This window comes from Vanessa cardui, chromosome 15, assembly GCF_905220365.1.
Source record: "Vanessa cardui chromosome 15, ilVanCard2.1, whole genome shotgun sequence".
Taxonomy (NCBI): Eukaryota; Metazoa; Arthropoda; class Insecta; order Lepidoptera; family Nymphalidae; genus Vanessa; species Vanessa cardui.
This window is the reverse complement of record NC_061137.1, coordinates 5,909,547-6,167,663: the sequence shown is the minus strand read 5'-3', so window position 1 is coordinate 6,167,663 and position 258,117 is coordinate 5,909,547. Positions and strand designations below refer to the sequence as shown.

The window sequence follows — 258,117 nt, the reverse complement described above, 5'->3', positions numbered from 1 at the left end:
TGTATTTAGTTTAAATAAAATGTATATCATTTTACACATACATAAGATACAATCAGAGTAACGACCTACTTTTAAAAAATACTTCCTTCTCAACAATTACCATGAATAAATTAAAGCATTTCAAAATAATAAAAAAAAATAGAAATGTAATCATGTTAAAGTTAAATAACAGTCTCATGTACACAGTGTGATCGATAAATACATTTTGCTAACACACCTTGTTGTCGTAACAAGAAAGTTTGTTTAGCCTATCCCGATGAGCCTATCCCTCCTTACTCTTATTACCTACGTTGAGAAGAATCGTTAAAATTAAAGTCTTCGGCTTCAATATTAAAGAAAATATTAAATTATAGCAAATTAAAAGCTTAATCATGATAGTTCATAGTATTAAACATTGATATGTAGGGATACCTTTACATCAAATAGATTAACAGTAGATTTATTCTGTAAAAACATATTCTAAACATATCGAACTAAATAACATCTAACTATAATAATTCTCTTTTCAAAATCACGAATGAGACATTAAGTGAGTTCTTACAAATAAATGCAGATGTTACATTTGAATACTCGCCAATTTGAAATTACGTAAATAGAATTCAATTAATAGTTATTACATTGGCATCTATTTGTTATTTATCTGTTATATAATAAGATTTTTATTGGTTTCTCCCTCACTCCACACATCATTAACCTATACGTATATATTTTATTGAAAATTGGAAATTAGAACAGAAGGCGTAGGTACTTAATTTTTAGATATTCTCATGTTATATAAAAATAATTATTAATTATTGAAGTCTATTTAACTATTGAACTGAGATCTTGAGGTCAATTCACAAATCTTTAATTTTTTATTTCAATTTTTATTTTTATTTTATATATATATATATAGTGTATATATATTGTTATTGCTTAATTTGTGTTTATACTACATCCCATGATCGTTGGTGTAGGAAAACATCGTGAGGAAACCGGCATGTGTCTAATTTCGTCGAAATTCTGCCACATGTGCATTCCACCGACCCGCATTGGAACAGCGTGGTGGAATATGTTCCAAACCCTCTCCTTAATAGAAGAGTAGGCCTAACCTCAGCAGTGGGAAATATACAGGCTGTTACATTACTTTTACTTTACTTTATTGTAAATATTTGAACTTTACACCATACATTTGAATTTATATGTTAGTCATTTAGTGCCTTTTAGTTACATAGCAGTATACTAAGTAAATCAATTGATGTTTTAAATCTTAAAAGAAAAGAAAAAATGTCTCAAAGGAAAAAACATCCTTATCTTAAAGGAAAAATATTATGTACCTTATCTATTTTTAAGATATATTTTGTCCCTTTTCATTTTCTTTTTAGGTCAAGATATTTGTGATATTTTATTGATTACTTACGTAGAACAAACAAAATAAGTAGCCAATAAAAAACCAACCAACCCAACTAACATTAACCAATGGTAATTTTAACTTAACCGTTTCTAGAGTATTTTTAGGAATTTACCTCGAAAATTTGGTGTAATCATTACTTATTGTCACGCACATAACTTAGCTACGCAATATACACAAACAGAAAAATTAGACAGCATTGAAATTGACTCCCAGGACTCTTACTAAGAACTAGACAAAAAAGTCTAACACATTTTCATTACAATAATACAAGAATAGCAAATTGAATGCAGGACATAGGGTCTCCATATAAAATTAGTCTATGTAAACATGATTTAGTTCGAAAAGTTTTAATCAATAAATAAGTTTATCTATGAATGTTTTAAGAGTAATTATACGTATTTAATAAATAATACACCTGACTTATGCCTCTTGTCCTTTCAAGCGTATAAATGAATCATTAAAAGATAATATATTTGTCACATAGATCGAACAATAATTGAACATTCCATGTAGAGCAATTTTCCAACACATGTTCATGACTCATATTAAAGAGTATGACTGTATCTAATCAAAATAAACAACTGCAACAAGTTTGGCTTGACGTAGAAAAAATATAAGTAACCGAAGTTATAGGTGGATCATAGTCCCTTTTTAATGTTTAATTAATTTCAAATAAGATCAGAAACTATGCATAAAGTATAAGATAAGAAATTAATGTACCTGTGATGTAATCAAAGTTACGTACTTCGGAATTTAATTAGTTAAGTTTGTTTCCGGCTTTTCTCGGTAAGATCTACATTCTGATCTCGTGGTGGCTTTGCTTAATTTTGTTCTGTAAAATTTCCATTGAAAGATGCTTGTAAAAACCTCCTTGAATAAAGTTTATTTAGTTTTTTTTTTTTTTTAAATAAATAAATGGTGGATGGGCTTTGTGAAACCCCATCTATGTACAGGTACCATCCACATTATCTTTCTCAAAACAACCCAGTAACACTCAGTATTGTCGTATTCCAATGTGTGTCGTAAGCCAGTGTACCTATAGGTACTAGAGACAACGTCCCAAGGTTGGTGCTCTAGCTGTGTAAGGAATGGCTATTTGTTACAACATCAATGTCCATGTTCATTGGTGACCACTCATTATCAGGTAATTTATTTGCCCGTCCTCGTATTTCTATTCTTAAAACGTCACTGTGAAAACTTTTCCAAGCTATCTCTGATTTAGAACCAAATAAATTACATAGGAAATCATCAGCAGGAAATCCAATAATACGTGTATTACATTATAATAACATAGATTCGTATTTCTACAAACGATTAGTGCTCACCGGATATATTCAGTGTTAAACATAGTATATGCCTCATGTATTTTTAATGAACTTTAGTAATATGTTTTTATAACTCAGTATTAGTAGTAGCTCGTATATTACTTGTGAAACGTTAATAAATGTCACACTTCCATAAGTCAATGTTATAGGTATCTTGCCTAATTTCTGCTTTTTCAGAATCGTGTCCTACAGTCTGATCGAAAATCTTTTCGCAAAATCTCTACTGATCAAAGTTGCAAATCTATGTATGCACAGATGTTCTATGTGCAAAAAAAAATATGAAGAATATGTAATTTACACACATTGAGGACTTTAACAGAAAATAAAGTATTTCCGATTTATGAAATACGGTTATATTTAAACTTAAAAAATAAAGATACTGGACTTTGGGTTTCACTATAATACATGTTTTTCTCGGTTAACAATTTATGGATAATTCTTGCACATACCCGAGTAAAAAAATGTACCTATGCATTTAACATAGATCGGATGTACTTGCCTGTATGTATTGCTTAATAAATATAGTATTAATAATAATCAAAAAAATACAGAGTAGGTACTTTAGGAATGAATACGAAAGTAATATAATTTTGCATTTTTCATATTACCTTAGATTTATTCAGTTCCACACAGAAAAAAAAGGTTAAATTTATATAAAATAAACAATTCATCATCATCTCATCTAATATCACGTCGGTAAGTTCTTATTTTTTTTCTTTTGCATTATTCTTTCGAGAAACCTTCCATCTATGAACATTATGAAAAAGACAATTGAAAACATTCAGCTACTCACCACTAGGTGGCAGGACTATGCCCAATAATTATATCAGCCATGTGGCCAAATTGCCAAATTCAATTTTAACGATAAATTAACATGCCTACGCCATGTTCACTTCACGCTAGTTTAAAATTAGTTGATATTCTTATCTTTTCTCTTGAAGGTTAATGTGGCGGAAGTCTACAATATATACGTCTGTAGACGTATATTATTTAATTTTAAAATATTAAATTTCATTCAACGTTTCAGAATTATTTAGGATGTATACAATAATAATAATAATAACTACAATAAAATTATAATAATCCTAACATATAAAGAGAAAACAATAACATTTGTGCATTGTTTGTATACACTTATATAATGGGTTTCTTATCTTTTGATACTTTGTTATTGTACAGTATAGTTTATTGACTGCCATATTTATACTTTTTCTGCGTTGTTATAAAAACGTGCTCCCACAACGGTCATTCTATTAGCAGTCATTGACACTTTATTTGAACCCACCATTATGGTATTTATTATTTTGAAAGTTGGGATATTATAATTCGATTAGAAATTGTTTATTTTCGTTGATCACATTAAAAATTTCTTACCCAATTTATAGAAATTGTCATATATGTCCTATATATTGTCACTGTGCATGATTTTTTTTTTAATTTTAACGGCTCAAATAAAAATTTACCAAGATTGGTGACAGCATCGATTTATTTATGAAACATTAAAATAGTTTTCAGCACACCCAGACGAGGCTTTTATAAAAGAAAGTAATTTATTTTATTTTTATATTTCTTCTGTTGGTAATGTATCATAGTTAATACGGCTATTATCGTAATGTTTGTGTGAGTTATTAACGAAAAGTATGTTTTTCAATCAAGACACGTTGTCATATTATCACGACATACTTTGTAATTGTAAAGTATATTGAAAGCTGCCAACAAACAACCAAGTATAATTTGCCAATTATGGGCACACTACATAGGGGAACGAGCATAAAAAAAACACATAGTGTCATTCAAATATCATCAACATTTTTTTTTTTCTTAAACTTTAATAACAGCTGAAGACGAGTGGTGTTTCCAAAAACCGGTTAACTATTTACTTTTATACTTTATGTATATACACGTGCCGTGTTATAGAATTTTACTGTTACTCGACTTAAAATCTAAACGAATTAATAAAAAAATATATAACATATACAATAATAATGAAATATAATCAGATTTTATCTTTCGAAGTTTCTAGCAATATATAGTACCTATAGCTTCAACTCCATATTCAAAACATCTAAAAAAGTTTTTTCATATATTTATTTTCTTTAATTCTTAAAAAACTTATAAAGCAAATCAAAAGTCATCATAAGTTTTGACTTATTTTATTTAATCTATATTCAGTAAAATATATCGTTAATGCTTATTATTAATTGTAACACATAATAATGCTACATTTCGCGATAATATTTGTTTACATTTCTGGTAAATTCTATGAAACACGTTGGACTTATAAACACTGGATTAATATATTACCTAAAAAAGAGTAACAACGAACTCGATAGTCATCAGGAAAAAATCGCATAAAAACCGAGGGCAATGTCCGTTTTTAGTTTTGGTTCAGCGAAACAGCCAGCTTACTACTACATACAAACATCATACAAATACTGACTCATTGAGTCAACGCATAAATTTAATACCTACATAATTCCCTTTTACTTACGGCTTATATTAGATCGTACGAATAATGTATTTACATCCTTTAAGAAGTGAACATCAAATAACACATACAATGGTAGGTGTAAGTCTCCTATCTCAAGTATGTTTTGTTTCTTCATTATATTTACGAAACATGTACTTTTGATAAGAAAACATTGGCAGAAAATCGTTGATAACAATATCTCTTTAATACAACTGGCCTATAAAGTATATGCTATTTAATCTTACAATATGTAAATAAAAAAATATATAAATATTGTAGTAAAAAGTAATAGCTGTAAGAACTAAAAACTAAACTGCTTTTTTCGAAATATACAGTAAAATGTAAGTTTGAAGCATATAATATTCATTAATTTGTGTAAAATGATACTAATGGAACAACCGATGAAAGAAATAATAAATGAATTGCCATTTACCATATTTTTTGAATAAGGTTAGTTTCGCAAAGGCACATATCATAAGTATTAAGTATATTGCATCATCTCCGTGTTTATATTTAAAAACGCGAACGTTTGTATTTTAATTTTATGTTCGTAAAATGGCAGGTACTATAATATAATTTAAAATACCTATCTTAAAGCATAAATTAATTATTAATAAGCTAAAAATAAATCAAGAATATGTTTGACTATGTGTATGGCTGTTTGACTGCCAAAGTAACGTTATTATGCAAGATTCATAACAATTGATAATACTGACAACGTTTATACTAGCATATAGGTCGACATCAATGTATTCAGCCATGACCGTATTAAAAATCAGATTCAGATTAGAAAGATAAATTATGGCCTTACTAAGTAAATATATAACACCTATTCTAGGACCAGCCAGTGATTTTTCCACTTCCCACACGAGACACAAGTGGATCGACAAGTTGACTGTTGAACCACTAACACAAAGATAACACCGTTCACATTACAGGCGTGTCGGGTCGGTCTCGTGTTTATTTACGTCCATCGTATTGTTTGTATACAGCCCGGCACGACTGCGCATCTTGCTACGTCATACCCTCCCCGCTGCCCCCGCTAAGACCCGCAATTGCTACACTGGGGTCGACTCGGCTCACTCGCTCATTCATTCCACATTCGCAAACGTTGTTGCGCGTCCCCGGTGAAACTTGTGATTCTCATTTCTTAGCATAAATACATAATAGCGATTAACGCTATGTTGAAAGAGACCACTAGATATGAACACCGTAACACAAACCGAGAGGAGGGACGACCGATAACTTCAAACAGGTTACCTGCTATCGAGGAACTTACCCTAGGTCTTAAGCAAAAGCTCCACCTGCAAGCTCGAGCAAGAGCTGCACCCTATTACATTAGAAAGCAAGAACCAGTTGATCTCGTGGAAAGGTTATTGGAACAGCGTGCCCTTGTTGCCGAGGCTGTACGGAGGCTGCAAGAAAAGAAACAACCGTGTCATGAGATATCAGTAGATTCATAATTTATTTATGTTAATAAATCAAAACATTTTAGTTGTGAAAGTGTGGACCGTGTTGTGAAATCGCCTGTGTGTAAGAAACGTGTCGGGTTACAATGGTGCTATATGCGGAAAGCATGCGAGAGCGAGATGGCCAGCTATGACGTGTCACGCGCGGTACAAATCACGAGAACGAACCAAAATGGCCGCCGGTACTCTACAATCATAATATTTATTCTTCATTTTATAGTGACCTTAACTGATCAAAGTACTGAATGACGTAATAAAGTTTAGTATTGTTATGCCTTCCATATTATCTATTTTATTAATGTTTACGTTTTTCGTGACAAGACTTATGCTGAGACATTTCCAAATAAATAAAGTTATTTAAATATTATTAATGTAAAGTATTCAAGAGCTTTAACTAAGTTTGTGTGTATAGACTTGGCAGCATGTATTCAATATCAATAGATAAATCTCATCCAAGGGTTATCAATAGTCAATATTTTTCCATAATATTTTGTATCTCTCATCAGTGTTTCTCATAAATTTGTGCTGTTCATTAGAAATACTTGATAACTCAGTGTACGTATAATAATATAATTGGAACAATTTACTAACGGGATCGTCGACATAACCGTAATGAAATGCTTTAGATACAGTTATTTCCTCGCATGTCAAATATAAGTAAGGTAAATCGTATCGCACAATGCGATATGGCAGGTGTGTCGTTACTAAATCAGACGCATGAATATTAGTCTGAATTACGACAATGCTTGTCACAAGTTAGACAATTTGTAGGCAATATTGTAATAATTATGAAAGTATCTTTCTCTTTAGTACATCAATAATAAAATGTACAATTGTACCAAATCGGGTATAAAAATCATTGTAATATTACATGTGTGCATGTTTTAGTGCATTTTGTGATTTTAGATAGTTTAATTTATCGATCTTGTGATTTAGATAAGATTTAAAAAGTTATCTTATAAATGGAATAAAATGAAAACACATGAAGTTGTTTGATTGCTACCTAACCATAAGTATTTGTTTTGTATCCTATGTTGCTTTATTATTTATCCAAGGTCAAAATTGTAATATTTAAAAGAAGCCATTTATCATATTTATCCCTTAATATTAGCATTAATTGCAAATTTATAATGTTGACTACAAAACAATTCTTTCGAAAACGACACATAAAATCCATTGAGACCATTTAACAGTCTTAAATAACTGCCTATTTATTAGGTATAAGAATAGGTTGAGTTATGCTGTGTACATGATTCATAGTCGATAATGTAAAAATAAAACATTTTGCAAATAAAAGAATGAGTTTGCAAATAACTTTAAAGTATTACTATACCATCATACCTACCTTCAGTTAGGACCTAAAAAAAAATGATCCATTAAAAAATGGTTTCTTTTAAATTGAGTACATTATATACGTTTTAATACAATAAGTAAACACGTTTTTTATTGTTTTTGGTTATTTGCATATAAAGGATGACCCACAGACATATATTATAATTTAACATTGAAGAATAATATAAAATATTAAGTAACTATATAATCCAAACAATTAAGTTAATACAAAATACCCGTTGATTACAAACAAATAAATACTACAACGTTAGCAAGAAAAACGCACGCTACTGCCATCTATTGTTGAGTAGATTAAGAAAACTAAAAACCGAGCAGTTGTGTGTATCAATTGTAAAGGTAAGCATGAAATAATCATTTATTTCTGTAAAATAATTCCTAAAGATTTATTTAGTAGCCACCGATTTGTTGTTATTTTTATAATTTGTATTAAATAACTTCAGCATTTGCACAAGAGATAATAAAATTATCATTATTTATTGTCAAACGTCAATTTATCTATCTGTCAGGTGCTAAGTTGTCAGTTGTCATTTGTCAAACTATTATAAGCAAAACTTTGAATACGATTCTTGAATGCTGTCGCTGTCTAGTATCTACCCATAACAATACGTATTTTTCGATATTGTTGAATTGTTTTCTATTTGTTTGTAAATATTTTATCAAACTTTTCATATATTCGACGTTAATATATCAAACTCTAGCGGGTAATAAAAATGACATTTGTATCATATACAATAACTAATACATGTTTGATAATATTTACGTAGTATTTGTAATTATGTTCTTTACACATTCACAGACGACAGATAAAGAAAATTGACAGCAATTTATCTTTATTGAGGATAAGCGGAGGTGAAATTCATTTATCAATAGTCTATTGCGTGAATAGCAACGATGATCGAATCATGGTCGATGGGTCCCGGTACATTAGAAGTACCACTGTCGTTGTTTGCTAAAAACAGACAAAGGCTTGCAGAAAAACTTCAGAGTGGACAAGTTGTAGTATTACAAGGAGGTGACAGCATCAGCCATTATGACACTGATATTGAGTATGTTTTTAGACAGGTAAGAAAGTTCACATAATAAAACCCTTAAAAAGAGTTTTAATTTTATTACATTAATGGATTTGAGCTGAGTAGATTCCTTTATAATTATATATATATTTTAAGGGAAATTTTGTATGCAAACTTCAGAATAATGGAGAAATTTTTTTTGGCTAGTTTGGAGTTGTTTATTTGTATATATCGTTTGTTTAATTTATATAGTATTATTAATTATTAATGACATTCAATGTTTGCTTTGATTTTGCAATCACAATACAATACATTACTTTTGTTCATATTCTTTAAACACAAATGTAGGTATTAGTTACTTAAAATAATATTTATCCTATAATTTCAGGAAGCATATTTTACTTGGGTTTGTGGCGTTCGTGAACCTGGCTGCTTCTTTGCCTTAGATGTCAAAACAGGAAAGGCACATTTGTTTGTGCCACGGCTACCTGAAGAATATGAAGTTTGGATGGGTAAACTACTTGCACCATCAGAGTTTAAGAAAATATATGGAGTTGAAGAAGTGCATTACGTAGATGAGGTACAATAATTTTTTTCTTGTTATTATGTTTTACATAATCATTAATTATTTTAGCAGTATAATGTAGGTTATATAGATCCCTGATACAAAGAAAACAAAAAAATACTGACACAAAATAAAGTAATGTAATAATTAAATATACTATTTGGTATTATTACGCTTTATAAAACTTAAAGAATCATTATCACAATTTACTTTTGGGTAATATATGTTTTGCTGCAGTTAAGGGACTAGCTTATATAGCTTCCGAACAAGACTGAGTTAGTACAACATGACAAGAAACTTGTGTATGTCATCCCATTCCCAAGAGTAAAGCAATAAAGAGATAATCTTTACTCGTAAACACATATGTCCTAAAAATCTCCCATAATGTTTGTGAGACCTTGAGATTCAATAATTATGTAAATTTTATCTTATAATGTATTTGTTATTTATATATAATGATAAAATGTAATTTATCACTGGATTAATATAATTATATTCTTAATCTAGATTGAAATAATGTTGCTACCTGTTGTGTAAGATAATATGTGTATTATTTCAATTTCATTAAACCAAAGCTTAATTTTAAGAATGTAACCTGTTTCAGTTTTAATAATCAAACAATATGTTTTTCCTTATTTAGTAATTCATAACTCAAAGTCCATTGGAGACTACTTGGCTAGAAATATCTATTTCCCTTATTTCTACACTACAGGATGGGTAACTTTATTATACACAACAATTATACTAATTAAATCTAGTGAGTCAATATATAATCTGTCATTACAACATAATCATTGTTACAGCAAATCGCATAAATCAAAGTCAAAATCAAAATATACTTTATTCAAGTGCGCTTTTTTACAAGCACTTTATCAAACACAATTAAATTGTGTATCATAAACTTTTAAATACAAAAAGTTTTATCAAAATGGATGTAGTTATTTTTATTTAATTGTCATATTAGTATTCAAATAGAACGTTAAATTTTTATTAATTGTGTCGATTAGTAAAGTAATCTTATTGTTTTATTTCAGCTTACTGATGTACTCAAATCCCTAAAACCTGATGTTTTACTCACTTTGGTAAGTATAATTACGTTGTAAATTATATGTCAAAATAAAAATAATCTTAAAAGTAGAGGTAATCCTTTCTTTTGGATTCCTAATAGCTTCTGAAGATATTGAATTAAGATTATCATTTGATACTGATAATTTTTTTTTTTTTTTAATTTGAAATATGTTTATTAAAACGCATTTTAAATTACGTACTTTAGTTATATTTTCAAAATAAAAAAAAATACATTCCTCATTTAAATTTAAAGATATTCATACAAAATGAATTGACGGAACTAATTCGATAACCAATACGCGGGAATTCACCCTTTTTTGTTTGGATTTATTTCCATTGAATTTCCATTCCATTTTCCATTGAAATATTGTTATTACTCAAGTTGTTTATTATTTTAGAGTGGACCCAATTCGGACAGTGGCTTAACAGCTAAAGAAGCAGTATTTGAGGGTATCGATGAGTAAGTTTATTTACATATTTTTTGTTTCATAATTATGTTTCATGTACATACATAATATTTACATTTTATAATTTTTTTTTTTAATTTCATTCAAATGTAGATTTTTTGTGCAAAGATTTGTTACATTTAATTGTTTGTTTTTTTTTTTCAGATTCAATGTAGACAATGAAATCCTATTTCCGATTATTGCTGAACTGTAAGTGTGTTTTTTTTTATTTCTTAAATAGGAAAAAGGTAAAAACAATACAGGCATGATATAGTAAAATGTAAACATTAGTACTTATTTCTTGTTTTTTATTTTATAATATCGTTTACGTAATGGAAACTATATTCGAATTCTTGCCATTAAATATATTTTTTTTAAGTCATTAATTAATGATTTTTCTTGTTATTGTTATAATCGAAATTGGTAATTGTTTATTTAGCAATAACATGAATTACCAGCTAGTATATAATTATCTACTTGTGTCAACAACTTGACCTAAATCTGTTGATTAAATTATTTATTGAAGTTGTGAAGAAATGCTGAAATAAAAAAAACTTTTAAATTGCTATGACGATCAAAATTTTATGTTTGTAAACAGTTTAGGTGTATAATAATACTTTTTAGCAAATATTGATGCAAAACATGCATCGATGCAATGCGTACGATTCGTAGATAAATAAATTATTCAAAAATCTGATATGAGATCTCCAAATTAATTTCATAATTTTGATGATGATCTTTTTATGATTAAAAACATCATTCTTATCGAAATACAATAATATGGCAATATGATATAAAAAAATGTGTTCGTAACTTGTTTTCCCAATTTTTGCAACTGATTTTCGTAGAAACCTTGCTAACAAACATACACTATACTAAATAAGATAATATTTACGACCTTAGGTTTTACATAGTTAAAGTATAATCAGCTAAATACACATTAATACTGTATTGTTGATTCAGTTATTGTTTCCAATCCATTGCATATTCCCCTATCAGTTGATTACGCCATTCAATAAGCTATCAGAATGTGATCGTAAAAATACTTGATTAATTTATAAAGATTAACTTGTCGTAAATTTCGTATTTATTCAAAAAATAAATTGATAAACATGTTTATACAAATATTGAAGTTTTGTATACATTACGCAATTTTAATATTCACTCAAAGCAATGCTCATGTTTTAAAGCTGCATATTTTGTTTGTTAAACAAATTATTCTTAGGACCTACCGGTGTGATTGTTATTTTGGTAGCGTTTATTGAAAAAAAAATTAGATTACTCCAATCGAAGGAGATCTTAATTACACAATTATAGTATATGTTCTATATTTCACTAATAACTACTTATAACTTGCTACTACTGCTACTACTTAAAACTTAAACCACGCGAACATCCAAGAAACCATTTTTGAACGAATCACAGCTTTTAAACAAAAACTTTTATACTATTTTTTTATGTACTACAGTACATATTACCACTAAGAAAATGAAGCAATAAGAAAAAAATGAAGCAGAATTTTACCTTCTATTTTATTAATTAGCAATCACCATTTTGAAATAAATATTAAAGGCAATAAATATTTGTTACAGACGAGTCATAAAGACTCCGGAGGAGATTGAAGTTATGAGATATGTCTGCAAAATATCATCAGACGCACATAAACAGGTACCAATGAAATATTTATTTTGATCTAAGTTAAGAAGGCAGACGTATGATACTTACGGTGGTAATAGGCTATTTGACAATGCGAAAAATAAATTGGGAATTATTGTAATCAGTGTATATTATGAGTTTATATGGTTATTTACTAACGAAACTTGAAAATAATACTTAATTTATTCAAAAATAAATATATAAAAATGCATTTTTTCAAACGTTTGTCATGTGACAAAAAACGCTCCTGATTGGCCGGGCTTATGATGAAGTCACTTTCTTGTAAACCTTGCTTTTCTACTATATATACCACAGATTAAAATACAGCAAAGTGACGTCACCGACCCCATTGCAGCGCCATATTGTCCAAGTAGCGTTTTCGCGCGTTATTTAAATATGGAATTTTTAATATGATATATTTCGGCAAATATGTACTAGAAATAAAAAAAACAACCTTTACTGGGTTCCTTAACCTAAATAATATAAAAACCAGTCAAATAGCCTATTGCTAATCTTTAACGAAAGATTGCTACTGTTAGAAATCTTAACGTGTTCAATGCGCCATCTACCTCAAGATTTAAGATGCCATTTTGTATCGCGACACTAGCTCATACGTTTTTATTTCAAAATATTCTAGCTTTGCAAAGTTTTCACAAAAGTCAAGCCATTTATTGGTTATAGCTGAATACTCAAGAAATAAGTGATAAGTACAACAACAACAACAGCCTGTAAATGTCCACTGCTGGGCTAAAGACCTCCTCTCCCTTTTGAGGAGAATGTTTGGAACATATTCCACCACGCTGTTCCAATGCTGGTTGGTGGAATGCACATGTGGCAGAATTTCGATGAAATTAGACACATGCAGGTTTCCTCACGATGTTTTCCTTCACCGCCGAGCATGAGATGAATTATAAACACAATTAAGCACATATATATAGTGGTGCTTGCCTGGGTTTGAACCCGCAATTATCGGTTAAGATGCACGCGTTCTAACCACGGGGCCATCTCAGCTCAGGATAGCTGAATACTCAGGAAATAAGGGGTGATGAGTACATGTCACTCGGAAGTCCGGGTAGCTGAAGCGTGGGTTCTGGCAGGTGATGTTGTTCACGCGGCCCGGCCTGATCGAGTACCAGTGCGAATCGGTGTTCCTGGACCACTGCTATCGCGTGGGCGGCTGCCGCCACGTGTCGTACACATGCATCTGCGGCTCCGGGCACAATGGCGCCACGCTGCACTACGGGCACGCCGCCGCACCCAACGCCAAGATGGTGCACGACGGCGACATGTGGTGAGTCCACAACACACTCTTAATGTGTCTAACTATCTAGTAACTGTAACTGTGACAATAATTACTACTTCCATCATCTGATGGAACGCCCAGCGCCAAGATGGTGCACGACGGCGACATGTGGTGAGACCACAAGATAATATGTCTAACGTTAAAGTATATTTTATTATTCGTAGTACAAATATTCTTTGTGCAAAAAATTATAACAGCCGTATTGTGTGTGTTTTGTCTTTTGTAAAGTTTTATTATTATTATTACTAACTGCTGTTTAAGAATCGTCAGAGCACAGTAAAACCGATTGTGGTTTATGCTGCACTGATTATATGAAATCTTTGTTATTTTTTTCTTAGTAAATAAAAAAAAAACTAGATCAAAATCAAAGTATACTTTATTCAAGTGGGCTTTTACAAGCACTTTTGAATCGTCATTTAACAATTAAGTGAAGCTACCACCGGTTCGGAAAGTAGATTCTACCGAGAAGAACCGGCAAGAAACTCAGTAGTTACTCTTTTTCAACATTTAAAAAAATACAGTCATGTTAGTTAATTTTTAAGTTAATACAATTATTAAATTAATATATCCTGCCTGGAAGTCAACAGGTATTAATTCCACGCTTTTTTATCATCTACAAAATCTTGTATCGAATAATACGCCTTTTTCATTAATGTATTTTTTATAAACGATTTGAATTTACGAGACGGCAAAGTTAAAAATGTCTGTGGAATTTTATTATAGAAATGGATACCTTGCCCCAAGAAAGATTTATTGACTTTGCGGAGTCGGAAACTTGGCGTTATAAGCTTATCCTTACTTCTAGTGCATATACAATGATTATCACTGATTTTATCAAAGTTATCAATGTTACTGTGAATATACATGATATTGTTGTAAATATATTGCGACGCAACAGTGAGTATTCCTACTCTGTTAAAAACATCCCGAAGAGAGTCTCTAGCTCCAAGATTATTAATAAACCGAATTGCTCTCTTTTGTAAAATAAAGACAGATTCAATGTCTGCAGCGTTACCCCAAAGTAATATGCCATATGACATAATACTGTGAAAATAACCAAAATAAACTAAACGAGCGGTATCAATATCAGTTAGTTGTCTAACTTTTCTAACCGCGTATGCTGCGGAGCTGAGTCTCCCTGTTAGGGACGACAAATGGGGACTCCACTGAAGTCTGGAATCCAATTCTATTCCCAAGAACACGGTTGCATCGGCTACATCAAGCGGGCCACCGCTTAAAGATATATTATAATTTTGCTTCCTAACATTGGGTAGGGTAAAAACTACACATTTTGTTTTTTGAGTATTCAAAACCAAATTATTTACATTAAACCAATCTTGTATCTGTGATAAGGCACCGTTCACATCGTCATAGTCAGTTTTTTTCCTGTCAACCTTAAAAATCAGTGAAGTATCGTCAGCAAACAATACTTTATCCTAAATACCTTTAACAAAGAAAGGAAGGTCATTTATATATACTAGGAATAGAAAGGGACCCAAAATTGAACCTTGCGGAACACCCATTTTTAGCGTAGATCCAGTAGACTTTATTCCATTAATGAAAACTTGCTGGATTCTTTGACTTAAGTATGAAGCAATGAGATCAAGAGCCCTACCTTTAACGCCGTAATATTTGAGCTTATAAAGAAGCGTCTCGTGTTCTACACAATCAAATGCTTTAGATAAATCACAGAATACTCCAATAGCATTCTGTGATTTCTCCCAAGCATCGTAAATATGCTTAAGAAGCGCAATTCCCGCATCAGTTGTTGTATCAACAACAACAGCCTGTAAATTCCCACTGCTGGGCTAAAGGCTTCCGCTACCTTTGAGGAGAAGGTTTTTGGAACATATTCCACCACGCTGTTTCAATGCGGGTTGGTGGAATGCACATGTGGCAGAATTTCTTTGAAATTTGTCACATGCAGGTTTCCTCACGATGTTTTCCTTCACTACTGAGCAAGAGATGAATTATAAAGACAAATTAAGCACATGAAACAGCGGTGCTTGCCTGGCTTGAACCCCCAATCATCGGTTAAGATGCACGCGTTCTAACCATTGGGCCATCTCGACTTATCTATGATATCTATGAACATCTATGCTATATATTATGATGTCTATGAAATCTTCTTAATACATTTTAATATATAGTTTATGCTATGTCTATGTAGGGTACCGCGTGTCCCAGATGAATTGGCTGTGCTATGTAGCGTTAAATATTAATAAGACTGTACAATAATATACATTTGTATTAAGTTTGTATTAGTGTATGATAGAGATATATATTATTTATACATAATATTTATATATGTTGTAAGTATTCGTATGTAAGCTTATGACTGCACCGCCTACGCCGATGGTTTTGAAATCTCCCTTTGATTAGGTTGTCTGGATGAGATAGCTAATAAGCCATAAGTCCGCCCGTTGTACAACTTTTAATGTACTTCTTTGTTTTTATATTCTATTTTTGTATTTTATTAATTTTGTTTGTGGTTTTTTGTTTTTATGGAATAGGTTTGCAGACGAGCATATGGGCCACCTGATGGTAAGTGGTCACCATCACCCATAGACAATGACGCTGTAAGAAATAATAACTATTCCTTACATCGTCAATGTGCCACCAACCTTGAGAACTAAGATGCTATGTCCCTTGTGCCTGTAGTTACACTGGCTCACTCACCCTTCAAACCGGAACACAACAATACTGAGTACTGTTATTTGGCGGTAGAATAACTGGTGAGTGGGTGGTACCCACCCAGACGGGATTGCACAGAGCCCTACCACCAAGAATGGTGGTGTGCGATAAAGTATAATTCATTCATTCATTCATTCATTATGGTATTAAATCGATTATCTCCAAATTCATGTATAATATATATATATATTTTATTTTAGTTTGTTCGACATGGGCGGCAACTATGCAGGCTACGCCGCAGACATCACGTGCTCCTTTCCCGCCAACGGCAAGTTCACTGACGACCAGAAGTTGATCTACGAGGCCGTACTTAAAGCCCGAGACGCAGTCATCAGGTAAGATATTGTATTACTATGTTTATTCAACAATAACACTCAATCGAATATACATATATTGAAATATATTACATAAATAAAAACGTTTCAATGACTAGTTATTCAAAAACGAAATATTCTTTATTTTAGATAATTTATAAAAAAAAATTTAAATCGTCATTTTTGTGTTCAATTAAAGGTGAAATCGTTAATAAACTCAACAGTAACTTTATTCCATCATTTTAGTTAGAGTATGTCAATAATTATATTTATATCTCTTTTATCATATATATAATATAATCTTGTATTGAGATTTTTTGTATACAAACGAATATATATATCACGTATATCTCAAGGGTTTTTTAAAAACTTTGGAATTCAAAATTAAACCAATACTACAGGGAAGCGAAGCCGGGTGTACTGTGGACTGATATGCATCTGACAGCTAATCGTGCAATGTTGGAGCATTTGAAAGAAGGCAACTTACTCAAAGGAGATGTGGAGAAGATGATTGAGGTAAGAGATAGAAAGAAGAGAAAGAAACGATTTGTTAATATAAAAAGAAACCTTCAAGCATAATAAACTATTTATGTAATTATCAATTCCAGTCTTGAACTTTGTTTAAATTTTGGTCACCATACATTACACCTATATTATACTTATAATACTACAAATCCTTCCTTGAATAAACAGTGCATACATCATCAGCCTGTTGTTGTCCACTGCTGGATATAGGCCTCTCCAAGTGCACGCCACTCTGGTCTTTCGCTACTCGCATCCAGCTCCTGCCTGCCTCCTTGCGTATATCGTCACTCCACCGTGTATATCGTCACTCCACCGTGTATATCGTCACTCCACCGTGTATATCGTCACTCCACCGTGTATATCGTCACTCCACCGTGTATATCGTCACTCCACCGTGTATATCGTCACTCCACCGTGTATATCGTCACTCCACCGTATACAAAATATTAATTTTTTTTCCAGCACGGTGTCAACGGTATCCTCCAGCCTCACGGTCTCGGTCACCTGTTAGGCCTGGACGTGCACGACGTGGGAGGATACCTGCCGCACTGCCCGCCCAGGGAGCGAGGCCCGCTGGCCAGGCTGCGGACGGCTCGCGCATTGCAAGCGGGCATGGTCATGACCATTGAGCCTGGATGCTACTTCATCGCGAGAGTAATTGCCTTTTTTAGTTAAATAAAACAGTCATAGGAATATCCACATTATACAATTTTAATAAACTTGGTCATCGAGAAAGTGAAATTGCTAGATATAAAACGAATCCTTAAATCTGTCAATAATTAATAGAATATAAGGTTTCATGAGACCATCTTGGATTCTCTTTTTGATATGTCATAACAAAATATGACTTTTGAGCCCGTAATTACTCTCACACCACACAATATCATAAACATTGCTATTTGGTGGTAGAATAACTATAATGAATGAGTACCATTCTACTACCCAGAAGTTAAAACGAAGGCTCCATTAAAGCAATAACTACTACTACTGATAAAATTTATACCCTATTTATCATCCCAATATACAACTAAAATCATATTTGAATTGAGTAAAAATGATTATTGTACCTCATTGTAGCTCCTGGACGGAGCTCAGAACAACCCGCAGCAATCTCAATTCTTCAATTGGGATCGAGTCAATCAATTCCGAGGATTTGGCGGAGTTCGCATCGAGGATGATGTGCTCATTACAGAAAATGGAGTTGAAAATTTGACTTTTGTACCAAGAACGTAAGTTACACATCATATATCTGACATGACAGATCAGATTAACCAAATATAGTATGTAGGTTAGAGTAAAGATAAAAAAAATAGTAAAGTAAATATTTAACAAAATTTATTATTTAAGATTAATAAATCAGACTTTTATCAGTGTTTTTGAAACTAGAGGTAAGCTAACAAATGAATCAACTCGTAGATTTCAAATTTCAGATATATAATAAAATAAAAAAATTATAACAAACATTATGACTAGGCCTCATTTTATTGGTTTTAGCCATAGCAATGACATATCTAAAATTCACAATAAAATAGCGAGTTATAACTTTGTGCTTATTTGAACACTTTCATTGGTAACTTTTACTGCTTAAAGTTTAAAGAAAGTACTATATAATTTACTGGTAACTATAATATATATTTATTAAAACAAGACTGATTGTATATTAGGTTTTATTTAATAATAGATTTAAGTATTTGTTTTTTCTCTGTGCAAAATGCAATTTGTACTTGTTTAAAGAAGTTTAGTTTAGCGAATAATAAAACACTATGTAATTTTTTCAGTGTCGAGGAAATTGAAGATTTCATGGCAAATGGTGCGAACTTCAAATAAATAAACAATTAATCTTATATATAATCAACAAATCATTATATTTGTATGAAAAAAAAACATTATTCATGATAGTAAATGTACAAAATTTTTGAGACTGTATTATATATTATGTAAATTATAATCCATTCTTACTATTTAAGTGAAATATGATATAATATATTATGTGAAATATATAATATTTAATTTGGAAAAAATCATAGTTTTATTTTAATATTTACATTTAAGTTCACAATTTCTGATTCCATAACATACATTCTAATATCACAAGCGCAAGACTCATCCTAATATCACCCTTCTATACCAGAAGTACTTAGAAAGCCTTAGAAACAATTAACAAACCTAAACAAATATAAAGTAACAGAATATCTTAAAGAAAACGTATATATTCTTTTAAACATCTAGGTATTTCTATTCTGTGAAGAGTATTGAGGAATTGATTTGTACTAAATAAATTACCATTTGTATTTCTTATAAGTGACCTAATTTTTTGCCGACACAAATGCTTTAATGGTAGTGTTGAGTATGAGAGTGCTTCTGCATTGATACCCTCCAAATTTTCATCAATCATTGTTAATAATTGATCTTGTACCTAAAAGTTACAAAAACATGTAAATTCAAACTTAGCAAAATATTTTCTTAAAACAATCATCTGCCCTTAATTTCTTAACATACTGATAATATGTTTTAAAAATTGTCAATTTTGTGCAAGTACCTACTTATAATCAATTTTTTGAAGAGTTCCATAATTTATGTATATAATGACAACTGACTTGCTTTTTTTTAATTTGGTAGCTGCCAATAAACTTTTTTGATATGAAAATTTTCAAAATATAGAAATTTTCAAAGATCATGGATGAATTGAAATTCAACTGAGTGAACACTAGCTTAATATATTATGTATATTTGTTAATAACAGTTTAACAACTTACTTGTTGTGGTATTCTGCCTAACAATCCATATTTACAGGCAAACTGTAACAAATATTCAGGATCACAGTGCAAACTATATGGCAACATAACAATCGCTGTAGCAGGGTCACTTGTGAGAGATGCCAGAAAAGCATCTGGTATAAACCTCTTTTGACTAATGTTTGACATGGAACTACAGTAATCAACATTGCAGCCATGTTCCCTAAGTATTTGAAATACCTGAAATTTAATAATCAAGATTATTAGCAATTTATGTTATTTGTGAAAGAGTATTTAGAAAAATTTATGAATTTAACTTACATCTCTAAAGCAGGCAGTGTGCATACAATAATGGATGTATACAAGAGGTGGACACTCATTGATATCCAAAGCATCAACCATAAGCCCACGCATTAGAAACAAATAAAAGAACTGTTGAAATTTATCCTGAGACTGCTGATAAATATATTCACAAATGTTCAAATATGAATTTATGGGTGCATTTGTAAGATATGAAGGCCGAAATTCACCAATTTGTTCTAGGGTGACATGAAACTGTTCAAAGAAATCAAAAAAATCTGGCCCTATATCATATGTCAAAAGACTTTCGAGTATTTCTAATTTGAAGTAGTGCGGTTTGCAAGCATATAATATTATATTTTGGTCAATTTTCTTGAGATCCGTGACCGTGAGTAAAATTTTGAAACTTGAACTATGTCCCATATTTAAAGCCATTGTTAATGCTAGGTCTCCATATTTATTTTTTATATGAGGATCGGCACCTTTTTGTAACAGAAATTTAACAATTTCATCATTACAACCTTGTGTAGCTAAAATTAGGGGACTATCGCCATTCATTGTGACTTCATTAACGTCATTAATAAATGGGTATAAATTTTTTACAGTTTGGAAACATCCTTTGTAACATGCTAGATGAAATGCCATGTAATTAGCTTCATTTTTAATTTCTGGATCCGCTCCTGCATGTAACAATGCAGCTACGGCATCATACTGTTGGCCAAGTGCAGCATCATGCAAAGGAGTATCTCCATCAAAATCTTGAACATCAATTATAGCTCCATAATCTAATAACAGTTGTATCACTTCCACCCTACCTTGGGCACTTGAAATATGCAGAGGCGTAACATCTTCAGTACTTCCGTAGTTAGCTATGTCAGGCACACTTTCCAGCATGGCTTTTATCGTCTGGATGGAACTCTTATACCGACATGCTAGATAGAGCGCGGTATGCCCTTCGTGAGTTTCCACTAAAGGTCTAATATGCTTGTGTTTTAAAATTAACTGCAGACTTTCGTAACTGTCATTTGCTGCAGCTTCATGAAGACAAGTCCAGCCTCGATTGTCGATGCAGTTCGGGTTAATTTTCTTAAGTAATCTTTCGACCGCTTTTACATCATTATTTCTTGCAGCAAGATTAAGCGCATTGGATGTGATCGGGTTTAAGGAACTAAAATCCATTTTACTAACTAGTTATAGAAAAAAAAAACGTGAAAAAGTAATCAAACTTTAAATACCGGCTTTGAACGTATAAAACTACAGAAACACTATCAGTCGTTTAACAAAGTAATCGAAAAAAATAGATATCATCCTTAATTAAAATAATATCTTTTTTAAAATGTATATATTGATTATTACATAAAAAACTAAAACTAGTATATAGAAATTAGATCATTTTGTCTTTTCTCATTTGTGTATTTGCATTTGCGCTAGTTGGGCGCAAAATTTCTGCCAAATGCCAAACGTCATGTTAAAGAACAGAGAAGGGATTGTTTGTTTGTTATGAGTAGAAATACTGCGTAGTAAAAACTAGGTAAAATCAGACCTATATTCAAAATATGTGCAATATAATTTGTTATTTATTGAAATAATATTAGTAATATTTTGAGTATTAAAATATTGGACAATATATAAATATTATAAAGAGAATATTTACCAAAATTAAAATTACTTTCTTTCTTGGTCAATATTAAGTCGGTTATCGGGATATGATAAATAGAAATAAAAAAGTATTATCACGTCATTATTTTTATCATTATACAATTTAAACATTTTTTTTTTCATATTTTGATTCAGACGAATGCGAATTGCGAAACATTGAAATACGTTTGGAAAATAGTTTAAATAATAAAAAATCAAGATTAGTTTATACTATGTTATAAAATTTTACCGAACTCTAAATATGTTCTAGACTTGAACTTAACTTGGACATCCTAATCATGATAACAATTATTCCTCTGCAGAATAGTGGCATAAAGCAGAATATTCACACATTTTGATTATTAGCACTCTATTATATTGTCTGTCAAAAATAAAAAACAGTAGTGAAAGAATTAATTCGATACGTCAATTAGTTTCCGAGTTATAAGTAAAACAAGTTGTTACGCACGACGCGGGCTGCCGGTGACGGTGTGACGTCATTGTACAACACTCTCGGTCTGGCTCACTCGGTGTGCCTGCGATTGCGAGCGCCTTAGCGATTAGATCGATTACAATAGCGTATTCATGGTATATCTCGTCGCAGCAGAAGCTCAATACCATCGAATTGAGCTCTCTGTGAGAATGTATTTCTCATTTTTATCATGCACTACCTGAGGAGGGGAATAAGAAAGGACGACATACGATCGACAAAGTAGACGAGGCAATGGAGGCAATTTATTCCTTTCTGAAAGAAAACTCCAACTAATGTCAATTTTCTATTAGCCAATTAATGAACCAAAGAAAAATGGAGATTTCGGTCCTGGCATCAGAACGGTTAAAAAACATTTGCAAGAGAAGTATGGAGACGACATTCTCATAATAGAAAAGCAAGGGCGCATTTGCATGGTATATTTTCGAAATACCGTTTTCAAAATACTCTTTACGAAATGGTACGAAGAAAAAAAAAGGATAATAACGAAGAAAGATTAAGAGTTATTCGCGAAGGTGATGCGATAATCCGTGAAAAAGACGAAAAACGTGTGACAAAAATGACCACGTGTAATTATTATTTTTTCTAATTATTACGAATTTGTAGGTCGGAACAAACTCTGTATGTTTAATTACAGTAATTTTTCGATACCTTTCACGAGAAAAAAGGAAACTTTGCCGTTTCGTAAATTCAAATCGTTTATAAAAATACATTGATAAAAAAGCATATTATTAATACCTGTTGACTTTTAGGCATACATTACATATAAATGACGATTCAAAAGTGCTTGTAAAAGCCTACTTGATTAAAGATTATTTTGATTTTAATAGCGAAAAACTATTTTGTCTCCCAAAATTCGTGTCTTTTTTTTATCGAAATCTCGATAACGATGATCGATACATGAAAAATGTATAAGACCTTAATTGTAGATCGTACAAAAATCACAACAAAGTATTCCATAAAAATTTTCGTATCTCGATAGGGAACCTAGTTATAATAAAAAGTGCTGGCGACTTGGTACTATACGCTTGATACCGTGCGCTTCCCGCGCGTCGCGTTGTGAAATGACGTCACAGCACTCGCGCGGCTATTAGCGGATATTTCGAAACTTTGAATGCCTATAAAATCAAAACTACTAGGTATTTTTGACTAAAACAAAAACTGTATTTAGTGTATTTGTATACATACAGGCTTTACTGTGAAAAAAATTCAAGTGATTTGGCATACTTAGTAACATTAGCTTGTTTTCGTTAACGCTACAAAATAATAAGCTATACAATATTTAACAGGAAGGAAGATCTTTCTACTGATCCAATATTCAGATACACTATAACTTTTTTTTTATTTTTATTTATGAGATAGGTGGCAAACGCGCAGGAGGCTCACCTGATGGAAAGTAACTACCACCGCCCATGGACATCCGCAACACCATGGGGCGTTGCCGGCCTTTAAGGAAGGAGTACGCTCTTTTCTTGAAGGTTCCCATGTCGTATCGGTTCGGAAAAACCGCCGGCGAAAGCTGGTTCCACAAAATGGTTGTGCGAGGCAGAAAATGTCTAAGAAATCGCGCTGTTGTGGATTTTCGGACATCAAGGTGGTGCGGGTAAAACTTCGAATTTTGACGAGATGTCCGAAGGTGAAATTCTGCAGCCGGGATTAATCCGAACAATTCCTCGGAACATTCCCCGTGAAAAATTCGGTAGAAGATGCAGAGTGATCTGTGATGATCCAACATCCCTGCGATGCAACTGATGTTGATACGGCTCGACTAGTATATTTTAGTTACTTTCACAGTATAATGTCCTACGGTATTATGCTTTGGGGTAACGCAGCCGCTATCCAAACTATATTTGTGCTGCAGAAGAGGGCTATTCGCGCAATCTATAACCTAGGAGCCAAGGAATCATTAAGGTATAGATTTAAAGAAATTAAGATATTGACTGTTCTCAATACATATTTTGTAATGTTTTGTATGTACGGAAAAATATTAATATTTTTATGAGAAAATGTGATTCTCATAACATTGGTACAAGGAACAAACATAATCTTGTTACTCCTGTTACTCGACTGCATAGAGTCAGTAACTCTTTTGTGGGGCGATGTATACGCTTCTACAACAGGATCCCAGAAAGCGTTCAAAATGCTTCTGTTGCCAAATTTAAAAAATTGTTAAGGAACGCTTGTGTGCAAAAGGTTACTATACAATTAGCGAGTTTATGTTTGATAGCACACCTTGGGAATGAAACGATCGCCTCCTGGCTATTTCTAATCATATACTACCATGTATCTTATTAATTTGACAAAAAACCCGCACCCGCCCAGAGGTGAGAGCAGTACTCCATGTGAGGCCGAATTTGCGCCTTGTAAAGTTTTAGGCGATGGGCTGACGTGAAATACTGTCTCGCCTTGCTGAGCACACCCAGCTTTTTTGAAGCAAATTTGGTTTTGCCTTCCAATTGACCGCAGAACTGAACGAGGCTCGAAATATCAACGCCAAGTATTCCGATACTACCTGTAGCGGCAATCGGAATGTTCTCAAATCGTGAAGATACGACAAATGGTATTTTTTTAGCGGTTAACGCGCAAACTAGCGTCTTTCTGGGGTTGAAATGAACTAGATTTAGCCGGCCCCAATTCGAGACTTCGTTTAACGAAGACTCGATTTCAGACACAAGTTTGTTTCGGTTCTCTTCGACGAGAACGTAACGTAAATATATATCTTTCAGAGAAATCAGCAAACTGCACTATGAATTAATAATAAGCTGCGATATACGTAAAATTGGAATTAAACAGTTACTAGCACAGGTATTATTTAATAGCAAGAGCAGCTACCTAGTAGTATTATCATGTAAACATATTTTGTATTTAATTATTTACGGTGCACTTAAAAACTCCAACAGACAACTTTATCCAAGTGCAATGACAAAATATTTATCTATTTTCTTTTTCTCATATTATTTTAAATTAATACTTTCCTTCCGCTACTATATTATGTTAAAGCAAAGGCACAAATTTGAGTACAAATAGATTACGAGGTATAAATAATAAATAAGAACTCACGAAAACAACAAATATATTTTTACATAATCATAATTTATTTATGTAATTCAATCATATTAGATAATTATGTACGGCGTACAATAAATATTTTAATAAATAGGCATATAATTTTATAAAAAAAAAGCATTATAAATCTTGTTACTACGACAAGTATCTGCAATATACAATTTAGTTCTTTTCATTAGAAACTATCAATATATTTTTTAATTGATCTTTAGATGAAAGTATTTAATATAAAATAAACTGTACAAATGCAGTGTTTTATTATTACAGTCAATGTAATTTATTTAAATAACAGTAATGTCCTTAATTTCAAACAAAAATTCAGTACAGTCAGCGTTAATATCCATGTCATTAAAAGTGTAACAATATTTTAATAAAATACAATAATTACAGATAAATACGATGCAATTTAATAACCTTATTTAATAATTGCTCGGCTGTACTGAAAAAGATCATCGTCCAAATACAAGGATAATATAATGAAAATGATAAAAATGTTGTCATATCAAAAATCACAAATAATAATTAATATTACGAAATTCAATCACATTACGTATGCAAGCACCGATTGTCATTCTTTATTTGGACATAATAGTGGAAATTTAAGGGGAGACGTAGGAGTTACTCGCGATAGGGAGTTGGAACGAGGGGAGCGCGGGGAGCATGGGGAGCGCGTACATCGCGAGGCGGGGTACGGCCGCACCCGCAACTCCTCCGTACTACGAAACGTTCCCCGTGTCACTCTCCGCCTGTACAGCGATGTCACTGATGTCTCTTGTAATAAGCATCTGCGAAATAATTTTGAAATGTATTCTATTAAACTGAGAGTCGCTTTCTAACCGATGATTGCGAGTTTAAACCTAGAGAAGCACCACAGAGTTTTCAGGTGCTTATCTTGTGCTTATAATTCATCTCGTGCTCGACGATGAAGGAAAACATCGTGAGAAAACCTGCATGTGTCAAATTTCATAAAAATTCTGCACCTTGTGTATGCCACCAAAACGCTTCTGAACAGCGTTCTGGATTATGTTCCAAACATTCTCCTCAAAGGGAGAGGAGACCTTAGCGCAGTAGCGGGAAACTAAATGTATATTTTAATATTTATTTTAAAAGGATATTTGGAAAGGATAACCCGACTATTGTGAGCAAAGAAAATGTGCATGCGTAAGCTATGAGCATTGGACTCAGAACAAACAGATAATTAGGTGGTCCATAGTTTCCTATTTGTCATCATAGAAAATCTATCAATAAAATTAAAAATTTTGATAGTAGATACTGTTATAGTAAAATATCGGTAAACAAACAGACAATATACAAAAAAAATGTTTTAAAAAACGCATATTATCTTTTTGTAATTAAATCTACAATAATAACAAAAAAAAAACATACTTTAACCATAAAGTTCCTTACTTTTCTAAATCAGATAGCTGCTGCTTTGGTGTCGATGCAGCAACAGGTCGGTTACGACCAAGCCTCGCCCTCGTGGCCTCTAGTAAATGTTGCGTTACCAGTGGTTGTTGAACTTCTTTTACTGGCTTAGATCGGACAGGATGGTCCTGTTTAAATAAACATTTCAATTGAAATATTTTTTATATTCATAATAATCTAGAGTCCAATCACAACCTTCACTTGGTGGTAGGGCTTTGTGCAAGCCCGTCTGGGTAGGTACCACCCACTCAACAGTTATTCTACCGCCAAATAACAGTACACAGTATTGTTGTGTTCCGGTTTGAAGGGTGAGTGAGCCAGTGTAACTACAGGCACAAGGGACATAACATCTTAGTTCCCAAGGCTGGTGGCACATTGACAATGTAAGGAATAGTTAATATTTCTTACAGCGGATGGTGACCACTTACCATCAGGTGGCCCATATGCTCGTCCGCCAACCTATACCATAAAAAAAAAACATAGGTACTAGTCATCAGATATTCTACGGCCAAACAGCAGAGTACCCAGTATTGCTGTTCCGATTTGAAGGGCGAGTGAATCAAAGGAACTACAGGCACTAGGAATATAACATCTAAGTTCCCAAAATTCGTAGCACATTGGCGATGTAAGGAATCGTTGATACTTTTTATGGGGCCATTTTGTATGGGCAGAGGAGACCACTTACAATCAGGTGGTCCAACTGATCGTCCACCTACCTATATTTAAAAAATTTATTTAGCGAATCGTTATTATCCATCTATTGACATTGGTCTAACGGCAGACATATTAGGAATTCTTATTTAAGCTGTGAAATAATATTTGGCAATATGTAGTATAATAAAACCTTAATTTGTTTTTTTTTTTTTTCAATTATAATACCTTAGCTTTTCTCAGTTTTACATTAGCGATGTCTTGCGGGGTAATAGTAAGACGCGGCCCCGCTATCCTCGGTGGCGCTGATCCACATCTTGGAATTGTGTGGGATCGCGTCGGCAATCTGTTTGATGACGTTGGTGGTGGGGGCGGTGGCGGGGGTGGCGGAGGCGGGGGAGGCGGCGGTGGTGGAGGGCACGATTGTGGCTTGAAAGATTGATTGTTGTGTGAATTTTGCTGGCAACTGCTAGAATTAAAGAACACACACACACAAATCAATAAAGGTGTAGAAAGAAAAAAACAATATAAATTATACGAATATTATAAAGAGGTCAACTTTATTTACACGTAGGGCTAATCTCCGGGCCCTAATGATCCAATACTAAGATTTTTCTTTATTTATTAATCGCATGTGTGCTTAGCCGAGCATTTTTATTATAAGCGACCCGCTTGTTATAAATAAACAAATATAATCAATTGATCAACTATTATTAAGATTTAACTTCAATGCGGACGACGATTTTTATCACTCGCGTTCGTACTCAAAATATTCTGATAATATATTTTGAAATTCGTTTTAGAATTTGTTTTTTATATAATTGTAATAATAATGGCTAACTTAACTATTGCTCAATATACTTTATTAATAATGAAATACTGAATTTTTAAATATGTTCTAAAAGGAAATATATCTGAAATGAAAGATGTGTAAAAATTGTATTGCAAGATTCCATTACGGTAATAGAAAAGCTATGTTGTAAATAATATTGTCCATAAAGTTTTATGTACCTAATTTTATCCTCTAGCTCGGCAATTTTAGCTGCCATTTTTTTCATTTCTTCCTGAAGGCTTTCATTTTCTCTCGACATACGAGTGTGCTTTTGATCGACTTCATCGATGAATCTTTTGAGTCGTTTCAACTCTTCCGTGTAGATATTTTCTTTGTTTTCATCGTGACTTATTGGTTCTCTGAGGATATCTGCGTATAACCCGGTGAGAGACTGGAAACCCTGACATACAATACAAAAGCCCAATTTACTTTTAACAATGTATATAATTAAAAAAATTAAATAATCCAGGTATAATGGAAACATTTAAATCTCTTGTTAATATCAACTCCGATATACATTTTATATTACAATACAAAAGGATCCTATCATCACGGTCGATAAATAAAGTAAGTAAGCCTAAAACAGATAATTAACAATGTTAAGTGATTTTAAGAAAACAAATATCTAACAATCATCTGGCGTTGAGTAGTAATTCACGGTTATAATTTATTTATTTTAAATTAAACCATAAAGTGACTCAAATAAAAAATATCTTTATGATATTTTTTATTATATTTTTTATTATTATATTTGCTTAATATTTTGTATTTGAATAATTACCTGTTAAAAATTGTATCCATACTCAACGCAGCTTTATTTATTGATTTACGACACCGTACATAATTTAATTATTTGCCAATACACGTAAATAATTATAAACATACTGAATACCTTCCTGCCAATCCATGTACAAAGATCCATCAGCTTTGATAGCTTCGTGCGTTTGTTGCGCCGGTGTACCTTATCATTTCTCGGTGTACCTGCTGACAACACACACCACAAATTTTCATCTATTACAGGCGTGAAATTTTCATCGACGGCGAACATGTCTACCAAAAAGTTGTCTCCGTTCATGCTCATGTTAATAAGAGTAAACAATTACGAGTGTCTGCTCTCGGCATCTACATTAACAAGTCTAATTCATTTCTCGACCGTTAACGTTTTAACTTGTATGGATGATGTCATGATATATTCGCCCACTGAGACTGGTTTGATATAAATAAAAATTAAGTTATCTAAGTGATAATGTGACTTCCAATGCACTTGACCTTCTACAGACTTATTTTTATTTATTGACCTATATTGTTTTTTGTAGTATTTAAATAATTTTATTATAATAATAATAATATTATATTTTTTTGACTTTGTACAAGCCCGTCAGGTACATCCAACTCAACAAATATTTTACCGAGTAAGCTAGTGTAAATCATAAAAACACAACACCTCAATTTCCAAGTTTAGCTGCGCATTGGCAATGAAGGGAAAGTTCTATATTTTTTATTAAGTGCTAGTATCGGCCGCCTGATTGTATATCGTAGCCACGACCCTGTGGTGGCGTTTTTGCAAGCCTGTCTAAACGTAATAAGTAAAAATATATTGCTAGCGAACTAGATCTTTGTGTTTTGTATGTGTATACAGTTTCAAAATTCATGAAAATTATTTTAAAGTATTTCGAACAATGAAATAAATAGGTTATTTCTCTGTGAAAACTAAAACAACTAAAAAGTAAAAGTAAAGTAACAGCCCGTAAATTTCTCACATCTGGGCTAAAGTCTCCTCTCCTATTGAGGAGAGAGTTTGGAACATATTCCACGACGCTGTTCCAATGCCACTTGGTTGAATGGACATGTAGCAGAATTTCGATGAAATTAGACACATGCAGCTTTCCTCACGATGTTTTTCTTCACCGCCGAGCACAAGATAAATTATAAACACAATTAAGCAAATAAATATAGTGGTGCTTGCCTGGGTTTGAATCCGAAATCATCGGTTAAGTTCTAACCACTGAGCCATCTCAGCTCTCAAAACAAAACAACTAGGTATATGCTATAAAAATCGGCATATTTGCTTACCTGGCGATTTTCGTTCGGAATAACTATATTTATTGAAGTAGTTACTCTTTCCAGTTCTTTGAAAAACACTTCGAAACAAATTAGAATCCGATTTTCTCCTCCTTTTACGAGTCTTGTAAGAATAATTACTATTAATTGATTTAAACGATAATTCTGATTCAGAACCTAATTCATTTGCTAGAGACCCTTGTAGCGATCTCTCCTCATTTATGTCAGTTGAACTCGATGTATTTGATTCTGTACACTTTGTCTTTTTCCATGGTCGTATTTCTTTATTATCTTCTAAAGAATCGTGTCTGAAGCGCTTACTTGAAGATCTTTCATCATTTTCATTGCACGATAAATCTTCGAAATTAAAGTATTTAGTAAGCGATAAATTTTCGTCAATTATACTGCCTTGCGTTGGACCTGCGAATTCTGTTTGTGTAGAACTATTTATTCTGCTATCAACAGTTTCTGCGTCAATCATTATGCTCATAAATGGTGGAGTCCTATCACGTTTACTGCTTTTCGACTCTTGAAATGAACCATAATAACTTTGTTCCCAAGAAGTGTCGATATAATTTTGTGTGTTACATTTACGAATTTCTTCAATGGAGTTGTTAGTTATTTGTTCGTTTTCTTGTCCTGTGTCTAAACTAGCTTCTTTTACTTCAAAAGTTGTCATCGCGATTTTTATTTCAACTTTTCCTTTACCGCCAGTTCGAATAAACAACTTCGACACATTAGCAGTTCAGTATATTTTAAGCATTTATGCATGCATCGAATAAATAATGTTTGACTAAACGGTAGATTTCAAAATATCTACTAAACCATTTATATCTACCGCCATATATTTGTAACGAAATTATAGTGTATGGTTAAAATTTGAAATACCTTTATTCGTTATCCATGGCATTCAGTAAAAAATAATGAGTATAATAAAACAATTTGAAACAGAAAGTGTATGCGCCAAACTTAAGTCATGATTACACGTACATTTTGATGTATTATTATATTTTATAATATTGATTTCTTCCTCGAATAATAAATAAATTGTTAATTATGCATTTCTGTGAATGAGAATCAATTATACGTAATTTTAATATGATATTCAACGAATTTTCACAATCAATGTTTCAAATTATAAACGAAAAAAAAATTTGATCTTGCATGACAAATGACATCGACTTTTGACTTTTGTACATAATGTTATGTTAGAGCGACTATGAGTTTAACACTGCAATCGCTTTTTAAGGTTTAATTATTATTTAAATTGTTCAGATTATTCGTGTTTGAGAAATATGTGTTTCAAAGTAGCTATGTATTATAATTAGTGCCAATATTATATTATCCGCTTAGGGTCATGCGTCATTATGTATTTAAAAAAAAAGTTTTGTACTGCGGTATTTTTGTAATAACATTGATTATACTTCTTCACCCCGATAGAAATGCTAGAGGGACATATGAATTTATAGCGAAAAATAATATATTCAACAATTTACTACAAGAAACGGCACTAAACTTTTCAAGCACAGCTATATCAGATTGTGATTATTATGATATTATTAACGATGACACTACACTACCAATAAGTATTATTGAAGAGGATTTAGTTGAGGGTCATAGAATTAGAGAAGGTGGTGAATATGCACCCCTTGATTGTAGACCAAAATTTAGTACAGCAATTATTGTTCCATACAGGTATAATTAAATCAATAATTAATAAAAATATATACCTTATAGTTAGTATGATATTCTGGGTACAGGGACAAAGCGGAGCAGCTACGAGGATTTCTGGTGTATATGCATATGTTCCTCCGAAGACAACACATCCATTATCGAATCTATGTGGTGGAGCAAGTTGACTCTCGGCCTTTCAACAGAGCCAAGCTAATGAACATTGGTGCTGTGGCTGCTATGCAGGCAGGATATCCTTGCTTAGTCTTACATGATGTGGACTTGTTGCCTTTAAAACCTGCAAATTTGTATGCCTGTACTAAACTTCCAAGGCATATGTCTTCTAGCATCAATCAATTTAGGTGCCTAGTGCCATCTATTTTAGTATGGTATCATTATAAATAACCCAATACAAACATACAATAACTAAACTTTCTGAGTGGTAGTTCTTTATAATTTTATGTTTTTAATTATTTTTATTAATAATCCAGGTTCGTATTGCCATATCTCAATCAATTTGGAGGTGCTATATCAATAGCTTCTAAACAGTTTAAGGAAGTAAATGGAATGAGTAATGAGTATTTTGGTTGGAAAGGAGAAGATGATGATCTGTATTCAAGACTTGAGACTCATAATCTAAAACTGACTCGTTTTGAACCGGCCACCAGTCGCTATTACATGTCATCACACCAGAAACAAGAAATAAAGTGAGTTTATTTTCTTTATATTACTTAATAAACTTATGTCTCTTTATAACTATTAATTTTATTATTTCATAGAAATAAGAGGAACAATCTATTTTATCACACCAAAGAAAGCATGGTCACTGATGGACTGAATTCATTAAAATACATAGAAGTGGCAACTGTTCTTCACCCATTGTTTACTCATATCATGGTTGATTTGTAACATATCTTCTTGTATATAATATTTTATAAACAAGACACTTAATAAATGAAGTCTATATTATGACATTTTAATGTATAATCATTTCCAATGGCAGGAGGAGTAAAGATAAAGCACAACTTTGACCTTGACATCGTTGGTTAAGAGTTTTGTTTATGTTGGATAAGCCTCATGTATAAGAGTCAAATAATTGTCACCTACAAAAAAAAATCTTCGAAAGATTAGTCTCTTTTTAGTGTAATCAATTGATAAAATCCTAAATAACTTTTACTGATATTTGACATACATGTTTAAAAAAAATTGTGCTTTGCCATGTAAATTTAACAAAAAATTGTTTTTAAAGGTGAGTTGGTTGGTATTTCCGTAAACACAACATACAACAAGCAGATTACCTTCTTTATGAATGAATGTAATTGATAAATAAAAAATATTCATATATTTTTTTCATTTTTTACTCATAAATATATGAATATTTTTTGTTAGAAAAAAAAAACAAGCTGAATGCGCAAAATTAAGATTCAATCCTAGTTTTTAGCAACTAAGACACATTGATCTGAAGTATATATGATAAATTACTCCTACAAAGTTTCTTAACTAAAAAAAATATTTTTTTTTTACATTTTAATCGACTTAAAAAGATGAAAGACTTTTGATTCAATTATAATATTGGTTATTCAGAGGCAGTATTGATTGACTTGTCTTTATTCTTTTGCTTATAAGTGCCTTAAGGTTAAAATAAATTATTTATTATGAATTCTTAAAATATTGGATTTGGAATGTCATTGAAGTTCAAATTGAGGTTTTAAAATCAGAAATGTTATTTCTGTAGTGCATAATATATAAGACCCATTGGTATTGTATGGAATAATTTGTAAATCATTTATAGATTTACTTATCTCTAATCCTTCTGCTGTTGGGATATAGTATAGTTTGATCTCAATAAAGTCCTTGCCTTCTAGAAATATGGTAAAATAATGAAATAAGCTTATTTTTGAATTTTAAAGATATATAAAGTTCAAGATTATTGGCTGTTATATTATGACAAAGAATTTAAAATGCTGAATTACTCCTAATAATAGTTACTTTTACTTAGTAGTAAGATATGAATATACTTTAATGATTATAGAAGTTGAAAATATACATCACAAAAATTGTTATCTATTTGTAATAATAAATAAGGTAATTTCTGTTATTTGAAAGTTTGTTCAGTTTCTATATAAATCGTTTTTTTTTTATTTATTTCATAAGTATTAATTTTTTATCATAGTATAAGGTATTCAAAATGTAACCGTCTCACATTAGCAATCTAGATGCTTTAATTAATATAATGTTACATGTTAATGGTAATTGTTCTGTACACTTTGAAAATAGGTAATAACTACATATCTTACATGTTAAAAAAATAGAATACATAGAAATTGATTGTTCCTAGCAAAATTAGGTTTAGATTTATATCTAATCATAATCAATAATGAATTCGATTTAATCCTTGAGATAAAATGAAGTTGCTTGTTTATCACTTGCTCAATAATTGTGTAGACAATTGTGATCCTATTAGAAAATCGCTAGATGACACCAAATAAAAAGCTGAAGAATATCTTGTTTTATTTTTAATAAAAAAAATAAAGATTTAAACTATGCGAATGTGGCAAAAATTACGTATTTGTCAAATAGCTTTTCTTATTTAAGAAAAAAATTGTTGTATATATGCATGTATTATATAAATGGTTGCTTCGTTTTTGTCCAGGAAATGTGAATTGCGAATCAAGAGGGAAATTTGCTTAGTATTCTTGCCACCATTACAAGATAATAGTTTATTTAAAAAATATATTTAGTTATTGATTGTACCTATTAAAATACAAATATTTAATATCATATACAACTTGAAGATACATATCATTGAGGATTATTTTTGTGAGTTATTGCACAATTTGGTGTGAGTGTTCTTTACCTATAAAAAAATTGCTTTCTGTGGTAAGTATAATGTTAAAAAAAAATGAGAAAGAAATTAATGAATACCAAACTGCAAACAAAATATTAAACTTAAAACATCAGGCTATTTCTACAAAACTATGACAATTACACAATTATAATCTCATTCTTTACAGATTTTTTTACTTTAATGACAATTAATTATACTTTGTATATTTTTTATTGAAGAATGATAAGGTCAAAGGTATTTAAAAAAAACTTCTCAGTAATGATGGTTGATTTATTTGGCATGAATTCAATTTTATTGAAAATGGTCCCATGAACCAAAAAATAAATAAATATACAACACCAAGTTATTTTAATTAAGATACACCTACAACCAATTTAATTATTGAAGTGTCATGATGTGTTACTATTAAATTAACATTGACAATACAAACTGATTTGCAATTATTAAAATTAGGTTGAATTAGCTGCTTAAAAACTCACACATTCATTTTATTAAAATATACCCTTAGTTTACTTTTTACACACTATGACTGCTTCATACAATGTCTGTTTACCATAGATTATATATACAAAAAAAAACCTTGTGTAATTTTTGTGAGTTCCTAATAACAGACCTACCCTTACTATTTCATAAACTAAACTCACAAATCAAAATCTAACAATGTAAAGGATTTAATATGACATTGTGTATACTATGACCCATATACATAGAATATATGTATATTCATATAAACTTTCTTTATTTTAATTAATGAAATACAATTAACCAAGTAATTAAATACTTTTTAAAACTATTCGATAAGATGTTTAGGTAATACTTTTTTCTGATTTGTAAATACTTTGCACTTTCAGTGTTTTAGCTTCTGGTATCCACGAAAGTTTAATTGAGAATAATATTGAGTTATATTTATTTGTATTATTAATGATGTAGAATAGATATTTAAAAATTAATACAAATATTAAAAACATTTTATGGAATCAACTCTAAGAAAATAATTAAAATAAAAAATAAATTGAATCTTGTAAAAATTAAATAGGCAACTCTTATAGGGGGTAAAATATATACAAGAGATATATATTTATAATTATTGTTATAAATTGATAGTAACATGTGACACAAATTTAAATATGTACTACTAACATTTTATGTTACACTGATTCACATATTTTATTTATTATAAGTAGTAATATAGAAACTATTTAGACATAGAATATTTTAGTAATATATGAATATACACATTATTTTTAACAGAAATAAATGCAATATTCAAAATGGATAAATTAAGTATATAATACAACACAGCACTATCTTAGACACTTCTCAACATATGCACCAGATTGCTTCGAATTTAAATAAAACATACATAAAGTACACAAATAATTGGGAAAATAAAACATTAAAAATGTCTTATTTACAAAGACATGGAATATTTAATTTCTTTACATGAAAGTGTACAATTATAAATATTTTTGTTTAGTCTATGGTCTTAAAACTAACATACTCACCAAACCAAGCACAAAGGCGAATACTAATTTAAGACTTGATCCTATGTGTAGCCACTCTGGCCATTGTGATTTAACAACCTGCTCTGGCTGTGTGGGCAAGAGCAAAGCAGCTATACAACATATACTGACTGCAACAGCTACAACATTGATAGGTTGTTGTTCTCTGTAACCAAAATAAGTAAACCCATTTAACTCAACTATAGTTTTGTCTATTTAGTTTAAAAATTTAAATGGTCATAAATTAACTTGACAGTTTTATTTTATTGAAATGATATAATCTGAATATCAAATGATTATAATGAATAAATTTAAAAAATAGGCATGAGTTGACGTTTTTTAAACAATATTGTAATTAAAACATTTGTAATGTATTGGGTCGAATTTAAATAAATTTAATACCGGTGGTGTAAGGGATGATTACATATAACTCGAGAATGTTCTTCTGAAGGTCTTATAGGTGCTGCTTTTGTTGCTAATGGATGAAAATTGTCTCCAAGACTTTCTGGGTTTGTATTGGAAGGTTCCCCCTCTATTAACTTTGTTGGAACATCTCTTTTACCTAGAGCCTGAAAAAATGACTATTGGTTTTTATCTATTACAATTAAAAATATTCTTTATAATATCAGCAGAAATTATTTGTTTACCTGCTGGGTATTTCTGTCAAACATAGTTATTCTAAACTTTTCTGTCGTGTTGCAGTGGGCAATGGAAGGTTGTGTATATCGCACAACAATATCTATGCAACTTTGAGGAGCTATAATTCCTTCAGGGTCAATAACTGTAAACTTATTTGGAGATGTGCATAAAACTGCGAAAAAATATAATAGATATGAAATATAGAAATCAACTACCATATGGTACTAAAATATTGTTTTTTTTTTACCTTTAAAATTTACGGAGAAGTCATAAGGATTATAAACAGTCAATAATTGCTTATGAGTGTGCCTAGCATTCAAGTAGAATTCCAGTGACACGGGAAACACGAACACAGGGAAATTCTTCATTTTTATTAAAGTTTTAAATTCAAGAACAAAGAAAAACAACAACAATTTCGACTATTTTGCATTTCTCGAACTCAGCAGCTGGAACTGTCAAGACTGTCAAATGAAGTCTGTCAACTAGTGCGGCGATTTTTAAAACATTTATATATAAATTGTCGACTACAAGTGCTTTAAAATAACTTAAACATTTTCCATAAATCGATTTTTTTTTACTAAAATATTATTAGTACTCCATAAAATATTCCTTTGTAAAAATTCACCCCGTTATATTTGCCTGTATAGATTGTACATTTTATGTGTGTCTGTAAATCATTTTCAACTTGTATTAAGTCGAAGGTCATATAATGTATTCCTCGTCAACTAACGAGCCGAGTTGGATATTTTTTTGCTCATCCCAAACCCTTTGATTGTATTCAATATGAAACTCTTAGAAACCTTTATTATTACGGAATTAGAGAACGTGCGTTCGAGCATTTGACGTGTTATCTTAAAAATAGAATTCAAAGGGTTGACGTTAAAAAACGGAAAGAGGTCACCTGAGGTCCTAATTGATGTGGGGGAGGGATGTGTGGAATTGATCCATGAGGGATCGAGGATCAATTCTCGGACGTTTCCTATTTCTCATGTGAATAAATAACTTGCAATTTGTTGTTGGGAAAAACCATTGTATTGTTTACTGAAATATACCTTCTTTGTTTTTTAAATTAATAGAAAGCTGCTACAGTGTGTATGAACGATGTAAACAATGCTGTCTCTATTATAGTACACTGCAAGTTAATAATATTAAGCTAAGTAATTTAAAAAAATGTGAATCTCAGTAAATTAAATGTGCGTAATGTAAAAGAAGGATCCAGTTGAGTTGCCAAGTTTTAATGGGTCCCCCAGACCATTGGAATAAGGTCTGCGGCATTATTAATTATACGAAAAAAAGTACACCTGGGAATTAAACCATTACCTCCTGATATTTAATGTATATAATAATAAGAATAATAGAAAAAAAGGTCCGCGCGTGTATTTTTTGGTTGTAGTTTTTTAGAAAATAATTAAATAAGATTTATTTATTTTCTTTTATTTTGAAATAATAATAATAGCGACTAGACGTTGTACTAAACAGACCTGTAACCATTTTCTGCGTGAACACATAATAGTGATGTGCATTAATATACCACGCGGAGACCGTGGCCGTATATCTACCTCGATACGTTACGTATGCCTAGATTTTTTGTTTTTTTTTTCGGAGGTAAAGTGCTAATGTTTATAAGAACAAAGGTGCAGGTTGTTATAATAGGCATTTTGTTGCAACTCGCAACTAGATTGCGCTGCAGTTCTTAATATTATTCTAAACTGTTAACCACTCTACAAGAAAATTGTTATATGTAATTAGGCGGTCGGCCAGAAATTACTATACATATAAAAGGGTATAAGTAAATAGCACATACAAAAACTAATACTTTATAAAATAGTTTATTTTATTGAATAAAAAATTAATTAAAGCTTCCTCATTAACTAATATCACACATACAAAAAAAGTAAATTTACTTTTCAATCTGTATCATTCATTTGGCGAAAATTTTTAGACATAAAGAACTTTACCTTTTCATTTAACCAGGGTATTTATTAAATCAAATATCACTATATATTTAAATATAAGACACTAAGTATATTACAATTTACTAGTACAGGAGTTCCTCTACAATAATTTAATTACATACAACATATAGAAATGAAACAATAACAAAAGAAAAAAACAAGTTAATCAAATCTTTGTTATTCAAATTAAGTCAAAACTTTTTAGTAGCAACGAGTAATGATTAAACTAAATATTGTTTCATTAGGGGTGAACGATTCATCAATAACATAATAAACCACAAAACTCTGTACAAAAAGTATAAATACCTGTTTATTTTACAGAAATGACAATAAGCACTTTTATTTATCATATTTTATCTCATTTATTAAAGAGATATACATTTGCGCTAGCAAATATAACATATGGATAAAATTTTCACAATTTTATTAAGTGTTTAAATAACAGATATCAACTTATTAGTATGGGTATAGCATAGCGACAGCGGGATCCTCTGTTTCAAATGTAATAAGTACATCCTTGAACTTGTCGAGAAGTTGCATTAGCTGCGATCGGGAAACATTCTCCATGAACATTATTTCTTCAAGATGTTGTTCGCCGCGGAAGTAACCTGTAAATAACGTAAGTAACATTACCTTTTTTATTTTCAATTCATATTCCAGCACTCAAGACATTCTTATAGTTTATTTATGAAGAAGGACTGAAGATAAACCATTCTTAGATTTACGTACGCCACGCGATTTCCTAGTCGAACAGTTACTTTGTGCATTTTTAGTAGTTCTCTAGAAGTTCTTGATTAATTTATTTTTATTTATAATGCAACACTGACGCTAAATTACTTATATATAACTTTAAAATTTTTTCCATAGTTCTGATAACAGTTCCATCGACATAGAATTTGTTGTTTTTTTTTGGAGTTCCGTCCTTTTGTTGTTGTGTTCGTTTGTGGCGGAAAAATATCGCGACAGTTTTTGTGATTTTAATGAAATTTCAATATCAATGATAGAAAACTATAACAAATAACAAGTTTTCTTCACTCAGGTGTTAATTAGATTATTTATGAAGCACAAATTGGAAGGTGAAAGCACTATAGTCTGTTCGCGTTAAGAATGCAGTGAGTTGTCATTGTTTACCGGCCTCACTCCGCCCCCTGACCAATCAAATATTTTAAACAGAAGGGTAAAGGTGTTTGTATATTTGTGTTAAAATTCCAACAAATTATATTTGTTTTAAAGGCTAAGTGTAATGAATTTAAAAAATTCACATTAACGTAAAAAATCGAAATTAAGTCATTGATATTTTAATCACTATTACTAGTGTCGTCGTTAGTGCTTATAATAAAATAATTTTCTGCAAGTTCCATAACATTATCTAAATCCCACATGGCAATTTCTTCTTGTAAGACGTGGTCGCAGCATTTCTCGCACTTTTATTTTTACAAATTGGTGAAGTATTCATTTTTTTTTTAAATATCAGTTAATAATAATAAAAATTAAATTTAAATTATAAATATATAGGTTAATAATTAATTAAGCCCACAATACGTTCGAACTTATGTCTTTACTTGTTCAATGTGAACTTGACTTTGTAATTTGAAAAGATTTGATTGGTCAAAGGGGGCGGAGTCAGGCCGGTAAACAATGACAACTCACTGCATTCTTAACGCGAACAGACTATAGTCAACGAAACGATTAATTCTCGTATGATCTGTGCTATGTCATACATTAACAAGAGTTACCTTTCTTGTGTAACTGTGCGAGGAGCAGCATCTGAATGAATTCTCGTATAATCTGTGCTACGTCATACATTAACAAGAGTTACCTTTCTTGTGTAACTGCGCGAGGAGCAGCATCTGAATGAATTCTCGTATAATCTGTGCTACGTCATACATTAACAAGAGTTACCTTTCTTGTGTAACTGTGCGAGGAGCAGCATCTGAATGAATTCTCGTATAATCTGTGCTACGTCATACATTAACAAGAGTTACCTTTCTTGTGTAACTGTGCGAGGAGCAGCATCTGAATGAATTCTCGTATAATCTGTGCTACGTCATACATTAACAAGAGTTACCTTTCTTGTGTAACTGCGCGAGGAGCAGCATCTGAATGAATTCTCGTATAATCTGTGCTAACAAGAGTGGCAACATTTCTTGTGTAACTGTGCGAGGAGCAGCATCTGAATGAATTCTCGTATAATCTGTGCTACGTCATACATTAACAAGAGTTACCTTTCTTGTGTAACTGTGCGAGGAGCAGCATCTGAATGAATTCTCGTATAATCTGTGCTACGTCATACATTAACAAGAGTTACCTTTCTTGTGTAACTGCGCGAGGAGCAGCATCTGAATGAATTCTCGTATAATCTGTGCTAACAAGAGTGGCAACATTTCTTGTGTAACTGTGCGAGGAGCAGCATCTGAATGAATTCTCGTATAATCTGTGCTAACAAGAGTGGCAACATTTCTTGTGTAATTCTCGTATAATCTGTGCTACGTCATACATTAACAAGAGTTACCTTTCTTGTGTAACTGTGCGAGGAGCAGCATCTGAATGAATTCTCGTATAATCTGTGCTACGTCATACATTAACAAGAGTTACCTTTCTTGTGTAACTGCGCGAGGAGCAGCATCTGAATGAATTCTCGTATAATCTGTGCTAACAAGAGTGGCAACATTTCTTGTGTAACTGTGCGAGGAGCAGCATCTGAATGAATTCTCGTATAATCTGTGCTACGTCATACATTAACAAGAGTGGCAACCTTTCTTGTGTAATTCTCGTATAATCTGTGCTACGTCATACATTAACAAGAGTTACCTTTCTTGTGTAACTGCGCGAGGAGCAGCAGGTCGGCCGGGTCCCCGGAGGCGGGCATGGCGGCGAGCACGGCGCGCTCGTCGGCCGAGAACGTGTCGAGCAGCGACTCCGTCGTCGGCGGCTCGCTCGGCGCGCGGCACGCGTCCGACGCGTCGCAGCCCGCCGGCGCGCTCCACACCGTCGGCGACTGGAAGCTGACGTCAGACCTGACTTACTAGCCGGTTCAAACCGGTTGAAACCACTTTCTAAACCGGTGATAACTTTACATTAAGTTCAACATTTCTACGGGACGAGTCAAAAGAGTTTTTATGAGCCTACTTGAATAAAGAATCAACAACAACAACAGCAGCCTGTAAATTCCCACTGCTGGGCTAAAGGCCAAGGAATATGTTCCAAAACCTTCTCCTTAAAGGCTCTCCCTTTAAGGAGAAGGTTTTGGAACATATTTCACCACGCTGTTCCAATGCGGGTTGGTGGAATACACATTTGGCACAATTTCTATGAAATTTGTCACATGCAGGTTTCCTCACGATGTTTTCCTTCACCGCTGAGCACGAGATGAATTATAAAGAAAAAATTAAGCACATGAATCAGCGGTGCTTGCCTGGGTTTGAACCCGCAATCATCGGTTAAGATGCACGCGATCTAACAACACCACCAATTCTATAGAGTAATATTAAAATTCCGAAGGGAGAGCCTACTAGTACATGGAAAGGGTATCTTGTCTTGTTTAATTCGTATTCTAAAACCACAGATAAATTGAATAATATAATTATTTACCTCATTTCACTCTGCAACTTAAGATTCAACGACACTCCATTCTTTTTTTCCGTTCCATTTGTCGTCGCATGAGCGTTTTTGAGCCTCGGCGACACGTCTACGTCACTTTCGAATTTATCATCATCGCTACTCGTATCCCTGTGTATCACATTATCAGATTCCTTCAAAGACAGATCCGAGAGTCTTGAGGGTAAACTCTTTACATCCATATCCTTTGTATCCGTGTGTCCATTGTGATGTCCGTTTTCCGTCCCATTGATACCATTACCGTTAAGATTATTCGATATACCACTATCGACAGAATTTCCTTGTACTTTCTTTTGTATCTTCTTAGTTGTATCATAATCGCAACCATTGACGGTAGGTTTTATTAGGCCGTCGACCACGTCGATACCGTCATCGAACGAATGATTCGCCGAATCTACTTCGTGGAATTTATCGTACTTCGTGTGCTCGGATTCGATAACGATAGGTTTCGTATGTGAAAAGTCAGTCTGGTTGAGGTTATTTTGCGTTGGATAATCTTCGTCCGAATCTGGAAATGTATTAATGCTCTCTCTTGGTTCAACTGGCTCGGGAACGTTCAGTTGTACTTGGTTTAACGACGAGAACGACACGCTGTTTGACTGGTAGTAGGAGTCGTGTTTCTCGCAAAAATACTCTTTACCATCTATAAAAGGAAATTGATCCATATAAGTGTTGAATTGAGACATTTCGATTTTAAGTATATGTGTAAATTTTACTATCAATGTAGGTAAATCAAATATGTTGAATAGATCTTGATCAGTTTCAAAAGCATGCAATTAAAATTTTTGGCAAGTATAGACAACGAAATATACGAAAATAGTTTAGAGTATAGTACGACACAACTTAGATGTAGCATCGGCAAAATTAGTAAAACCGATCACATCCGAATTAAGTACGCTACCCCAAATTATCAATATTTATTACTCATGTTAATATGATCCTTACGCAAATGTAATAACTTCTAATATCATATGACCTAATATATTCGTCAATTTGCTTTCTCTGACGCAAGAATCTATAGCGACAAATAGCGTCGAATGGCGCGATAGGGAGCTATTTCTATTGTTCGTGTAAATCGGCAGTAATCGGCTTTATTTTCATTTCATTGCATTTTCCGATGCTACATCTAATTTGTGTCGTACTATTTGTTACTACTTCATATTATGACCAGGACGAGCCTATAAATGTTTTAAAGACTGTTATAATTTTCAAAGCTTTTAAATATGTACGTGCAGTGAGAATAGGGATGCAATTTTCAAAGCTTATAAATATCAACGTGCAGTGAGAATAGGGATGCAATTTTCAAAGCTTATAAATATGTACGTGTAGTGAGAATAGGGATGCAATTTTCAAAGCTTATAAATATCAACGTGTAGTGCGAATAGGGATGCAATTTTCAAAGCTTATAAATATTGTACGTGTAGTGCGAATAGGGATGCAATTTTCAAAGCTTATAAATATCAACGTGTAGTGTGAATAGGGAGCAATAAGGCGATACCGTAGTGCGCGTGCGGGTGTCGCGGCCAGTGCGGCGCGTGCGGCGAGTTGAACTGCACGTATGTGTGCAGCTGCAGCAGCAGCCGGCGCCGCAGCAGCCACGCCACGAGGCGCGCCGGCCGCCCGCCGCAGCGCGCGCCCCACGCGCCGCGCGACACGTACCACAGCGGCGCCGGCAGCGAGAACTCGCTCAGCATCTGCGCACGCGCACCCACCACACATCACCCGACACTCTTAGGGCCCTCGCCCACGGAGACTTCTCAACCGACTTCAAAAAGGAGGAGGTTATCAATTCGTCTTACCTCATAACTTTGTACTTAATTAATGTAGTTATAATTATTGCTATATTTGGAGTCGGTGTCAGCCAACCTATACTATATCTATCAAAAAACAATACGAGAATACTTTAAGAAATATGTTTCTTACAAATTACCTTTTATACGATATTATACTGGGTCAATCAAGAGGCTCGTATCGCTTCTTTCTTTTGATTGTTGAAGCGGGTACCCGTGGCTGACACCGGCTCCAAATATAACAATAACTATAACTACGTTATATAATCGTAAATCGACTTTTAAGTAGTCTAATATTTTTCATTTCATTTTACCTAGGAGGACTCTCAAAAATATGTTAAATATGCAATTATTTTTATTACTTTTTAGTGCATTTTTATTTGTTTTAAAATAGTGTTTTGTTTGAAGTCGCTTTTTCTTTTTGTTAAAATTTTATGTATTGTAGCGATGCAGTCGCGCGTTACGTAAAAGCGCGACAGCAGCGATACTAACGCACGTTAGTCGCATTTGCAACGCGCCACACCATCGCAACTGTATCGATGCAAACGCGCGGCCATGTCGGACGACATCGGGGAGAGAACGTTGGGGGGGATGGCGCGTGAGTGGAGAAACGAGCGAAACCACCAAGTAATCTCTCTTTGTTAAATGGGTGCATACAATATTGACGCCGGTTTCGTTGCCCTCGTTTCGGCTGCTCACAAAGCAGCACCAAAGACAACGTGACTAATGTTGCCTCAACGGAGTCCATCTTGCAACTGTAGCGATCACCACAGGCATTTTTGTGCCGTTACTGAATCGCATTTGCATCGCGACAGAAGCGCGACAGTATTGCGTTGACATCGCGACTGAATCGTGGTCATGTGGGCGAGGGCACACTGCCATGCGATGCGAATATGCGACAGCATCGCTACTGCATCGCTACAAAAAGTCGCCGTGGGCGAGGGCCCTTAGAACTAGCGGGCACTGGTAACTTTTCGTGTCACTCTTGTCGAGTCCGTGTATATATATATTATATACAGATGCAGACACAAATGTCACGTCGTAAAGTGCGCGCACCTCCACACATATTCACGGACTCGACAGGAGTGACGAAACAGTCACCGTGACAAAAGTTACCAGTGCGAGCAGTGCGTTACACAACATCGTACGCGAGCCTCAAAAGATCTCGTATCAAATGAGGTGAGCGCAATGGGACTGTTTTTTCAGTGACTTGAATCCTTTATATATTACAGAAACAGCCACCATTTCTTAATGTAATAAATAAGCATGTTGGTGCTATAGTTGAGATGTTTAATTTGACATACTTTTAGGTAATAATATACGGGTGCACAACCAATAAACTTACTTGTAATAAACACAGCCCAGGAAACTCCTTGGCAAATTCGTCGACGAGTGGCGAGTTTATGTGTATATTCGCTCCAGGCGCGACTACATAAACATTACCTTCACATAACGGATATATGACTGTTGCTTTAGCCCAGTACACTAAATGCCCTGTAAGCTGGAAAGCCTGTAAAAAAGGATACTTATTGTATTATATTATATTAATAGCCGTAACATTACATATAGCCATAACATTAAAAACTTAAATATTTATAAAGGCAATAAATTATCATAAATAATTTCTCCTCTAGGGAAAGAAAACTTAGTAATAGTAAAACATTTACATGCTATTTTTTAAGGATTATTTTTTTTAATATAATTAAAATAGAACGCCCATAGGAAACGTCATATATTTTAGTATTGTTATTATATTCATAATGAAAATTCAAACTTATTTCAATTAAAATCCATTCATTTATAAGAAATAATTATACTAAACAATTTGCAGTAATTTAATTGCTGGTATAGACTGTCCAATTTTGGCTGTTAATTGAAAAAGTGATAACAGGTGTAATTATATTTACTTAATACTTCTGAAGAGTGTGTAGTGCTTTTTCAATGTAATATACTTAACATAATCTTTGAGTGGGTCTGATTAATTATTTTTACTCATAGTAAACACCTTTCGATCATTATAGCCTTGGCGCTCAGAATGAACTTTCAATGAGTGCAATCTCTCACTGAAAGTAACAACTGCCCATATGACCTTACCTTAATATTTGTAATTGTTGATAAATCAAATAATTTTGTATTAAATATTATATATTTCTAACGAAAATAATATATATTACCTGTGTGAGTGTTAGATCTGCTTCAATGGCTAATGTTTGCAAACTCTTCAGAGGACTGTATAACTTTATAAGTCTTAGAAGTGCAGGGCTTCCATCTAAAGGTATTGATGCCAGCAAGTCATTAGGATTAACCTAAAATTAATAAAAACAATATTAATATAATATTTTTTTAACTCAATTTCGATAAAATTAAATTTATAATAAACAATAGTGTTACCATAAGTAGAATGCCATGATAAGGGCGTAACCTCTGCACACATTTGTCAATTGTCTCTGGTTCTATGATGGAACCTCTATTGTGTATCTGATGTGCTTTATGTGGCAGGCAAAATGATAGAAGTACCCATTTATTTATACGGACTTGTACTATACCTGAAATAGAAATTCATATTTTGTAAAGAATTATTGCGATTAGCACATGACACAGGCAGCACTGGTGCAATATATTTTCTCTCACACTTATAAAACGACAGGATGGCAATTCTGACAAGAACGAAGAGTTCACGAAAATGATCTTCGTATGCCTTTCGAGGCATGAAAGTGTAAATACTGCCAATACTTTATTCTGGTCAGATACAGAGAGTTTCTCACATGAACAACAGACATTTTTGTATACATAATACATTAGCGATTTTTGGCTTTACGTATTAGTTTGTCATTATATCTGACTCAGTATTAATATTGATTTTAAAATGAAAAAAAAAACGTATGTAATAAATTCTTAGTAGAAAAATATCAATGACAATGGTAAGTAATGATGTCAGGTCACATAGATTTAAAATCATCAATAAATTATTTGTAAATAACACAAACAAGCTGTCCTGGGCGATAATTAAATTTTTGTGTTTTTGTTTGTAATGAAAAATATGGAAAACTTTTTTATCACGAAAATTTATTGGAAATTGTTGTTTTCCTATGAGCTGTATTTACTACAGCTGATCTTGTATACAGGTAGTTTTATATCTTGGAATGTAATACTGGTGTTAAATACGGTTATTTAAAAAAAATGCTTACCAGTACTACTTAATTCTTCAAAGACAGACTTCATAGATCTCGCCAGCGAGCTTCTCTGTAGAATTAGGTGAAATGCAGACTTAGGTACATTACTAGTTCCATTATCCATGCTGTATGTATTAGAGCTGACTGAATGTCTAGAATTTTCTTCTTCATCATCATTTTCACCAGAATTTATCTCACTATCTAGTGCTGATACTTCATCATGTGCCGCCAACTGAGAATAAATATATCAAATTATTTCACAATTAAAATACACTTGGCCATCTAATTTTCCATTAAACATTTATAATATTATAGTATTATCTTGAAAATTTTTTAAACAATCAATAGTAATGAGCTCCAAGTTGAAATTCTGCAATAAAGTCAATCTAGTTCTAATTATCTCAGAAATGACGATAGATGTGATATTTATACATATCATATACATCCTCAACCATATATATACACCGAGCTTGATATAGGTCAATGTTTATGTATCATTTAATAATTTTAGTTAAAGCTTTTTTTATATGATTAATTTTTTTTAGTTATACCAGATATTCAATGAAATTGTTTCATAATTAAGTATTTTTTTAAGCTTTAAATTGGTGCTGAAAATTTTAATAAACATTTCATGCTTGTCGTCAGTAGAACTAATAAAATAAATTCTAGACCAATAATAGTTTTTAGTAAAAAAGCAACTTTGTAAAATTACTATGTCAAAGTTCCTGTATATAGTATATTTAGATTTTTATAGGATTACTAGATGTTTATTATCATAAAAGTTATTATTACCATAATTTTCATTTCCTCGGTCAAATAAGAACACCTCTTCTCTTCATGTCTTAGAGCTTTACCTAGTCTTTTGCTCAAGTCATAATAACATTTTACTGAAAATAATAACACACAGGTGTTAATTAGGCAAAAAATCTTTTTGATACCACTTCTTCCACCTCACCATATGTGAATTGAATGATAAATCACAGAAACATATTACTATTAATCAAAGCATTAACTTATATTGTATATAAAATTATTTTATAAGCTATATTAAGTTAAAGACAGATTAAAAAAATAGAATTACCAATAGAATGGCTTGCAGATGCTTGCAGTGCAAACACTATATTAATAAGTATCATAGCAGCAGTGTCATCTTTGTTAGTCCTATAGGGTAGCAGAGTAGGGTGACCTACAAATCTCACATCATTGACTTTTAACTCAAATTTTCTGTTACAAAGTTCTGCTTTAACAGCAAATAGTGTTGATAACATTTCATCTGTGAAGCCACTTAGTTGACCTAAAATGGATAATGTAAGTAAAATTAAATCATAACGAAATACATTTAAATGTTATTTATAATAATTACTCACCTTTACAGATATTTGACGTTTGAGATTGCGAGTTTTGCAGCAGATCTTCAGCAGAATTTATTGCATATGGATTGTGACGTCCAAATTTCTTCTGCTTACTTTCATCCTTATTTTCAGTTGTGTAAGGATATCTAAATAATAATCTGTCTCCTTTACTATCAGATTTCACAAAAAATATATTCAATGGATTAACCTCCATGGCCAAGATTTACGTCAATGGAAATTGTTATAAACAATATCAATGAAAATTGGTAAACAATGCATCTGTTTAATTATTAATTCACGTTATAGCAATTAAACATATTTTTAAGGTACTTAAAATTGCACTCATGTTTTGTAACACATAAAATTATTAATTAGAGAATTGGGTTTAGAAAGTTTAGATTTTTCTAATAATTGAAAAAAACTTTACAATGACACAAAGCAAAAACTGAAAAGAATTATAAAATATAGATTATTAATACTTATGTCAAAATTGACATACGAACATTACGTACATAGCTACCCATATAGAGATGGAAAATCTATCAAATATTTGTATGTACCATATAGCGGATGAATACAATCTATGTTTAACTTTCAGAAGATAATAATAGCATATCGTATGAATTACCTATATTAAGATTATTTTTTATAAATTTTTAATGTTTATAAAAAATGGTTAAAATTTAATGCCATAGATAAATAAGTCTAAGACGTCAAGTGACAAATTGTGAAGTTGTCAAGTAAATTTTGATAATACGGCAAAACGATTTGTGCCACCAATGATAGTCATAAATCAAGATAGAAAAGTAAAAATCGATTTCTGGAAATAATTTAGAACATAATTAACACCAATATAATGGCAAATAGAAGTGAAGGTAATCAAAAAGTGAACCCAGTAAAAGTACCCTTAGAAACTGACCAAGGTATTATAGAAAGCGAAGAACGTAAATGGGGATTGCCATTGAGAGAAGTTTATAAACATGGACTCTCTTTTTATAAAGGTAAGATATTGAATTTACACACTAAATATTATCTAAAGCTGAAATGCAGCACCAACATATTTATATTATAGTGTTTTACCATCAGTAGTTTTATAATATCTATACATATAAAACAGTTTTATATAGTTTTAGATACATAGGTAATTGTTGACTATTGAATAGAGTTTTCGAACAAAACTTTACGCTACGCAGATGTTATTTAAGATTTTTGTTTTATATATGCATAAATAAAAACCATAGAAATCCGTTTTTTAATATTCATAATATATAAAAGCTATTATATAAAATCTTAATGTGTTTTTTTGGAGTGATTAAGAAAAAGGAATATTAAACTTAAATAAATAATAAAATGCTGAGAAAAAAAAATTATAGATTTGTATTTAGATTTATTACTTTGAAAACAAAGAATTTTACATTTATAACAAAGCTTTAACATTAAATGGATGCCTATATATTCCTTCCTGGATATGGATGCAATGATTCAAGTAAAAATATTTTTTCAATATTTTAGACAAAGAGGGAAAAGCCATTCACCTAAGTTACGAAGATAGATTGAAGTTGGTTGCATACACTCAACAAACAGCACATGGACCTTTAGATGTAAACTCGGCACCACCTCTGGGAGTGCTCGATGTTATAGGAAGAGATAGAAGATCAGCATGGCAAGCCCTAGGTCAAATGTCTCAAGTCCAAGCTATGGCAGGATTTATACATACTCTAGATAGGTACCTCCATTTGTTAGAATATCATGTTGAACCTATATTTAAAAAGTTATTAAATATTACATAATATAGTCATAAATTAACTTAAATTATATATATTTCCAGGTTGTGTCCTATGTTTAAGCCATTTTTAGAAGCAATTCAAAAGGATGTTGAAGATAAAAAGCAGAGAGAGTAAGTAATCCAAGCTATGTACTTTGCAATTTATCCTATAAAACAATTTCTGAATATATAAAATTAAATCATTAATATTTATTCTTATATTGATTTATAAGTATATTTAGTATTTCCTTTATTATAATAAAAGTAATAAGCAGATTGACTTTTTTCCTTATTTTGTATGGTATTATTAAATACAACTAGCAATTAAGGTTTAAAAAATAATTTGGTTCGAGTTGCTGGTACTAACTTATTTTTTTAATATATTATATATTTATTATATATTACATCAAAATCTTGCATTAATGTGTTAGGGTACATAAAGAAGCATAAGGATACATGTCTATGCTATTTGATATGATTTTTTTAAAATAAATGTGTATTGTATAATTTGTTATTGCAATATATGTGATTATTATATAATTTATATTTTGATAGATTAAAGAAAACAGAAGATGAAAAAGCACATATGGAATTGCAGAATAGAATAATGTTAGAAAAACAAAAACAAGAAAGTACTAAATTATCAGAAGAACAGCAAGTGTATGTGTATTTTAAATAATTTATTATTTGTATTTCTTTTTGTATATTATAATATTTTGTAGTAGATATAATTTATATTATGTATAAAAAGAAGCAATAATATAATTATAATTCATCTCATGCTCGGCGGTGAAGGAAAACATTGTGAGGAAACCTGCATGTGTCTAATATCATTGAAATTCTGCCACATCTGCATTCCACCAAACCCGTATTGGAACAGCGTGGTGGAATATGTTCCAAACCCTCTCCGTAATGGAAGAGGAGGCCTTATCACAGCAGTGGAAAATATACAGACTGTTACTTTACTTTATATGCTAATATTATTATTATGATATTTTGCAGGCAAAGAATTAAAGATGCACTGAATGCACAAACCTATGACCAATTTCTTCAGTATGCACAACAGCAGTTTCCAGGTAACTTTGATCAGCAAGCAATACTTATAAGACAATTACAAGATCAACACTACCAACAGTATATACAGCAACTGGCGGTGGATCAACGTCTTGCTAATTCTAACCTAAACTATAAAGAAGAGTCTGATAATGACGATCAAATTGAAAAAGAGGATTGCACAAAAGAACACATTTTGAATGACAGCGATGAAGGTCTCACAGATAACAAGTGAGTATTTTTCTATTTAAAAAATAAATATTACCAATTTCTGTTTGTATTTATAATATTTCAATAATTTATAATATTTTTTCACAAGTATGCTATGTAGTTTAAAACAGAGCCGTGGAAGTGTCTCAACGTAATGCACTAATTACTAACAATTAGATCTTCAACTATGTACTGTTTGTACTCTGACAACAGTCAGTATATGACAATAGTGACATCATTATAGTTTGGAGGAATCATTGAAAAAAACAAAATTTTATAAAAATTTTCAGATCATTACAGACGTCTGAGAAGAATGAAATGGAGTACAATGAAGAATCCCGAGAAGAAGCAGAAGAGGAAGACGAAGAAACTGATGGAGATGGTTAGTAATCTAGTTTTTACTAAAAAAAATGAGGAATGAGTATGCTTCATTTTCGCTTATTAATAATATATTTGAGATCTGGAAGCAGTTGCAAGATGGTTTAAGGTAATTTAGTGTCATAATTTTGTGTAGTCAAATGTGATTGAATATATGCAACATGAAACACTGATCGAAAATCTTAATCACTATATTACTTAAAAAGATATATTACTAAAAAAATAATTTATCTTTCATTCTAATCAATAGAATGTTCTTCCAGGAGTAGAAGAGGCCCGTATGTGGACCCGTGAAGATATAGTGCAGTTTAAGGAATCAGCGCGAGCTGGTGGCGGCATGCTCACTGTGGGGCACGGCGAGACCGTCACCATTAGGGTGCCGACGCACCAGCGTGCACGTTGCATATGTTGGGAATTCGCTACAGACAACTATGATATAGGTCTCAACTTTTTAATAATACTAATATTCAAAATTAGGTAATGAATCAAAAATTTGTCTACAACAACAGCCTGTAAATTCCCACTGCTGGGCTAAAGGCCTCCTCTCCCTTTGAGGAGGTTTGGAACATATTCCACCATGCTGTTCCAATGCGGGTTGGTGAAATATGTGGCAGAATTACTATGAAATTTGTCACATGCAGGTTTCCTCACGATGTTTTCGTTGACCGCTGAGCACGAGATGAATTATAAAGACAAATTAAGCACTTGAATCAGCGGTGCTTGCTTGGGTTTGAACCAAAATGTTGAAAAAAAAAATGTTTTGCTTTAAAATTTTCATATCATCCTATGTCTCTTATTTCGATTAAGATTAAGAGGATTAATAGTTTACAATATCATCATTCATCATTGTGTGTTGATATATTTTACAAAATAAGTAAATTTCTGAATTGGTTTTATAGGTTTTGGGCTATTCTTTGAATGGAGCAAATCACCAACATCCGAAGTGACGGTGCATGTAGCTGAGAGTGATGATGAGGATGATGCAGATGATGATACATATGATGAAGGTAAATTTCATCATAACTTATAATTATTATAATAGAGAAAATTACAACATAGTCACTATAATTTTAAGGGTTTATAGTTATATGAGACAAATATATAAGGCAAGAGCCTTATCGTCCTTGTCATTAAATTACTTACATAATAGGAATTCTTTTTCTTCATATATAAGAGTTGTTCTGCTATGTAAATTCTCCATAAAATTCTTTGTGTTTTTCGTAGAATACACAATTTACGGAAACAATGACCCAGAAGTAGGCGGTGAGAGGCGCGTTCTCAACAGTCATCGGCCGATGGTCAATCTCGTCGTGCCAATATATAGGCGAGACTGCCACATGGAGGTAATAACACCCATTAATCATCCAAGGAAGCTCATATCACGTATTTGTTCTATTTTTATCAACAGCATATTATTAGACTCCTTACCTTTCCGTATTTCATAATCGAAATTCCACCATAACAAAAGAATTCCAGCAAGTTGTTGAATATAAATATTTTTTACTTTACTTTATTTTAATTTTACTAGAAGTCCTACCAAGATAATAGTTGTTACACTATAAGGAGGCCTTAAAATTATTATATCTTGTGGTCGCCTATTGATTTAAATTCGACCGTATTTTATTAATAACATAATTGAGACATGACATCATGGAAGTATAAGATGTATGAATTGTTTTCTATTCAATGTGTGACATCACTTTGCTATTATTGCAATAAAAACTACATTTCTCAAAAATGTTACAATCTTTATATCAGTATATTTAATTGAATATACGGAATTTGTTATGTATATTATATATACACTTTAGCCCTTTGAATTCCTCTTTATGAACTGTACCAATGTTTAAATTTATATAACTCTGCTCGCAGAATGCTTAATACAATATAGAATGTATTCTCTTTCCCTAAAGTTGAATTATTGTTATTTCAGGTGTATGCTGGCTCTCATACTTATCCCGGAGAGGGCGTTTATTTATTAAAATTCGATAACACATATAGCCTATGGCGATCTAAAACTTTATATTATAAAGTCTACTACACACAGTAATTCAATGTTATTTTATATACTAAATACAGTATAATATATAATATAATAATTGAATTGATAATTTTAATGAATTTTATTTCAACCAAAATATAGTTATTTATTCATTTTAATTTTTTTAATTGTATGGTATATTATAAACTTTATTAAAATTATTTCAATTCAATAAAATCCTAATATTTTATAGATACATGACAAATTATTATGAAATATTATAGAAGTATGAAATATTTACTAAATAAAAATAATTAATAGTATTATGAATGTAACAGATACATGTGCTTGCATGTTTGGATTGTGCAATTACATATATTATTGATGAAAAGTAGTTAATAAAAATAATTCACATTCTAAATCATTTATATAGTGACATAGCTTTATTTGTAGTTTTTATTATTGTATTTATTTTAAATTAAAATTAAAAACAATGCAAATCATTCATTCTTACACTACTAGTAATCGTTTTTTTTTATAATACATACTTTATGAATAAATTGCCATATATATATATTAAAAATGGATTTGTGCCAATAACACTTATTATTATGTACTTAATTACAATATTTTTTAGGAAACAATAGTGCAGATGAATTTTTGTCTTTTACTTATAAAAGTAATACATAAGATATTTCCTGTTTGATTGCAAGTCACGTAACTCTATTTTACTTCTACAAGATAGTCTGCATCCTTTAATGTTAAATTATTTATAATATATACGTACTAAATAATTTTATTTCGTCTATACAAATCAAATTATATTAAAACTATCTCTATGTACAAAATCCAAATGAGCACACTTTAAATTGTACATGGTGTCTATGATCACTGTGTAGATAAAAAATAAATGTTTAAAAAATATTTATAAAAATGGGTTAAATTTTAATATATTTAGTATTAAACACAGCATTTATAATATTATTATTTATTGTTGTATGAAATAACTGTGAGTAGTAACATTATTTTATGTCAGTACCTATTTATAGTATTTGTAAGAGAAATATATTAGATTCATGTTTATAAAAAACTTGTTCCTTTTTTATTACTTCATACCTAAAAAGTTGAAACGAAACGTAAATAATTTTGTATGTTTTTCAACTATGATCCTTTTGAAGATACGGAAGCAATGTTGCACATGCACGCTTTTTTTCATGATTCAATAATTATTGAAGGTTGTTAGTTACTGATTTGTTTCGTTTTATATTTGGTTTTTCATTGATATGCCAACATATTATTTTATGAATATTAAAACCATGTCAGATATCTTGACTAACTTGACATCTATTTTCTAAATTTACCAAAGTGGGAGCAGTATTAGACCGGGAGATGACCTAATATTTTGTGTCATCAACACAAAATATTAGGTCATTTGTACCGGTATGACGGTTCGTCAGTCTAATTATGTAAGGGCAATAAGGATAATGATGAACATACCGACATAACTTTATGAACATTCTAAAAAGAGGTCAAAAATATATTTATTTTATTTCACAAATACTATTTTTATAAATAAATAAAATTAATTCTTCGATACTTTAAAACATATTCTGTCATGAGATAAGAGTCTTGTCCTCTGTGGGCATAAATCTCAAGAAAGTATTAAATGTATAAGCTAGCGCTTAATTGTTATCACACCTTATGCAAAGTTGTAGATGATATAGCTTAAAATGGAGCGCGCTTACCTAGTAATGCATATTACTCTAGACTTGTAGGTGGTTAGTAATACGAAAGGTTACGAAGGTTATTTCGAACGTGTTTTAAAGTACCTACGTCAATAACATTCCGGTGCATATCTTTTCGATACCTCGCTGCAGTTTTAAGGTGAAGGGTGAACCAATTTAAGTAATCACTGAGCAATACCTCCAACATTTATCCTGTAGAAGCTTTGGAGTTTTGGATTGACCAGAGCCTGGTTGCCAATGAGCCATCTACCACGACGATCGACTTAAGACAAAGCTGGTACTTAGCAAAGACGTCCTATAAATGGATGTAGTACTCTATGCATAATCTAACATGGCCTTGATATAAAGTCAGAAATTGCTCCATTGTGAGATACGTTTTGACCATATTGCATAGCTATTACAGTTAAGGCAAGAGACGGGTCTCTTGGCCCTTAAGTGTAACAGAAAAGTAACGGATTTTAGCAGCGGTGGATGACGGAAGTTAATCTCTATCGATTTGGCCAGGACCTACAATACTTTACTGCCACGAGTATAAAGAGCTAACTAGCTGTCTATACTCGTGGCTAGACCTAAGGCGTCTATTGCGGTTGAAACGAGCCATCTTCGAACTTTGTTGTTGGACTTGGCAGCAGAGTTGTTAGATGTAATATTCAGAGCTTTGTAGTGTGGGTTTCAGCCAGTGCTACAAATGCTGATACAAACATTAATATTAGGTTGGGGTAAAAGTCTTTTCGCTTATAGTATGTATGAACTTGTAATAAAATCTCTTTGGCTATACCATTTGTTAGCATATTTATTTTAATATGATCATATTTTATTGTTTTAATGTATTAAAGTATTATCAGCATAAATAATTCGATTTAAATAGTTGTTACAATTTGCGTTGATTGTCAACATCCGGTTTTGACTAAATTGTTTTTTAAAATGGATCGTAACCGGATGTTGCTACAGTCGAAGGAGGGGCGTGTAAACATTAAATACTAGGAGTAAGCCTAGAAATGGTCATTCTTACTTTAATCGTCGAATTGGAAGGATCGTAAACCACTTCAGGAGATATAAAGTATTGATTGTGAGGAGAGTGTTTGTATTATTCCAACACATTTGTATTTGGCTGGTTTTGGTATCATTAAAAAGTTTTAATTTTAAAGAAGGCAATTCCAAATTCAAATTAGGAATTTGTGTGATTTTCATTTGTTTTTGTTGTTGTTAAAATGAGTGAATGTAAAGAAGAAATTCGATACATTTTAAAATTTTACTATAAAAAAGGTAAAAATGCAACTCAAGCCGCGAAAAAAATTTGTGATGTTTATGGACCTAATGCAGTATCTGTGAGAGTAGCGCAAGTTTGGTTTAAGCGTTTTCAAGCCGGAAATTTTGATATCAAAGATGCATCTCGCTCTGGTCGCCATGTTACGGACAAAATTGATGCTATTTTTGAAAAAGTGGAGCAAGATCGGCATATTAGTAGTTACGATGTAGCTGAAGAACTGGCAATTGACCACAAAACGGTTTTGACTCATTTGAATAAAGCTGGGTACACAAAAAAGCTCGATATATGGGTGCCTCATGAACTCACTGAGAGAAACCTAATGAACCGTGTACTCATTTGTCATTCTTTATTACGACGTAATGAAACCGAACCATTTTTGAAGAAGCTGATAACTGGTGATGAAAAGTGGATCACATACGACAAGAACGTGCGAAAAAGATCGTGGTCAAAGGCCGGTCAAGCTTCACAGACTGTGGCAAAACCCGGATTAACTCGTAACAAGGTAATGCTGTGTGTATGGTGGGATTGGAAGGGCATCATTAATTATGAGCTGTTACCGCCCGGCAGGACCATCGATTCAGAACTGTATTGCGAACAATTGATGAGTTTGAAGCAAGAAATTGAGAGAAAGCGGCCAGAATTGATCAACAGAAGGGGTGTGGTTTTTCACCATGACAACGCTAGACCTCACACATCTTTAGCCACTCAACAAAAATTACGAGAGTTTGGCTGGGAGGTATTAATGCATCGGCCGTATAGTCCTGACCTTGCACCTTCAGATTTTCATCTTTTTCGGTCTCTGCAGAATTCCTTAGGCAGTGTCAGGTTAACATCACGAGAGGACTGTCAAAACCACTTGTCGCAGTTTTTCGATCAGAAGCCCCAAAATTTTTACAGCAATGGGATCATGTCACTACCAACAAGATGGCAAAAAGTTATGGAACAAAATGGCACCTACATACTTTAGTCAAATGTAAATAAACTATAAAAAAAACTTTTTGAATTTTCATATAAAATACGAAGAAACTTTTTCCCCAACCTATTAATAACGGTGATTAAAAGTGCTCAGGGGATAACTGGCCCGCAACGGCCAGTGAATTTCAGTTAGGGTTGATGTGATTTTGGTGTTGAAATAGCCCAGAACACCATTACGTAACTTATAGATGGAGGCATATATATAATCTCCTTCAAATCCAAATCCAATAAGCACCACATTACTGAAAACTTAGGTACCTCCAAGTACATAAGTCTTGGAGTCTGTCTTTTTGGGGTTGAAATGGACTAAATTTAGCCGGCCCCAGTTCGAGACTTCGTTTAACGAAGACTTGATTTCAGACACAAGTTTTTTCCGGTTTTCTTCGACGCTTTCCCGAGAAATATTAGCGCTGCCGGTGTATAAGATGTCAACGGTACTGTCGTCTGCATAGCCAGTGAATGTTCCTGATTTGCAACAAATCATTGATATGCAGAAGAAACAGAGTGGGTGATAGAACGCAGCCTTGTGTAACACCAGCATTGACGAATTATAAGTCAGATCATGCACCGTCGACAACAACCTTGATGCTCCGATCTGCCAAAAAGCTGGTAATCCAATTGCATAATTTCCCGGGAAGCCCATAGGAAGGCAGCTTCGAAAGAAGCGCTTTGTGCCACACGCGATCGAAGGCCTTCGCTATGTCCAAGCTGTCTGCTAATGCCTCACCCTTGCTCTCAACTGCTTCGGCCCATCTATGAGTAAGGTAAACTAGAAGATCACCGGCCGACCGACCCCGATGGAAACCGTACTGGCGGTCGCTAATCAGCTGGTTCTCCTCTAGATACCGCAGGAGCTGGCAATTAATAAGACAGAGACCAGAACCTTGTTTTGTCATGAGTTTTGAAGTTGTGCTTGAGTAAATGTCCGGAATACGACAAGTACGCTTCATCTGTTGATTTGCCAATTTTTATCTCGTGTATCTCTTCTCAGGCGGCTTGGCAGTCTCAAGCCCGTGGTGGACTGCAAAGAGATTAAAGTTCATACCTCGTATTTTTGAATCTCTGCATTATAAAAAAAGGTGATGCAGCTGGTGTGAAACTATTATACTTCTATCTCACAAATTAATCCGTCTTTCATAGCAATGATGGAGATGGCCAACCCTAGATAAGTCTATTCGCCAGTCGGTCGGTGGTTTTCCGAACTAATACGACTTGGGGACCTTCAAAAAGAAAGCATACTCATTCCAAAGGTCGGCAATGAACCTGCAACCGGGTGTTGTTGATAATGTTGATGTTGATAAGCGGTGGTACTTACTTTACATTAGGATATAATCATAATAATATTTAAAGAAATCTGGACACCCAGGAAATGCTCGAACCCCCCTCGAATGCCCTGGGATATTTGTCAAAAACTGTGTTTGAAACGGGCGATGCTGCGCGTTCAGCTCGAGTCATTAGAGCAAATTCAAATAACTATTAAAAAATAACAATTTTCATGATTTTAGAATTTAGTACTCAACTTCAACAACATATGATAAGTTTAATTGATTGCTTCAAAAGTTACAAAAAAGTTCGAAAAGTGTACAACACTCGATACTTGACACATACGTCAACTGTCAATATGAAAGCAAATATTTTATTGTATTGTGAGATGTCAATGTGATGACAGTTACGTTTTATTTTTCTTTTGACTGGAAGTTTTAAATTTAATAAAATGTTACAAAGATATATTTGTAAAAATTTGTATAGTAAATTATGTAGCAGACAGAGAAATATATTATTTAATTTAACACTTCAAGCCCATTCCTGTAAACAATGCGGATTTAAGTTATATTCTAGTCACAAAGTTCAAGCATTACGAAATAACAATGAAAGAAGTTTATTACACGGGAATAATAGATTTTTACTAAAGTTAAAATACTACTCTAGCCAGGTGGACACTCAAAAGAAAAATGGACGCGTCGAAACCATCAAAGATAATACGGAGATAGCGACTTCAAAAAAGATAAATGTGAAGTTAAAGCCATCGGAGTTAAAAAGACTTTTATCTTTGGCAGAGCCAGAAAAATGGACCCTTACTGGTAAGCGTTCTTTTTAATAGGAATGTTCAATATCATCTTTAAAAATTACAAAGCAAGACAGGACTGTGAAGTACAATAATAATACTTTATTTATAGATTACAATCAACTTTGTGAAACATTGTATTTTTCTGTTAACTTGTATGAAATCTTTAGATAGTTTTGATGACCTTCCTTTGTTATTATTAGAAATACCATTCATACAAATAGTTGTTTAGATTTTAATTTATTTTTCAAAAAAAAGTTTAATTTTTTTAGTAATACCAATAAACGAAAGTATTCATGACCATTAGAACACTTGTTTGAAAATAAATAATTAAATTTAATTTTTATTGTTCTTTTTCAGGTGCTATTGGTTTATTATTTATATCATCTAGTGTTACAATGGCCGTGCCATTCTCATTAGGTATGGTGCTGGATATAATATACAGTGGCACAAATGATCTAGTGACTGCTAGAGAAAAGCTTGATGAATTATGCTTGGTGCTTTGTGGAGTTTTTCTCCTCGGTGGCCTTTGCAACTTCGGCCGAGTGTACTTGATGTCAATATCTGGTAAAATATGGTATAATTCTCATACAATACATAAGAGATATAGTTTTAATGAATTAAATATGATTTTGTTATCTTACTTTGTACAACTAAAACATGTTTTAAAATTCCTCTTTAGATCTAAGATCACTATATGCAAGTTGTATATCAATGAATTCTGACAAAATCTTTCCAGTAACAGTTATCTCTTATACCTCACAAAAAGCTTAATTATCTTTAGTAATTTGCATCATTTATAAAAAAAGATGCAAAAAAGTATATAAACTGTTATTATGAAAATGAACATTATCAGTTAAATAATCAGAGTTATTGGAAAAATGTTAATAATATAATATACCTATAGTGTTTATTACCTGTTTACATTTACATAGTATCTTTAATTTCTTGTGTGATAAGTAAATTTTGTAGTAAAAGTTTAATAAAACCGTTGAATATCATAATACATCATTGTTTACTGAGAAAAATAAGTAAACTTATATGTTATCTTATAATGTTGATATTGAATGTCATGTATATATATTAAAAAAACAATGAATGAATGGGTTATTAAACAAAATAAAAATATAATTTAATGTTTGAACACTTTAATTTGTTGAGTAATAAAACAGTTCATGACTATTATTCACAAAATTAAACTTAAAATATATGTCACAAAATGTATTTGTTACAGAATATGTATTTTAATGCTATGCATTTTATCAAGGATTATTATTTTGCTATTCAAATTATTTCTTTCTAAATTACTTATAATAACACTTTTATCAACTTGTTTATCAATTACTGAGACTTGTCTTTTTATGTTTTAAATATTATTTGAAATTGTGTGTCAGCTAATGCTTGAGCTAGTGTATTTTGAATGGATAACAAGTCACAAACAACAGTCAACATTTTTTTATGGGTCATTACACAATACCAGTATCAATGATTAGATAGACATAACAATTCAAATTCATATTTGTATGAAAGAAAAATAAATAAGACACAAAGTCTTAAATGATTAGTAAATTTTAAATATCTACATTTGATAGAATTGCTATTATTAATCTATTATTTAAAATTTGTAACCCTAAAAGAAATAATGTTTCAGGGCAAAGGATGACACAGTCACTTCGAAAAAAAGTTTTTTCGTCAATTATGCGGCAAGAACCAGCATGGTTTGGTAGAACATCAACCGGCGAGCTTGTGAATAGACTATCAGCAGACACACAATTAGTTGGTCGAAATCTTAGTTCAAATGTTAGTGATGGTCTACGGTCGCTCTTCATGGTGGGAGCAGGGACAGGGATGATGGTAAATATTAAATTATTTGTTCATGTATTTATCTATCAAAACTTAATAAGACCTTATCTTTGATAGTATTCTTTAAACAGTATTATTAAATGAGCATGCATCAAAGTACTGTAATTATTTTTTTCCTGTATGTAAAGAAATCGGATGGAAACAATTCTGATCAAACATGTTATTCGTTCTAGCGAAAATCCTGCTTGAATCATACTTAATAACAAAACAAACATTATTATATAAATACTATTAATTTGTTAATTATTATTAATATTATAAAACTATTTGATATTATTTGAATTGATTTTTTTTTATATATTATATATATTTTTCAGCAGTTTTCTTACTAATATTGTTTTTTCTTCAGTTCTACATGTCACCATCCCTAGCTTTGATAGGGTTATGCGTAGTTCCGCCAGTATCGATGCTTGCTGTTATCTATGGTAGATTCGTTCGAGGCATCACTAGGCAACTTCAAGATGCACTAGCAGAAACTAGTGAGGTAGGTACTAACTATGCGGCAATGTTTGCCTTTTTAGTTATCCTTGGATATTTTATAAGAATCTAATTTCCTTGCCACATTTATAATAAGTCTTATAAGCATTGTCATATTTCTATGATAATGTAATATTTAGTTGTAATATGATAATACGAATGGTTACAGCTTGCTGAAGAGAAGATTTCTAACATCAAAACCGTGAAAGCATTTAGCAAAGAAAAGAAAGAATGTGAATCATATGCTCAACGAATTGAAACTTTACTTCAACTCGCCTACAAGGAGTCCTTAGCTGTTGGAAGTTTCTATGGCTTGGTGAGAATATTCTCTTTTAGTAATTTGTCTACCAATCAATACAGAACAGTACTTTGTTAATCTGTTTCTTTTGTGAATTACACTCTATGGAACATCTTTGAGAAACAAGAAGAGTCAAAAACCTGCATGTCTTTTTTTAATACAATGAATATTGGGTATACTTTAAGCTAATAAAATATTTTGTTTCAACATTTTATTTTTTGGACATAATGTTAATAGATCTTTGCACAAAAATATATTTGTATAATATATTTTATGCTACTACTTATCTGTTTGGCACTAAGACAACAATGTACTACAGGAGTAGTTTATTCTGGACTATATAAGTTATTTATATAGCCCAGAATATTTATGTTAAAACGGAAAAGACAGAATGTACAGTAGATTTTTTGTAATAAAACTAATTTAATTAATTTTATATTTACAGACGGGTTTATCTGGCAACACTATAATAATCTTGGTGCTTTACTATGGTGGTGGGATGGTGGCTGCAGAACAGATGACCGTTGGAAACCTCACATCTTTCCTGCTATACGCGGCATATGTCGGCATTAGTATTGGTGGACTAAGTTCTTTCTATACTGAATTGAATAAGGGTATGGGCGCTGCAACGAGGCTCTGGCAAATAATGGATAGGGAACCAAAAATATCCACTTCAGGTGATTTACATTTATCAACTATTTACTTACAACGCAAAAATCAAGTATTTATCTACATAAAAACGTATTAACGCCTTTCTATTTACTACATAACGTAGATTTTAAAGAAAGGTCTATTAAAAGAAAGGCGGGTCACCAAAAGATAAATAGTCGTTTTCGTCTACCCGTGACTACGAACGCTGTAAAGTGCTCGAAACGTCGGGATGCCAAAAATAATTAATATACGCGATTTAAATACGTTATAACTAGTTTTATTTAAATGTGTAATAATCGCGAAAATTTAAGACAACATTACGTTTTCGTCTTATTATGACGATGTGAACAATGCACGTATTACTAATATAAAGTTGTAAATAAAAATTCCAATGAAATCCGTAATTTATCGTCCCTGACAAGGAGAGTCGGCTCCGCAGTATACGCGGTTAGAATAGTTAGACAAGTAACTAATATCAATACTTTGCCTACTTTCATAGTGTGTGTGCAATTTGCTTTAGTGTAACGCTACAGACATTAAAACTTTTCATATTACAAATAAAGGCTTTCTGGTCTGTAATAATCTCCGAGCTCAAAACTTTCTCCGGTATGGTTATAATAATGTAATTATACAGACAGTTGCTTCACAATATGTTTACAACAATATTATGTATATTCACAATAATGTAGATCGCTTTAGCAGAAACTGCGACAATAATTGTATGGAACGTACACTAGGAGGAAAGATAAATTAAAAACACCAGTTCCCAACTTTGCAAATTTAATACATCCCGTGCCCAGGGGCAAAGTATTCGTTTCTATAATAAGATTTCACTTTAATTTTTACTTAGGCTACCTAGAAGAACTACTTAATATCAAACAAAGTTTTTTCTGATAAAGTATAGTACGACACAACTTAGATGTAGCATCGGCAAAATTCGTAAAACCGATCACATTCGAATTGAGTACGCTTTCCCAAATTATCAATATTTATTTCTCATGCAAATATGATCTTTGCACAAACGTAATAACTTGTAATATCATATGACCTAATATATTCGCCAATCTGACACCTCGATTTACATGCACTTGCTTTCTCTGACGCGAGAATCTATAGCGACGAATAGCATCGAATGGGGCGATAGGGAGCTATTTCTATTGGTTGTGTAAATCGGCAGTAAACGGTTTTATTTTCATTCCATTGCATTTTCCGATGCTACATCTAATTTGTGTCATACTATAATATTATAATTCACGTTAATCAGTACGCATTGTAAAAGAAAATGGTTGCTATTTGTTGTATAACTATATTTTTTTGCTTTCAGGAGGCTTAAGACCAAAAGAGAGACCGAAGGGTGAACTTATATTGGAGAATATAAATTATTCCTACGCTGGAGCTCCCCTGATTAAGGGTCTCACTTTACATCTCTTACCTGGCAAGAATGTCGCTCTAGTAGGAAGGTCTGGCTGTGGCAAGAGTACAATAGCATCTCTTATACTAAGGCTATACGATCCCGACAGTGGCAGGATACTGTTAGATGGAGTAGATATAAGGCACCTGGATCCAGTTTGGTTAAGGAGTCACATAGGATTTGTTAGTCAGGTAAATATATTATTTTTGTACTTTCTATCCTATTCCTCTTTCCCTACGCTTGGCCATGTGTGCGCAAAACTTTATTACAATTAAGTAAGTAAGTAAGTTTAGACGTTATAATGTAACATTACTTATTTTTTCATTTATTATATAATTGGATTAATTGTAAACTATAAATTGTCCAAGTTGCGTTTATAAGATTATTATAGGGATATTTCTACGTTACATAGTGTTTGCTGTTGACGTTTTTTTCTATTCTACGATTCTTGGCATCTATTTTGGAAATATGGCATATCAATGTTGGTTTTTTGCGATGGTTTCCTACAAAATTCCACTAACGTCTACGATTAAATGGAAATTTTAAAGCATTCCAGCCCATAACGCACTGTGGATGTTCACAACAATACAATCCACACCCCATATAGTGCCATACTACGATACTTTTAAAAAAAATTGGTGATAGCTTCATTTTATATAGTTTGTTAAATGACGATTCAAAAGCGTTAAAAGCCTACATTATTTAAGTGTATTTTGATTTAGATTTCACCGATCACTCATATTTATGGTTTTTCTATTTCTTGCAGGAACCAGTTCTGTTTAGTGGAAGTATAAAAGATAATATATTATATGGCGCTCTCGATGATTGTGAAACATCGGAAGAAGGAAAGGTGAGATAAGTATATTAAAACTATTTTTTAAAAATGTTTAAAAAGTAAGGACCAAAAGTCATATTCTATTCCAATCATAATAGGAAAAAAGTGAAATAAAAAACGTTTTTGATATTAACTGTGGATTTTCTTAAAAATGGCTATTTTTACATCAACAAAACTATTATCGGAGTTTTAGAAGTAAAATAAAAGTGGAAGTAAGACGTACACTCGATACGATGTCGTATCGTACCACGTTTTGACATTGTGCAATGCGAAATGCTGTTGTAGAATCAATGAACTGCATTGTTAAACGAAGATGTTCTGATTATTAATATTTGCTTTGTAAATCTTAACAGTAATATATATAATTGTAAACAGCGATGCCAACTACTTAAAAATTGTCCCCCTAGGAACAATTCCAATTTTAAATTTAAAATTAAATTCTCCTGAATAAGGCTAAATATTGATTGAAAACCCCTGTAAGATTTCAAAGTAAATCCTATTTCAGAGGCAGTTTCAAATATAAGTGTCAGAAATTTGATTTTAAACGATTTTAATGATGTATTTCTTTTCTTCCTTCAAATTTAGTTTTCCTTAACGTCTGTTTGCATATTTTTTTATTATCCTCATAAATGTGTTTAATTTTTGATGATTTTCTTTTGTTAAATTTTTTCCCTCCAAATCCTAAACGAATGACCCGCTAAATCCGCCAAGTTGGTATCAGTGTTTGTAGACGCAGTTGGGCTAAAACCGTCAAGTTGGCATCACTGATTGTAAACGCAGTTGGTAACGAAGTGTGAGTGACGTGTGTGTGTGTGTGCGTGTGTCAGGAGGCGGCGTGGCTGGTGGCGGCGCGCGCTGCGCAACTGCAGGAGGTGGCGGGCGGGGGGGCCGCGGGCGGGGAGGGCTGGCGGCGCCAGGTGGGCGCGCGCGGCTCGCAGCTCAGCGGCGGACAGAAGCAGCGCGTCGCCATCGCGCGCGCCATCGTCAAGGTCCGCTGACAACCCACACTCGAGACCCTCGCTCTCACGTGACATATATTCATTATGAGTATTTACTGAAAACGTCTACGATATCTCTTACGTCACGGTTTTGTCAGAGAACATTTTTCATTTACAAAATATTTTATTTTTCTGTATGATAATATTTTTTTAAAAACTCTCTTCGAGATGTTTTTATCAAAGTAGGAATACTCACTGTTGCCTGACAATATATTTACAACAACATTATGAATATTCACAGTAACATTGATCACTTTGATAAAATCAGTGATAATTATTGTATGTACACAAGAAGTAAGAATAAACTTATAACTTCAAGTTTCCGCCTCCGCAAAGTCAATAATTCCTTCTTGGGGCAAGGTATTCGTTTCTATAATAAAATTCCGCATACATTTTTAACTTTACCGTTTCATTAATTTAAATCATTTGTAAAAAGTATATTGGTAAAGAAGGAATATAATTCAGTAAGAGATTAAGCAGATGATAAAAAAGCGTGGAATTAATACTCGTTGACTTTCGAGCAGTATAAATTACATGTATATGTGTATAATTGTAATAAAATAACAGCACTATTTTTAAACGTTGAAAAAGAGTGACTACTGATTTTCTTGCCGGTTCTTTTTGGTAGAATCTACTTTCCGAACCGGTGGTTGGAAGCTTCACTTAAAATAGTTGTTAAAGAACCAAGTCAAAAGTGCTTGTAAAAGTCTACTTTAAAGTATATTTTGATTTGATTCGATTTGAAAAACGTTATTTTCTGTTTTTTAATAACGAAGAAAAGATTGATGTTTTAAAACTTAGTTTCAAAATATTAGGATATTATAAAATAACTAAACAGTTTTTTTTCAACTCTACTATTTAAATAACGAACGTGTTTCTTTTATTGTACTTTATAATTGTTCAATAGAAAATATGCATTACAAAGTGCAATTATTCATAAATGATTAATTGATTGAATTCAGTGAAGCATGTACAAGGTAACCTAATGATAAGCAATCTAAGTATTATGAGCTATATTTTTTTATGAAACGATAAATTGTACGTGGAATTTTTTTTATGGGTCAAAGTCCAAATAGTCCAAGACACAACATTGTACAGCTTACGTTACGATGAAGTAAGATTTTATCTTCAATAGACAGGTCAAGGATATAATAAAACGGTGATAAATAGAAGTGTGTCGGTACATACATATGTTAATTATAGTCTATATTATATAAATATTTAAACTATTAATTTATTATTAACGACTGGCCGTTATACTCATGAATCATATTAATTGCTTTGTTAAATGGACTATTTTTTTCTAAGTTATTTTTATATTTGTATACATATACTTAACTATGTAGTCTATGATCAATGTTAATTAAAAAAAAAAAACAATACCACTAGCATCTCAATCAATCATAAATATCTCAATATTTTTGATCAGTGACCTTTAGTAAGATAAGTATTCATGAAATGTTTCATAAACGAAACGCATTAAATCAACATAAAAGCCTTGTTGTTACAAATTGATCATCAATTAATTATACGCTTACAACATTATTGTGAAACTTAAAGCTTTGAATACTCGGTTTAAATATACTCATTTAACAAATAATCTGCAAGGATATACAATAAAATCCTGCACTTTGTTAAGTATATAGTAAAGAAAACTCTAAGAAAAGTAGAAAACTTCTACAAGCAGTAATGGTTACGATTAAAGTCGTTTATGGAGCCCACTATGCCACAAACCTCTTTATATTGGAGTTTTTATATAATTCTGTTGTAATGTCACAAGACAAGTAAGATATAAGGTGTTTCGAGTAATCTAATATTCAGTTTGAGTCAATGTCAAGAGATCGTGTTTTCTCATGCGAAGTTGTCATCAATCCTTTCATCGCCAATAAGCCATCAACCTTGGTACCTTAGATGTTCTTCAAACTGGAACACATCAATATTTATATTCCTGTTTGATGGAAAAATGAGAATAGTTTTTTCATGACATTAAATTGACCCTTGCCAATTAAATATAATGATAAATCTATACAATCAAAGATCAAAGGTCATTTTATATTTAAATCAATATATCATTAATAAATACGATTGATAGCAACAGTGATACATGTATGAATTCGAGAAGTAAAGATAAAATTATCTTTCCGAAAACGCAATATCAAATCTTCCCTAGAGCCGGATAATCGATTCTATACAATCTCACAGATAAATTTACATTTACCAATAAGTCAATTTAAAGCTCATGTTATAACGATATCAACAAATAAGGCGTGTTCTTGATTTATATGAAGATTAAGTAGTTGTTAGTAAAAAGCTTGTTGTTGGGGTATATAATTATAATGATTAGAAATAATTAAGATACAATATATACTGATCTAATTTTATTAATTATATTTTACTTTCTCCAACTATATCTTTTTTCTATAAATAAATAAAAGTTTTGAAATATAATTTGTTTTTAAGGGGTTAAGCTTGTACGTTTATATTTTTTAAATGTAGATATATATCGTCAACTATAAAAGCTAATATGAATGAAAATACATACTTTTTATAAATAATGTTAAGAATTGATTTGAGAAAAAAACTACATTCACTTTCAAAAATAAACCGAAAATTTACGTAATGTCCATTAAACGCACAAAATAATGTAGCAATTTTTTATGCTTTTTTTTTTCTTACAGAATCCAAAAATCCTCATACTCGACGAAGCTACCTCAGCACTAGATACATATTCAGAATATTTAGTTGATAAAGCGCTCAAGGAAATCAGTAGAGATAGAACAGTCTTAACTATAGCGCACAGACTAAGCACCATACAGTCAGCTGACGAAGTAGCCGTTATAGGAGACGGCGTTATCGTCGAAAAGGGTACTTATACCGAATTGATGGCAAAATCAGACGGGTACTTCAAAGAGCTTATAAATCACCAAGCATTTATAAATTCACAGCCTAAAAATACAACAGATGTACAAAACAGCTAATATCAAACAAAATAAATTATTTTCGGTATAGGACCTCTTTTACTAATATACATCGAAATATTTTTGTATATATGTTATATTATTGTGACTATTTAAAATTGTTTTTGTGCAATTTCATAGAGATACTTGATATAATGTAAAAAGTCATGATTGCTTAGGACCGCATAAGCATTATTTGTTATGAGAGTTGCTTCATCATAGGCGCTTTGACACAGATTGGTAAACCACAATTCGTAACTTGAGTTATGTTTTTTAAATTTATAATTTATACAAAAGCAATTTTTTTTAATTTATTTATAACTGGATGACTTTAATATTTATTGTTATATTTAACATTCTTTAGGGGTTGTAAATTTCATTACGAAATTTATAAAAAATACAGATTTTACTTGTTGTTAAAAGAGTAAATGTATTTACACTAAAATAATTTATATGGAATAAACAAAAATAAAAAAAAAGCTATCTTAACTAATGCAAGATGTTTAAAATGTACTTTTTTTGATTGAGTTTCAATAATTTTTAAAATGATAATCACTCAGACAGTGATGGTAAATACATGATAAAATCGTTTGCTGCATTTGATAATTTAAATTTATTATGCGCAGTAGCGAATGCACTGTTTGATTATCTAAATTAGTTGATGAAACAATGATTGCAATCAAAGATGAACTTTAGAGTTTAGTCTCGAAGAATTGTACAATATCTTGCAAAATAAATATCGATGTAAATTAATATAAAAAATGTTCAAAGCGAATGGATAGATGCATTGACAGTTTATTATGTAAAAATTAAAGTGATGGCGGGCAATGGAATAATGTATATTTAGAGGAATAAAAATGGTTGTTGATATTATCGTATATTTTGAGTTTTATTCATTTTTCCCATAAAAATATTGTATCATTTCACTTTATGTTTTATATGTGAACTTTGTATATGAAGAAAATACGCTAGGTATTTTTAATTATGTAAGAATATGGACGAAACACAAGTATAAAATTATATTGAAATTAAAATGAGAAAGTTATTCATTCAAAGTAAGTCACCATTGTTCTATTTGTATTTGTATCAAAATTTGTTAACCAAATTAATAGATTTAACAGTAAACTTAATTAGTTGATTACAAATTTATCACGATGTCAAAAGTGTCACAGAACAATGCAACTTAATAAGAACATTAAATATCGTATACATGGCATATTTTTTCTTAGGATTAAAAAGTGGACCTTGCCCTGTGACGGTCGTGGCAAACGCGCCAAAACATTAGTAGAGTTTGCGATGAACATTTACGCGCTAACGTTTCGCGGGAAAACATTCCGAACGGAAGTATGTCTCATTTGAAAATTCTACGCGGGAATTTAGCGCGCCAAATTCTAAATAGTTTATATCCTAATACAGAATGCAAAAAAAATAATGCGTCTCAAATTGTTTCGGTTGTTCGAAATTTAAATCGTAATTTAGCGACTAAAACCGCAACAGTATTAGAGCACAATGTGTTAAGTTCGCCGTGGGGTGAAATCACCCATGGAAAGGAAACACTAACAGAACATGTTTTTAAGGATATCGAATCATGGTCAGATGCTCCTTGCGTGGTAAGTGTTGCATGCCTTGTTATTTAATTTAATTGGCCCTTAAAATGTATTAGTTAACTGATCTCGGTTTTTTAAAACTATTTTTAATTTTGGCTTGTGTTCTATTATTAATTGATACAAAACTAGGTCGTTAAGAAAAGTCCTCAACTATAATCAGTTTTATTACACATTTGTTTTCATGATTGTTTCGAGTACAAAGTTCAAATAAGATCTATAAACACACGGATGCAGTCTCCGGCGATGATAGGAGAATATAAATAGAAACTGAAGGTTGAGGCTACCTGAAGATAGTTTGGCACCAAAATTTAAACTGATTCTTTTTAAAAACAAAATTTATATTGTAATTTATTGAAATAAAACTTATAACTGTTAGATAGTCATATTTAACTGTACATTGATTATACCCAAATATTGATAAGAATAGTTTATCAGTGCACTATGAAGAAACATTAGAATGAAGTATGTAGTTTTGTTGATATTTATTTGTGCAATTAACGATAAGATAAAATATTCTGTTAGAGAATTAACAAACAGTTTAAAGAGTAAATGTTTGAATTACTTGCATGAAAGATTAGGTAACGAAACTAACAAGTTTAATGTAAATTGTTAGATATTTAGATTCTTAAAAAAAGTAAAAAAAATAAACATATCAATACATATCTTATTAATAATAATATTTTAATTCAACTATTCAAAATAACGAATCTATCGAAAAAATGATTGCTTAATATTTATATGTATTTGTTAAATTTATGTTAAATCATTTTAATTCTTTCGTTTTTCTCTGCAAAAAATAAAAAAAATATGTCTTAAATAAATAAGTAATAAATTAGGTATAAAAATTTCCCTTAAGGGCGTTGCAATATGTATATTGGTATTTCATTTTGTGACCTATTAATAAATAATAGACGATGCTCTGGAGTGGCGTCAAATTTCGACAATCCAGTCTCGTGCCAAATAATTTAAAGAGTACGTGAAGGTACTCAATCGTTTCGTCAATGTTTATTTATTTAAACTTTATCGTTGCAACCATTTTTATTATTTATTATTTTTATTTTTTCAAGACATGCGGTGCAACAGGACGTTCCTACGATTATGGAATGATGCGTATGATGGTGGAACGCTGTGCCTGTGCCCTTGCTGGACATTTAAAGATGGCGCCGGGTGAGAGGATTGGCCTCATTTTGCCAAATCTGCCGGAATTCGTGGTTCTCATACATGGAGCTATGAGAGCCGGATTAGTCGTTACATTTGCTAATCCCTTATATACAGCAGGTAAGCTAATACCATTACATACCCCATACAAATACCATTTGTATGGGGTATGTACATCATGACTAATTAAACAGAGATTTATAGAGTCAGTTTAACAAATTGTTCTTAATTCGTTTCAACCTTATTAATTCGTGATTATATCATAATTAAATTTTTATGCCTTTTGTAATATGGAGTTTTATTAAGGTACTTCTAATATAATATAAATGACCTAAATCGAGACACGTACCTATACTAATTTTTGTAAAACTTATGAATAGCTGAATTTGTTTCGTTACGCTATTTAATATAATTCAATGTTATATCCCCCTGACCAATATCTGCAACGGAGACCATACTTAACGGAGAGTAATCAACTATGCAGGGCATATTAAACTAATATGCTGACTGTTATAGTTCGCAAGTGCAACTGCATTCACAATTTCTTTTATTTTCAATTGAGAACATGAACTTATAACTTGTTCGCGTGGTTTGAAACAAAACATGCTAGACACTAAATTAACGAGAGATTATCTGAAATAAATAAAAATAATAAACTTACATTTTAAGAAATTTATTTCATTCGATCTTTCTTACAAAAAAAAGGATTTTTAATGCACGAGTGAGACCTCAGGCGAACCGTGGAAATGAGTCACTTGAAGTTAAATGGCTACTTCTGCCCATAGACATTTGCGCCGTAAAAAATTTACACCACTTCTTATATCGGCAATACGTCACAAACCTTGGGAATTGAGATGTTATGTTTGTTGTTCGTGTAATACTTATTCTTTGAGATACAATTTTAACAGTACTAAGTACCTATTCCCGTATGGAAGTGGGTGCCTTATACCTACCCCTACCCAAAGAGACTTGCACAAAGGCTTGGTGGTAGACCATTAATATACGTGCTAAATAATACAAAACCAAAGAATGTAAATCATTCGCTTTATTAAATTTTATGCCTTAAATTGTCTCACCCTCAGGTCTTCATTCAATCACATTTTCTGTGTTTGATTAATTATTTTGATCTTACAATTAAGTATATTTGTAGATGAGGTGCGACGCCAATTTTCTGACTGCAACGTAAAGGCGATTGCAACAATTGAAATGTTCATGCCGGTAGCTCAGGAAGTCAGCAAGTCACTCAAAGACTACAAGGGAACCATCTGGGTCGGAGGCGACGATGACCCCGCTCAAGGTAAAGCACTTGCGTGATTCTTGACATAACTAATAAAGAAATAAGATCGAATCGCCAAACCTATGATAACTCGAATCTTATTAGTCATTTAAAATGAATATCTCGGAAGTATTTATTTCAAGTTGATGTTTGGCAATTCTAATTATGCTTTCCTTTAGTCTGAATTTCAAAGCTCTAGCAGACGTAAAATGTATCATTTCCACAACAATATGATATAATTATACGTGCATTATGCTACAACACTAGTTTTATACCAGTATAGAGAAATACATTGTATCAATACGAGAAGCCGAACTTGTAAAATTATATTACTTTATAATAAATCCAGCAAATGTAACAGAATACGAAAAACAAAAACAACAACAACTAAATACATGAGTATTTTAAAAATATGTAGTAACATATTCCAAAGGAGTAATTTATTTATTATGGCGTTTTTGATCTATGTTTAAGGCATACATGGTCTTCGGTCACTCCTAACGGCTGACTACGACGCGGACCTCCCTACTTTAAACTGCGAAGATGTCTGCTTAATTCCTTACTCCAGCGGCACAACTGGCTTACCTAAAGGAGTTATGTTGACTCATAAGAATTTAGTGTCGAACTTGAAACAAGTTCAAGCTCCAAAGATGATGAAATACGAAGGAGAAAAGGGTATGGATTAAAAATATAAAACCTTTGAAGTCATCAAATGTCAGATAATTATTATTTCCCATATATTTTTGTCTTTAGTTCTTGTATCGCTTGATAAAAAATTAGATTATTTTTCTTTTTATATAATAATTAATAAATTGCTCCATTTTCAGGTAAAGGTGATGTCGTTCTAACCGTTCCACCGTTTTTCCATATCTACGGGTTTAATGGAATTCTGAACTATAATCTAGTATTAGGATACCATATCGTGTCCATACCTAAGTAAGTTCATTGTTAAGGCTTGCGATAGAATAGATAAATATTACACAATGAGAATAAGTGTTAAGAATAGGTACCTGTATCAAATCATTAAAACTTAGTAAAAATGTTTGTGTCCAAAATTTCAAAGTCTTTTTCAGATTAGTATATTGAGTAGAGTCTATGCCGGAGAACTATGCTATAATAATTAGTATATTAGTATAATTAGTGAATTATTAATTAAACATGACTGATACATAGTTTTTCCTTAGATTTTTCATGGGAATAAATAATTAGGGGCTGACATTCTTAAGAAATTCACTAAAATAAAATGTATTTGACATATACAGCTTTAAGACACAATAAAATAATTAATATATGGTAAAAGCGTAGAGATTTCCTTGATTTATGTAAAGAATACGTACCTACATTTGTTTGTAAGTTATTGAGCATGTACACGGGCGCCAACAGCTTTATTTTTAGAGAGGTGCATCTGCATCAACACGTTGTACTAAAGCTTATAAAATAATCTTAGATAACAGTGCATTCATTGTTTTAAGTAGATATAAAAATGATCATTGACGCAATATCGAATCATTCAATGATTAAATGATTCATATGGATAAGCAGCCTTGCATACATGCATTTTTATCGCAGGTAAAGGTTAGAGAAGGACGCAGTTATTAAAAGAAATTTGGACTACAACCAGACTAAGCCTTAAGGCTTTTATCCCAGCGTACAATATAATAAAAATGTATTTGTCTCTCTTCTCTTTCGGACTTTTTTTCGTGGCAGTAAGATGCAAGTGCACTTCTTACAATTCGCGACCAAGAATATATATTTTATTTCATTAAAATATATACTAATTGGAGGAAGAGGAAGAGGAAGTTTGAAAGTGACACCGATAGCCGAGAAGTTATGTGGAAGGCGGCTATCATGGTATGGGCATGTAGTGCGGAGGAATGAGGAACACATTGTGAGGAAGGCCTTGAGCATGGATGTGGATGGATATAGAGGTAGAGGACGACCGAGGAAACGATGGATGGACTGTGTGAAAGACGATATGGTTAGAAATAATGTTACTTGTGAGATGACGTCTGACAGAGAAGTATGGAAGGAGAAGACATGCTGCGCCGACCCCAAATAAAATTGGGAAAAGGGCAGGAGGATGATATACTACTTCGTTTCTTAACTGTACTTCTTATTAGGACCTATATTCTGTAGATGACGAAAGAGATAGAAAAAGCGAAGATTAACAACTGCTTGTATGAGCTAACTTGAATATATTTTTATTCTAGATTCACTCCAGACGACTACATCAAATGTTTAGTCGAATACCAACCGACAACGCTCTTCGTAGTACCATCTCTACTGGCCTTCCTAGCCACGCACCCTATGGTTAAGAAAGAACATTTGCAATCAGTGGAGACTATAATGGTCGGTGCTGCTCCCACTACCGACAGTATGTTGGAAAAGTTCTTGCTCAAATGCGAGAAAACCAAGGATCAAATAAAGCTGCTCCAAGGTAAATATTGATCGAAAACTCATTATTTCTACAGGACTATTGGTAATGCGACATATTCCTATTATGAGGTGATAGAGGTCACCATTTGCGATAATATAAGATAAGAAGATAGGTAACAAAGGTGAACCATTTTTGAGTTTTTGTCAGTTATGTAACAACAATTATCGTTCCAAATTTAAAATACGAAAGGGATATTATTTCAGAATTTTTTGAGAAAAATTCATTTTAAGAAAATGACTACACAGAACCCACTCCTTGTAAATTCTTGGTCATTATTAAATGTGACAAAATGTTGACCGTTCCTTCCGCCGTCAATGCCCGGCCAATCTAAGGAACTAAAGATGTCATGGTCTATGTATCTTATTATATTTTATACTTATTTTCTATGGTGACAGTACCCGTATAGGCAGCGAGGTCACGTTACGTCATAATTTTAAATATGTCTCCGATAGAAAGTTGCTGCTGATCCTTGAACATTTGAATCATTATCAAGTCACAAATATCTATAACGCATTTAATGGTTACATCTTATTATAAACATTTTCATTAACTTTTTAACTAAGCAATTGACACACTATATATGTAATATATATACTTAAATTAACTTGGTGGCAGGGCTTTGTGCAAGCCCGTCTGGGTAGGTACCACCTACTCATCAGCTATTCTACCGCCAAATAATAGTACTCAGTATTATTAAAGTTATTAATTTCGGGATATGTTCACTCGTGAACAAGACATTCGTAGACAATGTCGAAATATCGAGCTCCACCGAACAAAAATAAAAAAACATGGTAAATATCCCGAAATTAATAACTTTAATAATAAAAATAACCATGTTAATTTAAAATCCTATATAGTACTCAGTATTGTTGTGTTCCGGTTTGAAGGGTGAGTGAGCCAGCGTAACTACAGGCACAGGGGACATAACATCTTAGTTCCCAAGGTTGGTGGCACATTGACATTGTAAGGAATAGTTAATATTTCTTACAGCGTCATTGTCTATGGGTGATGGTGACCACTTACCATCAGGTCATCCGCCAACCTATATCATAATATATATATGTGTAATTTTGTATCAAACAAATACTCCAATATTAATCACGCGATTGCAGGCTACGGCATGACGGAGAGCTCTCCGGTGACGCTGATGACGCCGTACGAGTACCCGTACAACAAGATCGGGTCGGTGGGGCAGCTCGTGCTGTCGACGCAGGCGCGCGTGCTGTCGCTCACGTCGGGCGAGGCGCTGGGCCCGCACCAGTCCGGCGAGCTGCTGCTGCGCGGCCCGCAGGTACGACGCGCCCCCACGCCCATCACTAATGCCATCTGAGCCCAGGAAACGCCAGTATAGATTTACTAATCTCCATGAGATACTGCCATCTGCCATCCAGGAAACGCCAGTACAAATTTACTAATCTCCATGATGAATGATGATGATCAAGAGCGTTGTTGGCTGGTATTCGTTTAAGTGAATCTAAAATTGTAATATTCTAATCAAGTTCGACACTGGGTTAGGTGATGGCTGTTACAGAAAACCACGGCCATCCTCCGTTTGATAAAAACAGTACAAAATTTTCACAAATCAGCAAAAATTCTCAACATGGCGTTTCCTTCAAGTGATATATGAGTTACAATTTATTCAACAGTTTTTTTTCTAATGTTCAATAGTGAACTATAGTACGACACAACTTAGATGTCGCATCGGCAAAATTCGTAAAACCGATCACATCCGAATTGAGTACGCTATCCCAAATTATCAATAATTATTTCTCATGCGATTATGATCTTTACAAAAACGTAATAACTTGTAATATCATGTGACCTAATATATTTGTCAATTTGACGCGTCGATTATGCACTTACTTTCTCTGACGCGAGAATCTATAGCGACGAATAGCATCGAATGGCGCGATAGGGAGCTATTTCTTTTGGTTGTGTAAATCGGCAGTAATCGGTTTTATTTTCATTCCATTGCATTTTCCGATGCTACATCTAATTTGTGTCATACTATATACTATGATATACGATAGTAAACTCTAATATTTCAATTCAATCTTGAGACGTACGAGATCTCTTAAAATTTTCATTTGAATGTTACAGATCATGAAAGGTTATTGGAACAATGAAAAGGCGACAAAGGAAACTGTAGACAGCGAAGGATGGCTGCACACTGGCGACGTGGCCTACTACGACGACGACCACTACTTCTACATCGTTGACCGCACCAAGGAACTGATTAAAGTCAAGGGTAATCAAGTAAGTGGTAATGTCATTTTCTATATAATAATAAAAAAGTACAGGTAGGATAGACTACAGATTATGCATATAATGTAATTTTATATATTCTTAAATTAAACTAAGATAGCAACAATCTTAGTGCATTATTCCCTGTCATTGAAATATTTTGATAGTTTATTCCACGTCGATGTGTGTGATATGTGTTTAAGTATAATTTAAAATTTCAGGTATCGCCAACCGAAATAGAAAGTGTGGTCATGGAAATGCCTGAGGTTGCCGATGTAGCGGTAGTTGGCATCCCTGATTCGCTCGCAGGGGAAGTCCCGAAAGCGTTTGTCGTCCTGAAACCGGGCCAAAAACTTACAGAAAAACAAGTATACGATCTTGTTGCTCAAAAACTAACCAGGTACAAGCATCTTGAAGGAGGTGTTGTATTCGTAGATGCTATTCCACGAAACGTAGCTGGAAAAATCATGCGTAATGAACTTAAAGTATTAGGAAAGAAGAAATAAATCTAATAAAAAATCAGATAGCATAATTATTATTGTAAATATGTAGTATTTGTATTCCATCAGTAGTGCTACAGTATGATTGTATCTTGTAAATGACGTGGATAAATGTAGCTAGGTTGAATTCTTAAATACATATGAATGTATATAGAATATTAGGTAAGTACTTACTTATTTATGTAGCAATCATAAAATTATTGAAGCATAAATTGTACCGATTAAATGATTTTAATAAAACATCAATTTTTTTAAACTATATCTTACCTATAATAACATTCCTATCCTTTTTTCACTAAAAACAGTTCTATAATTTCTTGTTTTATTGCCTTTACCGGCCTTGTACTTACGTTCATGACAAAAGTTGTTCGAAAGTAATTCTAAATTTAAATAAACAATTTATAAAAAATAAACTGACTTGAGCCTTGGAGCTCAGACGGCCCAGTGGTTAGAACGCGTTCATCTTATTAACCGATGATTGCGGGTCCAAACCCATCCAGGCATTATTGCATTTTCATGAGCTTGTGTTTATAATTTATCTAGAGCTCATCGGTTCAGGGAAACATCATGAAGAAACCTGCATGTGCATAATTTCAACGAAATTCTGCTACATGTGAATCCACCAACACGCATTGAAGCAGCGTGATAGAATATGCTCCAAATCTGCTCCTCAAAGGGCTTAGGCCAGCATTGGGAAATTCACAGGCTGTTGTTGTTGTTAAACTAACTTCAAAATAAAAAAAACAGCTAGTAAACTAAAAACATATCTATGAAATTACTAGACCAATTTTAATATAAGTAACACCCTTCCCTATGTAGAAGTCTACCTAACTTAAATTAAAAAGGTCATCTCAATATGAAATTTAGTTTTCGGCATATTTTTTATTAAGTGCTTGGAATCCCAAAGGCATCATCATGCTCAAATATAATTTAACTCTGACAATTTTACATAAATACATCTCAAACTAGTAACTTCCTTTTTTTAGAAGTTAGTAAAGAGCGAATAAGAGCTAAAAAATATAGGGTATATAATAGTACCTAAGCAGTGTAATATAATTCATAGTCGAAAGAGATAAAATTAATTTAGTATAAAAATTAAAAACAGTACTAGTATACTACTTTATAGATTAGCCAGCATCTATTAGGTAACAACTACGTTCAATAATTGCCAATAATCATTGGCAAAAACTTTTAATGCCATGAATTTCTCAAAATATTTTATACTGCTTTACAAACTTTCATAGATTGAAAAATTGCCAAATTATTATAACAGCAAAGGGTGTTTTCACTGATTATAATCATATACATAAAAAATAAAACATATTACTTTTAAAGTTTTATTATAAAACATTAGGATTAGAATAAATGGTACTATAACCTCATCGATATGATTATAGTGCCACTAGTTATTAATTTTACTATTTAAAATTATTCTTTTGTTAAGTAATACAATTTTTTAAATTAAATTATATGAAAATGCTAAATCATAGGTAAATAATAGGTACTAATATTGTCACAAATATTTTAAAAGGGAATACACAATCAGTCATTAACACAGATACACAACTGATTAGTCAAATGCTTACTTTATTTGTTGGCCTCTAAATTGATCATTGATGACATTTATCAAATGTTCTTATACAAAATTAGGCAGTTGTTGTTTTCTAGTCTTTATTTAATTAACTACTAACTCTCTGCATTTGGTTCCGTTGCTACTGTTTCAGTTTTTTCTTTTTCTTTATCAGTAATGTTTTCTTTCATTTCTAATTCTTCAGTTTTATTCTCAACAACTACAGATACTTTGGGTAATTCTGACTGCACATCAGAAATAGAATAGTTATCGGATTCTATCTTATTTGTTTCTTCTTTTTCTTCAATTGGTAGATCATTTGTATTTGAAGTTTCTATAGCATTGGTTTCGATGTTTTCTGAATTTTCAATTTTTTTAATTGATTGAGATTCCTCTTGGACGTCAATTTGTTCATCTGTCTTAGGCGAATTACTGTTTCCATCTGTATTGTCACTGGAGGAGCTCTCTTCACTAGATGATAGTTCTGTAGTGTTTTTACACTCAACAGCTTTACTAGAATCTGAGCTACTTTCGTCAGCTGGTACATCTGGTTCAGCTGGCGTGTCAGTTGTAGCAATACTGTCTTTTTGTACATCTGGTTCCGCATGCTTAGTCAAATTTGAATCTTCAGTTAGTTTTTGTTCTGTAGTTTCAGCATCATCAACCTTGATTTCAGGAATGATAACTGGTTCCAATACGTCACTCTTCATTTCCACATCCATTTTTGTTTCAGTTGATTCTTCAGAGCTGTTGTTATTTTTTACATCCTCACTAGTTGACGGTATCTCGGGTGCAATTTCTTTAGGTTTTTGTTCTGGGTCTTCTGTATTTTCGGTTATGTTTAATTCTGGTGGAGTGACTGATTCATATTGAGTAACAGTTTTATCTTGTGAAAGAGAAGTTTCTTGCTTGGCATGCAATCGTGCTTCTATGTCATCTACTGAAATATGAGCATCGGATGATCCCGGCTGAGGTTCTGATGCCTGCTTTGCAGCAGGATTATCTTTCCACGACATATCTTCCATTTCAACATCAACATTATATTCAGAGTTGTTATCTGATCCATTGACAATTGCCTCCATTGGTTCGCCATTTTCTGGTTCTGGAAGACGTTGAAAGCCTGGCTCTCTAGTACTGACAACTAAAATGTTTTTTTCTATGGCTCTCATGAACTTATCAACTCGGTTATATTGTTTACGAGGATAAGTGAGGAGCTCACAAATCCTTTGCACTGTGAACGGAGCAGATGTAAACGAGTCCAATCTCTCCAACAAACTATTCTTCATGATATCATAATTAAAGGGGTCAACATTAGGGTATGGAGGAATATCTATACCTGGTGTGGTGTCGTAAAAATCAGTTATAACATTAAGCAATTTTTCCTTAAACAAACTCTTCACAAGAGACCACTGATAGACTGGGTCACCGGTACGCGCCACATAAGCTAAGTAATCATTTAGTTCTTGTGGTATTGTTTTTTGTTTACGTTTTGAAAATTCCTCAAGGAAATGAAATATCTCTTCAGCATTATCCATTGTGAAAAGCGGTAAAATATGATAATAATAATTCTTTATTCCAAGACTCAAACAAGCTTTTATTAAAAAATGACAGTTCACACTCAACTCTCACAGAAGTCAACAATCATTTTCATTCTTAACAGATTATTAATATTTACAGATAAAATTAACAACAACGGATTTAACTTTATAGAACTTATATTTACGAATGAAATTTATGACTTTGTAATCAAAAACTTTACAAAACCACGTCAAAGACGTTTTGAGTATTCTTGTTTTTTTTTTCTGATTATACGATACTATCATGTGTTATAAAAAATATAACAATTATTATTAGGTAAGTTAAAATATCCAAAGCTAAGTTAATTTGCTTAAAAATTTGATATGCCAAATAATTTAATCACATGATTTTTTATAGTTTACTCAAAAAAATCTGAGTGAAAGTACCTTGTAAATAAAATTTATCTATTTGTCTGTCTATAAACGAGTTATAATACAAACCAACAAAAAAGTACAAAAAATCTATTTATTTTAATACAATCAAATCTCGAAAAAGATACTGTACAAATCATGACTGATATTTCTTAAATTCAATATAATTATAATGACAATTTGTCAGAGTGACGTTCACAAGTACACATTGACATTTAGAAAATATTGGATAAGTTATTCTATTCGTTCTTATTAAAGTTAAATTATAAATAAACCTATACGTTAATTAATCGTATTTAAATTACAAAAATGAATTCTATAATAAGAAGAAGCTTTTATCCAATTTATAATAACACGTACAAGTTAACTTGTCGCTTATTAGCTGATGCGAAAATTAATGAAAAAATTGATAAAATAGTGAAGGATAATAAAGTAGTAGTTTTTATGAAAGGCGTTCCTGATGCTCCCCGATGTGGTTTTAGTAACGCTGTTGTGCAAATTATGAGAATGCACGCTGTACCGTACGAAAGTCATGACGTTTTAGCTGATGAAAATCTACGACAAGGTTAGTTCCATAGTGTGATATTTAATTGTGTTACATTACATTGTTATCCTTCTTTAGTTCAACATTTATTTTCAATTTACTTACAGTAATTATAATTTTTAAATACTTTAAAGAACTGCAAATAAAAACGAGATACATTTTATGAGATTAATCAGTGCTAGTCACCGATCATTATCAGTTCTATAATGAAACGTAAAAGCATTGTCATAAATAACTTCTCTCTAGATCTCGGAAAGGCTATGTTCAAATCCAGAGAGGCTATGGACTTACATCTGCAAGAACTTTTTCGAGACATACTGATTCTCTTAATGTTATGAATTCTAAAAATAAATTAGCACATGTCCTGCAATAATTGATTATGATTCACATATTCAAACTACTAGGCCATTGATAATATTATCTCGACTCACTTAATAACTAGTGTATGTGTTATAAGCACTATCTGTGTGCCAACAAATAAACTTGTTATATCTAAAGTGCACAATCATTCACTTGCTCTTCAGATACAATCCAAGTATACAAAGCTTCAAATTTACTGTATTATTTTACATTTTCACAGTGTTTAAATTAAATAGATTATCATCTCATAACATAAAAAATATTTTTATAAACACATTTATGTATTGTTCATTATTTTTTCAGGCATTAAAGATTATTCAAACTGGCCAACAATTCCTCAAGTATTTATTAATGGAGAATTTGTTGGTGGTTGTGACATAATGCTCCAAATGCATCAATCGGGAGAATTAGTAGAAGAGTTGAAAAAAGTTGGAATAAAAAGTGCTTTACTGACTGCAGATGAAGCTAAAAAAGAGGAAAACAAGTAGCTTACTCAAAACACTCAATAGTTATCACATTGCAATATTAAAGTAACAAATTTGATTTTAATTTAATCATTACCCATAACCACAATCACAACTGTGTGAGGTATATTTTAATGTGAAATAAATGACTGTCAAAGCCTTTATACTGTGTTGATTAAATTCTTGTTTTATAATATTATCTCTTGAATATGATATTTGACAATATTAATTATTACATTCAATTTGAATTTAATTTTTTTTTCATTTGTAAATATACTAATACTATAATTTAAACAATTTTTTTGACTCATGTCCCTGAACTGATACGTTGATTACGAGGAATCAAGACAAAATATGTCATTTATATTAAACTAATATGAAGTGCTTCACATGACTTACCTCCACTATGTTTAAAATGATAATTTTTACAGCAATGTTAATTTAATATTGCTATGTAATTTATTAAAATTAGATCTTTCAACAAATATTGTTTTATCTTGTTCTTGTAGACTAGACATTTATTGTGGTTTATTGCAGAGAAAAAAGTAACATAAAATGACTTAATGCTTAAATGTCATAAGAACCATTTGCAGATGTATAAAACTGGTTCATATATAAAATCATTGACCAGCCAGCAAGCTATTAACCAATATTCTTAAAATTTAAAAACTGATTTTACTTATTAACCGAAGAGTAAATTATAGTTATTATGGAGGTTAAAATGTAACCATTTTTAATAGTGTACAAATAATACAATGTCACTGATTATAATAAGTTTTTCTTGTAGTAGACTGATTTTGTTTTTGTTTATTTATAATAGCACAAATTTTATCTTTATGATATCTTTATTATGAATACAGATTTTAGGGTAAAATTTTTGTATTGGGTTATGGATTCTGACGGCAATTATTTAATATGTGGGTTAAGATTTATACTTAGTTTTAGCTAGGTAAAACTAAGCGTATAAAAATGTTAAGTGATTTTCAAATAATAACATAGTTTTATATGAACAAAGTAATTTAATTTACTGCTAGTGTATATTGCATTAAGGTAATTATGCAAATATGCTTTGGATATTACTAAGCTTGCTTCATAGCTTGTTTAAATATGTGCATAAACTAATGTTGGCTTAACAAACATCATAATGATATAGATTATCCTAAAATCTGGTTCAGCGATCAATACAATTGTGAATATTAAATAGTTTCAAATCCACAATTTCATTGCTTATATTTGCATGTTATTTACTTTGTGACCATGTTTTATTTAAAAGCAAGTAAACCATTTTTGTTGTAATAAAAAAAATAACAATTTAGTGTAAAATACTATGTTATTAGTTTATTCTATATATCTTTTAAAAGTTAAATAAAAGATTTTTTTTTTGTTTAAGAGCTCTTTATTAAATTAGCTGTACATTCGAGTTAGTATACTTTTTGGGCACATAATTCATTCTTAATCTACATACCACTGCTTCCTCATAATATAATTGGTTGGATTAACAACACAGTCATTATTAAAAGACAAAAATATGGCAGATCATTTATTTAGAGTACTCATACCAAAATACTCTCACAAACGATTATCATATAAAATGATATTCATGATAAATAAATAGATGCAGGCAAGTTATGGCGATCTATGATAATAAATAATTTGTGTGACACTTCCCTGCAACATTTATGAAATTTATTCACTTACATAAAGTTTAGTGTACTTACCATCAAAGTACAATAATTACTAATGGCAGTAATTTTAAAAAAAATCAAACTTGTATAAATAATGTTTGCTTATAAATAAATAAAATATAACAAAACCATTCTTACAATGTCAATGAGTCTTATTTTGGTGTCACACATTAGTCAAGCCTAACATTAGCACCATCTTTTAACTTACAAATAATTATTTTGTGACTTCCCTGATAATTTCATACAAAAGATACCTAACTCTAATATATAAATAGAAATAGTTAAAATACGGATATTTCTTCTGATTTGAGCCAAAAGTAGGGTGAAGAATGGTAGGAAAGTTAATGGCATTTTTGGTTTTAACATTGCACATTTTTTTTAATACAGAACTGTTGTTAAGACTAAATTTGTCACAAAAATTGTTTGCATTAATTTGACCAAGTTAGGGCGAATACGAAGGTCAAGTTAAGAAAATAATTTTTGTGTTGTTATTTTATACCGCATCTTCGGGCATCGTTGGTTAGTGCTGTTGGCGGCTGAGCTGAAATTCTCCAGCCATAACGAGGTATTACCTTCGAGCGATGAGGATTTTTCAAATTGTATCTGATGAAAGATCTGTATAAAAAAGTATGATGAAACATTTTTAATAATATATTGTATTTTTTTTTGCGAAGTTTATTTTGATATCTGGCACAAATAATGACACGAAGATTGGAGAAAAGCCAAAGTGTCGTTGTTTTCATTCGTCTCAATAACATTTTTTTTTATTTTTAGCTTTATGAAAAGTAATACCTATAAATTATGTACTTAATGTGAAGAAATTATGCGAAGCGGATCAGTATCTTTATTAGTTTATTTTATAAGTAATGAACACAATATTATACATTTTATAGTAGTGTTTTTGATTTAGTTTTAAAATTGTTGACAAAAAGTCATTTTTTACAGTAGTATAGGTAACAAAATTGATTTTACTAGTCATCAAGTGTTAAGTGTCATCATCGTGTAATGTTGTAATTAGCAATTAGTAACAATTATGCCGAAAGTAAACGGCAACGTCAAGGTTACTGTTTGTAACCCAATCTAATATGACTAGTGACGTGATGTGTGAATATTCATAATAAAAGTGAATATTCATTAGATATTTCGCGAAATCTTATGTTAATTGTATGCAACGAGGGTATGCGAATTGCAGTCTAGAATTAACAAATTGGCAATCTTAATTGTATGCGGTGCCGGGCGAAGATCTGCGAATGTAAAGATACGTAATAATTTTTTTGAGGATTATTGAGCCAGAATCTTAGTTTATCGCAATCACAAATTCGCATTTTTGATTTGTTTATGATGTATACTGATTATGATTACGATTATGGCTGTATTGACACTATGGCTTTTATCGCCATGCAAAAATCCTGGTATAATCACGCACTATTATGTAAGATGTGCAAATAATTAAAAAAATGGAAATTTCTAATAATGGTAGATGACTTCCATTGTCAGTGTTATTGACTATAAAATATGAGACAACATCACGTATATTACTCTGATCCCAATGTAAGTAGCTAAAGCACTTGTGTTATGGAAATCAGAAGTAACGACGGTACCGAACACCAAGACCCAAGACAACATAGAAAACTAATGGTAATCTACATCGACTCGGCCGGGAATCGAACCCGGGACCTCAGAGTGGCGTACCCATGAAAACCGGTGTAAACACCACTCGACCACGGAGGTCGTCGAAATGGTAAAAGTCTCTTGCAATGAAAATATCTAGAAATAGATCTTTTATATCGTTTGAATTTCTGCTATCGATGACAAAGGCAAACGATTGGCATAGGGCGCCGGGCGCGTACCTAGAGGTCGGTCTCGCCGTAGAGCGCGGTGGAGAATGCCATGTAGTCGAGCGCGTGCGGCGGCGCGTTGGGCCCGCGGTAGGGCGGCATGCGCGCCACGCAGTACTCCGCTTGGTCTGGCGGCAGCTCGCGCCGCAGCTCATCCGCCGTGATGTACGGCTGCACACACACACACACACACACACACACACACATTACTATAAAGTAACAGCCTGTAAATCTCCCACTGCTGAGATAAGGCCTCTTCCATTAAGGAAAGGGTTTGGAATGTATTCCACCACGCTGTTCCAATGGTGGAATGCACATGTGGCAGAATTTCGATGAAATTAGACACATGCAGGTTTCCTCACGATGTTTTCCTTCACCGCCGAGCATGAGATGAATTATAAACACAATTGAGCACATATATATAGTGGTGCTTGCCTGGGTTTGAACCCGCAATCATCGGTTAAGATGCACGCGTTCTAACCACTGGGCCATCTCAGCTCTCACATTACTATTATATTATAAAATAGATAGATATTTTAAAGTGCTGTAATATCGAATTGGGAAACAATCCTGTAATGATATTTATAGTGTGGCATAATAAATAAATAAATTACTGATTGATACGTCGATATAGACAAATCTACAGTACTCTGAAGTTTAGTTCTTAATATTTTTAAAATTCAAATGTTTAATTGTGATGCCGCCTGACTTAAAATGCAGGTATTTTTAAATTATAAATATGATATAAAACGGACGAGGAGAAATTAAAATAGTATACATAAAACTGATATTTTGATAGCAAGGATGCTAATTGGTTGAAAGCATACCTTGTCACCGGCCAAGATCCTGAAGCTGTCGATGACTTGTTCAGCGGTGTCGGTGTCTGTAGATTCCCTCGTCATGAAGTCCAGGAACGCATCGAACGACACGTAGCCTGTACAATTAATTATAAGGCGTTATATCTTAATTCTCTTAAAAATTTAATTTTATTTTTGATGACTTTAGTGCGAATAAAATAGAAGTTTTTAACACAATTCATGATTACAATTTTACTTTTGAGGTATCAATGAGTTTTCACGTTAACTTACCAGTGTTGTTGGGGTCGACGACGGCTAAGATGCGCTGGAAGTCCAATTCGCCTTGGCGGTCCTTGCCGATGCTGTAGCCCAGCGATACCAGGCACGACTTGAGTTCCTCAGGCGCCAGGCGGCCTTGAAACATTCAATTGCAATTTATTGTACCAAGCAATGAAACATTTTGGCTTACTCCAAAATTCATGAACTGATGAATAACTATTTTTTATCTGTTTTAAATCGGAAGCTTAACTTTATATGACTTTTACTTATTATTAGACATAGACTTGAAAATTTGCAGTTTAACCCTTAACTAATTTATAGGAGTTGTTTGTTGTCGCCCGCGCTTTTGTCACGATTCAGGGATTTGGTTGTCATGTGTCAGGCAAAAAAAGTAGACTTTGTCCTTGGAGTTCAAATTTGCTTCATATTAATGTCATCGAATTCGGTACAGCGGTTTGGTAGTGAAAAGGCGACAGACAGAGTTACTTTCACATTTATAATATTAGTATAGATTAGAGTATTTTCGCTTACTAGTAGTATAACTGCGACGCTATTAATCCTACTACTATTATAAAGGCGAAAGTTTGTATGTATGGATGTATGGATGTTTGTATACAATATAGCTTATACATCAGAATAACACATAGGCTACAATTTTTGAGGTTTCTAATGTGAGGTCGTAAAAAAACACATTTTTTGCGCTTACATTGCAAACGCCGACTGAATCCTACAAGATAGATCAAAACAATGTACTACAGTATTGTACAACTTAAAAAAGTCTACAAAAAAGTCCGTGATGGTATATGTTTATCTCTTAGGAATAACCCACAATAACCATTTTTTATCCTTTACTTTGTACGAGAAATAATGGCTTATTTACGAAGCGATTTTAAGCGATTACTTGACTAGACGGGACGAATCTGAAGTCCACGCGAACGAAGTCGCGGGCAAAAGCTAGTTATTGATAAAAATTACCGGTGCGGTTCTTGTCGAAGTGGTTGAAGGAAGCGCGGAACTCGGTTAGCTGTTCCTGCGTGATGCCCTTGGAGTCGCGTGTGAGGATCTGGTTTTCCACCTCATTGATCGTGCGGTTGATGGATGTCAGCAACTGTTCCCAGCCTACGCGCAGCGTCTCCATTGTGTATTGCGAATATCTGAGGGTAACATTCGTATTTGTTATTTACCCTTAAGCTGTTTAAAAGTAAAAAGTAAAGTAACAGCCTGTAAATTTCCCACTGCTGAGATAAAGCCTCCTCTTCCATTAAGGAGAGGGTTTTTGGTACATATTCCACCACGCTGTTCCAATGGTGGAATGCACATGTGGCAGAATTTCGATGAAATTAGACACATGCAGGTTTCCTCACGATGTTTTCCTTCACCGCCGAGCCCGAGATGAATTTATAAACACAATTAAGCACATATATATAGTGGTGCTTGCCTGGGTTTGAACCCGCAATCATCGGTTAAGATGCACGCGTTCTAACCACGGGGCCATCTCAGCTCTCTCTCTTAAGCTGTTTACATATATTTAAGCTGGATTTTTTGCATTATTTTTGGTATTGTACCTGTTTTCGAAGATCATGCCCTCCTGTACGGCTTGGTGGATACGCTCAAGCTCTTCGATATGAGGCTTGTATGCGTACACTCCTGCCTCGTACTCCTTCAGTCGGTGCAACTGGTCTTCCAGAGAGCCCTGGGAATATTCAATTGTCATTAATTACTAAAACTATTCAGCATTGTTTTTAGTTATGGTATAGGTTGGCGAGCATATGGGCCTGATGGTAAGTGGTCACCATCACCCATGGATAATGACGCTGTAAGAAATATTAACTATTCCTTACATCGTCAATGTGCCACCAACCTTGGGAACTAAGATGTGATGTCCCTTGTGCCTGTAGTAACACTGGCTCACTCACTACAGACCAGAACACAACAATACTGAGTACTGTAATTTGGCGGTAGAATAACTGATGAGTGGGTGGTACCTACCCAGACGGGCTTGCACAAAGCCCTACCACCAAGTAGAAATTATATTTAAAATATAATATCCAATTACAAACCTTTTTTTGTTATTAAGCTTTTTTAAATTGGTTTGTTTTGTGTAAGTGGTGCGTCAGTCAATCAATCATGAAACATTATTGACGTGACAACGTCTTATAAATTGGTTTGCCGGGTGACACTTCAAGAAACTGCGTTACGCTCCGCTCACGTTATGCGCTCACAATGAGAGCGAGTGAGAGGCACGCGTGCCTTCCACTCGGGCATGGTTAGCCCGCCCAAGAGCGAGAGAGACAGACATAAAACTTTGTATAAATTATAGAGATTTTGTATAAATAAATGTTTTAAATTGTTACTATTATTTCATCCTTCTTCCTACTATACGAATGAATATTCACATTAAAATAATTTTACCACTCAAAGTCGTCACGTAAAACTTTCGCCCGTATACCGACTTTACGGGCAACAGGTAATTTTTTTTATGAATAATAAAGTATGATCAAGTGTGAGGAACACATTGTGAGGAAGGGCTTGAGCATGGATGTGGATGGATATAGAGGTAGAGGACGACCAAGGAAACGATGGATGGATTGTGTGAAAGACGATATGGCTAGAAAGAATGTTACTTGTGAGATGACGTCTGACAGAGAAGTATGGAAGGAGAAGACATGCTGCGCCGACCCCAAATAATATATAATATAATATAAATATGAGACAACATCACATACATTACTCTGATTCCAATGTAAGTAGCTGAAGCACTTGTGTTATGAAAATCAGAAGTAACGACGGTACCACAGACACCCAGACCCAAGACAACATAGAAAACTTATGGTAATCTACATCGACTCGGCCGGGAATCGAACCCGGGACCTCAGAGTGGCGTGAAACCCATGAAACCTGGTGTACACACCACTCGACCATGGAGTTCGTCAAAATAAAATTGGGATAAGGGCAGGAGAATGATGATGATCGAGTGTGTACCTGCAAGCCCATGCCGATGGCGGTGACGGCGTCCATCTGGCGCTCGATCCAGGGCCCGACGGCGTTGGCCTTCTCTGCGAACTGCCGGCGCAGAGTCTCGTTGTTCTGCTGCTTTCGTAGCTCGGCCGCCAGCGTGCCGTCACGCTGCGGCACCAGCTGACGCACGTCCGACCACTTGCGGTTCAACTCCTGCAATTGACGACATAGTTACCCTCTGAGAGCTTATAATAACAACAGCCTGTAAATTCCCACAGCTGGGCTAAAGGCCTCCTCAAAAGGAGAGGCTGTTCCAATGCGGGTTGGTGGAATACACATATGGTTCTGCCATTCTATGAAATTTGTCACATGCAAGTTTCCTCACGATGTCTTCCTTCACTGAGCACGAGATGAATTATGAAGACAAATTAAGCACATGGATCAGCGGTGCTTGCCTGGGTTTGAACCCGCAATCATCGGTTAAGATGCACGCGTTCTAACCCCTGGGCCATCTCGTTTCTGAGAGCTTAAGGGCTTACAAATATATATGGAGAAAAAAGTAAACGAATATTCTAGTAATTGTTGAAGTTCAACTCATATTTTGTTTCAGATATCTGAAAGGTACTGACGTGCGCTGTGAGCGTGGTGTAGGGGTTTTCCAGGCCTCCGGGTATCTGGTGTTGCTTGACGATGGATTCGACCTGGTGGACGAGGTTTACGATTGCCTGGTACTCCTTGTCTGCCTCGCCCAGCGTGGCCTTGAAGCGAGCGTGCGCGTCCATGAGACCAGAGATTTCCTCGATGGTGTGGACGATGAACATGTCGACTAGATCCTCACGGGTGCCGTCCAACCTGAACACGGATTATTCGAGATTTTTATTGAAAGGAAATAACAGAAAGTAAGAAAGAAGAAAGATTTTTTTTTATTTTTAAGCATCGTTTTGAGACATCAGTGACATAAACAAAACAACAAAAACTTAAAATAACAATACAATAGGCTATTTGACTGGTTTTTAAAATTCATTTTATATTATTTAGTAGAGGCTAAGGAACCCAGTAAAAGTTGATTTTTTTATTTCTAGTACATATTTGCCGAAAAATATCATTTTACAAAAATCCATATTTAAATAACGCGCGAAAACGCTACTTGGACAATATGGCGCTGCAATGGTGTCGGTGACGTCACTGTGCTGTGTTTTAATCTGTGGTACATATAGTAGAAAAGCAAGGTTTAGAAGTCACTTGACTTCATCATAAGCCCGACCAATCAGGAGCGTTTTGTGTCACGTGACAAACGTTTGAAAAAATTATTTATTGACTTTTGAATAAATTAGGTATTATTTTCAAGTTTTGTTAGTTAATAACCATTTTTAAACTCATAATATACACTGATTACAATAATTCACAATTAATTTTTCGCATTGTCAAATAGCCTATTAAATAACACCTAAGAAAGATTATAAAAAGAGGCATAAATATTATAAGTCTATCAATATTGAAAAGAAATAACGATCCTTGAAAAATCAAAATAGATTTGGGACATTTGGGGCATGAGGATGGCCTTACCAGTTGTTGAATGGCGCGGCGCGCTTTGCGAACTCGAGGTGTAGCAGGTCGATTTGCTCCAGTACGCGCTCAGCGTCGTCGAGCGCCAAGCGGCGGCGCTGAGTGAGCGCGCCCAGGCGGTCCCACTGCCCGCAGATGCGCTGGCAGCGAGCGTTCACAGCTCCCACCTCATGGTACTCCAGCGTGCTGACACACGATTACGTTGATCGATTAGGTATCATGCTGACTCATACGACATTTCGATTTTTAACATTGAGTACTGCCTAAACGCAGAGTCTGATTTAAAGGTCTGGAGGCCCTAGGGCCACAAAGCAGCGGAGGCCAGATCCTAATAATTATATCATGGATTATAGACCAACAGGAGCGTGGAGATCCTAATAATTATATCATGGATTAAAGGATTATCTTAAGCTTTAATTAATTTGAATCAATAAGTATTTCTTGACTGGTATCGGTAACTTTTATAATATTAAGTAGTAAAGTAAAGTAAAGTAACAGCCTGTAAATTCCCACTGCTGGGCTAAAGGCCTCTCCCTTTGAGGAGAAGGTTTTTGGAACATATTCCACCACGCTGTTCCAATGCGGTTTGGTGGAATACACATGTGGCAGAATTTCTATGAAATTTGTCACATGCAGGTTTCCCCACGATGTTTTCCTTCACCGCTGAGCACGAGATGAATTATAAAGACAAATTAAGCACATGAATCAGCGGTGCTTGCCTGGATTTGAACCCGCGATCATTGGTTAAGATGCACGCGTTCTAACCACTGGGCCATCTCGACTCAACAGTAAGTGCCTACTAAACGCAGAGTCGGATTTAAAGGTCCTGAGGCCCCAGGGCAGTTGCCCTGGTTGCCCTTCCTTAAATCCGGCCCTGCTTAAACGGTACAACATTTCTGTTTTCGAAGAAATTAAAAGATTTGAGAATTGTACTTTTTTTCTATTGATGTCATAATTATTACATTATCTAGCTATTATAACATAATACAGTAAATCATGATTTTTATTTAGTTAATGTGTTTGTAATGCAAATGCGGTTACATAATTTATTATAAAGACACTCATTTTATTAATTTATGAAATCGAGATCTAGTCCGTATAACATTAAACTAGTTACAAAAATCTATTACTGTTATTAAGTAATTGTTAAATATAAGTTTTCATATTAAAAATAGAACCGGCTAATTAGTATCATACAATTAATGTGGTGGTGACCTATTTTTTGGCCACGGCAGTATGTGTGACACATGTGTATAGAAACAAACCCACACATAGATAATAGTATAGATCGTTATTTGTTAGAATAATTTAATATAAGTGAATTTAAAATAAATCTGTTTGATACTTCCAAAAGTATTACGAGAATTTTATGAGATTATAATTATCAAGTTTTTATTTTAACGACATGAGTGTTTGAATTGTTACAGCCGTGGAGGATAATACTTTATGTTAAGATTTATAATATATTAATGATGAATAAAAAAATATTATGACCGATTTCGCAAAGAGCAGACATACTAAGTATCTTATCGTATTTTGTCCTAAATAGCCATATTATAAAATTTTTAACAAATGAAAGTCGTTTCTAAATACGCGCAGTCAAGTCGCTCATAACACGCGCAAAATAAGTTCGCCTGTCTGAACTAAGCTTCCCCGATATGTCGCTAAAGAATCGGTTTAAATGTGCATATAATGTGCGTATTCGATTACCCATAGATAATTTTTTTTTTTTTCTTAAACATATGTTAGCGCCACACATGACTACATGACGATATAGGTAAAGTGCAAGTTCTCACTTGAGTTCTTGCGCGATAGCTGCGATCTGCTCGACGCGGTCCTGGTGCGCGGCTAGGTCGGACTCGAAGGCTTCGTGCTTCTTCTTCAGAGCCTTGATGTCGTACAACTTACACTGGCGGAAGTCTTGCGACTGCAGCATCTCCTCTTTACCTGGATACGATTTATTGTTTTAAATTATATGTGTTTATATTTAAAATCTATTTTTACTACTGGTAACACTATCACACAATATGTATGATTGCAAATACATTATTATTTATGTTTATACTAATACAACTTATATGGTCCTCATCAGAAAAAGCGACGTTAAATGGGAGACTTATATTTTCAATAGTAAATTATTTTATATTTACCTCTGGTCCAGTCTTCGTGGATGTCAGCCTTGTGCTTGAACTTCTGGGCGAGGTATTCCAGACGCTCCAGACGCATCATCTCGCTCAATAGCCATTCTTCGAATGCTTTTTCAGCTATTTCCAGACCCTTCCATGCCTGAGCGATGTCCTAATAATGGGGAAATACAGGTTTAATAACATTGGGCATATTGCTTTCCAGATATGTATTACGTAGATAATAATTAGATCTTCAACTTACAGAGACCATCTTGCCCTCGGTTGGCATGTAGGCGGGGCGGTTGCTGAGGCGCAGTTTGGTCTGAAGGGTGTTGAAGTTAGTCTCCAGTTTGGCCTTCTGCTCTACACGTGGTGGTTTGTGTTTACGCCTGTTACACAGAGAGGGAATTAAAACTTTATTATTACTACTATAGGCTTTAAATTGGAGTAATTATCAACAACAACAGCCTGTAAATTTCCCACTTCTGGGCTAATGCCTCTTCTCCCTTTTAGGGGAAGGTTTGCAACATATTTCACCACGATGCTCCAATGCTGATTCACATGTGGCAGAAATCCGTTGAAATTAGATACATGCATGTTTCCTCACGACGTTTTCCTTCACAGTCGAGCACGAGACGAATAAGAAACACAAATTAAGCACATGAAAATGCAGTATTGCTTGCCTGGGAACGTATGCCTTCTAACAATCTCGGCTCTTGAGTCATAATCATTAGATTGAAATACTTTTTTGAAATACATTTTCATGGCCATGTGATATGGATGATTCTTAGTTTTAAGTCGGTATTACCTGTAAGTACGGTAGTCCTCCAGTTTTTTCTGGCAGCCGGCGAGCGAGTTATCAGTTTGGCGGCTATTCAGCCACGGCATGGTGCGCCGTATCCAGTCCAAAAGCTACAAAGATATATTTTGAGATACAAACGGTCTACAAAGTAAACGTAATGCTTCCATATCAGTGCTACTTACGTCGCTAGCGAGGCGCTCGTACTCTTCCATGAGGCGTTCGTTCTCTTGGTTGACCTTGAGAACTTTGCAAATGCGGTTCGCGGCGGTTTCAGCCTATTTTTTATAAAGTAAGAAAGTCGCGTTGATTAATTGAATACTTAATTTTATCCCAGAGTCGATAAAACGATTAAAATTAACACAAGTATTAAAATAAAAAGATATTTATTTGATACTTAATTTAAGTTGTGTAAATTAGCTAGCTGGTCGTTTCGTATTACCTTAATTTGGAATATATTAATGATTTTCAAAACTCTGGGACGCACAAAATCGACATATAATAAATACATTAAAAGAGGTTATAAGCGAAAAAGTTCACGCAACGTAACAAGTGACAGGACAAACCTTCTGAGCACCTGAGAAGCAATGGTAGTAGGACGAGACGTATGTCATGACGGCTCTCTCGTCCGGCATGGCGGTATTCTGCAGATCTAACAAGCGGCACGCAAGCGACACGGAGTTAGTTCATGCGATGTTTATATATTACTGTAGATATGGGACATTTGAATTGTATATGGACAGCTAAAGATAAGCTCGCTACAATACTTTTAATGTTTGGGAAACTCTTTAAAGTCGAATGAAGTGACGAATATAAAGGACAAAACAAACATCCCAGGCGTTTTGTATATTTTAACACTGTGATATATAGTTAATAACAAAAAAGCTTAAAATACTGTTATTGTTTAACTAATCTGCTCTGCAATATGTAATACAAACGAATACGTATTAATAACGATATAACTATGAATAGTTTTATAACGATAGATTTTAATTTTATAACATATCTCAATCGGGGTAATATCATGAATTTGGACATAACATGTAGGGGAGGATGGTTATGGGAGCTTGAAAGATAAAATGTTCAGATAATTATGTGGAATGATTTTTTGAAATACATGAAAACAGGTAAACTTACAATAGATGATTTTCGTTGACATATAAAGCCAATACGGATAGTATAAGTTTACCAAGAAGCCTTAAGCATAAAGCGACAGACAGAGGTGGTTGCGAAAAACCAGCTGAAACTTGACTAATGGATCCTATGTATAGAGCGGCTCCCATTACCAAAACGAATCCAGTGCTCCCCCACATCAACAGTAATGCTAGTACATTCGGATCATGCTATAAGTGACACACAAAGGCCTGGCGTTAGGGGCTCGGGTATCGAATTCTCTGGCAGCCATTTTGTTTTTGTACCTGTTGCGCGCCTTGGAACGCGTGGTAGTAACATGACACATAGGTCATAATGGCGCGTTCGTCCGGCTTGGGCGTGTTTATAAGGTCTGTAATATCCAGCATATTAAGCTACATCTGTGATTCATTGTTTACATTTTGTATTATAAGTTATACATTATAATTATCCTCGAGAATCCTCAATGGAGGGGCCGTAGGATTACGTCAGATTTTTGCATTTAATGAAATCAAAATGTACATTTTTTTTTCATTTGCAAAACCTCTTCTGGTAATTTAATGGTAAAAGTGTAATTTTATCAAAAATGTAAGAGATTTCAGTTTTTCTGGAACAAATGGTAAGGTTATTACCATCAGGGTCCAACATGCGGGGGATGTCGAGGTACTTCTCGGCGACATCGAAAGCGGTGTTCAAGTTTTCAAGTGGATTGTCCTTGGAGAGTTTGCTGTAATCGATCAAGTCGGGTCTGTGTCTGTGAATAAGGGCACAGAAGGCCAAACCGTCCTTGAAGGAGAGATGGAAGTTCTGAACATTGACATTCTTGTAAGGCGCAGTCTTGCGTTGGCACCAGAGAAGTAGACCTTCCTGCAATTTCAAAGATTCATGTATAGTCTTAGTTGTTTATGAGGTAACTTTTTAATTACTGTATAATTTTAATATGCACGTATTGAAATTATTTTTTTCTATATCTATATTTTAATTATGGAATTCGAATAATTTATATTTAAGTTTCGTATATCAAATTGATTTGAAAACATGAGATGTTTATACCTTTGCGGTCATTTCTTCTACCGAGATGTCCTGGATAGCGAATCTCAAAATGATGGTCCAAATCATACCAAGAGTCATCTTAAGGTTACCATCGACGATTTCCTCGGCACCGATGGATACCAATTTTACACCTGAAGTATAAAAAATATATTAAAATAACGTTTCATTCCTTTTTAAACAACTTACTTCTCATATATAACATAATGTGGTCGTTAACCTTTTTCTTTCGACTAAATTGTAAGCAAACTCACATTAACTTAGATTAAGAATGCATTAGCAATGCATTATTCGATAACAGGATCAAGAAATGTTGTTGAATCCGTTGCATAGTAAAGTTATCATCCGCATGTGATGGGATGATGGCTAATAGTCTTTCACCACAAGTTACTTTTCCAATAACGTACCAATTATCTCATTTTATAATATTGGTGTGATAAAACAATTAATAAACAAAATTACTATCCACTCGAGCTTCAATGTAATTTAAATTGAATATTAAGAGTCTCAAGGTATAATTTCATTATAGAATTAAAGATATCTCCGAGATGCCAAGAAGTAACATAAATATTCATCTTAATAGTATCAATAATTACAGCAAGACGAAGTGAGCTGAAGACAGGTGCCTTGACCCTAATGTTTCTAAGAATAAACTACCATTAGTTTGGCTTGCTAAAGATCATTTAAATTCTATGACTAGAGAGTTAATGAAGAAGCGAATTAACTATTAAGAAGCTGTTTTCTAGCACTTTCTAGATTTCGTTAATAAAATTGAATGTCAGTTAATACTATTATATTACTGTTTTATTATATTATTGTTTCGAAAGTAAAATTTTATTACTTTAAACTTTCAACCTTGTAAATGTAATTTACATAATTCTACGATAACCTTTTTTAAGGCTTCTTAAACAGTTGAGTATGCACTGCTACACTCTAGTGCAGATAAAAATAGGTGAAGTATTATGCCAATCTCTGGTCGAGATGCCGTGGCGATGGTTGGAAAAAATATTTTCTATATTAACAAAACGATTTTCCATTACATTATATCACGTTACTCGAAAGTAGACAAGCGAATTGTGTCACCTGATGGTAACTGGTTAATGTCATTCTTAGACATCAATGTGAAGTATGAACCAGTTCTATTACCGATTTACGATGGGACCAAAGATGTCATATTGTGTCCGTAATTATACACTAACTCTTAAAACTGACTCTTCAAACCGAAACACAATGCAAAATATTATAGTAAGCAATAGATAAAATGATATGATGTGCGGGTGGTCCCCATCTAGACGGACACATAAAATAAATAATAATGAGTGTCGAACCTTTGGATGCAATGAAATCCAGCGCCTTGTTGACATTTGCGATCTTGTGGAAACGCATCTTGCCGCGGTCGGGCTTGGGTAGAGTTTCACCCGAGATGACTTCGAGCAGTAACATCAACTTAAGTCCATTGCGGAAGTCATCTTCGATGTTTTCGATGCCAGTGCCTGCCTTCCTCAGGTGACTGTTGCACCATGCTGTGAAGGTCTGGAAAGAGGCAGGAATATTTTATTACATTTAATATCCAAGTAAAACTTTATGTGATAAGTGTAAATTGCAGAAATTTATTATTTACTTGTGTTGTGTTATTGTATAATAAATAATAATTCAATGTCTATGTGTAAGTACTCTATATGTGTGTGTAATTTTGTTTTAATCAATTTTATACTATCAAATTGGAAAGTTTATAATCCGCAAATATAAGGCTTTCTTCTTATATATACAATTTATTGAGGAATACATTAAGGCTATATAGCTCCGCGGTACGTCCCTAAGGAGCAGAGCAATAACCATAAACTTAAACCAATATAACAAGCTGTGTTAAACAATAATGCATGTTTAAGCGCGAAGCACAGCCAGCGTACCTACATATAAATTTACTACTTCAAGGTAAGTCTGCGAGTATTTCAGTCTGTGAAACTAGTTCTATTAAAAACAAATGTATATCTTTAAATCTTTGAGAAAAATCTACGTGCCATACTTTCAAACATTATGATTATTGTATAGTTTTTAAATCTCTTCGTTATAAACTAGATATGCCCCTGGCTCCGCACGGGTGCAATTCATTGATAGGAAAGGTCAACATTTTATGGTTACAGCCAATTATACAATCATTTCGCAGCGAAAGATTTCTCAGTTGCACATTTAGATTAGGTGATATCTTCTAGAGATATTTTGTTTCAAGAGATATTGTAGGAATTTTCGACTTCGCCAAAAATTGTGATTGCTTGGCTAATACACACGATATCAATACATTTCATACCCTGTGGCATTCAGGTATAATGTAGCTTTCTACGAGTGATAACATTTTGAGAATTGGAACATTCGTTCTGGAGATTACTTCATAAAAACAATACCTCCATAACATTAAAATAGAAGTTAAGATCAAACTATGCTTGCTATTGTAGTTACTCGGCCGATTTAAAATAAATAGAACCTTGTGAAAGTATTTTATGTCTTGTAACTTCGTGACATTTGATTCGTTCGTGTAATGTTACCAAAGCACCTTTGCTTAGTTGAATGTAAAATATTAGGAATCCCATTAAATTGCAGCCCCAAGTGCTGTTAATCAATACTGCAGCTACAGGGGAGACAGCCGAGGGTACGACCCTCTGTCAACGAAATTCGCGAATGACTATTAGTGCTAACACTTACTTTTTGTAATATTATTCTGATGTTTGTAGCTTAATATGAACTGCTGATTTAATTTTAAATTCGTTTTAATAAATTAATGGACAGATAAATAGATTTAACATCAATCCATACGAATGGATTTTAGATAGATTTACAGTTTAGTAACGCTGGTTATTTTGATGGAATCGGAAATCAAAATGTACTTTTTTCAATACTTACTTTACAATATACTACATTTCACTTGAATCTTGATTGAATTAATTATTATTAATTATTTCCGATTCTTAAATAAGATTCAACTAAGAAGAACAGTCAAGGTATTTTGCAGTTATCTTTTTATGCATGTTTTGTTGGAACATGATTCAATGATCTACATTAATTAATAACTAAAGTGTTTTGATGTAAGGAATAGTGAATATTATTTAAAGAATTGATTTAGTGTTTAATTATTTACAAATCATTTCGAAACTCACTGCAGAACATGATCATGAATGTCAAATAATATAATATGCAATACATACATAAAAATAGCAATACAAGAAACATTAATGTATCACTCCATAGCAAGTAAGTCGGTTTTCAATATTTCACGAGTGAGTTGCGAATTGCGCTCGTACAGAATAGGACTGTAACTCATTTGTATCGATAAAGCTTTGTTTAAATGAATAATTTTATTTTTGTTGTATGCGTACGTCAGTCAATCACAAAATTAATGAGTCACGAGTTTTATGATAAAATTATCAATTAGAATTTTAATGATAATTACATTTAACATCATTTATGTATTTTTCCTTCTGTGTTTTATCGTTAAAAGCAAGTATATTTATTTGCATTAAGTTCATGTTAAATATAAAACCTCATTAATCCACAGACTATTATTAAACAAAGACGTTTATTCGTAAACAATTCCGTCATGTATAGACGAAAGCGGTAATATAAATAACTTTTTTTTTATGAAATAATACTAACAATACCTGTTATGTTTATTTTTTTATAGAATACAAGGTTAGGTAAGTCACGTTTCTGAGTAATGTTCGTTTGGCTATTAACAATAAGATTTTTAACAGTAATATAGTTATACAGTTAACTTTTTTTGTACCTCGTTTTATTTATAAACTTGTATTGAAATATGTAATTTAAAATTGCATATTTTTGTCCAAATATTCATTGTCTTATTGAATGTCTCTTTTAGAAGACAATGTTTGTAACTTTCAATTCGAATTAAGTCCAAATATATGTATAACATTTCGCCTGCGTGTGCGCAGAGGGAACAGGTGTCCGTTTGTACCCATGACAACTGCTTTGCAAAATTTCATAACAATCGGTTGACGAGTGGTGACTGGTGTCAAAGCGTAACCAACAAACAAACTTACTCTTGGATTTATAATATTAGTTAGGAAGATGTTGAAACTTGTCTGATGAAATAGGTTTAAATTCTCAATGATAGCTTATCATTGTTAATTTTACCCTGTAAACATCATTTATATTCAATACATTCTGAATTTAATTTCAAATAATCGGAAAACCGTATTCCGACATTTGATTGAAATTAAAGCTATGTATATAAGAAGCAGTACCAATGCATGATTAGATTACGGATGTATAGGAACACCAAAATGTATTACGATATTCAGTTTTTTTTTTAATTATTTACAGATACGACAGTAATAATCATTCTGAATAGTGGATTCGAACTTCTTGCATCTTAAAATAAAGAAATTTATAATAGTTAAAAAATATTTGAGTTATTACAGTATGCGGATAATTAAAAACTAATTTCATGTATTTGTTTGTTAGTTTTGTGGTGTACAGCTGATGGTAGATCCTCGACGACAAGACGTTGTAATACTATGTGAGGTATTAACGTACGCCACTCCGAGTTCGCGGGTTCGATTCCCGGCGGAGCCGTTGTAGAAAAAGTTCATTATTTTTCTACGTTGTCTTGGGTCGGGGTGTTTGTGGTACCGTCGTTAATTCTGATTTTCCATAACGCAAATGCTTTAGCTACTTACATTATAGAGTAGTGTATGGGATGTTGTTCAATCTTATATCATTTATTTCTTATATGAAGCCGCTAAAAACCGCGGGACCTAAAATATTATCCCTCGCCTTGTACTGCCCTACTCCCCCTTGAAATTGGAACACAACAATACATTGTATTGTTAAGCGGTAGAATGGTGAGCTTACCATCCAGATGTATGTCTATTGTACTATAGCTCTGAATTCTTTGGGTATCTATAATTATTATTATTTTGATGCGTATATAGACCAAAATTACTTAGACATTATAATATATTGATTATTTGCCTCGTATTGAAGGAAAACAAACAATTGTATCCAGAATGTTCTAATAAGTATCAATTTTCAGTCCTGGCTGATAATAAATTTGCCTTTGTAATATTTATTTACTTTATGATTTTATTATGTACTTTATAAATATTTTGTAGTGTAAATTTACTTTCAGAACTATTACTATCGTTAGTAAGCGAACTAGTAATTCATATTTAATTACTAAAACCTGCTAAAAGTAATCTTGTCCGTATGTATACAAACACATAAACATGAATTTTTGAGTATATATTTATAATATAACACATAATTATAATGCATGTGTCAACTTTCACACTGATGAGAAAAACGGTTTTGAAGTCTATTAAAATTAAATAGCATTCAATTCCAACATTCATTCATATAGATACACATCAACGATACGTACAAAAAATCTATTTGAATATAAAGCTATGAATAGAAAGGATCAATTAATTTTATATCCTCATAGTCAGAACAAAGATTAAACCTTTCCAAACAAAACTAATGCAGCAATCACGCATTTGGCCTCGTTAGGTTGTTGCATTGGGCAACAATGAAAGTTGCAATATTGAAAATAGCTCGCAAATGAGCTATATTGATAGGTACGTTGGTAATACCATTGTTGCAAATGTCAAATATCGGATGGTCAACATAGTTTCTAAATTCGAATCACAAAATTACCTCTTTACGATATGACACAGATACTCTTTGCTTCGTATTTGTTCGTAATTCGAACATATAATAATTAAAAATAAATTTTTAAATTTATATTTCGAACATAGTGTTTATTTCCCGCTTTATTATTGTTAACACTTAAGCTCATCAAGAACAACCAAAAAAACAAAATCGCATCACAGAGGAGAAGAAGTCATTTGTTATTGTCTATTTATATGGGTATAGATTATATCATACTTATACTATTTAGCTATTTTCATCGTATACCAGTAGTATAAGACCAGAAATAAATAATATACCACGCAGTAAGCCTGCATTAAAAATACAACTATTTTACTAATAAGCTGAAGTAAAAATTCTATTTTAATATTATAAATGTGAAAGTAGCTCTGTTTGTCTATCTGTATGTCGCTCTTTAACGACCAAACCGCTGAACCGAATGGGATGAAATTTGGTATAAAGCAAACTTAAATACCAAGAAAGAACATAATTAGGCTACTTTTTTGCCTGACACATGACAACCAACAATCTAAGACGCGAGCGAAGAGACGGGCGTCTACTAGTCATTAATATATATCCCATAAAACTTGTATCTAAAATAAAATTATGAATTACAAACAAGCAAGGCACGTGAAGAATGAACGTCATAAATGAGATAATTTATAGATGCAAAGAAGTTGAAAAAATGCAGCAATAAAGAAATTTGCAGCTGCAACTACGAGCAGGTGAAACTTCTTAGTCTAGCTGCAATACCCGTCCTAACTATAGCTGCATATATCTTGTTCACATACTGGACTTAGTAAATGGCGCACCTATGAAATGCAAATGATTGGTCTCAAGGCCACAGCTGATAAATGCTCCTATAGAGTTCATTCAGTAAATGGCTTACGTTCTATCGGCATTGACAATTAGACTTTTCTTTCGATCACGTGGAACGACAACGACACGACTGTCCGACCACGGAAGCCAGTAGTAATAAAATCAATTGATTTATTACCCGGCTCGCTGTTCATGGACATGACACAATAACTACAGTTATAAAATTGATATTGTAAAGATGAGTATATTTTATATATGAAATTTGGGAATGAGGACGAAAGATATGAAAGCGTGATAACAGGGATATTATTATCGACATTTCTATTTGAACAGTTTCGAATTCTTTTTTTAAATTTATAGTTTTAATTTTTTTACAATTACTCAGTCTAATTTTCGAAATTCTATATTTGAAATATCATAATTTTTTTTTTAATTCTTGGCTAATATATTCGGTTCAAAGCGATTTCTTCTGTATTTATTTCAATCTGATCACGTAGTGAATCAAATAGATACCTATGTTATCTCAATACATATTGGTGTTTTCTGTAAGTAGGTCCTCAGATATTCAATGAGATCAGATTAAGATAGTTAATATTGTCCACACAAACAGTTCATATTGAGATTAAACAGTTTTTTTTAGATTTATGATTAAGAATAAAATGTCTAATAATAATATTTAAATTAGATAAAACAATAAATGTATTCTCATCCTTCATTCATTGTCAGCCACCGTCATGCTAGTCACGTTAACACGGATTGATCGACTGAAAAAATGTTACAATAGATATTACGTCAATTTGTAAATAATTTACTTAATCACTGACTATTTTCTCGATAACATATTTGTCGATAATACGAAGATATTTTGAAATCATGTCGCCAAACCTGTTTCACAAATCACATTCTAATTTTGATGAAACATAACACTAATTATATAAACAAATTGCGAATTAAAAATACGAATGACATATAAATGTCAAAATTTATGCAAAAAAGATGCGAAATATAAACAAAAAATCATCATCGCGGAAGTCAAAAGTGATCGAACTGCATTCTGACAACGTATTATATTAATGAGTCATCATTGAAACTTGCCTCTTGGCACAGGACAGAGGGCTAATAATACCTGCCGTTAAGTATGACCTACAATATGTTGTATATTACCCGTGTCATCAGATTAACGGTGGAGGTAACGGGGACGATTTTTACATGCATAACACCTTAAAGGTCTACGCGATATAAACATAAATCTTTAAGTTTTGTAAGGTCGAAAGATTGGAACGAGCGCAGTTCATGATATCGGGACAGGTTTTATTTGGTTTATGCATTACCAACGAATTATTAACGAAGAACGTACTAGGTATCTAAAATAATAATGTTGGTATTGTGTAGGAATTTTCGTTCGAATATATTTTATCTTCATCTTAATGTTATATATCATCAAAATATCTTAATAAAAACTATAACTGACTGAAGTATAATAGGCGATAAAATCTGAGGCAATAAATAATCGTCTCCAAGGTACACTAAAAATGTCAGACTGCCGTTCAAATATATAATATTTAGTAGAGCTCGGTGAAAACGTCCCTGAGACAAAACATACTCGACCTAGAATTTCAAAATAATCTCGCATCACCTTGCGACTCTCACGGCCAGCGTAGAACTAAAATAAAGTGCAGGTGTTGTGGTATTTAGATTTGTACCATCGTTTCAACGCTCGAACTGAGAAACTGTCCGATGCAGAATTTCATCCGCGAGACTGACAATCCGACGTATATCGGAAGGCTATTGTTATATTTCCTTGTTATGTTACACAATAGTCGTTTAGAGCTAGCCTAGGAATTCTTTTAATAACAACGATTGTTATTAGATAATAAAAAACAATAGGTATAGCATTTCCAGCGAACATCAATACTACGACATACAACAATATTTATATATTAAATAATGTATTATTAAATACATGAATAATACCTGATGTAATTATATACATTAATGGCTAAAATTAACTCAGTATTTCTAATCGCTACAAAATCGCAAATCGTACGTTAATGAATTATTTGACGTGTCAAATATTTGGCTTGTACCACTCTTCGATATTATATACGGCCTTTATTTATTTCAGACGCTAAACCATCTATCTTAGTTTTGATTTATGTATAAATTATATTTATTACATCGACAAAATCGTAAGAAATAGCCCTCGAGGGTACTCCAGAGTTAAGTAGATTTGATATAGGTAAGTATAAATATAGTACAGCTATAGAAATAGAAAACTTGGAGTGGTATTCAGTGAGTGAATAAAATTTGAAATCTCTAATCATTTAAATGTCTAAAGTCATTAAATATAATTGTTCTTTAATGGTTTATTAATATACTAAAAACCAGCTATGCTTACACATTTCGTATTCAATAAATTCACTCACTTATACACAGGTATCAATTTTGTATTCAATAAATCAAACATTTTTGCAAATACAAATTACATAATAGCTAATAGTTTAACCTTAATGATTTATTAAAAACTAATGATTAATGCACGTTAAATAATAATGATTGTGACAATCCATAGACATTATAAGATGGTAATGGAAGCGAAGGTACTTGTGGGAAACAGCGTTGAACGGATAATCGATGAAAGCGTCTGTGCGAGAAATAACATGTTTAGAAAGCTACAAAAAATCATATTTCGATGCCTCAATTAATTGCAAACTACAAATATCCAGTTTTAAGTGATATCGGAAAGTCGGTATGCACAATGAATATTTATTAAGAGAAAAAAAAGATTTAGTGGCGCATACATTTTAAAATCCGGCCAGTTGCTTTTTCGAACCCACATAGTTTTATTTATTGTTTAAAAACAGATAACGTAAACTAGTTTAACATATGTATCTATATTTACTCAATAATATAAAGCGTGTCGTGAATATTTAATCAAATTTGCTACACAAAAAAACTAAAAGAATTTACTTTGAGCTTTTCGTATTGTTTCATTTTACCAGTTCGAAAGCCGAATTGCTATATGTATCTATGCTAATATAATAAATTGTAAATTAACTTTGTATGTTGCTCTTACACAGAAAAACACAATATTGAATTTGATATCATTCTGTTTAAAGCAAGCAGTTCAAAGGAGAATAGGCTACATTTTTAGTACCTATCACATGACGTCAAATCAAACCAACGTCTAAAAGTCGAGCAAAGCCACCGTCGTCAACTAATAATAATATAATATGAAATGAATATTCATTTTAATACCGAAACTAACCTTGAATAATTACTCTTACAACTTTTACGACTAAATTAATCGTGTGTTAATGTTAATAAAGTTATTCTATCATTGTGAACGATTTCGGTTTCACTTAAGTTATTTACTAAGGAATGTTCGACATTAATCCGAAGTCACTGATTACCATATTCTGTTACTTTACCGACTATCTAGTTTCCGCCCGTAGCTTTGCACTCGTTTGAGGGGACCGATAGGGCATGTGTTAGCTAATGACTCTCTGTACTAGCAAGGGGTATGTAAAATTTAAAGCTCATTGGTTAAGTTGTCAGGACTTAAAATCGTAACAAACAAATATAATATAACCTTACGTTTGCATATATAATATTATTAGTATACATAAGTGTAATAATAATGAATAATCCAAATCCAAAATATGTTTACAAGTTTACAAAATAATTTGAGCTAAAAGACAATAGTCGTTACGTCACTGTAATAAGATAGATGACTAACAAGATAACGTGCAAGCTCGTGCAAACTCCTAACGGATTTAATTATTTGAATAAGGACTTGATTCTAAATTTAAAAATGTCATTTAATTTTGGTATTGGATTAATTTAAAACAATGTAATATCAAAATATATGACACAACAATTGGTGATTATTTTGATCGATAACTATAGTGGGCGATTGAGTTAACGGTACGTCAGATTAAACTCGCAATGATGTTGAATTTAAATATAAATTTATCTATTAATTGTTTTTTTATTACAACTATTTAAGTGGAAAAGATATTTTTTAATAGTCGACGATATGTCTCTTCATTTTTAATGTTAACATTTAAATAAATAAAATTAAAGAGAGTAAGCTTAACTATACTTTGTTTTTTCAACGTTTATTAAATAATAAGTACGATTTAAAAAAATGGTACACGATTAAGACTTGGATCAACATGACTGATAGCAATATCATAAACACTTGTCGACAAGTATTTCGTATGTACACATTACGATCGCTGTTTAATCATTTTCAGCCGTGTTTGTTCAATTGATATCTAATTAAATTGTGGCCAATTATATATAAGTAATCTGCGTCCCAGTTTACGTTCAGAATGCTAATCAACAAGTGACACACCTGCGAAGGTATTCTGTATTGGTTCAACGCCAACTTGGTATCATTTTATAAACAATAAAAAATACCGTTAACTGGCATACTTGTTGGTAAACAAACATAAGGAGTGTTGGGGGGGCGGGTACTGTATGGTAAAGGATTATCGACCGATATAATTTGCTGTAAGACTGTGGACATTTTTATTTCATATTTCAAACTCATCATAAAACAAATTCCCGCATCTGTCTGTCTGTATACAACAACAACAAGAGCCTGTAAATTCCCACTGTTGGGCTAAAGGCCTCCTCTCCCTTTAAGGAGAAGGTTTGGATACATATTCCACCACGCTGTTCCAATGCGGGTTGGTGGAATACACATGTGGCAGAATTTCTATGAAATTTGTCAAATGTAGGTTTCCTCACGATGTTTTCCTTCACCGCTGAGCACGAGATGAATTATAAAGACAAATTAAGCACATGAATCAGCGGTGCTTGCCTGGATTTGAACCCGCAATCATCGGTTAAGATGCACGCGTTCTAACCACTGGGCCATCTCGACTCTCTCTGTATGTCCGCGATAAACTCCAAAACTACTGAACGGATTTTCATAAGGTTTTCACTAATAGACAGAGGGTCTTTGTGTAAATAAGTTGAAATGGAACGACAATATTAATGTCGGAAAAAAAGCAACAAAAATATATATAAATAAAAGGTAAAAATATTTAACAAAAAAATTATGCCCTCCATACGAAGCCGGGACAGGTCGTTTCCTGCTAATATCAGTCCGCTGTTACGAACGCGTGTGTTTTTGTAATAGTTAGGATACTTTTCTAATTTTTTTTGTGTACCTTTGATAACGTGTATGCAAATAATCATGATGATTGATTGAGTAATTAACAAGCCAACAAATAAACAATCTCAATATTGAATTCATAATATTATCTACGACTTGCAATGAGCTTTTTGTGAATTAAGTTCGATTACAAAAATAGATCACTACCCGCAAAATAAAATTACAATAGGCATAACGTATTTCCATAAATTGTTATTAACGAACAATACCTGGTTAATTGCCTAATGGTCCTGTATGTGTGTGTCCAATGATATTGTCTGGTGTGGTGTATTATACCTGAAAAGACGAACGAATCATTTAAAAAAAAACATTGTTAAGAGAACACACTCATTTTATAATAACTGCTGTTGAGATATACGCAATGATCGCATGTATCGAAGCCGTGTGCACAATCAATATGTTAGTTTTGTTTCTTTACTTTTACGAAGCTTATATGATGATGCTGATTGTGTAATACAGAATCCACAATGATTCTGTATTACACAATCTATAAACTAATTTGAGACTGATTGGCTTCCGATTTCCAAACCGCGCCCTTTTTCGATTCAGCGAAAGTTCGATCGATATCGGTAAGCATAGATATATCTTACGTAGGTACTTTGTAAAGAATTTGTTTCTATTCATGTAACTCTTCGTTTCTACGTTATTAAAAATAGGTACTGTATGTTAAAAAGTAAAAACCACATGGATACAAGCTGAATAATGTATGTATATTAAACTAGATGGTAATAATTTCTAGTGTGGGTGCGTAAATCCGCCGTCTGGGATATTTTCATCAAACGAAGGCTATTATTAAAAAGAAACATCCGGAATTCGAGTTCCAGAAGAATCATATAACACTAGCTTGAAATAAACTGTTAATTGTTAGGGAAAAGTATAATACCAGCTGGACTATTGTGCGGACAAAGGGTTTATAGTCTAGTAATAGCTAGCATGCCAGCTTATATTTATGAAGGCTGTTAAATCAAAGTAAAATTATTCATTTCTAAAGGAACATGTAATATATTTCGCTTCTGAGTTTATTTCTGTGTAATGATTACTCACATTTTTTTAAATAGTACTAATAAACCTACTTCCGTGCCAACGACTTCGCTGTCAAACTAAAAATAATCTCGTCGGTGATCAAATCTTTCGCAAGCGTACAGAAATGGAATATGGGTAAATATTTCCTTAAATAATTACTGATGTAACATCGTCGTCGTTTAATCGAATTTTGAAGAATCTTTATAACTGTGTGACCTGATTGATTCCAATCACTTCCTTTAAATCATTTATTAACCATATATCATTAATTTAGGGAAAGTTCGTGCAAGTGTGTATCCCAAATTTGAATAATATTTTAATTTTCTTCATATCCGGTTTCTAAAACTCTACCGCGTTCGTGTATAATATTACGAAAGCTGATTAGAAATTGAAAATGACAAATCGAGCCCAAAATAATTAGGTACCTTAGATATAAAAACAATTTATGTGTAAAATGTCTTGTATTCTAATGATAATGTGTTTAAATATAAACATCTAATGATCGCGTCAGTGTAATTAATTTATTTTTAATACTGTAAATAATACTCGTTAAAATCTTTTATGAGCAAGTTACATTAAGTAAGTGTTAATACATTACATATATCTATACTTGATACTAGAACCATGTTTTAAAGCCTATTGTTTTCGTATTATTGTAAGGTGAGTCGTGCGAAGTCAATGGGAAAAGCCAGCCTAGTGTCGTATATATTTCACTCAGCAATCTAATTTCACTTTCGCTACATAATACGATACATAACGTATTATTGTTTGAAAAGTAAGAAAGTTAAAGAAAAAAATATTTCAAAATTAAAAATTAAATTTTGATAAATCATAAGATAATATTTCAAATAGCAGTATTTTATGAAATGCTATCCGAAATTCAAAGTAACCCACGCACACACTTCATTGATTGAGTGCGATTGAGTCGTCAAAGAGTTTTGATAAAAATGTTAAATAAGAAAGGCTTTTTGGAATGGCTTGCTTGCTCGCATTTATGTTTTTATGTTTTGCACGATTTACTAGCTTAATTTATTTAATGGTAAACATCTTGCACCTTATTTACTTCATTGTTAACCGCCAATGTAAGGTAAATGGTTTCAGACATATTGGAAGAGTAAAAACGTGTGTTTCTTGTCTCACTCTTTAACAGAAATTAAATGCCTTTCAATAGAATGATAAATGAGTTAGATGTGATGTTCAGAAGAGTTTGTCTAAGATCCACCATCTAATCAAGAATCCACCAGTTAAGAACAGTGTTGTCAATTGTCATTGTGGTCTTTTTAATATAACTCTAGAGATGAGAGGTCAAATGCATGTTCCGGTCGAAAGGTAACAATGATAATTTATATCGTCTAGTTTGTCGTCGCGGTTCAGCTACTCAAATAGATTCATGGTTCAAAAACTCTTCGACAGTACTCAATAAAGCTTTCAGAAACATGATCATTAGCAAACCTTTTTTATTAATTATTTTTTAAATTCTTTTTTATCTGTATAACAGTTTATTTTTTGTAACTTTCTCAGTTTAAATCTTGTGTAATAAATAATCGCTAGTCATGACTCGTTTAGATTGATATTTTATTTTACAAGTTCTAAAATTAATTACTTTAGTAATATGATATTATGGAAGTATGTTCCTAATAGTGTTTAAATCGCATTTTAATGGTCATTGAATTAACATCCAGCCTATAGCTAAACAAATTTGTTCACTGAAGAAACATGGAGTGGGTGGTAAGAAAAGATACGTTCAATTTTAATACAAATGATTTTTGAAATATAAAATATAAAAACTTCTACGCTTTGAGTCATTCTGCATCGTAAAAATTAATTCGCCATATTGTCACAGTTATGGTGCCGAATATGGATGAACTTTCGCCCAGCATGGTTAAGTGGCTTGCAACGTACAAATACAGCGTGACATTGAAACAAAACAAAAGAGTATCGTCCGTTACACGAACTAACTAGCGCGATAACTATGTAAGGTGAGGTTTCGTCATTCATTATCGTCTAAAAGTACGCCTTAATACTTGACAGTTCATTTGAATTTGTCGTTCGAAAACACCAATCATTCTAAAGTATATATTTAGCATCGCCACGCATACAACTGAATAAATATCGATTACAATTCGGCATTGTTTCTTGTATTGCTAATTAGTGAAAAATTAAACACGCAGAGTAAACAACAGGCTTACCCGCCAAAAAGCCGAACGCCTACTCAAGTCTGCATTTGGACGGTCGCCACTTACATTCAAATGATCTATTGTTAAGGTTCGGTATGTTGAAACACTAACGCAAGTAATAATTGTATATGTCGAAGAATGAGCAACGTCATCGATACGATCAAGAACTATGCCTTGATGTTACTAGTTAATAAATTATTGAAGTTGACACTGGTATGAAATCGCTTTTGCGAAACGACAACACTGCATTCTTGGTAGCTGTCAAGCATTCGTTTGTTAATATCGATTTGTTCCGTAAAAATAAAATATTGTAAAATCCGTTAACAGTCTTATTTTTAAAAATTAAGTAATGGAAGAAGAGCGATCTGAGCCCGAACGTATGGAGGATGCGATATCAGAAGCGGGATGCAGCTCACGACTCCCACGTGAAAAGAAATTACCATCGGACGAAGAAAAATGGTTTTTCCTTATGGAACAGCAGAACTGTAATTTCATGGCACTAGTGCAAGCCATGAAAGGACCGCCTACTGAAGATAAATTACGTTTTCCTGAGTTTAACCCGGATCAAGAACAAGTGGACGCGCGTGCATGGATTAGTACTGCTGATATGTGTGTTCCGGACCAACAAATTACCGGCGCTCCGCTGATGTTAGCGTTGAGTACAGCGTTGAAAGGACAAGCATCGGCTTGGCTAGCTCAGGTATCTTATCATGGAATGTGCTGGGCTGATTTCAAAGATCTTTTTATCGCGAGGTTTGATTGTCCTGAAACGGCGGCTGCCCATCTTATTAACCTGCGCGGTACCAAACCTAAAGAAAATGAGTGTCTTGCTTCGTATGCTGCCACCTTAATGACTTCACTCATGACAAAGTGGAAAAACCTTTCCGTCGAGCAAATAGCAGTAGCGACGGTTATGTCACACATTGCTCAGTTTGATCCGCGAGTACAAAGAATGTCATTCACGCAACACATATCCAGTAGAAATCGATTACAGCAGGAATTAAAGTCTATATCGTTCCTGAAACGTAAAGCTTCTTCATTTGGTAGTGACAATACTTTAGATGTGAAACGAAGCCGTGAAAACGCAGTAAAGTGTTTTACTTGCGGAAAGCTCGGACATAAAGCGTCACAATGTCGCCATAGACAGAGCATGCCTGCTTTAAGACAGAATAGTAGATCGGCGACTTCATCGAGTGAACCTCAACGTGCTACAAGTCAGATTAGAAGCGTTCCTGATAAGTCTCATGTCACCTGTTTCCAATGCCGAGGTACGGGTCACTACGCGTCGGAGTGCCCCAGACGACGAACCCAGGATGGCTCTGGCAGTTCCCGCCCAAGCGAGAAGCGAGTAGATGTTTGCGCGGTGAGCGCGCCGACTGGATTGTTACTACACTCTGGTGAGCACTTTCAATTTTCTTACGACTCTGGAGCTGAGTGCTCACTTATTAAAGAGTCTTTGGCTTCTAAATTTTGTGGCAAACGTTTTTATAATGTGGTTACCATGACTGGCATTGGTAAGACTTCAGTCAATAGTACCGAACAAATTATTTCAACTGTTGAGATTGACAATATTACTGTAGACATTTTATTTCATGTTTTGCCTGACTCATATTTACGCTATGATATTATGGTAGGACGTGAATTGTTGGGACAAGGTTTATCTATTAACATGACATGTGACAAACTGAAATTTAATAAGGTTACCTTAGTTAAGGCGTATGATGTTGATAATAATTTGACAATTGACTCTGACTGTGTTGACACAGATGCACCCCCTGAGTATAAGACCCGATTAATTGAAATTTTGACGTTGTATAAACAATACTTCACTAACGGTATTCCAACGACTAGGGCTGACGTTGCCCCAATGCAAATACGACTAAAGGACCCAAGTAAGACTGTGTATAGACGTCCGTACCGCCTTAGTCTTGACGAACGTAAAATCTTACGCGATCGTGTGAGTGAGTTAGTTAATGCTGGTATTGTTCGACCGAGTTCGTCCCCTAATGCGAGCTCAATTCTTTTGGTTAAAAAGAAAGATGGAGATGTCCGAATGTGTACCGACTACCGCGAAATTAATGACAATACTATACCGGACAGGTTTCCCCTCCCACGTATTGAGGATCAGATAGCCAGGCTACATGGTGGATGCTATTTTTCGATACTTGACATGGCTTCTGGGTTCCATCAAATCCCTATGCACCCTGATTCCATTGAAACGACTGCCTTTATAACACCCGACGGCCAATATGAGTTTTTGGCTATGCCCTTTGGTCTCCGAAATGCTCCGGCTGTTTTTCAGCGTGCAGTCCTGGAGGCCTTAGGTGATTTAGCAAACTTATATGTGGTTGTCTACATGGATGACTTGCTAATTGTAGCTCGCAACCCAGAAGAAGCTCTCGAACGTCTTAAGAACGTCCTAGATGTCCTGACTGCGAGAGGCTTCTCTATGAAGTTGAAAAAATGTTCCTTCCTTAAAACTAAAGTTGAGTACTTGGGTTACGAGGTTAGTCAAGGTGAAATCCGTCCTAATCCTAAAAAGATCGAAGCTTTAACATCTCTTCCTCCCCCAGAGACTGTGACTAACTTACGACAATTTATTGGGTTAGCGTCTTACTTCCGACAGTACATTCCAAAGTTTTCACAAATTATGGCACCCTTATACGCTTTAACTACAGGAAATGGTAAAATTAATTGGAAACCAGAACACGAACAAGTGAGGCAACAAATAATTCAAGCGCTGACTAGTGAACCAGTACTGACCATTTTCAACCCAGAATGTGAAACAGAATTACATACTGACGCGAGTGCAATTGGTTATGGTGCAGTCTTGTTGCAGAGGATTGATGGTAAAAACTACGCTGTGGCTTACTACAGCCGACGTACGACGGCTGCTGAGTCAAAGTATCATTCATATGAGCTTGAAACTCTTGCGGTCGTCAACGCGGTTAAACACTTCCGTCATTACCTGCATGGCAAGAAATTCACGGTCGTTACTGATTGCAATTCGCTTAAAGCTGCTCGTACTAAACTCGATCTCACCCCCAGAGTTCACCGTTGGTGGGCATTTTTACAATCCTTTAACTTTGATGTTGTACATAGAGAGGGTAAGAAAATGTGTCATGCTGATTTCTTTTCCCGCAACCCCTTTCCTGTTACACCAACCAAATCAATTGACAAGGTAACTCCCAAACAAGTCAATATCACTGAGCTCAGTCAAAATTGGTTACTAGCGGAACAGCAGCGAGATGCAGAAATATCTCAGTTAAAATCTGATTTGTCTGAAAATTTACTTGGCAATGACGTAGCAAAAACTTATGAATTGCGTTCCGATGTGTTGTATCGTAAAGTTCAAAGAAACGGAAAAACACGATGTTTGCCCATGGTTTGAAAATATGTCAAAATACGTTAAAAAGTTTGTTGATAATTGTGTGACGTGTAAAGTTTCAAAGGGTCATTCGGGAAAAATTCATGCTGAGTTACACCCCATTCCAAAGGTAGCAATCCCCTGGCATACCGTTCATATTGACGCGACTGGTAAACTGAGCGGGAAAAATGATAAGAAGGAGTATGTGTTCGTTCTTATTGACGCGTTTACGAAATACGTGCTATTGTATCATACTCATAGCATTGACACTATTAGTATTAGGGCTGTTAAGAATAGCGTATCTCTTTTCGGTGCTCCGTCTAGACTGATCGCGGATCAAGGTCGATGTTTCGCGAGCCGAGAGTTTCGCTCATTTTGTGAAACTTCTAATATTAAGCTGCACTTAATCGCGACGGGAAGCTCACGTGCTAATGGCCAAGTTGAGCGCGTCATGAGTACGCTCAAAAACATGCTAACTGTTATAGAGACTTCCGATCAATCCTGGCAAGATGCACTGCCAGACGTGCAGCTAGCATTGAATTGTACACAGAATCGCGTAACCAAGTCAAGCCCCTTAGAACTTTTAATTGGTAGAGTTGCGAGGCCCATTGAAATTTTACAATGTGACAGTGACGAACAGACGGTAGATATTGAACAGGTTAGGGCCGACGCAGTCAAACACATGGAAAAGAGTGCCGACTACGACAAAACACGATTTGACAGTACCAAAGCAAAATTTGTGAACTTTAATGTAGGTGATTTTGTTTTATTAAAGAGTGAAGAGCGTAACCAGACAAAGCTCGACCCGAAATATAAAGGACCCTATCGTGTCATTGAAGTACTTGACGGCGACCGTTACATTTTGAAAGCTTTGAATGGTAACCGAACTTACAAATATGCTCATGACCGCTTGAAAAAAATGCCTGATAATTTCCCTGTAATAGACATTGATGATATTAATAAAACTGTTAAGCAATGAAAATGTATTTGATTCATCTTCCTTGTTATTGTGATTTGTGTTCTGTTTGCAAATGTTTTTATATTAAATTCACTGTGTATTGTATTATGTGTATCCGCCGGATGGAGGCGATGATTTTGAGTGTATCCGCCGGATGGAGGCGATGATTTTGAGTGTATCCGCCGGATGGAGGCGATGATTTTGAGAGTATCCGCCGGTTGGAGGCGATGGTTTTTTGAGAGTATCCGCCTGTTGGAGGCGATGATTTTTGAGAGTATCCGCCTGTTGGAGGCGATGATTTTTGAGAGTATCCGCCGGTTGGAGGCGATGACTGTTGAGAGTATCCGCTGGTTGGAGGCGATGTTAGTGGTTATAGAATATGTTGTAAAGTGTAATGTTACTATTTTTCTATCTTTGCTTTAGTTTGAATAAGGTAATAACCAACGCAAAAGTTTCATTGTAACCCTGCTTGGTCAGGGTTGACCGAGGCGATAACTTTTTACTGCTTAGATTATTTTCTTTCAGACTATTCACACGAGGGCGTGTGAACGCATCAGAATGGCCGTGTCGAAGAATGAGCAACGTCATCGATACGATCAAGAACTATGCCTTGATGTTACTAGTTAATAAATTATTGAAGTTGACACTGGTATGAAATCGCTTTTGCGAAACGACAACACTGCATTCTTGGTAGCTGTCAAGCATTCGTTTGTTAATATCGATTTGTTCCGTAAAAATAAAATATTGTAAAATCCGTTAACAGTCTTATTTTTAAAAATTAAGTAATGGAAGAAGAGCGATCTGAGCCCGAACGTATGGAGGATGCGATATATATATATTATATGTCTGTGAGGACAGTTTGCGATGCGAAATACCAGACATTTTAAGCGATGTCTACACTTGAAGATTTTGATTGTTGATATAAGGCAAACATTTCAATTTTATCATCGTAATTCTTTGTAGTCAAAACAGTGTGATCAAGATTTAGATGCTTCATACTTCTAAGAAATATAATTTGGTTTATACCTGGGATACGGCGCTGGACCTAAGTTCTTTTAAGTTTGTTTTATATTCATGTAATAATATTGTGAAGCCATCTTTTTTATAGCTTAATATTTTACTATTATTCAAAAGTTCTCATTATTTTATTATCTATGTCTATTGAGTTAAAAACAATAAGAAAAATAACAGTTTCTTTACACTTTTTAATACAAATGAATACTAATGAGTGTTGTTTAATAAAATTAATTGTATAATATAAAATATTATTATAAAGTAAGAGCGGAAGGCCCATCCAGACATCCTGTGAACAGTCATAATATTTGCGGTGCAGTCAGTAACAAGGATGCGTTTCCAGAACAAAAAGATTTTTGTTTAAATGAATATTAACAATGCCTGCTTTCAAGGTATTAATATTGTTCTTATTTTCGCATCTAGTTAAGTGTACAGCTTGTTAGGATCGGGTACGACAATAGACCAAGGGTTCGGATTCAAAGCTGCGGCCTCTTTAACGCCGGTAGATCGGTATTTCGTTTCGCTATTGGGGTTTTCTTAACTAAACGAATGTCTATTATTTAATAACAACAAAGGCAGTAGTTAAAATCTATGTACAAAAAAAAAAACGAGTACTCTTGTATAATTTTGTTACCAAAACTAGTTACCAGCTGCTGCTTACGCATTTTATTGGAATAAAAAATACAATTGAAGTTTCTTTATTCAATATTGACTCGTTACAGTTTACTTTTATTGATTGTCAAAGTAAAAAATGCTACCGTAAGTGAGTCAAGCAGAAAAACGAATTCGATCGTTTCTACTTAAAAGAAGGACAAATCAACAAACGTACTTTCGCATTTATAACATTAGTGGGGATTTTGTGACCAAAACGTCACTAATGTCCGGACAAATCCTGTAAATATGGTTGAAAATTGATCATGATAAATTTCCAATAAATTTGTTTCACGTACATTTGTATAGGTTATTCCAAGGTGATAGAAAAACGAGAGATACAAAATTATCTTTAAATTAACATATCTCATATGATTTGTATCACTGCTACATTATACACTACAAACAGTTCTCGATAAATATATCTTATATACATATGTAAATTAAGATAATAACTTCGTCGATATTCATCGCCATTTTTTCACAAATCACGCCGTACATTAATATTCCATATAGTTGTTTATTCTTCTAAACTTACCTAACTCTGTAATTGGAATGGACTATAAAATATTTGAGTATATCTACTTAAGCCTTTTTAAAATCCATAATCTTTATCCTTTATGTAAATTATAAATGTAATAAAAGAATTCATAATGATAACAACGACTTTCGTAAACAGACTAATCAGCTCTGACCGTATCATATCGCATAATGCAATGAATGTCGTCCAAATATCCGTGTTTAAATTGAATTTGGGTAAACGTTTAGAATACAATGTCATTTTATTTTGTTCGAGTATATAAATATAAAACAATATTCATTCGAATTCAAACATTCTTGTATTTAGCCATCAGATCGTTAAGGACGTAAATGATAAGAGTTGGTTTATCCTGTATCTGTGACAGTCCTTTCATTATTATATTTTAATCTTTAACATCCTCGCTGATTTATTTCTGTCTGGTGTACTTGATCACATCGCAGGTCTGGCCAATATAAAATGAGTTTCTGGAAGTTTTCAGTAACTTAGATATGACTGTGTTTACATTCCAGGGTTTCGGAAAGCACATTCTGTGTCTGAACTATTTCCCAGATTGCCGTCGCATTAAAGTACGGGTGAGAGGATAGTGATCACCTGTTTTTGCGTACAAACTTGTACGCATATCACCCGAGGTTAGCATCAGTTAATTTCTACTTAAGAATAATGTACCTCTGGAAGTGAGAGCTCACGAATAAGTTCTAAACGGAAAACCTTTTCTATGAAGATCAAATCAATGACATATTTAAATATATTAATACAGGATATCAAAAACACTTTGTCGTAAACGTAACATGATTATAACTTTACAGAGTAAAAGGAAATGTATCCAAGACCACCACAGAAGAAAATGTTATAAAGACGATACGTCAAATGGATACGCCCACTTGGAAGTTACGAGTGAAAGTGTTGATTTTATTCGAATATTATCCTGTCATTCTAAAGAGATAAACATATTTTTTTTATGAATTATTAATTTATTCATATTTGAAATATAACTCTTTAATAACCAATAAACAAGGTTACCTGCCAAAGCATAAATACCTTACCTACTTAATAAACCAGGTGTTTGTGTGTTTGTTATGAAATGAATTCGAAGAAGAAATATGAGGACAAATATGAAAAAGTATTAACCAATAGACACATTCCTTTAATGAATGATTAAGTGATATATAATACCGGAGGCGTTGTTAATATTACATATTCTGGCACAGCGAAAGCGGCAACTGGTGGCTACAAAGGACAGGAATGCGACGTCACCGCTACGACGACGACGTGACATCTATCAAATTCGGAGCCAATTACCTTTAATGTCTTCAGTCATCATTTTAAGATAAATCAACGGTAACAGTCAGCTTCAAACTTTAATATACATATTTAAATATCGAACCTTATTTTTTTAAATGTGTGTACTTTTAATTTAGATAACTCATCCTGTTCTACGATAACGCAAAAACAATTGAAAACTAAAAATTGAATACAATTTTGTTTGAGTTTTGCCATGATTCCAAATCTAAGAGATAAAATAAATCAGCGATAAAAAATATAACATTGAATTAAGTACTTTTAAAGATATCAAAATTAATAATGATATTGTTGCATTGTTATTGAATAATTTAAACGTCACTCTTATAAGGCTCTTAGAACGAAATTCACTTTGAACTGGTTCTCATTACTATCGTATAACATTGTCAATCGCAGGCGCGAATAGGGGATTCGAACAAATAATAATTTGAAAGTTCCCCTCGCAGTTACGACGGCTGCTGGGTTTTATCAGAGCAGATTATCGCCAGAGATACATACGAGTGTGATAAGGATAGCGATAAATAAGCTGTATAATGCAGTTTGTGATAAAGACGGTACGTTACGATGCCAGTGTTATAACATCGCTGACTAACGTATTATCAAATTGTATTGGACGGTGATATTGTATGTGACGGCGTACATTGCGAATATAGTATAGAATATTATCTAATTATAAAAGCAAGTGAGTGTAAGCAATTCGCGTAGGTGTGAGGACAAGCACAGAAATAAATTTTGGCAACGGTTAGTTTTCAATACGCGGCGTTTCCATCTGAACCTCGACTTCGTATGGAAACGTGTGTCACTTCATATTTTTTTCAACTTGAACATAGTTATTTTTATTACACCATTCTATTTCTTAATATCTCTGTTAAATTGGTTTTTCATAATTAAATATTATTCTTTTAATGGTGATTCTTTTCAAACGGATTCATCGGTTACAAAGTACAAAATGTAAAGTTCATAAACAATAATGAACTATAACTGTATCAATGAAATGATACAAATTTGCTACTTCAAATTTGAGTACAAGCGCTCCATGTATATAAACTATAGTTAAGTAAAAGTAAAAAATAAAATTATTTTAAAAATAACCCTTAATCCTGTTTTTTTTTTTGTTATTCAAAAAGACGTATGTTAATGAAGCAACAGAATTGTGTAATGATAAGGAAGGTTGATATGCAACGCACCTGGGTAGCGAGTAGGCGGGCCAGCGCCTATCTCGAATGTTTTGAAATGCACCACAGAACTGGAGAATAATGCGACAGAGCGCGTACAATAGATCCTTCTTGTTCACATCGGTACGTGGGTTATAAAGAGTACATTTTAATACTTAAAATATTTTACGAGCGTGACAAAGTACACAAGCCTTTGTATTCAAGTTGCTGAGCACGTTACTCATACAAAATAAATAACTGATAATACTAAAACTAGACGGATGAATTGATTTAGATACTATTTGTTTTTTTTACTCAATACTATTGGTGCTTTATTGATTAATATACAAAGCAAATATTCGGGTTCTTGATTGTTTGAACCAAGTATAAAATTAAGTTGGATGATGGGTCTATAATTTAATGTATCCACATACTTAGAACTGTCCGTAACAAACCGGTCTCAATGGTTACGTTAGTGACGTGGGTTTGGTTGTATCTACATATATATATATTTACTTGAAGTGTGGTTTTGTTTGTGGTTTTCAAGACGCACTGTTAAAAACATTATAATGGTTCCATTTACGCATTTATATATGTTTAATTACCGACAGTCATTAAATGCACCTTAATTCTTAATTCTTCCTCTTTCTTTTAAAATGAACGTATAAAGTAAGTAGGTACATAATAATTTTATAAATATTAAGTTCTTGATAATAATGTTCAACACCTAACTGACATATGTCGTACTAGTTACTATATATGTAGAACGTATACTGATGAGGTTAGACCATTATTTACGCGTTGACGATAACATTGGTTGCTCCTACTTAGAAAGTTTCATTTCTCTTGTATTAGGTTAATGTAAATTCATTTCAACGATCGCTATTTCGAGTTCAACGTTCAAGGTCAACAGCACAGTATCATTCGGAGAGTCGTCAGAGAATTAATGATTTTTAAGTGAAATGTCACTTAAATTTTGCTTATTTCACGCAGCAATAAAGTATCTACCTCGTGGGGCATTCCCAAAAAGACTATTTATCAATGGGAATTGTTATTATACTAATTGGTACGTACGTATAGACAGTTATTTAAAACGATAAATCATTAACAACTTTCGTTTTTACGATCTTAACCGACTTTATTATTAAAACATAAATGTTTCGAAATTACTTTAATTACATATTTGCAATTAAGAATCGAGAGGTAAAGTTCAAAGATTTTTATTTGTTAATTTTGAAATTTATAAATTGAAGAAACTGTACGTAATAAAATGATGAATATTACAGACAGATGGGTTAAATGGGTCACTAAGGTTTAACGTTTTATTGGTCATAATATGGCTTTTAGGTTCATTTTAGTATCGAACGCAAAAGTACAAAAACACGTTTTTTAAACAAGCTTACTTAATCTAAAAACAAAAACCATATATTACATTTTATTGTCAAAAGCGTGTGTACAATTTCGACTCATTCGTTGGAACTTATTTAAAATTCAGTTACAAGATTTGACCCGTACCCGAAGTGAACGAAGGCTTGTAAAATGTACTACAATATAACCATAATATGTTATTTTACTATTTAAAAACAAAATTAATTACAATCACTGTACGTAGATTATATACAAATAATTTTAGTATATAAGTGACGTGTCAAAAGTATTCCATAATAGAAAATAATGTCAGAAGTGATGTATTATATATTTTTGTGATAGACGAACTAATAATATTTCATTTTGACGTAAAACTTGTATCCGTCCTGATTCTAAATAGTCTACGATAAGCGGATAACATTGTGCAAGTACAAAGGACGATTGATATTTGTTCTTCGCGAGTCTAACCTGTTCTGTTAACAATGCTAAGTGGTTAAGTGTGGGCAGGAACTGTCATAGATACTTGGGCAAACATGTGACACCCAGGATGTGGTTTAACTGCTTACAGTATCAGTTGTGAATTAACTCTCTAAAACATCCTTTTTATGCTACTTTCAATACTAATTTATTGTTACCTTATGTACCATACAAAACTGTTTATAATTAAAGACATTCATATAAATTCATTTATTACAATCTGAAACGTTGTTTAATTTATATAAAACTTGTTTTTCTCAGCTATGTCTCATATATTATTTTCTAAAGTTGAAACGTTATGCGATATTTAAAGTAAAATAAAAATTCTAGAGCAATACATTTATTTATACTAATATACAGAGCTAGCTTTAAATATTTAGGTAGGACAAGGTCGAACGAACGCCAAAAATTCTGAAGGATTTATGAAATACTCTTTCGTATTTTCCTATGTCAGCTACGACTAGATATGTAAACTAAACCGATATAAGATTAAATTAATATTAATACGATATGTATTACTTAATATAAGGTCATGTTTTACATTGTAGTTTATTATAGAAGAGTGAAAATTGCAAGACACTGATTCGAATGTTTCTTGAACGTGTGCCAACATCCAGCTAACGACGACAAGGAAAAAATAGCTGTCAAGAGTTACGTAACAGACCAGTGTAAACGATTCGTCCACAAATTGTCAGGTCACAGCTGAAGCTTTACCAAATTCTCCAATCAAAATAAAATAAAAGAGTTTATCTCCTTTCTTTTCATTTGCATTTGACACCGAATGCTGTAAATACGAAATGCAATGGCAATATGATTGCACTCGTAAGCTATTGTACGAGTAATAAATTTTTGTTGCAACGATAAAATCTTTTCGTTTGGTATGTAAAGCTTATCGGCAGTCAATGACCTCGAATTCAGGAGAATTATGCGAAAGGTATGCCAAGGTGATAAGAAGATAACTTATGGGTTTAGTCGTTACAAAAAGTGTTTTGATTACAATTCAAATTAGATTTTGTTGAGATAAAATTAAATCATGAATTTAAATTGGCATATGATTTCTACAAAACGGTTGCTATTTTCCACAAATAAATGATTTTGTTTGTCAAGTTTATAAGCCTCAGAAGCAATTTGTTTTAGAGTTGAACATATGCTGAGTCTCGTTTCGATCGAATTGGTATTACTATTTTTATACGAAAAAGTTTAAATATTGTTGTTGGTCCGTTTCAAACATTTATAAATCATGCCATACTTTTATTGCTACCAACAATATTTCATATTTGTAATGGCTTAAGAATATGTCGAGAGTGAATTTTGTATTTATATTACTCTTAATTTAAAAATATGAAACTTTGTAGGTGCTTTTTTTTAATTTTAGTATCTAAAACATATATAAATAATAATAGATTGTATGAATATTTGGAGGTTTTCTTTTAAATAATAAATCTTAAAATAAATGCAATAAATTTTAAGCATTGAAAGTTGAACCTGACTTCTTCGTTGGTGGCATTAGAAATTTTATGTGTTGTGTTGGCTAAAGTCAATTTAGAAGATTTTTTATGGCGAGAGAATAATTGATTTATATAATTTAGTAAAATTACTAGTTTTAGAGATCTTTATCACTTTCACGAATGAATTCTAACGCAAATAAATGAGTGTTGTCTTAAATATTAATTATACTATTTAATTATTTAATCATTCAAAAAATATTTAGGTTTTACTTTTTATACATGTCAATCTGTTTAGCTGAGTTCTAAAAAGCTCCAAAAATTTTAGTTTCTTAATAGGAGACCAACTTTTGCCTACGATTGGGGTTCAGCCTTGTTACTATATTAACATCATAAATTAAATAGGTTTTATATTTTTACGTTACTATTCTAGTCATAAAGATAAAATTCATTAGTTTATAAATTTAATTTAATTAAATAATATTCTGGGAAGTTAGTTTACTTTTAAAAACACGGACCTCCATTTCTAACCGGTATATTCTGCAAAAGTTAATGATTCATTATTGACGAATTTAACAAGCGTCATGATTTTCAATAAGGAAAACATTGTTCTAGTAACCTCTTTGCGGAAGACCGCTTCCAGTGTGCGGTGGGCATGTGACTGGTCGGATGACTTCTCCGTAGACGCATCTCAAGTTGTTTGGCCGCGACATTGACCCGTCATCCACGTACGGCCAATGCACTGAGTCTGACTGTCGCAGGCTCTTTGTTTATATTGCATTTGTATCCTGCAGCTTTTGTGCACCGGTCGTTATCCTTACGCAAAGACGTGTAACATAACCGTCTTTCGTAAAAAAAACAGCCTTGGAATGTTTTGGTTTAAACGACGGATTCTTTAGTAACGTTTTGTGACTTGAATTCGTTGCATAAATTGTACGTAAATTTTACTCATTACAAAAGAGTTTGCATTACATATTATAGTAGCATTGATAAATAATTTTTTGTTCACTTAAAATTAAATGACAAGTAATAATTTAATTTAATATACTGACTGGAAAGATATTATTATTAATATTATATTTTAATTCAAATCTGTAAGTTACATAATCGCAAGATATATAACTAAGTGAAGTCTTTAATTGTTTGATTGCAATAACGATGTTAAGTAAATATTTCATTACATATTATTAAAAGTTTATTTAATTATTATGATAAATATACATTTTTTTTTATTTCTCGTTCTATTAATTTATATTACTGGTATTAATATGATACCATAAACAGCTTTATTTTGGTTCTATTATATTTTAAATAACCCAGCCCGCAGAGTGCTTTCGCAACTTGTTAATGACATTCCACCCGTGTTGAGCTCACAGGATGCGTCAGAGTATTCGTCATAGACCTGCAGTTCTCTACGTAAATAGCACCTTAATGATGCATTTTCATGTAGACACATGAGGCCATAGTTTCCCTGAAACACGGGTTTAATGGTGACGTAAAAGCAGACGCCCGCGCTTTCAGCGGCGCCTGCGTCGGACCCATTTTAGGACATGACTAACGGAAATTCGATTCCTCTCGCTCCGGCCCGCTCCCGCCCGTGGGATGCGGTGTGCACCCGTCTCCCTCGCACCAAAAGCTTCAAGAAATCTTTTAATAGTGTCCACGGCCGCGATCTACTTTCAACTTGCGGCGGGAAACTATAAAATTTAATTTGAGTTTTCCGATTTTTCGGTGATCGTTACTTAAAATAAATAGCTTATGAGTAATAATCGTTATGCACGGCCGAAGTTAAGTTAAGGTATATCAGAAAATTTTATTTTAAAGTAAGACGTGTTTTTTTAATCATTCTATTAAAGCGTTAAATTATTTGCCGAAAACGTTATTTTTTTTTCAATAATGTATCAATTAAACCCGGTATCATCTAGCCCATGAATATCCTAAAAGCAGGCGCATACTAAAAATAGATTCATAATTCAAATTTAAAATATTTTCAGTAAAGCGGCTTGGTTATTAAATTATGCAGATATACTAGTGATAAATAATCATGGGGGTATGTGACATTATTTATCTCAACAAATATAAACACAAACACCATGAAAATAGTCGTAAATGTGATAAGATAAATTGTGCGCGAAATATTATGATCAGTATTTGATATTAGTTTGTCGTAACCGGTATCAATTTGTCACTATAAACTGACCTTTTTTTGTTGTTTCTCCCAAGCCGGGTCTAGGAGACCCTCGCGTTCCCATTCTTCCTCCTGTTCCATGTACCCGTCCCCGTACTCATAATTATTTGTCATCACCCCGTTGTCCATCATCATGGTCACCGCACTGACCGTCGATTTCGATGTTCGTTCGAGCCTATGACCGCGAACTCGTGTGTGTTAGTTCGCACCGCGCACTGCAACAAGCAGCCGGCCACACGCCTGCTGCAAGAAGACTGGCGCCCGAGCGCTACTTACGGCGGCTTGCGGAACTTTCGAAATACATTCCATTCTACGCGTGACGCTGTCATTCCAATGTCAAATTTATTTTTAGTCTGTAGTGTAGTATATTTAGTAGGGTAACACTAGGACTGTGTACTAGCTCCATCTAGTATTGTAATGTTGGAAGTAAATTAGGAATTTATTATTTTATCCTTGGTCTAAACTTAGATAATAATTTTAGAAGCTATGACGTTTTTTTATGTTTTGGTTATTATTAGATTACGTTTAAAGAAGAACAACTTTTATAAATGGTTTCAGACCTATAAATGTAAAAGATATGGAAATTAATTATAATGTATAAGTACTGACTACTTTTGGGCTTATAAATATATTTTTATTACTTAGAAAGATTTGACAAACGATATTCTGTATAAACTATTCAATTTAAAAAAAAAACATCTGAAGGCTAAAGTGGCATTCATGCGATTAGACGATATATTTAAAATGTAGGGCATGAAATAAAATTGGGCACAATACACAAAAAAATTTATTCACCACATAAAATTTCCTTGAATAATAATCTTGCTCACGCAAAATAACAGATATAGATATAATTTTGTATTCTTTGAAGATTCCATATATTAACATACTTTATAGCAACATCCACGATCACAGGAAGGTTAAAATTTTGGAATAGAAAAGTTATTTAATCATTAAAGAGCTTGATACGTCAATAATATTTGGTGTTACTACAAATTAAAAACTATTTTATACATATATGAGTATTACTGATAATGTTGAAATGTTAATATATATTTAACATATTAATACATAATAGCAACATCGACAAAATTTTATAGTCGCTGAAAATGCGCTTGGTTTGAAAAGCGTTAACACACGAGATGAATACAATTTTTATATATCTTATATATATGTATATGTATAAATATTTCATACATATTTATATATAGTTATCACCAACAAACTCTTTACATATAATGTCGTTCCAGATTTATTAGTATTTTTAAATATATATTTCGACTGTGCTTTGCTATGTCCTTAACGAAGCTTTGAGCAACACTACAAAACATAGGTATAGTATTGTTTAAAATACATATAGGAAAGAATTACTTATTTTGTATATTTTAAGAAGTATAAAAATTTACAGATCATTTAATTTCTGGTAATCTTCTTCATCTGAAATGCAACTTTAGGCTACTAATATATTTTCATAAACATCGATAACAGTTTATCAAATGCTAAACCCATTTTACAAGATATTTAATATTTTTTACTTTATAATTTATAGCATTTGCTTTTCCTTCACTTATAGAACCTTCACTCCTCTTGAGTTGGTTTTACAACTAATTCCATCGCTTGCCTAGGAATAAACATAAATTTTCGCGTAAGCTTACGTGGTAACCATTAATTCGCCTGTTTACAGGAACTTATTTATAAATTACATCCTATTATATTGAAAATAATAATAATTTAAATGGAATATAATTACTATCACTTTTATCTATATGAAGGAAATAGAAAGGAAAATAATATGAAGTTTCTGACAGTGCAAATTACGTAAAATGTATGCAAGGATAATCTTTAAATATTTGTAAAATGGGTCAACAATATATTTTATTTACATATAATTCTATAACACTTGGTTCAGAAGATTTTTATTTCAACAATTAACAGGTCACATTTATTATAATATACTGTTGAATCAAACTTGGTTTCTAAGGTATATAATATAATACAGATTTAATGTCATCTTATGATGTTTTGTAGAACAAAAAGACAAGAATTTGCATAGCATCAATAGATATACATATATATATTTCTAAAACGGTGAAATAATATGTATTAAATCAAAATGACGTAACGTAAAACGCAACGTAATAAAGAACAAAATAAAATCATGTTGAGCAAGAAATTAATTTCATTATTACATTGAATAGTATTTCTTTACATAACATATGCAATTTAACAATGCAAAAATATTGACGAAACGGCAGATATTACTTCAATAATATTGCATTTATTCATACTTTGGCCTGGAATTTTTTTATGTTAGATTTAATTTGTAAAATAATTTTATAGATAATACTGCGTCTAGTTCTTAATCAATTGGATTACCAATGCGGTCATTTCAATAATACTTTGGAATTCATAAATGATACATTTGCTAATTAAGCAACTAAGAAGCGAGATTATAGAGTCCATTCATTTAAAATTATTAGAGGCATCCAAACACATTTAGTTTATATTACGAGCTACAATACTTTTATAGGAAAACATTGATTTTGTTTTGTTTATTTTTTCTTTTTGTTAACTAACACATAATTATATTTAATATTAGAAATAACAACGGGATTATACATTCTGGATTTTTTTGTCATTCATTCGAGGTAAATACTACAATGTAGGCACACGAAGGTTTAATGGGAAATTTAAAGCTTCATTTGTAGAATAAAATATATGTAAGTTGTAAATGTTAATATATGATATACATTTAATATAAGATTGTGCGAATCACAGGAGAAGAGAGCATTTATATTCAATTAGAGTAAGAAAAATAATAAAAGTTGTCAATACACAGTGAGGACGAGGGCCTTTATTGCAGGAATGAAGAGATCTCACACTTGAGATTCAACTACACACTTTATTCTACATAAACTTAATATTTGTTATTGTTAACTGAGTACACTATATGTATTATTGAATAATGTAACATTTTACATCTAACATTTAGAATTCGATTACATGTATTTATAATATATCTAATCTTTTATCAGCAATCAGTCAATTTTTGCGTGCCAGATTCTACAAGCAATTATTGGGAATGGATCTTTTCGGATACTAAATCGTAAAAGTGGTATACGGTACTTAGAGATAGAAAGATGCCTCCAAAGTCTAAATTGTACAGTGAGCAAAATGATTCCGCTTTTAGTTAACTGTTAGGGCGGATATTTTTCACATCATAAGGTTTATTGTTATTGTAAATATAATAAATAATATAAGTATATGTAATTAAACAATTTTTTCCCAGGTCCCGAACCAGATTATCTATTTTATTACAAATCTGATCACAGAAGTGACTCATCTCGTTTAATCTTTATAAATCTTAGTAATATACTACATCAAATACTGGTTTATTTTTTTTAATACGCCAGACTACAACGTTTTATCTCAAACTTTGGTACCAAAAATACAGATGATTATACTGAACACGTCTAGCTAGATGTAAAAATATATAGGTATCAATGAACAACAACAAGGAATAGGTATCCGAGAAGTGTACAAATATTTCTCGCACCTCTACTAAAGTACATCTATAACAATAATACTTTTAGAAGGCGTCATCATACCACAATGAGAAGAACCCAATCCTATCGCTCTTCGCATTCTATCTAATACACTGATATTCCTCACAGCTCCAAGTTTATATTCCGTAGTCAAAACTTTCGAATTCGGAAAATCTCGAGTCCTGCTTCTGAAGACGTTGTTGGCAAGCCTCAATATAACCTTCTTGTATCCTGTACATTCCCGAATTCGCTTGATGCATCAATGTCTCGAGGATACGCTCATTCTTAATAGCCTTTGATGGTAGAACCACTTTAATCAATTCCTGTGGCGATATTCTATGCAGTTTCAAGTCCCTGGCTAGCCTATCCATAATGCATTTAAATTCATTTTTGGCATCAGTCTTATTGGCAGATTTAGCTTTGATCTTATTACGGGCCCAACTAAGCATTGCTTCGAATTTTCTCACCTCAGGTACTTCAAGATTTCTGCACATGATCATCTGAACCATTGATTCTGAGAGATTGAGAAATTCAGAAGTCTGGAAGAGCGCATAGGCTCTCTGTTCAATAAAGGCCAAAATCATATTTACCAGTTCCGAAGCTGACGTATATCGCCAGTAGTAATTTTCCAATGATATGAGCATTGTGCATACCTATAGAAGAAAATAATCATAGTTTAGGATTAATATATTCCTTAAACAATAATATTATTAAATATTGTTAAAAAAGAGGTTGATTTTATTAAAATATGAACAAGCATATAAATCATAATAATCTTTAAAACATTTAGTAAATAGATGAGCTCTTATTTCTTAAATTACCTATGTTTGAACTTAAAAGTAAAATACAGCGTTAATGATCGTTCCAATATTTACCACTTCTATTCTTAAAAATTGTTTGGCATGATGGAAGCAAGCTTGAAGTAACTCCGGTAGATCGTAGTGCTCAGCAGCGCAGATCAACCCGGGAATGGAGGCACATGTTAGTGGACAACTGCCCGTGTGCAAGTAGTCCAAGAGTATTCTAAATGTTTCCGGGTCAAATTCGATAATAGAAAACTGAAAACAATTAAAGTTATGTTTAGGTACAGACTCAGGGTGCAGAGATAATTGATTTTTTATACATATTATTGTGTTAAGTATAGCAGATGTAAATTAGTTTAATATGTATCAAAAGTTAGCAATTATTATACCTCAGTCTGGGCAAGTTTGGCACGATCAACTTTTTGCGCATCAGCGCATACTGATAGCCTTGGCACTGCCAGAGCGGCATTTTTATCTTTCTCCTTGTCTTTACTTTCTTTATCTGTGAACAAGCAATATTCATTCCATTTATTCATTCAATATTAATTTCAGTCAAAGAATAATATTTTATCCAATTCAATCCAACTGAACTTTTGGGAAATCATCTATTTAACTGTATTCTTAAAAGAATGACCTTGAAAACTTACTTGAACAGTCTTGGGAACTAGCCCATTTCTTTTTGTCATCGGCATTTAGTTGCGAATGTTGTTTTCGTATTGATCGTCCCCAACCTGCTGTTATAGTGCCCAGTCGGGAAAAAGCTCTTTTCACCATTGGCGAACTAGGTACGCTTTTTGGTCTGAAAAACATGGTTTATTCTATTTTATAAAAAATTCTTGCGCAAAATTAATGGAAGAATAAATAAATTAAAATTTGAATATTTAGATAGTCTCTTATACGATTAAAGAACAGCCAATTTTATCTACTTTAATTGAAGCTGAAAAATTTTCACGAATGGGTATCGTTTTTCTTTAAAATTTGTTATCGATTATACCTCGGTGATTCGATGTCCGGCACTTGTAGAAAGTTGCTACTTTTTTGCCGGGCGGGTGTTGGTGACAAGAGAGTTGGCGCTGGTCGTGCGAGCAATTCCGCCACGGGCACTTGTGGAGAACCAAAACCGGTTTGTATACCGTAGAGCATTTCTTGGAATACTCTGAAAATTATAAAATGAATAATTTGTTGCAAGTTTTTAAAACTTCTTATGCTATCTGTTGTATGATGTTATTATACATACCGGCTTCTTACACCTAATATAGCTCGTACGCCAATAAATTTCGTTTTCTGTTTCGACTGCCCAACTAGAAACACAACGTCGAACAGTTGGGCGTTTTGCGCAGCGTTTAGTTCATTGTTAAGGAAAACTCGCGTGAAGTCTTTGGCTAATTGGTCATAATCTTCAAATTGATCTCTTACTGAATCTAGCAGGGGAGATGATGGTCTCATATGACCGATGGGGCGCCATGATCCTGCAAAATTAAATGATGTTTAGTAGTCTGTACTACTAACTATCACTAAATGTATTTTTAACTTTAAAAACAATATCAGCAAAATTATATATTAAAAAAATGACCAACCAACCCGTGGTTGTTTTTGTGCCAAAAATGTTTTATATTTAAAAATAGGCCAACAAATGTCAACGTGTCTTAGTCTCTATGATATTGAATTGTTTATGTTTTGTCTACAAAAAACTTTACATAAATAACATACGTACCTCTTCTATATGGTTTTGGTATTTGTCCAGTTTCAGCGTGATTTTGTAAATTGGCTACAATGTCTTCTAGCATTTGACTCCTTGTGCGTTCTTGCATTCTTGCAAACTTAGGCGCTGAGTATGACGCCCTTTCACCGTTGACTATTTTAGTTAGTAACCATTCTCTGAAATAAAAAATAAAACCATTTAAATACGGATATTATTCCTTATAATATTTGACCTTTTATGTTTTCTATCGACTGGTTTAAATCTATAGTGGAAGAGAAAAGAAGATAAATTTTAGGGTATTACGCATTAAAAAAACCTTATCTATTAATAACAAGGTGTATTTCATAATATTTGTTGTTTTTATAAGGAAGTACGGAACACACGAGTTTGGCGCTCAGACATGAGGCAGGAAGTTTAATAGCACTCGTGCACATACCTGAACATGGGCCCTTTGTCGAACACGCTCTGTTCCCACAAGTAGGGCTTGTAGGCGCCTACCTCGTCCCTGGTGACTACTGACACTTCATATCTAGTGGGCCGCCTTTTAATTTTGGCTGACACCCGTACTGGAATTTTAATTTTAACACTTTATTACATCCCCGGCACCGAGGAGTGGCTCTCTCGCCATTTCATTTACAATTTTGTAACGTTATGACCATAAAAAAATTGACTACAATTTCGTTTGCTAAAATATTTTATGGTAATATACGTTAAATAACGAAAAAAGGACAATTAAAGATTAATTGAACTATTATAAATTAGATTAATTGAACATAATATATTATAAGAAGATTTTAATGATTTCAATTTTAGTCACATTAATGCGTTTCACATAATAATATAAAAATACATAACAATATAAAAAATAATTACCTAATATAAACGTGTGTAAGAAATGGCTTTTTATACACGCCGGTGAAAAGGCCGTATTGTCTGCTTCCAGAAACACCACACATACAATATCGTTGCCTATATGACGCTTCCTTTGTAGTTTCTGCGCGTCATGTTTTTCGTATGGCAATAAAGTTGACACGTGGAACATTATTTCAATTCCTCTCCAATTCGTGTAGACAGAATATAAGCCGGTTAAGTCGTGTACTGTATCTAGTCCACCTTTGTATTTATCGAAGCCTAGAAACATATAATGAAATTAAAGTAATAGCCTCTAAATATTCCACGCTGGGCCCACCTCTTGTCTCCGCTGAGGAGAAGGCTTAGAGCTCATTTCAACACTACTGGTGAACACACATGTGTCAGAATTTAATTGAAATTAGATCCTTCCACACGTTTCCAAAGGTTTACTTACGATGTTATCCTTCACGCCGATCACGAGATGAAATTAGACACATGATCAAATTAGACACGTCATGAAAAGTCAGTTGTACTTGTCTGGGTTTGAACCCGCAGTCATCAGTTAAGATTGTCACGTTATAAATACTGAGACATCTTGGCAAAATATGTAATACAATATTACAAAAGGCCATCATATTTATATGAAAGCCATTTATTATTATCGTATAATACGACCTCTCTTATTCATATATTTTATGAAAGAAAAACTTAATATAAAGGTAGCAAGCGTAAAACGTAACTTAATTGTTATAAATACAGTTACCAAAACGATATTTATTTTTACTTATATTATTACTTTGTGAATAACAAACAAAGAACTAAATTAGTTTTATACCTTTGAGACGAACTTTTTCGCCGAGAACTTGTAAGAACTCCTCAAAAAACGGAGAGTTCTCATTATTGTCCAAAATTTCCTCCTCGGTGTATTGATTTTCTTTCACATATATCACCCCAACTTTTAGCTCGGATTTGATGAATACCTAAACATGGAAAAGCCCATATTAAGTACCATTTAAACATAAAGGTATTTTGTATACCAGATAGCGAGGTCGTAATTGGATTTTCTATTTTCTCTTTAAATTAAGAACTAAGCTGGTTATTAATCGGTGCGACAGCATCACAAGGGTTGGTTTTTGTTTCTTTATAGATTAATTTTTAATTATTTGTATCTCTGCCACCATTATAAAGACAGAGCACAATAAATTTGGTGGTTTGTGATATTCACAACCACAGCGCTTTTTTGAAAAAATATTTCACTAATCGAAAGAAACGTTATTCCGTATGTTCCATAGGCTATTTTTCCTTTACATTAAATCGTTTAAATCAATATGCTAGAGTTATCGTGAATTTAAAACACTCATTCATCAAAAAATACTATTGTGGTTGTCAGCGATGTGATTGTGAGGCTAATCAGCACGAGGGGTTCCGTTAAGCTGAGCGAAAGATGTAATGACGTGATGAATGAATTAAATTTAATGATATATCAGGTATTTCATCAGAGATAAAAATAAATACGAATAATATTATGCGTTAAACGATTATATTATATTATATTTTCTGTGTAACGTAATCCGATTTCAAAAACAAATTGCAGATGGGAATTGTTTAGTCGCACTGGACGAGAGTCCCAAGTTTCGTTTCACATTTTAAATTTTTAATGCGCCCAATGTGAATTAAATATTTGTTGTTTCACATACATAACTTACGTGCTCACTTTCTTAGTTTGGACCAACTTTACAAAAATAGATAGCTTAAACTGCATTTGAATAAGTCTCCAGTTGTTTAATTGCTGTTGTTTATAAATAAGTATCTGCATACGTCTCATTTTGCGTTAATTTTCGAAAGCTAGAATTATTTAATTGGGTGTATATAAATTGTAGAACGATATCTGATATTCGTTCGTATTATTGTTATACATACTATTCGTTTCATAAGTTTGTTTATTTCGTTTTCATTTAAAAACTGCAAATACAATTGATATAAGACTTTCTTTTATTTTATATATATTTTCAAGGCGGTCATAGGGTCATAGAAAGTACGGTATAAGTAAATAAGAGTTATATTTTGATGTCCGATGGTTGGTTTAATCAATGAGATAAAAACAACGTCTGATTGATTAAAAAATAACACGAGATAAAGTCCTTATTTTACCCGAAGGCCGGCCGAGTTAATATAATAATGATGTTCTTAGGAATCTTTGAATTACAAAGGAAAGCTTATCTGTATCTGTAGGTATTAGATTTCTTCCATCTACACATGTACATACACGTTAATGATATTAATTTGTAACAATATTTATGTAGTCAAAATAATACTTAATTATTCATATATAATAATTAAAAAAGCTATTAAAAATACGGTTATACAAACAAAAAACAGTCGAATTTATTGACACAGACAAATTAAACCTTAATCCACTTAAAGTGTCTTACCGCATTAACGGATATTTTATTTATTCCACCATTTAGATATTAAACTTTTAACGGTGGTATGAAAATAACTCAAGGGATTAGGAACAAAATTTCATTTCACTGGTCTGTTTGTAATAGAGCTATTAAGGCTAAGCAATGAATAACTGATTAATAAATAATCATTTTGGAGAAATTGCACCGAACTTGTTGACAATGTGAATTGTCAGTTCCGTTTTCCTCGTAACTTGTATTTTTAAATATTTATTTCGGTCCGGGAGCTGTCATCGTGCATCACTCGTAGTTAGTTTTGAAGAGTAGTAATCTGTTTCGGTAGCTGTCACAAATGTATTAAAGAAAAATTTTCATACAATATTGAATATATTCGATTAATCGAACGGATACCGTTATATCAAAATCGATACTTAATCCTGATACGATATAGGTATAATACGAAAATATGTGATACGAAAATGACTAATAAGAGATGCACACATACAGTAAGATTTCATAATTATTCCATTGAATTTATTCTAGAATATTAGTAGTTTTTTAAAAATATAAATATACATTTTGTACCAAAACCTAAATATTTAACAAACCTAACCTAAATATTTAAATTAGACTTGTAAAAAAAGAGGAGAAGAAGAAAGAAAGATAAAATGATGCTTGTTTCATATAAAGTTCAAAATGTAGATTATATGGAATAATGTACAATATTATTAACTAAATAAAATACAAAAGTATTTTAATTAAATGCTATTAAATAAATCATACATAAAAAAGATTAACGGTTTTGAAGTATTTTTATAATCTCTAATATATTTTATTTATTGATGTATTCTTTTTGTACGATTTAAATTTATGGAAGTAAAATTTAAACAAATGCGCGGAACTTTATTTTTGAAACGAATGTCTTCTCTTAAGAAGGATGTATTGACTTTATGGAGTCGGAAACTTAGCGTTACGAGTTTGCCTTTCCGTCTCGTGTACTTCGTCAATTTTGATTTTTACCGATTTTACCAAAACAACATACTCATATAATATTTGATCAAATATACAGTAAGTGAATATATTGTGAAGTAACAGAGGGTAATTGAAAAACATATACAAATTTTGTCACTATTATATGACGATGACGACCTCCGTGTTCGAGTGGCGTGTCCACCGGTTTTCAAGGGTACGCCACTCCGAGGTTCCGGGTTCGATTCCCGGCCGAGTCGATATAGATTAACATTAGTTTTCTATGTTGTCTTGGGTCTGGGTGTTTGTGGTACCTTCGTTACTTCTGATTTTCCATAACACAAGTGCTTTAGCTACATACATTGGGATCAGAGTAATGTATGTAATGTTGTCTCATTTATTTATTACAAATGTTACAGTATTACTTATTTATTTAGTACTTATATTGATTCTCATAATTTCTGTAAAAGCCATAAGGTAATATAACTAAACTATGTGTCTCGGAGGTAATCTATTCTGGTATTTCGTTTGATTAAGAATATCGGCTGTGTACCAGTATCGGCTCAGGGGAGATCGGTCTCATTATAATAACAAAAGGTTTAATGATTTCTCTCGACGGTTCTATAAGCATGTTTGCTATAGGAACGAATATAATAATTGTAATTTAGTGCTGTATTTATTATTTAGAAGTAACTTAGAATATTTAAGCTCCTTCTTTTGTTTGACACGTTGATTGTTGTTTGATGTTAATTTTTTTAATGTATTTTTGTTTTGGAGTTTAAGTTGCTTCTATTAATATCACTAAAGCGTTTATAATATAAAATTGTATTTGTGACAGATTTCGGCTAGAGAATGTTTTGATGCATCATTTTATTCGCAGTCTGGAATTTTATGCGAAATCTTAAGGTCTTACAATCACGATACGACAACGACTACGAAAAAAGTAAAAAAATAATAATCTTTCATTTATGACATTATTTAGCAAAATATTATATCCTTTAACTCTACATGAATATTGTAAGATTTAGAACGCTTTTATAATACTATAGAGTCTTATAAAGTCGTTTACCTTTATTGACTTATTATTATTTTTGTTATAAAAAAATAACTTCACAAAAAATGTTATACGTTTTATTAAAAGCGAAATAGTAATTTAAGGTTCGATGTTGATCGTAATTATAATAAGATTCTCCAATATGACGTTGCAGACTTTACAAATAATTTAATTTGAGTTAAAATAGATCTGGGTAAATGAGTAAGTCAGTAGTCTAGGTAAGTCGTACGTCTTTAAAAATACCTTCGGTATTGTAAACATTGCTGTGATGTAGCGAAATGGCCCAGTGGCTAGAATGTATGAATATTAATAGAAGATTGCGAGTTCGAAACCGCGCCAACATCACAGCATTTTTAAGTTCTTAATAAAAAAATGATCTCATGCTTCGCAAAGATTTGCTTTATCTTAATCTTCTTAATTTATAAATCAATCAGTTTTGAACTCCAAAATAAAGTTACATGTAAATTGTATTTGCTATTTATTTTTATGGTAATTGCCCACACAAACCATTACAGAAATCCAGTTTCATTAGCGTAAATCACTTTAAGAAACTGCTCAAATTCATTGCGAATGCTAAAGCACCTGAGTAATTAATGGTAAAGTCAACCTAATGCCGCGATTTCCAGCCTCCGTTGCGTATTTATGTAAAGTCAATTGTCCCGGCACGGCAATCTATCTAATTGAATTTCAAATATTCATATATTTTCAAAACTCTTTAACATCAATTATTTCTTATAATTGACTTTTGATGTCTTTGAAAATATAAATATTTTAATTTATTTCAACTTCAGTTTATATAAACTACACTACGTTTCTATATATGGCAGAAGGTGAGTGGTCATCACCGTCCATAAACAATGGTAAAAAATATTAACCATTCGTCACATTAGCAATGAGCTTTGGGAGGTAACATGTTTTGTCATTTATTTCTGTAGATACACTGACTCACTCACCTTTAAATTGGAAGACTATCACTCTATTTCTGATGTGTGGGAACTACCTACCCAGAAGCGCAACAGCTTGCACAAAGCCGCATCACAAAGTAAATGTGATTATATTATGCACACACACATTCATACACATGTATAATGTATATATATATGTACGAGTATTTTTAAGCTTAATTTTTTTAACTGTAATTTAAAACGAATAAACTAAGTCTTGCCAAGTCTGAACAATATGCAATAATGTATGTATAGTATGTATCATTTCTATTAGCTATGTCATTGAAACAAATTACATTTGAATAAAATAATTAGTTCTCGCTATCTAATAAACTTTCCTTTATTAGTTTTTGGCAACTGTAAAACGTCTATGTACAAATGTCAGTCGATAAAGTGTATAAAGATGAATGAGTAGCTATTTAGTGGGTTATTTATTTAGGTCATAGCCCTTACGAAGCATATTGTATGTAGGTTGCAAACAAGGACAGTCTGTATCTGATGAGAATACATTTTACGGCCCTCCTACCTAATAAAGTAGGCATAAAAGTATTACTAGCTTCTCATGAACACGTTATGTGTGCTTTATTATCTTACCCATTTGGTCCGCAGGTTCGTTACTTAAACGTGTATTAAAGTAAATACTCTTTTGTTGCGTTTTAAAACACAGTCAATTTAAATATATTATGAAATTCCTTTGACTTTTGATGTTTTTTTTTCGCGTTAAGTTTCAATTATTACTTTAATCGTTTTGTAGGAAATATAAATAAATAAGTAAATAATTTAAATACGCTACTCTGATGAGATAGCATCGCGTATAGGCTTATCGTTAGGTTTTGATCTAGGACAAATTCCAACGATTTTTATAGTAAAATTTCCTAACATTTTATTATAATACGTCGTCATTAAAATAACTAAAATGTTTTAAAAAGTATTTATAAAAATTAGCTCTCAAAAAATTTCATTTCAACTTTAATAATAGACGCAATTTTGATATCAAAGACATCCTAAACCAAGAGAAACGTATTACGTTCCAGTCCTAAATACTCAACCCTTAGATTATTTACATGTACTAGATAGAACGCCGCACTACAAAAGAACTAAAGCAAACGAGACAATTTTAGTATCTTTGTGTGAGTGAGAACTATACGTATATTTAATTTACTAGTGTGCGTGAATCTTTGCCATGAGTTGGACACTATTTTCTTTCTCAGCTTTGACACTATTTAGTCATATAAATAATCTAAGATTCAACCTAAATCAACTCATAATGTCACTCAGCACTAGAGATGTCAGGACGAATAAATACGACTCAACAAATTGAGACAGGCTGGAACTTCGCCACTCCGTTTGAGTTCAGATTAGCTCCGGAAATAATATTAGTGATAAAGGAAGTTATAATTTATTATAAGGTAAAAATATATTCTATACTAAAATTCTGTCAAAATTTTATTTAAATATATATTTAATTGTATAAAGTTTTTATATCTAACTTTACATTTTTATAAAAAATATACATAATAAACATTTAAGTATGTAGCAACATTCGTAAAGTACTGATCTCTAATTATTCATGGATATGTTTATAATCAGTCGCATTAGCGTTTCTATTTCGATAATTTGTGATTTTATCCTAAAATCCAAATCCAAAATATGTATGTAGTACAAATTTGGAAGTCCAATCATAACCATTATGTTCTAAAACATTAAAAAATAATATTATGTTTTTCATATTACTATTATGTAGGCAGAATAGTTTAACTTATATTAAAGGGAAATTAGTTAGTTCATATAAAATTTAGAAAATACTGTACGGGATCACGTGATTTTGCCTAAAACTCTATGGCACGCTATAGAGAAACTAAAAATATTGATGACAATCTTCGATGCATCATACCTTGATAAGCTAGTATTTATTCAATTTTAAACGTTATATAGCAAACGGTATAATAAACGTAAAATAAAAAAAAGCAATGTGAATAGTACCTGGGAACCAATAGCATTGAGAAATTTTTAAAATAAAATTACCTAAAGAGAACCAAGCGTCTTATATAATAACATAGTCAAACCCTTGATTAAAAAATTAAATTGTTTATCTGAATGAAGTTTATTTATAGAATTTAATCCGGACTAGTATGTGAGTGTAAAATAGTCGGAGAGACCGAATGTCGGGTATTAGTATTCGCCTCTCCTGCCACGTGGAGCACTAATGGAATTGGATATTTGCAGTTCATTACTTTAGAGGTGTATTCTTTAAGAAGTACGATTGTTAATGGTTTCTGAGCCAGTGATAAATTATTTACGTTACACTTTTATGTACGTAGTGGATTGGCACAGTTACACGTTATGTATCAATTTGTTTAACTCGGTTCAAATGTTTTATTGTGATTGCCCTTTAATAGACTTAGCTCTGAACTACGTTTTAGTGCAATTATGTTAATCGAGATATACGATTCAGTGTCTTTCATAAACTGGTAATTGAAACTGAGAAATAACGATAAAGAGTTTATCTTTATCCAATTCTAAAGCGTTTCCAATTCAATTTCATAAGAATAAAAATAATTTAAAATGTGTATAATAACTTAGTTTAGTTGGTGTAGTGCTTTGTGTAAGCTCGTCTAGTAGCACCCATTCATATGATATTTTAATGCCAAACAACAGTACTCAGAACTGTTGTGTTCCGGTTGGAGAGATGAGTGAGCCAGTATGCGTCTTGTGTGCCCGTAACTACAAGGGACATACCATCTCCGTTACAGAGGTTGGCGCCGCATTGAGATGTATGAAATATTGTTTATGTGACCAGATGACTCATTAGCCCGTACGCCTAACATTGTCATAAAAAATTGTAACCTAAAATTTCTTAAAAATAATAAATTAAAATAATAGTTAATATTATATTATAATACTAATAAACAAAGGCTTTGGACAGACATATACATCAATAATATTTTTTCGGTGTATATATATATATTAAAATACGTAACTCGTACTCTAAACGGCTCACTAAATGACTAAAAGCACGAGTATTGAATTTCTGAAAAAAACTAAAATAGTTGTTACTTTCAGTCTCATTTATTAATTTGCGTGTGTGTGTGACTCCGATAAATAATTCTGCTTTTAATAATTAATTCTTAATTTGAATGAGTATTTAACACAATGAACATTGTGCTATGCACATTATCTGAACGTAGAAGACAATGAGCATTAAAATTTCATTCGTACGTAATACTTAACACATATGGATATCCCGGTTATATTCATAAGAGCCGACGTTTTACTGAATTCGAAATGTAAAGGACGGACAGCAGAATTCCCTCTCAACAAAGTTCCGACTTATACCTCTGACGGCACCTAATGAAAATTGGCAGTTCACTGGATCGAACAAACTTGGTCTTAACACAATACCGTTGAAAATTTAATCTTATGTTGCATTTCACTTAAGTATATTTTAGCTTGAATTGTTTTAAAATTAGGACTTTTAAAGTCGGCAGTAACGTTTCCGGAAAATCGTATTATATTTATTGGAGGTAATAACGGTCGAGACTGTAGAACTCTTTGTGTTTCATAAATATTTTTTTATATAACGGATTTTGAGGTTTTTGTTTGTTAAATAAATCTCACAATGATTTTACGATTAAAGTAATTTAATCTTTTTATTCATGCATGTCTATTAGTTTACAATATCAAATAACTACAGGTACATTCTTAAAGTACCTATATAATTTAGTTTGATCTTTAAGCAATCTCTTGGACGATGCATTGAATATAATGATGTTTATTACTTTACGCCGGCTTTACTGGGGGTCGCCTGGGCGGTGCGAGGCGCCGGGTTCTGGAGGGCCCTGAGGTCTACAGAGCGCCTCCCTTTAACCACTTAATTTGAATATCCACATATATCGATCTAATAGAAAAAAACGGCTTACGTTGTTTTATTTTTAAGTCTTTTAATTATATTTAAATATGAAAAGGTTCAAAATTATGATTCGACGAGGGCGTCTGAGTGGTTAACGATTAGACCAGTACGCTGATGCCACTTTTATTATGTTTAATCTCATATTCCCCCTTCTAAGTAGTTCAACTGTAAAATCATAGTGGCTGAAGTATCTCCATTCATACTAAAAGGTAAAGTTGATACATGTTACTAAAGTAGTTTTGCATGAAACTTGTCATTAGTTCATTACCGTGATTAGTTGCAAGCTCGGGGAGTCGGGAGGGTTTACTCTCAAGGGCGGAGGGGATAGGTATCTTCTAACGGTTCTCATTAATGTTTCACGGCGCGAGCGGCGGCATCGTTTATTTCGTAATTGGGAATTGGAAAAACAATCGCAGCGAAAGTCGTTTGTCGCTAAATTACTTTTGGAATCAGCGTTGCGATGGACAATTGAGAATGAAAGTTACATTCGGCTAAAAGAACTATTCCACAATATCATTTTAGGATACAAATGTATGCTACAAATAGATTCATAGATAATTCAATAAAATTAATAATAATAAATAATAAATAAATAAATATGATACAACATCACATACATTACTCTCATCCCAATGTAAGTAGTTGAAGCACTTATGTTATGGAAATCAGAAGTAACGATGGTACCAAAAACACCCAGACCCAAGACAACATAGAAAACTAATGATAATCTACATCGATTCGGCCGGGAATCGAACCCGTGACCTCAGAGTGGCGTACCCATGAAAACTGGTGTACACACCACTCAACCATGGCGGTCGTCATTTCAATTATTTAATTAAAAAACGAATACCGCAATACTTTAGGCAATTATTTTAATTGGTAGGTCCTAAAGTGGAAAATATAAATATTGGATAACATCACATACATTACTTTGATCCCGATGTAAGTCAACATAGAAAATGATTTTTTTAACATAGAATCGACCGGGAATCGAACCGAAATTGGTGTACTACTCGACCACGGAGGTCGTCATAATAAATGTAGTAGATTTATAATTTAAATAAATGAAATTCATACACCCGTTGTACAAGTTTATCACGCGACCTTAAGCATAAAGTTATTCGATTATTTCACGAGTATTATCCCATCACTACTTTGTGTTCTTCGTTTCATTGCAAAATGAGATAAGCCGTTGCTCCGGCGAACGCTGCTTTTATTTTTAAAACGATTTTATCGTCTTTTCGCTTACATATTTAACTGAAATGTTACGCTAATAATGTATAGAATAGGGGAAGAATATTTACAAAGGAATAAAACAGCAAGCGAATCTGTTTTCCAAGTGCACTGATGCTCGTTAGGGTTAATTTAAAAGTCAAATTAAGTTCTCATTTGGAGTCATTAACAAACGTTAATCTATCGTTCATAAAATCTGAAGAAAATATTGTGATCTATTTTCAAGAAAATATTTACAACAACAACAACAACAATAGCCTGTAAATTCCCACTGCTGGGCTAAAGGCCTCCTCTCCCTTTGAGGAGAAGGTGTGGAACTTATTCCACCACGCTGTTCCAATGCGGGTTGGTGGAATACACATGCGGCAGAATTTCTATGAAATTTGTCACATGCAGGTTTCACATCGGTTAAGATGCACGCGTTCTAACCACTGGGCCATCTCGACTCTATTCTCGAGAAAATATTTCTGCAAAGTAAAACAATCTTCAAGCTGAAAAGTTCAGTATAATATTATATTTATCGAAACTTACTTGGTCTAATTTGAGCAGTTCCTCGGGTGTATCAGGCAGCTGTCCCAACATAAGCGGGGGGTTGATATTGACTTCCTTGCCGAGGGATCGCACAACTTCTTCGCGATTGTAACGATCAGCAAACACGCAGGAAGCCGGAATTAACCCGTGCACAGTGTAGCTTATTGCCCGCACTAGGATTCTGGAAGACAATTGTTATGATAATGACGTAGTACTAATGCTAAGCCAAAACTGCAACTTCACAAATGTTTTCCTCAAATTTTCAATAATGATTACATTTCGACTTTCTTATAGTTATTTCATATGTATTCAATATTAATATTAATTTATTAATGAACGCATTATTTGCTTCTAGAACGTTAGACAAAACATATAGACGAGAGTTTCGTGCACTTATTCTACTATATAAATGCTTGTAACCTAAAAGAACTGTTTCCTATTAAAATGTTGCTTGCGAAAGGAATTTACTGCGGCATTTCACCGTTCGATTCGAATTTTATTCACTTGCATGTGGTTTTACGTAAATTTGCACTGTATTCTGGTGTTACAATGTAATCAACACAAACGATGTTGACATACAAAGTGTACGTGTTCCTTTCGGACTTTCGACGTTGATTAAAATCCGGTTATACAAAGGAAGTTAATATAAATGGTATTCAAACAAAATGTTTTTGTTGGCTTAATTTTAAGTCGAGATAAATACTAGTAAAAGACCCCTTTGTGAAACGAGTGGAAATGTCAACAAAGGAGAGGAAGGTAAAGAAGTTTAGGCAAACTAAGCACTCCGTGATAGGCATCCGTCGAAATTACGAGGACTCCAGTCGTCTCGAGCAAACTCTAATTATTATTACCAGTTCAGTGGTTACGACTGTTGATTTGAACTCAATGGAGTGCCAATATTAAATTAGTTAGACATAACTAGTTTGCGAAGCGAGCGTGGCTGAATTCACCGCATAATTTTAGTTAATAGTGCAAAATACAACTGTGTTTCAAATGGATCTATAAACCGTATGCATAAATTCACATGAATGTTCGGAATTTAATTAGTCGATAAGATAGTGAATAACCTCTCTAATAACGTATTTGTCTAACCAGACTTAGAAAAAGATTAGTCGATTAAAATAATATCACGAATATCTTACTTTTGAGAATCTCAGCAAAATATTTCTATTGAATCTCGTCCCAACAAGTCAATGTATCTCATAACTTTAAAAATTTTAAGAGCGCTTTAATTAAATTCTCGAGTTTTCTCGTCGCGTCTCAGTTTTCCTATGACAGAGAATAATGAAAATGCCGGTAAGTATTCACGGTGATCGTACCGGGAATCTCCCTGGGAGTTATTCCTATGTAAAAGAGACATTTTTTATGGCGTGTCTAGATATGTCTCTGTTTTATATGTCGTCATTTCACTGCTTTTTCCGTGTGCCTTACATTTTTAATCACATTAAACTTGAATTTTCCGCTTTCTAATCTCAAGTCAACTTCACCTTTCGTGTGTATGTCAGCTTGAATTATTTCTTTTTAGGTTAATACGATTTATTAGTACCTAGATGTCATTTTAAATTTAGTTATCAAATCTGACACATTTCAAGCTAAACGTAGCGTAGCCATTCCTTGTGTTTTAGCATATTTGCATTTCTTTTTAGTTTTTAAATAACAATTGACTTAAAATATTTAAAAAAGTAAAATATTTAGATCGACTTTATTTTATTTAAGAATAATGTCACCAAAAACACATTCAAGTAAATAGTCCCTTATTTAATATTCCAAAGACGTAACGTAAAACAGTAATCCTTATATAATTTATTCATTTCTCCTAATGCGTGTGAATCGTAAGTCCCGAAGTGAGAAAACATTTATAAGGCACATTAATATAAAACACGTAGAAGTTGTTTTAAATCCGTTCGTCAAACAAGCCGTATTCTTGTTAAGTTACAAATCTTGAAATCTTGAAAATTACAATGATAATTGTTTATCTTATAATACATAAGCTTGTTTATACCATTTTAAACACGTGTAATGTACTTATTTTATGGTATCTTTTTCAAATAAGCTTTTGTTATAACAAGCATCAATAATGCCATTTATGTATAAATTGATAATTATTATCACAGTAGTTTCTGACAGCGGCTTCGCCTGATTATAAGCGGTAGGGAGTGCTAGGAACATTTTTCTTGTTCTTGTGCTGCACCAGATTATATTTCTTCTGCCTATATTTGTATTAAATATCATTTAGGCAGTAAGACTGTTTGGCAATTTTTGATTGAGTAACAGTTATCCCTCTATGAAAAATCATTTACAATATTATGGCAGGAAATAAGAGAAAAAAAATAAAGTTCAGGGATACTATTAAGCTATAATATATTATTGTATATTGTGTAGAACCTCTACTGTTTAGTACTGAGTTGTCAGAGCCTCGATAAAATAAACGAGTTAAGTGCACATGTTAAAATATACCTTAGTGCTCAAGTGTTTAATATCGGGTAGTGGTAACCGCTTATTTCTTATCTAAAATATAGCGAATGATGCAGTGTATTCTCCGTCGTACAATGGTCGACCGAATTACGACGCAAATGTCGCATAATCACGGACTTCAGCATGAGGACACTTCTACCAATCAAAATGGTTTAGATGCTTTGAATCTCGACGATACCGAGACGCTGAAAGATATTGCGTTGGCAGTCAAAGAGCCAGAATTGCGACACTAGTAACAAATCATTGCACTTAAGGTGCCTTTGGAATAGTCACGACCTTAGTCCTAGTAAGGAGTTTGATTAAGATTTGATAGGTAGTAGTTGAAGAAACAAAACAAAAAAAATATGCGTACCAGTGAATTTCTTGGTTCTCATAAATGTGAAACAAGTTTATTATGACTAGCAAGTTGTCTTCAGGAATTAGAGTTTTGTATGTTTTTTTTTATATTATTGGTTGGCGGACGATCATATGGGCCACCTGTTTGTAAGTGGTCACCATCACATAGACAATGACGCTGTAAGAAATATTAACTATTCCTTACATCGTCAAAGTGCCACCAAACTAAGATGTTATGTCCTTTGTGCCTGTAGTTACACTGGCTCACTCACCCTTCAAACTGGAACACAACAATACTGATTACTATTATTTGGCGGTAGAATAACTGATAAGTGGGTGGTACCTACCCCGACGGGCTTGCACAAAGCCCTACCACCAAGGAAGTGAAGTAATGTGAAGTATTGTATTACTGTACGTATATTTCAACTTGAGTACGCTGGCTCTTATGGGAATATTATTGGTAGTTTTAGTTTTGGGTGTAAATTTACATTTTCATCCAGTTTAGATTGGAACATCGTTTTTTACTTTTCGTTATCAGTCCCGGAAGTCCACGGTCAGCCTTAGATAAAAATCAACCAAAACAAACAGTATTTATTTACGAGACCAACCTATATTATCCACATATGATATGGGTAAGCAGAAACCCAAACGATGAAATACGCAACCCCACGGATACAGATGAAGTATTATGACATAAGGGTTATATAATATTTATGGTTCAGAAATGTATCTTGTTGATTTAAATGTGAATTCTCTAAGGACGATGCTTTGAAACTTAGTAACGAGAAAATATCGACTCAGCATTCCGAAGGCTTCGTATATTATGTGTCCTAACTAATTAAATAGATAGATACAATACAGCTGCAATATTTGATATTTTCATAAACTTATTATCACTACTTAGTAGAAAACAAAGTCGCTTTCTCTGTCCTTACATCCGTATGCATGCTAATCTTTAAAACTACGCAACGGATTTTAATGCGGTTTATTCAATAGATAGAGTGATTCCGTGATTCGAAAAGAAGGTTTATATATATAATACATGGACAATTTAGCAAAGAAACACTGTTAATTTTAGAAGTTTCTACTGTGAAGTCATATGTTTGCACCCGTGCGAGCCGGGGCGTGTTACTAGTAATATATAAAGTGAAATCCCCAAATTACATGTGTCTATTATATAGCATATTATTGCGTGAAACTACTATTAGATTACCACACTATAATCAAATTGCAAGGTGACGAACACGAATGTAATCTAAAATTGTAATTATATTTGGAATTGCGTTGCCTTTGACTTTAATTTGTATGTTATTAACATCCAAAATAGGGAGTTCCATTGCTTTCTGCCTCTTGTATATTTAATTTTTAATGAAATTTAAGTTACATATTATGCACAAACGCAATAAAAATGTTTATACTAATAATAAAGTTATGCCTCAATTTTTCCTAAATCAACATTTTCACTTTTATAATTCTATCAGAGGTTTTTATTACAACATAAAAGCTAGTACCTACTTAAACATTTTATTTGCCTTAGCTTCGCAGGTGGAAATGGAAAAGTTATCGAATACATTAATCATTGTAGGTAAATAAGCATCTTCTTATTAGCACGTAACATAATACGAAGTAATTTTTTTTATAATGTCTTCATCATTAATATTTTAATAAAAAATCTTAGCGAACTTAGGAAGCGGGTACCGACGGTAACCTTTCCTACTAAATTATTTAAATTTGTATTTTAAAGGGAGGGAAGCATTTTGAAGGGCGATATTCGGTAAAACATTATTTGACGTAATTCTCCAATTCGATTTTTTAAAATCTTTTAGCATTATGTAGAATTTTAGTGTTCCTATTTTTTTACAAGAGCTGCATCAAAGACATACTTAAAGTTATTTAAGAAAATATATTGAATGTATACCACTTAAATATCTTCACTTAACTAAAATATCGATTAGCTTAGTAGTTTTAGCGACTTCAACCTCTTTCTGTCGTATGAATTTAATATTGCCCACTTGAGAACCTTAAAATAATTCTTAAGCTTTAAGCAAGCCAATGGATTGTATATGTCAATATAATATTGACATTTCTGTAATGGACATAATGAAGCAAGTAGTGATGTGACTATTCAACTATGAGTAAGTGCATTTTTTCTAAACGGTTTTATTATATTTTTAATCATTAACCGTCAAATAGATACTGGATATCTAACAAATGGAATTCTTTTGTTATATTATATTTTTTAGGATGAGTTTCAGAGGCATTTAGGGAATCGACTTTGTGGTTATCGATTTAGGTTTGGTGATAAGGGTAGTACAAAAAACAAGCCTTTGGGTGAGCTGATAACCGTGCTAGATTGCCGTGCAATCCATATTAAGGAGAAACTCGGTCTTTCTCTAATATAAATAAGCAATAATGATAATTTCCTCTTATATTTTTTTACAAATCGAATTATATTTCTAATAGCTTAAATTTAATTTAGGAAATATGGAGACTATTGAAATTCGTTGCATTTGTAGTAAGTATACTTTTTTGTAATTAAATTCTTTTGTAAATAATGGAGGCTGCCAGCAGCAGCCTTAAACGGTTCTCCTTTCGTTTTTCTGTTTACTGATTCATTCCCACGTAATTTCAAAATAATTCTTAATTATATTTTCATGTTGAGTGGACAGATTGTTTAATTCTTATTATTAGGTATTTTATTTAAAATTTTAAATAAATGTACTTTACGGTATTTGTCCCTATTGGTTTTATTAATATTTTAATCCATTTATAACATTGAATTGATAAACAATAATATTTTTTACGATGTTCTGAAATTATTAAAAATATTTTGTAATGTATCTTCTCGCTAGAAGCTGTTTTCCGAAACGGTGGTAGTATTTAATTATTGACGATTCCAAAAAGCTTCATTGTGAAGTTTACTTGGGTAAAATTATTTGATTTAATTTTCAAATTGTTAACATTTTTCAAAATGAAATTCATATACTTAATAGGTATGTAGGTTTGAATATAACATTTACTAAATTATTAAGAATTTATCAAAGATTTTAAGCTTGTTATCATAATTCGCAGTCAACGTTCATTAGCGTTATATTATTTTCAATTTAATTAGACGTAGGTTGATTAAATTCCGTTCCCTTGAAAGGTGATGAAGTCGAGAACATTCCAAGAATCGTTCGTTACAAATGCTTGAAATTGATAGATCTGAGCGTTTCAAATAGATAATATAGTCTGTAGTAATAATGTGCCACATTCTCGGATCTTATAGGAAATTTTGATGGAGTGTTCAAAATCTTAAGGTAAACAAATACAATATGTGTTAACTTGTAAGCAACGAAGTGTATGTTGTTGTTTTTTTTCGTACACTTACTTTAAGAGAATGTACGAAAAAGCGTTATTTTTTTACTGGATTATAATTTCTAAAGTACAAAATATTCTACTTACCGAAATTGGTCTCTTGCATTGAGAGTTTCCTGTTTTATCGACAATATCACGGGTCCCAGGTCTTCGTCGCTTGTGAAATAGTTCCAATGTTCCGTTCCATAAAAGTATTTTTCATACGTTTCTTGTTCCACTGATGTGAGTTCGAAGCCGCCTGACCTCTCCCACTGTTCTTCAATAGCGGTTTTTTTCTTTGGCGTGCTCCCTCCATTATCGCTGCTGTCCTCTGCTGCTTCGTCAAGGGATCCTGATCTTCTACGATGTTCTGTAAGGAAATTCCTATGGTTTAGTTAATCATGATTAGTAAAGTATGCTAAGAGCAATTTAGTTAACATGAGATTATTACGATGATATACCACATGACAGTTGTCGTATACGAGAATAACATTAAATAAAAAATAAAAATAGTATTATATATCTAGTATACATTTATACTTATACAGTCGTAGGACATCCTCCGCCAGGGATATTATACAGAAATTGATTTTTCTTAGAAACGTCAAAAATGACGTTTTACTCTTTACAATTTAAACTTATTCCAATCCTCCTAAGAGGCGAAATCTCAAAACACTGTTACAAGTTTTTTACTCATTAACAGAAGAATAACGATGAATTTCAATTTCATACAAATTTTCTTTTCCGTTAGGAGCTAAATTTTGACTCTATATTAGAGGCATCGGTTTAGACTGTGGATTGTAGATCTGTCAAAATTCAAATTTTTTCTTAATTGGAATTGATTTTCGGCCACTCGTCGTCAACTTTAAGAAAAACCACCTTACAGGAAATATTATACTCCTCAGCCATATGCACCTATACAGGTACACCTATCGATGAGAAACAACAAAGCCTTTGCGTGTTCGACGATAACTTTTCAACTTTTGTATTTGTTCATAAAATACTCGATAAAATGTATAAATCCTATGCGGATTTTCATGATCCGTAACTATTCAAAGTAACTGTATCAACGGACCATTCTTATTTATATGTAATACATTTATACAGCTATGGTTGGAAAAATGCGCGTGCATCTTAATCGATGATTACGGGTTCAAACCCAGGCAAGCACCATATGATATTCATGTGATTAATTTGTGTTTAATATTCATCTCGTGCTCGGCAGTGAAGGAAAACATCGTGAGGAAGCCTGCATGTGTCCAATTTCGTAGAAATTCTGCCACGTGTATATTCGACCAACCCGCATTTGAACAATGGGGTGGAAGGCGTTTCGAACCTTCTCAAAGGGAGAGAAGACTTTTGCCCACTAGTGGGAAATTTACAGGCTATTGTTTTTGTTGTTTTTTTGTTGTATACAGCAATAACTTATACAATTTACTTTGATTATTTGATTGATACTTTGATTTGATAATTTAAATATATGATTTTTTATGCGTATTTGATAAAGTAATATGATATATTAGAAACATGCTACAAACACGAATATACTCATATAAGCATATAAAAAAAATAACGTATTTCGTCCTTTATAATTTGACGCAAAACAGTATTGTTGACGTAATTCTCCTAAAATTTCGCTCTTACGCGTTCCGTCAGGTTAAAATAATGGGATTAAACGTACCCTATGCGAAATTGTGTGAACATAACGTAGAATTGTAAATATTGTAGCTACATATCCCTCTTAGAAATGTTTGACATCAGGTTACCGAATGTTATTTTTCGACATTGAATGTACACTTAACTATTTTCGAGTTAAACAAAGATAATAAAAAAAATCTACGAATATTACTTAAATATTTTTATGAGATAAATTATATTAGTATTGTTTTCCTTCTTAAAACAAAATAACCTATATTCAATGAGACTTATAAGTAGTCTCAATTTGTCAATTTACAAGTATAAATTAAATGTAAGCTAACTATAGCTTCGAATGTCGATTTTATTGGAACTAAAAAGTAAGTTTAGAGAAAGTAAGATTGTATATAATATCATTTACCAGTAAATTCATAAATCCACCGCCTTAAGCAGCAATACTACATTGCATAATAATACTTATCTATTAATATGTCACTTCATCTGAATGACTTGTTAAATTAGACCAGCTTGACGACTGGGTCCCGCGAGGTTAATGACCCCTAATAATTTTCCTTCAGTAGTTAACAAAAGTAAAATTTAATTATTTTTCATATTATTATATTATTGCGAAAGTACAATAAATATTTTTTTATGTTTTTCCTTTATCTCGATACACTGCAAGAATTTTAAATAAATTTTGCAAATTTTTAAGTGATATTCGCATTAAATTGAAATGTTTAATCGCTTAAGCTGAAATTGTTATCGTATCGTATAGCATTGCGCTCTAAGCCCCGGCTTACGGCCCAGACGTGTCGGTTTTGATTTCACCTGTTTACAAGAAATAATTTCAGATGGCAGGGTAGATTAACCCATATATGCTTCGAACATCTTCTACGCCGATTTTAAAAGTTAGAAATATGTTGTTTATTAAAGTCTTTTAACTAGGACTATAATAGTTTTCAAAACGAATTAGTTTTTTTTAATAAAGTAAAAAGTAAAGTAACAGCCTGTAAATTTCCCACTCTTGGGATAAGGCCTCCTCTTCCAATGCGGGTTGGTGGAATGCACATTAGGCAGAATTTCTATGAAATTAGACACATGCAGGTTTCCTCACGATGTTTTCCTTCACTGCCGAGCACGAGATGAATTATAAACAAAAATTAAGCACATATATATAGTATTGCTTGCCTGGGTTTGAACTCGCAAGCATCGGTTAAGATGCACGCTTTCTAACCACTGGGCCATCTCAACTCGTTTTTTTTTGTGTTCCAAAACAATTGGGAAAAAAGGTTTAATAATCATTTGCGTTTATTCAAATATGAAATAATATGTAGTTTATAAATGTTTACTTTTAAATATTTAATCGATATTTTTATGTGTGTAATGTAATAGTTATTAGATAGACCCTCTATCATTTTTGTACGTAGCTGTTTTCTTCCAAAGCTTCTTTCTCGAAAGATTTACTGAGACAGTTCGCTATAAACGATCGCCTTTCCTTTTGATTGACCCAGTTGATTATTATTATTTTATATCTCTTATGTTATCAAACTCAAACTTCTTTATTCAATATGGAAGGAACATTTACATATTGATAGTCAAATTCATACATAAAATGGGACACTACTGGCATCTGATTGGTAATCATTTATATAATTGGATTGTAATAAAACAGTGTAAATGCGAAAATTTCTCTGATCACAATAAATTTTGCCAATTACAGCAATCGAACGAATGAAACCCGGCGAACAGACAAGTGATACAGGTTATTATTTTCTCATTCAATTTGGTACAGTGGTTCAATTTTGATATTTTCCGGAAGTTATTTAAGCACTGAGTCAAACAAACACCAAGAGATGTTAAAAAAAAACAACTTTATTAATACGTTTGTTTCGTATTTTAAAAACAAATATTGACATACATTAAACTTCCTCGCTCACTTGATCATCATCAATCAGAACACGACTAAATCCAATATTTTTCGCTTCGTTCTATGGAACGAACGAGTTTTATTTACTAAGAATTTTGTATGAAAAATATATTTCAATTTCCCGAAGCAATCTCACTTTGTATTATTATATTTATCTAAGTATCATTGTAGTGTGACTTTTGCTATTACGAAATACGAACTAAACTCAACTTTAAATATAATATTATAAAAGAATATTCTTGAGTTTATTCTTCTGAAAGAATGGGTTAATGATGTGAAAAACTTGGAGAAGTCTGAGCCGAAAATTTTCAATTTATTTGTTTACGCTTTATTGTACGAAATGATATAGTTTAGTAAAATGACAAGAATTAGTTTTTTAGGTAAGAGTTCCCATTGAAAGGGAAATTGTAATTATACATGAAAACGTACTAATTAATACCTATTTCAAACTAGCGACTCGCCCCGGCTTTTTACAGGTTAGTTTGTTTTTTTACGACGTCACATTAGAAAGTTCTATAATTGTCAGCGTTTATTTACTATATTGTCCATATATTATATACCTTATTAAAATCTTCCTCTCGAATCACTCTATCTATAAAAAAAACCGCACCAAAATCCGTTGCGTAATTTTGAAGAATTATGCATACATAGGGACAGACAGCGATAAGCGACTTTGTTATATACAATGTAAAGATAAAGATATACCTATAAAATTGAAATAGTTGTTGTAGACACTAATTGTTGTCAATTTAATTATTCGATTATAAAAAAAATATAAAGTCGTTTTTAGTTTTTAAATTTCGAATGTAATATATTTCTTTTCACATCGAGCTTAATTCTAATTAAGTAAATGATACGAAGTAGTATATCCGCTACTGAAACTGTCGTGTATGAAATAAAAATAAAAATATATCCATATCCTCAAACGAGTTCGCAACGTATGTTTCGGATAGTTCCGATGCGGTCTATTTCAATACGAGCTGACTTTAATCGAGATATGTTATGACAAGTTTCACCGGCTTATATAACCGGTGCATTTTTATCGTTTTTTCTTTAACGTCATTTTCAATAACTATAACTAATGTCAGTGAAATATAGTGGAATATGTTACTTACATATTAAAAAAAATGAACTAGTTTTTATTGTTTTTACGTAAAACTGTCGAATTCGATTAAGAATGACTAATTTACGTATATTTATTTATTTTAAAAGATAAATAGCAACTTAAAATTAATTGAAGAATTACAAATTTTCTTATTTACTGTGATTTATTTCCTTGTAAGTTTATCAGTGGTTATTTATGATAAAATACTTTATGTGGCCAGTGTTTTTGATATTTTAACACTACAAAACACTTCTCTTGTGTACACTGAAATAAAAATATTATGCTTTCGTTGTTATTAAGGAACTATTTTCACGTCGACTTTTGAACTTCACAGTTATTTCAAGTGCTTATCTCGGTACGTTGAAAGACGTGCTAAGCTGTTTTCACGTAAATTAACTTGAAGTACGCTAGACTTTCGCATTAAAACTAGACTATACTAACTTTAACGTTTATTTTCATAACAAAGTCGACTATAAAATCAGAAATTATAAATTACTTACATTACGTTTATAAGTTAACTTTCCATTAGTGTATTAAAAAAAATTTTTTTTTTACATATGTCTTTATGATTATAAATTACTACAGCGCGCTTCATAATCATTTTAATATCATTTCTTTATAGATTGGCTGACTAGTCTTTCTAATTATATATAAAATATGTCCATCACGAAACTTTTTAAGCTTAAGTGTCAGAGTCGCTCAGTGGAAGTGACATGACGTCACGGTAAATTATTAAAAATGAAACTCTCTCGCATGCGAAATAGCTCGGGCACATCAGAGTGACGTTTTCCTTTGTCACGCTGTCATAAGTGAATTTTGCACAAAAATATATTTAAACTTTGTTCTGTGTAAATTACTTTTAGAATTACATAACATTAAAAAACAAATTAAACGATAAGCTATTATATATAATCTGTCAGCGAAAAAAAAGTAGTAGTATTATATAATTTCTATCGCCAAATGCATCAATACCATGTAGCGTTATACATTAAAAAAAAAAAAAAAAAAACGCGCGGTCCCCTGTAACAGAGGCTTGGTTTAATTTTCTGGCGAATATTTGAGTGCTTCGTTCATTACATTTCTTAGTCAAATCGAGTAGAAAAATTGACATTCTAGTTGTAACTTATTATTTATTTCGGTACGAATATATATACATCGAAGCATCAAAAAGTTTAATTAGGATTTATTTATTTTTTTATCGTACATGTTGGCGACGTCACGACGTAGAAGACATGACAGCCGAAAAGTCGAATATCGAAGGGAAGATATTACGAACGTGATTGACTAAACTTATTTTTGAATATCATCATAACTGATAACGACTATATACCTAAATCCTCGTTATACATATGTAAACTGAGGCGAGTTTCGTCAAGCACAGCACAAAGGATCGGCCGGCTGAGGTGGCAGTGGAAACGATCTATAACGATATGATCATAGGCTAGCACAATGATGTTCTAGTAAACAGATATGTCATTAACGCACAAAAAGTGAAGACTAGAAAACGTCCTAATTGGGACGTTTGCCTTTAGTCGTTTTACGCAGTAATACGTTATAATACATCGTAATTACGTAATAATACGTTTTGCGTAATTAAAACATCTAGTTATCCCTTTAACTTATTGTTTTTATCAAGCTATCCTTTTTACTTGTAACGAAATGTGAAATAAACGGTCCCCGGCGCAGCACACTTTTTTCTGTTGTTTAGTATGGATATAACATATCTGTTTATTAGAATATCTTTGGGCTAGCAGTATTTGATATATACAATTCCCACAACTCTGTCTCCACAAGGATCTTGATCAATTTCTTAAATATGTCAACTGTGTAAATAAAGATAATAGAGTCTAACTTATGAGGATTCGGAAAACGAGATTTTAGTGTGGCAATGAAACACTGCCTAGACTTGGAAAACATAATTCCAAGAAACTTTTCACTTGGAATAAGCGAACAAATTAATTCTTATAATATATATTATTTTTACATACGAATTAATGTGCTACTTTCTTATAATTAATAACTAATACTACGGTATTAGTTGCCAAGGTTCGCGGTTTGTTATATGAATGTTCAACCATAAATAGTATGTAATAATAAAAAACCTATACTTAGTTACGCTATTGACGAAAATAAAGTTTCTTGTCTTTATTAAAGATTTAATATAACTTCTACGATCTCTTTGATAGGGACTTGTTTCAAGTACTTATTAAACTCGTTCGAACTTAATTATAAGATCTTAGAGTTGAATTTTAGCATTTTTTTTTTGTTTTAATCACTAATAAGTATGGCCTTTATTTATTCGATCTGTGTCAAAAGCAAAAATAAATGACACCTTCCTATATTTTTTAATTACATTGTATAATAACAATAATAATATTGTCTATGCATTCGATATATGAAACCAGTTGAAACCATATAATGAAATATTAATGAACATTACAAAAAAATAAATTCCGACCTAAACTTGGTATACATCAATAATGCGAGTGAATGTCACGGGAAATATTTTTTGGACCCTCCTACACGATTAGGTAGCCTACATCGAGATGAGAAATGAATATTCTATGTTCCGGGACTGCCGCTTACGAACAAAGTAAAGTGAAATGTTGAAATGGTACATTCTCGGAAGTAGCTGAATTTAAGATGAAGCAAGAAGAGCAAGCAATGCGAGTGATAATTCGTAACACGACGTTATATTTTTGACAAATGCCTTACAATTGTATATAAAATTTTATACAATTACAAACTTGTATAACTAGCTGTGCCCGCGACCTTGTACGCGTTTGAATTTAACAAAATAAAAATACTATTGTAGTCTAAGTTACTTCTTATTATATCAGTTATCTGTCAGTGAAAGTCCCTTCAGAATCGGTCCAACCGTTCCAGAGATTATCCGGAACAAACATGCAGACAGACAGACAAAAAATTGTAAAAAATGTTATATTGGTATATTTACGTATATTCATACGCTGAGAGTAAAAAAAAAAAAAATACAGACGAATTGATAACCTCCTCCTTTTGGAAGTCGGTTGAAAAAAGGGCTATTTTAATATTACAAACACTCCAATTTTATTATATGTATAGATTGTGAGTGACCGTTTAAATCATGAAATCAAAAAATTCAATAATGTTATGACTCTAAACAAGTTTTTGTCCTTCTCTTGGGTTTTATACTATATCGATTGGATCTATGTCTGTGAGTGTACACGGTAAATCACGACAATATTTACATCACCGTGCCTAGGAAAGCGTGTAAAGGTATTGGTCCTGCGTCTGAACTTCGCTTGTTTGTGATCTTCAGTCCATCGGGATGTTGATTGGAAAAGAGACTGGCCTACCTTTAAACACGATTGGGCAATATAAGCTTTTTGCTACTGTTATCTATTCTACGGTGGGAATTCAGAATTTATCGAGACTTAATTATTTCAATGTTTATGTTAATAATTCTTAGTATTACATTTTGCGCACGAAGTGTATTAACACGCATAGAAAGGGAGATGTTACTTCGAAATCTAGGCTCAAAGACACTTTCTTCTCGGAAATCTCCCTCGTGTAAAGTTATTTACACGTTCGAAGAACACGAGCTAAGGGGACGGATGATATTATTTGTAGGATATGAGTAGTATAATCGTTCTTTATACTGCCTTGTTTTCGGTACACTAACGATACACATTCCAGACCAGCAGTTCATCATAAGAAAGATTTGAAATAATATATACATAATACCTTGGACAGTAATTAAGTTTCAATAAATCCATGAAACCTTAATACGGTACATTAATCTCAATGGAACGAAATATTTACGATACACAGAAGGCAGACAAAAGGCCCTTGAAACTCACAATATTTCGCACAACTATTCAGCTAGAATCTTATAGACAGCTGTAATTATAACGACAGCTAAGTTATTGTGACGATAATTAATGGTCATTCAATCATTTCAACGTATATTTTTTTCTTAGAAAATTTAAAAACAAAACTACAAGATCTGCCTCCTTCAGTGGGTCACGCGAATTTGTCAAGATACTTGACTTTTCGTGTCTGACTTTCAAAACATTATTTGCACAAGAAAATGTACAGAGGTTTTTGAGAGAAAATTTTATAATCTTTATTTTTAATTGAAACCTCTTTTGTCGTTTGACCACTCAGTACACAGATATTAATAAAAAAAATCGTTTATTTTTGATATTTAAAAAAACCTCATTTCGAGTTGATATATAAATATAATAATTCAAATGTTTATAGAAATTAAACAACTATCTTATTTCTCAAACCAGACTTATAGCTTATATAAAACGAAAAAAGAAAAACAGTAACATATTCTCAATAACGATATGGAAATTTACTTGTGGATTAAAACAAAAAGGGCGAAACGCTAATTGTTTAGTTCCTATATTACCTATCAGCCTTAATATAATATAACAATGCACTTTATACAATATTATGTTAAAAATTATTATTCATACATGTTCTTTCTAGATGAAATATAAAAAAAAATCAGTGCAAATTATAAGTACAAAATAAAATCCTATTATTTATCTTTCATTGATATCGTAATATAAATAAAAACATATTATAAATTAAAAACTTCATATTCTGAAAAACGAGTTTTTGTTCTTAAAATACAACCGCGGAAAAATATAAAAAGTTTCGAGTTCAGAGTTCCAATAACAGATAAAATTCTACCATAAAAACTGTGAGTTATATGAAAAAGCAACAGTATCGGGGAAACAAAACCATTGTTACCGAGAAACAATAGTTAGGAAACGAACTTATGGATATTAAGCTAGCTATCAGCAAACTCGTGAAGTTACGAGGAATTGAAGGCAAGGAATATGGCAACGAACACGAGACGGTACGGGCATTGTGTTCCGCCATTGTTAGTCGATGACCGGGTCAACTTCTCACAGGATGGCACTTAAAACTTTAGTTACCATTTAATTCCTTTATTTCGCTCGAATGTTGTCTATTGTACTTGCGTCATGCGAGCTTGAAACTTGATACTCACATACATAAAATAATCATAGCATCGATGAATACGACTGACTCATCACTTAGACATGATCATGACTTTTATTTTATTTTATGTGTGATGTTCCTACTGATATTCGGTCACGAGCTGACGATCAGTAAGCTCCTATATATTAATATAAATATGTATAAAATAATACTTGATTTCCATGTTTTTATTGTAGATAGATAATATATCTTAATTGGTGTAACATTTTATAAATAACGCAAAAATACCCGTTAGAATAAAATCAAAATCAAAGTAAAATTTATTGAAGTAGGCTTTTACACGCACTTTTGCATCGTCATTTAATAATTAAGTGAAGCTTCCACCGGTTCGGAAAGTAGATTCTACCGAGAAGAACCGGCAAGAAACTCAGTAGTTACACATTTTCTACTAATATTTTAACGCATTAATTATTTCTTTATTTTCAATAAATATGTTATATGAAATAATGTCGTTTACTCTTTTAATACAACAATGGTGCCATTAACATTATTTTCACAGATAATACAAATACAAGCGTTTGATTTTAATGGTTTTACACAAGACAAAACCAAGTACAGACGTGTAGGAGGGTAAGATACCGGGCGCCAGCGATCTTAAGGTTACGACGATAAGAGGTCGATAAATTGAAAACGTGTGCTGAATGAGATAGAACAGACAGCTTGCTACAGAAATTATCCACTAATGAAATTAGTATAAACTTGAGCAATATATAAATGTGATTGTATTGTGAAAACAAGTCCAACTCAAATTGTTTTATACATCTTAATATAAGACCCGTGACGTATTGGAACATTGGTGTAATATACTTTACAAGCCTAAGAAATGTATAAGTTTTCAAGTGAATGTATATTATGATTTGGTATAATATAGACCCTTAAACATTTTAACATTAAAGTCAGATCTTCAGTTTGGACATGTCAGCCAAAATCGCTTTAAAGCGCTGTTATGTCAATGTAATCCACTTTGCATAGTAAACGTATCAAGTTTAGGCGGGCTCAAACTTACTGGTAAATGTGTTACCAGTTTAGGTATTATAGTCACACTATATTTGCTTTAGTCTTATGAAGACGTATCGTTGTTCCATTAATTTATATAATGATGATACAAGTGAAACAATGCCGAGCACCTATGTGAAATATTCATCGTAGGGATTTTATAACGAAATAGGTAATTAATATATTCATGTATGTAATTTATATGTTTAAAAACACTGGAAGGTGTGGTGAAGGTTAGGTTAAACGCAGTATCAATATCTGACTATACATTTAAATGACAAGAAAAAGAAGGAATTCCTCAAATAAAAACTCCTTGGTCCGTTTCAATGAATCAAAGAAAACCAGCAAAAATAAAATATTCACTGCGTAACAGCTGGTCGGGACTTATCGGTACTTATCTATGTTTTATATTGGATCAATTAAAAAAATGATTGAAACGAATTGTTTTCCAATACTTTGCTTTCTTTGACTCATAAAGTAATTATGACATTTTCAAATAAAAGTAGACGAAGTTTTGCTTAAGATGTTTATTCATAATTTACCGCACAATTTATTTGTTTATAATTATACTAGCTGCTCGTCTCGGATCCGCACGGGTTGGACATAATCTTTTAAATATTTTTTTTTGTTGTTTTTTTCGACATGTTTAATAATTTTCGTTCTATTTCAAGTTATTTACACAAAAACCTTATTAAATTATAACCAAAACCTTCCTTATGAATCTCTGTATTAGTGAAAATCGCATCAAAAAACGGACAGTAGTTTAAGAGTTTATTGCGAACAAATAGACAGATGCGTCCGATCACTTTGTTTTATAATACGTAGTGAATAAAACAAAAATAAAACTGAACGTTACAAAATTTTAATTTTTACATAAAATTTCCGTCTCCACAATACTAAGCTTGTATAATTTTCAGAATCAACAAATTTTAAACCGCTACGTCATCACAGTCTAATCTGCGGTGGATTTTGCACAACTAAAAGCTTGTGTAAGACGTGTCTGTATTAAATTAATGTATCAGTAAAGATACATTAATATAACACTAATATGTTCTGAATGCCATTTATATTTAACGAAATAATAAAAAAAAAACTATGTGTATGTATTCTGTTGAAGATTTTATTGTAGATGATAACGGTCTAATTTATATTGATAGCTTCTATTTCACGTGTGTGTCTTTCATTAACATTGAGTTTAACTTACTATTATAATTTTTCACACGTGATTGTGATTGTGATTAACCGGTCTACTTACTTAAAGAGTAGTTTTTTTTTTATGGTATAGGTTGGCGGACGAGCATATGTGTCACCTGATGGAAAGTGGTCACCATCACCCATAGACAATGACACTGTAAGAAATATTAACTAGTCCTTACATCATCAATGTGCCACCGACCTTGGGAACTAAGATGTTATGTCCCTTGTGCCTGTAGTTACACTGGCTCACTCACTCTTAAAACAGGTACACAACAATACTGTTATTTGGCAGTAGAATAACTGATGAGTAGGTGGTACCTACCCAGACGGGCTTGCACAAAGCCCTACCACCTAGTAAGTTTATTTACTACACGTAAATTATATATTTCCTTTGCTTGCTTTACTATTACATAAAAACCGACTGGCGCGCTCGAAAGTCATGCAGCAAAAAAATAACCTTTGAAGCATCTCAATCTGGTACAGATTGAGATGCTTCATACAAATATTTCTGATAAGTTTTTCGAAGAATATACAGGTTGAGGTATTTAAATGGGACGTTTGAACAGCAAAACATAAAAATATGATGTCACATTATAGTAGTTTTTGGTTTTGAAAAATATTGAAAACGATATGTTATTTTCGTTGAAAACATGTATGCAATGCAACCTTTAACTAACGTTTCGTTGTTGTCATGTTACGGTGTTTTAAAAAATAATAATAATATAAATATACACATTTTAAGCATATTACGTAAATTCACTATTTACATTAATCGAAAATTGTTTTACGTACAATAACATTGATACATGGAGAAACGGGAGCAATTTAATTAATCGAAATTGAAAAAGTTTTGTTAAGCCCTCCCGTTACGGTCAATCGGTAAAGGAACGTAAATCCTGCTTTACCTTTTCAACCACATCATATGCAACTCTTAGATTTTTCAAATCTGCTTTTGTTTATTTTCTTTTATGATCCATTCGCTTATATTATTTAAAGGGTTCGCGCAATGTATGCTTCTTTCGAACCAACTCACAGTTTTTTCTTCGTGTAGATGTTTAAAGCATTTCAGTGTGTTCCTTATATATTAAATATATTTTATATCTGTCTATTACTTTCTTTTATTTTTAAACTACAGTTTAGTCGTTACTTTTGGCGTTTAGGACTTTTCATGACTACTTTCCTATTATATGATCATACGAAACGGCTTTAAAAATGATTATTATAATCGTTCTCGCTTTGCTTTTTAGGGCGGGACGTTTTCGTGTTTGTCTATTTGTCAGTTACATCCAATTTTCTTTAAATTATCATTACGGCTCTGATACTTATTTAGCAGTACTTTGCTGTCATAAAATATGGGATATGAACTTTCACCATATATGGTTTAGACAGATTTTTATGACTTACCGACTCCCCGACGGAAACTGTCCTTGGGAATGTTTTTGTTTGTGAAGTGTTTTCCTACGTACTGAGTCGATCACGTTCTCGATTAATGATCATGGATGTACTTAGTGGAATTCACTTAGTTCCTCGTGGATACGCTACCTATTATGATGCACGTATGCCCTATTACATTGTGCCAGAGCCCGGGATCATTTAGCTTACATTTTATACACAAAAATATAAATCTTTTTCGATTGCATAACATACATACATATTTAATTTGTAAATTGAATCATCAATAAATTTAAATATTAAAGAAGCGAGTCTTTCTTTTATTTACCCTAACCTCCTATGTTAAAAATATAAATCTTCAAGTTATTACTTAAACACAGAGAAGAAAATATGCGCAGTGATTGTAAATGATCACCTATTTTCCACAGTACTTGACATTTACAATGTAAGATGTCATTCCTTACATTACTAATGTTTGAACAACGACATCGTTGCTTCGTGTACCTACGTATGTATCACATTAAATTGCTCATTCGTCATAACGTATAAATTATTAACTTAGTGTGATGGAGGAATTAATGATGAGCGGGTGGTTTTCCTAGGTTAGTTTGCACTGGCCACCTGCAAGACTAAAATTATGACGTATATATAAGCTCTTTATAAATATATTAGCTCATTACTTACATAAGTGCCAACGATGTCGGATAGTGTGAAATATGATTACTCTTTCTTTAATTTTTAGAATTCCAAATTAATGATATAATTCAGCTATACTTAATAAAAAAAACGTTTTTAACCTGTTTTTTAATTTTTTTCTAAGAAAGTTATGAAAGAATTTCCGATTAAATTGTAAGTGCATTGATATGGCGTGTAAATAAATGAAACCTTTCTGTATTTTTCTTCAACTAATATGTTATTAAGTAGGCAATAATCTCATAAAAATGAATCAATTATTAACGTTTCAAATTTCGAAATGCATAACCCATACATCAAAAGATAATATGAAAGAGATTTACTCTTAAATCATAATAATAGCTTCTTGGTTGCTAACCACGTTACGACTTGAGTGATGTGTTCTCTGGGTGCCTATATATCATTTTCAGATAACGTTATCAATCTCGCACATAGTAATGTTGTTAATACATAATTACATTAAGATGTGTTATAATTCTAGATGGAGAACACGGAACATTATAGTGATGCGAAAATGTAATTAAAAGCGAATACAAGTGTTAGTTCGAAATAATGCTTCTTTTTTGTTTATAGGATAAAAGTGATGTCACTTGTATATACATATTTCATTACTAAAACTCGATGGGTAAATTAAATTGAGTTCTTTTCCCACAGCGCCAACTATTACCATATCAAATTTCATCTAAATTGGTTCCACGGTTTAAGCCTGAAGAGAACTTTGTGCAAGCCAATCTGAGTAGGTACCACCCACTTATCAGTTATTCTACCGCCAAACAACAGTACTCAGTATTGTTGTGTTCCGGTTTGAAGGGTGAGTGAGCCAGTGTAACTCCAGGCACAAGGGACATAACATCTCAGTTCCCAAGGTTGGTGGCGCATTGACGATGTAAGGAATAGTTAATATTTCTTACAGCGTCATTGTCTATGGGTGATGGTGACCACTTACCATCAGGGGGCCCATTTGCTCGTGCGCCAACCTATTCCATAAAAAAAAATGTCAAATTTATAATGTTTTTATTTATTTTCACTCACATAATATTACATTTTTAAATATAAAATACATATATAAAATTTATAAAATTATTATAGAAGTAGATTTTTGTACTAATTAGCTGTTAATTGCTAGCTATAAGTACGAGTGTATTATTCTGGCACTATCCGATAGAATGTCAATTGTTACGTCATTTCTGAGGCAAGGCCGTATACACCAAGCCCCTTTTAACTCCAGACGGCTTCAAATATTTGACAGTAAAAACAATAATATTGATTGACCCGTCGTCCTGATTAAATGAACAGATTTTAAATCGCGTATTCATGATCTGATGCTGAATAATCACAAAATCAATTCGGTAGATAAAGTAGAGGTTACTTTTATTAATTGGTGATATCAATGATATCATTGGTGGAATATATTTATAAGAACTACTGAATCAATTAAATCACATTATGTTAACCAAAAAAATGACGATGAATAAAAACAAGAAACTAAATTGGAATATTCATATGTTATAGCAGAATGTAGGATTATGCCCAGTGGTTAGAACGCGTGCAACTTAACCGATGATTGAGGGTTCAAACCCAGGCAAGCACCACCATATATTTGTGCTTAATTTGTGTTTATAATTCATCTCGTGCTCGGCGGTGAAGGAAAACATCCTGAGGAAACCTGCATGTGTCTAATTTCATCGAAATTCTGCCACATGTGCATTCCACCAACCCGCATTGGAACAGCGTGGTGGAATATGTTCCAAACCCTCTCCTTAATGGAAGAGGAGGCCTTATCTAAGCAGTGGGAAATGTACAGGCTGTTACTTTACTTTACTTTTATTTTATAGTAGAATGTGAGGAAATTTGTTATTATTATTTTAACATTCAAGATGAAGTATGTTGAAATTAATTCGAAAGTACTCAAAGGTAAAGTCAACTACGAACTAGTCTTTTGTGGCTGCAAGAACTCGAGCGCTGTTTTAACAGGCTTATAATGTAATTTTGTAAAAGCTTCATAAAGTTATTGAAAATCTTCAGAATCGTGACTATATAATTTAACTTAGTTATTAAAAGGAATTTGTAACGAACGTTCGAAGCGTTGGCTGCTATTAGTGGCTTTTGTTGGCTTGTTAATAATGTAAATAGTTAGTTATAACATATTATAGTTAGCTTGAACATACTTGATAATTATTCTAAAATCTCGTTTACTGTCATACGAGAAAATTGGCTGTTTAAGATTGTGATTTCATTTTTAGCTAATTATTTCAACCTATATTATATCTCTTTTTTTGATTAACTAACGTTACGCTTGCAGTAGCAGACTAGGTAAACTGTAGTGTTAGAAATATCTTTTTTATTTACTTTAGTTTTGCATGCCATAGAAACTTTCCTATTCATTTTGAGGTTGATTTTTTTGTTGAAATCGATGCAGTAGCATTAGGCCTACCCTTTGCACAATCTGCTTTTTTGTTTAATAGAATAAAAATAAAAATCAAAGTGGGATTCTATTATTATTGTTTACTATAAATAACAAATGTATGACTAGTGATTTAAATTAATTGATATGATAACATATAAAACATCCAAATTGTGTAGAGCCTTTTTAAATAAATAATTTAGTAAATTGATAGCATTATAAAAACATTTAGTATAAATACAATTATGTAAAAGCATTTGGAAATGTTATATGAAATTATTAATGAATTATTTCATCTTGTTGATTTATATAAGTTATAAATAATTATATGTACATATATATTATTGTCAAGTATAGAAACATACGTGTAAATAAATAAATATCAAATATCTGATAACGGAACATTTCATTAAACAATATTTTATGTAAATTCACTGTGCTCGCAAATTGAATATGACCCGACTGGCGCCGGTCACGCAAAAGTCATAAGTCATTTCAACAGCTCCGCATGAATGATTTAAGATTACGTAAATTATTGGCGTTGAATGTATAAGTTTCAATCTTTGTTTATTATTTGTTTGATTGATACGAGTCGCATTCATTAATGCAACTAGTAATATACTATTAATATATGTTTAGATAGATAATATGTTATTTGTATATTGAATAATAAGGCGTTTCTATTAAATGTCTGAATTTTTACCTACGTTTAGGTATTACTTTTATGTTTTACTTTTAAAATTATAACCGATTCGGAGCAGATAATACTCTGACGCGAGAAGAACCAACGAAAGTAACCCAGCGGGTTTTTTCGTTTTTAGTAACCTTTTGGTTGCTTAGATAATATATTTAAATTTTGTTAATGTTAATTCAATTATTTTATTCCCAAAGTGCTAAATTGGCGAAAATAAATTGACTGCGATTATTCTTTTGATCCCAGGTTCAATATAGCTTTAAGTTTTTCATATTTAAATATATTGCTATACCCTTTAAGGTTGAAATCCCAGCAATATTTAGGAAAATTCTGGTGTCGATCTTATTATTTATAAAATAAGCTATAAAAACAAATATTAAAATATGACAATTTTTTGTTATTTGTTATTAATTGTTTACTAAAACTACCAACTCACCTGGATCTCCATCTGGTCCACTGTCGTGTTCTGATTCCGATTCGTCCCAGATTGTGTCAGTCGCGATCTTTTGTCGTGAGCATTCAATCCAGTAACCAGGCGTCGGGATGAGGTTGTGAGGGTATTCTTCGCAGAACTCGTCTATAGGAAAAAACATATTAATTATTTCAGTGATAAATATTTTTCTATTTCTTATATTTTACTTAAGGAAGTAGGAAGTACTGCAGAATCGATAGTTGCGCCTACAGGATATGAACATCCCTCGGATATCACGCCTAAGTTGTCAATTAAGTATGTCGTATTGATTGATGTGAGGAGGCTGGCGAGCCTTTCTATATAAAAATGTAAAAACTTTTTTATATAATAAGGCTGGCAAGCAAATGGTATATATAATAGTGCTCCAAATACATGGACTAGTTATTCTGTCAACGCATCATTTAATGTGTGTATATACGCATTCCTAGGTCATGTTATTCAATTGTTTCATTTACTCAAATCGAAATACAACAATACAAATGGTTGCTGTTTAGTGATAGAATATTTCACAAGAAGGTTTAATGGTGGTAGGGCTTTGTGCAAGCCCGTCTGGGTAGGTACCACCCACTCACCAGTTATTCTACCGCCAAATAACAGTACTCAATATTATAGTGTTCCGGTTTGAAGGGTGAGTGAGCCAGTGTAATTACAGGCATAAGGGACATAACATCTTAGTTCCCGAGGTTGGTGGAACATTGACGATGTAAGGAATAGTTAATATTTCTTACAGCGTCATTGTCTATGGGCGATGGTGATCACTTATCATCAGGTGGCCCATTTGCTCGTCCGCCAACCTATACCATAAAAAAAAGATGATACCTACCCAGGCCGACAATCTGTGTCTGAAGTACTTAATGCTATACGAATATACTCAAGTTTAAATATCTTTTATCGTCAGTGGAAAGCAAGAAACGTTAAATTGCTCAAATAGAACTTTTGGAAAATGTCGTTTAAAGTTAAATTAGTAAACCTTAACATTTACAAAAGTACAATTTTAGCTTTTAAGCTTCTCTTCCTGTCCACTTTAAATAAAAAAAATCCAAATTTAAATCCGGTTTAATCAAACTTCGGTTGAAGTATTTTTAAATAATTATCAAGTGCTAGTTAAAACAGAAGATTAAGATCAATAAAATTATTTGATTATAAATGTAAAGCACCTTGTTCCCGGCCTCCAAACGGTAATTGGCCTCAGCCCATACTTTGTACGCGAGGGAAGAGTGGAAAATTGCGGAAAATATATTTCCACGCGTACAAAGCCGACTACCGGTCGGTGGGTGTGAGCCTATGGTATAGCGTATATGCCATAGCAAGTATTATGACTGGGTAGGAGGTAAAAAAGTTTTCTTGTTTAGGTAAAAAATAATTTAACACAAACACATAATTGTTTGATGCCATGGAACATATTGATCTATGATATGATGATCTATGATTGAAAAATTATGTTCATGTGTTATGAAGATTTTTATTTTTTAAATGTTTTTAAATGAAAATTATTGTGCTTCGTCCAATCTAGGAAGTGTATAATTCATCGATGTCACTATTACTTCAAATATGTTGCAGTATTTGTCATAATAAGCCGTTTATTATTAATATGGAATTGTGCCAGTTTCATAAAATTATTATCTGTGGAGTTGCCGTCCCTAATTTGAAAAGTTCTTTTATTAGCAAACTCTCAGGAGAGAAGCTTAAGCGAGAGCGGAGTATCTGAAACTCGCGGAACTGGATAAATCCGGTTTACTTAATAACTTTTTTCGGTAAACCCTTTTTCATTTGGTGTAACGAAATTGCTATAACTGTTGTTATTAGTTGCTTTCGAGATCAAATTATGACTGACTTCGAAAGATTAATAAAAGTTTATATACTTAGATATCAAATGTCGTCTATATTCATATCATAAAGGCGAAATAAACTCTGTCTATCCATCTTACTCTATGTCTGTCTGTTGTATATAATTGGATATGAAGCAAGTTTGAATGGAGTAAAAAGATATATTTTTGAATGCCTACACTTGATGACCAACCAATCAACTACCTACCACTATTTTAATATTATTATATTTTTATACGCACATCACATTTTTTATACATCTTACATATTACTCACACTGATGCATCCAGATTTTATTTTAGTATAAATTATCACGCTACTCAAATAGTTGATATATATACACATGTAACAGTTTCGTCACCAAGTAATATAATAAGTTATAAATAAAGTAAGAAAATTCAGTTAGGATGGCCAAAATGTAATCCGCCATCACAGATTAAGGTGTACGTGTTCTATCTTAATTCTTTTGAAGCACATCGGCTTTTTATTTCAAATCTTGTTTTGTTGCTGTCTGCTTTGTTGTTTTGTGTAAGTGAAATGAATATCAATTCTTCAAATCAAAAATTACAAATGGCCGATCAAAGAAATATATGAATGTACCTGTCGAGAAACGGCAACAGACTGACCGACTTCCTTATCGGTCTCAATTACCTTTGCCCTTTGGATCAACCCAAAAGCCCGACATTCCGAGTTATTACTAGATACCATCGAGTTATCTCATTCAATTTATTAACTTTCCCCTTTATTCGAACTCAGGCTGAGTATTTAAATACAAACGAGAAATAATTAAGAATATTTAACAAAGTCACTTTCCGCCGTCTGTACGTTTAGATCTTTTAAACTACGCAACAAATTATAACGCGGTTTTCATAAATAAGCAGAGTGATTCAAGAGGGTGTAGTGGTTGTATGCATACCTTACAGGACATGCATATGATAGCAGTGAAGGCTAATAATAATTAGTTGGAAAAATTGAGCTTTTTTAAGTGTTTTCTTCAATATAAATGTGTATTATAATGTATAGAACCTCATTGTATCCATACGAAGCAAGGAGGGTTGTATATTTAATAATAATACTAAAACTTGTTAATTTAAAACCACGGAAAAGTAGTAGTAATATAGGGAATCTAACAATATTATAACAGATTTGCTGTTGAGAAGTTTAAACTTATGATGGAATAAAGAAACATACATATATAAGATAGGAAGCTGGAATACTCCTTTTTGAACTGGCGTGTAATAAAAATATTTGTAAGATTTTCCTCTATGCGTTCCATTGTTCCGATTGTGGTGAGTTCTGCGTACGCCTCGGCCAAAAATACAAAGATATTTTCTTTGCTTTATATATGTATAAAATAGGGACCATTAGCAAGAAAATTATATTTCCAAGGCTCAAGCGACGGCTATGAAAATAAATATAATATAATTATCAATTGGTTTAATTAAAATATGTGAAATTGAACAGTACGCGTAGGTTAAAATTGTTACGTGTCCCTTTAAAAATATTAAACATAACGTCTGTTACCGACGTCCCTCCATACCGGGCTGAGTTACTGATAAAATATTTATATTGGGTCTCGGAGACCTGTGAGCAGCTAATGCGCGGTAAATACTCATACACAAAGTAGCCGCATCATTTTACTGTTGCAACCAAATATTTTGCTACGTCCGGTTCTTTATTGAATATTTCAATATCAGTATGTTACTTTTAAATCCATTTTCACCTCACGTATTTCACGGTGAAACTTTTAACGGCTTTGTCGATTATTGATTTATGCTTTGCGGCTTTGTAAATCTCCTTTCAATTTATTTTATTTCACCTCTTTGACTATTATGTTGGAAGAGGGTCGAATTAAGATAGTTTCCCCATTTGCTAAGGGATTAACATTAAATATACAAGATAAAATGCCTATGTTATAAATACGGCTCGTGTCGAGGGATATTACGATAAACTCGTGTGAAATGTACCATGCTACGTTAGGGAAAAGTATTAGATTACTTTACTAGTATAAACTTTGGAAGCTGAGATTACACAGACAAGGATTGCATGTTTACCTCACAATTTTTATGTGCTTAATTTACTCTTTCTTTGCAATAAAACCCGTTGGTGTCTGATAGTACAATCAGCTGGAAGTGGAACTGTGGTGGATAAGTTCTTCATATCATAAAAGTAGAGGAGGTACAACCCAGGATTGAAAAATTTACAGACTGTTGTATAAGGTGTTACTTATTGTAGGTAAGCATATTCATCAAGAAATAATGTTAACTTTATTGTCACTTTTATAAAATAATTGCAGGTTCTAGAACAGGATAAGTCTTTTAAGATAAATCTAATTCATGACAGTCACTTGATCGGTGAATTTAATTATCTTAAAGTAAATATAAAATTTAGAAAACTTTTCACCGATACAGTAACCAATTTATACACAAAATACATTATCTACACAATTATACACATAAACTTAATTCTAATATTGGTTTGTATCCTTTTTTTCTTTCTTCTCTCAGTAGTCTTGATGATATAGAACGCGCAATTCACTGTAAGGTAGAACACCAAACTTTAATCAATATGCTTGGCGTTCATACTTAGAGTGAACTGAACGGTCTTTGAAGGTCTTCACGCTGGAGCTTCTTTAATCGACTGCATTTATTTTTACGTAAGTAAACAAATACAACTATAGAAAAGGATTATATGTCTAAGTATATTACAAAAAGATGTAAACAGGTCAAAAAGATAAGTTCTTATAGATATGTATAATAAACAACTACGTCACATGTTATAATCCCTTTATCTATCATAATTTTAAACAAACCATTCAAGGGATGAAGTAATGAGGTCGATGACGCTGTTTTAAAACTGAAATAATGAGTTTCAAATGAACATTATTATCGATATCGAGCCATGCGATCTTCGGTTATTCGACAGACGTTCTTTTTTAATGTGATTATTGACACCAAAGGAATGTCAAAAGCAAATTTTATTTACACAAAACAATATAGATTTATATTTTTTTTATTGAAACGTAGATTTATATCGTCATAAAACATTTTTGGATAATAAATATGATCTAAACATACCGATTAATTTAATTTTGTTCTTACTTACTTACTCTTGAATTGCTTGAATTGTTACAATTTTTATAAATATTGTTTATAAATCATTGGTTTTATTTATTTCTTATAAAATTAAAAAGTTTTCATTTTATTTTTGGGTAACAAACACATACACATATATTTATTTTAACAGTAATCTTAGTCACGAAAAATAAACACTTGAAAGATTTTAGATATTTAATAAATATCAAAACTATTTCTAATATTGCAGTTATCACATGAAGAAACATAGATAAGACATTTATATTAAAAATATTCTAAATATTATTGAAATTTTATCACGAAAATACCAAGTTATCACAAAGAATTTATTTTGTAAAGATCAGTACACCTACGTATCATGCTAAGAGAAACATACAAAGGAAATATTAATTTCCGCCTCATGAAAAAGGTTTTCATTTCAAGTGCGGTACAAGTCCGATCACAAAGTGAGCCCGAATACTATTGGGAATGTACAATAAAGAATGTGTCGCTATCAGCAACTATATTAACAATTGGATAGAAATAGCGGAATAAACTTGTTCTTTTGTTAAAGCATGTATAGAAATGTTTGTATTCTTATCTAAAAAATATGTATAGTATTTTTGGAAATTACTTAAAATGAAATATTATGAGAAAAGTTCCGAAAGCGATCTGTAGTTAAATCCGAATCCATTTATATTATTAGTGCACGAATTAATTATTTAAACATCTTATGTAACTCAACGATATCTAAGCAATATAAAAATAATTAATATCGAAAAGACACAAGCTTATTGTAATTTATACATATTTATTATTGTATATCTGAAATGAAAAAGGCTATTATGAATGGTTCATAGAATGATTCAACGAGGTAAGTATCTGACAATGATAAATGTATTATTACCGCAAAGGTTTTCATTTACAGAGCTCGTTATAAAAATCTACAAATAACCTATGGATATTGGCGAAACGAGGTCACATTATGAATAGTATGAATACGATATTAGAGCATCAAATCTCACGTTCCAATGCCATTAATGATTGTTTGCAGAAATTTCTATAAATAACATTAAGCAACTATTTGTTAAAAAGGTTGTATGTCCAAGATTAAATTAGAATGTGTAAAGCGTTAATCGTATATTAAATTAAGAAGTATATTATAATGTCTAGTACTAAAATGCGCATTGTATTACTGTATTTGTAAAATGAATGCTTTAGAGGATATCTGAGTATGTATTATATAATGTAGACAAAATAAGCCACGTTATGAAGTGGTCACCATCCATATAGACATTGGATTATTATTAACCATTCCTTATATCGCAATTGTACCACCAACCTTGACAGCTTAAATGTTATACCACTTGTTCCTGTAGATTTACTGGCTCATTCGAATTTCAAACCAGAAAACAACAATATTAAATATTGCCATTTTAGTCATCACGTTGATTCAATGTACGTAGGTGATATACATGTGGGTTTTCTTAGGAAATTTAAACTAGAGTGGGATATATTATTATAAAAACCAATTAAACGAATGAAAATTCAATGGCCTAGTAGCTTGAGTGTGTACCTAGTATAGTTTAAAATTCACCTGTCTTAACTCTTCAGCCAACTTAAACTCCATACTAATAATAATTATTATAATAAAACATATGGGAATAATCGGATTTATTATACTTCAAAGTACATATAACGTAATACACATGACTTTTTCCACTGACAGTAACAATTAACTGTTTGTCGTTTGCTGAATAAATGATCACGGCAGTTCGTAAAGGGGATTTTTTATGAAATCCATGCTTTATCATTTCATGTGAAGGTTTAATTAATATTTCACTGTGTGTTTTGGCTCTCAGCAAACTTAAACCCAAGCTTTGCGCGATTTTAATTTGATATCACGTTACGTTTATGTTCTTGTTTTTGTATAAAATAATTAAAAACATACAAATGCTTGGCGAATTTTGTGTGTTTAAAACGTTAGTTGGTTTTGTGTACTTAATTGTATTTAGTCGTATGAATATATAACTACGTTAAATATTTTTGTATCTGAAAGAAAGAGTCTGCTACTTTGGCTTTGATTGTGATTTGCATACGATTCGAACACAAGAGAAATAGGTATAATAATATTATCTAACAAATTGATTGATTGTTCTTCTTAATTCTCAATTCCGAATTATTCTTTCTCAAATATTCGTCACTGAATCTATATTTTTCTTCAAATTTTTGTCAATAAAATATAACTATATATATATTTTTTAATTTTAAATACTAAAACAATCATTTCTGTTATCTGATCGTAGAGAATACCTAATTTAAACCATCATATTCAAATACATACAAAAAAGCATCAAAATTGGTGGAGCCACTTAGGATTTTAGTGATTTTATATACGATATAAACAGAATATTCAAATGTATATCAATATCCCTTGTTTTTCGTACGAGTGTATATTTGCACTATTCCGACTACATACTTATATTAATCTCATTATAAAGGTTGTCTGTAAGAGATTGCTTAAAGTAATATTGGGCTTCGTACTGTAACTTTATTGAGTTTTTTTTTCTGTAATAAAGATTGTTTGCTTTTCTTCCTTTATTATATACTTAATAAGAGTTTTGCATTTGCATTATGTATGTTATTAATAGATTAGAAACGTTGAGTCATACTCATGTTTGAATTGAATTTGAAGACCGCGAGGAATATTAAAGTAATATTCAGTAGTAATAATAAGTGAATAGCAACGAAAGCGAATATACAATCAAAAGTGAATACAGTTTTGAGATATGAACAAAAATATGCATCGTTTCTCAGTACAGGATTTGTGCTTTTGATTTGTAATCGTTTCTATTGCTTCACAATAATATTCATCGCGTTCTATTTGTATAATTTGTATTGGTTGTATTTTATGAAATCTGTATTGTCTGTTTGACTCAAGACAACGTAAAGTTTCCAAGCGATAATCATTAATATAAAGGACTTCTTATACAAAACTTTATAATATCAATCAATCAATAAGTTAAACTTCATTTATTGATTGATTGACTTATTATATTATGTACGCTACTTTTGTAATTAGAAGCGTATAAGTATATTGGTCTGTACTCTAAATATATCTTAGTTAATTTTAGTCATTGCATTATTTGTTTTTTGACTTAGTGTATATTAAAAGTGTTCAAGGGTAAACTCAACTTCAATTTACAAAACGCAAACTGACGTCGACGACTGCGATTGGCCCTTCTACGCTATTCTAACAATGATAATGATAAAGATGTCTCCCAGTAACTAACAATTAAGAAAGGTTTGGTTCCTGAATCTTGAACCTTGGTTCCAAACTATGTCATTGTTATGGTTTCTTTACAAATAATTTAAGCTTTGGCTAAGGGTTGGATGTCACGTATTAGACAAAAAAAAGTAGCGAATGTCCTTCCTTGGAATTAAAATTTGCTTAACACTAAATTCCATCAAATGCGTTTCGATTTGGTCGTGAAAGACCCACAGACAGAGAGAATTACTTTCCCATTTATATTATTAAGTATAGATAGTATGGGTTATGCATATTAGATGACTAAGTTCGAGTCATTGAATAAAATATCCTTTCTAAACTTCGTCAGTTAATATGTATTTAAACTAAAGGCAGAGGTTGGTAATGATATCTTTATCCGTTGATTTGTCCTTTCACATTAATATATAGATAGGAAAAAACAGCTTTTTACGGTTAGCTACCTTCCTAGATTCCTTTTCTAGATTAAATTTCAATCTCAGTGTTTTTATTTCAAAGGCGTCTATAAACTCCGCAAAGTTGTATTCAAATGTTTTAAGTAACTATTTTAAAAGACTGTTTCGTATGCAAAACAAACTTGCACAGCACGAATCTAGTACGGACGCAAATATATTAACCCCGTAGGGCTGAAGGATGAGCTGGTAAACACAATTTAGGTTGACACGGTCCAACTTTTTCCTTTAAACCATGATACACATCTTTAGTTTATCCAATTTAGATGGAAACGAGTGGAAAAACTTTTGAAGTAATACTCGGAGACAGGGAAAATGGTTATATCTCATGTTTTATTCAGATAATTTTATCCTACTCGCGTATTTGTGTTATTGAGGCTAAGTTGGACTTGTTATGACATGATCTGACATGAAATGATGACGGAATGTGGTCTGACTGACTGACAGGTACCGGTATCTAATGGTGAGTTAGTTTGACATATTTAATGTACTACAATAATACACACTATAACGATACGACGATGTCGCGGACGACTTTGTTTTTGGCAAGGATGCAAGCGACCAGAGATAATTCTATTAATTTGTATCAGCTAAAATATGCTTCTGATTCTATATAAATATGTTGGGGACCCAAAAATATATGGAGTACCATAATGTAGGAACAAAACGAATTGCCAATGGTTGTTAGTTAAATTAAATAATAAGTAATCGACTACACAGCAACGAGTTACGTAAGCCGTGTATGGCAGGTATATAATTTCTTGATTATAAATGCTTATAAAAAAGTACCTTAGAATTAAGTCTACATAAAGAATTAGCTATCTCATTTCCAAACACCATCTCTATTAGACTTGGATTCTTTTTTCAAAAAAAAAAAATTGTAATTGTAATTAATTAAGTTGTGTTTGAATCAATGCTGTTTAATGTTATTGCTCATTTTCCTAGAAGGATTTAATACAATCGAGTAATTTAATTATATCTGAAACTAAATTGGTCTTAGATAATCACATTTAATCTTCAATATTGAGGCGGTGACCGTTAAGGGTTTTCATCTCATTAATGAACTAACATAATTTTAATGTTATTGTTTTGAGACTATAAATATCATTTATGCATTAAAATAATATTATAATGTAATAAATTAACACTTTTTATTCAACATAATGTATTTATATGTATAAAGTATGTATGGATTAGTATGGATATGGAAATTTTTTTTCGAGGATGGAAAATAAATTCTCCTCGGAACGAATACAACGTAACGACACGAAACGAAAAACTCTTAAAGCACGAAATGCTGTTTTAAAACGAAGGAAAAAGAGGACAAAACTAGGACTACAAGGAAGATGAAGGAAATGAATATGAGTATTCCTTCAGATAAGACTTTGCGCTTGGACTTTTCAGAAATGTGATTATTTGCTATAATAATTAAGTTAAAGATGTGTATTTAGTTTGTTTATTATTAGCCACAATTAAACGTTTAATATTTGCAAGACTTTGAAGAATTTATTTTGATTTTCTTCTAATACATATTTTAGAAAAATGTCACTACTTAATGTATTATGTAAGAATTTTCTTTTTTGTATAATTATTTTCTCTCATTTTTATAGGTTTGAAAGCTGTGATATCTCACTTCCTTATTGTACATTGTGGTTACTTATTTATTATTTTCCCTCTTAATTGTGTTACAGAAAATGTTTTTTTATTGTTAAACGGGTCATTTATGCTTTGTTTTTTTTTTGTTCTATTTTCCGGTATGTACAACAAGGTGTTAAAGAAAAATATATATGATCACTTTTCATACAATGACAAGATTCTTAGACTATAAGAGGAGCAAGATTTTAATATCCGGAATAGTGTAAACGAGTAAAATGCAATTTTATTGATGTCGTTTGAAGACGCAGCTCGATTTCCTATGAATAAACTGCTTTTGCTTCTGTCACCTTAGAGTTATATTGAAATCAAATAGGAAAATTATATTCTTGAAATATGCGTTCGAGGAAACATATTAAAATTAATAGATTATGTGTATTACGGGTTATCCATCCAGGCTTCACATGGGCTACAATAAGGCTCAAGATACAGTTTTTAGATTGAAGAACAAACATAAATAGAAAAATATTTTTTTCCGGTAAGAAAACTCTGTTTATTTATGAAACCGCATTAAAATCCATTGCGCAATTTAAAAGAACTAAGCAAGAAAATAGAGGGCTACGCCGTTTTCTTATTATGAAGTCGGATGGTGAGATAGTGTTTTTTGTAGTAATGTTACGTGTATAAGTGTCTGTATATATAGAAGATGATGATGTTAATGTCTAGCAGACTGGTTTTGTTAGTTACCAGCAAACGGACCGACGGAGACTGCAACTGCACAAAATATATTAGTGCACAAATATGTGCGCAAAGACACATATCCTACACAAGCTTTTTCCTAATTCGATAAGGTCAAAAGATCGTCGTGATCGCAAAGAGTCCGAGCGTAAGATCTTTACTTTTTTTTTAATATTCTCACAGTCTTTTACTATATTTTTTTAAAGAAATAACTGAAAGGCTTACTTATTTCAAATAAACTACATTATATTATAAATAACATCGTTTGATGGACAAACACGGATATAAATAAAGCAGTGACACAGTGTAAATACATCCTTTGAGGTTTTGCAAAGCTAAATATACAACGAAATTGGTACTTCGCAAACGCACACTGCAACTTTATAAAGCTATGAAAATGTGCGATATTTTGTTTTTATTTTTTAAACATTATATGCGTATTTAAACGAAGATTATAAAAGAAAATAGTACTCAGTTTTCAAACATAGATTTAATTAACATTCTTGTTAGAATTTTCTATGCATTTCCATATAATACAGACCCAAAGGCATATATTGTTACTGGCTTCAAGCATAACATGACCTTATTTATAAAAAAGTCCATTCAAGGCGATAAAAATACAAATATTAAATAAACAAAAAACATTGTACAATTGACAGTGGGTTAACCAAAGACCCTTTAATATTTTATAAAGGAATCACAGAATTTCCGGAAGAGGCTTGACGTGGGTCAGAAAAGTTCATACTTTTATGTGGTTTGTGATCCTTCTGACCGGGATATAATGGGAAATAGAGTTACTTTACAATTCACCTTAGGAGGACCAAAAAGAAGAATCAAAATGAACCTTATATTTTGCCTCGCCTTTGTGGCCCCTATTCCAATTATATGACAATGAGTTTCAACTATATTAAGAATGGGATGTTTTCATGGACACATGCTACAAAAGATCAAAAATGTCTTTGCAATATTTATGGGAACTTGTATTATTATTTACATAGAGCAACGTCCTAAATGTATTTGGTATACATATTTGTTAGAGAAAGATATAATTAAAAGTACTATAATACTTAATCAAAGTAAGTCGGTTATATTATGTATAATTTGTGCTTTTTTGTTACAATGTAATTTTTATTTAGTTTTATCTGTTATATACGGCTAAAGAGTTATGATAATCGTTCTTTTTTGCTATGACTTGTTCAAATATTAGTTATACTATGACAAAACAAAGGCTCCATGGTAAGTATGATAAGTACTTTTAAAATTAAATTTAATACTTAATCAAGTTAAAAAAATATACCTAATATACATATAATTTGTGTTTTTTTTTGTTACAAACTAATTTCTATTTAGTCTTAGCTTTTACATGTAACTAGAGAGTTATAATAATCATTAGTTTTTGCTATGACTCGTACCAAAATTAGCAATAGTATTACAAAACAAAGGCAATTCAATAGTGAACATGTTTCCTCCATTTTAGTCTGACAGTTATTGACTAGCCGACGGAGGCTGAAAGCACAATGCAGTATATGAATAGAAATCTGAGCTCGAGTGTTAGCCGAATTTAACAATGGAATAGCATTGAAAACAACAGACTCAGATATGTTGGGACGATATTCAGCCGTGGTTTAATTTAGAAATAAGGTATAAATAAATATTGAATTGAATTGTGCTTAATTTAGATACTTGAATCTATTGAAAATATAAAGATAAAAATAATCATGAAATATACCTTTATGATTTTGGGTCTTACAGAAAACCATTCATTCAATATTTGTATATTTGAAGAGCTTATTTTATAAAAACAATAATTAACCTCATACCTTTAATCTTACTGAAATGTAAATATTACTTTCAAATTCTGTAGGTATTTATTGAAATCCCCGACCAAAAGCTTGCAAGAATCGTTAAAATACATTCAAATCTGATTAAGGCCTATATAAGGCCGTGACACAGATTCTTGATGAAATAATTAAAAGGCCACATTTGAACTCGAAAATCCTGACTATGACAATTGCGTGAAAATTATAAACTTAAAATAATTATTATATCATTTTTAATATCTAAATTAACAGTAAATAATAATAAAAACGGTTTTAATTATAGGGAAGAATATTAAATTATCTTAACCGAGGCGTAATTTAGCCCCAAGGTTGGAGAAAAATTTTCATTTCAATGTTGCTAAAATTGAGCATAATTATTCCATTCCGTGAGTTTGGAACTGTCTAAAAGGTGTATAGCGAATGCTTGACGTTTTATTGTGTCAATTAAGCAGAAAATTGGAAGAACCTTAGGGCCTGTTCACGCAGATAGCAAACCTTTTACAATATTTCATGATTGAGGTTAAGGTCAATTAAAATCCGTGTAATATCTTTCGGTAAGATTATTTTTTGAGTTATGTTAACTTGTATTTTACTTTCAGCTATAAGTTTGTAAGTAATAGCAATTTCTAAAAGTTTTATGAAATGCTTCGCAAAGTACGCAAAGCCAGAAGTTGGCTGTAACTTAAGTAAGTACTAAGTCTAGGAAATACTGTTTCTACAAAGATTAACCTTCGGAGTAAAGCGTGAGATGTAATAATTTCGACATTTAGGAAATAAAGGTTAAACAATACAATTGTATAAATCCGGCGAGTTTGTATGGATGAACGATTTTTATTTTTAAATATATTTTGGTCCAATTTGAATTATTACGAAGATAATCGTTATATGAATTATAACTTTCAGTAACTAAGACTCTAAAGAGCTTTGTTTAAGCGATTAATCAATTCTTAATAACGAATAATAACATGCTGCGATTACAGTTATACCTGAACACGCTTGTGGTGGCAGAGGGAAGATAAGTGTGGTGGAAGACTTGCGCCGCGCGACGGCGCAGCCCAGCGATTGGGGCTTAAAGCTGCGCAACTGCTGCATGAAGTCGCTGCACTCCATCAGCGCCACGTCCGCAAAGTGCAAATCGCACAGGATTTGATTCTTGAAGCGACGAGCACGTTTCTGTTGACAAGAATGCTATACATGAGTCTACTTACGCTGTTATCGATTTGTATCTTTTAATAGGTAAATGATCACTGAACGTTATGAAATATGAAACGGTAATTTCATCGTCAACACGCCCTCAATTTTGGGAGCTAATTATGTCACTTATGTATATTGTTTTTAGTGGCGAAACTTCAAACTAGAACACAGTAATAATAAGAATTATGGTTTGGTGGTAAATATAATACATGATTGGTACATATTTAACCAATACCACCCAGTTGCAGACCGTAAGGAGTTCATATTCTGAAAATAATTTTATTTGTATTTGATCAAGTACCTAAAAGAGTTTGTCAGATCAAACGCTGTAGCTTTTCCTCATTTTCTCTATATGTATATACATATTATTCCATGTACTAATATTAGATAATTTAACAGGTTTTTGTAATTATGCAATTAATTTCGTTCGGCATGATAGAATGAAATTGTCTTTTTGAATAATTGAGTAATAGAAAAATAACAGAATACGAGGAAAAGTCAGAAAGTCCGCGTATGATGGGTGGTTCTTACATAATTTTCATAAAAAAAAATAAATTTTGAGTTATTAGTAAAAGCTATTGTCGATTCTACGCATCATAGACATACGACTCAAAACTTACTAAATATTTGTTTCAACGCTTTTGATTACATCCCGGAGAATAGTTTTTGTGCCCCTTGAGTAAAATAAATCGTTACTTTTATGTAATTATAATTTCATACGATCTCTGATTTTTCTTTACATTATTTACAATTCTCTTAAATTCAGTGACACAATAAAAATAATCTAATATTTAAAAATAAGATTAACAAAGCCTAACAACTTAAATAAGTATATTACCTTTTTAATTCGCTTTGGAAAGTTTAATTCAGAAAGAATGGAATCTCAACGAAACCCGAAAGCCTGGCGAGGAAAGTGAAGACTCGAACTCTTTTGTTTACGTGAAGGGAAATTTAATGCAGTCCTTTGAACCAGTTTGTGGCGTCTTAAATTTATTTTTCCAGCGTGTTCTTAGCTTTCAGAGAACTTGGAATCTCTGTTGTTCGCAATTTTCTGAATAAGTTTATGCTTGAGACATATATAGAAATCTCAATTTCAGAAACATGTTAAAGGTGAAAACGAGGTTTAGTTACATTCACGTTTGCGCCGTTATGTATTTTCTTTGTGTAAAGTTACTATACCAAAATGCTAAAAATATATGTTAAGAAAACTTTTGATTGACATTTTTTATAATAGAAAAAATTGCATTTGAAATACACCTAATAGCTAAACAGCATCGTTTTAATGGGATGGGATTATTATGACTTAGAATTAATCTACTTTTATAAACCGAAAAATCATATTTTTATCATTAATAAATGAAATAATTAATACTTCGTATTAATTTGTAGTGTTGATTATGACTTTATTTACTTATTAAAACCAATATAGTGATTGATTGATTAATTTCCATCAGAAGACAACAGAAGAAACATCTCCAGAAGACGGAAAATTTATAACATTAAACAAAGCCAATGTTATTAAGAGATTATATTAATTTTTATATTTGTATTATAGATTTAATGATTGTTTAATTACGTTTTCTATTATATAACTACTGTAAAAGACTGTATAAGTTTCATTGCTAGACTAAGATATTTTTAAGGAGGTTTTTTTACCACGCTTCTTTAATATTCCACATCCACGTTGCAGATTTTTACCGTAATTTAAACATCTTCCCTCATTATTATTTTTTTCAGAAACCATCAGATCAAACTATTATAAAAAAATTAACATAAAATTGCTTGTGGTTGTATGTTGTAAACTTAAGTAGTTAAATTATAGTATAATCATTTGTTGTTATCAAAGACACTAAATGACCGCACTTCAAATTCTATTTAATCGAATACCATTACATATTAAGATGGAAAGAACACTTGGAAAGATGCCGAAGAAAAATGTGAAAAGATTATAATGTACAAATCATATTTCACTTAGCTCAACACATCATATTTCAATTAATTTAAAAAAAGACTTTGGGTTCCATAACCTTTGCTGGAATTTGCCTAAGGTGAAAATACTGCGACTGGCAGTTGATGCTGCGTAGGCTGATTAATTACTGAACACATAAGCCGTCTAGCAAAGATCTAAGTTTACATGTTCGCTGAGTATAAAAGTCCATAAGGTTGAAAATAGAAACGAATACAAAATTAGCACAGCTTAAATAGAAATACTTTTAGACACATAACCTTTTTTGAAACATTATCTTTTTAAAAAAAAAACATTGTTCGATAAACAAAAGGATCATTGAAATAGATATGTGTCAACCCTCGTCGTAAGAAAAGAGATGAAAAGAACAAATATTTTTAATGTATAAAAACTTTAATTTTTCTTTTAATGTCAACTCCGTAAGTTACCCTTTCAAGTTGTTTTTCCATCATATTTGTTAGGTATCGACATGTTTTTCGATAGGCTGAAATCATCGAAAACATACAAATTAAATATATACCATACTATAAAATATGTGCACAGATTATAAAAATATCTTGTCAATAACTTTTTTTCACAATCACATATCACATTTTCAGCATTATGTTAGATCACATTTCAATTTGAATGCAAAATTTCGAGTCTTAATAAACGCATTTTATTGAAACGAATTTATGGGCACTAAAAAGATGAATAAAAATAACATTATTTTTTATAGTCTCATGATAAATTATGTGAACTGTTGGTAAATATATCACGCACAATTTTATTTCAATGACATTGTTTGGAAGTTTTATGACTGCTTGCAAAATATCGGCTTCACATTGGAATATTTAAGAACATGCATGTTATCCGTTATGGTAGAGCTACCAACCAAAGGCATATGTGTATCAATTCAATTGTTATATAACAAAATGAATGTATATATTGTGGATAGTTGTGTGCCTTTAATCAGCCATAGGATCTTTTAGGCTGTTAGTGCTACTACTAAACTATACCAATGGAACTATTTTCATCATTTTTTTTATGCCAATTAGGCAAGAGATGAGATGAGGTGAGAGAAGTCTCATTGCATGCATTGGTATTTTAGAGGGGCCAGAGAACTGAAAGGCATCTCCGAAAGACCCGATCTTACTTCTTTGAGGTGTTGAGTAAGAAAGACAGCGGTTTTATTTTTCAAAACCAATTTTATTTGTGCTTGAGTAAGATTATCTTTTGGTAAGAGGCACGGAAATCGTTCAATATGCAAACAGCTATCAAAAATAGCCCCCGATGCCTACTTAGGTATTTAAGGGCGGAATACTGAATTCGCTGCGGTACAGTTGGTCTCGTGTTTCACATCTTTAAGGGGACCAAGGAACGTGAACGGGATGGTAACCTCCATTATTATTATAATAAGTCATTTAAAATAAGTATAACAAGATAATAACAAAAAAGTCATATTATTCGGTAATTTTACGACGAAATATAAGGCAAAATTGTAAAATAATGAATATATATTAATAATCAGAGCAACATAGAAACAAGACATTCTTGCCAGTTCAACGCTAGAGGAATATTTCAAGACAGGTTAGAGTAAATTTAATAAAAAATGCCGACAAGTAGCCGGTAAAATTCTGTTGAATGTTATTATGTATGACTTGATTTTTCATCAAATTTATACTTACATAAAATCTATAGATATATATGTATATGAAGGAAAATATAGTAAAAAAAATCCTATATACAAATTTCATCTCATTTGTATTAGAATAATATTTAAATATTATAATGACCATAAAGTAAAGTAAAGTAACAGCCTGTACATAGCCCACTGATGAGATAAGGATCCTCTTCCATTAAGGAGAGGGTTTGGAACATATTCCACCACGCTATTCCAATGCGGGTTGGTGGAATGCACATGTGGCAGAATTTCGATGAAATTCGACACATGCAGGTTTCCTCACGATGTTTTCCTTCGCCGCTGAGCACGAGATTAATTATAAACACAAATTAAGCACATATATATAGTGGTGCTTGCCTGGGTTTGAACCCGCAATCATCGGTTAAGATGCACGCGTTCTAACCACTGGGCCATCTCAGCTCTGACCATAAATATTAACAATATGTCTCATTGTTTTCGACTTGAAACGTTTTCACGAGCCACTGATTGGTTCTTATTCATTGCAATAACGGGCTTCATTGTGATTCCTTTGATTAATTTCTTTTATGGATAAACGTCTTGTAAGTGTGTTTACATTTACCTACTGTTCGCCGGTTATTACCGACTACATTTAGGTCAACAGCACTTAATAGAGTTTTGGGGACGTGAAAATGATACGTGTTTTGTCTTCGATGTTTTGTTTACTTGAGCTTAATATATGTAGTTTGGAAAATTGATAGAATGCTGGGTAGAAATATTACTTGAAAATAGATTTTACTTTATTTTATTATTAAAGCATTTGTGCAAATTTTGGTTTGGTAATTTAAAGTATTTTTAACTTTGTAAGAGATGTTTGAAATAATGTTTTCGTAGTTATAATGAACTGCTTGAAAGCAATTAAGCGAAATTATTCAATTTCAAAATTAACCTTATTCAATTAGGCTTTTTGAAGCACTTTTAAATCGTCATTTTACGTCATTTTATTAAATAAAACTAAATTTACCACCGGTTTGGAATGTGCATTTTACTGAGGATAATCATAATGAGTCTAACTAGAATTTTTGTATATATATGTATATATGTAGAGCAAATATGTATATTATAAAAAAAACTGGTAATCAAACGATTTACTTAGAACGACAGCAGATAATCCTATAAACATATTGAGAATATGTATTACGTTGTTAATTCATTGTTTTTACAGCTAAAACATTGCATTATCATTGTAATTCATTAAATAATACATTTTTATTACAAAATGATTAAACGAATAAAATTTAAATAAAGACCTTGTTTTAAACAGACATCTTTAAAATCATTCTTTTAAAAACTCTTAGAAATATTTAAAAAGGCTAAGTGGTCAGTAATAATGTTATCAAATTTAAGCAACGGGTCTCTTTAGTTAAGTCAAACAGTAAGTTTAATTAAAACCCTGTCTGTTGGAAATAACAAATATTGTTTTAGGCGTACTTATAATTTGAATGAAAGGTTTTGGACGAGACAGCCTGCTCTAGATTTCAATACAGTACTCGGTGTGACTATAGTCATGACGCACAATACAGCGTTAACGAAAAACACGATATTTACATATTATTGTAAAGAATTTGAAATAAAATATCTATTGATTTAGTAATAATGTCGAGCTGTAATACAATGCTGGTTGATTTTTCAAACCAGTGTACGGAGATCTTTACTTGAAATAAAGAATAATTATTTTACATATTACACCTTTAAAACGTATAAAAGCATTTGATATCGTATAAAAAGATACGCTCCATTCAATGGCAAAATGTAAGTGGAGAATTGCGCGTATAAAAAACAACAAAATGTATATAAATTTAGAGAAAACTTATGTATATAAAATTAATTTCTTAAAATCTGCGTTTAGTCATGTCATTAAAAGTCTTTTCATAATTGTACTTAAGCAATGGTATACAAAATTTAGGTAAAAATCTTAAAAAGCGTATATACATGAACTGTCTTTAAAAGAAAGACACTTAAAGTATAGCCTTTTATTTGTTTTAATATCTTATACAAGTGTCATAAAGGCTTTGAGAATAATTTACAACTGTTTTGGTAAAGAACAGTTTGACTGGCAGTTGATAATGCTCCCACGTAAGTTATAGCTTCGGTAGCTTCGTCTGATGATTGATGTCTTAACTTTAAATATGGCGTGAGAGTATTTAGACTTATGATACAACTTGGCTCGCAAGAGCGAGATCTGGCAACGCTTTATGTGTAGCTTTATATTAATCTGAAAAGTATTGATAACATTTTTGTTTATGTATTTTGCAATGGCTTGTAAAGCAACAACAAAGTTTATTTGGTGGTAGGGCTTTGTGCAAGCCCGCCTGGGTAGTTACCACCCACTCATCAGATATTCTACCGCTAAACAACAGTACGCAGTATTGTTGTGTTCCAGTTTGAAGGTTGAGTTAGCCTGTGTAACTACAGGCACAAGGGACATAGCATCTTAGTTCATTGGTGATGTAAGGCATGGTTAATAATTCTTACAACAACATTGTTTATGGGCGGTGGTGACCACTTACCATCAGGTAGTCTATTGTCTATTATATACCATAAAACATGATATATGTAGGTATATGATATAATTCGTCGGTCTACATCCTTATTCTGAATAAGTATAAAAAATAATAAGTTTTCATAGATATAAATATTTTTGACTTACTTGGTTGGGCCCAGTTAGGTTCAACCCACAGGAGTTGCAGCGTAGACATTCCTCGTGGTAGTGGTTGTTGTCGTACAATGGGGACGGTTCTGTAAAAGCCGCTTCGTTTTAAAAAGTGTTTAAGTATTTATCAATGAAGTTTTTTCTAAAGATTAAAAATAATAAAGTAAATAACACAATACAAATAAATTATATACTTATATATAAAACTGATGAATTAAGTTTGCATTTATTATTGAAAAAAATATATCGTATTAATAATTGTGTTATTATTTGGTTATATAGTATCAATATAAAATGCTACGTAAAACTATATTGAAACTTTTATGTTATAAGTTGCATTCGATAACTATAGAACTACCATCAACAATAATGTACTTATAATACTATATAATTCATCTGCGAACGTTTAACTTCATATTGCGGAGTTTTCGATTATCGTCTACTTATAGACGAAAATATTTTTATAAAAATGATTGGTAATGTGTGGCCTGGTTTTGTTGGCCTTTAAGGCTTTGCTTATACGGATAGAAATTTTTAAGCTTACAGTATAAATAACAGACAAATTATTGAGGTGTACGTCAAGAAATTCTAACGAGCTTGAAGTTAGGAAGTAAGCAGAGTATGTAACAACACGTGAAACCGATGTTCGTATCAGATTGTCATCCTATAGGAATATACCAGTCAGGGAATCAATAGGAGTCCTTATCACAAATAGGTTGTATTATATTCCCTTTGTAGTTTTCTATTACTAGTTGAACTTCATCACCAACTTTCACGAAATTTGGTTAGTGTTTTAGAAAAGTTATGTATGTATATTTGATGAAACGATGGATGGACTGCGTGAAAGAAGATATGGTTAGAAATAATGTTATTTGTGAGATGAGATGTGAGAAGTATGAAAGAAAAGACATGCTGCGCCGACCCTAAATAAAATTAGATAAATATCTTATGATATTTGACTTTACTTTATTCTTTAATGGTTTTGTAACTCGAAAATTCGACAAATGAAAATATAAATAGCAATTAACCATCGAAAAACGGCTAACAAAATTTGGTTTAATTTCTTGATGATATATTTGCAAAGATCTTCAATATAGATACGTCAATTGGCTATTAATTTTATTAAGTGCATTGAGTAAGAAACCGAAGTTTACCGAGTGTGCAGTTACAAAGTAATTTACGGTAAATTAATGTAAAGGTATAGTCACATATTACCAGCATATTGTTACCGTGCATATAAAGTTATAAGAAAAACTTAATTTGTATTTAGTCGCAATCTTATATTCGTTTTAATGAACACAGACTATATTAGTTTTAAATATGCTTTCTTAATTTATAATATTTCATCGTGGCAAACATGTGAACTTAAAACAATAATTGCAATATTTTTTTAGAAATAGAATATTTAATACATAAACTGATGGTAGTAATTTTTAATCGGAAGGGGAAAAGAAAATAAACATGTACATGTCACGTTCATACTGCTATTGACACATATCAAATTCAAAAATCACAAGTTTGTAGTTTTTTTTGTTGAAATAAATGCCAAGTTACATTTCATTGGAGCCTCAATTACATTTATCTTTCCAATTAAAATATCTTGTTTTGCTATTGACAATGTATTATTACGTTCGATTCGACCTATACCGACCACTATTAGCTATAATTATTTGTTTAAAATTATCTCGAGTTAACGATGATAGTAAAATGTATCTATAAATAACCCTTTATAAAATTATTATTCTTTATATATTTTATAAAAAGTCAATATATTCTTTAATTAATGTTAACAACATTGTAACTATGTTGATTAGAGGTTTACGTTACATTTATTAATTTTGATAAAAGGTTTTGAATTTACAACGGTTTTAATTCACATAGTTTTATATCAAATATAATAGAATCTAATTAAAAAGAAAACGTAATATATTATTTAATAATTATAAATATCATTAGTTTATGATTTTATGATTCGTGTCGGTCAATTACTAGTTATATTTAAGATATTTTTTAGCAAATATTGTTTTAATTTATTAAATATTAATTATATTTCCGAAGATAAAAAAAACCAATATTAATTTCTTCATGACATGAACTATACTTTAAAGATTACTTGTCATGGTTACCTTTTGATGTGCATTAACATTAAGTACATGTATTATGACATACAGATACATTACAGGAATTTATGTACGAGAATATTAAGAACTATTTCTCAAAAAAATATGTGCCATGTAAATAAAAACACGGGTTTAGCTAGTGTAGAGAAATATCACATTTTTGTGATACAAATACGGATAAATAGATGTGTTTAAACATACTACACATATTCCTACGGGTATTACTATAATGATCATTTAATCTATTCTTATAAAACCTTCAGGAATTTTTAAGAAACATTTACATGTATTTAATAGTATAATAAAACATTATAAAGCGCCTTAAAAAAATTACAATAGGAAAGGGAAATAAAAATTGGCTGAAATGCGTTGCGCTGTTAAAATTACTGTTTCGCGAATAGAGAAAAAAAATCTGTAAATATTCTCGTCGACTTTACGATTGAGTGATTTGCTGAGCTCAGGGATTTGATCCTTATTTTATACGAACGGGAATATTTTGAACGAACAATAAAACGACTAAATCTAAGTGTATGTGCCAAATTGCTTGCACACTGAAAAGTGAAAGCGTTTTCTCTTGGACTGTTGCCAAAGGGCATATTACTAGTGCTGGGAGAAATGCCAAATAGTGTACTCCTTAAAAATTTAACCCGTCCAACTTAGAACGTTGTTACGTATTTTTAAAATGTGTTATGATTTGATCTATGTCATTATTTAATTTGGTTGTTATTGCCTTGTGCAAGTCAGGAGAACCACTCACTTATAAAATCGAAGATAGGTGACTCCTTTTCCCATGAGGTTCACTTACCACATTTATATTAAAAAAAAACATTAATTTATTTGCATATATCATCCCTAGGTGATGATTTAATTTGGGTATTAAATAAAATTAGAACAACGAAGTACATGTATAAGAATGTTTACTTGTCGACTTCAAGGCAATTTATGCTAAATTTTTTTATTGTTTTATTAACACAATTAAATTAACACGCAAGCATGCTCTGGTTTCCCACTTAAATATTTTTAAAAGCCAAAACTATTGTTTTACTAACAAAAGAATATAACGAAATCCACAAACTAGCTCGTAGAATCTAAGGGGATAATTTAAGAAAACTTGAAACAAGTATTTCTGTTTTTGATGAAACTATTTTTTTTTTTAATAAAATAATTATATTATTAGAATAAACAATTCCGTTTATAATCATTATATAAGATATCTGGTTAGAATGTTCAAAACCCTTTCAAATGACATTTAATATAATGCTTTGTAACTGTTGATGGATTTTGTACACATTGAAATGCAAGAAACGCATTTTTGAGTATAGTTTTATGTGTATACAAAGGAATTAACGCATCCTTTTTTTTAATTTTTTGTTTGATGAATCATCTTCAATATATTTTACTACTTAATAAGAAATCTGTAACACTTCGCTTTATATTGTCCTTGAAATAATTAGTTCGTTTTATTCAAAGAACAAACCCAAACAAACAATAAAAACTACCAACAAATTTTATTAGCGCCCTAAACGTACGCAATATAGAATAGGTCATAATTACAGCGATCGCGGCCCGTAAAGTGTGCTGTAAATAGGTATTTCATTCTTTATAGCGTTACGATACGATAACGTTTATATCAATGTTACAATCGTTTTACTGAAAAATATATAAGCTCATTACCTTTTAAGTGTTTTGGTTGAATGGGTATTATTTATTCTAGATGGGGACGTATCTCAGTTTTTATGAGCTTTCGTCTTATTATTTATTTTTTATTATTATGTACTCGGCGTATACACGGGTACCGTCGGATGCCAAAACGTAGGTCTTTTAGCAATAAACAGTAGCCTTTCATGTTTTTTGTTAAAAAAAATCCGAACTATATTTCTATACAAACTTTTATCCTATATATCCAAGAAATTATAATATATATATAGAGTTATAATGTTTACCATCATAAATAAGGAATATCCATACAAACTAACATGGTGATGAATTTTGAAAAATACATACGTTCTATAAGGATTTTTTGTGCAAAATTTTTTATTGTTAAAGACAGTCATTTTAAACCTTTATATAGTAGATATATGAGAAATGCACCGTAAAATTACAGAATTACTATAAACAATAAGATAAAATCTCTCATAATCAACGTACTGCTTATCATGCTAAATTGTGATACCTTTTGTTTTTGTAGTTAGCAATGGTAAATGGCAAAGAGATATATAGCAATACTATGGCTGTTTGTTAGTAAAAAAATAGCACCTACCACAGCCAATATCAGCCCGACATAAAGTACACAGACGAGATAGCAAAAACTCACAAAATATTGCCGTAAATATAAAGAAAATAAATATTGTCATTAAATAATATCTACATTTTTATTACGGTGTAATTACATTATAGGTGAGCTAGACGACGTAATTATTCCAAGATCTAGTATGAATTCCAATTTTGTTTTTATATTAAGTAGAAAGCTCTGTGATCTTTAATAAAATGGCAAAGAATATTTGTTTTGAATGTTTTGATAAATAACAAATAATTATCGAAATTAATCACAAGTGTTCCATTAAATAATTTCAAGCGGCGACTGCAGCTGTGATCGGTAGAGAACGTAATGAAATTACAAGGGTTCCAAATTTGACTATAACTGGAACACTAATTGTGTTTGCAATAACTTGGAATTCTCTTCTTGTCATTATTAATTTATTTGGAACTATTTCTTCTTGTTGCCGACACTAAAACATTAAATCAATTTGTTGGTTTTACTTCTTGACTCCCGGGCCGGATATATTGCACACTTATTTTAACTAACATTACTGTATTTTTAAATGTTAAAATGAGTAACTACAGAGTTTCTTGCCGGTTTTTCTCGGTAGAATCTTTTTCGACCCAGTGGTGGCTTCATTTAATATAGTTATTGTTAATGACGATTCAAAAGTGTTTGTAAAAGTGATTGAATAAAGTATATTTTGATTTGATTTGACTTCATTTTAAATTAATCACGCAATGAATTATGATATTAAATAAAATACATACGCCCTTTATTACTTATCCGTATTAAAACAGTAGCAACATTTTCTATTATGTAGACGCAGTTTATTAAAAGTTTGATTCCCATAGAGACGATAATATAAAATGGAAACAATAGGCTGCGAAGTCAATAATTTCATGGACGATTGTATCACTCATTTTGCGGATAGCTAATCGTAAACATATCGAATTCCCTGCCATCAAGAAATGTTTATGGTATCCAACTACTTCATAAATAATAATAGAGGCGCGAATTTACGTGACAATACTTCGTGATAGTTCCCGACATGAGAGCTACCATAGACACTCATAATAATATCAACGTGACAGAAATATATTACAGGAAAAGGTATTTGCGATATCTGAATCGAGATCTCATAATACTATTACTTTTTTTTCTTTTACTAGAAATTTTTAACTTTGCCGTTTCATAAATTCAAATCGTTTATAAAAAATACATTGGTAAAAAGGCGTATTACTCGATAGATTTTGTAGATGATAAAAAAGCGTGGAATTAATACCTGTTGACTTCCACGCAGGATATATTAATTTAAATAATTGTTTTAACTAACATGACTTTGTATTTTTTAAATGTTGGAAAAGAGTAACAACTGAGTTTTTTGCCGGTTCTTCTCAGTAGAATCTACTTTCCGAACCGGTAGCTTCACGTAATTGTTAATTGCCGATTTAAAAGTGCTTGTAAAAGCCCACTTGAATTTTGTTTAATTTTGATTTTCCACGCTGTATGTTGTATGTGTACATTTATTCGTATCTATTCCAAATTACGTCTTTGTTCAATTACAGCCGAAACACTTGGATATTGCAGTAGTATAATACTTCGCCTTATTGCCTTCACTGGACAGTAGAGCTGGTTGGTTTTTTTGCCCAGAGTATCGAAATTGCGATTCAACCGGGAAATGCTACTAGCATTCTTGCCACCGTTCGATTCGATTTGTATAGTGCCTATTTTTATTTTTCATTTGCATGATTCAGACAATAAATTTAATAATTTTTATGGCAAAAAATATTTAAGACATTTTATAAAGTATATGTAAGTAACAATTAAAATATTTTCAGAGTTACGCTGAACTGATCGTAATGTAATTTTAAGCCTTATAGAGGACATTGACATTTTAGAATATTAAACTAAAGCAATGGAACATATACTATTGCTATGCTAGGCTACGGCTTTTGTGTCGCATATAACTTTTATTAAGTTATAACCTTTTGCTTAAAATATTGCATAGTTTAAATTTGTTATGGCAAGATTGTGTTTAAAATAAATTTTCAATTACAATTCGCTAATTATATAAAAAAATAATAAGTAGGAGTTATTAAATATCTATGTATTAATTCGTTTTAAATAATTCTTTTATGATATTTATTAGAGGTATTATTTTTTATCTTAATCCAGTTGTTAAAAACCTTATACATTTTAATCGATAAACGAAAGCATTACTTATATTTAAAGGTATTTATGTACGTGCTATACAATAATAGCTATCTGCCAAAGCTTTATGCGAGAACAATAAGGTTCTATATACAACATATAGTTTGAAGAGTAAATACTTCTTCCAAACAAGAAGAAATTCTCGGCTTTTCTATACAAGTACTATCAATTACTATACATATAAATGTTTCTCTATAATCAATGTTTTTTTATGATAATATTGTTCGGGTAGTTCAAGAACTTTCAAGAGATCTGCCAGAAACGAGTAGTTATATGTTAATTAGCACCAAAAGAGTAACGGTTTAGTTTCTTGGTTTCGCTTTAAATTGCTTAGTAATATGCTTAGTATTGTTGACAAAAAATTGTAAGAATCTACTTGAGCCTAGTTTTAAATGGACTTCATATGAAAATTCCGAGTGAATGTTCAAGCTCGAAGTCCATAGTCTTACACTATATATATCGCCCCGAGTAGGAATCAAAACCACAGTCATCGATATTAAAAGTTAGGTCATAAAGTCTAGCTCGCTATGTCGGCTATATTAGAAAAAAATGTAGTTTTTATTGTATATTAATAAATTAAATCAATTTTATAATTATGACTGATATTGATAAAAATACCTTTATATAAATCATTGGTTCTAATATTATTGTCTAATTTTGAAGCATACTCATCTACAATTTTTAATAAAATCAAATTAATATCTGTTCCTTTTTTATTTCTAATTTTAAATGAATCGGAAATCTTAATTCGTATTTCATATTTAATATAGATTTTCGGAAATCTTTGATGAATAATTTTCTAATGAAAAGAAAGTAATTATCCTATCTGATGAGAAGTATAATTAAAGAGTACAGCCGATAAGGCTGTTATTATTGTCGATATAAAAGTAAATAGATAAATTTAACACTTTTAACAATTTCTCTACTTTTTTTCGCACGAATTCACATTAAGTTGTTTTTCACATTTATCAAAAAATTATATTTCGTTATATTACGTTACTTTACCACAAATAAAATAATAATAATAACTAATTCATTCCTCAAAAAAGGTCTAGGTAATAAGTAATCTTTATTATAAGTTTCACTTACCATAGTTTTCCACTTTGAAATATGCACACTTGCATCAATGTTTTTATTTGAATATTATAATATATTTATTTTACTTTTAAATTTTACTAATTGGTGTTTTAATCTATTTTACGATAACTCTAAGATTATTTACAGACATTAAATTATGCTAAATTATTTTCTTACGACGGTTACTTCTATTCCTCGTAATAGTGCTATACGAACGTCACACCTTCACACTGCCCCGAGGAGAATTGCAGAGCCACACCACTTGTACAATTAAATCAAAAACAATTCATAGCAAAAGTCAAAAATATGTTAAAAATCCCGATTTATATTCGATGAAAGGGCCGATACAATAAAAACTGATTCGTTGTAGAGTCAAAGTCGACCAACGTTGGTCCACAAATATTTACTAGCAATTTTCGTCTGTCAATGTAATGTTGTAGAGGTTATTCGTTGTGTGCGGCACGTCACTTTCGTTTTAGTAAACATGGCAGCGTTAGTGGGCAACAGATGACAGGGCGCGGGCGGGCGAGCCTGCGCCGGGCGACCGCGTTCATCTCATCTCGTTTCCGAGGTCCGCGCGGACGCGCTGCCAGTTTAAAGTGGCTCCCGAAGGCTAGCCCGCCTAAATCTATGTAGAGGGCGCCACAACTCACGATCCTCTTTCATGACAAAGAAGCCTCTCTCCCTAGTCCTTTTCTCTGTCGATAAAGCAGTCTCTGCAAGCTACTGTGCAAGCGAGACATCGAAACTTCGCGCGAATCGATTGGTCGCTGTAAATGGGCGGGGAGCGAGCACGTGGCAGATTCATTTGTAACCGTAAGTTGTGGTTGTATAGGACGCTTTGCATTAAATTATATTTACGACTAAAGGGCGGTTTTGTTTAAATTTATTTTTAGAAGAATAAAGTTACTTTTTTTAAGATATATAGATAAGAGTATAAGAATATATATTTTTGTAAGTTAAATATAGTACTGATATAGGTATATATTACGAACAACAAAAAAAGGCTTAATGAATGGCTAAATTTATAAAAAATAAAATAAAAATTACGCACCTGTTTGAGTACTAGAGTCGAAAAATGTGCTTGTAGTCTCTACAGTCATCGTTCCAATGGTGCCGTCAAGTATTTGCGTGGACGAGTCTCGACGGCCACGGGCACGCATGCATGCATCATCACTTTGGGAACTTTGTCGTCTGAAATTTCGACACCGAATCATTTCTTCAGTAGTGGATTGACGTCGAAAGCCACGTGCTATTAAAATCTCTTCAGTTGTCGATTGTCGTCTAAACATTGTTCGTTCAGGCGGCCGAGCACATGGACTAGGGTCTCGACTGGAACACGAACTTGATTCTGGGCTTCGTGCTCGACCTACACGAGCACAGGATGCTTGTCTTCTTAAGCGACTGCGTCTGCGAGCTGCTGATGGACTGAGTTCACCACCACCTGCTCTATCAGGGCTTAATTGGTTTCGTTCTCGACGTGGCCGTGCTGCTGAATCTGGACTTAAAGAGTCTCGTCTGGCTCTTCCAGCATCATCTGGGTCCAAATTTGGCCCTGAATCTCGACGTCGCGTTCCAGGGGGTCCTATAGGATCATCAAATGCTGTTGCCTGTCGTTGCAATCTACCTAATCTACGTTCTGGACTGGCAGTTGCTCGTGAGTCTCTTCGTGCTCGTCCACACTGAGTAGTGGAATCTCTTCTGCCACCTAAGTTCGGAGGCGTTCTTCCGCCAGGAGTTATTGGTGTTACTGGTATAGCTTGACTTGCTTGTGAAGCTTGTGTTGTTTGAGTAGCATTAGAAGTTGGTATGGTTGGAGAGGTGGGAGAAGGTGTTACAGCTGAAGTGATGATTGTTGGCATAGTCATTGGTGGACATTCCCCATCTGACCGGCTTGGTTCATGTACAGTTACTACAGTAACAGATGGTACATGAGTGGATGGCCCGGGATCTGATGAAGCATCAACAAATGAAGGAGGTGCCGGCGTAGGAGGAGAGGCTCTCCTTTTCCTATGAGTTGCAACAATTCTCGGCGGGGGAGCTGCAACAGAATCTCTTCTGTGTCGATGACCTTCAACAGAATCTCTGCGTTCTTTGCCATCACTTGAGCCACGCCTCTTAACACGGCGATCTCTTGAAGCAATAATTGTAGTAGAATCTTTACGTTCCAAACATGTTGGAAATTCTGATCGAAAATCATGTGGTATAATTGCTTTCGAGTCTCGTCGTTTTGAAGCAGATGATTTGATACCAGAATCTGCAGAAGAATCACGTCGCCGACGTGGTGGTGGTTCATGGCGGGCCCATGGTAGGGATCGGGCCAGGTCTGCTAATGTTTCGCGTCTCGATAGTGGAGCGCGTTGACGTCTTGGTGCATTGCTTCCACCTCCCCCCCATTCTCGTAGAATATCTGTTAATTGGGCCAACGAAGAACGGCGGCGTCTGGGACCACCTAGTAATAAACAAGATATTTTTTATATATTAGTTCACTAAACATTATTTAGCAAGCTAAATAAACGATACAAAATTGGAGAGAAAAAGAAATTAAATACCTCGAGGTTGATCTGCAACATCTGGTTCTGGGGGTGAAACACAACATACTTGTGCTGACGAATCTCTTCGATTGCCAAGTCTTTGTCGTAGTGTGGTTTCTTCTAATGTTGACCGTGTAAGCTCGTCCCATCCGTTTCCTCCAGCCCACACTAAGCCAACTTGGTGGGATAGAATTGGTAGATTGCAGACGAAGCATATTGCGGTCATCGTCCTGTTAATAATATAATACATCAATTAAATTCTATTCAAATTAATTAAACATTGATCGCGGGAGTTTAAAAAAAAACTCGTTCATTCCTCAATCAGGAAAAAATATAACTCACGCTTTGTTGTTATGAAAATGTGTAATAGGATACATGATGGTGGTGTGCGGACTACTCCATGTACAAAGCGTGAAGCCGCATATCACGCCCTTGTTTTCGCATCACCGGGCTGATAACTGAACAAGCGTCGCGATATTAAGTAATAAACGCTCCCATGCGTGACGACATATGTATTATGCCAATAAACTATTGATGGAGCATTAAAATATTTTTCCACTATATAATATCTACACTTCATAGCTCAATGTAACAATATAATGTGGTCTTAGTAAGATATGGGTCATATAAGGGTCTATGTGGCATATGATGTCTATTTAAAACAAAACTACAAACTAAATTGACCAATAACATTCCGGCCTGACTAACTCTTCTAGTATGAATATTATGATATGAATTGTCCCAGGATATATGTATGATTAATAATAAAGTGACAATATTGCGTTGATGGGCGGCACGTGATGTGTTGATAAGCTTATCTATGGGCTATTCGCCTCAACGAATTTATCCTTGATACCTCTCAGAACGATTTAATACTGCATGAAGCTGTACCAATATTTGATGGAATGGAAACTTTGAATGTGTTCAATCGGTTTGAAATTATCTGTTCATTGAGTTTCGAAAGTAAGTAAACTAAGTTTTCTTGATAAGATCTGATAAAGAACAAATTATGTCTTTTGGAAATTTTACTCAGGTATAATGACAATATTATTAAGTTATTGTCGCTGAAATAAGTTATCACTATATTGTGATTAAATTACGAAATGAAACGAAGATTCTTTCATGACAGTATTACGAATACTTTATTTATGGATAGACTGTTATGAAACTAATTGACATTCTTGCTTAAGATCTACTTGTAGCATCTTATCTTAAACTATGAGTACAATGCAAATTTCTGAACGAGTTTGATGCGAAGATACTTTTAAGCGTACGTGTGGTAAAAATTTATATTGTTGAATTTGAAACTTTGAATTTGAAGATTTATTGAAACCTATTATTTGATAAAAAATAATTAAAAAGTATACAAATTTGCAAATGTATAATTAAATTGACTTTTACTAACTTTAATTGTGTCCAAGTCTGTTAAAATATTGATAATGGGCTCTTCAAATACGATGAGAATTTTCTAGAGTGCTCGATAATTTAGACTAAGTCTAACTACAAGGCCTAATTGGTTCAAGCATCGTGCAAAGTACGTGGTTGACTTTGTGAGTTCTTTTTTTTTTAATTTTTGTTTAACATATTATCAAACATGGCCTATATGTGATATAAATGTCTAGTTGAGTGGGATTTAGTGTCTCATGTATTTAAAGTCTTTGTTTAAAAGGGAAAAATGGTAAAAAAAATTAAAATTAAAAAAAGTGTAATTCCTGCAGCCGGTTTTATGTTGTACTCTCAGCTTACCTGTTGTTGTTTCAAAAGCCCAAAGGCTTTAAAGCATGCGTCCATGTGAACGACAAGCTTTGAAAAAAAAAGCGGAAAATAACAAAGAACAGAAACTAAGCGCTAACTGAGTTTATACTACAAAAACTACTAACTATTTGAACCACTACCTTAGAATATAACTGAAATAAACATAATTACAAAACTAACTTGCATGGAATACAGGTTGCGTACGAACGGAAATGATATAATAATATAGATAATAGGAATTCAAACTCTTAATATTAAATACATTAGGAGGCATAAATCTAAAAAAAAATATAATTGATATCAAGTTTGTGATCTACTTTAATTAATTTTTGATCTTATCGTTTGCAAGTCGTAAATTTTTAGATCAATGCCTCTTCAGCGTATTGCGGGTGATTGCTAGCATGCTTGGAATATTTTGGGGACCTGTAGTGACGTAGTCGTGGTGAAGGGGATTGCATGTCGAAAGCCGAGGCATGGGGTCAGGGCGCTAACTCAGGGTAATGTCGACATACAATATCACATCAAACACTTTGTACATCTGAAACAATAGGTTAAGTATTATTTTGATGTGTTCTTTGTTAACGCTGTGTAAAGTTTAGATCATTTTCTTGAGAATTTTCAGATTTTTACGATCCCACTTTTTAAGTTGTTTCGTTTTCGATATGTATCATTTATTTTCAGGGATGTAATTTTTTTCAGTATTAAATGTTGCTGGTAGCGACACTAAGCGAAAAACGGATGTGACACACTTTCTAAGAGCTTACTAAGTTTTCACTAAGTACTATGTACGGCCAAGAGATGGCAGCACGTCGTGTTAAGTATTCGCTACCGATTTAAGAGTTTCCTTAAGTATAATGTAGGTGGCGGTTTGTCATATTTTTTTCAAAACGCGCTTTTTATTTGCAATTATTGTAGAATATACATAAAACAAGTTCCTTTCCTTAATATTTATTTTTAAAGCTAAAAACTTTATAATTTTAGTTTTCAGTTGATATTAATATCATTTGACTTAATATAATAAATGAATGAAATGTATTTTTAGAATCTTTGAGATTTTTGATTTTAATAATAAAAATATAGAGCGCTAGAGAAAGCCCGTTTTACAAGAATCATATGAAATAATTTCGATTCATAATACTTATTTACAGTGATTCCTTTTTATCACATACAATTTCTAAGTGCTATCATAGAGAAGGAAACCTTTACCCAGAAAAATTGAAGAGGCATTGCTCTATGAGGAGCGAGTTGTATAAGACCATATCAGTAGACCTTAGCGTGTTGCTTATAAATGTCATAATTGCAACACAATTTTCTGTTTCTAAAGCTTACCAATTGAGATTTCAGCGCTTTTCAATTTTACCCCAAGGTATTTTGCCAATTAATTTTCTTGGCTACGTTCGTCGGAGTACCTCACAAAATGGGACTCTGAGGACATAAAGCCTTTTCAAAGTTAATATTTGATATAATAACTGGCTTAAAAGCAAATCGTTTGAGTGGCTTATTGCAGTACTAACAAAACATTATACTAATATTATATAAAGATAAGTTTTCTCATTTTGTTTTTACCGGTTCATGTAAGTGTTAATTCAATTGATATGTAACTTAATGATGATTTAAATTTATAGTTTAGAGACGATTATAAGTTATAAATATATTAGATATTGCATACCAGTTGTCACCATCAGTTTTCGTCTGGTGTTAACGTCACCTAATAAACTGATGTAGATGTTCGGTCAAGGCGATTTAAAAGTAAAAAAATAAACAAAAACCTATGTAGGAGAGATTTATAGGTTTGTAAAATGTCTATAGAAAATTCAACGCTACCGTGTCTATCTTTTACAGATAAATAACAGTACTATTTAAAACTGCAATTTGATGCGTGTCACAAATGATTAATCGTTATTTATGGTAAATAATATATTATTTATTCAATATTTTATACAGATAAAAAATATTTTCACCCTTTACTATTTGTATAAGAAGTTATTCGAGATATTCATATGTGTGTTGCACAGTGAAAACAAATGTATGCCGATTTATCAACAGGGTGAATTTTTATATCACATTGTTAAAAAACAACACAAGCTTAAATCCTTATTAAACCTACCTGAAATTCGCTCGGGACGGTTCGCTAATCTTTGTATGTAAAGCTTTTGTACGTGTATATGTATATAATTGAGCTCTTAAATTATTGGACCGATTTCGATGAAAGTTTTTGTTTGTGTTTGTGTACTTGGATCGAATTTGTTATTTCGGTCGTACAAAATCGGGTCGGGCAGCTCGGTAAATTTTTAGAATTTTTATATAATTGTATAGATTGTAATTTTTATATAATTAGAATATACAGAGAAAACAAAAGAGAATATGGAGATATAGATTAAAGTGGACATATATATTTTATGTGGTGCTTCTTAAACTAATCGTCAGTCGTGAAACGAACACGTGAACGTGAAAAAAATGTTAAGTTGGAAGATATTCTAAGTCATCCTGATGCAATGAAACCATAACCGATTTTTATGTGCAGCAATCGCCCCATAATCACTGATTAAAAAATCGGCTCACGCTAAAAAATTAATCAGAAAATAATTTAATTCGATACAAAAAATAATTAAACGATTAGAAGAATACTTTCTTTTTCATTTTTATAATATATACGAAACGGTATTGTTGTCCAATTATAATTGCTTTTTGATTGACGGGCAGGGGAGGGGTCAAGTTTTAAATTAATTCCGATCGCTTTCCTAGTTCCACTTTATATGCAGTAATTCTGTTTATCTATTTCATTCATATGAAATCATATAACCATAACATACCTGTACTATTTAATATTGAACAGCAAAACCTCTTTTCTTCTTCGTGGTTTTTGCAGACTCACAAACGTCTGTTAATCTCTATTTTGTAATTAATGTTATTTGTAATAAAGACATGACCGAGATGACCCAGTGGTTAAACGCGTGCATCTTAATCGATGATTGCGGGTACAAACCCAGGCAAGCACCGCTGATGCTTGATGCCGCTGGTGCTCAGTGGTGAAGGAAAACATCGTGAGGAATCCTGCATGTGACAAATTCCCTAGAAATTCTGCCACATGTGTATTCCAACAACCCGCATTGGAACAGCGTGGTGGAATATGTTCCAAACCTTCTCCTCAAACGGAGATGAGGCCTTTAGCCCAGCAGTGGGAATTTACAGGCTGTTGTTGTTGTTTGTTGTTGTAATAAAGATTATCATGGCGATCAGTTTGAAAGATGTAGAAGTTGATATGTAGCGAGCTTTTACGCTCTGATCAAAGTGTTTAGTAAAATAAAATGACATAGTATATGTTTTATGTGTGTACCATCTGTCATACTGATCAGTCAAACAATAATCATGTCAATTAATCTTAAATACTAATATTAAAAATCTAAAGTAACTTTGTCTGTCTGTCGCTCTTTCACTACCAAAACAATGAACTGAATTTGATGAAATTTTGTATGAAGCAAACTTGAAATCCAAGGAAGGCATAGGCTACTTTTTTTGTCTAATACATGACAACCAACCTCTTAAATGCATGGTTTGCATTTATTTTAAGTTATTTTCGGATCTTTGAAGCTTCATGGAAGGGGTTAAAATTGGGTATCAAAGTTTATAGAGAAAATCAATAAAATATAAGAAGCTTATTATTTAGTTTATCATTTTAAATTGGCTTATGGTTTAATTATACAACTATAAAATATTCATTAACTTTGTTCATTGTTTCTCATCAGAAATAAAAACATAGTTTCTTATCATAAATAACATCTTATTTATTTATCTTTATCTATCTATCGTGCTCAGGTATAGAGATTTATTTTAGTCGTGTGGTTAAAAGTTCCCTCTTTTCGCGTAAAATTATTGGACTTGTGCGTGAATGTACTTCTGTTTATTTCACAAAATTGGACATACTTTGTCCAACTTACTTACTTTGCTTGCTGTTACTTTGCTTTTAGAACAATCACGTTGGCTGAAATCTGTTTTGAGTAATCAATATTATTTTGGTCTTGTAAACCTATAAATGTTTGTTTATGTTAATTGGAAATACGATTTTTAAACACATAGATTCTAGTAATATTTACATTTGTATAAAACAATTCGACAAAATTACTCATTTGCTATGATAAGATCATTTCATATCTAATTAGGAATTTAGTCACTAATCTGTGATCTCTACTGAAGTACTCAAGGTACATCCTAGCTCTGACGTAGTACTAAATTCAAAGGCTTATTACGAAGAGATTGCTGCAGTAATGGGATATCCATCGTTACGTATGACTTACAAGATCTAGAACAATTGCTTTGTTGCATATGTCCTAAGTATCATCGTATATGTTACACAACAAACTACGTATTAATAGTGATTTGATGAGGATTTAATAGCACTAGTGTTCGCCTAATGGTTGAAATTCGAAGATAATAATCATTGAACATTTCAGGGAAATGTTTATGTACCTATTTTGTTATGATTCCATTTCGGTAAAGTGAACTGACATAAATTCTCACGTATGATAACAGCGTTATACTCCTCTCCTCTCCTCTCTTAGTTATCATTTTTTTAACTTATTAAAATAATAAAAGTTAAATGCGTAGCGAGATCTAATACTTATCGTATGTGTCTCCCTTGCGGTGCGTAATCCGTAACTTATATTTAATTTGATGAAGAAGTGAGAAATATATTATTGTACAATAACAAAATTTTTACTTTCTTAAACGTTACGGGGTCTAATATGTCCCGTACCGGTATTATAATAGATTTCATACAAGGCCTTAATTGGCCCGTACCGCAGGAACGGCAAAATTAAAAAAATGCCGCTGCCAACGTCTTAAATAATAGATTTCATACAATGTTTTTACTATTCAATATGTACATCTAATAGGTGTTTTTAACTGTTTTGGGGTATTTTTTTAATTTTAAAAGTTATTAAACTTTCGTCTAAATAAATCAAGATTTTTTTATTGCCATATATAAATTTTGTAAATGTATTAAAACATGTAGATTAATGTCGGCTCTGATTAATATTCTACAAAAATGTTTATACATTAAAAACTTGTATTTCAGTACGCTCAAACTTGAACAAACACATGCAATTTCGAAATATTCTGTTAATATAAATAACTTTTCCTGAGCCATTGCAACTTTAGCTCTTGTTATTTGCTTCGGCTTCTGTTACTAATTTACTGGATCGTTACATCACAGCTTATATAAACTAAACAGCTAAAGCTTTACTATTCTTACTTAATATTATATTTACAAGACATCGTATCCGGGTGTTTTGTATTTAATTACTTTAAAACGAATGTACGGGTTCTAAGTTATAAAGCAAAGAGTGCATTATTATTTATTCTGATAGATAAACATTATTAGAAAGATTATTTAATTTACGGTGCTCAAAGAGAGCGGGGAATAGATTTTTTTTTCTAATTTAATTAAAAACAAGATACGTTTATTTTGAGAAATGATTTATGAGAACTGAAATGCGCTCTTTGGCTATTCGAACAAAGATTGCAGGTTCAAGGCCGGGTCAGAAAAACGTGAGGTTTATGCTTAATGAAATCATTGTGACCAATCCCATTTGTTTCAAATAAATTTCTGCCTCGTGTATATCCAGCCCGCATTATAGTAGCGTATTAAAATAAGCTTCAAACCGTCCCATTATGAGGAAAGGAACCCTACACTCAGCAGTGATTCATGAAAGTCACCCATTTCGGTAAGCAGTAGATTAGCAAAATTGATGTTGTTCATTAATAAAATTATTTCGTAGCTAATAACATTTGTATGTTAAATTCACTCACAACTTTGGCGGATAAACAAAATATTACAAGCTAGCTTTGAGTGAAATACATTTTACGGTTACTTTGCGAAATATATGGGTAATATGCAAATATACGAATTGGCTTTGCGGCCCTGGCTTTCTCTGATAAAAATAGCAAAATTGATTCTTGCTAATAAATATTTATACCTCTTATGTGTTTGTCGGGAACGGGGCTTATTCATTTTTTTACTCTTTTGTGTTCTGTGTTTAAAAGATATCAGGTCGAGTGTGTAGCTTTTATTCATTGATTTTTAAATCTTGTGAAGATTCGACTTTGTGTTATTAAATATGGAGTATCTGGAGAATGGATAAATTGTTTCCTGCCATTAGACTACGTAAAGGGAACGTTTTATATATAATTAGTACTATGACAGTATATTATATAATAGTAAGCCTTCATGACCCAATGGCTAGAACTCAGATAAGCACCATTAAATTTAAATATGCTTAATTAGGTTTTATATAACATTTCTTGCTAGTGTGCGAAGGTAATGCGAGTATGAGTCGAGATGGCCCAGTGGTTAGAAGGCGTGCATCTTAACCGACGATTGCGGGTTCAAACCCAGGCAAGCACCACTGATTCATGTGCTTAATTTGTCTTTATAATTCATCTCGTGCTCAGCGGTGAAGGAAAACATCGTGAGGAAACCTGCATGTGACAAATTTCAAAGAAATTCTGCTACATGTGTATTCCACCAACCCGCATTGGAACAGCGTGGTGGAATATGTTCCAAAACCTTCTCCTCAAAGGCAGAGGAGGCCTTTAGCCCAGCAGTGGCAATTTACAGGCTGTTGTTGTTGTTGTTGTGCGAAGGTAAACATCTTGAGGAAATTTCTGTGTCTAATTACAACGAAATTTGGCGTCTAATCGATATATAGAACAGATGGGTAGAATAATCTCCAATCCTCCATGAGAGAGGAGCTCAGCAGTAGGATATTTACAGGCTGTTAGTTACTTTTTACAATGTAGGTACATTCTCATTGAACGAATTATTAATAGGAATTATTGTGATTATAAATGCCTGTCGTACTGAAAGTCATTGTCTTCAAATACATCGTTTAGAGTTACCGTATTTTTAATCAGACAGTCAGTCAGTTTGTATTATTACGGTGCTGGTTTAGAACATTATTTTGTATCAATTTAAATATAAATAAATCCATATTAATTAAAAACAAATGGAAAGACAAAAACATATTTGACGCTTAGCGTTTTTAAATTTGTTTGGATTACATTTTATTCTGTTTTTTGTCCTATAATCATAATGATACCTAACTGTATTAAAATTAGTGATGTCTTTAAGAGATACAAATATTATTGTTTGGTATTTTGTAGTATTGATATTAACGATGAGAAAGCCGTGTAGCGGCTATGGCTTTTCCGGATAGTTTAGTTGAGTACTCTCTTTGTATTCATTGCATTTAAATTGTATATACCTAATGTTCATTGTTATATTTGCTATCTTCAATAGAGGTAAACCAAATTTAATTTATGATGGTATGTAGATTACTTACATATTATTGAAAATATTTTAAAAATGAGATGCTAAATATAAATACATTTATATTATTCACTTTGATATTGCTCTTATATACAATGGCTTTATTATTAAACGTACAATTTTATTATCATTTTAAATAGCTTCACTTATATACCGAAAATTTATATTGATAGTTAAATGTGACTGTAATAGATTTAATATCAATCAATATATCAATCTTCAAGCGACACCTTAGTCACGAAATTAAGTTATTGAATTAATTAAGTAAACTAATTATAAATAAATAAATATTAAGTAAGCTTGTAAACCACATGTACATAAATAGGCATAAATGTGATTCTAGTAACAGTAAAAATATTTTATTATATACATTAAAAGTATTAAAATAAAAATTTTAAGAAAAAGAAAAACCGACTTCAAGCAAAAAAACTATTTTAAAACAAATGAATATGCACAAAAAGTAATAAATATAATTGCGTATTCAACATATTTTTTAGTGTCCTCGTAGGTAAAATGAAATGAAAAATATTAGAATTGATAACCTTCTCCTTTCTGAAGTCGGTTGAAAATGAACAAAATCTTAATATTTACAAGAATGTAGTTCCGTTTATGTAGAACTTTTTTCAGTTCAGTTTTATTTTATTTGGATAGCCGTTAATATCAATAAAAAAAAATTAAAGTAAGAGCAGGACAAAAGAGTAAAAGAGCAAACCCTTTTAATTTTTCCTCTGATAAATATAAAGAGAATTAAAAATAAAGTTGCACGCTGTTGTTTCTTTTCAAACTTGCCAAAGCCAACCGACAGTTTATTGACAGGTAAAAACGGAACTTTTGTGGTAAAATTTAATTCTTACTGCGATATAACACTCAAAAATTTCGACCTTGGATCTAGGTATCTTATTTATTAATGACTATAAAATAACAATTGATCCATTAAAATATTTCAGAATTCATATTTTATAAATATTAATAAAGACATTTCTTCAAAAATAATATGTCATGAAATTGTATCTTCAAATTCTCTGAAACTGTTTTCATTCTAGAAAAAACGGAGCTTTTTCTATTTGTAATCTTGGAACTCGAAACTCCCTCCGGGATGTTTTTCACTCAGTAGAAACACTCACAGCTGCGCCACAATATTTATACAGCAATATCATTTATGTGTATTCACAATACATATAAATATTGTAATACAAACAACAAGAACCATTTTTAAATTTAATTTTTAGTATTACTTACTTATACACTATACTTACTTATACGTATACTTACTAACTTATGTTACGTATACGTACTTACTTATTTACGTATACTTACTACTAGATATATTACTACTAAATACTATAGATATTTTATTATCGTAACTAAAGTACTACTTTACTTACGCTAATAAAACGATTGTCCTTAATAACAGGTTTTGCTTTATTCTATTAAAATTGTCATTGAATTTTCGGATTAAAAAAATAATAACGTAGGAAGTTTCTCTAAGTATGTCATTGCTGGATTGCCTGTTATCTTAAAGACAAGGTTTTTGGGGACAATTCCATCATCTTGTTAAGTGAGAAGGTATATAATCATTTGGAAGGATTTCATTCACTTCACAAGATAAATTATAAACAAAAATTAAGTACATCAAAACCCCGGGTGAGCCCGGGTTTAATCTTTTGGTCGTGGGCTACAGCCCCTTGGCTATTTCGAATCGAACAAACTATCTGTTACAAACGTAATAATAATTAATGCTTATTACCTAACATTTCTTTGTATATGTACAAAGTTTTCGAGTCTTTATACGTCATATTTGTTACATTACTGTACATATTAGGTTTCCTTAGTAAATTATCCTTCACTGTCAAGCTTTGTGCACAATTTCGGTATGAGGAATAGTTAATTACGTTACGTAACTGTAAAACGAAGTTATATGTAATATGTTTAGCGATATGAATATACTATTCAGAATGTACTTGTACCAAGGTTTCTTTTGATATATTTTTTATTCAAATTCTTAGCATAAAATGTATTTCTTCGATGTTAATAAAATGATAAATTTACGAAAAGAAACAAAATGGTAATGCTTAGGTTTTCTCTCGACTGAGGAAATGGTTAGCAGTTTATTTCACCACGCTTTTCCAATGCGGTGGTAAATAAAACATATGTAATCACCTAAAAAAAATTAAGAAAGAGCCTCTTATAAATATAAAAAGATGCATTTATTTCTTATCGGGTTTTATTAAATATTTTATCTCGTTCTTGAGATATCGCTTTATTTATAACAACCTTACAATTCGAAGCAAAAGCTCTCAATCGAATTCATTTATACGTTCCATAAAAAGAATTATTAAGAATATTTCGTAATAATTCTGCGAGTATATGATTTAGGAATGGATTTTACGTAATTTGATTGAAGCCTGATTTAGGCTGATACTTTCAGCAATTTAGTATAATTCGAAGCCATCCAAGCGTAATAAATACGATTTTCGCTTGAGCGCCATTCAATCTTAAATAAAACATGGAATTCGAATCAATATTCTGTACAACTATTGCTACTAAAATAACTTGTTTATTACAAACTAGTGCAATGCTAAATTCAATTTCACATTTCCCTTTGAGCTCTTCATTCCGAGCACCGATGGAGTTCCACTCCTGACATTCGATAGAACTCCATTCTTGAAAATAATTAAATTTAATGTTTGTTATAGATTGGTACGGTTTGTTTTAAAGCAGCTTAATTTCCAGATCACTTAAGTCATTATTATTATTTATATCCGAATATCGAACGATTAAAGATTGTGGATATCAATAATTACTCTCAAGAGTTTTCAATAAAATGTTCAATGAAACATTATAGATATAAAAACTTTTTTAAGTTATAATATTGTAACCACAGATAAAAGATATAAATGTAGATGCTTAAGTTCAATAGACTTAAACATCGCTTAAACAATCACTATTGAAGTTGATACGTAAGTATACAATACAAGTACATACTTGTATTGTATATATATATAAACCATTAAAAAAATACATATTTTTTAATGGTTTATATATTATCCGCACTGTTATAACTCACTGCTAGATGGCGCTGCACCAACTTCAATATCGTTCAATAGATAGCATTCACAAATGATGCACATTTGAGTACGGAGAATATTTTAGCGCATGCTGTGATGCTTCTCAACACAATACTGTGTTGAGAAGCATCACAGCACAGATATATCATGCAGTGTTGTTTCTCACGACATTCGAATATAGAGATCACACAATGAAAAAATCGCAGAATATTTTATATTTTTCTATTTCCGTATAAATCCACATGAACTGTATACAGTATATTCCAGAATACATTTAATAAAAAGTAAAAATGTTTATATTACAATATCAATTTCAGGAAACGGCATGTTTGATTTCGAATTCAATACGTCGAAAGCATACATATTCTTTTTTTGTTTTTTATCGAATGTATGTAATATAAGCTTGTTTAATTAATACTCGGAATATTCAAAAGTAAAGAGGAAAGAGTGAATGAGAGATCAGTTTTCCCTTTTTGAAAAAACGTACAGACAAAACTAAACGGCGCTTCTTGCAGTTCTTTTTAACATTATTTTGAAGTTTTTATTTAATTAAATTTGTTACTCGTATGTATCTGTTGAGATAGATTTGTTTCTTTTTTTCATGATTTACTTTGCGATTTCAAGTAGTTATTTGTATAAAAATACCGGCACTAAAGCTTCCTGCTAGCTTGTTTAGTTAGGTTAGGTTAGATTAGGGTAGTTACTAGTTAATTATTCTACCACTAAATAGTAATATTGGATATTTAAACATCTGATTTTCGAGTTAAATGATACTTTATGATGACTCCTTAGCGAATAGAAAGTGTTATAAGTGTGTGATTTCTGAAAAATACGTTGTTTACAACAACAGCCTGTAAATTTCTCACTGTTAGGCCAAGGCCTCCTCTCCCTTTGAGGAGAAGTTTTTTGAACAATTTTATTGAGCTGATGAAATGCGGTTTGGTGGAACACATATGACGCAGAATTTGTGGTAAAATTGACGCTGTTTTGGAGATAGAATAATTGAAGACTGGGGACCTGGGTTTGCTCAAATCCCAGAACACACTGTCTTCTTTTTTACACTAATTAACGTTAGTAGATTTTACATTCAGTGCTTAAAATTCCTTTGTAACGATCTTGAAGAAAACAAAAAGACCAACATTATTATCAAGCCGGTAATATTAACACTTTAAATATCTTATTGCGAAGTTTTAAAGATCTTATTTCCCGATTGCCTCGAGCAAAGTAAAACGCAAAGTTACTGTGGACTCTTCAATTAACGGGACGACTCAATTAATCAAATGAGGTTTCGAATTACCTAGTGTTTGTTTACTTAGCAAGAAACGTGGCTTCTCTCACAAGATTTAAGTACAAAACTAATTAAAACATATTAAAAATGCTAATAAATATGATAATTTTAATATGCTTTCTTAGATATTATTACATAGAAGATATAAATTTAGATCATAATTTTTAATTCGTTTTTAATATTAAAAAGCTTATGATAAAAGAAATATGATTGAATATAATTAGTTGTTTTACTTGCAGATAACCTTTTTTATGGTATAGATTGGCGGACAAACATATGGGCCACCCATCACCCATAGGGGTGATGGTGACCACTTATCATCAGCTCTATATAAAGACGTTGTAAGATAATATATTAACTATTCCTTACATCGTCAATGTACCACCAACTTTGGGAACCAAGATGTTATGTCCATAGTGCCTGTAGTAACACTGGCTCACTCACCATTCAAACCGGAACACAACAATACTGAGTACTGTTGTTTGGCGGTAGAATAACTGATTAGTGGGTGGTACTTACCAAGACGGGCTTGATTATTCGATTTTTTTTTATCTAAAATGTTATTTTTATATATATGTAGGTAGTAATAGTTGGAAATAGTATTTTCCAAGACAATTTATTTATTATGTTTCAATAATTTATCATTTAGAGTTTTTAACTGCTTATTAAAAAAAAAATGAAATCAATCGCCTGTTACTTTCGTTCTTTTGTTTTTTATTTTGTTGTTTTTATAATTTACGATTGAAGGTTTTTGAGATACAACTATTAAACTTAGTGAATATATAAAATTTGCAATTTTGTTGGAATCGTAAAAATACAGTATTTAATTGACATTTTAAATGAAACTAAGTTATAGTCAAATTTACTCAAGAAAATGTTATCTGTATCAGTTATTTGTCTCTTTCCCTCATAATTATAATTTATAATTACGGAAGAGAGATAAATAACATAATGTTGTATTTATGTTGTTAAGTAAATGTGTATGTGTTGTGTAACATTGATCCAATAATAAAACAAAATACAAATAACATCGAAATATTAACGTAATTTAAGGACATATTATTCAGCAGTAAAGAAACTGAGCATATTTTAAATAAATCCATTGCTGTTTTTTTTTCAGGGTCAGAAGCAAGAATGCGAATTGAAAATAAGGAATGAATGTTGTTACTTACATTTTGCATAAAAAATATCACCGAATCTTTTCCCGTGAGTATTGTCCGCAACAGCATCTGTAACAATGGCGAGACAAATTAATTTTTAACACCGATTCTGTGTTGAACTGTGTACGAAAATGAAATGCAATTCACAAGGTTTATATCAAAAGCGGCGTTCTGATTTCTTTTCGCTTGCGTGATTGTTTTTCATCGTGAAAATATAAGACATTTAAAAAAGTATATATGTAAATGAAAATGATTTATAACTTTTCAAATATTTTTTATAGATAAATCTGTAAAGTAAAGTAAAGTAACAGCCTGTAAATTTTCCCACTGCTGGGTTAAGGCCTCCTCTTCCATTGAGAAGAGGGTTAAGGAATATATTCCAACACGCTGTTCCAATGTGGGTTGGTGGAATGCACATGTGGCAGAATGTTGATGAAATTAGACACATGCAGGTTTCCTCACGATATTTTCCTTCACCACCGAGCACAAGATGAATTATAAATACGAATTAAGCACATATATATAGTGGTTCTTGCCTGGATTTGAACCCGAAATCATCGGTTAAGATGCACGCGTTCTAACCACTGGGCCATCTCGGCTCACTGGGCCATCTCGGCTCTGATATAAGATTAATTATAAACATAAATTAGATTCATAAATTAGCGTTAAAACCACATTATTTTTAATAAACTGTAAAATTAACTATTATGACACTTGAATGAAAAGTGATCCTTCAGAGCAGAAAGGCGACAGAAAATCAGATATATTTTGAAACTATAATATTACCTGGAGATAAAATATCGGTGATTTACATGTGTGCAACGAAATGTAAAATTGGATGCAATATCTGTCAAAACTATTTCACTATAATACGGAATTTATTCGATCCAAGTAAGAGTTCAATCCGTTCGCCTCAAACGAGGTGCTCGAAAATCTGTTTTTATTATACTTACTTCCCTTTAATTGCAGGAACCTCGGGGTAAATTACAATCTTTCAAAGATTACATCCGACCCTTTGTCGTTCATTGTTAACGAAAAATTTCATGCTATCATTTTTCTTTTAATTGCTTCGTTAAAAAGGTGTGTCGGGACTCGTGAATTTATACCGTTTTCATTTAACAAGACTTATTAATACACAGTCTACACGAAATGGTTTGATAAAATAATATATTTTAGGTTTTTATTATCACAGATGCATTATTTATACATTACAACATCGTACTTCTAATTACAAAATAGATTAAACTATTGCACATTATATAACACCCCTATTTGGAATTGGTGATATGTAGAAGAGCATATTTCGAGTTGTGTGAGTTAGTGTGCGTACAACACATCTCTTCCTTATAGATACAACACACACACACACTTGAAGCTTACTTTCACATTTGTATAGTGAACTATCAATACTTAAGCTGTTTAGTAATTTAACAGAAAGATATATTAAAAAAATAATTTCATCGATCTTCTCAAATTTCACCACACTGACAAAGACAACCTTCCCTTTCTTAATTAAGTTATTTCAAACGGTACGGTACGGTGCGACACGAAATAAAAAGCTCCGTAATATTCTCACAGTAAAAATACATAAAGTCAATAAACGTGTGTGTTTGTGTGCTTATAATTGACTGATGCCTAAGTGTTATTGTATTGATAAATAAAAAATATATATAATAACCCTAATAATATATAATAACTAATAATTCTAGTACGTAAAAGTGCACCTAAAAAGAAAAAGAAGAGAAACCTTAACAGGAATAGTGAGTGGCGATCAATTGTGATTGTAAAGTGAGTGCAAGAGTATTAATAAGCAGTAAACAATTACATAAAGTATATCTTATGCACAAAGAAATGATAAACAAATCGGAATAAACAACAATAACTTTTTGTGTCGGTAACAGCTAAATAAAAATAGTGACTGAGTTTGAGTAGTATTAACCTACCTTCAGTTAATTTTATACGTCATAACAATGATACATAAGGAATAACATTTTTAACTCTCTGACGAGTACGTGATTGGTGTAGCGGCAAAGGCCCTAAGGTGTCACTCGTCGTGTTCGGGATCGATTCTCAGCTAGGTCTACTTATTCGTACTTGTATGTTTATATTTTTTTTATATATTTTTTTTTCTTGAAATATATGTCAGTGAAGAAAATTAGGAAAAATTATTAATTGAAGCATTATTTCAATAACTATGCCACCAAAAAAAATAATGTTAATAAAAAAACAGAATCAGTATGCACTAAGTGCAAAGTATTAATAAAAGAGGAAGACTATCTTAATTGTGCCCTATGTACAAAAATCTACCACAAAGTATGCATCAACAGTATCGATGATATTGGTAGTAATGACACCTGGGTTTGCCACGAGTGTAAAGCTAATAGCCGACGCCGAGTAAATAATACAATTACACCAACGGTTAAGAATGTAACTAAGATTTTTGAAAACAATAAAGTCAAAACTACTGATTGCAAATCTAATTCTTCTTCGCCTAAAGATATACAAATAACAAAACAAGACATTAGAGATATAATTAAAAATGAAATACAGAGCATGAGGACTGGTTTATTAGTAGATATTAGAAGTATGCTAAGAGATTTGATACAGGAAGAATTAAAGTCAGTTAGAGAAGAAATAAACAATATAGAACAGTCGATGATTTTTTTGAATGAAAGCTATGAATCTGCAAAAAATAATATAGCAAAATACCAAACCAAGTTAGATAACCTTGAAAAAGAAATCAACAATCAATTATACAAAACTTACAAAATAGACTAGAGAACATGGACCAGCAAAACAGATGTAATAATATAGACATTCAAAACTTACCAGAACACAGGAATGAAAACTTGATAACAACTATAATGCAAATAGCCAAAACAGTGTCGTGTAACATCATGGAAGACGACATAGTTCAATGCACTAGAGTTGCAAAAATTAATAACAACAACAAAAGACCGCGTTCCATAATAATAAAATTCGCAACACCAAGGCTGAGAGACACTATGTTAGCTCACGTAATTAAGTTCAACAAAATAAACCAGCAAGATAAAATCAACACTAGTCACATCGGGCTGGCAGGAGACAAGAAATCTCCAAAACTCTCGAAGCCATTCTTCCGCACCTTACATTTTATTTTAAGCAACACCAAAATAATAATCAACATGGTTTTGTAAAAGGCAGATCGACAAACACTAATCTGGTGGCATATGTAGACCGTATTATGATGTTAATGGAAGATCAAATACAAGTCGATGCTATCTACACAGACTTTTCGAAAGCCTTCGACAGAGTATGTCATGATACACTATTAAAAAAACTATACAGTTTTGGAATAGTTGGTTCTTCACTCGATTGACTTAAATCGTATTTAAACGATCGTACACAATACGTTGTTGTAAGTGGTTTTCGATCTGTCTCTTACAGAGTCAGTTCTGGGGTTCCCCAAGGGTCGCATCTAGGTCCATGGCTTTTCAATGTTTTCATAAGGGATGTATCCAACACAATCAAGCATAGTGAAGTTTTCCTTTTTGCAGATGATTTGAAACTTATTAAAAATTAAAAGTAATTTAGACTCTGTACACCTTTAAGATGATTTAAACGCTTTACATAAGTGGTGTGAAATGAACAAAATGATAATGAATCCCGAAAAATGTTTTCATATAAAGTTCACCCGCAATAAAAAAAACCTTCCATCAGATTATTACATACAGGGATGCATTTTAAAAGAAGTTACACAAATTCGGGATCTGGGCATCATTTTAGATTCGAAGCTGACTTTTTTGCCGCATTTAGATAACATCACTGCAAAAGCATCAAGAAATTTGGGTTTTTTAATTAGAAATGCCAAAATATTTAAAAATGCGTCAACAAAAATAATGTTATACAATGTATATGTGCGCAGCATCCTAGAGTATTGTAGTACAGTATGGTCGCCACATTATAACGTGAATCAACTTAAAATTGAGAGAGTACAAAAAAGATTTTTGCTTCATTTAACTTTTTCAAGTGAAGGTTCAAAACAAAATTATAATTACAAAGATCAATTAGTATTTTATAACATGTACAGCCTTTCAAGTCGTAGAATTCTCTTGGATCTTTAGACCATCTAAAACTAAACTAGGACAAAATGCACCTCTTGTAAGATTAGTTAAAACATATAATAAATACTCAATGTCACTTGACATATTTGAGGACTCCATTAATAAATACAAAAAATATATTCTGGAGTTATTATTAAAATCGTAACTACAAAATAAAACATTTATTGTAAGCATGTAAATTTAAGAAATTAATGAAAAATGTATTCAATGTTATTATTAATTTTTTTTATACTTAAATTTCGAATTTTTAATTTTTTTTTTCTTAATTAATTACTATTTATTGTTTTTCTTATTTAAATTATTTTGTCATATGTTATTAATGTGATAAATGATTTGAGTGTACTAATTTATAATACTTTTTTAGCTTTATTTTCAATGTTATTAATTATTAATTTAAATTAATTTATTTTTAAATCTTTAATTTTATATACAAATGTGGTTAGCAATTGTTAGTATTCAGTATTATAAAAATATTGCTTATGTTGTAATCTGTCTTAAGTAAAACAAAAAAAATATATTGTACCTAAGAATGCATGTTGTGGCCGTCTTAAAGAGTCGCACATTTTATATAAGTTTCAATGCGTTTTTATGATTACATGTGTAAGTGTTGTGACTGCTGATGGTCCTTAATAAAATAAAATAAAATAAAAAAAATTCTCTCTCAAAACGACCATTATTACAAGAAATTCAGAATAATGTTTAATTAATGTGATATAAAAATGTTCTTCTAGCCCTAAATGAACTGAGTAATTCATAAGTTTTGAAGTTTGTATAAATAATGGGCTTAATATATTTTTAAACAACCAATTAACATACAATGTTTAGTTTTAACCGAAGGGTAACACAGCATGACATCTTGCGCAAGAATTCATTTTGGAACCTTAGGCGAGGAGTATTGAAATTTCATGTCCTAAGGTATGATGAAAATGTGTATATAGGTATGTTATTTCTGATTTTAGAAATACGGAAATCGATATTTAGGTTTAATTATTTAGAGGTTGGAGATAGAAGTTGCTAAGCTGGTTTATAAATTCATCGTATAAGACGGTGAAACTCAGAATGAAAGTTTGTCTTTAAGTTGGCCATTCTCAATGTTCGATATATGAAAGTTGTATATATGTATATTGCAGGTGTGTATGAGTGCCAAGATATTTTAAAGTCAGCTAGTATAACGAACTACCTTTTTCCTATCCCACAAACACGGTCACCCATCCTTGGCTCGTGTTCTTCAAGTGTGTAAAAAAGAAGAAGTGTCTTTAAGAGTAAGAGATTTCGGGGTAATTCCTTTTTCTATTCGTCTTGGTATACTTAGCCATCGTAAGTACAAAAATAATTATATAAAATTGTAAAGCTGGGACGAAACTATTGAATTGCATTTAAGTTAGTGTTACGGGTAGTTTCCGTAAATACTGTACTCGATAAACTTAAAAACTACGTAACGGAGTTTTATACAGTTTTTACTTATAGACCGTGGAAGTATAATTAGGATTTTTGAAGTAGTCGAAAAAAAAAAATCAAACTCAAATTGAACTCTACTACCGTTTTGAAAAAGGAACACCCTGACCTGAGAAGAACTGACAAAAGAAACATAGAGGGCCTTTTTTGTCATATTAATTAAATAGAAATACATACATGTATTGAATATGAAAAATATGAACTATGATGACATGACTATGTTGCAAATATTATAATCGCTAGAGTTACTATCACGCAGTTATGATTGGTAGACATTTGTATATTTTTAGGACCACAGTTAATCTGCACGGATGAATAGTGTGGAGATTAATGAAAAATATTTTTTTTTCGTTTTCTTTACAATTGTATTTAATTTAAGATGTAATCTATTTATAACATTTGTGTGCAGCGATGTTTGCTCTCAATGGACTCGGAAGTGTGAAATAGGCTTTTCCATTTCCTGTAAGTGACGTTGTACGATGTCATGTCATTCATTTTAAGGAAAAATATTTTATAATATTTCTGTAGAAATATCTTCACTTACTTTTTTATAATTTTAATGATAGTGACTTTATCTGTGACAAATTATCGCTTTAGCGTAAGGAAAACCAATAAAATAACAATTCTAATTTTTTTTGTTTTTTTTTTTTTGTTTAGGCTTTTATTTGTGCCAAGAGTGCTCACGTGCGATGGAGAAGACACGATGGAGACTGAACGATCGAGATTACATTGACATTTTAAGTAAAGGTAAATGCTACATATCTTCACTACAATAACGAATCATATGAAATCGAGTCGAATGGGAAATAGTCATGTTTGTTTCTACACGAAAATCATGTAAAAAAGAACATCTTTATAAACCGATATTGAAAGATCTCCAGCCGATCTTGAACGACACACTTTGTGCTAGCCTGTTTGGATAACGCCATACAGCAACACATAGTATTGTTGTGGTCTGAAGGATCAGTGGGCCAGTGTAAAACATTTTATTTTCAAACGTTGGTGATGATGCTGGCGAGGGTAGGTTATATCTATGACCGCTATAGGTAACCACTTACAATCAGGTGGCACTTGACAGTCATTCTATATATTTCATTAATGAAAAAAAACCGTATTACAATCGGTATCGGAAGAGGAATTGTAATAGTCTTAGGTTTAATCCTCATGTGTGGATTTGAGACCAAATGGTTCCGTACATTAATCAAGGGTATTGTCATGTATTGTACGCTGAAGATTTACAATTAGGTACAAACAACGTATATACCAAGTTCAACTAATCCTAATTTATGGATGGAGGCAGAGCTGGGCACAGAAAGGCTGGGTTAAGTATTTAAGGATTAAATACTTAACAATTATTAATAATTAATTTTAGGTAGCCATATATTTTTGTCTCATTAAATTATAATGTTTATGTTTACTTTACCTAGTTCGTATACAATTATGGAAATATGTTGTTAAAATCATAAATAATAGATATTTATTAAACTATTATAATGTATTTGTAAGTCTTTATTAGATATTTTGAGGCCTTTTAAGCGAGGTTCTTCAATGGGGGCCTTCATACATTAAATAATAAACTAAATATTGGAAGAAAAAGAATGTTAAAAATTTGTTGACTCTCTTTTGGAGATTGATATAAAAGATTCGCTAAAACTTTTAATATGTGTACTTGCCTTATCAATAAATTGTAATTTAAAGTTATTACTGTTTGGAATTGATGAAGGAAAGATAAAACGTAGGTAATCCAAAGCCGGGCAATACGTTTTACTCAGAAACTGATATCAGTTACAAGTTGCATACGAAAACGTGACTGGAAACTCGAATGTTAGATTTGTGTTTCAGGGTAGGAGATTGATGTCTAAGTTTATATAAATTGCTTAATATATTGATGGTATCCTCCTGTATCTCTATAAAAGGAAATACTTCAATACATTTTAATCAAGTACGTTTAGAACAAAGATAGCAACAATATAGATCATCGTTTTTTTTTCGAAAATAGAACACTTTCGTAGATTTAATTTTTATGTTTTTTTTTTCAATCGCTGTTTGATTGGACATTGTGAATGTACATTCGAAATTCGAACGAAATATTCTAAATTTAAACTTTTTGGTGGATTTGTTTTAAATAAATTGATTGCTTTATATTGATTACTAAATTTTCGATGTTTGTATTAAGTCAATTAATTTTTTGTAAAGAAATATCGATCCTTGCTTTATGAATTATCAGACAGCGATATAAAATATTGTATTTGTCCAGGAGAGAGTGGCGGACTTTGATATTAATAGACCCCGATATAACCGCTATAAAATAGAGTTGTCATAGATAAATTGTTGCTCTCAGCTTTATTTAGACCATAATAATGATGCTATTAATCTCTCGTTAAATATCATTTAGAGACCATCCATTAAGTAATTCATTTCAATTTGCCTCGAGTCCGTCTAAGTGTCTTTGCTTAGTCTGTGTACATAAGCATAGATTAAATAATAATTATTTCAAATGTCGGTCTTTGTTCGCTTGTGGGGTTGGCTAAAAAAAAAACAAGTCTTAATACAGCGCAAAACCTACGTCCATTTCGGTGAAATAGGATTAAAAATGAAATCCACCAAGTAGATTGACAAAAGGTTTTGAAAAAGCAACTAAAAACGTTAGACTGACCATTTTCCATCACGTGTCGGCGGCGTGTGAGTTTGCATGTTACAATGGATTACTCGGGTTAGCGGTTGCAATATTTATTTCTCTTAAAATATGAAACTAAAATTCTGCAAATGTTTTTGCCAGCTACGCTGATTTTACAAGAACCGGTTCTGGATATTTATTTTTCATTAAAACTTATGCTTAAATGAATTCAGAAGTCGTTATTTGTTTTTGTTAAGCTACGGTTTCGTACGATTTAATAAATTGAAGTTTAAATTTCGAACATTCCGTTTAAAATATTTCAAATTGTGATAAGAACGTAACGGAACTATGCTGCGAAATGTTTCATATTAAATATAGCTTCCTTGAAAAATGTGATGGATATGGATATGTTTGCCAGCCCTATGTATTTCATTTTGGAGGACTAACGGAACGAAAAAGTCGGTCACTTTGATGGCATCGGTTTATATATAGCGAGTGGCTCTGTCTGCTATGGTCACGTGGAGTTTGGATTAAGTGTTATTTTAATTGTATTTTTTACCCTTTATTTTAGGCACGTGGCAACGGTCATTGTTTTTCAACGGTATGTAACCTTTACGCTCTAATAAATTAGATACGATACAACAGTCTCGAAAAATAAGAATCACTATAAAATACTTCCTTATTAATTAATCTTAGATATTAATTATTTTCTTAATAAATAAATGAATACATTCAATGATCGTTAGAGCTGGATAGCCCAGTGGTTAGAATGCATGCATGTTAACCGATGGTAGCGGCTTCAAACCCAGGCAAGCACCACTATATGTATCTATGTGCTTAATTTGTGTTTATAATTAATCTCGGCGGTAAAGAAAAACATCGTGAGGAAACCTGCATATATCTAATTTCATCGCAATTCTGCCACATGTGCATTCCACCAACCCGCATTGGAACAGCGTGGTCGAATACGTTCCAAACGCTCTGCTTAACGGAAGAGTAGGCCTTATCCCAGCGGTGGGAAATTTACAGGCTGTTACTTTACTATAATTAAAATGATCGTTCTTGATATATAATTTAAAGAGTATTTGAAAATAATTTTAATGAGATATTTATCACATATATTGTTTTTTAAATATTCTTCAAAACATTGCTTTTTACAGTTTTATTGCTTCGGCAATTTGAACCTCAAAAGACGCAATAAACACGGGGACATAAAGGCCCTTTTTAAACAATATGACTAAATATTCAATTCTCTTCCAATTTGCATACATAGCGATTTACCCAAAAAACGTCGTTACACAATTTGCATATCAACTTCGCTTCAAATATTTTTTATTCAATAAGTTGTAAATGATAACACGTCGTTACGACAATTCGCAAATGTTCGCAATTGTTTCTGGTTAAGTTATATACCTATGTGTTTATTATCATGTACATACATATACATATGTATATGATAATAAATATATAATGATATATATAAAATATATGAAGAATTCCGCTGGGTTGGGCAGCGTAGTGTAGGACGTCCACAGGCACTGTGGAGTGACGATATACGCAAGGCGGCAGGCAGGATCTGGATGCGAGTAGCCGGAGAAAGACCACAGTGGCGTGCCCTTGGAGAAGCCTATGTCCAGCGGTGAACAAAAACGGGCTGATGATGTGGTTACTCACCATGTGGTGGGCTATTTGGCTATACTCGTATATTATAAAAAGTAGTAGAGACAAGTAACAGCCTGTAAATGTCCTACTGCTGGGATAAGGCCTCCTCTTCCATTAAGGAGAGGGTTTGGAACATATTCCACCAAGCTGTTCCTATGCGGGTTGGTGGAATACACATGTGGCAGAATTTCGATGAAATTAGTCACATGCAGGTTTCCTCACGATGTTTTCCTCCACCGCCAAGTACGAAATGAATTATAAACGCAAAAAATAAGCACATACATATAGTGGTGCTTGCCTGGGTTTGAAACCGCAATCATCGGGACAATAAGATACACGCGTTCTAAGCACTGGGCCATCTAAGCTCTCATAAAAAGTAACGTTTCGTTATCATATATTCTAATCATAATAATCTATACTAATATTATAAATGTGAAAGTAACTCTGTCTGTCTGTCCCTCTTTCATGACTTAGCCACTTAACCGAATTTTATGTAATTTGTTGTGAAGCAAGGTTGAATTTCAAGGAAGTGCATAATAGGCTACTTTTTTATTTAACTCATATCAACCATCCCCTAAAATGGCAAAAGCCACGGACTAGAGTATGTAATATATATATAATCTGATGTATGTACGTTTGCTGAAGCAGGCTACGTACAATGCAGCTTAAAACGGAGGCGTGAGGATCAGTATCATGTGAGAGTTTCATGAAAACTTCTACGCGAAACGTGACCTGGAGAGCTGAATTAGCTCCATGTTGTACACTCACTGATAAATGGCTTAGTTTGTGAACAATAGAGGTTTAATGTTATGCTTGTAGAGAATCTGTTAACTGATACTGAATATAACTTTTTATGGATTTTAATTAGCTTATTTTTATAAACTCTCGAGGGAGATATATATACAATGAAGGAGAAAGATGAAATGAAAGATGTTTCTTTATGTATTACTGTTGTTTGACTAATTTCGACGACCGTCCCGGGTTCGATGCCCGGCCGAGTCGATGTAGATTATCATTAATTTTCTATGTTGTCTTTTGGTCTGGGTATTTGTGGTACCGTCGTTACTTCTGTTTTCCATAACACAAGTGCTTTAGCTACTTACATTGGGATCAGAGTATTGTATGTGATGTTGTCTCATATTTATTTATTTATTTATTTAAGTATTTATTTATTTTTTAAAAGGGTTCCACGCGATATAAGACTAGACGTAGTCCAAAGAAGTTACACTATTTTGAACCAAGTTATCATACTATGTAAGTTTAATTTTATATTCGGTTGTCAGTTTAGTGCTTTAGTTACAAAAGGCACCAAGAGTTTACGACTGGGAAATGATAAAGGAATGAATTTGAAAATTGACGAAGGTTTTCTTACTTTGACTGTACAGTAATTTACACTATTTTCATTTTTTATTTGTACAATAGGACCTTATTGTTTTTAAATTCTTCTGGAATAAATGAAAAGGTTTATTGATAAACTAAGATTTTCTCATTTTATTACGAATAACATTAGTGAAGTCATGTCAAAAGTTCTAAGCATTAATTACAATAAGACGATAATAATGTATCAAGTTTACACGCTATAACGTTTAATATTGCCACCTACGTCATGAAATTAGCTTTTTAATTAATTATATGTTAAGCTGAACTCTGACAGTCATGATTAAAAGTTTTTACGACTTTCATTTAATTTATAATATTTATAGGGTAACTTTATTGTATTGTAATTGCTTTTTTAACATAAAATTATTAATTTCGCTTTGTTTTATGATGTTTTGTAAAAAAATATTATCTGAACTTAGATTAGTAAACAAAAGACGCGTAGAAAACTATTGTGAAGCGGAACATTACATCTTAACCGATTATTGCGGGTTCAAATCCAGGCAAGCACCACTGATATATTTTAGTTCTCAATTTGTGTTTATAATTCATTTCGTTCTCAGCGGTGAAGAAAAACATCGTAAGAAACCGGCTTGTGTCAAATTTCATAGAAATTCGCCCACATGTATATTCCATCAACCTGCATTGGAACAGCGTGTTGGAATATGTTCCAAACCTTCTCCTCAAAAGTGAGAGGAGGTTATTTAAGCTACGTTTTTAAGTTAAATTTACAGGCTTTTGTAGTATTTGTTTTTTTACGATAATGTATGTATAAGATGCTTAGTATTAATTTAAAGTACATAAAATAAATAAATACAATTAGTCTTATATTATTTGTAATTTTACAAATAACGGTTTGTAGTGAGCTGTTCCATTTCATTTGATTATAAATATCAATACGTATTTATATTTCTACGAGGACTGGTATTAACATAGCAGTAATAGCCTGTAAAGTTTTCACTGCTGGCTTACAGCTTTCTCAACGTTTGACGAGAAATACTTTATTCCACCACATTGCATCAAGGTTTGTTGATATGCACATGAAGGTATCCTGACGACGTTTCGTATTCACCGCCGAAGACGAGATGATTTATGTATGGGACATGAAAATTTAGTAGTGCTTGCCTGGGTTTGGACCCTTAAATATCGATTATGATGCTCGCGTTTCAACCACTGTGCCATCTCAGCTCATTTTATTTTTATAATTTGTGTGGTTTAATCGGCGTGAATTAAAACGTCTTGTGAATAAAAAAAGACTATAAAGATTGCACTACAGAGAGGCAGGCTAACGTGTAGAAGTTGATTAATATCGGCATAATATCATGAGACAAATTGCGTTTATAAAATGCGATTATTACATGTATTAGCAACAAATAATTGGAATTTCAAGATCCATTATAAGCATTGTGAAGTTAAAAGGTTTATAAGGTCAACCTTAATAATAAATATGAATATTTGACAACATCACATACATTACTCTGAACTCAATGTCCTTTTTTATGTGATAGGTGGCAAACTAGGAGGCTCACCTGATGGAAAGTGACTACCACCGCCCATGGACATCTGCAGCACCAGGGGGCTAGCAGTTGCGTTGCCGACCTTTGAGGAAGGTAAGTAGCTAAAGCATTTATGATATGGAAAATCAGACGACGGTAGCATAAACACCCAGACCCAGACAACATAGAAAATTAATGGACTTTTTTACATCGACTTGGCCGGGAATCGAACCCGGGACCCTGGAGTACTCATGAAAACCGGTGTACATACACATGACTAGGGAAGTCCTCATAGTACTCCTATTTTAATAGTATTTTTTATATAATATAATACGTAATTCGACTGATTTAAACTTTACTCATTACTTAATGTAATTAGTTTGGTCTCTAAACGTGTTAATTTACAAATCTAATAGCAAAATGTGACATGACTATTTACTATTAGCCTCGAGCAACTTTGAGATATTCCAAACACTGCTATCACACAAAGCGACATACGAATTCTGCGTATTTTGAATGTTACTAATTAAACACATACGTGGCTTCGTATGTTTTGCCAGAATGATTTGAATTCAAACTACCTAATTCGATATTGATTTTGTAGTTTCCAGCTTAACTTTGAATTATCTCATAATAAGGTTCGTGGCTACTTTTGAATGGGATTTGAAATAGATGACCGTAAGCTTGCAATTATTTCCAATATGCGCTGGTATATCTACGCATATTGGAAAGCATTTTGCAAAGTTTATTTTAAAGATAAACGTTACAGTAGAGCTATTCTATACACGTTTTTTTAACCAGTATGTTCGGGTAAATTTTTGTAACTCAATTTTAGAGCAGATATCTTTCAACAATCGAGCTTAAATTTTGTATACACGTTCGGTTTGGATTACAATGCGTGGTTAAATATGTGACGTCATTCTAAATCCTGCATGGCGGAATAACCAAGATAGCGGATAATCTAGAAAAAAATAGATAAAAAAATAAATAAAGTTATTTCAGGTGGATAATGTAAATACCAGTACTTAAATCATTACTTTAAGCTTTTATATCATATAAATTAGGCAATTGTGTCCAATGTAAAATGACGTTATAAGTTACTTTTAAAATCTTACATGCCATATGCTTCGTTCAAATGAAATGCATTGTCAGTTATTTCTAAAGCCAGTTTAATTAGTGTATATGATTATAAGACATTATTAATTAGTTTATAATAGGAAAAAATCAAGTTTCGTACTACGTAATATGTACATAATGTACATTATTTATATTTCTAATGTTATTATTACATATTCGTAACATAACACAAGCTAAGATAAATATGTTAACCGTAACATAAAAGGTTGCTTTGATATCACATTATCACCCTTGTAAGCTCTTACTTATGCGATCTTGTTAAATGAAAACCATATTTCTCCTTACATTTAGTTCATTTGCATTTTATATCTCAATTAATTTTGGCTTTGTATTACCTTAAAATGGCTGTATACGATATATATGAATAATTAGAAATAATAAACTTTATTTGTCAGACTTTGGTCTTGTAAAATTTATTGGAACCCTGAGCCTTCCGAGTTTAGAAAATTAATGAAAGATGTTATTCTTAAGCCTATGGTTCTGCTGTGTCACTCGTCTTTCAAATCCAAATAATATAAAGTATTTTTTTTTTTGGTATTACAAAACATGATGAGTAGCTATTGGTAAGGTATACAGACGCACAAAAATACATATTGCACAAAACTTTATCATCAAGTAAAAATCAAGTATGTCGAATCCACATTTGGATATATAAGTGCAATAAGTGCGGAAAGTTCTTTAAAATAAGATTAGGCATGAAATAGAAACGTGATGATTAGCGGTTGTTTATATTATTTTTATATTCTTGATATGTTAGTCACAACATATGAACGATTACAATTAAAGAGATTATTTTCAGAGCCTAGTTACCAATGAAGATATCAAATGACTAGACAACGAAGGTCCATGTTTATTAAAAAACATATTGTATAACCCAGACTAAAGATCAAATATCAATTTAATTTACCGGTATAAACCGGTTATGCACTATGAGGGCGTGCGTGTACATATAAAGCAAATGGGTAGCTTACGTAAACCTAAAAGTGATGTTTGTATAATAAACTCAATCAGGGAAACGCGAAGCCCAGGATAGACACTATTCGTTTTACAATATTTATATGGTCAACATTCCTTTGAAATATTTGTATAGTGTATCATGGAATATATTTGTTCCGTTCTATTTAATAACGGTTGTATTCATGTTTACATTATAATAGAATAAACAAATGAATTGAGCTAGCATTCTAAAGCTTCGTAAAATATTTAACAGGTACGAAGTAAACTAAATTAATTACGATAACGTCCTTTCTGGTGGATTTCAATTCTGTCTATTTAAATCTGGCGATATGTGTTGATACATTTTAAAATCTAATAACCTAATTGAAATGAAGAATTTTTCTCTCTAATGCAAGCAAGCCTCACTGCTAGCTGCATGCAAAAAATAAAAATACTTTAAAGCAAAACTCGATAGATGGATGTACCTATATAAATTAGTCTATTTTATTTCTAAAAGAGTTAAGCTGGGTTCAAGCGATGTAAGCTGATGAAATATGCGCTTACTATCAAAATAAATGGATCAGAGTTTGCGCAGAGACAGCATTTAAATGAAGACTAAATTAATGACTTTTTAGCATATTTACAATAAAGTAAGAAATAATACGTAGGTGCAATAAGCATTGTATAAAGGGAAGGTTTATAGCCACCAACACCAACAACAACAACAGCCTGTAAATTTCCTACTGCTGGGTTGGGCCTTGGCTCTTGGAGGAGAATTTGGAATATATTCCAACACGCTGTTCCATTGCGGGTTGTTAGAATATACACGTGACAGAATTATTACCACCAACATATGTGATATTCTACCTCCAAACAGCAATACCTAGTATTGTCGTGTCCCAGTTTAAAGAGTGAGTGAGCCAGTGTAACTATAGGAACATGGAACATAACATCTTAGCCAAAAAACGAGGATTTTCTTTATACCCTTTGTCTTCAATCTGAAAGTTGTATATAGAGCCTAATTGTATCCGTGGAGCTGGAACTTGTAGCAAGTAATATTTAAAAAGATATTTCGAATTTTAGAACTGATATTATAATCCGTCAAACTAATAAAATGTAAAAATGTAATGGTCTGGTGCAATATAAAAAAAACGGAAAAGCGAAATGACAAAGATGGATTACCTTGTCTATCAACGCTTTAGGTTAAAAACATTACTTAGAGAAGTGTAATAATTATAATTATTTTAAAATAAAAGGGAATTTGATGTTTTACAAGCTATATTTATATTATAATATAATATTTATTACAATTTAGCTTTAGAATTTCACATTACAATCATACAATGGATGATCATATTGGATTTATTTTTTAAGCACTACTACAAACAAGATTACATTTGGTGTTTTAAAAATTGAACTATTAATGCAAATGATACTTGTCAGTTATATTTTAAGTGTAAAATGAATATGTTCGTTTGTTACCCGATCACAACTCAGCTACTAGCTTGAACTTAATATCACTTTAAACAAAAATAGTTTGTGTTTTTACCTATCGATATATGATTGATCTCGTTTTATCAATTTGAAATTGAGAAATAGTTTTAGTTATGTAAACTATGCGAAGATTCCTGATAGATAAATGGCTTGGAGAATGTCTCAGGATGTATTCCCAATGGGTTCTAACAAGGTATAAATGGAAGATCTCTTGATAGAGTATGGGTTATAATTGATCATAATTTTTCTATTAGTATATTAATAAGTGATAATATTTGCTTCGTAATTATTATTGTGATGATTTGATTTCGTTTCCATAAAAAAGTCTTTATCAGCCATTAACAATGAATCAGCTAACCAGCAATGCTTTTGAAATGAGTAAGTATAATTACATTAAGCGAATAAGTCTTAGTTCTTAGTTCGTAAGTCGAAATTGATTGGATTTTTTACATTCATAGTCATGATTATTTATCATACCTTTACCTCATTTGCCTCAATTGTTTTCTCATTATAAATAAAGAAAAGGGAAATTAACAATGAATAAATTTAGTCTATATAATTTTATAAACAGTGGTAGATTTTGGCAAGAATAATCTAATTTTAAAATCCATTATTACTATTGGATTTTTTTTGCATTAAATTGTCTGTTTATAAAATCGCTTAATTTTTACGATTCGGCTATCTAGGTCAGATAACCGAAACGGCGTAGAATAGCTAGTATATTTATAGCAAGTTCAACCGAACGCTCGAAGTCTCGAAAAATGATAACTTTCCATTACATTTAAAAGGTTCTTTTGGTTCATTTTGTCCGGCGTTAAATATAAATAATTACTCGGTATTATTCAAAGCTTAGCAAAATTACTTGATATTAATTTCAATGATCGTATTGTGTGAGGGTTTCCTAATATTTATGAGGCGTACTTTTCTGTGTCTGTTAAAACAATGAAATATAATGACATTTAATATCTACTAGAATGCCAAATAAGCATCTTGTATCAAAGAATGCAAGTGTTATAGCATTCATTTAGTGAATTTCAGTTGATTGTTCTAATAGAGTGTAGTATTTCGGAAAATATTTCAGTTGAATTAGTTATGTAACTTCCTCCGGTCTTATCGGATTGGCATCCCGCAATACAATGAGTAACAGAGATAGGAAACCTTAAGAACGATTGTTGTAGCCAGTATCGGTCACGAAGAGAGTATCATTATCGTATATGTATAGTAAGTATGTATCAATTCATAGTTTGTTCTAACGTGTATAAATATTTTGCCTGTAATTAACTAACCGATGTAGCCATTAATGCCTTCAATTTTTTTTTGTTTTGCTACTTTTTTTAATTTTGTTTCGTTTAATGTTTATGTTTGATTTTATTCATAATTGCTTAAGATTTTCGTTAGTATATGTTTATAATATTTGATTTTATGTATGTTAGTCTTATTTTTAATAATAATAATATGTGTCTAATTACCAGTGGAAACTTAGCTGATATATGTAATTTTGGATATTTATATCCTATAAGTTTATCTTATTGTTTGTTTCCCTAAAATATAATAAATAAATAAATAAGTTTTATCAACTTTAAATTTCGATCTTATGAACTTAAGTTGTAGTCAAGTTAAGCCTTGTAGGTATTTTATTTGGTATTGTGTATTCTTCGATTATGTTGAAAACTGATTGATAAATTAAAAGTTTTAATAACATATATATCTAACATACAGTATCTAAGCATAGTAGGTTAGTTTTAAAATCGCCTTTACTGTTATACGAGGCTAAGCGAGGCACTCAGCTGCACTGCGGGATAGCGGTAATATATTATGTCTTTAGTTTTTAAAAAATAGGTAGTTTTTGTTACAGGGTTGTAATATTTAATATGACGTGCGATATCCTTTAAACCTATTGTATTTTTGTTTTTGTAGTTATTTAACATACAAAACAAATGAATATGTTTTAAAATGTTGTTGGAACATGAATTCACTCTCACTATGAAAATGTTATCAGATCTCATCTACAGCCAATCTATCTCTAGATGCATTAACTCTTCAGGGTCTATGATTAACAGTCAAGATGTATATGGCTATATATTATAGCCTAGGCTATTAAGCTGTAAGCAATGGAGACCCTTTGTTTCGTAATTTAGAGGCGTACAAAGAAAGGGTTTGCTTTTTTTTTATTTAAAGAGTCGCTTTGCTCTCTTTTAATATTGACCTTCACCGTATTGACTCGTTTTAACTTATTTTTTTTATGTAATATTTTATGAAGTCGCTGATTTTTAATGTACATTGCGTTTATAATTCAACTCGAAATATATAAAGCATTGTCTTATCGCTGTGAACTCTTATTTAAAAAGTAAGTTCATAGGCATTATAAAGATCAATTTTATATATACATATTAATAAATTAGAAACTTAAAATTAACAAATTTTAAGTTTCTAATTTTTATTTGGATTTTATTACTTTTTATGTATTATTTTTTCACATCTTAATTTTTTTTTATTTCTTAAAAAAAGGGCTTTTTCTCATAATCGAACATGCCGCACTGGTGGAGAATTCTTTGGAGGGTACAAAATAGAATAGATTAAACTTAAAACTATCTTAATTAGTCACAGACCTAAGACTTCATTTGGACACATCTTAATTGTATTTAAAAATATTTTTTATTTTGCATTCTGTGGTCTTCTATAAAATTGAAGGAAAACACAACTTGTAAATGTTATACTGCTATATTTTAAAAATATTAATTTAATATGTAGCTCTTGTTGGAGACTCAAAATTAAAATAAATAAATAATTTTATTATTCCTAAAAGTAACTACGTGGAAATTTTTTTTCAAATTCACCAGAGAGTATTTATGACTTAAAATAATAACTATAATTACTAAATTAAGTCAATATACGTATAGCAAAACAAATTGCTTCATTCTTATTTCAAATCAATGTTAATTAAAAAAAATTCTTTCACAAACGGCTAAGACAATCGTCGATTTTGTAATGCTTAATTGAAAAAGTACTTAATAAACACACCAGATTATGCGTTTCGGAAAAGATTATTTTCCCAAAAATATTTATATTATAAAAGGCATGTGATTGTTTTTTTATCTTTGCTTAACCTAAAAGGATCTCTGACATTTATTATAATGGTCCCAGCCTGTCAGCGCTGTCGAGGATGCTGTCAATTTTTTTTCATATTTTCACGGCAATTATAACATGACTTAAACAATTGCGTTATTTTTCTGCCGTAATTCACGCTATGCTAAATAAACATTTTATATTTTCGTAGTTGTAACTAAACGTTATTTTTTTTATTTAATTACGATATATTATTTTATTTATATAATATTATTTTAGTCAAAACCATCATCAGCCCGTTTTTGTCCACTGCTGGACATAGGATTCAAGTTTTTTTTTAGTCAAAAATAATACTATAATTCACAAATAGTTTACCTTATGACCTATTGGGTATATTTATACATTTATAATACACAATTGATTCAAATTTTAAATGTAAATCGCCAATATTTTTTATTTTATTTAAAGTTATGACTCACTTATCCGTCAAAGAAATCCCATTGTACAAAATTAATTACAGTTTATCTATAAAGGTCTCATCATAAGACATTCTATTAGTTTTATTAAAAATTAAAGTGAGCATACTGTAGTAATTGTACATATGGTCTAACCTTTAATCGTGGGTGTTTACATTTAATTTATTTTACTACTATCTATCTATCTATTTTATTTTTAGGGTAATATACGCGGCCAGTCTTTGATGTATTCCATTATTTTGATTATTTAGATATTTGGTGTGCCTGAATATTTTTGATAGTAGGCCGAAGTACAATCATTATTTCAACAAAGCAAATTTATTAACATACATACATATATATGTATATATATATACTTACTTACTAGTATGACAAAATTGTAGTGAAATGCGAGTGATAGATCGAGTAAATCACTCCGAGACAACGGTACTTTGATATGATGTTTCTCAGAAATATACATATTATTATACAAGCAGTTTATCTTCAGACCAATTTGTCATAGCACCTGCGCCCTTAGATATGATCCCACAACTTATCTTAGTAAGACCGCTAAGATAATTGAAAAATATTTTTTAAATGTATAACTCAAATAATTATATAGATAATTTAAAATTAAAATCAAAATAAACTTTATTCAAGTGGGCTTTTACAAGCACTTTTGAATCTTCATTTAACAATTAAGTGAAGCTACCACCGGTTCAGAAAGTAGATTCTACCGAGAAGAACCGGCAAGAAACTCAGTAATTACTCTTTTGTAATCAGAACGTTGCATATATGTGAGTTTTGCAGTATAAAGGAATCGTAAGGACATCAGCTTAAATATAAACGTTTGAAAAAAAGAGTATCGTAATAAAATTTTTAGTCATTTTTTTAACTATAATGAATTTGTTATCCGTACCATAATCCCGACAAGGTTACCAAAAAATATATTCAAAATACTTTTAATGTCTGTGTCAGGCAGATAGTAAAAATAAATACAACTACATTGTTTTAAATATGTATATATGTTCGTTGTTAATTTATAGACTGTTCAAAGGCAAATTGGTATTTATTCTAAGAAAATCTACATATTACATTGGAAGAATTTGGGATAGATAAACAAAACATCCAATATATAGTCAAGATGAAAAAGGTACGAGCAAATGGACCACCTCTTGACCGCCCATAGAGGCAATGGCGCTGTAAGAAATATTTGACATTTAGGTAACTGTGATGTTATCTTGTGCGTGTAGTTACACTGGCTCGTTCAATCTTTTTGCAGAAATTCATCTGTGAAGTAAATTATATTTATGTTACTTGTAAGTTATACTAACCAATATGAGTTCCAAATCGGGATCATTATCTGTAACAAAAGTTTAAAATTAATGATGATGATTATATAGAATCTGAAAAATTATATGAGGCATCTATAATTAGGTTGTTTTATAACTGAAATATGTATAAGGACAAACATAAAAGAACTATTATAGTCTAATAGCCGGGGATGGCCCAGTGGTTAGAACGCGTATATATTTTATATTTTAACCGATGATTGCGGGTTCAAACCTAGGTAACTATCACTGGAATTTTATATGCTTAATTTGTGTTTATTATGCGTCTTGATATCGTCGGCGAAGAAAACTATCGTGAGGAACCTGCGTGTGTCTAATTTAAACGAAATTCTGTCACATGCGAATTCACTAATTAACATTGGAGCAGCGTGGCTGATGCTTACGTAAATCTAACAGTGTATTTTATTCTTCCTTTTTAATTAATTACCTTCTCATAACATACAACAGTAATAAATGCTCAATAAGTGTGCTTCAGCTTGTAAGTCCATAATTATTCTGATATGAAATTTTCTACATCTACACTTAATAAAGGATTACATACGTCTGATGTATCTTCTAAATATTATGGAATAATTATAAACTCACATACTTTTGCTCTTCGTTGCTGAATTCGTTTAGAAGGATAATCTTGATTAATAGAATCTCTTGTCTGTATTTTAAAACGGCTAAAGTATTTTTGGACAATATCTTTAATTCATAATATTCCACCTACAAATTGGAATCATATGATAAAATATATTATAATAATTCGTAACAAAGGGAAAACGGAATATTGGATTAAGTTGGCTCGAATTTCTTTTGTCAAGATTGACTGGCAACGCTAATAAGGCTTTATATTTTCAGCACGATTTTCGTTACCAGAAGCTTAATTCTATTGGACCAGTTTTTGTTAATGGAACTGTATAGGAAGTAGATTTATTTCAACTTGCATAATAAAAGAGATGTTTATAGGTTAAGTTTGCTATTATATATGAAACTTTTTTTTTTGATTGGAGGTTGGCAGATAAGGAATTGAGCTACTTGATGGCAAGTGGCCTCCACCACCAATAGACAATGGCGCTGTGAACAACGTTAACCATTCCTTACATCGCCAATGCGCCACCAAACTTGGGAAATAATATTTTATGTATTATTGTTAGAAATGCTGTTAGAATGCTCACCCATCCTTTAAACCGAAACATAACAATTGTGCGTATACATATATAGAGTATCTGTCAAATGTGTGCTCTAATAAATAATTTATATTGGACAGCTTCACATACATTACTCTGATCCCAATGTACGTAGCTAAAGTACTTGTGTAATGTAAAATTAGATGTAACAACGGTACCACAAACATCCAGACCTAAGGCAACATAGAAAACTAATGAATTTTCTATATAGGCTCGGCCTGGAATCTAACCCGGCTGGCGTACCCATGAAAACCGGTGTACACACTACTCGACCAGGGAGATTACCAAATTGAGATTGAGATTAGACAATTGTTAAAGCCGTTGAGATCGAATAATTAGATCTTTAATATACGTAATATAATGTATTTATATCTAAAAAAAAAAATGGTTGTTAAAGTAAATAATATAGTATAGTAGTACATATATAATACCCACGTTTGTGCGTCGACCAATCCATTTCTATTTTCGGATAACAAATGCCGTATAAAATATACCTTATCAACTAACAATGAAATACTTTCCTTATGAGAATAGAAATATATTTCCTAGTCGGCCGGCATTCACTACTTAAACCTTGTTTCCAAAAATAAAACCTTTACATGAATAACAATCAAATATAGGTATATATTTATTTATATGGTATAGGGTGATGGACGACCATATGGGCCAGCTGATGGTAAGCGGTCACCACCGCTGATAGACAAAGGTACTGGTAGAAATATTAATTTTCATCATCATTCCTTGCAATGCGCCACCAATCTCGGGAACTAAGTTAGTATGTTCCTAGTGCCTGTAGTTTCACTGGCTCACTCACCATTCAAATCGGAATACAACAATACTGAACTCTGATGAGTGAGTGGTATCTAACCAGACTGGCTTTCACAAAGCCCTACCGCCAAGAATTTTTTTAGTAAAGCAATTATAGATTTATCAAGTAATGTTATTTTAAGATAATTGTATGGAAATGGATGACGTCATTAATTTAAATTAATATTTTGATGTATTATCGCTTGACCGATTTAATCGAAGCGGTTGTCCTGTCGATATGTCGAATTTATGCGCGCCTATTCTATTAAGAGCTTAACCGCATTGTCAATATTTCGTTAAAGCGTCGAAATTTTCACATGTTAAAGGAAACTTTGACAGTATTGGGAAATGGTGCGCCGCGTTTCCATTTTACCTCGTTAAATATTATAGGAACTTTACGGTTAAGTCTTAAGTGTAGTAATTATATGCTTTGTTTAGGCGAAGAAGTCATAAAAATATAGGTACTTTTTTAAATTATTTTTTTTATGGTTAATAGAAAAAAATATATCTAAGTTATATAAATATAATATAAATATTGGACAACATCACATACATTACTCTGATCAAAATGTAGCTGAAGCACTTGGAAAATCAGATGAAAAATCTGAAGGAACGACGACGGGACCACAAGTACCCAGAACCAAGACAACAAAGAAAATTAATGTTTTTTTCTACATCGACTCGGTCGGATATCGAATCTTGGAGTGGTATCCCCATGAAAACCGTTGTACGCACTACTCGACCACGGAGGTCGTTATAATACATACTATACAGTCCAAATGTTAAGATTAATACGGTATTTATTTTCAGACATTTTTAACTTTGCCGTTTCGTAAATTCATATCGTTTGTAAGCAATATATTGGTCGAAAAAGCATCTTATTCGATAAAAGATTTTATAGATGATAAAAAGCGTGGAGTTAATACCTGTTGACTTCCAAGCAGGATATATTAATTTAAATAATTGTATTAAACTAACATGACTTTGTATTTTTTAAATGTTATAAAAGAGTAACTACTGAGTTTCTTGCCGGTTCTTCTCGGTAGAATCTACTCTCCGAACTGGTGGTAGCTTCACTTAATTGTAAAATGACGATTCAAAAGTGCTTGTAAAATACTACTTGAATAAAGTTTATTTTGATTTGATTTAATTTGAATAAAATTGGAAATAAATGGCTTAGTTTTATTGCGGCATCACATCTACCAAAAAGCAAAAGAAAGCTTTGTTATTTAAATTATGTTTCAAGTTACACAGTCCCTGATGAGAACGGTCGAGAAGGGAAATATTAGTCAGGAGGGAATCATCATTATCTCATTATCAAATTCATATTTCGGACATGGAATAATTAATTTAACTTAGAAGGTATATTTTGTGTCTATATCTGTTATACAATTCATATATTGTTAGCTTTTTTTAAAATATAAATAGTCACTTACATTATGCAAATATCGTATCAAGGAGAATACGAAAGATGTTTAGTAAGATTTAGGCATCAGACATTCCTGTAATTGCTAATGAGCCAGCCTTATTGTCTAAGACGCTATGTCCCTTGTGACTGAACCTACACTGGCTCATTCACCCTTTAACGCAGAGCATAAGAATAATATATAAGAATATTTTTTGTATATTATAAATTTAATTTAATTTAATATGTATGCATTTTAGATATCAGGTACTGTAAATTATTTTATTTTAGTTATTTAAATATATTAATATTACACTGTATTTATTTATTATATCTATATCTGCTTTTGTACACCCCTACGTCTTTCTGTATCTGTTTTCCTCTACCTTAAGGTTGCCTGGAAGAGATCGCTGTGTTAGCGATAAGACCGCCTCTTGTACATCTTTCCAAATCGTGTCTATGTGTTTTATTTACTGGTGTACAATAAAGAGTATTTTCATTTGTTTTGAATAATATATGTTTGCTGTTTAGCGGTAAAATATCTGATGAGAGAATTGTATCTAAGTCATCCCAGATATCCTTGTACAAGGCTTTATCACCAACAAAAATTATTTGAAATAAGTTAAATCATTATATCGCAATAGTGCATTTAGTTTCATTCATATATTTTCTTTTTTTTTTTCATGAAAACCAAACAGAAAATACAAAGCATAATTCTTTTCAGGTATATTGTATACCTGAAAATAAATTTACTTTTTATATCCGTATTAATCACTGCGGCTGTCACCAAACCGTATATCAACACACCATACACACATACATATGCATATGTGTGCGGAAAATCGGCTTGGCGTCCATCAATAGATGACCATTAAGCTTTGTGATGTGGCTTCCAACCATTTATGTGGTGTTCACTCTAGTTAATTAGTTACGAGTTCGGCTGAATGCATTCAATTCTAGATTACACACATAGTGGCTTTGACCGTAGTCATTACGGGACAAGTTACACAAATAACCAGCGTGAATAGGCCAGCGCCATTTAAATTGGAGGTGATCTTTTAAGACTCGCTGAATAAAGGTTATTAGCGCTCGAGAGCGTTTTATTGGTACTTTTCAGTTATTTTTAACAAAAATTCATATTTTATTTACGAAGCTTTCTTTTTATTTATATAATATATGTCGGCGCGAAACCATGGATTTAAAATAGGCTTGTATGTATCGTGGAGGTACCATGCCTCGTAATAATTATTCCTTTACAGAAAAGGGGAAGGAGCGATGCAGAGCACGCATCGCGCGTCAGAATGGCCGTGTCGGCGCGAAACCACGAATTTAAGAAAAACACGTCTCCAGAAATGATTATTTTTATTCATTGTAAAATTATTAATTTACCTCCGAAGATGGATAAAGATCGAAACCCTGACACTCGTGACGTCAGAATAGCTGACTGTTTTTTAAAAAACGGACTCGGACATGCTACTCCGTTATATACGTTATTTTATTAAAACAGCATTTAGATAACACTTAATAAATGTCCCATTGTTAGACAACGTTCTCCTATTACAGTTAGAAAAAGGTTCAAATCAAATTTTATATAAATTTGTTACGGATTTCTCTCGATCCAAACGCGTAATGAATTATAATCATGCCTATCTATATTTGATCCCATGATGAGAACCACAAGAAATTGAATCTTTTTTCCGGCAACACACCTGCTAACCAACAGCTGTCCAAAGGTAGTCACTTTCCGTCAGATAAGATTCCCGATCGTGTGCAAACTATGCCATAACACAAAAATCTTTACTCTTTCGTATTCTCGTTGAATAGATTTACAACTTATTCGCATATATAATTGTAATTAACTAACGTGACTGGTTTTTTAAATGCTGAAAAAGAGTAACTACTAAGGTTCTTTGGTGGTCGGTACAATTTACCTTCAGTGGTAGCTTCACTTAATCTATTTGTAAAATGACGGTTCAAAAGTGCTTTTAAAAGCCTAGTTGAAAAAAGCATATTTTGATTTTGTCTAAATGCAAATTCACTAAAATTAATTGCTCATAAATAATTACTCTCAATGAATTATTCTATTTTTAAACTTAAATGCAATAGCTCTTTATTATCTTTCATTGAAAAACAAAACAATGAAATGGAATGTCACTACGCTCAAAGGTTTTGACTGCCTGAAAATGCTTTATATCTAGAAAAACAATTGTTTGCGATAAATACATATATACACGCCTACATCAATTTTATTTGTTCTCCGATCTCCATTTGTTTGTTATCTACAAAGAGATAGATAAAACTCTGTTCCCATTGACTATTGCTCAATGCTCTTCAATACATTTTAGTCGCAGACAATCTAGGCATTATAGAACTGTCTATATAATATATCAATTGTCAGTAAAACGACCTCTATACATCGAACTATTTGTGAAACATGTAAGGCGTTTACATATGTCGACTAAATTATATTAATTTCAAATAATATTCTTAATTCTTTATTATTAGAAAATAATATATTATACATTGAACCAGTCGATTACATTTTAAGATTGAAATTATATGAAATTGAATCAACAAATAAAGTGATTACGTAGTTTTTTTCAATGTCTATTGCATAATATAATTTTAATATATGCCATATACGGCATCAAAGTAACAAGGAAAATTGACTTTCCAATACCACTCAAGGCTATATCCATATATTTTGTTTTCAAAGTAAACAATGACATAATATTTATTATACCAGCTGTTACCCGCGACTCCCTTCGAGTCATGTTTATTTAATCCATAAATCGTGTAATTTATTTTGATTTATCCTTATCCGGAGTAGGATACTTTCATTTCCAATGATTAATTTAATAATAACGATTGGTTAGGCTTAGTCGTAAAAGTTATGAACAGGCTGGGAAATAAATAAAAACTATCCGGGTTACATGAGACATTGATTACATACTTATGTAAGATCTTGTGTGTATATTCATGAAAGTTTATGTTTGAAGCCTTATCTCCTAAACAAATTCACCCGTAATGTTTTCTTTGCATATAAACATATTTGATGGCTCGCGGCTATTAAGCGGCTTAAATTGGTACTCAATCTATAATCCAAGTAAGTCTTGACGTATTATTTTGCTTTTATAATATTGAATATTTTATTTCATAAATTCGTGTTTTGCTAATATTTTAAAGCGTTTGTAAATTTTATAACTTGATAAAAATAAATGTAAATAAATTATATTATGACAGATTGAATTGTGGTTAATAAAGGTCTATTTAAGAGGTCTAGATGGATGAAAAGGTCACGACGGAGAGTCCGGAGATCCGAGCAAGCCCAATTTTATTTTTCAAGGGTTCATGTTAATGCCGTGTTTGGTGGTAAAGGAAAAGAGCGCGAGAAAATCTTTACCAGAATAAATCTCAGCTGTATTTATTATTATTTATTTTTTAAGGTACCCCGTCTCATTGTAATAGAATAGCATGATGGAAATGTTTTTTTTTTTCAATAGTAAAAGAGGTCTCATATACGACATTTGGGATTTACGAGCTGTTACATGTTTAATTATTAGGTGACAGCTAAAAAAAAAGTTGAGTATCAAACTTTTTAATTGGGAGGATTACTCGAACTTTCTAGTCCAAAGTCTACATATAAAATGCCGAGTTCAAAACGAATTCATTTTCAATTCCATTTAACATAGCTCGTGAAAAGTTAGTAGATATAATCTTGATCATTTTATTATCTATATACCGGAAAAACAGTAAAAGAATCGTACGACTATGACGCTAATAACAATGACTTTTACAGAATTTCATGTATGAATCAAATAACAAAAGAACCTTGCGATTTATTCAATTATTTCAATGTTTTCTACATTGGAATAATTGAATTAATCGTTACTGGATATGTTTACAAACCATTGTTCTTTTTGATGTTTTATTTTCTGCTCGTTACTCGTGCACCCAAGGATGAATTTGATTAATTATTTTTAATTGATTGACGGGACAGCCTATAAAAATAATGACGTCGAAAGCTGAAATTTGCGCTGTGATGGGGCTTTAATATTACCATATTCAAATTCTTGGAAACAATAACAAAATATACAAGCAAACTTGTATGTATACAAGTGTAATTAATTATTGTTAATCAAAGTATGAACTACCACTTCACTGGTTCGGTAAGAAATATTCTCACCTGTAAGTTACTGTCATAGGAATGTCACTAGAGATCTCACGATTCGTAATGATTCCTTTACTAAATGTTAATTTGTCATCTTCATATTCACTTTACCATCCTTTATTTTGCTATTTGATCCAGAATTGTAGCTGCTGAATTACGCCTCATTTATAAATTAATTTATAATGTAATGGGAACTGTTTGTTTTCCTATTAAGTTTTATGCGTTTTACGCTTTAATAGTTTCGAATGTTGAATTTCGTATTTCGATTGCCAAAAAGCTAAGAGAAAATGGAACAAATGTACCCTACCCGATTGAAACGTTAATTTTCATGTATTGTTGCATAAACCGTTCTATTGCTTTTTCAATTAACTATATATCATATAGTTTGTATTATCTTCCTGTTTTAATGTGAAGAAATAGTTCAAAAACACTACATTTTTATATATCTTCTGTATATGTGTATGTAACAGAATTTCTCCTATGCGAAGAATGTAGAAGTAGATTTTATTTATTGTGTGTATTTATGTAGGTTTTTGAGTAGCTAGATACGATTTGGTAGGTAGCGATGTATAAGTGAAAAAATCTTATGTCACCCGGACCAAATCCAGATAGGCCGCTAGTATTGTGCCCATATAAAAATATGTATAAAAATGCTGTTAATTCACCTTTATGTTAAACTTAGTAGAATTGATTCGTTTCTTCTACAGATTGTAGTAACTTATTTGTCAAAAAGCCAGAAGCAGATGAAGTTCAATTGAGGTTCGAAATAAGGTCTTCAATCTAAAACATACCATCGATGAATTAGGTCTCAAGAACAAAACGGCTATAAATAAATCCTCAAAGGAACCAGTTTTAAGAGTACCGCTCAAAGTGGAAACGGTTTTCCGTGAGGATCATGCAGCGCCAAGAATGCTTCCTATTAATCTTATGAAATTTAAACTTTGTATGCATATCAATAGTCATTATTATTTGCCCAGAGGACAAGGAATTAAAATTACAAGATTTCATCGAATATAGACTTTCTAGCTTATAGCTTTAAGACTATTTTACAATATAAAGGTAAAATTTAATTTGTTCCTTGTCATGCGATGATTAAATTCTTAGAACGTGAAGAGTGTCATATACCGAGACTGGCTTGTTGGTAAATAAATTATTAATATCGTATTATATAATCACCTAAACAGCATATACACAGACATCCCATTACACACACATTCAAATATATTAGGGTTCTTAAATATAATATGTCTTGTAATTCGTTTTGTTAAAAAAAATTTTTGTTAATATATTTTACCAACGTAACGAACGTTGACTAAAGAAAAAAAAATTACAGTTGTGATGTTATCGATCAAAAACATCTACATTTTTAAATAACGAATAAAATTTCAGTGAAATTTTTTAAAAATAAAATTGTTCTGTAAAGATTTTTTAAAAAGAGGTTTTATTTAAATGCTAACAAATGTGTTTGACCAACAAAGTTTTAACTCGACTGGTTGAGTACAGCTAGTCTTAAATCCATGTAAAATTAGAGATATTTAAAATAACGAGCGAAGATAAAAAAGGAAATTTGATTAAAAAAGTGTGTATATCTGTATTCAAATAAACCCGACTGCATCATTTAAAATAAGACGAATTGAGAATACATTCTTAATTTGAAGTTTAATAAAAGTTTCTAAAAGTAAAATAGTAGAAATTTAATTACAGTACAAGTTTGTTTATAAATAACCCTAATCTAGTTTTATTTAAAGTTTAAAGATAAAATCTTAGTCTTAGACGTACTTCATCTTCCTTTTCTAAGAAAAACAGTTCTGAAACATTAGTTATTTTCTTTTTAACCCCTCAAAGCAAAACTTCTTGCGTATCAAGGAATTTCGCCTTTAGTATCTGTGGACCTCATACCAAAGAGGTTTTTATGTATTTGCCATTGACTATATTTGCTTTGGCTAGGGGATAGTATTTGTAAAATTTCATAAGACGTGTATAATTATATTTTAACATTAGCGCAAATAACGAATTTGACTATAGCAATGTTTAATATTTTTTCTATGAAAAATATTATTTTCCTGTCGTGTAAAATTGAATTAAATCAAACAATTCCTGAATTGATATTCAATGACTGACTAGATTTCCAAGTCCAAGAACTCTTCTTGTCTATTGTTGATTAAACAGACTACAACATATACTTATTAAAAATAAATATGTTTTACTTTTTAATTTAAATTTCGATTCCATTCCACAATTCACTTCAACGACTTATAGTAAATCTATAAACTTAAAATTTCATATTAAACAGTAAGTACAGTGTATTGGACTTTTCCAATACCATCTTATCATGAAGAGGCTCTACAGACTAGATAAGAAAAGATAATGAAAAATTGAACTTCGAAGATATTGAAATAGAAGCTATATGTAATACTATTGTATAAATGCTATTATTATTTGTTACCAGTGTCATATATACGACCAGATATTGTCTGTTGTTTTGTATTTATATAAAATGACACATAAACATACAATGCATATATTTTATGCCGACCCACGGTTATCAGATCGAATTGATATATTAATTTATCTTCGAATGATAATATCATTCTTAATCATGATTAAACTTTTTTATGTTTGGTTATTACCAAACAATTCTGGTTATATTCAGTGAGTATTTTTATACTATAAATTTTACATTTCGTATGTTTAAATATGCACAGGGAGCAACATTAAACTGTATTTTCATTGCAACAAAATGTAAATACATTTAGACAAAACTTTTTCGGTCTCGAAACGTAACAAGGTAGTTAAAGTTGTCAGACCCTCACCGAGGGCGTCATTTTAAAATTCGTAAAAATATTCGTATTTTTACGAAGGTTGCAATGTCACAACCAACTTTGTCGTCTCTGCTAATTTCCTTTAAGATTAAAGATATTTTTCTTCTTATTTTTCATTAAAAATTTAACTTCTTTTTTAAGTAACGTCTAATTAGATATTTTTTAAATAATTGGTTGACTTTCTTGGTTATTGCTCCCATAAGGATGACCCCCTACATAAGGGTGAATTGTATAATAATTATAGCCTGTATCTAGGGTATCTAGGCTAACATATTTATGTCAGACTGGTCCTTAAGATTAACGAGTCCAACCATACTCTTCAGATTTATAAATAAAAATATAAATATTCATTAATTTGTTGGATTGCATTAGCAAATATTTTATATAAATCAGATATTCAAATAGTTTTCGTTTATTTTAAACTTATACATATTTCTACGATCACAATAATCGCACCTTCAAAGTTAAACCGTTACTAAACGAAATTATAAAATTTTACAGGAGAGCCAAAATAAGAAAAAAATCACTGTTTTTTCTCAATAAGTCTAAGTTAATTGTATTTAAGGACTTTTTATGAAGTTATTATTATAGATATGTGTTAACGCTATGGTATGTGATTTATAAAAAGTTGATATTTTTATGTTTAGTCTTATTTATTTTGATTTAAATAATTATAGTAACACTTTACTATTAATTATTTATTAATTTTAATATATTACTATATAAAATGCAGTTCAAATTATGTTACTATACAGAAAACTATTTAAATTTCAAAGATAATGATAATAATATTAAATATTTCAATTATACATCATTGAGTAGGCGTTTGTGATAATGTTATAATAATTAAGAAGTAAAAAACATACGAAATCAGCTATGTTTTATTAAAAACTAAAGAGATCCATACAATCATTTGGCTTAGTTATTTATTAATCAGTCTTAAGACACTTTGTACCTTTAAATCACAGCAAGTACATCAGCTTGACTAAGAAAAACAAAACTACCAATAAAACTACCAAAACGTAAAAATATAATTAAACATAGTTAACAATCTCAGCATCATTTCCCTAACTCGAAAGGTACTCGAGGTTAACGAAAGTCTTGTTCACATAAATCACGTCATAAATTCACATAATAATAAAAATATTGAGGCAAATCTATTGCCATAATAAAAGCGTAATAAAAAATCAACAAAATCTTAAAAATATTCTCAAAATCAATACAACATTAAAACAAGATATTATTATAATAAGACAATGCGTAATTCTGCGGAATTATATTACTGCCAATTAAACTCTTTAGATCGCTGTTTTTCCTGTCACTTAATTTTAATCTCGACTGATGTAAAGGCTTCAACTGGTAATTTTGAAGATTTTGGGTAGTACGTGTTCGCGACGCACGATTATTATGGAATTGTATTTCTTTGAAATCTGTATCTAAGTAGGAAGTTTTATAATAAATGCCAATGTGGTTAAAATCTTCACTTTTTTCAAATTTAATAACTTTAATATCAGTCAATCTAACACTTTCGCCTAGTGTATTTTTGGAAAATTGTCCACCGCATGCCTCTGTGATATTTTTGATATCAAAAAAGTCTAAATAGCACATTTCGGTAACATTGTAGGGATTACCTTTCTTTCGTGCTGTTCTGATTATGGTAACGTATTGATCGGGTGTGTAAACAGGACCAGACCGTAAGCACTTTTTGATGGCTTTCTCTATCACAGAGTGTACAGAATCGTTCTCATTTTGTGTATGTCCACTAATTAAATATTTGTGGGTAATAGACTTAATATTAAGGACAGATAAGGCATACACGTACAAAGAAAACATAAACTTATTCTTCTGCTGACCGCAGCAATTATCGGAATAGAATGTGATTTGTAAATTATTGTCATTTATTTCTGACGCTCTCTTTGTCAAATATCTCCAAACACACGTTGCTATTTCGTTAGCCCCTCTTAATGCTTCGACCTCACTCCAAACAAAACAATCACAGTAGTCTTTTGCTAATTCGCTGACAGTAAAATTACAAACATTGAGCTTACACTTGTAATATAAAGTAGATATATCACCTTTCGGAAGTGGCAGCACTGCCTGGAGGTCATAACAGGCAACTATGAAGTTTTCCTGAACCATTGCTTTGTCATTTGACTTTTCTTGGCGACATAATTCTTTTTCAAGCAGATGTTGATCGTATCTGTTTTGTAGTTCTGTTTTATCAACAGCGTTTTTAAAGGAAATGCATAGTTCGCACTGGTCTTTTTTAGGGATGAAAAAGCCTATGTTGTAATCTTCATTAAATACTTTTCTAAATGTATGTATTTTAGCAACTTCAACACCATTATCCAAGCATTTTGTTTCGTAGTCGGTATAAATATCAGTAAGGTTTCTACCTCCATCAATATATTCACGAGTAGTTTGCTGCCTTAAGTAATGTGATTCTATTCTCGGGATTGAGTCTATATGGTTTTTTATTCCTTGAATGACATCTAAGCTTACTTTCTTTTGTTTCCCATGTTTACCTCTTTTTTCTTCTTCCACTATTCCCAATTGATTCTTTTTTGCTATTACAGTTGCAATAGGTCGGTTATTAATATTCAACGTATTCTTAAAGAAAATTTTACATACACGACGCTTATCATTGTTAATTTCGAATGAAAATGAATGTTTGGGTCCTCTGTTGTTAGTATGAACTTTATATTGATATTTTGGTTTAATGACATTAATGCATTTTGAAATATAATTCCGTTGCTTAGATAAATCTCCCAATTTCCAATAATTGTCGAAAATCATTTCTCTGTCTTCCTGTTTGATTATTTCACTACATTTAAGTCGACATTTTACTCCACATGGCGGTCCCATCTGCTTTTGTGGCATGACCTTTTTTAGCTTAGACACAGAAGTATATTGTTGACCCATATTACGAAGTCTTTGAGCATTTTGCCTTATGGATAAATTTTTGTATCCTTTACGTTTTCGTTTGTTCGAAATTTGGTTTTCTTCTGGTTCTGGTTGACCCAAACTGCTCGAAATTGGGATTTCCTCTGGTTCTGGTTGACCTAGATTGTGTAAAGTTTGGTTTTCTTCTGGTAAACCCAAATTATCTTCTTCAACTAGCTGCTCGGAACTACTATGCATAGGAGTTGGACTAAATATTACACCTCTAGGTGGAGTTGGTGGTTTGTAATCAGGATCACAATCAGTTTCATCAGGCGAAAAGTCCTTACCAGATTCGGACGCACTAGATGATGATGAACTCGAACTCGTTGATGATGAACTTGAAGAAGATTCTGAGCTAGTAGAATCAGTTCTCGCTCTACTGCTAGGACTAGGATGGACATAAGAATCTGCTTCAATAGTTTGGCTAACCGACTGAGGTAGTATTTGTTCTTCTTGCAATATGGAGGGAGACCTATTCAGAGTGTCTGCAGTTGTCGCATGTTGTGTAAAATTATAGTCTAGCTGGTCCATGGATATTTGCTGGGGTTCTTCGCTACGCGAGGAATCTTTTTGAGCTTCCATAGCTTCCTTAATGCGAGACAAACGAGGGTTTCGTAAATACGACATGACCTGTAGCAAAAACTTTGTATTATTCGCATATAAAACTAATAATAGACATTTTAAGTCAAATTAATTTAGTCCAATTTTGTAACTTTGTAAACCTAAATTATTATTTTTTATGGAAAAGTGATACTAAAACAAATGTATATGTTTAATATTAACCGTTTCCTAAATTATGAAATAAATAATAAAACGTAAATTAAGTTTAAATAAAATGTAATATTTTACTTCTAAAATTTGAATACAAATGAACGTTACTTTGAAAAAAAAACTGTGACTAACATAATTGTTTCACTATTGTAACTACGCAAATCATAAAATTTACTCCTTGCTTATTGAAAAACTGTAATTAACAAAATAGCCACTATTAAGTAATAAATATTATTAGATAAATATCTAAAAATATAAAGGCAAACTGTAACTATACAAACTGTAACCTTTTACCGGTAAAATGTAATAATTAATTGCATAATTTCTTTAAACGAAAACTGTGTTTAAACAAATTGAAACACCTTACTCATTAAAAAAAACTACAAAACTTACCTTTTTGTGATGAACAGCCGTTACTATCCTAATAATCACACTATGAATTTAAACTTTGGTCATTACTCCGCAACAAACACGTTCTTACTGGTATAGACACATTATTGTATTTAGTGAGCCGATCATAGTTTGGTTTGGTAACGTTATGATTTAACGCTAGATGGCGGTAGAGTCAATTTTTCGTGAAATGGTCACGTTCATCTTGTAGCTTACGTGAAATTGAGTAAGATGGCGTTGATAACTCATTCTTGAAATTTTTTTGTTTAGTAACGGTTTAACTTTAAAGGTGCGGACATGTTAATCTGAAATGATGACAGCAGAATCTTCTGCACGGGTTCGTATGTTAAACCAAATTTATACAAATTATTAAATGATATATGTAGTTATATAACAAATAAACTTCAAGTAAATCAATGTAATCATAAAAAAGTTTTGATACAATAACTAACTAGTGACAAAGGTATAGGTTTATTAATAATATGATATCAATATGTGTCCGCAACGTACTTTTGCCAACAATATTAGGGTTACAAGCGTAATTAATTTCCGTCATGTTTCTGGTAACCCTGACAAATGCAGGCGTATTATTCGAAGCCCATACCATCTTAAACATAATATTGCGTAGCCTTCGTAAAAATGTAACAATAATGTATTTGGTCCCTTTGATGTACGGTGCGTCTATCCGTCCGTGCGGGTCGTTCAAACTTGTCTCACCGTGAAATCGCAACAGGTCACTGCGCTCGTGCACTCATTATGTACGTAGACTTGGATTTTTATTAAAATCTCGGGTGAAATTGAGTTTTTAAACTATTTTCGTATATTCGAGCAAATGTTAATTTTGCTTAATGAAGGTTCGCTATGATTCTTAATCTTGCATATTAAACTTAACTTTATTCAATTCATTGTAATATAACCCATACTGCGAGGTTGAAAAATGAAAGTGTCAAGCAACTATAGGAATCCCTTGAGGGAGTATACTGGTAAAGTAAACGGCATGACGTAAACCTATATCTCTTCTCTTTACTACTGTGTGTGTGAAGTGCGTATACTATAAATTTCTTGCTTCTCCATGTGATTGAATCGCGCACTATTAACGTAAGTTTATATTATTATTGTTTGTTTTATTTCATATTTATTTAATTGGTGGATCCTTATACCATTTCTATGTCATCATATGTTTTATTATTGAAAGCATTTTATTACTTAATGTAATGTAATAATATACCTCGAGAAAGAATTAAATTCATGAGGCAATATACAATATACATATTTAAATGCAATGTATTTTGTAAAATTAAGAAGATAATTTGTTCCGAGCAAACGTATTTAAATGTGTATACTTTGAAGAGCATGATTTCCTTATATAATTATGCGCAAATGAACGCCCTTTATATAATGATCATTGACCCAGTTTATAAAGAGAGACGTAATGTATGTACCTTTTATAAATATTAGCGACAGAAATAGATGACATAATATAAAAAAGTTATTATAAATAGTAATATTTGGCATTAAATTGAAATCGTGTGAAGCTATCGTCGATGACAATATTATAGATCTGAACAAGCATACTCAATTACTGTAAAAATATTAAAAGTAATCTGTAATTGCCATTATTAGTTCTTCTCCATCTCTCACTGAGAAGTCTTCTTAAGAAGGTTTTGAGCTTATTCTACGATGCGGTTCCAATGCGGTTTAATTAATACACATGTGGTATTCGACGTACTCCTCCGCCTTTTTCTTTACGATGTTTTCTTTCTCCATATATAGATATCGTGTTTATATATAAACGAAATACCATTCACTAATTAATCTAGAAATCTCAGAAACTAAAAAACCTACAAACTTGAAAATTGACAGGTAGGTTCCTTATGCCGTGTAGAAAGTTCTATATTTTTGAAATATATGTACATTTATTCATATTAAGTATCATAAGATTTAAACTTGCTATTTACTTGTATATGGTATATCAAGCCGAAAATACCGATTTCCATGATGATTAGCTGTTAAATTGAAATCACGAATTATGCTAGCAGGAAATTTAATATAAACTATCTCAGTGGTTGTACGAATGTGGTATTTTAATTGGAACACGAATATGATGAGCATTCAGTTAATATTTGTTCGTGGAATTATACATCTGTTACGTTATAATAATTAACCTTCTACGTTTTGACGGTATTTAAAATGATTCGCTTTAACAGTCCATTTAATACTACGAAATTTAATATATTGAAGCCTCAAAGGTACTCTTAAGTCCTCTCGAAAATAAAAAGATTTTAATGGAAATCATTTGTTATTGAAAACAGAGGACTTTACGAACTTTATAAATATTTAATTAGTAGGTTGATAGTGTGGGTTTGTAGCTCTTAAGCCCAATTAGCGACTTCTAAATAAGCCAGTAGGTGAGATACTTAAAAAAAAAAAAACCTACACAAGTTTTTTTTTATGGAATAGGTTGGTGGACGAGCATATGGGCCACCAGATGGTAAGTGGTCACCATCACCCATAGACAATGACGCTGTAAGAAATATTAACTATTCCTTACACAATGCGAAACCAACCTTGGGAATTAAGATGCCATGTCCCTTGTGCCTGTAGTTACACTGGCTCACTCACCCTTCACAACACAACAATACTGCGTACTGTTGTTTAGCGGTAGAATATCTGATGAGTGGGTGGTACCTAATCAGGTGGGCTTGTACAAACCCTTACCACCAAGTGAAAGTTAAAATAGTTAAATAATACATGTTATATAAGTAAGCTTTTAATCAGTTATACAACAAACGATAAACACCTTTGATCATCAATTCACAAGTTTTTGATGCTAATTAAAAAGTATGAAGTGAAATTACGGCCTCAAGGTAATTCACTTAAACGATGAGATAGAAAGAGAAAGAAAGAGATAGAAGAAGAGAGAGCACTTGCCCAAGGGGTCGGAATTAAACCGACTACGTTCATAAAGCTGGGTGGCCCGCACAACGTCGAGATAGGAAATTTTAGCCCATTGGAAAATATAAAGTAATTATGTTTTCATTAAACTTTCATTTCAATAATCTTTTAAATAGAAGTGCTTTAAATATCTAAAGAACATATTTATATGTATTCGATTCGGCAACTTAAGAATTTTCAGTCTGACAATATGTCTTTATTTTTGGTAATCTACGTGGGCTATTCAAAGATCCTTTTACGGTGAAGGTATGACAAATATTCAGAATCGTGATCCATAAATATTTGGTCTCGATAGCGCCGTCGACTGTGAACAGATTGCTTACATAAAATATCAATCAATATCACTCGATGATTAGAAAATCTGAATGCTATTATGACCATATTTCAATATCGAAGATATTATTTAAATGTTTTGTGGAAATTTTTATTCTAATTCTTGCGGAAATCTTAATAATATGTATATCCATTTTCCAGAGTATTACTAATGAGTTGAATGAGAGTGAAATTGTATTTCAAATATTCAAGTTGTACTCAAATTTGACCTTGAAATTAACTGTCATAACTCACGAAGAAGATTCACTTATAAAAAATTACAAGCTGTATTTAATATAAATTTTGTGCCGCACCCATAAATACCAACAATATAATATGGCTACCTACATTATTAACTGTCACCACTCTGCTTGTCAGATTCGCTCTCAGAGTAACCCAGTGACATTAAAGTAATGAGCTTTCGGCCCTTCCTTTCAGTTTGTCCCTTGCTGTACCGTTTTAAATTAAAAATATGTTAAGGACATTCTATTAAGGTAACTCTCTAGATATGAAACTTTTTTTATTGCGTAATTAAGAAATATTAATTATAATTTTACTGGCTTACTACTACTTACTAATATTTATATTTTAGAGTCGAGGTGGCCCAATGGTTAGAACGCGTGCATCTTAACCGATGATTGCGGGTTCAAACCCAGGCAAGCACCGCTGATTCATGTGCTTAATTTGTCTTTATAATTCATCTCGTGCTCAGTGGTGAAGGAAAACGTCGTATGGAAACCTGCATGTGACAAATTTCATAGAAGTTCTGCCACATGCGTATTCCACCAACCCGCAGTGGAACAGCATGGTGGAATATGTTCCAAACCTTCTCCTCAAAGGGAGAGGAGGCCTTGAGCCCAGCAGTGGGAATTTAAAGGCTGTTGTTGTTGTTGTTATTTTTACTGCCTATTATTGGTATGGTGAAATATAGATGTGTTAGTTTTCGCCTACGACTACACCCACGTGCGTGAGGGTAGGATTTAGTGCTCTATCCTTATCTGTACAGGATAACATGTATGTAGATTTTAATGTATAACAAATAAACTTGCTTTCACGTTAAAATATACTATTATTTAGTATAAAGCAATAAGCATTTTTTAATACTGCAAATTTATATAGCACAATAGACCTTATGACTTACAAGCGATTTCTACCAGACAACCATTGTGTTAAGACCTTTGAGAATTGAGATCTGGTTGGGTGCTATATTCTCCAGCCCGTAATACTGGAATACAAAAGCGATAATAGATTTTAAGCCAATGACTTCTGTCTGTTCTCTGAAATAGAATTCTAAATAAGATTTCCATCGATACCCACGAGTCATGATGTTCGAATTTAAGTTTGAATTCTGTATTTGCTTTTAAAATTGCTTGATTGCTCGTGTAATTTAAATATTACGAGTTGAATGAACAAATGAATGAATGAATCATATTCATGCTCAAATCATCGTCATTTTAGGAGATCGTCTATTGTAGTCGGGGTAAGGAAAGGGTCTGATGACCTTAAGATCTATTTTCGTGTGGTCACTATGAGCGATAATCTGCTTTACCGATCGATAATGACATATTGCGTCGCAATGATTTGATGTTTAGATTCAAAAGGTACTAAGAGTTTAAGACTGGATAAAGGATTTAATTTGAAAACTGACGAAGGTTTTATTACTCTGACTGTACATCACATGTGTAATATTTTTTTATATATTATATTTTATATTTTTTATATAATGTATATTCAGAAAGAAAAGTGATTTATTAAGACATGCCCTTCTTATTAAAACTAAACTATTCGAATGAATTTATTGAACTCAACACAACTCATCATCATTATTAATAATAGAAGTTATTTCTTTATACATATAAAAACGTATTGACAACGTTCTCTATTAATAACGTTGCCTTAAAATAGCTCATTATTTCAGACAGATATTCGATTCTAAACTGTATACTGTTAGTGATAACCAAGATTAGTTTACGTTGCCACTGGTATCCCGTTAACGACCGACCCTAACAAGCGCGAAAATGATACCAGGGGACGTTTTCATTACATCGCCGCAAGACTTTTACGACATGTCACATTAACAACTACTAGCTTTCAATTCACAGTATTTTTTCATGTTTTATGGGAGGTTTTTGATGTAATTCGTTGGTACCTGAGACTAACTTTTAAAGATCGAATTTTAATGCATCTCGAAATTAAATGTTATAGTGAAATTTAATCTCTTAGACTGGCAATGAGTTGCAAGCGAGTTCTAAGATTGATTGTCGGGTATTATTCACAAAATACCTTTGTTAATTATGTGTTATTCTGCGTGAGCTATGTTATTCAGTAGTTTTTAAGAGAAAGAGTAACAAATGTAAAAACATACAAACTTATCACATGTAATAATTTCGGTAAAGATGTTCACTGATAATTAGAATTAGGCTAGATAATTTTCGATGATTGAATCTTTATTCTATTAAAATAGACCACAAAATGGGCCCGGCGTTAAATATATATCTAGAAGATTCCATTATCCATACAACTGGCTAGAGAGGCTAGCAGCCTTCGTTTCCATCTCTGCACAGGGACGGTGAGTCATTGGCCCATACCGCGAAAGAGAAAGCTGATCTTTTAGGCTTCGCGTGGAACTCGACTCTGGATGACCAAGGAAAGTCTCCACCGACAATTCCGCGGTGTTCCACGATGCCGGAGGTTAAATTCCGGCAAAGTGCAGTTCGCAAAGCACTTTTTTCCTTGGATATTCATAAGTCGAGTGGACCTTATGGCATCCCTCCAATCGTGCTACGGACATGTGCTCCCGAGTTGGCACTGGTCTTAACGCGTCTTTTCCGGCAATCCTACACATTAGGCGTCGTCCCGAACTGTTGGAAGACAGCTTTGGTGCACCCGATCCCTAAAAAAGGCAACTGCGGTATCTTGAGGAGAACCAGCTGATTAGCGACCGCCAGTACGGTTTCCGTCGGGGTCGGTCGGCCGGTGATCTTCTAGTTTACCTTACTCATAGATGGGCTGAAGCAGTTGAGAGCAAGGGGGAGGCATTAGCAGCCAGCTTGGACATAGCGAAGGCCTTCGATCGCGTCTGGCACAAAGCGCTTCTTTCGAAGCTAACTTCCTATGGGCTTCCCGGGAAATTATGCAATTGGATTACTAGCTTTTTGGCAGATCGGAGCATCAAGGTCGTTGTCGACGGTGCATGCTCCGACTTAAAATTCGTCAATGCTGGTGTTCCACAGGGCTGCGTTCTATCACCCTCTCTGTTTCTTCTGCATATCAATGATTTGTTGCAAATCGGGAACATTCACTGCTATGCAGACGACAGTACCGTTGACACCTTATACACCGGCCGCGCTAATATTTCTCGGGAAAACGTCGAAGAGAACCGGAACAAACTTGTGTCTGAAATCGAATCTTCGTTAAACGAAGTCTCGAATTGGGGTCGATTTCTAAATCTAGTCCATTTCAACCCCAAAAAGACGCAAGTTTGCGCGTTAACCGCTAAAAAAACACCATTTGTCGTATCTCCACAATTTGAGAACATTCCGATAGCCGCTACAGGTAGTATCGGAATACTTGGCGTTGATATTTCGAGCCTCGTTCAGTTCCGCGGTCAATTGGAAGGCAAAGCCAAATTGGCTTCAAAAAAGCTGGGTGTGCTTAGCAAGGCGAGACAGTATTTCACGCCGGCCCATCGCCTAAAACTTTACAAGGCGCAAATTCGGCCTCACATGGAGTACTGCTCTCACCTCTGGGCGGGTGCTCCCCAGTACCAGCTCCTTCCATTTGACCGCATTCAACGTAGAGCGGTCCGAGTTATTGACGATCAAGCCATTTACGATCTCCTTGATCCTTTGGCTTTGGGTAGAGATGTTGGATCACTCTGCATCTTCTACCGAATTTTTCACGGGGAATGTTCCGAGGAATTGTTCGGATTAATCCCGGCTGCTGAATTTCACCTTCGGACATCTCGCCAAAATTCTAAGTTTCACCCGCACCACCTTGATGTCCGAAAATCCACAACAGCGCGATTTCTCAGACATTTTCTGCCTCGTACAACTACTTTGTGGAACCAGCTTTCGCCGGCGGTTTTTCCGAACCGATACGACATGGGAACCTTCAAGAAAAGAGCGTACTCCTTTCTTAAAGGCCGGCAACGCACCTGCAAGCCCCCTGGTGTTGCAGATGTCCATGGGCGGTCAGCGGTAGTCACTTTCCATCAGGTGAGCCTCCTGCTCTTTGCCACCTATGCCATAAAAAAAAATAGAACAACTAAATCAAAAGCGCGCGAAACCGCCATTAATTTTTCTTTTAAGGTAGATATTGACGCGACTTATAATTTGTTTAAAGTGTTCATTATGTATATTTTGACCTTGTAAGCTCGGCTGTGTGAGTAGTTTCCTTCAATATGTATGATTTGGTGATTTAAATGTGTAAAGATTAATTCGAAATTCGAACTAAGAACATTTTATCGAAATAGTTCTATTGATTCTTAACTCTATAGCAGTGCTACTTATATGTGCTGCCAAAGATGTTTAAAGTCGAATCTATGGCGTATAATGTATAAATATT

General features: G+C 32.1%; 13 protein-coding genes across 18 annotated transcripts; 6 read left to right on the top strand and 7 right to left on the bottom strand.

Annotated features, from left to right (window-relative positions):
* The first annotated feature begins 8,500 nt into the window (after positions 1-8,500).
* Positions 8,501-19,474, top strand: LOC124535735 (xaa-Pro dipeptidase). The gene is made up of 13 exons (XM_047112048.1): positions 8,501-8,711; positions 8,807-9,072; positions 9,409-9,600; positions 10,620-10,667; positions 11,052-11,113; positions 11,265-11,309; positions 12,692-12,767; positions 13,853-14,046; positions 16,953-17,087; positions 17,468-17,582; positions 18,054-18,245; positions 18,669-18,820; positions 19,370-19,474. Exons 2-13 carry the CDS (start codon positions 8,902-8,904, stop codon positions 19,416-19,418), a joined length of 1,431 nt encoding a protein of 476 aa, XP_046968004.1. The 5' UTR covers positions 8,501-8,711; positions 8,807-8,901; the 3' UTR covers positions 19,419-19,474.
* A 97-nt stretch (positions 19,475-19,571) lies between these two features.
* Positions 19,572-22,084, bottom strand: LOC124535734 (ankyrin-3-like). The gene is made up of 3 exons (XM_047112047.1): positions 20,648-22,084; positions 20,348-20,566; positions 19,572-20,007 (listed from the first exon to the last, which is right to left on the bottom strand). The coding sequence occupies exons 1-3, from the start codon at positions 21,803-21,805 to the stop codon at positions 19,786-19,788; spliced, it is 1,599 nt and encodes a 532-aa protein (XP_046968003.1). The 5' UTR covers positions 21,806-22,084; the 3' UTR covers positions 19,572-19,785.
* A 3,804-nt stretch (positions 22,085-25,888) lies between these two features.
* On the bottom strand, positions 25,889-31,882 carry LOC124535576 (actin cytoskeleton-regulatory complex protein PAN1-like). Of its 3 annotated transcripts, none has more exons than XM_047111825.1 (6): positions 30,802-31,638; positions 29,621-29,712; positions 28,908-29,128; positions 28,125-28,362; positions 27,228-27,373; positions 25,889-26,605 (listed from the first exon to the last, which is right to left on the bottom strand). In XM_047111825.1, exons 1-6 carry the CDS (start codon positions 31,466-31,468, stop codon positions 26,389-26,391), a joined length of 1,581 nt encoding a protein of 526 aa, XP_046967781.1. In that variant the 5' UTR covers positions 31,469-31,638; the 3' UTR covers positions 25,889-26,388. The 3 variants fall into 3 exon arrangements, with proteins under 3 accessions (XP_046967781.1, XP_046967780.1, XP_046967782.1); XM_047111824.1 differs by having other exon boundaries at positions 28,125-28,365; positions 30,802-31,635; XM_047111826.1 differs by having other exon boundaries at positions 26,467-26,605; positions 27,207-27,373; positions 28,125-28,365; positions 30,802-31,882.
* A 111-nt stretch (positions 31,883-31,993) lies between these two features.
* On the top strand, positions 31,994-34,961 carry LOC124535577 (beta-1,4-galactosyltransferase 1-like). 2 transcript variants are annotated; one of them, XM_047111828.1, is made up of 4 exons: positions 31,994-32,484; positions 32,550-32,822; positions 32,952-33,167; positions 33,464-34,961. In XM_047111828.1, the coding sequence occupies exons 1-4, from the start codon at positions 32,147-32,149 to the stop codon at positions 33,489-33,491; spliced, it is 855 nt and encodes a 284-aa protein (XP_046967784.1). In that variant the 5' UTR covers positions 31,994-32,146; the 3' UTR covers positions 33,492-34,961. The 2 variants fall into 2 exon arrangements, with proteins under 2 accessions (XP_046967784.1, XP_046967783.1); XM_047111827.1 differs by having other exon boundaries at positions 31,996-32,484; positions 33,240-34,961.
* A 603-nt stretch (positions 34,962-35,564) lies between these two features.
* LOC124535578 (motile sperm domain-containing protein 1-like) lies at positions 35,565-37,922 on the bottom strand. Its single transcript, XM_047111829.1, has 4 exons — positions 37,697-37,922; positions 37,458-37,621; positions 37,213-37,379; positions 35,565-36,976 (listed from the first exon to the last, which is right to left on the bottom strand). The coding sequence occupies exons 1-4, from the start codon at positions 37,815-37,817 to the stop codon at positions 36,787-36,789; spliced, it is 642 nt and encodes a 213-aa protein (XP_046967785.1). The 5' UTR covers positions 37,818-37,922; the 3' UTR covers positions 35,565-36,786.
* A 1,766-nt stretch (positions 37,923-39,688) lies between these two features.
* LOC124535660 (GATOR complex protein NPRL3) lies at positions 39,689-49,792 on the bottom strand. Its single transcript, XM_047111947.1, has 11 exons — positions 49,353-49,792; positions 49,067-49,279; positions 48,778-48,872; positions 48,001-48,217; positions 47,204-47,358; positions 46,987-47,118; positions 46,158-46,322; positions 44,521-44,716; positions 42,996-43,665; positions 42,216-42,409; positions 39,689-40,012 (listed from the first exon to the last, which is right to left on the bottom strand). The coding sequence occupies exons 1-11, from the start codon at positions 49,549-49,551 to the stop codon at positions 39,861-39,863; spliced, it is 2,388 nt and encodes a 795-aa protein (XP_046967903.1). The 5' UTR covers positions 49,552-49,792; the 3' UTR covers positions 39,689-39,860.
* A 271-nt stretch (positions 49,793-50,063) lies between these two features.
* Positions 50,064-55,191, top strand: LOC124535785 (Golgi resident protein GCP60). Its single transcript, XM_047112119.1, has 10 exons — positions 50,064-50,338; positions 50,850-51,063; positions 51,166-51,234; positions 51,658-51,762; positions 52,105-52,386; positions 52,656-52,747; positions 53,007-53,183; positions 53,643-53,750; positions 53,968-54,086; positions 54,677-55,191. Exons 1-10 carry the CDS (start codon positions 50,194-50,196, stop codon positions 54,791-54,793), a joined length of 1,428 nt encoding a protein of 475 aa, XP_046968075.1. The 5' UTR covers positions 50,064-50,193; the 3' UTR covers positions 54,794-55,191.
* Positions 55,192-60,350: 5,159 nt separating this feature from the next.
* On the top strand, positions 60,351-71,147 carry LOC124535628 (ATP-binding cassette sub-family B member 10, mitochondrial-like). The gene is made up of 10 exons (XM_047111901.1): positions 60,351-60,795; positions 61,140-61,346; positions 62,431-62,633; positions 62,992-63,126; positions 63,289-63,435; positions 63,863-64,094; positions 65,393-65,670; positions 66,246-66,329; positions 67,142-67,303; positions 69,991-71,147. Exons 1-10 carry the CDS (start codon positions 60,429-60,431, stop codon positions 70,288-70,290), a joined length of 2,115 nt encoding a protein of 704 aa, XP_046967857.1. The 5' UTR covers positions 60,351-60,428; the 3' UTR covers positions 70,291-71,147.
* Positions 71,148-71,535: 388 nt separating this feature from the next.
* Positions 71,536-79,734, top strand: LOC124535769 (probable 4-coumarate--CoA ligase 1). The gene is made up of 9 exons (XM_047112097.1): positions 71,536-71,879; positions 72,944-73,154; positions 74,185-74,331; positions 74,785-74,985; positions 75,138-75,246; positions 76,521-76,747; positions 77,860-78,038; positions 78,848-79,003; positions 79,213-79,734. The coding sequence occupies exons 1-9, from the start codon at positions 71,616-71,618 to the stop codon at positions 79,495-79,497; spliced, it is 1,779 nt and encodes a 592-aa protein (XP_046968053.1). The 5' UTR covers positions 71,536-71,615; the 3' UTR covers positions 79,498-79,734.
* Positions 79,735-80,814: 1,080 nt separating this feature from the next.
* Positions 80,815-82,708, bottom strand: LOC124535717 (serine/threonine-protein phosphatase 4 regulatory subunit 2). The gene has a single exon (XM_047112028.1). It carries the CDS (start codon positions 82,594-82,596, stop codon positions 81,178-81,180), a length of 1,419 nt encoding a protein of 472 aa, XP_046967984.1. The 5' UTR covers positions 82,597-82,708; the 3' UTR covers positions 80,815-81,177.
* A 478-nt stretch (positions 82,709-83,186) lies between these two features.
* LOC124535759 (uncharacterized monothiol glutaredoxin ycf64-like) lies at positions 83,187-84,475 on the top strand. Its single transcript, XM_047112080.1, has 2 exons — positions 83,187-83,575; positions 84,218-84,475. The coding sequence occupies exons 1-2, from the start codon at positions 83,320-83,322 to the stop codon at positions 84,400-84,402; spliced, it is 441 nt and encodes a 146-aa protein (XP_046968036.1). The 5' UTR covers positions 83,187-83,319; the 3' UTR covers positions 84,403-84,475.
* Positions 84,476-85,905: 1,430 nt separating this feature from the next.
* On the bottom strand, positions 85,906-128,222 carry LOC124535758 (alpha-actinin, sarcomeric). 3 transcript variants are annotated; one of them, XM_047112079.1, is made up of 20 exons: positions 127,953-128,222; positions 99,936-100,140; positions 98,611-98,741; positions 98,190-98,424; positions 97,845-97,930; positions 96,993-97,070; positions 96,612-96,704; positions 96,436-96,539; positions 95,890-96,016; positions 95,652-95,799; positions 95,298-95,448; positions 93,502-93,687; positions 92,565-92,787; positions 91,960-92,148; positions 90,543-90,670; positions 89,953-90,131; positions 88,990-89,112; positions 88,729-88,835; positions 87,914-88,072; positions 85,906-86,678 (listed from the first exon to the last, which is right to left on the bottom strand). In XM_047112079.1, exons 1-19 carry the CDS (start codon positions 128,073-128,075, stop codon positions 87,914-87,916), a joined length of 2,775 nt encoding a protein of 924 aa, XP_046968035.1. In that variant the 5' UTR covers positions 128,076-128,222; the 3' UTR covers positions 85,906-86,678. The 3 variants fall into 3 exon arrangements, with proteins under 3 accessions (XP_046968035.1, XP_046968033.1, XP_046968034.1); XM_047112077.1 differs by lacking the exon at positions 96,993-97,070; XM_047112078.1 differs by lacking the exon at positions 97,845-97,930 and having other exon boundaries at positions 96,993-97,078.
* A 491-nt stretch (positions 128,223-128,713) lies between these two features.
* LOC124535888 lies at positions 128,714-249,705 on the bottom strand. Its single transcript, XM_047112288.1, has 18 exons — positions 249,128-249,705; positions 200,074-200,285; positions 198,576-199,973; positions 189,848-189,936; positions 183,343-183,529; positions 169,531-169,671; positions 152,141-152,402; positions 145,886-146,066; positions 135,678-135,822; positions 134,864-135,121; positions 134,427-134,556; positions 134,003-134,166; positions 133,526-133,757; positions 133,283-133,444; positions 132,936-133,087; positions 132,678-132,790; positions 132,361-132,543; positions 128,714-132,138 (listed from the first exon to the last, which is right to left on the bottom strand). The coding sequence occupies exons 1-18, from the start codon at positions 249,703-249,705 to the stop codon at positions 131,623-131,625; spliced, it is 5,103 nt and encodes a 1,700-aa protein (XP_046968244.1). The 3' UTR covers positions 128,714-131,622.
* Between the last annotated feature and the right edge of the window lie 8,412 nt (positions 249,706-258,117).

Excerpts from the sequence above, each read along its gene's own strand:
- LOC124535735 (XM_047112048.1), top strand. The coding sequence starts at position 8,902 with ATGATCGAATCATGGTCGATGGGTCCCGGTACATTAGAAGTACCACTG. Across the intron at positions 9,073-9,408 it reads TTGAGTATGTTTTTAGACAG|GAAGCATATTTTACTTGGGT; the intron begins GTAAGAAAGTTC and ends CTATAATTTCAG. Across the intron at positions 17,583-18,053 it reads ATGTGGAGAAGATGATTGAG|CACGGTGTCAACGGTATCCT; the intron begins GTAAGAGATAGA and ends TTTTTTTTCCAG.
- LOC124535576 (XM_047111824.1), bottom strand. The coding sequence starts at position 31,468 with ATGACAACTTTTGAAGTAAAAGAAGCTAGTTTAGACACAGGACAAGAA. Across the intron at positions 28,366-28,907 it reads GAGCTAGAGGATAAAATTAG|CAGTTGCCAGCAAAATTCAC; the intron begins GTACATAAAACT and ends CTTTAATTCTAG. Across the intron at positions 26,606-27,227 it reads CAGCTATCTGATTTAGAAAA|ATGCTTATTACAAGAGACAT; the intron begins GTAAGGAACTTT and ends ATTATTTCGCAG.
- LOC124535759 (XM_047112080.1), top strand. The coding sequence starts at position 83,320 with ATGAATTCTATAATAAGAAGAAGCTTTTATCCAATTTATAATAACACG. Across the intron at positions 83,576-84,217 it reads TGATGAAAATCTACGACAAG|GCATTAAAGATTATTCAAAC; the intron begins GTTAGTTCCATA and ends TTATTTTTTCAG.
- LOC124535769 (XM_047112097.1), top strand. The coding sequence starts at position 71,616 with ATGTCTCATTTGAAAATTCTACGCGGGAATTTAGCGCGCCAAATTCTA. Across the intron at positions 74,986-75,137 it reads GAAATACGAAGGAGAAAAGG|GTAAAGGTGATGTCGTTCTA; the intron begins GTATGGATTAAA and ends CTCCATTTTCAG. Across the intron at positions 75,247-76,520 it reads CATATCGTGTCCATACCTAA|ATTCACTCCAGACGACTACA; the intron begins GTAAGTTCATTG and ends TTTTTATTCTAG.
- LOC124535758 (XM_047112079.1), bottom strand. The coding sequence starts at position 128,075 with ATGATGATGGACAACGGGGTGATGACAAATAATTATGAGTACGGGGAC. Across the intron at positions 97,931-98,189 it reads CCGCATGTTGGACCCTGATG|ACCTTATAAACACGCCCAAG; the intron begins GTAATAACCTTA and ends TGGATATTACAG. Across the intron at positions 88,073-88,728 it reads GGATCTTGGCCGGTGACAAG|CCGTACATCACGGCGGATGA; the intron begins GTATGCTTTCAA and ends GTGTGTGTGCAG.
- LOC124535577 (XM_047111827.1), top strand. The coding sequence starts at position 32,147 with ATGCGTCATTATGTATTTAAAAAAAAAGTTTTGTACTGCGGTATTTTT. Across the intron at positions 32,823-32,951 it reads TCTAGCATCAATCAATTTAG|GTTCGTATTGCCATATCTCA; the intron begins GTGCCTAGTGCC and ends TTAATAATCCAG. Across the intron at positions 33,168-33,239 it reads CACCAGAAACAAGAAATAAA|AAATAAGAGGAACAATCTAT; the intron begins GTGAGTTTATTT and ends ATTATTTCATAG.
- LOC124535660 (XM_047111947.1), bottom strand. The coding sequence starts at position 49,551 with ATGGAGGTTAATCCATTGAATATATTTTTTGTGAAATCTGATAGTAAA. Across the intron at positions 48,873-49,066 it reads ATCTGCAAGCCATTCTATTG|TAAAATGTTATTATGACTTG; the intron begins GTAATTCTATTT and ends TATTATTTTCAG. Across the intron at positions 47,119-47,203 it reads ATCATGGCATTCTACTTATG|GTTAATCCTAATGACTTGCT; the intron begins GTAACACTATTG and ends TATTAATTTTAG.
- LOC124535628 (XM_047111901.1), top strand. The coding sequence starts at position 60,429 with ATGTTACAAAGATATATTTGTAAAAATTTGTATAGTAAATTATGTAGC. Across the intron at positions 63,436-63,862 it reads TTGGAAGTTTCTATGGCTTG|ACGGGTTTATCTGGCAACAC; the intron begins GTGAGAATATTC and ends TTATATTTACAG. Across the intron at positions 67,304-69,990 it reads TCGCGCGCGCCATCGTCAAG|AATCCAAAAATCCTCATACT; the intron begins GTCCGCTGACAA and ends TTTTTCTTACAG.
- LOC124535734 (XM_047112047.1), bottom strand. The coding sequence starts at position 21,805 with ATGGATTTTAGTTCCTTAAACCCGATCACATCCAATGCGCTTAATCTT. Across the intron at positions 20,567-20,647 it reads ACACTGCCTGCTTTAGAGAT|GTATTTCAAATACTTAGGGA; the intron begins GTAAGTTAAATT and ends ATTAAATTTCAG. Across the intron at positions 20,008-20,347 it reads TAGGCAGAATACCACAACAA|GTACAAGATCAATTATTAAC; the intron begins GTAAGTTGTTAA and ends TGTAACTTTTAG.
- LOC124535785 (XM_047112119.1), top strand. The coding sequence starts at position 50,194 with ATGGCAAATAGAAGTGAAGGTAATCAAAAAGTGAACCCAGTAAAAGTA. Across the intron at positions 51,064-51,165 it reads TTTATACATACTCTAGATAG|GTTGTGTCCTATGTTTAAGC; the intron begins GTACCTCCATTT and ends ATATATTTCCAG. Across the intron at positions 52,387-52,655 it reads GAAGGTCTCACAGATAACAA|ATCATTACAGACGTCTGAGA; the intron begins GTGAGTATTTTT and ends AAAAATTTTCAG.
- LOC124535888 (XM_047112288.1), bottom strand. The coding sequence starts at position 249,705 with ATGGAAGCTCAAAAAGATTCCTCGCGTAGCGAAGAACCCCAGCAAATA. Across the intron at positions 169,672-183,342 it reads GCCACCACAAGCGTGTTCAG|ACGAGTTCTGCGAAGAATAC; the intron begins GTATAACTGTAA and ends TTTTTCCTATAG. Across the intron at positions 133,445-133,525 it reads ATATTAGGTGTAAGAAGCCG|AGTATTCCAAGAAATGCTCT; the intron begins GTATGTATAATA and ends TATAATTTTCAG.
- LOC124535578 (XM_047111829.1), bottom strand. The coding sequence starts at position 37,817 with ATGAAGAATTTCCCTGTGTTCGTGTTTCCCGTGTCACTGGAATTCTAC. Across the intron at positions 37,380-37,457 it reads TTGACAGAAATACCCAGCAG|GCTCTAGGTAAAAGAGATGT; the intron begins GTAAACAAATAA and ends TCATTTTTTCAG. Across the intron at positions 36,977-37,212 it reads AATCATCCCTTACACCACCG|AGAACAACAACCTATCAATG; the intron begins GTATTAAATTTA and ends TTTTGGTTACAG.
- LOC124535717 (XM_047112028.1), bottom strand. The coding sequence starts at position 82,596 with ATGGATAATGCTGAAGAGATATTTCATTTCCTTGAGGAATTTTCAAAA.